This window comes from Perissodus microlepis, chromosome 4, assembly GCF_051167445.1.
Source record: "Perissodus microlepis isolate ML-2025 ecotype Zambia chromosome 4, ASM5116744v1, whole genome shotgun sequence".
NCBI classification, from domain to species: domain Eukaryota; kingdom Metazoa; phylum Chordata; class Actinopteri; order Cichliformes; family Cichlidae; genus Perissodus; species Perissodus microlepis.
In genome coordinates this window covers 25,578,422-25,794,640 of record NC_140464.1, presented here as the reverse complement: position 1 = coordinate 25,794,640, position 216,219 = coordinate 25,578,422, and the positions used below count along the sequence as shown (strand labels likewise).

Below are 216,219 nucleotides of genomic sequence, written 5' to 3'. Positions count from 1 at the left end.
TAATCAGAAGTACCTGACTCCGTGGTATAATTCTCAAACACGTACCCTAAAGCAGATGACTCGTAATCTGGAGAGGAAATGGCGTGTCACAAATTTAGAGGATCATCATTTAGCCTGGAGAAATAGTTTGCTGCTTTATAAGAAAGCCCTCCGCAAAGCCAGAACATCTTATTATTCATCACTGATTGAAGAAAATAAGAACAACCCCAGGTTTCTCTTCAGCACTGTAGCCAGGCTGACAAAGAGTCAGAGCTCTGTTGAGCCAACCATCCCTTTAACGTTAACTAGTAATGACTTCATGAACTTCTTCACAAATAAAATTTTTATCATTAGAGAAAAAATTACCAGTAATCATCCCACAGATGTAATATTATCTACAGCTACTCTTAGTACCATTGATGTTAAGTTAGACTCTTTTTCTCCAATTGATCTTTCTGAGTTAACTTCAATAATTACTTCCTCCAAACCATCAACGTGTCTTTTAGACCCCATTCCTACAAAACTGCTCAAAGAAGTCCTGCCATTGATTAATTCTTCGATCTTAAATATGATCAACCTATCTCTAATGGTCGGCTATGTACCACAGGCCTTCAAGCTGGCTGTGGTTAAACCTTTACTCAAAAAGCCATCTCTAGACCCAGCAGTCTTAGCTAATTATAGGCCAATCTCCAACCTTCCTTTCCTATCAAAAATCCTTGAAAGAGTAGTTGTCAAACAGCTAACAGATCATCTGCAGAGGAATGGTTTATTTGAAGAGTTTCAGTCAGGTTTCAGAGCTCATCACAGCACAGAAACAGCTTTAGTGAAGGTTACAAATGATCTTCTTATGGCCTCTGACAGTGGACTCATCTCTGTGCTTGTCCTGCTAGACCTCAGTGCAGCGTTCGATACTGTTGACCATAATATCCTATTAGAGCGATTAGAACATGCTGTAGGTATTACAGGTACTGCACTGCAGTGGTTTGTATCATATCTATCTAATAGACTCCAATTTGTGCATGTAAATGGAGAGTCCTCTTCACACACTGAGGTTAATTATGGAGTTCCACAGGGTTCAGTGCTAGGACCAATTCTGTTTACATTATACATGCTTCCCTTAGGCAGCATCATTAGAAGACATAGCATACATTTTCACTGCTATGCAGATGACACCCAGCTCTATCTGTCCATGAAGCCAGATAACACACACCAATTAGTTAAACTGCAGGAATGTCTTAAAGACATAAAGACCTGGATGGCCGCTAACTTTCTGCTTCTTAATTCAGATAAAACTGAGGTTATTGTACTCGGCCCTGAAAATCTTAGAAATATGGTATCTAACCAGATTCATACTCTGGATGGCATTACCTTGGCCTCCAGTAACGCTGTGAGGAACCTTGGAGTCATTTTTGACCAGGACATGTCCTTCAACGCACATATTAAACAAATATGTAGGACTGCTTTCTTCCATTTGCGCAACATCTCTAAAATTAGAAATATCCTGTCTCAGAGTGACGCTGAAAAACTAGTTCATGCATTTAGGTTTATATCTGGGACTCTCCACCATTTGACCTTAGAACTGAAGAAGCTTCTCGGATGAGAGGTGAAACGTCTTCAAGTAAACTTAAAGAAGTCCAGACGCTTTTCTTTGCAAGCTCCTTTGACTACGATGACCTGGATGACTGAGAACCTTCACAGACTTCATGCATTTATTACTTCCAGGCTGGACTACTGTAATTCATTATTATCAGGATGTCCAAAAAACTCACTGAAAAGCCTTCAGCTAATCCAAAATGCTGCAGCAAGAGTACTGACAGGGACTAGAAGGAGAGAGCATATTTCTCCTGTTTTGGCTTCCCTTCATTGGCTTCCTGTTAAATCCAGAATTGAATTCAAAATCCTGCTCCTCACATACAAGGTCTTAAATAATCAGGCCCCATCTTATCTTAATGACCTTGTAGTACCATATCACCCTATTAGAGCACTTCGCTCTCGCTCTGCAGGCCTACTTGTTGTTCCTAGAGTATTTAAAAGTAGAATGGGAGGCAGAGCCTTCAGTTTTCAGGCCCCTCTTCTGTGGAACCAGCTTCCAGTTTGGATTCGGGAGACAGACACTATCTCTACTTTTAAGATTAGGCTTAAAACTTTCCTTTTTGCTAAAGCATATAGTTAGGGCTGGACCAGGTGACCCTGAATCCTCCCTTAGTTATGCTGCAATAGACGTAGGCTGCCGGGGGATTCCCAAGATGCATTGAGTTTTTCCTTTCCAGTCACCTTTCTCACTCACTATGTATTAATAGACCTCTCTGCATTGAATCATATCTGTTATTAACCTCTGTCTCTCTTCCACAGCATGTCTTTTATCCTGTCTTCCTTCTCTCACCCCAACCGGTCGCAGCAGATGGCCGCCCCTCCCTGAGCCTGGTTCTGCCGGAGGTTTCTTCCTGTTAAAAGGGAGTTTTTCCTTCCCACTGTCGCCAAAGTGCTTGCTCATAGGGGGTCATATGATTGTTGGGTTTTTCTCTGTATCTATGAAGCGCCTTGAGGCGACTTTTGTTGTGATTTGGCGCTATATAAATAAAATTGAATTGAATTGAATTGAATATATATCTTCTTAATATACTTAATGAAAATGAAATGTGTTTTTATCTCTTATCTTGGCCTTCCTCTTTGAGATGTAAAATGGTATAATGACCCATACCATGTGCTTCAGCTTCTGCTTGAAGTGTTCTCTCAGTTGACATCTCCATCAGTGATTGATAAATTCCCTCAAGAATTTTGCATAATCTCCTCCCAGAAACATTTTGTTGAACATTATTCATAAGCAATGGAAATTTTGCTGAATGAAAATATGATCTTCAAATTGACGCAATGCAGAATCCAAATTATTTGTACCATTTGTAGTTTTAACAGCTATTGCAAAACAGTTGTCACAAAAAAACAAAGCTCTACAAAGTACTGACATAGTTCATCTGATGAAATTTTGTAATATAAATAATATTTTCTTAAACGGCATTCCATAATTTATATATATATACACACACACATCTATCTATCTATCTATCTATCTATCTATCTATCTATCTATCTATATGTATATATATATATATATATACATATATATATGTGTGTATATATATATATATATATATATATATATATATATATATATATATATATATATATATATATATATATATATATATATTATATATACAGGGTGGGCCATTTATATGGATACACCGTAATAACATGGGAATGGTTGGTGATATTAAAGTCCTGTTTGTGGCACATTAGTATATGTGAGGGGGCAAACTCCTCAAGATGGGTGGTGACCATGGTGGCCATTTAGAAGTTGGCCATCTTGGATACAACTTTTGTTTTTTCAATAGGAAGAGGGCCATGTGACACATCAAACTTATTGGTAATGTCACAAGAAAAACAATGGTGTGCTTGGTTTCAACGTAACTTTATTCTTTCATGAGTTATTTACAAGGTTCTGACCACTTATAAAATGTGTTCAATGTGCTGCCCATTGTGTTGGGTTGTCAATGCAACCCTCTTCTCCCACTCTTCACACACACTGATAGCAACACCGCGGGAGAAATGCTGTAAGGGTGCCATTTGTGAGTAGCTAATATCCGCAGAAGGGATGTTAAACTAATGCCACTCTCCAGTGACATGTGGCGAGTGCTACGCTGTGGGCTCTTGCTGAATGAAGCTAGGACAGCCACTGATGTTTCTTCAGTAGTGACAGTTTTCTTGCGTCCACATTTTGGCAAATCCAACACTGAACCAGTTTCACGAAACTTAGCAAGCAGTTTGCTAACTGTAGCATGGGAGATGGGTGGTCTCGTAGGGTGCCTTGCTTTGAAATCTGCTGCAATGACCCGGTTACTGCGTTCACCAGATAGCAACACAATTTCGATCCGCTCCTCATGTGTTAACCTCTTCGACATGTAAAGAGAAACGTGTAAATAACTCATGAAAGAATAAAGTTACGTTGAAACCAAGCACACCATTGTTTTTCTTGTGACATTACCAATAAGTTTGATGTGTCACATGGCCCTCTTCCTATTGAAAAAACAAAAGTTGTATCCAAGATGGCCGACTTCTAAATGGCCACCATGGTCACCACCCATTCCCATGTTATTACGGTGTATCCATATAAATGGCCCACCCTGTGTGTGTATATATATCTATCTATCTATCTATCTATCTATCTATATATATATATATATATATATATATATATATATATATATATGCACTGAGGGAATCTTGTAACCTTCCTTAATTCAAATTCAAGGATAAACTCTGTGAAAATGAATTTCCTCCTGCAGTTATTGTATTTATTTAGGACCTTACCAATAGAAGTGAGTGACACTCAATTTATGGAATGGGATAAATGGATATCCTGTTCCATACAACAGGGGAAAAGACCTAGAGTCCGCTTATGTCTTACAATTAAGAAAAGAAAGAGGGGGAGCAATGCTCCCATGTTTAAGATATTATTATTATGCTTCACAACTAATCCCCGTGTTACACTGGTGTAACCCAGAGTATAAAGCCAATTGAAGACAATAGAATTTGGAGTGACCTCAAATTTTCCTCTACAGGTTGCAATTGCTGATAAGGGACTTGCTGACCAATTGGTAAGCCTTGATCCCTGGCTAAATCACACTCTGAAAATATGGCAGAAAGTTGTAAAGACGTGAAGTTAGTGGTATACTAAAAATCTTTAGGTGGTGTGCATATGACACAGACTTTCAGCCAGATAAAATTGACAAAAGATTTTTCAATTTTGGATAAATAAGGGACTAACAACATATTTCTCATTTTTACACAAAGGTACATTACAGAGTTTTCAGTCCTTGCGAGTTAAATATGATTTGAATTGTAAGGACTGTTACCTTCCTATCAGCTTGAAGCAGTCTGGCCATTCTCCTCTGAACTCTGGCATCAGTAAAACATTAACATTATAACTGCCACTCCCTGGATATTTTTAGACCATTCTCTGTAAACCTGAGAGATAGTTGTATGGGAGAAATCTCAGCATTTTTCGGCAGTTTGACGTTCAGATCAGCCTGTCTGGCTTTAACAACCATGTCACGTTCTGATCCTCGGTTTGAACATCAGCAGATCCACTGAGTGGTTGTCCTTTGATTGGCTGATGAGATCTCCCTTTAATATATCTTATTAAATTACATTTTATTAGTTTTACTAATGCAACCTAGCTAGTTAATTGTTAGTTAGTCAAAGCCAAGTTGTGGATTAAGAGGCAGTATCAGTTTCTCACACATGTACTTTGTTTTTTTGTTTTTTTTTACTACCGTCATCACATCCACTGTATGTATCAAACAGGTGCCATCGGGAGAAAGTGTATTATCAATTATTAAGCAAATAATCATAAATTAGCAGAATGTTAGCATTTAAAAAACATTTAGAAGCTTTAAAATACTTTTAAAAAATGATAAAAAGTTTGTGTTTTTTTTAGAAGAAAGGGTTAATAATTATGGTAGCAGATTAAATCCATTACTTCCTATTTACCATAGTAAATAGGTATCTCGAGAGCCAAATTAGTCAAAATGACAATAATTGGAAGTAAACATACTTCCTGTAGATGAGTTCTGATGTTTTATGATAAACAATGAGCTGCTCCTTAACAATAGTTCTTCAGTTAACTGCAGTTTTGTTAGTTAACCAGTAAAGCAGGTAGCATGTGCAGTCTTGCCTAGCTCTCTCTGAGACTTTGACATTGTTGCTAATCGAGCTAAATGAGGAGTTAAATATCTACCCTGACAGAAAGGTTGGGCGTGCATGATTTGCTGAAAGATGACAACACTGTCAAGAAAATTCCTTAATAATAGGTGATGTGAAATTAAACTTACTGGAAAAATGCCATTATGAAATTAAAAGAAGCAAAGAAACCACTGCACATCTGAAAGAACAACCCCATGCACGCCGAAGACAAAATTGCCCCAGAGAGCATGACTGAGTGGTGGATGAGATCACAATAACTTCATGAAGCATCCGTGGGAAACAAAACATTAGCAAAAACAGCAGGAAAAAACACTGCTGGCAGCATCCAGGAAATTCAGGTCAAAGGTCACTACTGAAGGAAGACCAGGAGGGACATTTTCATGCCACTGACCAATTGAGTCATAGGTAAGTTGGGGGAACGTGTAGATGGAAATCTACACGTTCCCCCAACCGTCCCTGAGTCTGCTTCAGCAGGAGCTTTCCTTTGAAAATGGAGTTCTTCATCCCTACTGTCACCAAATGCTTGCTCCCAAGGCATCTTCAAATGTTCTTTTCCTAATATCACAGTGCCCTGAGATAGCTGTTGGGGTTTAATGTTTCTTTTTAAATGAAAATAAATTGAACTTGGGGAAAATAATGCCACCTGCACTTGCATTATTTGCTGATGATGGCAGTGAGATGTGGTTGAAAGCTCTAAAAAGCTCGAAAGTACGCCTCGAAAGTATGCTGTTCTATATTTGGAATCTCAAATAACTGTTTAAGTGCTTTGTAAACAGTGTGTTTGTGCCTCGAGGCATCAGAAATGTCTGCAAATGCTATAGAGGTCAAACAAAAAGGCTTATAAAGTTGCCAAAGTGGTTTAAAACAGTCAGGTCTATTGAAATCTCTTTAGGAAACGTAAAACTAAGCAGCTCATTTCAGCTGATCCCCTTATCCGTTTTAGATTAACAGTGAATTAATGCGACAGTTGGTAAATCCAAACCCTCACCAGCATAAATCACTGGTATAAAAGGCCCGGTTATGATGAGGCACAAAGACTTATCTGTTTCACAAATGAGCACTCCAGCTACTCAAGCCCTCCCCCGCACCGCTAACAAACTTTCACGTCTGCCTCACATAATTAAACACGTTTGCTGGATTTGCCCCTACCGAGAGGGATGAAACAGTCCCACAGACAAACATTAACCCAGGCCCTGACCCCGCAGCTTGTCAAGAAGATGAACGTCTGAGACTGGAGGGAAAAAAAAAACAAAAAAACAGCATTCCATTTCCAGTAAACCAGGAAGGGGGAGGGAGAGGGGGATTTTGGGAAGTTTGGTGAGTCATCACTTTTTCTTTTCTGCCGACTCTTCCCCCATTTGGCATCACACCGCGGAGCTTGAATACCTCCACGGCAGATTGGCCCATCATGCTTTGAATGACTCCCCTCTTAAGTTTTGACAAGTGCCTCGTATTGTGCGCTTCTGGTAGGGGGCTGCAGCTGTCGGCATGGCTGTCAACCAACGCGAGCGCTCTTTGTCGGCACCGGCGGATGCCTCGCTTTGAAACCCGAGGAGATAACGAGGCTTACAGTGCTAGGAAAAAGAATGTTAAAAAAAACAAATGATACAAGCAAGAACTTGAACCTGTGCTCGCTCTAACGCGCGTTCCTGTTCTTGTGGGCGTGCGCGTATGAGTGTGTTCGGTAGGTTTTTAAGACATCGGGTCAAATGCAGTGGGTGAGATGAGTCAGTGGATGTCTCTGACCGTACACAGAGTTTATTACTCGCTTAACTTCATCTTGTGTGACAATAACATGCTGATGAAGGCTTGTAAAAATGATGACAGTGCTTAAAAATAGGAGCTTTTGCAGCAGTTTCAGGAGCGCACCATAATGGAAAGTAGTGAAAAAAATCTTGTGGAGAAAACCACAGCTTTTATTGCGCTACTCTCTTCTCCTATTTTTTTATTTATCCCTTTTGTGTGACCACTCAGTCATCATTAAAGCCCTCTTTCCCACTAACTGATCGTCGACATCATTTTGTGGTTGGGGACTCTCCCTGGCTGGCCCCCTGCACACCGCACAATAACACCCTCAAAACCTTCTATTAGGGGCCCTTTAGCGCGAGGGACCAAGCTCCTCTCTCCCCTCCACCCGTTACACGCACACGCACACACACACACACACACACACACACACACATAAAAGGACATTTATCACTCTTTAATGACAGACTTCACAAAAGATGATGTCACCAGCCGCAACACAACAACGTACAACAAAAGGGTGACTGCCCCACTCTCCTCTCAGCTGGACCGCAGTGACCTCACGTGATTGATAGGCCTCAGTCCTACTTACTAGGGCTCTTTGTGCTGCTGTGGTTGTCATGGTATGTGGCACATGGGGCCTCAGCGCTGCTGCTGCCGCTGCCGGTGCTGCTGCCGCTGCCGGTGCTGCTGCTGCTGCCGATGACTAAGAGTGAGTAATCAAAACAGTCGTAGAAACTGGCCTGCCTCACAAAGATGGTTGTTACCATTAAAATGTCATCAAACACTTGATATAAGGCCGTGTTTGTGCTTGCGGATAAGCGTCTATCGCCTTTGTCAGCTGTGGTATGCTGCCAGGCTGTTTGTGTTGTGTCTGTGCAGTTAGTTAAAAGCACTACGTGCGCACAGGCAAAATATATGGCTTGAAATCTGAACATGTGTGTGTGTGTGTGCTCTATGTTAGCCGGTTTAGATGTGACATGTTGGTCTTATTGGCTTTGTGTCACCTGTCGGGTTCCATTAGCAGACATGCCAGTTGTTGTCATGGGGAGTTTGTCCATCATCAGTCACAAAAACACACTGTATTCATAACAACAGCTTATATGGTGCCCCAGCTTCAAAATCCCCTCTCCAGTGTATCCACTTCAGAGAAGTTATAATAAACAGACATAAAAAAATACCCTTTACACACACATGGTACCAGCCTAAGACTTCCATCCTGGCAACAGTTCCCCCTGGGCAGTCCCCAAACGCTAGCAGTTTGATCCTTCCAGTAGGATCTGGGGCTGTGATTGAATGTCCATGCTCACTGGAAAACCTTAAAAGGAAGGCACTGAGAAAGCACCCCAGATTTCTGAAACTCCTGAAACTAACTCTGACCTCCAGTCAGATATCGAAATACCTCAAACTATTATTGATCAGGTCGCTAAGTAAAATATCTCGGCCGTTTGGTAAGTGGTTGCTGGCAGTTGAAACTGGTAGGGTGTTGCACTGAAAAACCTCCATGCAATTTCTTTGGTTTTTAGAAGGGAGTGTTTATTTTGTTGATCAATCATTTTTGCGAACAATCTTTTTTCCTGATGAAAACAAGACGATAACTATGTAAAAACTAATGGACGAGGACAAAAACTATGATGAAATGTATTCACCCAATGAATCTCAGTGAATAAAAACTAGATGAAAATGTTCTGGAAAGATAATATCCAATCAGAACTAATTCATTTGTGTAGAAAGGCGGGATGAGTTGGGAAGGGATCCAATCAGATGTATTCTCCCTGTACAGTAAGCCACAACTTTTACTTTGAAGGTGAGCAACCACTCTCCAACTGATTGGGGAGTAAAAGTACCAAAGGGACCAATGGTTGCTCTGTGAGGCCTTAACATAGACTGACTGGTAAATTGGAATCTTTTCGCTTCAGCCCAGCTCTCTCTTCACCACAACCGTCCATTAATTCTTTTACCATCACCAGTGAACAAGATCCCGAGAGGCCTGGAGACAGCAACTCTCTGACAGCCAAAAAGGAGCAATCCAATGTTTTTTTGGCAGCGAACAATGACCTCAAACTTGGAGGTGCTGACTCTCATGCTGGCCTCTTCACACTCAGCTAGAAACCGCCACAGTGCATGCCAGAGGTCATGTTCTGATGAAGCCAAAAAATCCCATGTCATCTCCAAAAGAAAGCAGAGAGGTGCTTCTGGGTTTCTGTAACTAGACACCATACTCACCCTGTGAAAAATAAACTTATTTTAGTGGAAATAATTTAGATAATGTTCTCTTTATGTCACAGTTTGTAAGTCTGCACAAATCCTGTCCCACAGCAGTTACTCACAATCTTCCATCAGTTTCCAGTAAATGTAAATAACCTCAACAGCATTTCTTTGAATGAGTGTTCTTATGCATAAACACATTTAACAAATACACTCATCAAGACTTTCCGTTTGAAATATATACAATACATTTATATATATGTAAAAAAAACAACAACAACCTTTTCTGTGGTTTCCCTTCAAACGGGTGCGTTGTAAGCTGACTCACTGGCTCAACTACAGCAGATTTCCACTTCCACTTTGGCCCGTTCATCTGAGACGCTGCAGAAAAGCAGAGAGACAGCAAACAGTAATGGAAGGAGGAAGAAACGGAGATCTGGAAGCCATTAAAAGCTGGCAGCTGCGGCCTGGAGTGGCTGATTCAGAGGACGAGAGAGAGGAAGAAAGAGAGAAGGAGGGCACGCCACATGATTGCCATAATGATTGTAATATCTGTGCATGTGTAGGTCATTAATGTAGAGCCTTGTGATTTAACAGCAGGGAACATGAAGACTGTAAAAAGGCATTTCCAAAGGAAGTCTTTACTCTTTAAATCTCATACGGCTCTGCCTGCATTTCCTCTAGGGAATTATAAAGTCTTATCTGCTCGTGTTTATCCATCCTCTCCAATCAGATGTCTTTTTTTAAAAATCTCTTCCTTCCTCTCTCGAAAGGTTCACAGCTACCACATGAGCACGCACGCACGCACGCACGCAAGCACGCACGCACACACACACACACACACACACACACACACACACACACACACACACACACACACACACACACTCTCTCTCTCTCTCTCTCTCTCTGGCAACCACCACTGTGTCTTTACTGTACACAAAAAGGAGAGAGAAAAAGAGAAATGTAAATTGTCCATGTAGATGGGATCATTTGTTAAACCTCTCCCCAAAACAGGGGCTGTCCAATTATATCCTAGTAACAGTAACCAGGCACAGCAAAGCTGTCAAGCTTTAGGTTTTCAAAGATTTCAGCAACTGTGTCTTATTTCAATCATCCATTCAAAAAGACATCTGATAAATGGTAAAATACCTATGTTTATAACATGATATTTCTCGTGATAGAACTGACAGTAATGGACCAACTAATAGAGTGTTTTCTGGGCTGATGTTGACACTATTTTTATGAAGTATAAATTCATGATATTATCATATACAGCGATATCCTTCATGTACTCTGGGAGTAGTCTGGATTTACAGTAAAGAGAGAATGAATGGGTCAGTTCCAGTACTTAGTGTTATCTGTTACAAAGCAGAGTGTACCATCAGATTTTTCCTTGTGGCGGAAGTGATGGCTGTAGCTCAGGAGGTAGAGCAGATCAACTATTAATCTCTGCTAATTGGAAGGTTGGTGCTCCAGTCTGCCAAATATCCTCAGGCAAGATACTAACCCCAAGTTTCTCTCTGAAGCATTAAAGTGTGAATGTTAGATAGAAATCACTAAAGCATAGAAAAGGTGCTTGAGTGCTCAGGTAGAGTAGAACCAGTCCTGTTACCTTGTAACAATTCATTTTTAGTAATCGTGTAACAAATGTCTTTATACAAAACACCATCTGTTTCTATTAAACTGTTACTGCAGTGGTGAAATATATTCAATCCCGTGGGTGTGTCAGTCAGCATGTTAAGGTCAGACAGTGGTATTTACATTATTTTGTGTTGGAGTGATGCTGTCAGCTGTTAAGGAGCTCTATTTTATATTTTGATAATTCCAGAAGCTTGATGAAAAGAAGAATAATGCTGATGCCAAATTTTCAAAACTGCAAGAACTAGTTTTTAGTTAAAGCTGTCACTTTGAGAGAAATTAATAATTTTGTTGTCGGGAATTTGCTACCAATATCAGTTTGCTATGCAATAACATAAAGTCAGGGCTATCAGGGAAAAGGTAGGCTACACACCCTTTGCACAAGATAACCAGGCTGCACCAGCTAAATGCAAAGGTATGTAACAGATTCCTTTTAAATGACAGTATTTTTGTGACGCAACAAGTCACTTCTACTATGTTTTACAGCAATATACACTGATCAGGCATAACATTATGACCACTGACAGGTGATGTGAATAACACTGCTTATCTCTTCATCATGGCACCTGTTAGAGGGTGGGATATATTATGGAGCAAAGAAAAAAAAATCCTCAAAGTTGATGTGTCAGAAGCAGGAAAAATGTGAATTGTGATGACTAGACATCTGAGTGGTAGCTTCCCCAAAACTGGAGCTCTTGTGGGGAGTTCCCAGTCTGCAGTCCTCAGTATCTCACAACTTACAGGACTTGAAGAATCTGTTGGTAACATCTTAGTCCAGACACCACAACATGCTTTGATGTTAATCTTCTACATGTGCTACAGACTGTGCTGAGAATATAGTTGGTATTGGAGTTCAAGGTAAACTGTGTGACGACCCTATTTCTAAATTTAAAAATGTTTTTATTAATATGGGATATACATGAAAACTATTTGCGATAGGCTGTGATCAGTCAATATATTGGTTGGCTTAGGTTAACACATTAGCACAGCAGTTCTGTGAAGTGCTATTTTAGGCAACTGAAAGTCGGTCTTAGCTTATGGTACCTAGCCACAGCTGATAAAATCTATTAGCAACATTTCTCACTTGCCCTGATAGCATCTTCAATAATCATCAGCTAACAGTGAAAAGCATGCCTTTGTTAACTGAGCGGAATAATCCCCCCCCCCAAACCATTATCATGTGTCATAGCAGTAACTAAACTAAGCAGGGCTCTCATCCTGTAACAATCATTACGTACATTCGACTCCGAACTGGTCAGTAAGCATAATCTGGTGCATCCATGTGAGTCAGGTTAGTGCCAGGAGAGGAAGTGCAGCGGGTTGCCATAAATAGAGAGCAGACAGATTCCAGAGGAACAATTCCAACTCTCCAATATCCTGTTCAAAAAGCAGCGGGTTAGCCACCTCGTATGATAGGGGACTCTGGGTTTTCACCCATGACTCACCGATGCGACTCACTCGCAAGGACCCACATCGCTCGAGTCATCCCAGATTCAAACACATAATCTTGCATATTCAAATAAGGGGTAAAGCTAATATTGCATGTTATGTATGTACATATGCAAACAAAATTATATAAATACACACAAAATATGGATGTGAGTCTTCATAGTGATATCAGTGTTTGTGATCCAACACAGTGACAGTCATTGATTAATGGAGAAAATTGTAAATGTTTGTTGCAGGTCTGCCATCAAATCTAAAAGAACAATACAAAGAAATGCACACAGAACACTTCCTTTATTTGGCATGCTATCTTCATCCCTATCTCAACTCAAGCCACTGCTTTCAGCCTGGTTAACCACTTTGTTCGGTGGTGTGCAACATTAAAAGCTGGGTCAGTCCCGTTTCATTGGACAGTATCTACTTTTTAAATGTGCACAGTCAGCTTCTCTCCACATGGCCGATTTTCAGTTAAAAATCAACTGAATGAAGCACTTCTCTCCCTCTGCACTTTTTTTCACCTCTTTATTTTCCCATTAAGTTTTTTTTCCTGTTTCTCTTCACCATCTCTGGTGGTCTGACATTAACACTGCGGTGGTCAGACAGCCATGTGATCCACCAGGTCAGCAAAGGGAGAAGGCAGACACTGACTGGCTCACAGAGCACACATACAGAAAGACAAAGAGAGAGGGGTTTTCACCTGGTATGAGTAACTTTGTTATCTAGGAAGAAGAATATTTATGCCTCTCAGAGTGAAAGCTAAAATAAAAGCCACAGTTGTAGCTGTGGTAGAGTAAGTATGATCTGTAGATACGAATAACATGTTTACTTTACATTCTGTAACGATTAAGGCTTTTTAACCTTTTGATGTCATACAACTCAAACTGCAGATACTTGAAATTTGAGAAAATCCAGATTTTTATTTTGAAACTAGATGGACCTGATTAAGAGCTTGTATTGAGCTCTGGCTACTAAACAGCATTAAGTGCATGGCCTAAAATATCCGAAAGAGCTTGTGAGTTACTCCCTTTCTGTGGTTCTTTCATATGTGAAATACGTGTTTTTTCTATATATCACCTACATCATAAAAAGTCATCTGGGCCCTGTATAATCACAGCAAGGCCTTAGTTCGTGTTGCTGGGTCAGGCTTGTCCTCACTGAGTGTTTAACTCCTCCACAGCTGGAGGGTGTTGGGTTCAGGATCTCTTATTTGCTCACATAAGGGTGGGTGGGGCAATGTGTCACAGAGGTATCACCTATTAGTCCGGGTGACAGGAATGATCTGCATCCTTTTTCACACCTTGGCTCATGTGAGAACTCATATTATCGATAGTGGGTTAACGACCCTCAGGAGCATCTGGGACAGCCCCAACTAGTGATTTATTACCCGGGACTCTCCACCAGTTGTTCTAGCACTGTAGAAACCTGTTGGATGAGAGGCGATACATCCTCGATAATCTCAAGAAGTCCAGTTGTCTTCTTTTCAAGCTCTCAAGATCTCATCTTTGCTTTTTGCAGATGATGCACTTCTGTCAACAGTGACCTCCAGCTTGCACTGGGGTGGTTTTAGGTTAGGAAAAAATGAGCACCTCCAAGTCTGAGGACATGAGTGGCAGAGTGGAAAGAGGCTGAAGTGCTTACTCCAGGTTGGGAACAAGTTCTGACCATCATCTATTTTGATGAACTTTGGGACAGTGACCGAAGAATGAGACTGCATATACAAGCAATACAAATGAGCTTCCTCTGAAGGGTGTCTGGGCTCGCCCTTATGGCTGCTTTAGACTTAATCTTGAAGAGCTGTGGCCGATATCGTTGCCAGCATTAATGCTTGTGGTGTTGATTACCTTGTGGCTGTGCTGATGTATATGCTGTGTCAGCCACAATAGAAACGAATAAAAAAGTTGGGACATTTTTCCTTGTATGGCATAGATTACATCGTAGGGTATCAGAGGGCCCTGCAGTCAAGTCTATGGCATATTTGAACACAATAATAATAAAAAATAAAAAAAAATTTGTTCTTGTGGTGGGGTGTTCCTGGTCTCCAGTGGTCAGTATTTATCCAAAGTGGTCAAGGAAGGAACGGTGATGAACCAGCGACAGGGTAATGGGTCGAGTGAAGGTCCAATCCAACAGACGAGCTAATGTAGCTTAAACTGCTGAAAGATTTAATGCTGGTTCTGACAGAAAGGTGTCAAAATAGACAGAGCATCACAGTTTGTTGTGTATGGGGCTGTATAGCCGCAGACCAGTCTGGGTGCTCATGCTGACCCCATCCACCATCAAAAGCACCAAAGATGGGCATGTGATCATCAGAAAAGGACCATGGAGCAATGGAAGAAGGTGACCTGGTCTGATGAATCACATTTTCTCTTACATCATGTGGATGACGGGCTATGTGTGCATCATTTACCTGGAGAACACCTGGATGCATTATGGGAAATTGTGATGCGTTTGACAATCTTCTGCTGGGAAACCTTCGGTCCTGCCATCCATGTGAATGTTACTTTGACATGTACCTTAACACGTACCACCTAGCTAAGCACTGCTGCAGATCATGTACACCCTTTCATGGAATCTGTATTTCCTGATGGCTGTGGCCTCTTTCAGCACGATAATGGACCCTGCCACAAAGCAAAGATAGTTCAGGAATGGTTTGAGGAGCACAACAACAAGTTTGAGGTGTTGAGTTGACCTCCAAATCCCCCAGATTGCAATCCAATCGAGCATCTGTGGGATGTGCTGCACAAACAAGTCCATCCATGGAGCTGCATCTGGTAAACAAGAAGATTTGGCATAATTTTGGAAGGTTGTCAAGCATAGGACTTTCACTCAAGAGACTACCTACCACTATGACTAAGATGGATGCAGGACTTGCAGTGATTCATTTCTGTTGCATGAAATTTGGTGGAGCTGCACAGATTTTCAGAACAGGTTTAACAACATGGCTATCTCTGACTCACCTTTTTATGGCTGGTATTTACTCTCTTGATTACAAGAGGAAAATTGCCACGATAACTGATGATAAACTGCATTATAAATGCTTCCAAGCGTCCTTAACGATTTGAGCCTGGGGTTTTGCAGGTGTTACTGAGCATTTTAGTTTTTTTTTTTCCCAACAATGACACATTTGAGTTTAAGGAAAACAGAATCCCCCAATACTGCAGCTATATCACTGCATCCTTTTATATTCAGTACAGTTCCGTTTACGTCAATAAAATAACATGATCCCCTATGAACAAACACCTTTAAGCAGTGGGAAGGAAGAACTCCACTTGAACAGTGAGAGACCTTGGGCAGAACTGGGCTCAGCGAGGGACAGCCGGTTGGAAAAAGAAGAGGAAAAAGAGGACCATGAACAACAAACAGAACAAAACACAATCTCTTGAAATATACAATATCCCATTATTTTTGACCTAGAATATCTCTGTGCTGTTCTAAGAAGATAAACAGCATATTTGTGCGCCCAGACAAGAGGTGCACTGATGACCCTGAAAAATGCTTTTATTACAGCGTTTGAATGCTTTGGATGATGTAAGCTAGTCTGAATCATTTTAAAAGGACATTAGGAACAAAACATGCCAAAACAAAACATGTTAGTTATATATAAAACTTAATACCAGCCACTTCAAAAAGTATTCAGATTCCTTTGGTTTCACGCACATCTCATAGCTGTGTAAACTTATTTTCAAATGAATAGAACTGGCATTTTTTTTGTTCAAAGCCCCCTTTGCTTTCACACTCCTAATTGTGGTCATTTGCATCTTGTTTGCTTTAATCAGTCTTGAGGAATTCAGCAGAAAAAGATTCAAAGCTGCTCGGGTTCAACTCCATGTCTGCGCTTCCAGTTCTATTTCCTCACAGTGAATATATAGGTTTAGGTGCATGAATAGATGTGACAGACTGGTTGCTACAAGTTTCAAATCTATGCCAGTAGATTTGCATATACTGTTCTGGCATGAACTGAAACCAGCAGCTTTCTGCAAACACCATTTGCAGGCAACCATCCAGAGCATGGAAGAACATTCAAATATGAAGCATCAATCAATAAGTCAATAACTTTATTTGTGCAACACCCAAAGCATGGTAAGATCTTGCATAGATAGAAAGATTACAAAGAAAAAGACAGCAAAACGAGAAAAGACACAAGTGTATAACCACAAACTGCACCACAACGCAGCAAGACATGTCGGTCATAATGTTAAGGACTTTTTTTTTTTTTATCAGTCACTCATTGCAGCATTTCTTGAGAAAATTGGGAAAAAGAGCAAACTATTGAGAAATATAAACACTCAGCCGCTACTGATTTCGACTACAAAAATGCCGCAGTTACGAAAGAGACTGGTAATCTCCACCTGTTTATGTCCCTTTTCTTTCCAGGTTAGGTTTTAGCTGCTCGCAAAATAAACACTGGAATAAAAGGATTTCAAATGACAAAGAACAGATCAGAAAGCTACGATAAGATGACAAAGCTACTGACAAAAGGAGTGTCTTGAAAGTACACTTAGTATGTTATATCAAATCTTTCCAGATTTGTGTGATATGTGTGAAACTGGAAACAAATGCTTATGGGAGTTTAAAAAGAGCATTTTTTTTAAAAAATTAATTAAGGTTTATAACTCAAAAGATGTGTACTGAGAATAACCTGGAGACTAACTTTGCAGCTCTCACTGCTTTACACACTTGGAGCACATCTGCTGTTGAATGTTGAGTGTTTTGAAAGCAACTGGAAACTATGCATTGCTTAATTTTTCATATGTTTTTCTTTTCTTGTTAATGTTTGTATCGTTAAAGAAAAGAAAGAAGAAGAAAAAACGCTGAGGGCTGAACTGAAAAGCAGCCGGTGTGATTGGTGATGGGTCAGTAGGCAAAGAAGCAATCATACCTGCTGACATTTAGAAGGTGTTGCCATCTGTTCAGAGGCTGTATTGATTAAGAAAGTAGCCAGGAGTCATTGAAGCACCTCTAATATGTTTCTCCCTTTGTCATGCACCCTTCCAGTGGTACAATGGTTACGTTTCAGGATTTACTCTTTTCTTCTTTTTCTAATGTTGGCTTTCTGTAATGTCAATGAGGAGTCATCTCAGGAACACAGGTGTGGCTGTGAGCACATCATCCCCAACCTTCTGTTTGCTAGTGGCAGCTATTCAGAAAACAAGATACTGTCAACATCTGGTGGTCTGACATCTGGTGGTCCTCCAGGTCAGCGAAGGAAAAAGACAGACATTAACTGGGTCACAGAGCACACGTACAGAAAGAGAGAGGGGGTTTCACGTGTGTTGCCCAAGTTTGTTATCTAGGAAGATGAATATTTATGCCTCTCATAGGGAAAGCTAAAATAAAAGCCACAGTGGTAGTGGCGGTACAGTAGGCACACAAGTCCACAAGTTATCTTGTATCTACAGCTGCAAGATAACTTGCATACATAACATTAGCATTTCGCGTATTTCTGTAATGACTGAGGCCCTTTAAGCACTTTATGTATCTCTGTATGTGTAAAGTGAAGCTGTGGAACAGACTGACATCAGCATGACTCAGTTAAAAATGTCGTTCAAAGATATGTTTGGTTTTTTTTTTTGCAAGGTAAACACTATGTAAGCATACAAGGGAGGATTTATGATTGGATAAAGCATTAACAGGAAGATGATTATTAGTTACCAAATATCGAAAAGGGGTGGGATTAAATGAGCTAATCCTTCTTCCTACTCCTTTTTGAACATGTTACCGTATTTATTATGATTATTATTTTCCTTATAAACAAATATTTACCCCATAAACCCAAGTCATACAGTACACAGCAAACTAGTTCACCTGCCATATTGTCTCTGACTTGGTGTAAGTCTTTGATTACGGTTAATTTCCAAGTATGGATCTTTGTGAATTGTCAATCATGCCAAGCTGTATTAGTATGGTTCTCAGATTAAAGATACACAGCTGGAAATCAGCAATAATAGGACCCCTTTAAAATTTATCAGCAGGTTTACTTTAAAAGAGTTGTAGATTCAGATTAAAAGTAAGAGGTGGCTCCTCATAATTCATTTACTATTTGACTCTTTAAAGAAAGGGTGGAAGACATATGACATGGGTGACCTTCTCTTTGTATTGACGTTGGTGCTGAGAATAGAAAGATATCACTTCCCTTTGTGTTTATTATTAGCAGACTCGGTCATGGAATACACCAAAAATAACCTTGTTATGGTCAGATGCACCCATGATCTTCGCGTGCCGAATAGCGGTTGGTGCGAATGGTTTATAATCATTTTATGTCATTGCTGTGTTGTAACAAAAAAACAAAAAAAACCCAAGAGATCATGCCACACCTACTGTATCAGTAATTAAGTAATCTGGAGTCATTTTCTTCTGAAGTACAGTGGCTGCATGATTTACACCACGCCAGGCTGTGTGCACACATTTTTAGGCAAAATACAAAACTGTAAATATGTGATTAAGAAATGGGGGGTAAAGTTCCCATCATTTGCAGTCTATGACTACGTGCCTAGTGCCACTCTTTTCTCTTGGAAAAATACGTCTCAGCAGCCTGATGACTATAACGGGAGGCTAAACCTTGCTCTCCTTTCTAAACGGAAACATTTACGCTACACTTAACTTTGTACCGTGACTCTTAAAGCTCTCTTCCTCTACTAGTTTGCCCGAACCTGAACGAGGGTGAGGTCACGACTTCCATCGGTTGTGGTTTCTGAAATGATTGAGCAACAATGTTCATTGACGCAGATATCTTTAACTGTGATGACTCGACTACTGAAAAATTCTGGTGTGTCTGTGTAAAGTCCAGCAGCGCATCGCAAAGGATTTAATCAGGAGGAGATAGTGAAATTCCTGGTAGTGGAGGAAAAGAAGCTATAAAAATCATTAACTATGATCATAACAGTGGCAGTGACATCATCATTGTCACATCAGTGCAACTATGGGTAGAAATGACAAGCATTAGAAAAGATGGTCTAGATATGGTTCTTCTGGGGAAAAATGCTGTCGTACCGTATTCGTCATGTTTCAGATCATCAAGCAAATTCTAATATTAGTCAAAGATAAACAGAGTAAATACAAAATCCAGTTTTTAAATGACTATTTAATTTATCGGGGGGGGGAGCTATCTAAACTACCTGGCCCTATGTGAAAAAGTAATTGCTTCCTAAAGCTAATAACTGGTTGTTCCACCCTTGGCAGCAGGAACTGGCAGTGAGTCTTTGACATGGCTGTGGAGGAAATTGGCTCACTCTTCTCTGCAGAAATGTTTTAATTCGGCCACATTGGAGGGTTATTGAGCCGGAACGGACTTTCTGAGGTCACGTCAAAACATAATCATTACATCTTCCTGAATATTAAACCAATTTCCACGTGGGTCGCATTAGTTTTTGTTTCTGATATCCTTTTATTTTTCTACAGTTTTCTACAGTGCACCCTAACTATGTTTTTGCTCCACCTCCCCAGAAATTCCTTTTGGAATTTGAAGAATGCTTTACAAATATGCTTCATATCATTTGATGCTATGGTTTTATCACTAATAAGGAGATGTTAGCATGCTGTCATGTTAAATTACAAGTGACAAACATCAGGCTCAGGAGCCAGATTTGGCCCGCCAAAGACTCCAATCTGGCCCACTGAAAGGGGCAAAGATGTTGGATGTCCAACTATATTTTTGAGTTGTACAGCTTTTCTTACTGATTGAGACGGCCACTATTGTGATTCATACTATGCTGCAGTAGCTAAGTAACAGAGAAACGTTTAACTGACAGAGTAGTTCCTGTTTTTCACCGTCTGCAATGGAAAATTCTAGTATATCCACAGTAAAACAATAAAATAAATGAATAAATAAAAATAATAAAATGAAACAAAAGCACATTTTTTTGTGATTTGACAAAAATCTGACAGCCAGAATTTTTTTTCTGTGATTTTAATTCATCTATTTCAAAAAGATTTCCTCAATTTATCACAACAGCACTTCTCTATTTTATAGAAAAACTAAGACGTAGTGCTGAAACTGCACCTCTCTTTTCTTATATGAAGCTATTGCAGGGTTTCAATGTGTAGTTAAGCTTATTTACACTGACAGAAACGTGGGTTTTACTGGTCCAGCCCCTTTTAAAGTCAAAGTGGGCTGTATGTGACCCACAATGTAAAATAAATTTGATATCTTTCTGTTAAATCTTGTAGCTTTTCTTTGACATGCTATCATTTTCAGCAAACTGTTAAAAAGCTTGAAAACCCATCCCAGATAGACATAATTTAATTTCAAAATAAAAGATGAACATATATTTAAACAGAGCCTTCAACACCCCACTGATAAAATCTGCTTGACCATCAGCCACACCGCTGACAGAGTCTGTGCCGATGCTGCGTTAGGTTGTGTTACTGTCAGGTGAATTATTTCTGTTTTGTCCTGCCATCTACACAACTCTATTAACTCTGTTCACACCAAAATGTTTTCGCCTTGGAGCATGCTGCAGTCGCCTTTGCTGAAGTGGCAGCGGGAGTGAATTGAGCTCGGCATCCTGCCACGGGAGCTGCTGCTTTCGGGGCCTTTCTCGTAAATCCATTGTGAAAGCTTTAGGGAGTCTGACCGGGCAAGGAAAAATTAAAGTATGGTTCGGCTGCTGTTTGAGAGAAGGACGGAAAAATACAAAGACAGGAAAAAAAGGGTATTTGCCAGTAGAAGGGGAAAAATCCTTGAGCTCTGTTCCTGTGTGGTTTGAAGCAGCGCTCGGCTCCCAAGGGCAAGAAAAAAAAATGCTTTTGATTGAAGTCCTTTGTGAATCAGTGATACTATATACAGTAATACATGACATGGTGATACGGAGCTCACATGAGAAATGATGTTGTTTGAGATTCCTTTCCGTGCTACCTGATTCTCACATCTCATGTTCTTATGTTCGTGTGTGTGTGTGTGTATAAACCCAAAGCTTAAAGTGCTTTTGATAGACTCCTGTTTGTTTTCTCGGCACGAGATCAAGGTCAGGTAGCCTTAATATTAGCTCTGAGGGGTTTGTATTGTATGTCACCGGTGAGAGAGGAGAGTGAGCCCTTTAATGTCGATCCAAAAACCAGCCTTTCCGCTCTGTAGCACCATTTCACAGGTGAAAGCCGTGTCAGCCTCCACGAAACTAATTACCACAGCGAGCCCTTGCAGTAACACGGTGAATGCTAAGGTTCGTCCACATTAACTTCTGGGGATAAGTGCTCTGAATTCCCGTTGTGGATGAAATGGGAGGGCTGCGGAGGCAAAGCTATTCTCAGTGACAGAATCGGATTATGTGACGATCCATATGCAATCACTTTATGCCAAGGGAGAAGACAGACGTGGAGGAGAGATGGTGGAGAGGAGGCAGAGGGATGGGAGATGAAGAAGGAGGTGTGGGGGTGGGTGATGGGGGGTGATGTGGAGGGGAGGTGTGGGAGAAATAGCAGGGTTGCCAGGACTCTGAAGCTTGTCTGTCATTCCGTGCGTCAGTCAGCCTATTCCCAGACTCAGACGCAGGTAGCCCACAGTATTTGCGCAAATGTGAGTATATTTACACACACACAGAAGCACACAAACAACACTCTTTCTCACTCCATCAACACAAGCTGGAAGAGGGAAATATTCTGTTTTTTGTCCTCTGTCATAGACTAATTAGATTCCACCACCACAGCAATGCTTTTCCTCTCTCCACAGTTTTTTCTTCTTTTCTTACCTCGCTAACACTCTTTGCCACACTGTAGCACTGCAGACCTTCTGGCTGTTTCCCTGGCAACAGCTGCTTCCTGTTTGTCTGTCTGTCTGTGTTGCCATGGAGGAAGGGGTAGGGCGATGTTGGCGGCAGCAGGCGGCTCAGTAATGACAATAAAGTGGCACTGAAGTGGACTTAGGGTTCACTTGATAAACATTTGTTAGAATAGTTGCATCACACAGGAGTGACACCAGGGCCTTGTTCGTCTATTCTAAGGAGTAATTAAATCATTCAGGAGGGAGCAGTAATACACTAACCTTCATTTTCTTCCCCCTTTGTTTGTGAAGATCCCATTCACCCTGCTTTACAGCTCTGCCTTCAATTTATATCAGGGTTTCTCAGGGCTGATTAATTCTCCTGACCCAAAATGACTGCCCAGTACTCCCTTCCCCACTTGGATACTGTTGCTATGTCTGTCAAACTTTTCTGATTTTGCACAGTACACGTGTCACATTTATAATTCACTCGCAATTCTCGACTAAACAATAAATCTCCACATATGAAAAAGAAAAACACATGAAAAAAATCTTTCAGCTTTCAGCTAATTCATATTGAAAAAGGAACCATGGTTAATAATAATGCCAACAGACTGAGGGATCTTTACCAGACAAACATCCCTGTAGTAGAAATAAAAAATGGAAATAAAGGAACAGGATTAAACAAGTATAACTTGTTTAATAGGAGGAGCAATTAATAAAAGCTACTTTCAGCAGCTCTCTTATTCAGAAGAGATTACCAGAGTGGGTAGCTCCACATATTTCATTTTATGCCCTTACTGACACAACCCTAAAGGAATTTGGATCTCCTTCCAAAAGGGAGCTTTAAATGCTGGGCAAATGTGTACATGACTACAGTATGCATTTTACAAATGCAGCAGTGTATTTCTTGGAGTAACAGATGTGTTGTTTTTCTCATACCAACAAAATTCTAATATTAAGAAACACCAACTCCACTCAAGGCTGGCACTAAAAGCAGTTGAATTCCCATAAACTCTAATTTTAAAACGTCCATGTTTACAGGAAAAATAAACAATACACATAGCTCAATTTTAAGTAAATGTAGAAACTTTTTTAACAACTTTTTAAATTAATTAGTATTAGGATAGAGGTTGCTTTGAGTAATTGGTGTCTGCTAGGTTTCCCCTCAGCTATTTTAGGTCTCTAATAGACCATGCGCACGAGAAAATGCTAACTCCCTGGTTTGAGACCAGATGTAGGGTTGTACATTTCCGGTAGCTTTACTTTGCGGTCAATCACTACTGCAAAGATATACTCCAAAATCATGTACAAAACTCGCAAACGGAAAGATCGCGTTAAGTTACAAAGAGGAGAAGGTGGGAACACTCACCACTGTTGTGTCCCAAAAAATCTAATGATCAGTTTTGACGTTTAAAGAGTTTAGATCGATCAGTTGTTTACATCACTCAACCTGCATTACAAAATCAGAAGACACATCGTCCACATTCAGAAGCACATCTCTGTATAGTGACAGTTATTATGATTTAAACAGGCAAATGTTCAGCATTCAAACTACAGGTGAAGAATAGTCAAACCAGACACCAGACAAGCCACACAAAAAATTAATGATTGCTGGTAAGGGTTTCTATACATTAGTATTTAGGGTATTTAGGGTATGTTGTGACTTACCTTCAAAATTACAGTGGTCCCTCCCTTCACCTTTCACCTCGCTGTTTCGCAGATTTTTTAGTGCAAGTTTGCATGCTTTTTTTTTTTTTTTACATCACATTGTGTCCTGCGTCCTGATCACTGCAGACGATCTCCGTGACGTCTCTCCTGTACAGTACAGAATCGCTGTATCGATCGCTAGCATTGTGACTCTGAAGTGCAGTACTGTATGTCGAAGAAACGTTTTGCACCGTCAAAAAATAAAATTGGCTACTTGATTTCACCTATCGCTGGTTGTTTTTAGAACATAACACCTGCGATAAACGAGGGACAGCTGTTTACAGATACTGAGAAATATAAAATTTGAATCCCTTTTCTCTTTTGCTCTGAGGCGCGGGGGAAAAATATTGACAAGTCGATGAACATCATTTACAGATATATTGGGTAAATGCCCAAGACATCTATAGAAATGTAAATCGCCGCTTGATTCATTCATTTGCTTAACTTGTTTTGGACCGTAAACAAGGTGCGAATAGGACACCTGAAACAAAGCTCCCCACAGGAGTTCCCGCACCGGAAGTAGCATATGCTAACGTGCACATAGTCTATTGAGGTTTTGCAGACACTTGACCACTAACCACGTGACATTAACTTGTCCGTCATTCTGAATGTGTGACAGTCATGGTGACAAGTGAATAAGACCTCAGGGACACGGACATAGAGAGGTGCCTGGACCACAACCACTGGTTGTCAAAAAAAAAGGGTGTTCCCTAACTGATTGCAAATGCTTGCTAGAGTTGATAGCAGCTGCAGGTAAAATGACTGCTAAGGTCACACTCATGCAGGCCTACAGACCAGTCAGTGACACCATGCTAGCGACATTTTGCAAGGGAAAAATCTGTCTTTCCTTGTCTACAAACACTCTTCGGCTGCTCTCAGAGCTGCCATGAAAAGTGAAACTGTAAAAAGTGCAACACAAACTGGAAACGGGGACCACTTGCCTTCAAAGTAAAAGTTGTCTCTTTTAAATGTCTTGGCTTCAGTGCTGTGGCACAAATTTTACTTTAAAGGGTAACCCTCCGGCATGCAAAGCCCTTTTTTAAGCTCTACTACTGCTTGGCTAATAGTAACAGAGTTTTTGCAGAAAAACATGAAAAACTACAGGCAACCTGCCTGCAACCAAAGCAATCACTTAGGTTTTGTTTTTTAGTGCACACCTTTAGTGTGCACCTTCTTTGTAACACCTTCAGCTAGTGAGAGCTAGCAATCTCCAAGAACCACAGCTAAGCAGTAAAGGAATACAAATTTTCCATTTACTTTCACTACAGCAGACAAATCTTGAGCAATGTGAGCACGAGATAAGAAACCTCAATACTGTTGGTCATTGGTCAGTGAAATTCAAGCATTTTAATGGTGCTTGTTGGTATTACTTAGCAGCTATCTGCAGGTTATTAGCATTAGCTCATAACTTTGCATTGTCCAGATGTGGTTACTTGTGATCAAAGCCTAAGCTCTTGTTCAGTAGATGTTCCATGCCTAAACACGTTTGTGTCAACTAACAACACTCAATTTGCGTTTATGGTCAGTTGGAAGCTAGTTAGCCAAGCATGCTAAAATTTTCAGCTTGGGTTAAAGCAAACAAACCCACTGGTTATTCTTTAGCGCTTATGTTTTTAGAGAGAACCAGTGAAGGAAAAAGACAACACGCTTCATGCTTTTTAGTATTTTGAATCCTTGTTTGTGAGTTTTTATCCATCAGATTAGAAATCAGAAAACACCACATGACCGCAAAGTTTAAAACCCCCATTCTGTTATGGATGACTAATTACAGGATGTGTTTTGTGATTTGTCAATCTATTAACAAAACTTTGCAATTTATGTTAGATAAACCAGCCTGTGATATGAGCTGCGTAATACTCCAGTGATGCACAAATATTGTCCTCTTCTACATAGCCCACACAGATCATCAGCATAAATAATCATTAGTAGCATCTGTGCTCTGGATACATAAATGCAGCACACTGCTGACAAACCAGATGAAGTAGCTTATTGGAGTGAGGAAGGTCAGCGCAAAGTCAGCTGGACCAAATTAGACCTCACAGTTCTTTTAAGAGAGCAGGTCATTTCTGCTATTATTGGCTTACCATGCAAAGTATCTATCCAAAGTAAAGGATCAAATGATGTAGATGACCTGCTTGATGAAGACTCATGTACAAACACTGTATATTATTTGTCAGTCACAGTTTGGATAACTTCCATGTAAATTTTTATGCTCTGTTGACAATGCCTAAATCCTTGCAGTTCCCAACACGATGTTGGCCTCAGAGTTTATTTAGTTACTGCTGCATTGTTATCGGTAGCCAGCTGGGAATTTGCACAACAACCTAATTCAGTGGAACAGTCATCGTAATGTTGCAACACCTACGTCACAGAGCACATTTGATTTCTCGTCAACCTGACCTGTGTCGAAATTTTAATATCTGAAAAAGGATGCGTCAGCATTAGTGGATTGTTTGTTCTTGCATGTTTGAAAAAAAATGAAAGCATTTTTCATAACCTGTTTGTGAATCGCTTTTATGTGTGTGAGCGGAGCTGAAAGTCTCGCCGACAGATGAAATGAGCGTGTCTTTGTACAGCAAAAAGCCAAGATGGCATCTTTTCTAAGCATACCAGAGATGACTGAATGCTGCTTCGTCTATACAAGTTGTTCGGAAATTCGCCCAGAACGATATCAACACTCTGTTCCCGAGGCATTTGTTTCAAGTACTTGAAAGCCACTGCCATTTTTTTTTTTTTTGGCAAGAGCTGGGGGTATACCCGTATCTTACAAGAAACAATAGCTTCTATTTGAGAAACAATTCAAGTTCACAGGTACAACACATGGTAAATAGAGCATGTGGGCCAAGTATCTTGTTCCACACTGGCCCGATTCCCTCCCAGCTCGCACACTGTCAGAAGATAAAAGAGGAAACACAGCAGAAGGAGAGTTTGAAACACAGAGCGACTTCAAAGCTGGAGAAGAGTTTCTTTAAACGTAGTTCTCCGAAGACCACATCAAACACAGGGAGAGGCGAATGGGGGAGGGAGAGAGCTGTGTTGGGTTCATGTACACATGCAAGAAGACGTGTGTGTGCGTGTGTGTGTATGCATCACAACAAAGTTGCAGAGATGCATCGAGGCTATGCTGGTCCAACCCAAGTGTAGAGAAGAAAAAGAGGCTGTCAGCTCCGATAAAGAGTTTGGAGTGTGTGTGCGTTTCTTCTCGTTCTGGGAGGCCTCTTCAGCACCCAGAGAGCACTTCAGCACAGCGGCTGCCAAGGAGATGATCAGAGGGTGGCCCCTCAGCCCACACACACGCTCACGCATACTCACCCTGCCGCATCAGGGCTCCCATCATGTAAGCGCAGAGTCGCACACACACATGAAGCCACACAATTCATGCTGTTTTATTGTGTATAAACCAGAGTGGGTATTGATCATTTTAAACAGAGCGTTTACGACGCAAATGCTATTCCTAGGGCTTCGAGCACACCCACACATGTTTTCCCCGATGGTGTGCATGCACAAGCAACATTAGCACAAATGCACACACATACACACACGCACACACACACATAGGGACACATTAAAACAGGCATTCTTGACATTCCTGTGAAAACCCTGTGGTATCATCTGCAGGCAACACCACACCATCACCTCTGACTCAATGAGCCTTTGTCAGAGAAAAACATGACCTTTCTCCTGTTTTAGCTAAAGCTGCCATGCAGTTTCTGTAACCAGTAGTGACAGTAGTGGGAAAAGACGAGCTGCTTTAATTGGAAACAGTGTAAAATATTCCAGTCTGGTGTTTGTGTAATGTCTGACCCAGTGGCTCCTGTCTTTTCCTTTCTTTTAATGGTGTTCTTCCTATTTCTTCCTTATTTTGGCACTCTTGCAGAAGATTCATTGTGGACTTGCCTCCTTCCTGTCTGCCTTGTTCTCATCTAGGCTCTGCCTCCCTGGTGCTGTCTCTGCCCATCGGTCCGTCTGTCTCCACGTCTGCCCGTCTGTCTGTCTTGCTTTTGTGTTCGTTTCCTTCTAATCTGGCAATAATATCTCCACCCACCCCTATCCCATCTAACTGATTACACAGCTGTGGGATCAAGCTGATGTTTTTAGATAAGCTTAAAAATGTATTTAGATTTTTTATGTAAGACTTCTAGTTTACATCCATTCTAGCAGCTCAACAACAAGTTTCCCTGATTTATATCGCACATGGCACCAGTGTTGGGCAAGTTACTTTGAAAAAATAATTAATTATAGTTACTAGTTACTTCTTCAAAAAAGTAACTGAGTTAGTAACTGAGTTACAATATTCTTAAAGTAATTAATTACTTGAAAAGTAACTATTGCGTTACTTTAAAAAAAAAAAAACCCTCTGGGGTCCAGGGTATAATTGGCCATTTTAACCACTTTTGATTTTCCCTCCACATTTCACCTTTAAAAACTATTTACTTTGCCTTGTTTGGTATCATTCTTTCCAGCACAACCTCACGTGTCTGAATTTACAGTTATGTTTTCATTTTGACATACTGTATTAACACAATTGATCTAAAATCAGACAAAAACATAAAATCAGAGTAGAAAACGTTATATTTTTTACTGTAACAACCACAAACATGTTTAATGAATCATATTTCATAACTTTAAATGCAAATATAAATTGTCAATTTTAAAATCCTATGCACAAGGTTTGCAAACAACAAAGTTATTTGCATCCATTTACCTTTTACCTTCATTTTCTAAATAACCATTTCAAACTATTTACAGAACAATCAGCTGTTCTGCATTCAATAAGATGCCAAACAAATTATTTGTGCCACTCCAAAACAATAATTTCTGTCCACTATAAAGGAGAACATCACAGCCTGATACCTGCAGGTCTGACAGCAGCAGGTGTATCACTCCTGTTTCTACCTGGAGACAGCAGTCGCCTCATTGTTCTGACACACAACACAAAACTATCCACAACACTACACACTAACTACACAAGACAACACATTAACTACACACTCCAAACACGCTAAACGTCAAAAATCTCTCACATCTCAAAACTCGCTCTCTCTCTCTCTCTCTCTAAAACTTCCCCTGTTTTTTTGTTTGTTTTTTTTGGCTCATAAGCAGAGAGTGCTTGCTGCGCTGTCCTTAGACAGTAAACGTGACGAAACTATTGAGGAAAAAACGCCGCGTATATATTGTTTATCATGACTCTGGTTTTACGTGGCCTATCAACACAATTTAAAAATTGGTATATGTCACCTTGTTGCTTTGTCTTTAAGTGGTCGTGTGATTGGCTTACCACGACTACTTTATTCTTCCTCAGTCAAACAGCAGCACTCATGCGATTGTTTTGCCGCCCCTTAGCTCCAGGTGTTGTGCTAGACCAGGGGTGGGCAACTCCAGGCCTCGAGGGCCGGTGTCCCTGCAGGTTTTAGATGTGTCCTTGAACCAACACAGCTGATTTAAATGACTAAATTAGCTCCTCAACATGTCCTGCAGTTCTCCAGAGGTCTGGTAACAAACTAATCATGTGATTCAGGTGTGTTGACCCAAGGTGAGATCTAAAACCTGCAGGACACTGGCCCTCGAGGCCTGGAATTGCCCACCCCTGTGCTAGACAGTGATTGTGATTACCGTCCGCGGGAGCGCGCGCAGCTGCTTAAAGCTGTAGCGTCCAGATTACTTACAGCTACTTCCGTGCAACTGATATAAGATGCGGTAAGCTGAACACAGCTTCAACCGTCTGTTGAAAAATAGTAATGGACCACATTTTCTTGTTAGTAACTGTAACGTTGTTGTAACGATAGGAATAGTAATTAGTTAGATTACTCGTTACTGAAAAAAGTAACGACGTTAGTAACGCCGTTACTTGTAACGCCATTATTCCCATCACTGCATGGCACAAGGCCTAACAGTTCACTAGCGATCCACATCACACAGAAACGTTTATCCCAAAAAGAACAACCCCATGTGTTGTTAGTTGACTGACTCTTGGGCTTGTATGAATAATTACATGTAAAGTGCTTTCTGAGGCCTCACCTTTAAATACTACTGAACTCAGCACTCTGATAATATAAAAAATGTAGCGTTGAAAATATAAACGTCTCTAGCTTAAACTAGGGGTGGGCAACTCCAGGCCTTGAGTGCCAGTGTCCTGCACTCGAGGCAGCTGATTCAAATGGCTAAATTACCTCCTCTACATGTCTTGAAGTTCTCCAGCCGCCTGGTAATGAACTAATCATTTGATTCAGGTGTGTTGGCCCAGGGTGAGATCTAAAACCTGCAGGACACCGGCCCTCGAGGCCTGATCTACACAAAATTCATTCATTCAAGCAGCGTTGGGCCTAGTCAAGTCACTGTGCCCCCTCTGCTGAAGTCTAGTGATACACATGAACTATAAGTTAAACTGATTCATACAGTTTGCTTAAAGAAAAAATTGAACACCCATAATTTTTCAACGACAGTAATTTTGTGCTTCTGCAGCAGTCATGGTAACCAGCATGGCCGAGGAGGACACTGAGCAGATGGGCCAGTGCACGTCAGACTTTGGGAAGTACCCCTCATGCCTCTTTAAGACTAAAAAACAACTCATTCAGTAGCTTGTGAAGCTAGTCTTAAAATGTGACCCTACTCAAAAATTGCAAAACAAATGGAAATGTGTTGAAGTTACCATGTGCTCACAATCAGCTGCCCTAGTGTGTGGTGAGTTTACTGACCCACTTCTGCATCAGAGAAATTGTCGCTGCACTGTAATCTAAGAAATATTTTTTTACACTTTTATAACTGTGCTTACATTTCTCTATGAGTATGTCTTTATGGTTGTAAATATACCAAAGAGAAGAATAACTTGAATCAAATTCCCCCATGCCATAGGCGGTTGCCCTTCAAGTGTATATGATCTGCTGCTGACCCCGTTCACAGGTACCAAGTGTGTTTAAATATGAGGCCAAGAGTCTATGTGTGAGAGCTTTGGAATGCAACCCATCTGGCCGTTGCCTCGACTTGGTGTGTCACAGGTTTGGGCAGTGGTTCTCAAACTGTGGAGTAGGCCTCACTGGTAAAGGCGGGACAAGATTTGCAAAAATATGAAGTGAAACTGATTTGAGCAATCTCATTCTTTTTCTTTTTTTTCTTTTGTTTTTAAGGAAACTGAACCAACAGGCCTTTTTCTGATACTATTGCACTGGTATTTATTCGTGCAAAATTCAACTTCAAACCCTTTTTAATAGTTCTTAAAAATTACCGGGTGTGAGCCATGAAGGTCTTTTTTTTCAGCATCTGAATTGTGGCATGCCAGAAATTTTTTTTAAAGCCACAGGAATTGCATTAAATAGGAGTAAAGATAGTTTGTTCTGATGCATGTGTAAGTCACATTGACATACATGTGGGCATCGATGCACATACTAGGTAATGACAATTTTAAATGTTCACTGGGGTAATCGTGCTAATTGAATTTGTTAGCAAAATGCAGCTCTAACTAATGAGAATGTCTTTGAGTTGCAGTTATCTGATCGCAGATGATCATTTTTTAACAGCTTCTGCAGATAGTGGTTGGAGCCTATCACGGGCCAAGAAGTAGTTGACCTGAAAATGAACTCCATTACATTGTTAATATCAATATTTCCGTCCCAGTCTCCCAGCCCCGACAAACATGATGATCACGTGACTACAGTTTCAAAGCTGTTTCTGGCACCCCTGTGCTTATTTTGAAGAAAAGATAGTAACTCATCACCCCCAACCGGATGTGACAGATGGCTGCTCCTCCCTTAGCCTGGTTATGTTGAAGGTTTCTTCTTGTTAAAATGAGTTTTTCCTTTCCACTGTCGCCAAGTGCTCGCTCACAGGTGGTTGATTGATTGTTGGGATTATTTATCTGTTATTGTAGGGACTTTACCTACAATAAGGGACTTTAGCAACTGTTGTTGGTGCTATATAAATAAGATTTAATTGAGTTGACCTCTCCAACATGAGCTCCACCTCTTGACCCATGACAGCTGAGATAGCCTCCAGCTGCCCCTGACATGACCCTGAAGTGTATAATTGGTTAAGATGACGGATGACGTTAACAAGTACAAAACCCTTGGTTGTTATTAACAGGTAGGAGTCGGAAAGACTGACCTGTCTTAACTGAAATTCAGTGGCTTTGTTAAGTGAAACATCTGTCTTTGAAGTCAGCAGCGAAACGCTGGAAGCTTATCACAGGCACAATCACTTCACACGTTCGACTTTACGTTTGCCATTTATCGTTTGCGTCTTCCACTGAATGAAAAACAACACAGCCACAAAAACACGCAAACATTTTCAACCACAGGATGCGATGAGGGTTCGCACATCCTCTCTGCCCCCTCAACATCCTGTATGAAAACCTTACTACCGCAGCAGCACAGGAAGTCACGTCTGTGAAGAAAGGACATTGGGGTTAGTCGGGACATGAGAGAAACTGGCGGGCTGAGCTGAATGAAAAAGCTGATGCATACGTTCTGATCAATATAAATACAGTTTAAGTTCAATACAACTTCCTGCTCGCAACAAAACAGGCCCGGAGATGAAAAGTGTCTGTCTAGAAAGCATCTATTCATTACCGAATGAGACACTGAGCCAGCCGAGTGTAGTAACCTGCGTGAAAGAGTCTTTACTAATGTGATTAGGCTTGATGCTGCAGATGATTTGCCTCGGGACATTGTTTTACTCTCTGATCCTTCATAATTGTTGCACAGATGTGGGTGGCTCAGGCTAGTTATCGAGGCAAGGAGGAGGAAGATGAAGAACAAGGAGAGGAAAGAAAGGAGGAATGATACACGCGGTGGAGACGGGTGAAGAAGCACCTGCTGAGTACACATGGCTTTGAATGACCCAGTTTAAGTGGCTGCACTCACGCACGCATCAGTCTGAAGTGCTGCCCCTGCTGCGAGCAAATGCGGTTGCAAGCACATGGCTCCTCTGATCAAGGCTATTGGCAAGATGGTTTGTATTATCCAGGGGGCAGAGCAGAGATAGTAAGCCGGTTGTTTGGTCTGAGAGAGTTGGAGTGCAGGTGCATGTTGTAAACAAGGATAGTTAAAGGTGAAATGGGGTGGAGAGGGACACATTCCACATGATGCAAAGTCCCGTCTGACCTTTGTAAAATCTGTGCACAGCACTATAGACTGTATATAAATGATGCACACATCAGTGGTTTGTTTTGATGCAATAATGTTAGCAATTTTGGTGCTACCATGATGATTTCTTGGATTCAGAATGAAGGTAGTAACCTAGCTAACTTAGTTAGCATGGTGCATGTCAGATTTAATGCTAGTGTGCAGCCCAAACTTCTTTGGCACCACAAACACAGATGAGATTTGACTAATGAAAGGTGAGGACGAGCAGTCAGCTACTGGCTACAGTCACTGAATCTACTGACCACTGGAAAAGCTGACTTTAAGTCTCAGCTAACATTAAAAGGCTACGTTTCACCTTCCAGTGGGACAGTAATGTTACAAGTAACAACCTCTTAAAATGATTTTGATATTGTTAAAAACAATGTTAAGTTCACATAATGTATTAATGTGGGAGTCTGTGAGGATTGACATGCCAGCTTTCTTCATATACTTTCTTTACGTGCTCATATTAGAGACAGCAGCATGAATTTATCAGTAAGCATCACTTCCTCTGCACTGAGGGATTTTTTCCCCTTGACAAAAATACCGTCTTTACACCACACAGACCTACAGTATCATTAACTCTTTAATAGTCAACTTCCAGCTCATCAGATTTAGTATTCAAATACTAATCCGTCAGCCTGTGCTGCATTGTGATACTGCTTCTTCAAAGGGAATCTTTATATGTAGTAATGTGAGGGTATGCAAATGTGTGGGTGAAAGAAGCGGATGGGGGAAGATAGCCGCCATATGTGTGTGTGCGCGCACGCGCTCAACACTCTCAGCAGAGAGAGAAACATCTGTGTTTATATCCCCTTGCATACAATAATTCACACACAGCATCCATTTTTTTGTCAGCATCATAAAGAACTCAATCTGCTTATACAGCACCACATTTAAATGCCCCAAATTCATCCCTTACCAAACGTGTGCCCATATAGTCAGGATCAGATATCAGATTTCCAAGTTACATAATATGAACGCATGTTATCTTGGCAAGAAGTCAGAGCTGCACAAAAACAGATGAAAGTGTACAGTATACATGCAGTAAAGTATCCAGTATATACATGCAGCTGGAGCAATGCCCTGGGTGATTAAGTGCAGAGTCAGTTAGCCACACGCTTGAAGTGGGACGAAGACAAATCTAACTGACTGTGAAGATGCTCGGCCACGTTTGCGCTCAAAGCTTCCAGTATATATGTGACACTGAAACTCGTTTCCCTCTTTACTGTTATGGGGTGTTGCAGCTTTTCAAATAGATGAATGAAGATACTCTCAAACAGTCACTTTACACCGCATCCTCGTCTCAGAACGTCAATGGGATGAGAGAACTTTCGTTATTACTCACCGCAGAAGAGAAAGTTGACGGCTCCTCGCAGATGCTCTGTTTTACTGTGACGAGCCGAGATGCAAGAATATAATATATTCTTACACGTATTCTTGCAAGATGCATGGATCTGTCGCCGAGTGAGATGCAAGCCTACGTGCTTGTAAAATGATGAATAAGTAGAGAGCAGCTTGGCTAGTGTAGTAAGTTTGTGAGTTGGTGATCAGAATCAGTCTCCTCTACTACTATTACTGTGAAAAACCCAAGAAGCCATAGAGAGTAAAGATAATCATAGAGTAAGAACCGACTTTCTCAGTTATTTTAGCTGCTTAGTACATGTTTAGGGTCATGTTGTGCGTTTAACTATGAGTGTCAAGAAGTGAAGCGAAAACAGCAGCAGCAGTAGCAGCGCATACACCGCCAGCGTGCTTGTGTGTGTGTTGTGCAGGTTGCGGGGCAGCTGTGTGTGTGCATATGCAGTATGAGGAGAGTGCTAGGGGGAGACCACCTACACTTCCACCTGCTATGCCTTTTAGAGGGGCCTCTTCTATCACAAGGCGGGGGTCATTATAGATGCGAGCCTGTAGCCGCCAGGCATTGTTTAGCTATTTCTGTCCTTGCGCTTTACAGCCAAACATCGAGCAAAAGCTCCATTAAAAAACCTGCACTTCAAAACATGTGCAGGAAGCATCGTGGCCCCCGAACACGAAGCTCTCCCTTTTTTCTTTTCTCGTGAAAAACACAAGACCGATCTGCGCTGGAAATAAGATAATTCTTCAAAATTTCACAGCGACAAACATTTCTCAGTCACGGAGGTAGATGTGATTAGAAATACGGAGACCTCTTTGCCCAGGCTGACACGGCGATGAGGAATGACAAAGCAGCAAACTGTTTGACAGGCACTGTGAAGATGACTAAGTCCAAACTTTCAGAGTGAGATATGAAGGGGGAAGATGTTGTTTGTTCTTGACTTCAGGGAAAACTATCTCAGGGCTTCGATTTCTGTCTGTTGTTCTGGTGGTCGTGTGCAGCTGGTTTTCTTAAAGTCCCTGACATTTTTTAAATGACTTGAAAGGTCTGTGTGAGTTGAAAGGTTAAAGAAATGTATTACATATACCTCCCACATTAAAGGAGTAGTTTCACATTTGCTAAAAAGCCAGATGAGAAGATCAAGCCTGCTTGTGTATACTCTAAATATGAAACCACAGCTAACAGCTGGTCTGGTTTGTTTAACTGGAACTGTAGGGCTGGTGGTGGTGGTGCAAAGCAAAGAAATTACACCCAGACCTCTACAACTGAAAATGTCAGTAATTAACAAGTCTTGCTCGTTAAACCTGAATAAAGTATAGATAAAACTGTTATTTCCATATGTAGTAAAATATAATGGGTGGTATCCCTCTGTTCTGGGACCTTCCCACTGCTGCGCAGTCATAAGTAGAAAGCATACAGCAGGGAGAACAGCAGTAAGACCCCAGAGCGGGCATCAGTAACAACAGATATGACTGCAATTAAGTCAGACAGGACAAAGCAAGGAGCTGAGCTGGAGGTGGGTTGCAAAGCAGCTTGCAGGGGCAGCAACACCTATGCACAGGCTAAAGTAGCTTAACTAGAGCCATATAGGAGATTAGCCCAGTGGATGTGCATGATGGTATTTACCTGAGCCAACCAGAGGGTGTGGGCTGGCTACGAAACCAGACTGACTTTGCAGCTCACCTGAACTTATGCTTTGCTTGATAAATGTCACACTGTGATGTTAGCTGATGATAGCTGAGGACTCAATCTTCTCTATCTACAAGTCTTCTCATCTAATCGATCTAATCTAAAAGTTAATCAGTTCATTTAAAAAAAAAAGTGCAACTGGAACATCCTTTAAATCTATCAGCGTCAAAGGAAGCCAGACACCACTCTCTGTCTGAAAACTAGTAAACAAGTGTGCCTCGCAAACAATTAGACAGTAATTTGTGACTGAAGTAGACTTTCAAATAACCCAGTGAGAGTCTATATTTGGTTCAGGGCCTCCTAAACGCACTACTTAAGGTAAACTACATTAAATGTGAGAAAATTAGTGTGCCACTAACAGACCACAAAGTGCTAATTGTACTGCCTGTGGCTGCCTCTGCCTGCCTTCATCACAACCTGCAGACGGCTCTTAATACCAACCCTCCGCTTCTATTTAGCAACGGGATCTTTGTCCAAGTGCGGCAAACAATAATTGTCAGCTGAGGGCGAGATACAAAAACATGCCTGATAGCAGGCTGAGCTAAGGCACAGGGCGCTGTGATTGGTCCAGATATGCTTTATATATCTTGTTTTAAAAAAAGAAAAAAATCAGGTGTATTTTAATTTCTGCTTTGAGCAGATCCTCGTAACGTTGTTTTTGAAATGTGCTGTATGAATACATTGTTGCTTTGTGAGCATGTGTGCTCAGTTCAAGCTGTGTACAAGGTGGTGCACCAGCAAAAGTGCATTTACATATGTGAGTAAGAGTGTGACTGTGAGTGAGAGCGGTGTGCCGCGTGTGTTTGTGTGTGTGTGTGCACGTATGAGTGGATGAAATATGTGGGTGTTTGTGGGGGAGTTGGATGATTTTTGCAGGCACTGATTCACTCCAGGGCATCCATGTCCAGGCTTGTTGAAGACATGCCGGGTCCTGGGCATCGGGAATGGTGCTCAGTTACAGGATCACGCAAAGGCTCCCTGAGGCTTAACAGGAGTTGCAGACGCAGACAAAGTCAGAAAATCTGCGGTCTTTTATGTTGACAGTAAAAACTGCGTGTGAGTGTTTGCCCCAAGAAAGTGCTGTCACTGCAGCTTTTCTCTGAGCTGCTGCTATCCTGAGAAGATCTCGGTGGATTTCTATCAAACAAACACCTGCACAGAAACAAACTAACAGCACTAATAGTTGCATGTTAAAGAGTGGCTGTGCTGTTGTTCAGGTGTGACATATGAAAGTGTTTGTGTGACTACAAACTTACTCACAATATCTGGAAGCTGTACCTCTCTGTTCTCAGTGATGTCATTCCCATCAAGGTTGTGACCTTCATTTATAACCCCTCCACCCTTCCCTGAGGGATTCCCCAGTCTGGCTTTAGCCACGTTATGACGTCCCGCTGTCTAGAACTGCAGAGTTGTTTTTGTTAGGACTGGGAAGGAAACCGGGAAGTAGATCAGACAGTGAAGATGAGCCTCGGCACAGACAAGAAACAACTGCTGACAGGCAACAAAGTGGAAAGGGGAGTTTTGGGAAGCATATGTGATTATTCACACACACACACACACACACACACACACACACACACACACACACACACACACACACACACACACACACAAAGATTTCTGAAGGAGAATTTATTCGTTATCAAAGTGAGAGCGGAAAATGATGGAGTAGCGGCTTTCCAATTCCAAATGATGATTATGAGCTCCAGGGAGGCCGACATGGCAACGCACAAGACGAGTTTTGTTTTATTAAACGCCAAAGCCATGTTTTGACCATGTGGCAGATAAAGAACCAAAGGAAAACACACACTCGGCCGAGCCGCTGCGGCTGGCTTACTGAGCCAAACCATAACTGAGAGGACCCACTCAGAGAAAATCTCAAAGTTGTTTGGCAGACGGCAAACACACTGAGATCAAATGCGTGTAGACTTCGGCAGAGAAGAGGAATTCATGCAGTATATTTTATTTGCCACTTCAAGACTGTGAGGATGAAATGTCCCCCAACCCCCACCCCCCCAACCCACACACACACACACACACACGCAAGATGAACAGATGCACACACACAAGAAGCAGTGAGGAAAGATCTGGAGCCAATTGTTCTCTCATGCCACAACACATTCACCCCCGCATTCCCCTGTGTTACATTAAATGTCCTGGCTTTTAACTTATGACTCTGAACAGGGCGAGATTATTAAGAGCGCACTCAACATTCATTACCGGGGTTGCGCGTTCCTGCACTGTAGCCTAATGAACAGAGAAGGAGGGCAGGGCAGTGTAAACAGAGCAAAAGAGGGACGAGTGGAGCCAGGGGAGAAAGGCGAGGCGAGCGAGTTGACCTCTGGCGCTAACATCGGTGACCCACACTTTTGACCAACAGCTTTTTCTATCACTTCTTGTCTCCGCATTACGTGGCCCACTACCTGCCAGCAACTCTGCACCCCATAGCTCTGGTCGGCTACCTGACTCACAGCTCCAACAGGCGGTTTCAGGTTCACCGAGCATGACGGCCATGCGACCTTGCCGAGGAGGTCTCCGAGTCCTTTCGATTTGCATGGCCAAGGACGACTCTGCGCACAAGACCGTGTGGCTGTATGCCAACAGGCTTTTTGCCTCCCTCCTTTTATCATAAATAAGAACAAGGAGGCTGTTCCCAGTTTGGGCTGACCCACACTGATGTTAAAAAGTCTTGCAGTCTTGTATTTTGGGTAAAAAAGAAAAGAAAAGAAGAAAAACTAGCTTTTCCTGGGAAACAGTAAAACGTGCAGTAGTTCGGTGCCAGTATGGATTTCCTGGTATACATTCGTTGTGAGGAAAGACGGACAGTCTTTTAATATTAGTGACATATAATGTACAACTTTTCTTCAAGTGATAGATATACAGATTTTTCCACTCTGGCTCATTTGGACTTGTCATGCACTCCCTTGGTACACTGCCTCGGGCATGGGTGTAGGCGCGAGGCTTCTTCCCTCCAACTATTTCCTCATGTAAGATCAGCAAGTTCTTTTTTTTTTTTTTAAATTCTGCTTTTGGCAGTAGTTTAAGTTTTTTATGTGTCTATCACCAAGTCTTACATATATCTGGTGTTAAACCTGGTGTAATTGATGATTCCAGAGCAACTTGTGTTAGAAGCGAGTTATAAATCCTATTTATAAAGTAGAAATAAAATACTAAAGAGTTCGGCCATGGGAAATAAAATATTCCATCAATAATTTAGTTAGTCTTTGTGAAATGCATTTTAAACATGGTGAAATTGTGCCACGAAATAGGCACAGAGTTTCTGAAGCGCAAACGAAGCTGGAAATATATTTGGTGAATAGTACAGGAATAGTACAACAGTAATTTATTTAACGACTGAACGAGCTTTGTATTTAGTTTCTCACTGTTGGTTTAATATCCATCCATCTGGACTGGAGCCTATTCCTGCTGTCATAGGGTGAAACATGGAGGTACACTGGGTTGTCTGTCTATCACAGGGCTTCATATTGGTCTGTTATGTGAAATTAAACTAAATAATCTAAAGAAAAATGCTGTATATTTTACGTAAGTTCTCTAAAAATAATGGGATGTTGCAAAACCTCGATCTTTTATTGAAGCTGCCAGGCAGTGTTGGACGCAGTTATGCGTCCTCCGTTAAAAAGTTCATGCCTTCAAATTAGTGGCTCATGAAAAGGTTGAAGATGAACCAATAATAGATCAAAACAGGCCATTTGGGGTTGACAGAGTGAAGAGGAGGAAAACATCATTGGGCCATCATGTGATGTTGATGATGATGCAAATGATGATGATGATGGATCACTCTATTAATAGACCTGGCAGTGAAGTGACCATAGTCACAACAGATTAGAGCATCGCCTTGGATGAGAGGCCCCATTATGTCCAGAGGAAGGAGTCAGCTGCTTTGTCAAGAGGGCACCTCACAAACAAACCTCATTTGACTGAGCCCGTCTTTCTCTTTCCCCTTGCCCTCCCGCTCTCTCAGCGCTAACCCCGACTCTTTTTCTGCTGAGTGGGTGTTTTTGCAAAGTTTTGAAGGTCAGAGAAAGACTCTAAAGTGTGGAGCGAGCTTGGGGCTTTGACCTCTGATTGCCACCACCCCCCTCCTCCCCTGCTGCCCTGTCTTCTGTGAGTCACATAGACGGAGCCATCTCGCCCAACCAAAAGGACGACACGTTGCGGAGAAGCAGACGACAAGTAGGCTGGCAGCCCGGCTCTGACAAAAGAAGAGTTGTGCAGAGGTGGCGAGGGACAATGGGACAGTTTGAGAGGAGGAGGTGAGGAGAGCTCAGTCGTCACAATAAGTAGGCTTATTGTGAAAGCCTGCTCTGTTGAAGGACAGAGTTTATAGGGTGAAGAAATTATGGGGATTATCCAAGGTAAGATTTGATGACGCTATGTGTCTGTGCACTAATAATGCAAAAATATATCTAGAAATCTGCATAGATACACATCTACTGAATCAAATATTTCAAATGCACAAAAATGACTTTCAGTCAAAATCACAAATCTGAAGATTTTCACTGCGAACACCTTAGTCTTTGTTATAGCCTCCCTTCTTGCAGATGTTCACATTGTGGTTAAAAAAACACCACACACTCATACTCCACCCCGAGTGATATACGTGCTTGTTCACACACACACACACATACTTAAGACACATACACTTTTCTTATTCTTACCGTAAACAGCTTCCTCCCACCCTCAGGCTTTGCCTTTCCCAAACTCACCCAGGAGCCCGAGCAGGTAACACTCAGTTGGTTTTGGCAGTCATCCATGTGATCCTGACTGTTTAAACCGAGTCTGTTGCCAAGCAGCTCGTCCTGCCCTGGAACGCTTTGAAAGTTTGCCCAAAAATATGCATAAAAAAAATATGAACACTAAATCGTAGAGCTGGTTTGGGGGTATTAGTAGAACTCCTGTACAAAAAAAAGCAGAACTTGAAGGAATTTCTATACTAGAGTACACAGAAGAACTCACAATCTAAACAGACTAAACAGAGATGTGACTAATCAAGATGTGACTAAGATGTCGGACACGTTTTTTAAAAAAGATTTTTATTGTTTTTGCAAAAGATGCAGCCTGATCCCTTCAACTAATCACCACGTCATCGTTTAGAGCTAAATCGACCCAAATTTCACAGCTCTTCTGTTTAGAATTGAGGGCGGTGATTAATAGAGATTGTTCTGAGCAGAAACAAAATCACATATTAGACATCTGTCGCAACGTTCACACGTTTGTCTCTCCCACTGCTTAGCAAACATTAGTGCTTTTGACTAACATTTGGCAGGATGGCACGGTGCCACCTCACGAGTGTTCCCGTAAACACTCACCGCTCTGGACCCTGTGCTGTTGTTCTGTGCCAAAATGTCACTGGAAGTGTGGTCAACCTCAAACCTCAGTGCTGAATAAAACCTAAACCCAAGCAAGAGCAGAGCATCAGAAACAGGCAGCTGCACAGAGGACAGAATTTATAAGGGAGGTGGCAAAGTGCAGGCAAGACACTGCCAGGAATTGTTGTTTTCCTCTGTTTAGCCATATTCCCATGGATACTCACAAAAAGGCATAGAGTTAAAATAGTTGTTCTGAATACCAGCAAATTACCTGAGATGAGGTAATTACAATCAGGCATGGAGAACCTAAAAGTAGTGATTTCAGTTAACTTTCCCAGTCATGTCAAGAATATAGCAAACGGCTGTCAATGGTAAACGTTCTCCTTTCTGTGACAAGTTTAAAAGCTCTCTCCGCTTTAGGCCTAAACAACACGGACGATGAGTTTTTAAAAGGCAAGTACATAGTATTACAGGGTGGTGGCTGTCACTATTCATACCCATAGGGGAAACCTGTTGAAAGCTTGATCCAGCCCCTTCCCCCTGCTCTGGCACAGGTCGGAAATACACTGAGAGGTATTCTGTGGATGAGAAAGTCACAGATTAAATAATCAAAGGTGTGGCTGTGCTTGTTTTGAAATATACAAATATGACTGTACTCTTGTGTAATTCTTGTGCTGGGTTTTGTTTTTGTTATACAGCACAGCCTCAACCACCAAGGTGTAAACTTATACTTTTCCAGGCATGCTCGTGGGAAAGTTCAGCTAATTAACTCTGTTTTAACTAACAGATGGAAAACTGAGAGCGGGGGTTAGTTTGCTGTCCCCTCACAGCAAGCTAAGGTCCTGGGTTTGAATCCACCATCTGGCTGGGGCCCTGGGAGTTTGGATGTTCTGGGTTGTCTCCAGGTACTTCCACTCACAGTCCAAAAAAAAAAAGCATGGGGTTAGGTTAACTGGTGATTCAAAATAGGCCGTAGCTGTGAAAGTGAGTGTGAATGGTTGTCTATGTCTTTGTTTTGGCCCTGTGACAGATTTGCGACCTCTCCAGGTGTGACCTACCTCTCTCCCTTTAACAGCTGGAGTAGGCTCCAGCCTCCCTGTGACCCTTAAGCGGATAAGCAGAAGCAAATGAATGGAGGGAAAAGTGATAAGAGTAAGCGTAAGCAAATGGTTGATAATTGCAATAATAAAGGTTTGTGTTAATGTGACGCATAAACTGTTCTATATAGATACAAATCTATACATTTATTAAATAACAATAAATAGAAACAGCTATCTTACTACGATGGATAAATGGGTGAAACATCCACCTTTTCCAGATTTAAGAAGTAGTCACAGATCACTGATTTTAGACTGCCTGTTAAAGTCTCAGCTTAAAGCTGAGTGTGTCCACACAGGAAGTGACTAGCAGCTAACTGGAAACCTGAGACCACAGAAAGTCAATGACATTCGGTCACTTCAAGTGAAAAAAATGGTTGAAAAAAACCCTTGTGACGCACAGTGGGCGCGTCCCAAGATAAACATTTCTCAAATTCAACATGAGCTGCTAAAGCTAGCTCACTTGGTTACCAAACTGCAGATATGAACAATTAAAATGCTATTATTTTTCTTACCAAAAACTTACCTTACAGAAGGCAATATTATTTATCAGACAATTCCATTAAAACTTCTTTAAAATGACATGAACAGCGAACACAAGAAAGCTGTTAGCTAAAGCTGCCAATGCTAGTACACTCATTAATATGAGCTGTCATAACTTTCATAATGCAAACGGATGCGTTATGAAAAAACTTAACAGTACAGATGTTATTTATGTGGAAAGTCTCCATAAAGACCAGTGCCCTTTGTTATACCAGGATGGTTTTTAATGTTGTAAGCTGGGTATTTTAACATGGAGGTTTATGGAGATTGGGTCACTTTTAGAAAGCGCCTCAAGTGGCCATTAAAGGAACTGCATTTCTGCACTGTCATTCTTTCTGAGCCCTGGAGGTTGCTGCCTGGTAGATGTAAAAATGCAAAAAAAAATTTTTATATATATACATAAGTGTGTTGTGGTTGTATGTCTCTTTCAACAAGTCAAGTTTCAGTTTAAATTCAGGTCTGTCCAAGCACATATAAACAGTAACATATTCAAAGGAATTTGACACTTTTGGCACCAAACTTCACATCCACGTCTGAATATCTGACCAAATCTGAAATGCAGTTGCAGTCTCCCTTTCTGTTCCTGAATCACGAAACTGAAAGATTAGAGGTTATGATCTCACACTGAGGCTGACCTCTGACCTTTTAGAAATTAAATGTCAGAATAGCATCCCATCAGACATTTGTGTACCATTTAATATTTCACCTTAGAATTCTTGAGTTTTGGCCAAGAATGTGTTTTTGCGAGATCGCCAAATTCAAATCAGGTGAACCTTGAGTCCAAACGGATGTTTGTGCCAAGAAAATACTTCCTCGAAGCACTTCAGGAGACAAGTTCGCGAGAATGGGTGGAACAGGTCTACAGATTTAGCAAGCATAACGCCTCCAGTCATGGTTGCTGTCCCTGCAAAGGCATAAAAATCACTGTAACAATACCTGCCTTTATTAATTGTTAAGTAATATCTATTTTATAATCCTTTTAATGGGAACACATCTGGAGCATGGTGGGTGGTGTGAATATTTGATAGGGTTATAGGCGGTTTGTCACACTGATCATCTGCACATGTTGATGAAGATTCGTGAGCCAGTTTTTGTTATATGCTTCTGTTATTGTAATATACATTCTGCCACGGCCTTGTCTTCAGTACACAAGATCAGAGATTCATCCCTCAGGAGCAGCCAGAGGATTTTGCAAAGCATCCTACCTGACTTGATTTGTGTGTAGAGGGATGTGGGATACAGTAGTGAAGGCAGTGGTGCTTGATTGTGTGGGCGTTGGAAGAAGTACAAACAGGAGACAAAGGTTTCCTTCTCTGCTACTGAGACAGGTGCTCTATTGAGGAATCATATTTCTTTTCTCTCAACGCCAGATCCTACCGAGCAAATCACAGCAACTCTACTTGTAAATCTAAACAAAAAATAGAAAAAAAGGGTGTTTTTTTAAATGGCCTTCTGACATCAAAAGGGTAAAACACTATTTGTGAATCCCCCCTCTTTGGCTGTGTTGGACAGAATTTCCTCAGTTTCCTCTATTTCATGATCAAAGCTGTTTACTTCAGGCGACATGGCCAACATCAGCATCCTATCAGATTACTACAGGAGGAAGTGTTTGCTCTGTGGCTGATCACAGTTTTCTGCTCTGCTGATGTGTGTCACTGCTGTGTGCTTTCAGTCGTCACTTAGAAGTGGAGCAGTCAAATCATTTGAATATATCATGTCAATACCTGTGAGCACCCCCCAAAAATATATGAATATTAACACAAGTTAGGATGTGTATTTTAATTTTTTAAAGATGCTTCATATTAAATAATTAATGTTATTTTTCTAGAAGAACTGAACTTATCGTCTGAGGCAGAAAGTCCCTAACTTGCCTAGCCACATGGATTTAGACAGGAGCAGGAATGCTGCTGGAATGAGGCCTGGAGTGGGCCTGGCTTCCCGGTTGTCCAGAAGAGGAACTTATACGTCAGTGTGCCCATATAAGGAGTCTCGACTTCCTCCATGGGACCGATTGCAGTAAACAGCTGATGTTTGTTGTATATTTCATACCCAATGGATCCAACAACAGATTGCGCGTGAACTAATGGGCATCCCATGAAGCTATAATGACATAAAATGAACCCAAACTGGCGCATTTAACGCAGTTTTAAGACACATTAAAGAACCTACAAATGAATTAGAAAAGCAGCGACTTGCTCTAACGGAATAATCTCACCTCCTCGCTTACCCAACAACCACTGATTCAGCCCATAAACGCGCAAAGTCGTGCATAAATGCATCGGACTTTTCTATTTCTGACATCGGTCTCCGCTGCGAGCCCTCCTCGGAGCGCTCTCTTGCCTACAGGCTTGTTTACAGTCGCCTCTTCCCGGCATTAGCGTCACTTGACGACGCACTAGATGGGCGCGGAGACACAGACTCTGTCCAATGACAACGAAGCACCGTATATAAAACGGCGCACATGAACCCGCCTGAACACACCTCAACAAGCACCAAGACAAACACAGCGGCAAATAGGAATTGCGAGAAAGAAGTTTTGTTTCACAGGATTTGAAGGAAAAAACCACAGCAAACAGGCTCCGGGAAAGACTTTTGAAATCCGCTGATACGGAACTCTTGCTGGACTTTCACTAGTTTGTTTCCTTTGCTCTCCATCCTCGAGTGATTTTCATTTTTTTTAAAATTTGGAAACACTGTTTAAGAGAGACTACAAGTACCCGATTTGATGCATGCTCTCTGCTGACACTGACTTTTGTTGATTACCCAGAGACTGTGTTTCTGTAAGCGGCCGGTAAGCTCACTTTTTTCCTACGACTTTATGTCTACAAAGATGGAACAGCCTTTTTATCATGACGACTCTTTTCTGTCGGCTTACGGCCACTCAGACGCGCCAATGCACGACTGCAAACTGCTAAAGCAGAATATGAATTTGAACTTGACAGAGCCCTATCGCAACCTGAAATCCCAGCTGAGAGCCGAGACAGACCTGTACCACGGGGGCCAGCAAGACGTGGGGTCCCTGAAGCTCGCATCCCCAGAGCTCGAGAAGCTCATCATCCAAAACAGTAACGGTGTGATCACCACTCCCACCCCGGGCCAGTACTTCTACAACCGGGGCATCACCGATGAGCAGGAGGGCTTCGCTGAGGGTTTTGTGAAAGCACTGGACGAGCTCCACAAGATGAACCAGATGCCCCCCCCTAACGTGTCCATCGGAGCCGGTGGAGTTACGACGTGTTCGCCGGCGGCCTCTAGCGTCTTCGGCTCCGCCTTGCAGCCCGAGCCCCCCATCTACACAACACTGAACGCCTACTGCCCGAACACAAACCTATCTTCATCATCCAGCTACCCCACAGCCACCATCAGCTACCTGCCGCCGCACCAGCAGAGCCACCACCAGCAGAGCTCGACGCACGGCGCGCATGCTTTCCAGCATACCCTCCCCGTCTCCGGACTCCATCCGCAGCGGCTGGTCTCTCTGAAAGAGGAGCCTCAGACCGTGCCCGACCTCCTCAGCAGCGACGGCTCGCCTCCGATGTCCCCGATTGACCTGGAGACCCAGGAGAGGATCAAGGCGGAGCGCAAGAGGCTGAGGAACCGACTAGCCGCTACCAAATGCCGGAGGCGCAAGCTCGAGCGCATCGCCCGGCTGGAGGAGAAGGTGAAAGTTTTGAAGAACGACAACGCGGGGCTCTCCAACACGGCGTCGGTGCTCCGGGATCAGGTGGCTCAGCTCAAACAGAAGGTCCTGACACACGTGAGCAGCGGCTGCCAGCTGATGCTCACGAGCAAGCTGGAGGCGTTCTAAAAACACCAGAGACTACTAAGAAGGAAAAAAATGACTGAAAAGTGATAACACTGGAGTCATGTTCTGCATGCGCAGCACTGGAATTACCGGCTCGTGTGTAGTCAGCATCACAGGGCCGAGGGCTAGGTGTGGACGATACTGAAGGCTGTTTTAGGGTGAAAAGACTGATTGTAATGGTACTTCCGGATGCTGGACACCCCTCACAGGACCATTCAACCCTAGAATCCAGGGCAGCATCCAAACTGAGCAGACACTGAGCAACACAGTGGGCGCACATGCCCATAAGTCGGGTTTACTAATGGTAGAAAATGGGAACGATTATTTGTTTTACTTTGTACCATCTTCCTTTTTCATTTTGTTTAGTTTTTTGTTTGTTGGCTGCATTTATTCATTGTGTAAATTATTTCATGTGTCCGGTTGATCCAGACAAACTGATGATGTCCAATGTTTACAGTGTCTCTTTTTAAAAAAAAAATAATTTGTGTTGTATATTTAAGTAAAGTGTCTCAAAAATGAAAAATGAAATGGTGGAGTTGAGCGTTTTTGTTTTCACACATCTACACACAATTTAGAATAACAACAACAGCAGCAGCAGCGGGAAAGAGTGGGAAGAGCAAACGAGGTTTTCTTTCCTACCATACTGTAACCATAACAGTTACTATAGCTCCCAGTGAGGAACTCTTACACAAGCACATTCTGGTTGCGGTGTTTTTACGCACAGAGCGTAGCTTGCGTATGTAGGCCTTTCCTAATTACGCAGGGGCTGTCCATATATGGGCATACTGGTGACTACTTCGTCACAGGGGAGGATTTCTGGGAACCCCCGCCCAGGTAACGCAAACAGGTTCCTTCTCACTCCCTCTATATACCGTATCGATAAGATTTGCGAACTTCATGAGGGTGGCGGAATTTCCTTTTGGTTATTGTGCAATTGTAAAATAAAGTGTTTAAACGGGAAGAGAGCAAAGTGCGATCCTCTTATCTCTTATCAGCTAGACAAGCTAAACAAGAGCTTGGCGTGATAACAGGAAGCAGTAATAAAACGGCTGTGATCGTGGTGCTTTTTAATATTGTTATTTTTTTAATATAATAAATGAAGATTCTTAAACTCGTACGCTAGCCAACTATCGGTGGCGCTCCAGCCTCAAAGTTGTTGCAGCATTTTTTAGGTGTCAGTGTAATTGAAAGATCGCACACGACGGAAAGTGACAGTGACTTAGTACCTTCAGGAATGCCGGGGGCGTCTCAAGATGCCACGCCGGTTGGCAGAGCAGTAGGCGAGAGTGGGCGTCCGGAGCGCGCAGGAGCATCTGTGTGGATGGATGGAGCTGTGCGCGCTGCCAAGGACAACATTCTGGTGGGACGCATCAGCGGCCAAATATGCGCGGCAGCAGGATCTCAGAAGATGGAGAGAGAGCGAGAGGGGGGAAAAGTCCCGTGTTAAGAGGGTGTGAATGAATCATTAAACACACACATATATATGTGTGTGTGTGTGTGTGTGTGTGTGTGTGTGTGTGTGCTATAAGGTGGTGGGTTGAATGGTGCGTAGCGAACTATCTTCAGCTTCCACGGAAACCAGGTCTTGAAAAACTTTCCTGACCATGTGACTACTGGCCGAGAGAGCAGCTGTGTACGAAGTGGTCTCAGGAAAACCGAAGGGGGATTTCTGCCCTGTGAACACACTCGGTGACGTACAAATAATCAACACAGTTGGGCGTAAATACGCGATTTCTCTCTCTCAGTACTCACGAAAGCCACTTCAAAAGAGCCTAGGAGGTAAGGTTGCGGTTTTGTGCGCGCACTATCACCTCAAGCTGTTTTGGAGAGGTAGCCCGTATTCTCTTTTAACTTGACACGTATTCGAATACTTAATTTCCATCAATAACAACTCCACTTGTTTTTTGCCGTTTGGACGTGGAAACAGAACCGGGCTCGCCCACACAAGTTCTCCTTTTTCTGTGACTTTTTGTTGTTGTAATTATTATTATCAAGAAACCTATATTCAAGGGGATGTACACTGAGATCAGTACATGTTTCCTATATTTCAGCAGTTTTGTGTACAGTTACATATGTACAGTTATATATAAATTGTGAGCAGTGAAACAGACCATGTAACATCACACCGCTTTTTTCATGACTTATATACAGCTCCAACTCTCAGAATGAGTACTTTTAAATATCACTCCAGCGCTTAAGTCTGCATTTACGCAGTAGGTAGGCCTACATATTACAATGCAGGCACACACAGTCCAAAAAAAGAAGAAAGACAAAAAAAATAAATAAATCCAATTTCAAGCCATACTGGCTCTCCACACGCCTCGGCCCACAACCCACACTGAGTGTCTGTGGGAACATCTGTGATGTGAACGGTGACGTATGAAGAGCCCTGGGTGGGTTTGATTTTCCTCTCCACGAGCCCCCTTCCCCTCCCACAGACACTCGCAGGCCTGGCTTTCTCTCTCTCGCTCTCACTCATTCTCTCCCTCTCTCCGATCTTCTGTTATCTTCTCGAGAACCATGAATATTCCTCCCACCTTTCGGTGGCCATCTGAGGATCCCTCAGAAGTTGCGTGGCTTGTTTTGGATGGGTAATGAGAACGGAATTAGGAAAAGTTTGTGGCTGTCATAAAAAAGCACTTGGATTGTCCACATAGCGTTTATTTTTTGTTTATTTTAGCTTTGTAACGTGTGTGCGTACACCTGGAAATGACACAGAACTGACATAGTCTATGATATAGTCTATACATTCATCTCTTAAAATAACAACAACAAGAAAAACCGTGATTAATTAATTATCTGTGTCATGTGTGCTACCATTAACAGGACGGTATCAGGGCCTCACAGAGGAGGCCCTCTGTGTTACATAAGACAGAGCTGTGAAGGTTGTAGCACACATATACGGGGAACGTTTAAACAGCTTTGGCTGGATTGTGCTCACGTTCTGATATACTGTATGATGGCGCGTTAACGCTACAGCAGAAAGGTGGCCTGGAAAGCAGCTCGAGATTCACACATGCACTGAGTCACTGTCGTGACGCTTCTGAGGGTTTTGTAGACGCACATCTCCATCTACTGGAATTACAACGGAAGAGCATTTGAAAGCAACACCGTCCTTCGTGTCTTTCCCTGGCCAATGAAATTCCTACTTAACAGAGGTGTGGCCATTATTTTACCCTTACCTTAAACCTTCATAAAGCATAAAGCATGGTTTCAGAATCAAATGAAAAGAGGTTTATTGTATTGAAAATGATGCTGATTCCCTAAAATGTAACTGTGTAAAGAGCAAGGTGCCCACAATGTAGCAAAAAGAAAAACACAATCTGAGGTACAGAATGCAGTAATCTACACATTTTATATCAATGAAAAGAGTATTATCCATCTCATTTGTTAATGAGTTCTCGAACTTTTTAAAAAAAAATTAGACTTTTGTCACATTTACATGCGTCAGATCATCAAAGTAATTTTAATATTACAAATACAATCTGAGTAAATACAAATTGCTGTTTTTAAATGATGGTCAGCTTTTGTCTCGTCAGTCCACAGAATATTTTCTCCCAAAAGTCATGGAGATCTTCAGGATGTTTTTCAGCAACTGTGAGATGAGCCTTTGTGTTGTTTTGGGTCTCCATTGGTTTTCTCCTTGAACTCTCACATGGATGCCATTTTTGCCAGTCTCTTTCTTATTGTTGAATCATGAACTTTTGACCTTAACTGAGGAGTGAGGCCTGCAGTTTTTTGTTGTTGTTGTTTTTTGTTTTTTTTAATGCTGTTCTGGGTTCTTTTGTGGCTTGTTGGAGTAATTTTGGTTCACCACTGTTCAAAGTTTTCTCTAATTGTGGGTAATGGTTCTCACCGTGGTTCACTGGAGTCCCAAAGCCTTAGAAATGGCTTTGTAAAGCTTCCCAGACTGAAAGATGTCAGTGACTTTGTTTCTCGACTGCTCTTGAGTTTCATTGGATCGTGGCATGATGCATTGCTTTCGGAGATCTTTTAGCCCAGACTGGTTGTATCTGGTAGTAATCAGGCCTGGTTATGGCTAGTAAAACTGAAGGCATGCCTTCCTTTCCAAAAGAGTGGGTAAATCACAGGTAATTTATGATTTAGCAAGGTACAGAATAGTCTAACACTGATACTGAAATTTGTTTGATGATCTGAAACCTTCAGGTTTCACAAAAAATGCAAAAAACTGAGAAAAATTAGAAAAGGAGCAAACCATTTTTCATTGCACCGACCTTTTAAAAAGTGTGGTTTTGTCTGTGACTATATATGTGTATTTTGTCACTAACACGTCCTTATTTCGATTATCAAATAAAAAACATCCCTATATAGAATTCAGCATCTTCTCATTTATGCTAGCCAAAGAAAATTTACTAAATAGAAAAAATGTTTTGTATGTGCATTTTGCAGAAATCAAAGTGGAATGTTTTACAAATAACACACGTTTGTACCTGGTGCCGGACTGTTTGATCAGGAATGAATGCAGTTTAGAAAACTGGTGTATAAAACAGCTTTGTGCATGCCAGTGCTCTTACACAAATAGTGTGAAAATTGATTGTGTGCAAGAGGGCTACCGCAGAAAGACAGACAATCACAGCTACAGCCAATTTAGTATTGCCAGTATAGCTGAAGAGTTCACAGAGAGAACCCACACAGGCAGGGAGAGAGCGTGCAAACTCCACACACAGTTGGGGAATTTGAACCCAGGAGCATTTTGCTGTGAGGCGACAGCGCTAATCATTGCACCACCAGGTGGTGCAGTCACAAAGCAGCTGTAGATCACTATAATTACAAATTTAAATAGATATTTTGGTGCTCCAAGCCTTCTTTCTTGACACACCCCTGGATGTGCAGTAAAGGTCCCACCCAATTCATGGACTGCTGCTGAAGGTGTTTTTGCTCATATGGTCAGCCCACTGGGTTCTGTAGAAGGATGTCTGTTCATTACCATCTCAGGTCTGAACACCGGTCTGTCAGGATATTTATTAAGCACCTGATTTTATTCTAATCAGGTTTTTGAATGAGCACATTTTGCTTAATGTGTCCAAAATGGTGTTATTTCCTATAAAGATGATATATTTTAAAATGCCTCTTCTTCTATTAAATATATATTTATACAGAATATCAATTTATAATGTAGGCATCATGCAACTTTTAAGTTCTGATTACAGAGTTATTCACTGACCCTCCCAGACCTGGGACACTTGCTTGTAATATAACACCAGCAAACCCGCCTGTGTGCAAAGTGTCAGGATTACAGCAGCTATTTATTTTCAGTCAGAAACAATGTAACAATGTAAAAACTGTTCACAATCACGAATAAGAAAAGTCTTTGCTTTTACTGTTCAGCATATTTTCCATTTTGTATTGTATGCAGCGTTATATCAAACGCAGCTCACCACAGAAAGTTTCCCTTTGATGTCAAGGTAATCCACTGATAGAGGGTGTGAATGGAACAGGGATGCACAGAACTGCCATTCAGCTGCACCGTGCATGTATTTCTGAGAGAAGATGAACTTAAGTGATAGGCAGGGGAACAGATAACTCGTGTTCTGGCCTTTGAAGGTCAGATTTTGATTTTGCGAAACAAAACAAAAAAGATAATCTCATTTATGTTACAGTTTGTTTCAGACACGAGCCTTGTCAATGGTCAGGAATGACCCGAGCTGAAAAGATAAACGCCGCCGCAATTATGTCAAAGTTTATCTTATCACTGAAGTGCTGGCACACTTGCAGTCATCAGCTCAATTCCACGCGGAGTCATTTGTGAGCCTCTCTGTTCTGCTCTGTCATTTACTGTGATGATGATGACTTTCACAGAGGACATGTTATTAGCTAACATCATCAAGAGGCACCAGTTCACCGCAGAAATAGCTGCAGTGAAGAAGTGAACAGCCACACACACACACAGTCGCTCACATTGTGCCTCGTTGTCTGGAGTTTCAACAGACAAATGTCAAGTGCTGTGTGGCATTATCGACATGACGCACAGATTGTGTTCTCTCCATTTTCACCTGCAGAGGGAACCCACTGTTAGACAAAAGATGATTTATGTGTGAAGTCCACAAATTAGTCATTTTAAATTAGACAGTCTTATAGAGAGATACGCCACAGTGTCACCATAATCACCTGGTTCTGATTTATGTGTATAGTCATGGTAAAAAAGAAAGTACAACATCTTCCAGTTGTGAGGTTTTACACATCAGGACATAATAAAAATAATTTTGTCTTTAGCAGATCTCAAAATAAGGTAAATAGAAGCTCAGATGAACTACAAAATATGACATATTACACTGTGTCATTATTTATGCATTAGAAAAAAGCCAAACTGGAGAAACAGTGTGTCAAAAACTTGTAGAACCACCTTTAGTAGCAACAATGTGGAGTTCTTGTTTTCTGCTGGACTTTTTTAGGTTCTTACTTTGCATTGGAGCAACTTTGGCTCAGTCTTCTTTACAACATTCAGTTCAGTTTTTCAGGTTCATTCATGCACAGCTCTGTTAAGGTCCCACTACAGCAGTGAGTTTCAGCCAGATTGAGGCGTGCACGTTGACTTGACCAGTGCAGCACCTTGGTTCTGTCCCTTGTCAGTTGTCCTGTTGTGAGTGTGCTGCCGTGCTGGGGATCATCGTTTTGGTGCACGATCCAGTTTAAGCTAAACTTTATCTGTTGGACAGATCGCCCCACGGTTGTCTCAATGTGCCCGGGCTCTGTAGCAACAAAACAAGCCCTCATCACCTGACGGTTGGTATGAGGTGTTTGTGCTGATAGGCGGTTTGGTTTTTGTCAAATGTGGTGCTTTTCATTTGGTCTGATCTGTTTTGATGGTCTAATTTGCAGTTCAAAAAAGCGCCCCTCCGACAGCCAAACCCATCTGTTCTCTGATTGGATTGTTACATTTGTGATTGACATGACATTGACCAATCAGATGAAAGGAAGAAAAATAGGGTCAAAATTCGTACTTGTAACTTGCAGGGTTTTTTTTTCTAAGTCCACATACAAATCTTTTTTACGCACACACAAATCTTTTTTACGCACACACAAATCTTTTTTACGCACACACATCTTTTTTACGCACACACAAATCTTTTTTACACATACAAATCTTTTTTACGCACACACAAATCTTTTTTACACATACAAATCTTTTTTACAAGTACAAAATATTTATGACCACATTTTGAGCCCATAGTAGAAGAGGTGGAGGCCACGCTTTGAGATGCTGATGCTCCAGGCCTGCGGTGATGAATGCTTCTCCTGGGTTTGGCTTAATGAGTTCAGGGACAGAATGATGTGAAAATGAATCTTTATTTAGCCAAAACAACTTTTCCTTACTCATGAAAAATTAACACATGGGAATATAATTGGTGATGCGTGAGAAGGTAACGCTTCAGCTCAAACATCAGCGAGCAGCAAGAACACAGAAGGAGGAAGTCAGCTGCCACAGGCTGTCTGTTTCCAGAGCTTTGAGGTTTCCGATACACGACGCAGAGATCTGTGCGTAGCTCTGCTCAGTGGGGGTCCTGGTATTTGAAGAAAGGATTGCACTGCAGTATTTATTCACAGGGATACTAGATGCAAATTTAACCTCCTCTGATAAAGGCAAGAAATGTTCTGTGACACATTTTAAACTTTCCTCCATCAAACCACAATCACTTTATCACAAGTCATCCTTTATAAAATGTTAATAAGCTGTAATTAAAGTAAATAAAGCTTTACTTTTCCTTCATAGACTGATGTTGAGCTATTGATATTTTTTGAAAGCTTGTGGAAAATCTACTTCCCCAGAAATCTTTGTGTTATTTTAGTCCTTTAACCCTTTAATCAGAAACCCAGCGAGTGGGCATAATCTAGAAAAGGGCTCCAGGACAATGGTGTTGATATGCATGCAAAACTTAATATAGTAAAAATGCACAACACTACAAACCCTTAAGCACAAACTAATTAAAAAGCATTAAAATGCCTGAAACTAAAACATTTTTTTTTTCATTTTCTGATGATTTCTTTGTTTTTGAGTTAATTTAAGGGCTTATTTATGATCAAGTTGAACTAATTCAGTAACTGTGATTTCTCTATCATTTTTTGTATTGTTTTCACACATGTGACACCATCGTTAGTGTGTGTGGTGATGGGAGATTTGAAAGCATCCATGTGAGTCTGTCAGGTGGAAGAGAGTATTGCATATACAGCCACTAAGGAAAGAAGTAAGACTGGAGGAACGGGAGTAAAGCTACCAGCAAGTGACGCCTGCTTTTCAGCTTCAGCCTGCCCTGCCCAGTAATCCTCTGTGGGCTAAGTCATCACACCCTACCCTACCCTAACCCTCTATATTGGAGAAAAGTTTTTGAAGTGTGTTCCCTGATTGCCATGACTCAGAAGAACAATTTAATCAAAAACAAAAAAGACATAATCTAATAATGACATAAAGGGATATGCATTCCTTTAAAATGGACCGCTGTAACACACTGTTCACCAGAGTCAGTCAATCATCTCTTGCCTGTTTATTATTAGTCCAAAACGGTGCAGCGAGATTGCTGATTGGGACATAAAAAGAGCGATCGTGTTACTTCAGTGTTAGCAGCCTCGCACCAGCTCATTACACAACTGTATAAAGTGGCATTGCTTGTGTTTAAAGCTTTTAATGGTCTTGTACCTTTGTATGTGGTACACAGGCTGTGCCCATACGCTCCATCCAGATGATCAAGGGTATCTTCTTCATCACTCCTGATCATGTCGTGGCTGAAGCTTAGTTTAAAAGGGGCTCATGCTTTTGCTGTTGTTGCACCAAAACTCTGGAATGACCTCTGAGTGACCTCAGACATCAGCTATGACTGCTTTTAAATAAAAACTGAAGACAAACTATTTCTGACTAACCTTTGGAAAGAGTATCTCAGCTGCTAGGAACTATTTATTATGTTTTATTTTAGTGTAAAGCAGTTTGATTTTAAATGTGCTAAAGAAATGACATTTACTAACTGACTTTCTTATTACCCCGATTGCCTAGGTTTAGTGTTAGGGTTAGGGTTGTACCCTCAGTGGGCGTGTTTGCGGAGTTCTAGAGTGCTCTGTGCTTTTCAACGATGAAAGCAGGTTAACCCTGAGCACATGTGATAGACATGAAAGGGTCTGGAGAAGGCACGGAGAACGTCATGCTGCCTGTAACACCATTCAGCATGAACAATTTTGTGGTGGATCAGTGATGGTCTGGGAAAGCATATCGATGTAGAGCTGCACAGACTTCTGCAGGGCTCTGTGCCATTCGAACCCTGTCTCTAGCTGTCTTTTGCAATGTGAAGTTTATTTAGTAGTGCGTGCTCAAAGATGGGACTTTATAGAACAGCTAAAATATGGTTTTCATAACTTAACTAGCCAATACTTTAGTTTATTTTTTGCATTGTAGAAGAAACCAGTTGAAATGTCATTAAAAAAATAATTTTAACAAAATCTTTAATAGCTTTTAAGATATTTATGTTCAAACATTACATCAGATTTTAATGAGCAGGAAAAAGGGGTGCCTGAAAACAGCTGGTTGGAACAATATCTTGAAAAGTATTTGATACATCAAGTACCATAAAATGGGAAATGGTATATGGTCGAGCAGAAAGCCTATGTTGATTTGAGATTGATTGTGAATGTGGTGCAAGGAGAGAATTCCAAAGACCAGAGGCCACTCGACCTAAAGTTTCGAAGCCCGCGGTGACCACGCAAGCAGGTGGAGTAATAGGAGTAACAGGTAAGGAGGATTTCAAAATAGGGAAAGGAGCGGCGAAGTTTATGGAGAGACCTGAAAGAGTCAAAACCTTAAAACTAAAAAAAATGAAAATATGAAAAGACCTGTTTCCAAGTCCCAAGGTAATCTCCTTCACCCATAGCGAGCGAGACAGCCCTGGACAGGACCCCAGACCATCACAGGGTTAACACAAGCCTACAGTCGTAAATATTAATGGTTAGTTTATACAGTTCCCTGTTTTTTCACATTAGGGACTCTTTCTCTGACGGTTGATAATGAGTATATTGGATTTATTTGGTCCCTGTTAAATATATAAGAGTCACTATAGCTAAAAACTGTTAAAGGAGGACTTTTGAATAACCTGGAAATCTCGAAATTGTTGATGATATATCACTCCAATAATCCCCAACTCTTTTCTTAACTGCTCATCTAATTCTGACCTGTGAATTGTTTGCACATTTGCATGAATAAAGCCAACACTTTTCTAAAAGGCGCTGCGGATGCAGATACCTGCTGTTACCAGAAAGCATGTATGAAATCTCACCTACTATTTAAAGTAAACTAAAAGAAAAAAGAGAGAGAAACCACAAAAAAGGCACGTGAAACATCGGGAATGTTTAGAAATGTTTTCATTGAGAATGAAAAGAAAAGCACAGAAACACTCATTTCAGCAAGCTTATGGTAAATCAAACAAATTAGTTCTCCCTTTTTGTTTTCTTATAAAACATTTACATCTAACAGTTCCCAACTGTAGAAACACATGGCCTACTTATAAAACACCCACAGTACATCGGTGATACATGACCGAACTACCGGAGCAACCTTATCTGGTACGGATGCTGCCCCTGCTGATTTACTCCGATGTTGTTTCTGAATACTAAACCTTCCCCTCAGGTATTAGGCGCTGTTGTTCTCATACCAGAACACTTGCTTTCAGGTCAGTTAACTGTGTTAGAAAAATCTCGGATACATTCAAAATTATGATTAAAACTTTTGATGTTCTCCACTATCATAAACTCCATGACAAGCAGACTGCACATTATGGAATCACAGGACTAATTAATGCATTTAACAAGTGACTAAAGCACAAATCAAAGCCAGCTAGTAGACAGTTGAGATAAGTAGCAGGATGGTCATATATTGTTTTCAACATTGTCATGAAAAGTAGTACTTTGGGTTTGACATGTTTGACTCATGCAGAAGTGCTAATACTGCAGGACTTTTACCATGTGACCATGTGTTACACTGAGCCATAAAAGCAAATTCCCTGTGGCTGCCCTGGGCAGCTGTGGCTACAACTGTAGCTTGCCTCCACCAGTGTGTGAATGTGTGTGTGAATGGGTGGATGACTGGGTGTGTAAAGCGCTTTGGGCGTCCCTAGGCGGGACTAGTAAAAGCGCTATACAAATACAGGCCATTTACCATTTACCACTAAAGATGCTCTTGTTAGCTGGCAATAAAAACATTTTGCAGCCATCATGGGATGTCTTAAGTGTATTTGTTATTGAGCCCTTTCAAAATATTGAGGATTTCAGCTTTGAGTAGTCTTCTTAAATTCATTTGAAAAAATTTTCTTGGTGTTTCGTTTAATCCTGACTGTTCAAAGAATCGATCGGGTGTTCATAAGCTTGTCACTTAAATCAGATAATCAGATCATTTTTGTAAATCAAAGAAGTCATGCCTGCGATTTGAAGACAGTAATGAGAGCTTAAATTTGTATGGTTTAGTTTAGTTAGAGGAGAAAGGGATTTCAAGGGATTGATTTTTGTATATGATGATCTAGAGGATTATCGCTAAGAATACATGTATCACCATCTACAAACCGCTGCCACTCCCCTCCACGTCTTCCACCTCCACCGAGCGCTTACGCAGCACGGAGTTTCCCATTCTGGGCTGCACGGGCAGCTTGGCCTGGCAAGGGGCCCGGTACTGAGGCAAGCCGGTCTTGGTGGTATCCAGCTCCTCCGGGTCGTCCTGCTGGGCTCTGAGAGCGGCGATCACGTCCTTGTCCGAGGGGCTGAGAGTCAGGCAGCCGCAGGGACGAACGCCGTCGACATCCACTCCGATTTCTCCGGCCTCTCCAACCTCCTCCGGCTCATCCTCGACCGTCATGAAGGCATCACCCCACAGGCTTTCGCAGAGATCTCTGCCGTGCTGGTACATCTGTAGGTGTGCAGAACACAAAATTTATGCAGATCATTTTTCTCTGCCATCCACAGAGATACAACCATGACTTTTAGTGCCAGCATTCAGAATTCAGCTTTAATACCAAATATTAGAAAATAAAAAGTAAGTGTTTTATTACATCTTTATCATTTCTGCTGGTACCCTCACACAAACCACAGAAGAGCTTTATACTGCGTCTCTGCACTCACCTCCAACAGAACTGAGGTTTTATCCTGTCAAAAGGGAGTTTTTCCTTCCCACTTTTGCCAATTGTTTGCTCATTTGATTGTTGGGGTTTTTCCCTTTATATCTGTAGGTTCTTTACCTTACAATAGAAAGCTCCTTGAGGCAACTGCTGTGATTTAGCACTACATAAATGGTAGGTACAAAGAGTTGGTACCTTACAGTTACAAGACTGAAAACACCCATGTGGACGTGCAGACCTTTTAATTAAAAAAAAAAATCAATGAAAAGGGGAAAATGTTAACTAGATACCTCCGCAAAGCATAAGGCGATTATTTTTTTCTATTCACAGTTTTCTGTAATGTTTAACTATTCAGATTCAGCACAATCTACTAATGCCCAGATTTGCATAAATTTCCATAACAGAAATTTGAACACTGGGTAGAGCTGGCTTCAGAGTCAGCGGTTCTTCATTTTGCTGGCACATTACACAAAGTTTGTTTTTTGTTTTTTTTCCACTGATGGGATTTTGTACATCTCTTTTTTTATCATGATGTAAATCAGAGGAACAAGGCGAAAAATCATTTGTTCTGCATGGTTTTAAGATTAAAAGAGTCTGATTTATAGAATAAATTAAACCCTTCAGCATACAAACAGGGGTTTAAAAAAATCTAAAAAAATATATATTTTACATTTTTTAAAAAAAGGAAACTATTATTAGAAGGCAAAAATACGAAATAAAAGACAACCTCCTTTTGAATAAATTAAATAATGTATTTCTTGTATTACATGTTTTATTTAATTTGATTAAAGCATTTAAAGACTAGCTTGAATAAAATCCTAGGGGAAAATGTAACATTTAACTCTTTAACATGTATTATATTTGAAGCCTCTACATCATCAGTGTGACTTTTAAATTGCACAAAATTCCAGGTATAACAAACATGATACAATTAAAATTAATTTATGCAAATTTATGTTTTTTGGTTGTTGTTTTTTTAATTTGTCAGAAGGTTCAATAAACACTCCCACTTAAAAAAAAGATTCTGGCAATTATTTCAGTGTTCAGACTTTACAGGGTTAAACAAACTTCCAAATGTGCATTTTTGGACACATTTTCTTAAAAACAATCTCACGTGTCATAGATTCAAAAATGCACCAGCACATTTAAAAGCAAAATCTTTTTTGCCTTAATGCAACTAATAGTTTCAGCTGCTATTAAATACATGTATCAAAGTAAAACCTACAACTTACCACTGAACAGTAGTGTACAAGTATTACCATAGTAACTGTTAGAGTCATGCTCAGTATTTAAAAGTGAAGCTATGAATCCTTCATCTTGCCCAGGTATGCTTGGAAAGGAAAGCTGTGTATTCTCTTACACAGCTTTTTGGTTTTCCTCCTTCTAATTTTCTAATTATATGTCAGACCTGCAGAATTATGTTACTCTTAACTCTTTCCCCCATAAAAACGACCTCCCCATGTGCCCTTAATGATGACATTTGACACCTCAATATATGCTAAGAAACATGGATTGACGACCAAAGGTGAGCTTTAAAAGCAGAGATCACTAACGTCTGATACACACCCATTTTTTTCCTGAAAGCAGGCCTGAAATATGATAAAAGATGCTCGGTTCAGAAAAGAATAACAAGGGTTAACTGTTGTTCAAATAAAACAGAATATATTACAAACACAGCATTTCATATGTAGCCCAGCAGCACATTTACGAGGAAGCAAAATTTCAGATTCTGGGATATATAAATATCTATATAAAGGGCATATATTACACTATTTATGTGAAAGTGTAATTACATTAACTGAAGCATTATTGTTACACGCCGCCGCTGTGTAACATTAGCATTTATTGACTTTTCCATCTCAGATCAGCACTGGCCTTGAACAAAGCACCTGTTCCAGGTCTAAGAGGGGAGCTGCAGGCACCGGGCAGCTGCTCTCACAGACTGCTTTTGTCTGCCTCTCCTGCCTCCCTTCACCTACACCAGCCTTGAAAGCAAATCACAAGACACGACCTTGAAAAGCTCGCACTTGTATCTGAAAGAATTCATCTCGGTGCCACCTTTGCAGTCCCCGACAAGCCGCGCAGAGCAGAATCTGAAAAGTTTGCTGGAAGCACCTTTTGTGTCTCCATCTGACAGAAAATTCATTACCGCGCTCTCTGTCTTTATAAAGTTATACTCTGAGGGGAAAAGTCTAGTTACTGCTGACATTAGCGCCAGAGTTTCTGGGGCGTGAAAAGGGGGGGAAAAAAGGAAAAAGGCGCTCCTCTTCTAATAAGACACAAATGCGGATTAAAGGGGGGATACTGCGCAAGTAACACCAAATCACAATTCAACATTTAAGCCATTTAGCTGTAAATGGTTTATGCCTACGAGCTTAGAAATAGTTAGGAAAGCAAATTAGCAAAGTTTCAGTTGCGCGCACACACACACACACAAACACTCGCTTTTCTGTGTTTAAGCTCTCAACCTCTCTCCCCAGTGACAGCCTCATAACCAGTCATTAAGATGTGCTGCCAAGTAACCATCACCTACTCTTGTACCCCTCCCACCTCCACCGCCCCTTGCTTTTTGCTGCACTCACTGTTTGTACATCTCTCCCCTGTTTCTCTGTAGCACACCCCCACCCAAACGTCTGCTTCCTTTCATCCTCCTGTCTGTTGGGGGATTAAGACTGAGTCACACAGAGTGCTCAGAGAAGAAGAAAAAAAAAGTAATATGTTTACCGTGTTGGAAGGACAAACAGGATGATGGCTATTTCTCGCCACTACAAGCTCTCTGTCTGACACTTAGGTCTTATCGCAGCAACCCTATAACACAAATAAGGGTATATACACACACACACACACACACACACACACACACACACACACACACACACACACACACCTGCATTCACACAAACACTTCCACTATTCCTCAGGCGGATGTGGTTTGCTGCCAAAGCTAATTCAGTATGAGCACGAGTGGCTTTAGATGACATGGTGTGATCAAATAAGTGAGATACAGAAATTTCCTGGGGCTCTGCGCTGTCCTCTTCGCCCTTATTTAATTCTGCCCTTCACCATCCGAAACCGAACACATTACACCTGATGTGCAAAAAAAAAAAAAAAAAAAAGCAACAGAAGAAATTATTTTAGCTTGCAGTCATGATCAGAATGAGTTTTTTGACTAAACCAATAAAAAAAATAATCTCAGTATATGAATGACTGAAGAAATGAAATTTGGAATAATACTATTAGAATCTGTGATCAAATTATTCATAACATACAGTTATAGTACAATGACAGTTGTAATGTCCATTATTTGAAAGGATAGTGCTTTTAAATCAGGGATGTCAAACTCATTTTACATTGTGAGCCACTTTGATCTTAAGAGGGCCGGACCAGTGAGAAACTCGCCTTTCTGTCAGTGTAAATAAGTTTCACTGGACATTTAACCCCTGAGATATCTAACATGAGAGAAGAAAAGTGCACAAAGAAGTGCAGTTTCAACACTACATCTCACGTTTTTGTGTGTCATAAAGAAATGCTGCTGTAGCAATTTAAGAAATCTGTTAGCATGACTTTTTGGGCTGAAATTGTAAGAAATACGGGGTAAAATTACACAAAAAGGTCTTGTAGCTCATTGGACAGAATTTTCTGTAATTTAAGAAAATACCCGCCTCCTTTTCTTGCAAGTAACTGTTTATCTATTGGTTAATACTTTGGTGCAGTATGAGGTCTTCATCATTCGAAAAACTATGAAAATACTGTTTCCAAACATTTTCCAAAACCGTCCAGTCGGGCAAACTGGTGTCTTTACCAGATTTTGGCCCTCGGGCCTTATTTTTGACACTCCTGCTTTAGATCTAAGCTGCTAAATGACAATACAATAATTTGAATTAATGACATCATGACAAATGTGGACGATTGGAAGAAGAAGCAGAAGAAGCGACAAAGAATTACATTTGTTTTTGTACTTAATTACTTTAGCTAGACTTAAGAATGGGAACACAGGTTAGATGGAGCCATGAGACAGGCAGATAAAATGATGATAGAAACACCACCACTTTTATAGAAAAGCAACTATGATGAACAACAACTAAATTCCTCAAACAACACGTCATTTTCCCTCCGTTTTTTTGTTTTTAGATGAAAAATCTGAGCCAGGGTTGATTCTTATTTTTCAATGACCGAACACTAGACCACAAGAAAAAATCCTAACTACTGTGTAGGTTTGTGGTTTCTTGTTTTCCCATTTTTCAGGGCCACAAACTTACAAAGCAATGCAGTGAATGCAAGCTGCAATATTTCTGCTATTACTAAATGGCTATTATTGAGCTTTTTTTGGCCATGTTCACATAAGAACCTTGTATAAATATTGCAAAATAAGTATTACTACTATTTAATTATACAGGTAATTTAGTAGGACACAGGTCCAGCTAAATTTGCTACCATTTCTTCCCTTTTATCTAAGCTAAGCTTCTACTGGTATCTTTGAAATCTATAGCATTTCCCCCCAATCCCTACAAAGCATTAGTTCACTATATCTTATCGACAGATGCTGTTGTTGTTGTTGTTCAAGCACAGACGTTCTGTGCTGTTCTTTGTAGACATAACCTCATTCCCACTGCATCAGGAGCAGAAAAAAAAGTGTCTAATGCTGAGATAAATCAGACCTTGGCTGGCAAATAATGTAACCAATGAGTACAAAAAGAGAGCGAGACAGTGAGCGTGCCAGAGGGATTTTTGCATGCAAAGGATGTGTCTGCGGGTGCTTATGCATGCTTTTAAAAGTATCCGCTTGTCTCTATGCAAATCGACATCTACTGCTTTCAGCTTTTACAAATAATAACTGTATGGGTGTGTGTTTATCCAGCAGACACCCACGTGCACCAACATTGGGTGGAGTGGAGCTGAGAGTGTTTTAGTGTGATGTCTGAGCGGCTGCTTGTGTGCAGCAGGTCTGAGGTGAAATCTCCCATCTCTGCTGGCTGAGGAGGAAAACACAAAGCGTTACCGTTTTGACCTCCAAAAACAGGAGGCGGGCACTTGTTTGTGGCCCCTGTAAAGAGGGCTAGTTTGCTTGAATGCACTGAATGCGTACCGACGAGCTGTTTGAAACACTCTGTTTTGAGAGCTGCTTAAATTTATTGGAAGTATTTTTTGCACCATTAGTGTTGCCCTACATTAAAATGGGCCAATAAAAGCACAGAAAACACACCGTGACAGAGACACACTCAAACACTCCCCAAACGTCTCTTTTTGCTTTTACTCTCTTCTCACAAATGTGTAATTTCCAATAATCATCTAATATCCCCCAGACAGCCTTAATAGGCCTGGTGGCTGTGGGTGTGTGCTCATCTGTCACTGTGGTCCTCTCGCTCTCTCTCCCTGTGCTTGTTTGAGATAAATGCGAGTGAAATCAAGAGAAAGCACACTCTCGGATATATTAAGATATATGAGTGGTGTGTGGTGTATATCTACTTATTTTCTAGCTGGCTTTGCATATATTCACATCTAAATCCCCTCTGATGCACAACAGACATCCTGACATTGGAGAGTGCAGAAACAGGTAGAAGTGCTATTTTTTCCCCTTCTAAGTATAGCAAAGGCATGATATCCCTGTCTGATGTTGGGAAGCCAATCAGAGGACCCAGGAAGTATTTGCTTCTCTTCAGATAGTCAGAAAAATCAATGGAGAACAGTCAAGTTTCACTTTAAAGCAAGATGAGCTAAACTCTGTGTGACATCTATGTAAATACATCTTAGATTCATGAATTAGGACCACTAATGTTTCTCAGCAGCCCCTCGTAACAGCGACAAACTCTGGCTTATGCTATAAACTACAGTACTTTATTGTATACTCCCAACCTTCAACAAGTCACTGCAGATGACCCCACCTCCTTGAGCCTGGTTCGGCCAGAGATTTCTTCCTGTTAAAAGGGAGTTTTTCCTTCCCACTGTCTCCAAGTGCTTGCTCATAGGGGGTCGCCTGGAGTTTTCTCTGCATTACTGATGTGACTATTATTGTGTTTAGTGTTATATGTATAATTTCATTGAAATTGAATAGATGTGCAAAGCGAGAGAACAGATGTCTGATTTTCATGTGTAACAAAGAGGAGAAGTTTGACATTGTAGAGAAGGGGAATGTGAGCCCATAAGATCCACCCACCTACTATTTAAACATTTTTATTATGAGGAGGAGCCAATCAGAAGAAAGCTTGCCTGAAAGATGTGAGAGGAGTTAAAACGACTTGTTTCTTGCAGTAGATGGACTAAGAGATTGCACCAAGGTCGAAGATGGAACAGATATTTTTCTGAATTATGAATTAGGTGAGAGTCCAAAAATAAAAATAAAAATGTGAGAAAAAACAGGTCCCTTTATGTGTATATTTACTTCTTCAGGCACCACTGCACCATTGGACATGGTCTATAGATAGAGTGTCATTGCCTGTGAAGTGTGAGTCATTTTGCTGCTGGTCTCAGCTGCGCACACCAGCACCCGTTTGTCACTCTTTTTCAATCACCCAGCTGGCCTCTGCCCACTGAAGCAGGACCCAGCCTTTTCACACTTCAGCCTTGGTGCCGTTAACCCCTCATTTAACCGCCGTCTCTCTCTATACCACTAAGGCACCATGCCACAGTTTCTGACCTTCTGCCTGCAACAAAGGTCTCAAATGACAAGCCCCGAGGTCACTCAGCAGGATTCAAATCTCTGACACCCACCTCTGCTTACCAGAAAACCTTAGCTAAGCTGTGACTTTACTGTGCTCTACTTGCTAATAATAAAGCACGTGACTACAATTTTTATTTCTACGTGGCTAACAAGGTCACATAGGTGCCAATGCTGGTGTTACGCCACCATCCTCACGGTGTCATGTGATGCTAGCTTCCTGATGTTAAACAGGAATGACTGTGTATTACCATCAGTTTTTAGCATGCTAATTTTTGCTACAAAGTTTAGCACAAGAATGTCCTTCATTACACAGATATTTAAAGACAAATGAGAGTTTTGGGTACTTAAAAAGTGATTAAAGACTAATACTCATGAAGGGCACTTACTGTATCTCTAAAACTAGCTTATGATAGAAGAGATATTTTTAGCTGTTCAAAGTGAAATTTATTTTATTTATTGATTATTCTCTGCAAGAAAATCTAGTAGACTAATCAGTTTTATTATCCATTTTCTATTAGTTGCCATGTAACCAAAAAAACCCAGTCTAAACACAAAAATAGCTTTAGGTTCAATATATCCGGTTAACTTGTTAATCTTGCTTAAAGCCTACCTGCTGATACTGAACACAGTTTCCAGTGCAGTTCTGTCCCCTGGGGTCTCTGGCCCAGTTACGGGCGCAAGTCAAATCCATCCTGCAGGCATCAAACCTGAAGGAACAAATGTGAATGTTGAAAAATGTAAATGACAAAACAAACAATTACTCTTTTATTTAAATGATTTCTCTTGAGATTTTTTTTTGAATTTTTTACCTGAGCTAGATAAATTTAACAAAAACCAATAAAAAAGAACATCTTAGCGACTTTCTTTCCAAGCTTAAAATGAAAAGATTTCACTTTCATGCTAAATATAAAGTTACCAGCAGCTTCTTACATAAGCTGAGTATTAAGACTGGAAATAGCGCATCGTAAGCTTGTTAATCCTTGTGTTGTTTGTCTAATGTTCACAAAAATCCAGTGTGAAAGTGACAAGCGGTGTTTTTATGAGCTGTTAGACTCTAGGATCTATAAGTTTCTGGAGCATCTTTCTGAACTTATATATATTTTTCAAATGTACTTGAATAAAGCCACATTTTCTAGTGTCTGTGCTAAGCTAACAAGCTTCTAGTAGCATCATTCATCCTAAGCCAACTCTTAACAGAAAAGCCAAAAAGAATATTTTCCAAAATGTTAAGTAATTTTTAAGTATTTTTGCAGAGAGCAGCCCTTTAATTCTTTACAACACTCTTACACTTTCCAGTGTTGTCTCATTTTTTCTTTCTTTCTTTTTTTTCTTACATAGGACCCATGAAATGAAGCTGTTTGTGCTAGGCTTTGTGTGTTTGCCACCTTCTTAAAAAAGAAAAAAAATAAAACATACAGTTTTATTGGACACTCTATCTTAGCACAGTATGCTGTTGTCCAAGATAGGGATCCCTTCGCTGACAGGGGATTTAGACTTTAGTTTGTTTGGTAACGTGCTTGGCAGCCTCACCAATCACGGCAGAAGCTGTGGCAGAGAGGAACAGCCTGGATGTACGAGCTGCGCTGAGGATGAGGCCAGCGAGCAGCGTCAGGGGAGCAGCGGTAAAAACACAACACGCGCTTCAGGAAGCCTTCACACCTGGGAAGACACAAGAGGTCATGTTTGTTACTGACCAGCGAAGTCTGTATTAAACTCGGAACAGCCGGTCACAAGACAGGTCAAGAAAACAACGTTAAATAAGATGGGGAGTACGAGCAGTTGATTAGTATCATTGCTGCTGTTGATCCCTTAAGTATGTTTGCCCAGCTTTGGCTAATGCTACTTAAATGCCTCTTTCAATTTGACCTACTTGATCATGTGTTTGCTGTTGCTGTCTGTAAACTGGCAGCGTCTTTGTCTAAGGTGCCGTTTGTTATTTCAGAAAATCCATCCTTATTGGCTCCACTAACACACTAAAATTCTGTACTGACTACATGCACAGGCCCTTACTGTTAACGACAGATTATACAGAGCGAATGAAGAACTAGATCAAACACAAAGCCATTAAATGTGAAATAAGCTAATAAAAGCAAGCACTAGTGATTTTAAGCTAACGTGTAGAAATAAAAACAACTATAATATTGACTTATTTTACATATTATCTCTCGGCTTAAACAGCTCATGTTCAAACTTGTCATTTCTAGTTGTATTTCTGGACACCTGATGACTTTAAATTCAGTAGTGACTCTCTTTTAGCTCAATTTTTGGTCTCCACCAGTCATTAATTGGTGGTTTTTAGCTTTTTCCTGAAAACAGCAGTCTGATGAGACTGAAAATACTGATAAAAATACAAATGGATAACTGAAGCAGTAAAATATCACCATTAAGAGGCAACAACGGGCTAAAAGAGCAGATGAATAAAATATTGAGGACACCAGAAGGGTGGTTAAGGCTTACTCAGGGCTGAGAGACCCACACTTGTCCCAGGGTTCATTCTGATTATTGGCAGAAGGAACATGAGAGATGTCCTGGATTTGTTCTTCTGTGCAGCAGCTATCTGTAGCAGCAACAAGAGAGAAACACATCAACGTGGGCCTGTTCTTAGATTTAATTTGAGATTTAATTTGTTCTCCAACATTGAGATTTACAGACTATGAAGATGAGATCACTCACTGTCTGCATACAGAGAGCACTCCGTCAGGTGTGGCTCCGGGCTGGGCGTGGCCTTGTGTTTACCATCTTGAAGACACACCCCCTCCGAGCGGGTCCCGCCAATCAGGGCGGCCGCCAAAACCACGCAAATTAATAGCGAAGGGGATGAGGTGAGGTCCATCTCTGTAGATACAAACACATGAACAAGAGTGTTCAGCATAGAAAAAAAAAAAAAAAAAAACCACACACACACAGTCCCGATTCATTATAAAATAGAACTAAATGGTTTGCACTATGTCAAATAATAATAACAATAATAACTGAAAGGTTTGCTAGAGGGGGGGAATCAAACATAATGGATGCAAAGGCTGCAATTAAATCTGTTCCATCCACCCACAGAGTCAGTCATATGGCATACGCTGAGTTACGGAGTATAAGTGAGATACCAGCGCCGGCTGTTTAGCTCCATGTTGAGCTCTCCGTGTGGTGACCTAGTATAGACAGGGTGAGCCTAATTAGTTGGAACTAAGGCACTGTGCTGACATGGCTGACATGCGTAGTCGTTTAATCTGACAGGCTTGCGGTCGATGTGTTGCCTACATGACGCGAATTAAACAAATCTGCTGATCGCGGGGACATGGCCCCGAGCAGGTGGCCCCGACTTTACGCATGAGAGAGCCGCTGAAAATATAATGTAGAAATAACCTTTTTCTCTCCCTTACAGCTTTTCAGAATTTTTTTTCTGTCGGTTATTAAGAAGGAAACAAAACACACATGAAGGCTTCAAAACTACAACTAAAAGTCTACGCAGATCATTTTAATGCTTCAAAAAGCTGCGAGTCAAAGATTTAAAAGCGCAGTTATGGGGAAAGGGGGGTGGGGTTGCGGGCTCATTAGTGAGTTTATAGACAGGACAAGACAAACCCCATCTGCCACAAAATATCCATCCAACATCGCGCGAACAGGTAGGCTACAAGAGGTGTGACCCTCTGTGCTCTGTGTGGATATTCTTCTCCTAAATTGTACCTCAAGATTACAAAAACTCGGTGGAGCTTAGTCTCTCCGCACATCCATGTGGGTTTTACCTGTAGGCGGGAATAAATGCGGCTCCGTCCGGATTAGTTTGGTTGTGTTCGCGGGTCTCCTCGTTGTGTTGCTGTGGCTCCAGTCACCGCCGTGCGCGCTGCTCGGTGCTTCGGTCTCCTCTTCTCGGTCTCTGCGTCTGTGTACTGGCTCTGATCTTTGCCGCCCGGGGGCCCACTGCTCGCCACTTTGTCACCGGTTTATATGAAGGACGTTTCAGTCCCGTCCAGCAGGCAACTCACCCCCTCCCTGCTCTGCCCCATTCTGGGAAGCTCTCTCTCTCTCTCTCTCCATCCCTCCCTCCCTCCGTTGCATGCGCGCACGCACACACACAGAAAAGACCGGACTCCCTCCTTGTTAATCTCCCAATAGGATGTTTACCAAATCCTCCTTGTCATCAGCTTTCCTTCTACCCTTCCGAGTAATGCCTTTGGTTGGAAACACGGGAGAAATGAAATGTCATGAAAACACGCGAGCGTTCAACTCAACTGCCCTTCATTTTCACAGGCTCAATCGCAGGTGGTGCTGAGTCACACCTGTCCTCCATATTCACATACACACAGTGAGGTCAGGACTTCTTTTTTTCAGATAACAGGGTCAGAGGAGGGTACAGCTGAGATTTAATACCGCATGATATGCTGAGGACAGAGAACACAAATCTCTGCTGGAACAAAACACCGTGAACTCACCGCGAAGCTGCTGCACACTGCAAACTCAAAGGCAGAGTTTAGTGCACCTTATTTTTCTCTTATGTTTTAGAGGATGCATGTGGGTCATTTGTGTGAAAGAAAATAAAAAATAGGAGTCAGTGACCTTACTGGAAGTACTAGCAGAGGTTGAATTCTCTAAAAGCATGTTATCAATTTTAGATTTGCTCAAGGACTGCCTCATAGTGCATGGCCTCAGTTTGGGTAGACAGACATGACTTATTTCTCCACCGTGTGTTTTATTGGTCCTGGCTTTTAATCTCACCTCCCCTTGGACCTGCTGTACCAACCTAATCCCTGGCTGGATGCATCTCTCTCTCTCTCTGAGTGCCCTCCTAAGGCTTTCCACCAAATAAGAGCAGATGGAGAGTGTCTTGTGGCCTAGATACATCGCCCTAAAACCAAGACTGCGAAAGTGGTGACATGTCTTAGACATGATTGGTTTTGGCAACAAAACCGTGCAGGGACAGAAAGGGACCAGACAGACTGGCCGTCAAATAATCACACAGATTGAGCGCAGATGAAATGGTCTCGGTGGAGACTCAGCTGAGATGCTAACTGTACCGGCTGAAGGAGGCAATGAGGGTTAGCTGGGGCCCTTTTGTCCACCAGACTGTTTCATAACTGCTGAGGGTCATCACCACAGAGCACTTTATTTCTGGGGGTGAGAGCGCAGTGAGTGAGACGTGGACAAACAGCTCTTCAGCTGGTAATTAGAGAGGGAATAACAATATCCTTTGTGAGGAGCGATTCAGGGAAGGGAGAGAGAGGGAGGACAGAGGCTGCTCTCCGTGTACCCTTGTTGTCGTTCTCATTTAACAGGGTTGGGTCTCTGCCTGCGCTTGAGCCTTTAGGCTGGCCTTCAGCTGGCAAAGCAGCATCACCCACCGTTGTTGACTCACTGAGTGCCAAACATTCATTTCCACCATTTAGGGCTTCTTTGATTTGATACACTGACCGATTACTCCCGGGGTGGCAGACGCTCTAAGCAGTCCTGCAGCTGCATGAAATTTTGGAAAGGGAAAGGGTGAGGGGGTTGAGAAGCTTTCTAAAAACTCTTGGTCTATGTTGTGCACAAAAGCCGTTTTTAACAGAGGGTGCTACAGTGGCCAAGGGGGCACCAGAAAGGCTGCGCTAATAGCTCAAGTAGCCGGACTGAAAATTGCATTTGTGAGTTCATGAAAACATACCCAAATAACTGGACAAAGACGTGAAGTAAACAGGAAAACGTGAGTGCAGAAATCGACAACAATCAGTGTTTCCCATCAGCCCGAGTGCATGAAAGCCAGTCAGCAAATGAGCAGAGTTGAGCTATAATTGAGGATGCACTCACAAACAGTTTTTATTAGCAGCTTGATGGCATGTGCAAAGAGCAAACAATAATTGCAATTAATATTGGCTGTGACCACCAACATCACCAGATCTCCTCAGTACACTCGCACACACCTGTGGATTAGGGCTGTCTCTTTGTGTGACTCCATGGTGCTGCTGCTGCAGACTGATCACTGCTCTCCCTGATAATCAGACTGATCCCAGGTGATGACTGCGTCATCAGAACCAATAAAGCTTTTGCACAACACTGTAGCACTTGTGCAAATTTACCCAAGGCAAATAAACCAAAGCACTGAAATGCTGGCTGTGTGGGAGGTATACCATACAAATATCCACTCCTCTGTGCCTAATAGTATCTAATTGTCCTAACTGTTAACACAGTGTCCACAGAATAAATTTCAATCAATCTAAACCTGGTCACTTAAATGAAATGTTACTATAAGGGCTTTTTCCTCCCACTGTGCTGCGTCATCCCTTCTTTTAACAACACTCGAAGAGCTGTTTTCTCATTATTACTTGATATACAATTTCAGCAGCTCAACAGTTTCCCACCTCCTTTGTTGCTTTTTTCGTTTCATAATGTGCCAAATGTGCTCAGTGAGTGGCAGGTCTGGGCATATTTGGACTCTTTTTTTCGCTGTTGGAATGTCATTTGGCACCGTCTTATGAAGCAGGCAAGAGAAAAGATGTCATCTGGAGGACAGCATCTGAGTAGGATTAATGGTGCCTTCACAGATGCTCAAACGACCTGTGCCATGTGCTCCCATAACTGTCACAGATGCTGGCTTTTGAACTGTGCAATAAACGATTTTCAAAACAAATTTCAGGTTTTTGGGTGCTTAGACTTCAGTCCACCTTTAAATGAGCTCAGACCCAGAGAATCAAGAGGTTTCTGGACCTTATGTATACAATGATGTTGTATTCATATGATGGAAGTTCAACTTGTGTGCCAGTAGTTAGCCATCTGTCTCTTTGTGACTACTTACCCCATAGCAGGGTTTGGTTGTCATGATGTGGAGTTGGTTGTTCCTATAGTTATCAGTGGGGTTTTAGTAAAAAAATAGCGACTGATAAATGTAAATAGACTTTAATCAATACATTTTCACCGCCTTATGCTCCTTGTATTTATCCCATGAGTTTAAACATGTTTTTTTGTATTTTTCACAAGTGTCAGTCAAAATGTGATGTCGACAGAATTCACCACTGTCCTCTAATGTGGCGGTAACGAGCCACGTGACAACCAACCTCAGCCTACTCTCCATGTGGAAAAATAGAAACCCCGTGGTTTATATGAAGACAACATCAGGATATCATTATGTTGTAAACATGGGGAAATCATTCAAAGCTCCTTCATTATTTAGGAAAAAATGATCTCGCATTATATTCTCAGTGAGGCGTCGTTTATAATAATTTGAACCGTTTAAATGGTACAATGAACCGCTGCTCGGTGCTTTTTCTAACAAAAGGTCAAATTCATTGACCTTTTAGTTGACAGAAATGTCACTGGTCAAATACCAAATTCTTGTTTTTGTTGGGTTTTTAAAAAAAAAAATAAAAAATTAAGTTGGCATTTTTTGCTAACATGACACATTTCAAATGTCACCAGGAGTCCAGTGTTTGGCAGATGGATAAAGACAGAATCACACTATGATTCATTTGTTCATTACATCAGGAGTTACATTTCAAAGCACCTGTCACCTTGTGTCCTCCAAATCTTTTTCATTTATATACGTGAAATGCTTGCTGGATTGAACAGAAATCAAAAGAGAAATCTTAAAACTGGAATATATTTGATCATTTATTTAAAGTCAGTGATTCAGCACAGCATTACAATAATTTTCTGTCTCACAAGAAACACTCGAGCGACCTGACATTTTACAGTTTTTACAATCTCCTGTCACACAGGCTTGTTTTAAACTTAAAAGGCAACTTTATGATGATTTAAAAAAAACAAGAAAGAAACTCAGAATACAAGAACAAATTATCAGAGTTCTACTTGTTAGTCACAGAACATCGACATAGCTCTAATCATCGTTCTTTAAATGCATTTAATGGGTTCAGAAAATGCCACCGTCTTTGTTTTTTAATGTCTGAACTGTCAGACACATTCAGCCTCTAGTGGGCTGGTGGCTCGTTGTCATGAAGTAGTCCCAGTTCTCCACCCTGTGGTCACATGGCAGCAGTGCATGTGATGTATTCACGTCCATTTGTCATCACTCATTTATGATAATGACCTCAGGTTAAGGTGAAAGACCACCTCCCAGCTTCAGAGAGGAAAGTTGAGATGAGTTGAATGAAGCACCAAAGCTGAGCCCAACCATTTCTGATCTCTTCCGGGCGTTACTGCCGACATCATTACAGGGTGAAGGCAGTGAGTCCGGGTCTCTGATGAGGCCATCTTTAGTTGCCGTTCGGTCTCGATCTTCGTTCCTGTATTTTTTTCCCCAGGTTCATAGTCAGGGTGGTGACGGCATAAGTGGCCATGATCATCATGGTGCTCCCCACGAACTGCGATGAGGCTCCCCGTTTGGTCACAAACCTCCACCCACGCCTCTGCAGATGAGCATCTGCTGCCTCCATGGTCTGAGAGATGGGCTCCATACTGCAGCTGCTGTTCAGACACAACAAAAAGCTCCTTTAACTCCCGGGAAACAGAAGAATTCAAATCTTGGTGCTTCTGTTTCTCGGATTGATGGACTGTCCTTCTTGCGGCAGCTCAGCACACCTGCTTACCTTCTCTCGAACATGCTTCTTTATGTACTCTACCTTGTTTGCACACGTCAAATCCTCAGAGTGAGCTCGGTGCCAGAGTACGTCAACAGCACCTGTTGAGACAGAATTAATAAGGTCTGATGCCTGCAGAGCAAGCTGTCCAGACAGGGCTCAATAACAGAACACTGAAGTCAATCAGTCTGACCTTCTCTGTATTTCTGGACCAAGGACAGCACAGAGCAGGGAATACAAGCTTTTATGAGCAAGATCCAGATTTGTCCAAATGTGGTGTATTCATTAAGAAGCCATCAGTTAACAACCATCGACTCTGCACCAAATTAATCCACAAAAAGTCAATTGTGGTCTTTTAACACTTTAATGGTCATAATTTGTTGTTCTCTTGCACTCCACTTACACCCAGAACCCTGAATGATTTGTGGTTTTCTTCTTTCAGTATCGTAATCTAATTACTTTGCATAATATAATGATCAATCCCATAAACCTGATAATGGAATATGCTGGTGATGATGCAGTATAAAGGACCTTTTTTTTGCACATTATGTAACAAGTTGTTACATTTTCTCCATGCTGATACATCATGGGTATAATGGCAACATTTTTTAAATACATATTTAAACTCTCAGCTACTGTACATGGTGTAATCTGTACCATCATTTCCAACCCATCAAACACATTATAGTTTCCATAATCCATAATCCACACTCAGAGGGACAAAAGGACCCCCTGATGATCCTTTTGTCCCTCTGTGGGGGGATACTCCCACTAGGTTTATATCTGGGACTCTCCACCATTTGACCTTAGAACTGAAGAAGCTTCTCGGATGAGAGGTGAAACGTCTTCAAGTAACTTAAAGAAGTCCAGACGCTTTTCTTTGCAAGCTCCTTTGACTACGATGACCTGGATGACTGAGAACCTTCACAGACATATTGATTGCATTCAAATTTTAAGTGTTTCATGTATTCTGGAAAACACTACTGAAAAAAAATGAAAGGGACACTTTTTAATCAGAGCACAGCATCAAGTCAGTTAAACGTCTGTGATGTTGATATTAACTGGTCAGTTTAAGTAGCAGAAGAGTTTGTTAATCAGTTTTAGCAGATTTGGTGTTAGTGGAAAAAACAACAGGTGCACTAGAGGGGCAATAATGAGACTCTGCTGTTTGTGTAGGGACGAACAGGATGTGCACTGCCGGAGCTACAAAACGACCTCCAGCAGGACACTAGTGTAAATGTCTCTAAATAATCAGAAACAGACTTAATAATGGTGGCCCGACATCCTCTATTTGGCGTTCATCGTAGAATACCAAAATTGGCAGATCCACCATTGCAACCCTGTGTTTGTGAACTGCCTGTGACGTCGTTCAGCGTGACAGGTTTGGCGGTAGGTCAGTGATGGCCTGACCCACCATGGAGGGCATCTTGAATTCAGCCCTCTGTAGGTTGATCATTTTCATTTCCATCAAGCAGCATGGCATCCTTTCATTCCTAACACTTTACCCAGTCTGTGAAAATATCCAGCATAAACTTTTTTCCCCATTGAAACCTGAACATGATCTAATTTGCTCCTTTAGTTTTTTTTAAGCTCTCTATAAAAAATATGTGAGCAAGTTCATGCTACAAATTTGCAGCTGTATATACCATACACAAGATGACATGAATAGTTTGTTACACACTGAAATGGCTGAGTGTGAGATCCCAGCTGGTTCTATAAGTTATGTTCTGTTGTTTTTCCTCTCGTTGCACATTTTTCATCAGTTTTCATGTGTCTCACTTTGTCACTTACCCTTGTCTTTTATCTCAGGTCCACCTCCTCGCTGCTCTCCTGTGTGATTACCTTCCCCATCCTAATGTGTTTCACCTGTGTCTAATTGTCTCCCCTGTGTATTTAAACTGCGTTTTACCTCGGTTCTGCGCCACATCTATCACATTCACAGTGGCCCAGCATTCTTCTTGTGACAGTCTGTGCGTGTTTTTGACCCAGTTCAGTCCCCTGGTTTTTGCTCTGCCTGCTCCTTTGTTTGTTCTGCATGCTCGGTTGGATTGATTACTCCTGTGCCGAACTACAGTTAAGACTTTGAACTTTTACCTCCTCTCTGACACTCTGAAGCTCATTGCTCAATACATGGAGGATGTTCTTGTTTTGTAGGTGTCACTGAATTCTCTGTCCAGCCCATTCATGTGTTAAAGTAAGAGGCAGTGTTTTTCATTCCTTGTTTTTCTTTTCTATTAGGGTTAGGGTTCAGAAAACATTTAATTTGAATAATCCAAAAATCTATTTTTTGTATGTAAATGTCATCACTAATGAGGATAATATGGTAATATTGATTCTAGTACCACACATCTAAGCACAGCAGTTATGAACTCTGTCCATTACTTGGAGATATATAGGTAAAGACTAAATAGTCAGTAAATACAGTGTAATAACTGATAAGTGATTATGAGGATAAACGCTACATGTGATATTATCAGAGGGACTGAAGCTCATGCTAAATTTACTCACACGGCTCTTTTAGAAAATATTTAAAAAATCACTCTTGGGATTTATTTTATAATATTAAAATGTCATATTTCACAGATATAATATACATGTAGACAGTCTTGCACTATATTAACAGCGTTTTCACTTACTGATGCAAACTTTATGCCAGCTGATTCTTCACATTGTTGTCTTCATCATCACCCTCACCATAACCAGCCTATTGCTTTCTGATGGGACACTGCTGTTGATCTAATCCTATTCACTCTCCTAATAATGAAATCACCAGAAAAGTGAGGTCATACATAGAGAGCAGGGGTGTTAAACTCATCCTTTTACATCCTGGGTCAGTTTGATCTTCAAAGGGCCGGATCAGTGAAATTTCACTTTCTGTGACGAAATTTACTTACACATTTAATTACTTACACATCTAATCCTTTAATAAGTTTAATAGTAGATACGTTAATACTTTGATGTAGTATGAATGGCTGTGAGGGAAGTCTTCATCCGTAGGAAAAGTTGTAAAACAAAAATGAATTCCATCCTTCGTGTGTTCCAAAGCCGTCCAGGTGGCCAAATCAGTCTTTCCAGGGCCGATTCTGGTCCCCATGCCTTATGTTTGACATCCCCGACATAGATTCTTCCTCTATCTAGAGTTATGAGCAGATATGTTGATGAAGCAACATATTTGAAGGGTCAAACTTTTGACCCAAACTAAAGGGTTTGAATGCCTCTTTGTGCACAGCTTTGGGAAAATCTATCACAGACATCAGGTCAGATTCATGTCTGTATTACAAGCGCAGGCTCTACAGCCGTAGATGGATGGCTATAGAATCTCCTGACAAACAGCACTGTTTATCCCATTATTCTACTTCTGAAATGACACCTCAGTGCGAGCAGATCAATAGACAAGACAAAGCATTCCCCTTTAATTTTTTTTTTTTTGCTGCAGTTCTGGCCTCACGCCTCTTTGCACCATCTAATCGCTCCTCTACATGAGCGATACAATCCACTGCTCATGTGATTGTTTTTAAAGATCTCAACTTTCTGGGAATTTTAGTGTATGTCATTAACCCTGATTTCTTAAAAAATGAACTGCAAACAGGTGGAGAACACGTAAAGGTCCCAGGTTCAAACATCAGGTGTTAGTCTAAGCACAAAGTCGCATCAGTGCGTTGTTTTGGATGTTACTATATATTCTTGCACGACTCTTTTGGTCACTGTAATAGGCTTAGCTGTGTGTGTGTGTGTGTGCGCGCGTGTGTGTGCGTGTGTTTTTGTGTGTAAGTAGGTCTGTTCATCAACTGTCTGAGGGACTAAAATCACTAGCTGGATCTGTGCCAGTACTGCTTTGAAGCCCAATTACCCTTCATATTGTATCAAACACACACGCACGCATGAACACATGCATGCGCGCATGCACTCACACACACAATGCCATAACTTTGATCAAGTCATCATCTCGCAAAACAACCCCACATTACTCTGATAACATCTTCTTTTCTTCTGTTCTCTGTCGCTTTGTTAACAGTTCTGTCTTTTTGATGCTTCAGCTAAGTCCTCATGATAACACCTGATAACACAACAAAGTTACTCCAGTTTCTCCTCTCTTCTCCTCTCGGTTTATCTCCCTGCTCAACTGATGCCGTACAAAAGAGACAGCCAGCTCTTTCTCAGCATCATTCTGTTGCAATGCCCTTCAAAGAAGTACTTTAATAATCCAAATTAAACTGGAACAGAACCCTGCACAGTCTATTCAAATCAAACAACATCTACACAGTGGTCTAGTTTGCATCTTAATCACTAACTAGTGTTTTTTAATAAGTTCAAGACCAAACAATAACAATTTGATATGGAGTTCCCCACAGTTCAATTCTGGGTCCTCCTTCATTCATTTTGTATATGCTTCCTAGTCCAGAATATTTAGTAATTTCTGAATATCAGTTTTGTCTTATGGAGAGATTATTGACTTTTATATATAATTTTGCTATTAAAAAAAGAAGAATAAACATTTAGTGCACTGAACAGATTGACTGAAATCAGTGATGCCATTAAAGGAGATGTTTATATGTAAAATATGAATACTCTTAATAATAGAAGTTTATTATTAAGAGTTTGTGTAGGTCATGAAGTTTTTTAAAGCTGCCTACTGGTGTAATTGATCTATATAAATACATTGTACACATCCGGGTATTACATTTCTGGACACCTACATTTATGTCTGTGCACTACTTAGGAATTAAGTAAAGGTGTTTGTTAACTTGCTTCTTTGCGTGCTGTGATTATGAATGGGCCTGTCCTCTCACTGAGTGCGTTTGTCCAAAGCACAAGCGTGTGATGTGGTACTGATGTGGGTTTAGGGATGTCCTGCTGTGCAGAGCCTTTAGACTGCCAGCTGGAGAAGCGCCTTCTGATTCAGAATAAGACACTGAGACCATCAGGATTACCCACAATGCCTGCTGCCACCGTCTAGCCTCTAATTGGTGACGTCTGTCCGTGGGTGTGTAATTAAAGCACGGAGCATAAAGAGAGAGGAAGTAAAGATGGAAAGATAAAAAGAGGAAAACAGAATGGGATAAATACTTTTATCCTCCGTGACAGCTGTTCCACATATGGCACAAAGAATTTCCACTTTTCCAAACAGGAACACGAGACAATCAATGACTTAAAACTATCTACACCAACATGGACAAATTTGCTTTAATTTGATCTTAGTAAACTAGGTGTGTGTGTGTGTGTGTGTGTGTGTGTGTGTGTGTGTGTGTGTGTGTGTGTGTGTGTGTGTGTGTGTGTGTGCGCCTTAATGTGACCCTGTGATCGTCTTACAGATTAAGTTGTGCCTCTGGTGCTCAGTCTAATTCATTTGATGCACAGAGTGACGTGTTCTTTTGAATGAGTGTGAAAATAGACCCAAACCTTTGCTCTGACTTCCTGTTGACCTAGATAAGAATTGTTTCCCCAAAGGATCAGTCGACTAAATAAATAAACAACTAAAAGTGAAATAATCGATTAAAAAAGGCAATCAGGAAATTGCTTTAAACAATTCAATTCAGTGCATTCAGTTTTATTTATACAGTGCCAAATCACAACAACAGTCGCCTCAAGGCGCTTTATATTGTAAGGTAGACCCTATAATAAAGCATACAGATAAGTGTGTGACCAATCTTCCCCCACTTTTTTTTGTAATTCAGTAGAAATCCTTGCTCTTTTTCTTCTGTGGCATGTTGTACGATTACTTGCAATGTCTTGGCATTAAATAAACCAAAGGGAACCTTTGCAAGCACACAGAGCACCATGAAACACTGAGCAGAGTTGAAGATGGCTCGGCTGCACTGCCTCGTTTGACCACAAGGAGTCATGATGGTGATTTACAGCAGAGTGAGAGGGGGACATTACCTCAATGAAATAATGGAGTTTCACATTACTGCTGTGTACTAATGTTGTAGAATTGCTGGGGGTGGGCCAGTTAACAAATAACAACAGTCAGTCAGGCTGATAGCTGCCACACACATTTTTTAAACAATCCTGTAGCTGATGTTTCTTTTTCTGTTTGTATTTCTCATACCTAAACTGATCCATTTATCTATGGGAGATATTCTAAAATGTTGGCACATTTATATCTTAAATAATACAATTAATTGTGGTTTTCTATCTTTTTCTATCCATAAAGGATTAAGCTGACTGTTATGCGGATTATTGCTGACACTGATCTCTGTCAGTTGAGCTGTTTTCATTGTCAGTCTGGAAATAAAGTATCTGCCTTCAGGCTTCTGGAGCAGTAAGTCTTGCAACTCTAAGACTGTTACATTAAAAAAAAGAGAGAGAGAGAGAGGAATGCAATGGAGTGCTTACATCTCCAAACAACTTTCCATTATCCTTGCCCCAGCAATGGGCCAACTCCTGTCTAAGATTATGAAAGATTGTTGTGTAATACGTAGTAATATATGACTGGGGTCATAAAAGACCCCACTATGGGTTACTTGAAGCATAACCGAGTGCAGTACAACATAAAAACCAAAAACATCTATCAAATCTAAAATATGTGACAAAAATGAGCCTGGTGCAGTGACAAACTGCAGCTGTATGTTTTTCATTTTTTGAATAACGCTGCTGCTGCTGGATGAGGGAGGAGGTTATGGAAAGGCTCGCTGTTCCCATCTGTCCACATCCTTTTTGTGTTTTTGTAATGTATATTTGTGTGTGTGGCGTGTGTGTGTGTGTGTGTGTGTGTGATATACAGTCACCATGTGTGCTTTTACTTCCTTGGGGCAGGAAAAGAAACATCACTCATAAGTCACATCACTGAATCACTGCGATGCTTTCTGAGTTCTGAGCTGTGCGTCTCCGTTGGTGTCACCTTCAGGGAAAGGGAGGGCATTTGGTTTGGTCTGTGATGGGAAGGGTTTTAAAAAAACCGGACCGGTTTATGCCAATATTTTCACGGACCGGCCTTTAAGGTGTCGCGGATAAATACAACAAAATAAAACTAGTACCAGTACTGAAAAAAAGAAAATTTATTCATAACACACGTGAAAAGACCAAGGAAAACCGAGTAAACGATAAAAACGATAACAAAATAACGCTGAAAACTATACATTTCACACCTGAGCCTCAACTCTCGCGGCCCGGTACCAAACGACTCACGGACCGGTACCGGTCCGAGGCCCGGGGGTTGGGGACCGCTGGTTTAGAGTACCCGGCCTTCTTGGAGTCCCTGGGTGCGGTGCTTGAGGGTGCTCCAACTAGGGAGTCTGTTGTCTTACTGGGAGACTTCATTGGGTAACGAATATGAGACCTGGAGGGGCGTGACTAGGAGGAACGGTTTACCAGATCTGAACCCCATCGGTATTCTGTTACTGGACTTCTGTGCAAACCACAGTTTGTCCATAACAAACACCATGTTCAAACATAAGGGTGCATATGTCTATGAATATAATGCTGGACATACCTGGGGTGGAATGAGGGTGCGCTGGGAACGCCTGGCATCCCCTGTCCGCGAAATCTTAGCTTTCACCTCCAGCAGAGCTTCAACAGCATTCTGAGGGAAATGGGGACATTGAGTCTGAATGGACTGTGTTCAGCACCTCCATTGCTGAAGCTGCTGCACCGAGCTGCAGCCTGTCATGGTGGTAACCCCCGAACCAGATGATGGACACCAGAGGTGAAGGGAACTGTCAGGCCTTTGGGACTTCAAAGGCAGTTGATAGGTACTGACAGGCCAAGTGGAACGTGGCTCGTGTAGTGGCTGAATATAATATCGGGTGTGTGGCAAGCTGTCAGGCGACTCAGGAGGGCAAAGTGGTGCTCTATCTGCATGATTCTTTTCATAACTTTTATGGAGGATGGCTTCCACTTGGGGGATCTCAGAATCTCATCTCTGCTTTTTGCAGATGATGTTGTTCTGTTGGCAAACCCAGGACACACTGGAGAGATTATGTCTCTCAGCTGGCCTGTGAAAGCCTCTGTGTTCCCCCGGACAAGCTGGAGGAGATGGCTGGGGAGAGCGAGGTCTGGGCTCCCTGGATGGATGGGTGGATGGAATTAATTATTTTCTTGTTTGTTATTTCTAATTTAACGTGTCTTAAAAAATGCTTTACCAGTCTAAAGGCCATGTTCTACCCAAACAGCTCAAAAATATTTGTTTTTTTCACAACAGCGGGGGAGAAACAGGAATTCACACATAAGATGGAAATTTAGGAGAGATAATTTTTGCCAGTAATGAGCAGGAGACGAAGATTGTTTACGATCTGTAATTTCACATTAACGCGATCCTGCTTTAAAGGCAAGTGCAAGTGCAACACAGGCTGGTGGTAGAGTGTTGATGTCCTTTGGAGATGAACAAAACAGCAACGTCAGCTCGTGTTCCAAACAAAACTGAGCAGCTGTTTGTCTCAGAGCTCAAAGGGATTATAAAACCATTATGTAAGAAGCTATGAGAGCCACATCCTTTCTGCGTTCCGTGGGTGCAAAGCACCGGCAGTTTGTCCTAAAGCAACCATAATGACAGAATCATGAAACTCACAGAAGCATGTCTTCCAGCCAGACTTCCACATGCTCTCAAGATTTTTAACTGTAGGCTCAATCCGGCCTTTGCGGCTGGAGAGACTAATGGCCTCTGTTACCTGCTATGTGTCCTCTGGCTTTATTGCAGCATAAGGGACATTCAAAGCTGTAACAGAGCTGAATGGGAGTGGGAGGACAATAAGGCTTTGTGTGCTTGAGATGTTGACAGTGCTGGGACAGTTTTGCCTGTTTATCAGGGTTCAGGCAGCACATCGGCTACAGAACAAACCACTGCCATCAGCACTGAGATGATCTGGCTCTGTGACTCCCAGCCAGACGACCCTGACAGCTCCATTTAATCTAACAGCCCGCTTACAGGAGCCTTTTTTTTTTCTCTGAAAAGGTTTCGCAAACATTGTGATACTGCAGAGAGATGTATTGTTTGATTTTACAGCTTAGACATTTGTGACATCTACACTAAGATCTACACACATAAGGACATTTAAGAGTGCTTGCATGCATTGTGCTACCTCTGTACCACAGAGAATAATCAGAAATGCTTCAGACAGCTAAAGATTTTACTGTTTTTACAAAGTCAATAGGACTAACTAAAACAAATGTGCAATGCATGATTATGCCTGTTTATGTGTGACCGATAGCAGACACATTTGGACCTGATTTGGGCAACTTTCTGCACTTCTAGTTCAATTACAAGCACTGGCAAGTGTCCTTTAGGCCAGACGTGGCTCAGAAATCATTAGCTGGCCCATATCACAATTTACATCCTATCTTTCACATAAATGCTGGACTTTAAGACTCACGATGACTTAATGTGGTCAAGTAACAGCCACATGTGGCCCTTTGAAAACTACATGTGGCTCGGTCATGCTGGCTATCTGGGATACATATATACATATACATATACATATACATATATGTGTGTGTGTGTGTGTGTGTATGTGTGTGTATAACAGCTGCAGATGTGACAGTACAACAGTGCTAGTACCCTGTGTTCTAGATTTGGACACACATTTGAGCTGATTATGGTTATAAAGGAAACACTAAGGGATCACCAAAGTTCTGCCAGTGAGGGCGGCATGGATGTATTTCAAGCATTTGCAGCAATCTGGGGTTTTTTTTTGGGGGGGGGGGGGGTTGGTGCTACAAGAAGGCTCTTCTTCTGGAAACCATGAATCCATTTACAGTATTCAGGGCTGGGCCAGAGTGATGGATATCCATAAATACAGGTATGCTGTTTTTAATGTAAAATATTGGTTTACCTCTTGAGAATAGACAAAGAATCAGCCAATATTGAAGTCAGATGACCTGTTTGTTTATCTGAGAATCTCGCATATGAATTCTCTGCAGATGGACTGTTCTTGTCAACAGCATCCCCGCAGCCTTCCTGGCCATTTCCTTTTGGATGGACCAGTGTGGGCCGAGTTTGGATGCTTCAATGCTTTGCAGCAGATATCCTGCTGTGTCTGGCACGGATGAGACCATGCCTGTGTGGGCAGTTTGGACCATATGTTACATAAAAACTGTGTGAAAGTCCTAATCTCCAGCAAAGCATTACGCAATGACTTTGCCAAAAGGGGCACCAGTCTGTCTGTCTCTGAAGGATGGTAATGGAAGGAAATCTTTTTTCCCATAACACCAGCATTAACCAGAAATGATGCCTTTTTTAGATTTTGATATACATTCTGACACATATCCAGGGCAGTTATTGATATCTGATGCCAGTACATTTATTCTCCATGCACAATAATCTTGTTTTCTGGGTCACAGCGTGGATGAAAGGTCAGAGTGGTGCAACCGGAAATGCCTAAGAGTTTATATTCATTGCTTTAGATCAACTATCAGAAGACAGATGACATCATTTGTATTTTATAAATATTTTTGCACATTTCGATAAAAGCCTAAGAGTATGCAAATTATTAGTTGTGTGTGTCTTTGCGAACAACATGCATGTAGAGCTGTTCGTGGCTTGTTTTGATTATGTCATGTTGGGAAATCTGCCCACAGGTGTTATTATTACTACTGTAGAACACATTTATAGAAACTGAACGCAACCATTACAACAATTAGTGAACATGGAGGCTTGGACAAACATTTTACAGGAGGAACACCCTGCGCATGGAAGAGGAGGAGCGGTAAGTATGTTTGGAGCAGACAGCAGAGTATACTAAACTTCAGGAGAAGATAGAGGATGGGTGCAGGACATATGGCTTTTCTATCTCTTTAAAGCTGCAATGCAGAGCATTAGGTCTGAGATCAATCAGAAATTGTGGCTAAATAAAGTGTCGGGATGTCAAATTATCCAGCCCTGATTACACTGTGATACAGAATAATGTGCAAAAGTCTTTAGCCTCATGTCTTTACACTTCAACAGAGCCTGATCTCTAAACTCTTTCTTGACAAGCAGTCTTCAGGAATACTTCTCCACAGTTTTTGGAGGACATTGGGATGTTGGCTGCCTTCTCTCCCTGTTTTTTACTTCTTTAAAATTAGTTTCTTGGCCACCCTTCCACTGAGACCATTTCTGTTGAAGCTTCCATGAATATGGACCAACCAATGTGTTAGGTTTTTGCTGGATTTTTTTTAAAGGACACACTGCACACCTGCTGAGAGCTCTTTGGGAATCACCTTGTTGGTACAAAAATACTAAACTTTATCTGCCAAACTGTGCCATCTTTAAGATGTTTAAAAAAAAATAGATTCAACTAAAGGAATTTGAGCAGAATATGTGTTTTTTTTTTTTCAAACAGACTACTTGTAACAAAGTGCCTTGAGATAACATTTAAAACTGGTTCTTTGCTAAGTTGTCTGTTATGTGTCGACACAACTGGTTCACCGCTTTTTATGCTTCACTTATTCATAAGTAAGCGTTAAATGTCTTAAAAAACAAAGAAACGAACTTTTAAAAATGCTTTCACATGAGAAATGAATGTGCCAAAGCAAAAGAGAAAAACTTTAATCCCGTGTCGCTGTCTGTGGTGCTGATTTAGGCTCTAACAGGCCTCTTCACACATTAGCTGAAAAACTGCCAGCTCCAATCTAAAACTGTCTTTCAGGAAATTAAATCAAAACAGCAATTAGGGCACCACTACAGCCTGTGTGTGGTTGTAGCCTGCTGGGCTGGATTTTGTGGAAGAGTGTTTGGATATTCCTCCATTCATCCCGGAGAGAAGAGCGTCTCTGTCGCGCGTAGGAGGAGGAGGGGCGAAAGGGAATCCCAAGAAGGGGCTACAAATATCGCGTTGCTGCGGTGCCATAAGTAACCGCTTCACCCGAGAAGAGAGAGGGTGGAGGAACGACGGGTGGGTGAAAGAAACGAACAAGAGTTTTACTTAATGTGTGTTTTGTTTTTTTGGAGGGGACGTGCGCGCGCTCTCAGACACGAGGTGATGTTGACCGAACCGGACAGGCTCCTCCGCCGCGAATAAGCGGCAGTGACACCCTGACCGAGGGGCTGGGGCACGACGCGCGTCCGTACCACCGTGCAGTTATGTGTAAAATAATCGAGTGTTTGTTTCCCCCCCTCGCCGAGCCTTGAACGCGCTGTCCTTTGTGGCCACACGTGGAGACGAGCTCACGTTTTCTTCGTGGAGATTGTCGTGAAGTGACCGAAGTACTTCAGTGTTTGGATCGGCTGATCGCACATGGACGTTGAGTTCTCCGGGCCTTCGAGTCGCTCAGCTGGGCAGCATCAAAGCGCACGGACCACTGGGAAAATGTCAAGGATGCTCCTAGAAGGAGCCGCGGAGAGAGCGGCGTGATACTCAGCCGAGGAGACAGAGGACGCCGATCACAAGTGCAGCTTAGAGAATAACGGTCGCTGATTTAAGGGGCATTTTTTTTTTAATAAAAACAATGGGACCTCTTGGCACGTTTTCGTGGGCTTCTTCGACGTGACACCGGACACCCAGGAACTCTGTTGCTGCTGCTGTTGTTGTGTTGGTGTTGTGCAGTTCGGGCGTGAAGTGGAAGTAGCATCCTCACTGGGTCACAACCCAGATTAGTGTAAGGTGACAGAATTGTTTTAGTGAAGGGGAATCCCGACCGAGAGCCACACGGCTCGTCACTGCACCATGGATGACTCGGGGATAATACGGCGGCGGAGGCTGCAGGTGAGCTGGTCTGGGCTGGAATCCGATTTTTGTGTTAAATCCATCCTCTTCCAGTTGTAGAAACACAGTCATACATGATTACTACGTTCAGACAGACTTTATTTTTACTTTTTGGTCAGACCCTGTCACTGAAGCCGAATGCAGTAGCTATACGTTTCCAGCAGACACTGCAAATGTTTATCACTAAAAGTGAAAAGTTAACACATGTGTTTCATAAACCCAGCACTCATCATTAACCTGTAAATAAAGTTGTTGGGTGTTTTTTTTAGCCATTATAGATGAATTGTTGCACTTTAACTTATTGTTGGTGGGCCTTATATTAAACATGGTTGAAGTTTCAATCAATGAAGTCAGCCTTGGCTGAAAGTAATCTGTGTGAGCCAAACAATCGAGCTTCAGAGTGCTCTAGATGCTGGCTTACAGACAGTTTTTTCTGCTCCTGGCTCTGTATGATATCAAAGAATGGGGACATCCCTAATATGGGCATGTTGGGATTGGAGAAGCCCCACCCTCTTGCTATTCAAACGTTCTCCTGCAGCTTGTTTCAGACAGAGGATGAACCGAGGGGTACAAGGAACTGATGTTTATTTTGAATTGTGAATCATGCACAGCTACTCTAGCAGAGTCAATGAATGAAAAAAAAAACATGTTGTTGGTAGGCCCTTCCACAGTGGATGGATCCACATGTTTGATCTGGCACAGATTTTACTGTGGATGCCCTTCCTGATGTAACTTACCCATTTATCCCGGCTTGGGACCAGCACTAAGAGTGCACTGGCTTGTAATGCCTTGAGGCTGGATTTGTGTCTCCTACTAGTCCCAAACTGAGAATCTTCTCTGTGTTGGGCGATTATGTTAACAAAATGAGCAACACTGTAACAAAAATCTTGTTCCTCAACCTCTGATTTTTTTTATTCATCGAAGGTTGTGGAAACAATATTCTTTTTAAACTTTGCATTTTAAGGCAATCAGAAGAACAAAAACTGTGTTACATTGTGTAATAGTTGCCTTTCGCTTCCTGTCAGTCAGCTGATTTAATTATCCTTTTATTGTTCTAGTTCTCATTACTGTAGTTCTTTAAGATAAACCTTCATAAAGTTTACAACAAAAATCAGTTCTTTCTCCATCTGTCCTGCTGGAGACTCGCAGCGTGTCTCTGGTGTTGAACATAGTAGCTCCACTACACTCAAACATATATATTTTTCATCATTCGTGTCACATACGTGTCATATTTTAATAGTAGCTTTTCTGTCATAGTCAGTTAACATCCTCCCGTGAAGCTCATGTCAGGATCACATTCATGTACTTTTTAAAAGTCTCTTTAATGAGATGTTGGTAATGAATGGCCACTCATGCATACTGATCTGCTGTGCTCAAATGACTGTGTTCATCCATTATGAAGCAGCCTGCTTAACCACAGGTCATACCCCCCCCTCCACACACACCCCACAATCTTTGTGTGATTCAGTCAAGTGAACTGTGGAGAGATGAACCTACAGGCCGGGCAGACTGCAGCCAGCCTCCTGTGGGGCTTCTGTGCACGCTAGTGTGATTATGCAGTCTGTGCATTTCATTTCTCTCATTCATTCGGTTCATATTCTGCCAGTTTCATTTACCGAGACGAAGGATTGTAAGCACGCGCTCTGAGCTCCTTGAAGCCAAATTGACCCTCGACTCTGTGAAAAAGAAAAAGAAAGGGAGTGGGTATAAGGGAATGAGGGGAGGATTAGTGGTGAGGTGTCCCGATGGTTTCATGTCTCATCATCCCCACTGCTCAGCTCACTGCTCTGCTGCTGTGATGTATGACACGAGCTGTAAGGGAATTAATCATCATAGACTCACACTCGCAAAGTCCCTGGCATTTTATAGATGGAGGCAGGCCAGCTGATTGATTTAGTGTTTGTATATGTGAGGGAGGGTAATGTGGTAGAGGGAGGGAGAACGTAGACTTCTATTTAATATGCACATTTGGGCTGTTTGCATGAGTTTTATTCTCTAATGTGTTGTCTTTACAACTGTGTGTGTGTTTTTGAAATTGTGCGTTGACATGTGATTGGCTCTGTATGTCCTAATCAGCGGCTTTGTCAGTCCCCTGGGTCTCATCATCCCAGCCGTCACGCGCTCCCTCTTTCACACACAGACACACACAGTCATTCTCTCAGCACCATATGGTGACACGCCCCACTCCCCTGCAGTTGCAGTCAGGGGTCACACCCGTGATGCATCGCTTCAACACAGCAAACATGAAAAAAACCCACGATCTTTGCTCCTCGTTATGCTGGCTCCACTCTGACACTACAACCTCCAATAGGCTTGCTGGCAAACATGCAGAAGATATGTCAAAAAAAGCCTGGTTCATCAGAGATGTGTGAAATAGCTACAAAACAAACTGAAATTTGTAATTTCCACATATTTTGGTTTGTTTGTTTGAAGGAGTAGTAACAGTAGAACAACGTTTTGCAGTACTCACGGCTTAACTGAAATGAATGTTTTTGATGATGTTGAACTGGTTTAACTGGTTTTCTCACTCCTCCTTTGCAGCTGTTTCCCGTGTAAAATATCTGTGTTGCATGACTTGATCAAACGATACTTTAGCAATCATTAAGAAGAAGCTAGGCTGCCATTGTACCAACGTTGCCATGTTCAAGAAACCAGAATAAGATGATTTGAGTTTTGTGACATGGTGTGTTCTCCTGTTAGAAGCACCCATTAGAAGACGATCACACTGTGGTCATAAAGGTCAGCAAGTAGACTGTGGTAATTAAAAAGTGCTTAGCTGGTACTAAGTGTTCTATTGTGCAGTTTTTGGAGAGCCCAAACTGTGGCCTCAGTTTCCTGTTTGAAGCTGACAGGAGCGGCACTCAGTGTGTTTTTTGCTGCTGCTCTAGCTCATTCGCTTCAAGGCTTGCCTACATACCTTGGTTCTACTGAATCATAATTTGTGATACTATTGTCTTCCTATCAGCTTAATCCGTCCATTCTCCTCTGACCTCTGATATCAACAAGAAAACTGCTGCTAACTAGATATTTTCTCTTTCTCAGACCATCCTCTATAAACCCTACAGATGGTTGTGTGGGAAAATCCCAGTAGATCAGCAGCTTTTGGAATACTCAGACCATCCCCTGAAGTGGTTAACACATTCAGTTGGCAAGTGAAAGGTTGCTGGTTCAATTCCAGCCAGATCTACAAATCCCCTTTGGGGTTGTGTCAGAAAGGGCATCCGGTGTAAAACTGCCAAATCAAACATGTGGAGCTACTCTCTGTGGTGACCCCATCTGACAAGGGGAGCAACCAAAAGCAGTTTCTTCTACTTCTCCTTTATCACAATGTTACACCCCTACAATACGTTTTTCTTAGACCAGCTTCTTACACTATCATATAACCCTAATGTAAAAAACAAACAAACAATATATTTAATATCTTTTTTTTACATGTCATTTTTTATTCAGTCTTGTTGTTTTCACAAATCACCAAACCATCTTTTCTTATGCTTGGCATGCCTCATCCTCAGCCGCTCTGCCTTTTTGTCAGCCTCATATCTGTGAGTCAGTCACTGCTGTAGACAATGGCAGGTCCGGGCACTGTCTCCTAGCAGCATGACATCCCTTGATTGATCCCTGTTGTTCCTCCCCTGGCCGGCTCACCACCATTTTTCTTTGCAGTGTCTACAAAATGATTGAACTTGCTGGCGCATCCCCACCGAGCAGCAATGTGCTTTACAGGCATGCGGCTCAACTAATGCCATTTCATTATCACTGGGGCCTTTAAAAAAAATTGTAGTGCAGCCAATATGACTTGAAGGACACTACAGCAAAGGCATATTTTATGGCTGAGTTACATGAGCAGCCAGTGTGTGTACCAGGAGACAAAATTCACTGGCCTTTCAAGTCTTTGTTGTTTACTGCCTGCATCAGGATGCTCGCCCCTGACTGGCTGTAGCTTAATGAAACAGCAGCATCCAACATAATTTAAAAAAGAACACAAATTTGAACATCCCTGCACATTTTAGCCCTGAGCTGTGAAAAACACAGAGAAATTTAAAAAACAACAATAAAACAAGCCTGGACTGTGAATGCAGGTTATCTGCAGGTTAGATATTAAACAACCCAGCATTAATCTAAATGCAAAATGATTGTGCATAAACCACAGTTATTACAAGACAGTGGCACAATTGCCCTGCAGCGAAAGCATCTAAATATTCATAGATACAAAGTCCTGAAACACAGACTCCCATACTGTCTTGTCAACTGTGTGACATCCTGGGACTAAAGGGGATCAGACAGTCATTCATAAGCTCAAACTTCCCTTTCGTTCCCTAGAGGACGCACCCAAACCTGGATAATAACAGTGTAGTCGCTCCAGTTTGAGAAGCCAGCAAATACAGCACGGGATTGTGTAGCTTTCTAATCTGTGATTGGTGAGCATGACATGTTTGTGACAGAGCCTCCCATCTGTTGTCAGTCACTGCTCACCACCGCCAGACTTCATTAGCGGGACTCGGGGAGCGTTTAGTTTGAACATCAGCCTCGGACGGTGGCTTTTAAATCAGCCTCTGACGTAGAAAACGCAACCATGCAATGAGCAGTAAGCCTTACATCAAACTAATTATGCCACAGGAGAATTAAGGCACAGGCTTCAGATCAGAGTGAGGATCATGTTTCCTTAACAACATATTATCTTCTGGAAATGCTGCAGTTAGGAGTCACAGGTCGATTTCGGAGCATAGTGGTGCGCTTGTGTTCTGGCACACTGGTCACTGATGAAGTAGAGGATGGAATTAGGAAGTCAATTCATCACTTTGTAACCTTTTAACAGATTAAAATGGAATTTAGGATTAAGAAGGGAATTCAGGTAGATACGATGTGACAGCAATGCCTAAGAATTACTGAATGTAAGTGAAGGTGACAAAGAACTATTTGATTGGATTTTCTGAGGTTAATAAAGGCTGTTTCATTCCAAGATTGAATAATTATCATCTACAGACCTGCAGATTCACTCCACAGTTTGGACTCCCAGGTATAATTCTGAAAAGCAGCGAAAGGTATTCATGGTGCCAGTTTTTTTGTCTCAGACATGAATAGATGGCTGTACTTTGTTTAGTGTGCCAGCTGGTTCTTTTTGTCTAGGCATGCCTGAACAAAAGAGGTGCAGTCCTCTCTGCTCCTGTTACATTTGGACTTTATTCTTGTTGCTGCTAAACTATTTCTGCTTCTTTAGCAGACGTCCCTACTATCCATAAATAGTTCAAGCTAATTTGCAACATTTTGGTGATTTGCTGCAGTGAATGTCACTGAGAACACTGAGGTCATACGTGGTTGAATGGTTTGTTAATTAATTCATTCTCAGCTATTCTGAGCACTTGTTTGTTTGAAACATTTTGAAAATAAAACTCTTAGCCTGTGCATGTTACATCTCGTCCTGTTTGAGGATTTATATTTTCTGCAAGATGGTGGTCTGATCTGGCCTAGTCAGTCACAGCTGCTACCTAGATCATTGTTACCTGATTGTTTTGGGGGTCTTGGACTGACATTTCAAGATGTCACTTCGAGAAAGTGTGATTCGATGATTTATCTTAAGTGAAAATCAAGAGATTTAGGGGCTATTCTGCTCTTAGGCAAGCTCTGCAAATTTGGTTCAGTTAGCACACTAAGCTAACATGTCTATTTGTCTGTTTGCCTATTTGAGTCATTCATAATGCAGTAATTTAGAATATAAAATTACACTTTGGGACTGAACTAAAGTATGCTTGTAACCATTCTTCATCAGGTAAATCATCTTTCAAATCTGCCTTCCATGCATGCAGTATAATATCAGATGATTCTTTGCAGTTACTAACAAATAAATCGTATAAAGGGACCCCTTCCCTCTAAGATGTAAAAAACTTTAAGGTGAAATCTTCTAAGGTAGCTGGAGAGGAAAGTTTTAGACGGCTTGGCTAATATAAAATTTTGGAGATGAAGATATTTTAAATAATGGTTTTCATTACTCCCATTGTAGTTGTTTGAATTACTCACCTCAAAGTTGAAATATTTTGACCTTAGTACCCACTTACTGTTACTATAGGTTATTTCTTTACTATAGGTTAGTTGTCACTACAAGTCACTGAATTCCATTGACATCCAGGCGCCCTGCTCACTATATCAATACTGTTCTCCCCCTGTGTTGACGCCCCTTAACATGCTAACAGTGATAATGCTAACAGGCTGATGTTTAGCAAGTGAAACGTTTAATATGTTAAGCTGCATCTAAACTGGAAGCGACCCGCTTGTCACACGAAGTTAAGCTACCAAACAATCTTTTGCAGGCATTATAGATTCTGGTTGCCTAGGCACCCTGTAATGTATTTACTATCAGCCATATGTCAGTCAACAGTATTATTCAGTATATTGGTAGTCACTTCACCAGGTAGCTAAGAAAAGTTCATTTCATGCCTCACGTGCTTCATGCTGCTGGGGTGTGAAGTTGCAGAACGTTCATTAATGTCCATCCGTTTTATTCCCTTCCAGTATGGACAAAGCCTTAATTGTTTTAGTTTAGCGCATTAGCATGCTAAATTCTGCTCAGTTTAAATTTTGACCTGATGCTGTTACTATATGAAAGACAAGTGATTAGAATTGATGAGGGCTCATTCAAGAGAGTCATTCAAATCCATCCAGAAAATTTTCACAAAAATTGAAGGTGATATTTTACCTTAGAATAAAAAAGCAGACCTAAATAGTGAGATTAGCATCTACGTTGCCACTTTGAATCTCCAGGGAAAAGGTATTACACTGGTGGACCCTGGACTCAGCTTCACTGTCACTAAAATACAGCACCTTGCAGCTTGTAAAGAGTTTTTATGTGGTCATTTCCTCTGGATTAAATTGCTACTCTGCAGCAACATTAGATGTCAAGTGTAGGTAGGGCTTCTCTGTATAGGTAACCCCCCACATCGCAGATGTTCTTCATGCCTTTTGCTCTTGTAAGTCATCTCTCTTTTCATCTGACAACTCAGGGTCAATTAGCCCGATCAATGAAGGACAAAGTGAAAAGGGGATCAATGAGCTGAATATTTAGTCCGATTTGTTAACGTGTAAACCCTCGGGACATTCTGTCGAACAGCCGTGCAGCCTGCATCGTGCGTCTGATCCTGAGATGAGGAGAGGACCAGTTTAGTGTTCTCTGTTTAACTAAGAGTTTTCCATTTGGCTTGACAATTATCATCTGTGTCATAGGCTTAACCTTGTGAATAGTGGCTGGGGCTCTCAGGCAGCAGCAATGTAAAAATGTGTTCTGGCATATATCAGTAGGAGCAGGTCTGCACATCCCCATCCATTCGTTCAACCTTTATTTGAAGGTTAACTCAATAATTACATTGACTGTGGTCAGCAGGTGGTCAATTTGATGCTAACAGCACCTTAACAACTTTACCCTGTGTGTGACAGGAGCATGTGTGAAGCTGCTAATGCATTAATTGCATCCATTTCCAAACACTGAGTAGTATCTCATATCTGACTCTCAAGCACCATATCTTGTATGACGCACACAAAGACACACAGAGCTGAAGGCCAGAAGACTCCAAGATAAGGTTGCAAGCATAAAAGCATGTTTCCCCACGGTACCATCCACCTCTCACCCACCTCTCCGCCGCTTGTTTAAACTCTCCGTCTCCTCTCTGTCCTCCTCTAGTTTCATGTGAAGGGTTTGTAAAGATCCAGGCTGTGCTGGTGTGAGATCTGCTTATGCTCATGCTGGGGTTTTTTTTGTGTGTGGTGCAGTGAGTGTCTGCTGTTGTCTCAGCCCAGTGTTCCTGTCCATCTGGACCTGGGAGGTGGGGGGTGGAGGGTGGGATGGAGCAGTTGCCATAGTTTCAGAAAATAGCAGAAGTAGTTCGAAAACACAGGCAAAAATTAACTGTAAAACATGCACACACAAAATGAAATGAATCGGGATAAGGTGATGAACTAATTGTTATCGAACCTCTCCAGGACCAGAGCTTTATTATACTCAGGAAATATCTCATAAGAAAGAGTATGTTTCTATTTTCTGTACCTGATCTCTCTTTTTGTCCTTTTCTTTGTGTTTCTACCAGAAGGATTTGCCACTGCCTCGCAAAAACAGCAGGTGAGTGTTACCTTTGTTTATCCCTTCCTTTCTTCTCTCTATCCCTCTCTCTCTACCACCCATCCACTCTCTGGGGAAAGCACTATGTTCTCCATGGACAAAAAAACAATCATACCAAGCTGCGGTACATCTTGTTTATTAAAGCCTCTCTTCCCGAGCGTACATGAGGCTGGGAAGCTCTCTGGGATCACAAGCATGCTTTTCACATTCTGTCTGAAAGCTATGAGGATGCTTCAGTAGTGCTCAGGGTGTGGAGTGTGGATTCCTTGTGTGAAAGAGGAGGATGGGGTCTCCTGAAGTAATGCTGGAGTGTGTGGAAGCCTTATTAGGCCACTTGGGAGCTCCCAGCGCTGTCCATGGTGCTGAAAGCCATGCCGCATTCTCCAACTTGTTCCAAATTGTCAAATTTTTGCTATGTGCATAAAGTAGGCACATTTATTAAGTATTTGGTTGAAATATTATACTGTTTAATGGACTACAGTTAAAGAGCCAAAGATTTTCAATCAAGGGTGGTTTACCAGTGACGAGTGACCTGTTTGAGAAAACGGTCACTGGAGACACAAATTACTTTTGGGCTTGCGTCAGGAAGGGTATCCGATGTAAAAGTCTGGCAAATCAAATATGCAGGGCTACCTGCTGTGTCAAACCCCTGTGAGAAGGGAGCAGCTCAAAATTGTTATGTGACAGAAACATAAAAAAAATAGTTAATACAAGTTTAAGCATTGTGCTGATGATTTTTTTTGGACAGGTCCAGACTACCTTTTCCTTGTGTGAAGTGTGGAGTAGTCTCCACACTTTCTGAAGGTTCAAAGTTTTTCTTGATTCATTGGCTGCTTTTTCACTCACTGTCAGTCCAGTTCTTGTATCTGACCATTTTTAGGAGATTTTAGAAGAAGTTTGTTAAGTCACTAATAAACATCACAGACAATTTAGCAGATAATCTATTTTAAAGCCATTTTGTCACAATTTGTCACAAAAGCACATAATTTGTTTCCATTTCTTTCTTAGTTGAATATATAAAATATGCTGAAGATAACACAGCTCTGCAGGCATAAAATAGTATTTCTGCACCAGCAAGCTGGTTCCCAAAATGCTAATAGCCAAGAACTTTCCATATCCGAGCATGGGATGCAGTGTGTCCTTAAAAAATCTGAGGAAACTGGACAAATAGAGGGGAAAAGAAGTGACAGGCCAAAAAAAAAACCACCTAAATGAATAGTGTCTGAAAGTCATGTCCTTAAGAAATAGGAACAAATCTGACACAGGACTGGAGAGATACTTCAGTTGATCCATCTACTGTTCAATGAAGCATCATCAGAAATGATCTTAGTAGAAAGGTAGAAAGGCTGTCAAAAGCCATTTTTAAGAAAGGAAAATAGGAAGAAAGGGCTTAGATTTGGCAAATTACACAACAACTGGATGGAAAATCAGTGACAGCTGGTCTGATGGAGTGATGAATCCACATTTGGTTAAAATCATTGTCAGTATATACAGAGGAAGTCAGGATGTTGGAGGCTCCGTCATGGTTTCGGGCTGCATTTCAGTAAGTTGTGTTGGAAGATCTTCTCAAAACTGATGAAATTTTGAATGCAGAAAAGTGATGAAAAATGATCCAACATGCAGTACCATTAGTGTCTGATTGGCAACAGCTTCATCTTTCAGTATAACAGTGATCCCAAACACACACTGCCAATACAGTAAAAGCATACCTAGACAGAGAAACACCAAGAGCACAAAACACAACACGATCAGTCACTGGACCATCCAACTGTATTTGTGTTGTTGGTGCTTTTTGGTGTATTTTTGATTAATTTAAGTGTCTGATAGATAACATAGCTTGCTTTCCCAGTAGCAGACATATTTGGGCCTGTGGTGAATGTTTACGTGGGCAAGCCAGAAAGTCATGAGTCATGCTTGACACACAGCAAGGCAGGTTCTGGGTGGGGCAGATTTGGCCCAAATGTCACAACATACTTGACATCTGTCCCTCGTATTGTAAGCTGGCAGCTGAGTTGCGGCAGCCAGACTCAAGCTGAGTCAACACCATCAGTCAAGGCCATATGTGGCTCATAGAAAACTGCAGATGTGGGTCACATTTTTGCCAAGAGCCCGTCCAAGAAATCTGTGTTTCGGTTTTGCTGAATTAAATTCTGGTTTGTAATTTTTTTGCATTACATAAATAATTAGAAGGTGTTCGTGTCTGTGTAGCACACCTGTGCATTTTATGTGTGTGTCTTACTAAGGTTTGTACTAGCTGATGAGTTAGCAGGCTAGCTTTAACTAAAAAACAAAACAAAGGGAAATAGAAAACTATTAAGCTTTAAAACGAGAAACCACAAACCAGTGGGTGCTATCACCGTGGTTACATCATCTTTTATGTATTGTCGCACTGACCTGTCAACAGTCTCTTGTGCCCACTCCCATCTACACTCAAGCCATCCCAAGTCACCATGGGTAATCACACATGAAATGATGACAGGGATCCTGTTCCCGACTCTGTTTGTTTCCAGACCATTTTCTTCAACCATTTCATCTTTTCCACCTCCTCTCCCTTATTTTACCATCTGAATTCAGTCTGTCACTGTCTCCTCTGCATCACATCCCATTTGCCTCTGCAGGACACCACCAACCCACTATGTATTATAGATGAGCTCACTGGAGTTGGCTTCAAATTCAATCTGCCTACTGCAACCATTCATGGGTAAACACAGCCATTGATAGTTGCATGTGTGTATGCACGTCTGGCATACTACATCAACATTAGCTCCGCTTTTTGATCCCATTCAAATAGTTTTTTTACTTATGTAACTGTCCACATGTCCTTGTCCTTTGGTCATTTCTTTTAGTCACTGCTGAGATAAATTAATCTGCCTGTACTCTCCTTCCTTCAATCATGGAATAAACAGCCTGCAGTAAAAGCTTTTAATTTCGCATTGACTTCAGAGGAAAACACAAAACAGAAGCACAAGTAACTCATAAAACCACATTGTGTACTATGGCACCTCAGCCTTGAGAAAATGACCCATAATCCCCTGCCGCCTTTTGTTGTTCCTTTCTAAAAGAGAGACCCACCCTTCCTCCCTGCATCCCTCCCTCTGTGCTGTGCTCCCTCTCTCTCTCCCTCTCTCTCTCCTTTGGTTCTCTTGCACACTTGCCCAGACACACAGACACCAGCGCACCTCTAAAGGTTGTGGAAGCCACAGTATGCGTTGCATTGCGATAGCATTTTGCCAGAGACCTGCTGCTTTCTGACTTCTCATCGCCCAGCTTTCAACTACACCGAAATACAAGCAATATGTTCCGACGCACTAAAAGGTACACCGAGAGGCTCGAGACAGAGCAGAGACGATTCAGTTTCTGTGATGTAGGGTGTGGTAGGACCGGCTATCTGTTTAATCTCCTGATCCTCTGTCCTTTTTCTTCTTTCCTACAGTTTCTGCAGTATACAGATAACCTCTACTCTGATTTAAAAACTGCTCTTACTGAAGGTAGCCTGCATGGAGTTCAGTTTATAAAATGTTGCCATTAGAGGCAATGTAAAAATTAAAAGTTGCATGAGATGCTTTTATGGTTTGCTGTTAAAGTGATAATCAGTCCAATTAATTTAATGCTGAACCATCTAAAATGATCCAGCTGCTTCAGCGGAGACCTGACACATGCGTTCACTTTTTTATCTGTGCCTTTTGAGGAAAAGCTAGTAGTGAAATATTATTATTAAAAAATAATAATGCATCTGTCTTCTTGTTGGGGATGGCCAAAGCATCACGGATCTACTGAAAATGAAAAGTTAGTAAGAATCCTGACTCTTGACATCTTGACATATATATTGTATATAAGGCCCTCACTAGACCCTGGCAAAAGATAAGTTGAAAAGTTGCATCAGTGACTCATCACAGTGACATTTCTAGAAGCACAGCAAGTAGACCGATTCACATTTGAAGTAATCAGTCAATAATTATATGAGCCAAAAATGAGTCAAGCAGAACCCCACGTTTAAAATGGATTTTTATAGACTGTGATTCACCGATGCTGAGGTATTTCTCTGGACTTGGATGACTGGGTTGGTTATTTGGGGAAAGTGTTCTTTGTAAGATATTGACTTCCTGTCAGGCATTTTTACTTTCATTTCAGCTGCAATTATATTGTGAAACACAGCAGCTGAAAAGTGCAACTATAAAGAATAATGTCATTATCACATTTTCTGAATTAATAGTCCGAGCCATAATACAACTCGTGCTTAATAGATACTTTTAATCAGTCCATTGTCAACAACCTGACAAAGTGAGGTGACATTTGGGCACCGGGGGTTTTCTCTTTAGTAACAGCAGCAGTGGAGGTCATACTGACTCGCTTAGTGACTTTATTCTCCATTCCTGATCAGGGATTAAAATAGCTTCTATTACAGAAGAGAATAGACTCTTGCTATGGCCCACCTGAGCCCAGACGCACAGGCAGACAGATGGGAATATGCCAAAGTCTCGCCATTTTAGTATCTGCCACACTCCTGCAGTGATACTGAAGCCTAGCACGTGGATTTAGTTAATGAAGAATGATCGGAACACGACACTTTTAAACACTTCCCTTAAAAACATATTTCTGAGGGACTAAGGCAACGAGATACGGAAAGAAAATCCCAGTCAGCAAAGATGGAAGAAAGGCATTGGGTGATTAAGACAAGGAAAGCGATGGAGGTTGAAAAAGAAAGAGGTTGTGCAAGAGGTGAAAGGGGGAGAGACTGAGATAGCATGCAGGGCCCTGGGGTGATATCTGTGTCTGCTCGTCCATTAGGGACCAGCTCACTAAGGTTACGTGAGCACGTTAGAGATTCATACTAGCTTTGACTGTCCTCTCTCACTCGCTCTTTATTTCTTTTTCATCTCCCTGTCATGCACGTATTCTGGTCGTACATGGGGCATGTTAAGTAAGGAAAAAACAGTTTCTTCAGATTGAAATTTTGGTTTTTCTTTATTCATGTGTGTATATGTGTACTTGAATGGCTGTATTTGTGAGGACTTGCATTTTAGACCTTGGAAGTGGGGACATTTTTGGAAAGTGAGGACATTATGGCCCGCACTTACTTTCTGACACATCTTAAATAATAATAAACAAAGTTAAGCGTGCATGTGTTGTTCTCATGTCATGGGGACGTGAGAATATGTGTTGGTTGCATTAGGGGACCTGACTTCTTTGTGTGATGATAAAGGCCCTGTAATGTAAAGCGGTGTGGTGTGGTAGTCAATTTATATTCTTCTGTTCGGAAATTTTTATGTAGTACACTTATGTATACTTACTTGTGCAGTGCATGAATTGTAACAATGTATTGTTCTCTCTACTCAGTGATGGTAATAATGCCCGTAACATTTGACTGCTAGACACAGCGTTTTGGGAACATAGGTTAAGTGGGTGATTTTTAGGATGTCAGGAGTCAGGATGCTTTCTCTACAGCTAAACCCCTTCCCCACATGGGAAATGTCCAACCATAATATAACTGCCATATGCAGACATAGCAGATCTCTCAAGATTTCTGTAAAATTTCTTTTCCTGCCCCCAAAGATGAAGAATCTACGGTTTGAAGTATTCTCATATAAAAGGTCTCCATTATTTTTATTACTGTCCTGACATATGTAGTGTAGCAAGACCCAGTGTTACAGGCATCAGGCGCTAGAGGTCAGAGAGAAGTGAGTGGAGACGATGTGCAGTAATTGGCGAGTATTGTGCATGTTTACCTCGGGTGCTGTGGCTCAGGTGCTCTCACAAACAGAAAGACATAATCACACCCAGTGCATGTGCGTCCACATTACACAGCTTTGAGACACACACATATTGTGTCCTCTCCACACACCACCATGCTGCCGGCCATACCCCCATCTTCTCCTCATAAACACGTCTCCTCTGTAACTAAATAAACCATTACGCGTCACTTAACCAATTATGTGCAAACCAAAGGAGGTCCGTGGGAGGCTGAGGCACCTGGGTCTGACGGTAGAGTGTGTCCTACTAAGTGATGCAGTTTACCCCCAAGAGGAACCCAAAGTTCAATACCTACAAGCTCATACAAGTATATCTCCTATTAAGCCCTGCTTTCAGTGAAGGGCACTCTTTCCTTTAGTGTTAGAGTAATGGGACTCTTACAGCCTTTGATCCTCTTCCTCCTCCACTGTCTCCCTCTCAGGGCTCCTCTTGCAGAAATCTTGTTTGATAGATCCTGCTCCTGTCTGCTGCTCTGTACTACTGTAGACCGACAAGAAAAGATTTGAACCTGTTACAGTAAACAAAACAAAAAATAAATAAATAAGAGTGTTTCATCCTTGCTGATGGGCTTTGAATTCCTGTCAGGGAGCTTTGGGACCCCGGAGAGCCGAGGAAAACTGGAAATGGAAAAAAAAAGCAAAAATAAGAATGATGGTGTCTGTTTGACTTTTCTCTTGGCCATGGTGCATTCAATGAGGCAGTGCTTTTGACATTTAGCACAATGCTTGGTGTAGCTGAGTGGAGATTTAATGGAGCCGCGTGAGGACAGTGTTTTGCCCCAGGCTGTCTCCATGACCATTTTACTGTCTGTCCTTGCCTTTTACTGCTGGTCATGTGGCCAAATGGACAATACTGCCAGACCTACCTACTTACAGTTTAGATGGAGGAAAACAATCAATACACTCTGTCCATATCCTGCACAAAACCCACTCTATCTACTGTATTTAATAAAGCCTGATGTCATACCCTAATCTTACTGCAGAGATAATAGGATTAATTGCTTACTCAGCTAAATTAATCACGATTAATGGTAACTTAATACCAATTTCCTAGCTCCTTCTTGTGGGAATTTTCCTTCTTCTGTCTGATTTTCACAAGTCCCCTTTGATCCAATGGTGGTTTTCCAGTCATAATTTAGTAACTATATAAAGTCATAGCATGTCTTACAACTTTTCCATAGCAATTAACAAAAGAACATAAATTATAAGGACTGGATTTAACTGTATGTGTATCTGCTCTAACACAGGCAGGATCTCAGTCACTGTCTAAATAGGGGAGGATTCACAATCTCAGTTTCCTGTTACGTAGCTTGGTTAGTGAAGTTTGAAGCCTCGAGTTAAGTGTTTTGACTGTTTCCATTATTCATTTTCTTTAAACAGACATTACATGCAAGGGTGGCTGTAAATGCACACTCACGTAGTAGCAGTAAGTCAGACACAAGGGAGCCCCAGTTTAAAGCATGCCCTCCTCTACAGTATTTGATTTTTCTGTCTAAAACTTTATTATTTACTCAGGCCATAAACATATGAGGGACATGTTGGATTGAAATAGTAGATATAGTTTGATTTTAAGGTTTTTTATGCTGCTTTAAATGTAGAAAAATGCCTTTCTATAAAGATGGACCGGTCAGGATTGACATAAGCGATATGAGAACAATCACTTTGAGTCATCATAACAAGCTGCTTGTTTTATAGGCTGACATGCATTAGCAGAAGGCTAGTTTTAAGGGGAAAATAGATTACCCTGTCACAAAACTATGTTTGTGTGGTTAAAATTCGTTCAGAGCACTGGTATGAATTTTGTGCTTTTTGTGTCTACTTTTGGCTTCTCTTGTCTGGAAGCAGATGATATATTATACATGATATATGAAATATTAGCTGTTTAGTGATGAGAGAAGTGCACTGTAGCTGTAAAGCAGCATTAATAGGGAGTGAAGCGGCTCTCTGTAGATTAGCTTTGAAGACCAAAAACCTGCTGTTTCACCCTCCTTTGGCACAGATTCAGCCGAGTCATTTATCACGAATCATTTGTTAGCAGCAGCCAGACGAAGAAGCTTTAAGAGTTACTCGGTGAGATTTTGTATTTCAATAGAGAGATCACCTCCCAGATGTTGTAATCATTTTATATTTGCTTGTATGTGTAACCCGGCCATAAATTACATATTGTTATAATTACACAAATTTCATTTTCCAGTTTATACCTGACTTTTAGGACCTTCAAGCCTGTAGTTATGTTCTTTATCAGTTGGAGCCCCTCATCATTGTTCTTCTTCTTCTTTGGTGCAACCCTATAAATACAGTGTACCCTTTTGGCCTCTCCCCTTTTCTACAATTCCCCTGTGGAAGAGGTTGGTGTCATTTCTTTCCAGACACTGTACACACATATAACACACATATAATGTATATTTAGCCACCCTGATATTTCTGATTGTGTGTCTTTAGTTCAATTATTGTCATCATTGTGCCTGTTTTTGTTAGATGTTAGAAATGTGTAGTATGTGTGTGCCAAAAATGTGTTTTAGGCGCCATTAATGCTTGCATGAATATATAATTCTGGCTAGCTTGGGAGGTGGTGGGTTGAGCTAATCCTCTCCCCCACTGTTTGTATTTGGTGATAGGAGCTGGAGCTGAGCAAATTATTTGCTTGGAGGTCTTTCTTTCTTTTACCTTTCTTTGTCAGGTATGTCGGATTTTGTGTTGGTGTTTTTTTTTAATCTTATGTCAAATATGTTCCATGTAAGTTCGTACTTTATGTTTAATGTAAAAATAAATGCAGCCCTTTTCTACAATTCCCCTGTGGGAGAGGAGCTGGAGTGAGCTAGTTATTTACTTGGAGGTCTTTCTTTCTTTTACCTTTCTTTGTCAGACACAATGCAGAAACACACCGGTTACATATGGTTTGGTTGTATGTATGACATTTTTATTCATTTTTTACATTTACTTTATATTTTTGTGGTGAGGTTGTGGTTCTCTTCCCTGAGTTATCCCCCACCTCATAGTGCTGCGGAAAAAAAGTTACAGAGCTCTTTCTGTTTCATCATTTTCATTCCAACCATTTTAGGAAGGCCACTTTTATTAATTACTAAGTCCCTATTGCTTAATTTCCTTTTTACAGCTTACTTCTTTGTTTGCCCAGACTCTTATTTCACTCTCCCTCCCTTCACCATAAAGCAGTGAACTTCAGTGGCTTTTTCCCCCCTTTTCTTCCTCCTCTCTGTGGTCCCGACTTGGTCTTATCTTATATCTCTCTGCTGCAGGCTGCGTAGCAACAACCCATCATGTGACCATGACTCCCTCCTCTCCACCACATTCCCTCTAGAGTTATAAAGCTACAACCTCAGTAACTTAGTAACAGAAATCTGAATCTTCATTTGTCTTAAGCCATTAAATGGTCCATAAAGAAAAATAAAATGTCATCATCCCATTTCCTCCTTTTCTCTGAATCATCCCTTCATTATTTACCTCCTAATGCTCTAAAGGTTAGCTCTCCCTAGCGCTTCATCAGCAATACATTCCTCTACCACTTAAATCCTGACTTTTCTGGACTGTCTTCTTCTTCACCAGCGCCTCAGATCTGCTTCTATTTATCATTTGTAGAATCTCATACGAATGGTGTGGTTTCATCAATGTGAAGCAGCGGTGGGAGTGGATAGAGAGTGTTTGTTTGTTTGTTTTGTCACACTCTATTCTGTATGATCTGCTCACAATGTTCCTCACGTGCTCTGTTCATGCTACGAATATATGTAGACTGTGTATGTGTGTGTGTGTGTGTAAAATGGTTTAAAAAAACTGGGTCATATCTACCATGTGTGTGGGTAATGAGCACCCCTGTGAGCCCTTTCAACCCTCCCTGCATCTAACTCTTGTTTTTCTTCTATTGAATTTGCAGTCAACTCGTTTCCCGAGGCGTTCCCTTTCCCTTATTTTACTTTAATGTCATGCTTGTTCCAGCTAGCCCCTCCATCTCTCTCTCTCTCGCTCTGTGCATCTCCTTTCTTGCTGCAGCATCCATTCCTTAACCACCCCCACCCCTCCACCCTCTCTTGAGCCACTGGCTAGTGCAGCCCATATTTGCTAAGTGTATTGGAGTGCACCTCACCCTTTCCTCCCACCCCTCTTTGATCCTGATTGACCATCCAGGAATGGGAAAAAAAAGCCTCTGTTTTCTGCATAAGCAATGCCACAAGACAGAATCGCTGGATGTGTATTAAATAAGGGTCTGCATGCTTAAAGCATTTATTTCATGAACTGTACCAGAAGAAGCTCAAGGCCAAGTGCTGTGTGTTTACACCCAGCCTCCATTGATTTCCTGCAACACTGAGAATTCATTAACCATGTGCAGTCCTGCTGCCGAGTTTGTCTTTATATTAATCTAGTAGCAATCATCTTAATGAAAGCCTGAAACTATAATCATACACTGGGTTTGACTTAAAATACATGCATGCACTCGCTGAGATGGTCCCTTGCTGGGATCAGCTCAAGGTCACGGTGTGTGTCACAGCGAGAGCTTTAATGTGATTATCGAGATACAATCAGTCCAGGTTAGAAAGTGTGAAATGGCAAAATAGCGGTTATCAATTCAGTCTATTGGCATATTTGATCGATATCCGAGAAGCTACTTACACAGCTGATCGATCAGCATTCAGGTAATGAAAACAGATAGTTGAGATAAGATGGAGCTTGCTCAGAAATGTGAGCCTTCTACATTACTCTACAGAGACATATCGCAGAGTCACCATCAGACTTAACTTCACTGAATGAATATAAATATGTTTATTCAACATGAGCAAATAATGTATTCTGCAAAGTCACTGTAGCAGTGGAAGGATGCCTGATGTCAGCAGATCCACTTAGGAATGTGGAAAGTGTTACCAGGAATGGACAAACATGCAGTCACAGCTCCTTATCGTTAGTTCTGCGCAGGTTAGGCTTGGCTTTACATAAAAGTCCAACACTGAAAACTGTCACTTGACAGCTTGACAGTAGATGGAAATTTATGAGTTCAAATCAAGGCAGCTTTTTAGATTTATATCAGTCTGCTATCTGCTAGCAAAATGAGCCTGCCCTTCATCCAAATGACCTTAAACCCGACACTCCAATCACTCAGGTTTCCCAGCAGTACACACACCAAGTTTATTGTGGATGAAATGAATGGTCGTTCATTGGCCATATAACATACGTGAGATTGGATTTTCTATAAAATTTGCCCAGACCTCCTCCCACTGCATGCACTGCCTCCATAAAGTTGTGTACCAAAATAAATACGATTGTAATTTGAATTCATAAACACATTAGCAAAGATAAAGCTTCTATTTTATTTAATCATTCAGTATGGTTGGGTGATATTCCTAGGGTTTGGAGGGCTTTCACATAGTGTGTTTGTGGGGTTGGATTTGCAGATGTTAAAACTTCCTCTTTCATAGACTCACAGAAAGTGCTGGAACCTTCTTGTTACCTATTGTATACCTATGGTTATCTATTACAGTAAGTAATAGGTTTGGACCAACCTATACAGCAAGGATAATAATAACTATAGTGCCACACTACAGTATCACTTTATTGTCAGTGACATTAATGCAACTGAAACGAATCATGGGTCTGATTTTTATACAAATATAGTGGTTCAACTTTACATTTATTTTGGGGAGATTAGGGCTAAATTAAGGCCCTCTGGTTCTCCATCTTGAGTGTACTATTCATATAACCCAGCAAATCAGAAAAGATGGAAGTTGGATGGATGCATGGATGGAAATCGATCACTAAGTGTTGTGACCAGTAAAGATACTGTCACAGTCATGTGTGACCTCATTCTGACATCACCAGTTATCAGATATGACACCATTTATGTTTATAAATAAACCGCAATGAATGATTTCATCAATAATGAAAAGTGGAAAAATTCAAAAGTCATTCTGAGTCTGTGACCCTGCTAATGCTGCTTTATTAAGGTGCTGTTTTTGCTTTATATATTTATATCACACTTATATCTGCATATGTGTGTGTTTGTGTGTGTGTGAGAGAGAGGGGGAGAAGAGGCGACACCTCTCCTCCTCACATGTGACCCCATGTGACAGCGGGCTGAAAGGGAAGAGAGGGGAGACCAGCTCTCCTCTTTATCTGGCAGCAGCAGAGATGAGATGGTGCTGCTTGCGTTTTGTTCCCAGTTGTATTTATTTGCATTTATTCATGCCCCATGCTCATGCCACCTTGAAAAGCACATTGCTTTTTTTTGTTTGTTTGGTTTGTGTTTGTCAAAATTAAATTACTCTGCTCCGGTGTGATTGTGACAAAATAAGTGGATCTAGTGAAAGCAAACAACTTGCTCTGTTTACTGCCTAATGGCAGAGTTAGAGATAATGATATCATGTGCGACATGAGGAACCCACAGGCAGGTTTGAAATGAGTCAGTGTGGTAGTGACTGCTATTAAGAGACCCGTAGTCAGCTGAGGTCATAAAAGTGGACATTTTTGCAGTATTTCTCCCTCCAGTTTTTAAAAAAATTTTTTTTTAGAAATATCACCTAAATCCTCTCTTCTTATCCTGCTTGTTGCCTCTCTCTCTCTCTTCCAACTTTGGCAATCCCTCCCTCGCTCTCTCTCGTCCTTTCTTATCTTAGCTGAGGGGAGGCAGACAGGGATGGATGGCTGAGGAAATTGAATTCTCTGTATCGCCGTCGCGCCCCTGCAGCGAGCTGCTTCACGTGTCCGCCTCTCTTCCATCCACACTTACAGCTGTGCATGCATATATTTATGCACAGACACAGTGCTTAGTCACAACTCTGTTGTGGTAATGTGGATGTGAGTACATTTACATCGTTTTTTTCTCAACAGCTGTCGTACAAGCAACAGAAAAAGTCTGATCCTGACGACCACGTCCCCCACGCTCCCTCGGCCTCACTCCCCTCTACCGCTCCCTGGACACCTCGGTATGTACAACAAAAGCCCTAACGCCTCCCCTGTGAGCTTGATTTTAATTGATTTTGATCAAAAATATAGGTGAAGATATTCCGACCTCTCAAAAAAGGGTTATTCTACTGGTTCATCATGTGTTTACAGTTTCTTAGTTTTATTCTTTTTCACTTCACTGCAGAGAGTTAGAAGATCGATCCCTCTCTCATGTCTGTATGGTTAAAATTAAGTTAGAGCTAGTAACAGGATAGCTTAGCTTAATATAAAGTCCACTTAAGGCCAGCGCCAAAAGCAAGTCAGTTGTTAAAGTCTTCTGTGTTAACATGTCCAGCTTTACAGAAGAAATAAGAATGATTAATTCCTGCTACTGTTTGTGGTTTAAAACAAAGAAATAATTATTGTTTTTGTGTCTGCGTGTTGCTCCCATTTAATTTATGCATCTTGCTAACTAAGCTTGCTAGCATTAGCTCATAATTTTATCACTCATCTGTGTCATCTAAATTTACTTGAAAAAAAACAAACAGACAGACGTGAAGGCCAAAAATGGTAATGTTCAGACTTCAAAACTCGATTTTATAAAATAATGTTGATGTCACTGAGCTTATGTCTACTTTTTATATACAGTCAATAGGTGAAATGATTAGCCTTTGAAGTTGTCATGGTAATTTTACATGGAGGGTGAAATCAAGCCCATTTTACGGTGGCCCTGAGAGGCCAAACGGACTGCAACTTAAGAAAACACCAACAATAAGAAAAACGCTGCAAAAGCACATAAAACACAACGGAAATAGGAAAAAACTAATTTCCAAAGACACTAGGCAAGTGTTTCTGGGGAGACAATAACCCGACGGACAAGTTGCAGGAACCCAAAACAAGCTAGGTGTGTTTTATCATGATTCATATAATACTGATGACGGATTTTTAGGCTAATAGTTAGGCTAACACATCCTGTGTTTTCTTTTTTCCTATTTCTGTTGTGTTTTGTGTGCTTTTGCAGCGTTTTCCTTATTGCTGGTGTTTTCTTAAGTTGCAGTCCGTTTGGCCTCTCAGGGCCACCGTACCATTTTGATCTTCAGTGTCCCAGATCAATTAACTTCCCCTTGGTGTCAGTGTAAAGAAGTTACACATTTAATTCTCTAGATGAGTTGTTTCCTTATGTTTTCAGTCTTCATGGCAAACTAAACACGTCATCATAGCAAGAAAACAACAAAAAGCAGTATATTTCCAACAATGATCTCAAAGTTTACTGAGCTGAATGTGAAAACACAGCTCCCATATGAGGTTGATTCTGTTTTTGTCTGAAATATTTTTGAAATTTGGATATATATGTAACTCTGTCGAGTTTCACTAAAGATCAAAGATAGGCCCTTAGGTTTAAGAAAAAAAATCTTAGTTTACATTAAGTTTTAAATCGGTTTACTCCTAAAAGCGTTGCCTACTTATTATGAGTAGTTATGCTGTGATATTGAACTAAAGGAGCAGTGGGAGACAGCTCTGGGTCTGCACCTCACAGCACGTCACTGGATTTCCTGTTGGGACTTGGCCACAGGATAAAAGGCACAGTGGCATGACATACTACCACTTTGACCTTCTCCTACACTCGTGCCGTTCTTTTGTGTCTCATTCTCAGTGCATGTCTTGTTGTCCCACCAGGAAGCAGCCCACTGGACAGCCCACGAAACTTCTCTCCCAGCAACCCAGCCCACTTCTCATTCGCCTCCTCCAGAAGGTGACTGCTTCCCGGCACTGCAGACTACACACTGACTGTGATTGCACCTGTTTACTCTCGGCCATATTTGCACAAGAGGTGTGAGAGGGATAGAAAGTGAGATAGAGACAGATAAGAAGAGTCGGTGTGAGGCAAAGGTCACAGAGGGGAGAGACACCGAGCAGGTGTGAGCTCCAGTGGAACAAGAGGTGCAGATGTGTTGTTGAGAGAGATCTCACACATTCTGGAGAGCCTCTCGCTGCACTCGCAGGTTCTCGCAGCGTAACAGGGTGACTCATGTATGACAGGGCCAGGCCATTACATTCACAGCTCCTCTCTGTTTAGTCACGCTTGTTGCCTGTGTCACACATCTACATCTGTTCATGTTAATAGATTTTAGATTTAGGCCTTCACGTGGTTGCTTTTGTCTTTAGGCTAAAGACAGCATGTAACAATATTATAAACACTAGTTCACTTCAAACACAACAGTTTAGAGAAGAAGGCCCTTTTTTTCTCGGGATGCGCAGGTCCACAAAATAAGTTGTTTGGCCTTGAGCCATGAAACAACGGCTGCATCCATGTAGTCACATTCAGAAATCTTATGGCAGGTTATAAGAGGATTAGAAGCAGATTCATGGCATCACGTTTCATTTTAATGCTCAAATGTCTGCATGCTTTTAGTCACGAATCACATCGTCCTACAGAAAAATACTTTAAGTGGATCATGTTCACTACAGTCTGTAATTTGATCCTGTTTTTGGGGTAATTTGTTTTTGCCATAAGCTTCAAAAATAGTTGTTAATTTTGAAAATATGTCTTCAACTGTAGCTCTCTAATCTGCATTGTGTGAAAAGCGTTACATGTATTCTATGGTTGTAAGTATTATCTGGTAATGTGTATTATAAAGGTATAAATATTTAATATTAAAATGCTAACTATGTATTGTAGTGCACTGAGTGAACTATTAAACCTGTGAGCTGTGAGTTGTCACAGAGTGGGAAGTGACAATAATAATAATACTACATTTTATTTATAGGCCCCATTCGAGTCCCTCAATGTCGCCTCATATTGGTCCAGTAATTTAAACTTGCATACACAAGAAACAAACAAAAACACAGATTAAAACTGATCAAGATAACAATGGGCTACAATGCTGTTTAATTATGTTATAATGAAGGGTGTGAAGTCTGAATGTGAAGATGGGTTTTGAAATGTGATTTAAAAATAGAAGGAGAGTTTATGTCCTGAGATCAGGTATTTCAAAGTCTTGGAGTAGAGCAGCTACAGGCTGTCAGGCCCCATGGTGGACAGTCCTGACATGAGGTTATTATAGCTAACTAAAACTTCACTAAAAACCAAAACTAGTTATGGGGGAAAATGTAGTTAGCTGAAATTAAAATAAAAATGTGACTTTTGAAAAAATATAAACTAGCTAACTATTTTATGAACTTGGAGAACTATCCATCCATCCAGGGTCATGGGGGGAGCTGGAGCCTATCCCAGCAGTGATAGGGTGAGAGGCGGGGTACACCCTGGACTGGTTCACCAGACAACCATTTGCACTCAAATTCACTATGGGCAATTTAGATTGATCAATTAACCTGTCCCCACTAACTGCATGTATTTGGACTGTGGGAGGAAGCCGAAGACTTGGAAAACTAACTAAACTAAAATATTAAAAAGTATCCTTAGTTTTAGTATTTGTTAATTTGCTAAAAATATGTAAATACAGCTTGCCTGATGAGGCTTTGATGGATGTATTTATTCCGACTTTGGACGTCTGCACTAACGTTCCTAGATCTTGGACATTTTCAAAAAACCTAAACCGAAGCGAGCTAACCCACTCTGGACGCTAACTCAAACTTAACTGAATACAGAACAAAAAGAAATGAAATAAAAGTAGAAAATATGAAACTATAATAACTCTGGGATCGATGCAGACAGGGGGTGTAGCTGGGATTTAGGCGCAGCATTTACAGGATGCACTTTTTATGGCTGCATTTATGCTACAGGCAGACACGAGTTAAGTGCTTGAGCTCGCTCTCAGGGTTTGCTTCGTTTCCACAACTTTAAACAGCAGGTGCTCATACCATAGACAATCAGCCACTTTTATCTTTTCATAAAGGGGAACTGTTACGCTCATTTCCAGTTGCATATTTTCCTTCTTACACCCTACTTGAATAGCTTTTTATTATTCATAGGTCAAAACAATCCTTATTTACCTTACACTAAATACAACGCCTCACGTCATCCACTGTGTTTTCTTTTTGTGTGCTCTATACATCGTTATTATTGCACTGGCCATTAACTAGCTAACTTCCTAAACACAAAAGAACTTTAAAGGAGAATTTTGAAATCCATACAAGTATGAAAAGGCAGCAATGATGAGACTCTGCTGAAGCTTGAAAGGTGTGTTTAAGAGAAGCTAGAGTGACTACAGCTGTGTTTATGAATAATGATCAGGTAATAGTATGTATGTATTAAAAACAACAAGGCTCCATCCACACTCTCGTGTTCAAACAGCAGAGATGTATGTAGGCGGCCAATTAGGCTGTTATTTACTTCCGTCTCTCTCTCATGTTGGAAGTCGAGGCTCCTATAAAGCCTCTGTCCTTATTTATCAGATCTGTCTGCCTGCCTCTCACTGTGAATCTGAGTTACAGAGTCACAATGCAACTCACTAGAACATGATTTTCTTCAGCTGAATTAAAACTTCTCTTTGTAGTTAATGAAATTAGGTTAGCTGGGCTTTCAGGTTCATTATCTTGATTTTTGTCAAATCAATAATAAACAACAGAGAAGCTTATATGATATTGATTTTATAGCACTACAGTGCAGTGGGTATTAAATGAAGTGCAATTTGTGTTTGCCATTCTGCAGGGCCGATGGACGACGATGGTCTTTAGCGTCGTTGCCCTCTTCTGGATATGGTACCAACACTCCCAGCTCCACGGTAAAATATACATCACCACTTTTTCACTGTATTGATCATAAACGTGTGTGTAGGGGAGCAGCTATGCTAGAGCGTATTTTTGCAGTTATGCGTATGTGAACAACTCAATTTAAACAATCCTTTCAGTTGCCAGTCAAAAAATACACTAGTTAAAACCAACATAGTCAAAGTTAAAGTGTAGACGAGGAGCAATATTTGCAGGACGTTGCCTCTCAGCACGAGTCACGATAATTTAGAACACAAATGCTAAAAGCCCAGCTAGTGGTAAAATTGTTCTGTAACAGTTTTCTACAAGTTTGACATGTAAAACAGTCAAAAGTATTGGATATCCACAAGAAGTCATATAGCTTCACTATAAAACTAAGGTCACGAAACTCCAAGTAAAACATCGCTGAAGCAATTTGCACTCCTAGTCTACTGTATGAAAAACTCTGTAAATATGCCCCATTATATAGCGTTAAATAAAATTCATTTGATAACTTATTTCTAAGTATTTGGAACATGAAGAGTACCAACATTATCTTTGAAGGCTCCTTTTACATCACAATTTGGTTGTAACCCCATAAGCATTAGCTTAAATGTAAATTGTTGGCTGCTGGGTTACTGTGTAGCTAATAAACTTTTGATATAACTAATAAGTAGCTAATAATTAATGGGTTGATTAGCACTGATTAGTCTGTTTACACCAAATCTGTTTGTTTTCCCTCTATGAAATTAGCAGCACACAATTGCAGTTCTGGTGTGAAATGATACAAGGACGTCTTTTTCTGGCAATTCAGACTTCAAGTACCAACAACGCTGTCCTGTCCTTGAAAAGCTTATGGGCACTGTGACAGGTCCTTATTTTAGGCAAAGCAAGACATTGGTATATGTTCCTGCTTTGGATTTTACATTTTGATACATTTTATTCAAGTCAAATAGAAAGCAATACAGTCTTTGATATAATTAGTCTACTGAGGTTTCTCACGTCATGTGCATATTGAGTTGTTCACCGTACTGGACGTGATTCAGCAATCGTTGCTTGTGAAAAATGTGTCCTTCTCAATTAGTTGGAAGTGTTTCCTATCTTCAATTTAAAAGTTGCGCTTTTAATTTGAAGGGTTTGAGTTGCAATTTTTATGGAAAGTAGCTGGCCGGCGTCACTTCCATTTAAACTATGTAAATATGCCAAACACCAAAGCAATCACAAGAATTCGGTTTTGCCAACCTTTGCCAAGTCTAGGGAACGCACGCTTCTCTCTCATGACCGGTGATTGCCAGATGAGATGGACCGGTCTCCAGGCCTATTTACTGCTACACTGTCACCGTGATTGTCACACGTCAAAAAGACAAGTTATCGTCATACAGTTAGTGGCCACGTGTCTGAAAAAATCTAGTAATAAGTCTTGTTAGGATAGCGCAACACCATCTGGACAGACAGCTAGCAGAACAGCAGTGCAGGGAATTATAGAACCAATACTAGTTATTATAGGGGATACATTTAGATGCACTCTTTATGATGACATTTACTGATGATTATTTTGGTTCCTTATTATAGCAATGCAAAAATGTTATTCCTTCTAAATTAATTGAGGGGTGGGCTTTAGGGCTGCCACGATTAGTCGACTAGTCACGATTACGTCGACTATCAAAATCGTCGACGACTGATTTAATAGTCGACGCGTCGTTTGAAGCTTTGTAAGATCACAAAAGCCGCAGGAATAAGTAGTAGGATTTAAAAGTGTAATAACGGACTGAAACAGAAGATGGCAGCACTGCATGTACAAGGATGTCAGCTGCCGTTAAATCCCGAAGAAGAAGAAGAAGAAGCTGTGTCCCAGAATTCATAGCGCAGCCCAGCTCAGTTTCCAACAATGGCGGCAGCTACTTAGTTTTACTATTACTCTTATTATTCTTTCTGGGTCACAAAATAAACGTTTAACATATTTTCAGGCGAGAATGTAACTGTGTAAATCTCAAATATCTGCTCAGTTTATCAAGACACCACATATTTTCAAAAGCGCTCCGACGTTTTCGGAGACGTCTGTTACCTACTAGCTCGATAGCTAGCCGGGGGCAAGGCTCACTAGAGCCCGTGAGAAGACCGGACTCCCGGCAAATCGTTTTCAAACCCACCGCCGTCTTTCGCTACTCAGGTTAAACATGATATATAAGTCATTTAGATAACTTAAAAATGTTATTGTTTGGCTTTTTTTTTGTATTTTATTTGTTCCTGAGTAAATCGGTTTGGTTGAGATTAAAGTTATAGTTTTTACACAGCTGAATAAACGTCAAGCAGACAGCTGATTATCAGAAGTGTGAGATGCTCGAGAATATACTCCGATGTCCCGTTGTATTTTAGATAGCAAGGAGTTTATTAAACTTCACCGAAACAATCTGCAAATTTCATTAGAATTTAATAAACTATCATCTTGTCTTTATTTTTAGTTAGCACGTACCTTAAACACTTAAAGCTGTAAGCTAATGATAGTTATATAAGAGCAGACATGCTGGTGCAATAAGCTGTACGTTTTACGTCCAATGGATGCATGATCTGATTAGTCGACTAATCGCAAAAATAATCGGTGACTAGTCGACTATCAAAATAATCGTTTGTGGCAGCCCTAGTGGGCTTATTGATCAGACCTGTCCCCACAGCTATATGATGATTAACCATAATTATAATGATTATCGACCCTTTCAGCATACCAGAACTTTCCCCATTTAGCATGTTAGATATATCTATAAAAGCCAGTTTGTATTAGCTGAATATACATTTTCACTTTAAGATAACAATTAAAATGTATCCATCTCCAGCTCGTCACTTCTACTTCTTCCCCTGCCTGTCCTTCAGCATGACGTGTTGCATAACAGTGATATCAGGGGCCTGGTTGTTCTCTCCATCTGGCTGTGGATGGAGGCTTAGATGGATGAAGGGAAGAGAGCAAGAGGGGAAAGTAACGATCGCCAAGCCGGTTGGGACGAGAGCGATGAGACACGTGGTGTAGTGAGGAGACGTCGACGCGAGATAGTGCACATGCGGTTCCACGCTAATTTAATCAGAGACCAAAATAAGCCAGATACTATGAATAGAAACACAACAATAGTACATTAAACAAAAGGCTGCGAATGTTATGAATCACACTCAGCTGGCCCCTCAGTCTCTGCTCTATTTAAAGTAATTCTCTCACATCATACCACAAATTCATAAATACTGAATGGAGTCATTTTCTTGCCGACAGCATTACCAGATTATAGCTTTGTGGAAAGATCACGCTGATCATGATGCTCTATTTCATCTTGTTTGCAAGAATTTAAAATTTTGCGCCCCAAAGGTGTATTCCTAACCATTTTCCAAGAATTCCCCGTATACTTGGAAAAACCAGTGAACAAGGAGAGAAGAAGACCCAGTCTGTGCTCATCAGACTGTAGCCCAAAAGACACACACTTGAACAGAAATATAAGTAACAGCTGGATCAGTTCAGCAGATGCAACTCTACCAAGATAGAGGAAAAAATCTTGACATCCACACATGAAATAAACAAAGGGAGGCATCTGCATCCTTACTTCACTCTTTTCACTTAGAAATGTAAGAGGAGGCGGTCTAGGTCTCATTGTCCCTGTTTGAGGCAAAGGAAATAGGAGACAAAGTTTTACTGACAGATGGATTTAAGGTCTGGCCCTGAGGCGTCATTATCTTTCAGTTCCCGGTTTGTCGTCACACTGTCTGGATCCATGAGGAGTAACAGCTGTAGACTGTCAAACACTTTGATAATTTAGCTTTCAGATCGCTATCTTCTGCAGTTGCTGGACGTCATTTGGTGGAGTTTTGTCGTTAATTTTCTGGCACTTTCTCTATTTGATCCTTCCAACGCCTACTTCCCTTTCTCATCTGCCATCCCACCCCCCTCCTCCATCATCTTAATTCTCTCCCCTTCACCGTCTGCTTCCTCTTCCTCCTCCACCCTCTTGGCTCCCTTCCTCTTCTCCCTCTTCCAGTCCTCCAGCTCTTCTCAGGAGCGACTACACCAGCTGCCCTTCCAGCCCACCATGGATGAGCTCCACTTCTTATCCAAGCACTTTGGCAGTACAGAGAGCATCATGGATGACGATGGGGGCCGCTGCTCTCCCCACATGCGCCCTCGCTCCCGCAGCCTCAGGTTAGACACAGCGGCGGCGCTCATGAGATTAAACAGCAGCGTCTGCTGCCCAGCGCACTGTCCTCTTTTCAGAGGCACTACTTAAAAGCAGATTTGCCGGGTCACCAGTGGCTGATCTTACTGCTTTTATGTAACATCTTTGTTTTTATCGTTAAAGAGGCCTTTAACCAATAAAAAAATATTTTGGCTTATATAGAATCATAAGTCAGAATATTTTTAATTGGACATAAAATCTGTGCAGAAAACATCAGTTTTAGACTCATGACCTGTTATAATTGTTATGTAAAATGTGATCTTTTGTTGGATAGTTTAAAAAAATTAAGCTTTTTGGATGAAGTATACAAATGATAATCCTACTGGATTAATAATGCATAGGTTATATAATCACAATATACTCAAAATAAATAAAGGAAGTAAAAGTACTTTTGTGTCAAATTACACTTTTCAGAATTTGATACATGACAGTAATGGATGATAATTATGATTTATTAACGTGTAGATCTCATTATTGTTGCAGCTGGGGATTTAAATACTTTTAAATGGATTTATAATAATCCAATAATCCTGATAATCCAAAGCTTTAAAATAAATAGTACGGAGTTCAGAGTACAATACTTGCATCCAAAATACATAAAAAGAAAGCAACATGACACGGTAGTACAAGTACATTAAACCTCAGTAAAGTCATCAAGTAAATACGTATATAAACCAATACTGTCTTTTAGTATTGATTAGGTATTAGAGTATTGAAATGCCAACAGTTTATGGGCAAAACACCTCTATAAAAAAACAAAATGTCAGTAATGTCTTAGTTAACTTTTCATGTATAGTCAACACAAATAATTTTGAAAACTATGATTGAATTTTGGCTTTTGGTGTGACTAATTACTTTAGTTCCAATCACTCCCATTTATTGAAAACTATCTACTTTTTTTCATTTTACAGTGTGTCTTGAAGCTTATTTTAAATGTATTTCAGATATGTCGATTATAGCATTGATCTCATTATATAACAGTTTTCAACCCTTGCTTTGGAAAAGCTGAATTTTTTCCCCTGTGTCCCTCTGCAGCCCAGGACGCTCCTCCTCCTGCTACGATAACGAGATAGTCATGATGAACCACGTGTACAAAGAGCGTTTTCCAAAGGTTAGACACACACATACACACTAACACAACATACACACAGAGACTTGCAAAGAGCCTTTACGATAACATCATATTCTGTTTAAATGCACACAATGGTAAACCTTTGGAGCCTTTTCGGTTCTCAGTTACTAATTAAAAACAGTCAAAGCTCTGCAGTTACTGAAATAAAATGGGTGAGACTATAGTTTGTGATTAAACATTATCAGAGATCTGTGTATGCAAATGTTTTATATCCTGCATCCAAAAAACTGGGAAAGAACCGTAACCATGTGGGCTGCTAAACCATAGCAAACAAGATTATGAGAACGTGCCAAGCTCCATTCACCCCGTCAGTGTGAATATTACATTTATTCAGTGCATGTAAAAATACCGCTCCAGTTATAAACAGTGAAATAAAGCCAGTCGGTGAGGTCGGTATCAAAAGGAAAGAAGCTGAAAGCTTTGACAGTGATAAAAATCAAACCATAGGAAATTGAGCATTATAGTTTGGAGTTCATCTGCGGTAAAAGCTCTTTGGGCTTGTTCTCACACAAGTGAAATGAAAAAAAGAAAAAGACATTGAGCTGAAGTCTGAGTAAATCAGCAGAGCCACGCTGTCTGAATCGCAAATGAAACGGCTTCCTGAACTTTCTCTCGCATAAATCCGGCCGAGCTAAGAAAATAAATCTTTTCCCAAACCTAATCTCCTCTGCTGTCTTCTTACGCCACCTTGTCCCCCACCAGGCCACGGCTCAGATGGAGGGGAGGCTGGCCGAGTTCATCCAGGCTTACTTGCCTGAAAGTGTTCTTCCGCTGGCTGATGGAGTCCTCAGCTTCATCCACCATCAGATAGCAGAGCTGGCCAGAGACTGCCTGGCCAAAGCTCGCGAAGGCCTCATCACCTCTGTGTACTTCTTCGAGCTACAGGAGAATCTGGAAAAGCTACTTCATGATGTGAGTTTTTGGCAATCGCTATTTTGTTTTTTTGAAACTGGACGTCCCTGGATTTGACCGAGAAACCGAGGAACGCTGCGCACTAATAAGTAGCAACTTGTCGGTCACATTGTAGCCACACACTAAATAATTTCCTACTAAATGGGACCATAATTTACAAAATGAACATCATGCTGGATTTAATAAGACTTGAAGTTGGAGATTAAGACCACAAATTCATCAAGAAAGTATTTACTAAGGCCCATTTTCTTTACTCAATGGGACTTCTTTTTGCAACCAGACAACTTAACTGCTCCTCTTCACTGGAAAAGGTTTAAAGCACAGTTTACCCCAGCTCCACTGAATTTTAGCGTCTTTTATCTATTATATAAAGCATGTGTTGTATTCTTAGTACAGTGGCTTTGTCATAAATAGGAACAGATTCAAAGGTGACAGGCAGTAGCTTTTTTGGGATCGTGTGGATGACGGTACATTTAAAATGACTTTATAGAGGAAAAAAATACCAGTGCTGTTCTCTGAGAGTGGTCAGTAATGGTGAACATCATAGAGAAATCAAGGGGGGGACAGAGACTTAGAGATGTACTGTATGGTAAACTGAATCAAGACTGCTTAGAACTGAAGATGATGCTTGCATATACGCAGTGTTGGGCAAGTTACTTTGAAAAAGTAATTAATTATAGTTACTAGTTACTTCTTCAAAAAAGTAATTGAGTTAGTAACCGAGTTACAATATTCTAAAAGTAATTAATTACTTGAAAAGTAACTATTGAGTTACTTTTAAAAACGTTTAATTGGCCATTTTTAACTACTTTTGTTTTTACCTTTAAAAACTATTTACTTTGCCTTGTTTGGTATCATCCTTTTCAGCACAACCTCACGTGTCTGAATTTACAGTTATGTTTTCATTTTGACATACTGTATTAACACAATTGATCTAAAATCAGACAAAAAACATAAAATCAGAGTAGAAAAAATTATATTTTTTTACTGTAACAACCACAAACATGTTTAATGAATCATATTTCACAACTTTAAATGCAAATATAAATTATCAATTTTAAAATTCTATGCACAAGTTTTGCAAACAACAAAGTTATTTGCATCCATTTACCTTTTACCTTCATTTTCTAAATAACCATTTCAAACTATTTACAGAACAATCAGCTGTTCTGCATTCAATAAGATGCCACACAAATTATTTGTACCACTCCAAAACAATAATTTCTGTCCACTATAAAGGAGAAAATCACAGCCTGATACCTGCAGGTCTGACAGCAGCAGGTGTATCACTCCTGTTTCTACCTGGAGACAGCAGTCGCCTCATTGTTCTGACACACAACACAAAACTATCCACAACACTACACACTAACTACACAAGGCAACACATTAACTACACACTCCAAACACGCTAAACGTCAAAAATCTCTCACATCTCAAAACTCGCTCTCTCTCTTTTTCTGCTCTCTCTCTCTCCGTCACTCCTAAAACTTCCCGTTTTTGTTTTTTTTTGTTTGGCTCATAAGCAGAGAGTGCTTGCTGCGCTGTCCTTAGACAGTAAACGTGACGAAACGATTGAGGAAAAAACGCCGCGTATATATTGTTTATCATGACTCTGGTTTTACATGGCCTATCAACACAATTTATAAACTGGTATATATCACCTTGTTGCTTTGTAATCTTTAAGTGGTCATGTGATTGGCTTACCACGACTACTTTATTCTTCCTCAGTCAAACAGCAGCACTCATGCGATTGTTTTGCCCCCTTAGCTCCAGGTGTTGTGCTAGACAGTGATCGTGATTACCGTCCGCGGGAGCGCGCGCAGCTGCTTAAAGCTGTAGCGTCCAGATTACTTACAGCTACTTCCGTGCAACTGATATAAGATGCGGTAAGCTGAACACAGCTTCAACCATCTGTTTGTTGAAAAATAGTAACGGACCGCGTTTTCTTGTTAGTAACTGTAACGGTGTTGTAACGATAGGAATAGTAATTAGTTGGATTACTCGATACTGAAAAAACGCCGTTATTCCCATCACTGCATATACGGGTATCACCCTATCAATTACAAGCAAACATGCAGCTTCCATGTGTTTTTTTCCTAGAGGAAACAGATTAGCAAGATTACTGATTAGCATCACACCCCAGTAAGATTTAAAGTGTAAAACATGTGAACTGTGTGGTCGGATCCATCATTCCTGTCACAATCATCAAACACCTGGGTGAGCTTTTGTAAAGAGCAATATCAAAGAGTGACCAATGGGAACATTTTGGAGAAAGGCTGAGCGGTGGTGCCGTATCCACTTCTTCGAATATATCCATGAATTGTGTGGCTCACAACTGAGCTCCTTTAAGTTTCTCTTATTTGGCCTTCATCAACCTGATTCTTAGCCACAACAGGCAGCTGTTTCCAGCTAAAATGGTTGCCAAACCCAGTGTGATGTACCAGATAACATGCCACACCAAGTAACAGACTGAGTGCTGAACATAGTGGAGACTCCTCATAAAAGAGGCACTGTGATGTCACCCAAGTGTTAGAAGAGTCTGTATTTTAAATCCTCAAGCAGAGCAGTTTCACTGTTGCCATATGGAAAGTGTGCAGGTCATATATGACTGTAAATCAAGAGAGTGCGCTCTGATATGGGACATAAGACATAAGGTACATCTGCACTAAAGCAAAGCCTGCTTTATTGTTCTTCTAGACATTAAAGAGGTCCCAAATTTACAAAAGAAACTACATGCTGTGCTTAATATGACTTGAAACTAGGGACCAAAACCACGAATTCTACAGGATGATGTTTACTGAGGTCATTAAATCAAATGAGCTGCAAGTTCCTTTCCTCGTATATTTCTATGCTAGTGGACTTCCTTTCTGCAGCCAGATTAATCGCCCCCTGCTGTTCATTAGAAAGAATGCAAGCCTGAAAACAGCCATTTCTATGAAATAAAATAAAAATATAGAAATTAGACTTTTTTCATTTATATTTGTATTAAACAGTTTCTTTTTCCATAGAATGCCTTTTTTTCAACAAAAGTATTCAAATAGTGAGCAGGATAGAAAGGTGAAGCAGATGAACTGCATAAAGATTAATTTGTAGATACGCTTTGTGAGTAAACATCAATAAAACAGATCATGAGCAGATCAGGTACAGGTGATGGGGATATGCGAAGCTTTGCAAGATTTGTGATTAAGTGATTCACCTCAGGTCTTTTTAATTAGATTCAAACACACAAAGCCTTTGGCGAGAGCCAAATTGGAGGCTAATTGTGCATGTGATTTGCCAGAGAAGATAACAGGTATCTGCGAATTTCATAGAGCCCATCTTTACAGCTTGATTAGATTGCTGTGATTACCCTGGGTTGCCTGGATTAGGTTTGATTGGATCACCTTTTTGATTACGTACCTTCGTGCCTCCGTCTGTCTTTTGACTGACAGATTTTCTCTGTCTTGTGTGCGTGTTTTATTGTTGTCAGATGTCACTTTTTGCAAACGTTAAAAACGCTGATGCATATCTGTCTTTCTGCCTCTCTGTGTGTCTGTACGTCAGGCATTTGAGCGCTCGGAGAGCTCCGAGGTAATCTTTGTCACGGAGTTGGTGAAAAAGCTTCTGATCATCATCGCCAGACCTGCAAGGCTTTTGGAGTGTCTGGTAGGATCACACTCACACTTATCAGTATTTACCCACCCATCGACTGCTGCGATGATCACAATCCTCCTCCAGCCCCATGATTCATCACAGAACTTCTCACAGCTCCTGTGACTTGAGGCAAATTGCTTTATTTTTAAAAAGCAATCATCAGCGCAAAAACATATTTGTAGCCCCTTATGAGCATTTTAACGGTCGGATTTTTTACACAGCAGGAATGTAAAATGAAAACAAGCAAACCAGTTTAAGACTTGGTCCAGTCTGTCTGGATGGCGGAGACATTTGCATTTAGATTAAATTTGCCTTCCCAGAGTACGGCTAATACCAGGCAGTAGCCCCCTGCTGCTCGGCTGCCTTCCAGCCTGCCTCAAACATACCGTGACCACGTTGTCGTTTAAAGTTGTCTGTGTGTGTGTGTGTGTGTGTGTGTGTATGGTATGGTTTTTGTCTATGGAGCCTGCTGTGACTTGGTGTTTCGTAACAGGATATCAGTTGTGCATCCCTGCATGAGTCATGCCAAGCTGACGTGGTTCTTGATTGTGAGAGACAGCTCAGACAGTGACGTGGAGAATTGATTCATTGGGCTTGTTCCAGTCCCTCCTGGCGAGCACGGCAAATTGAAAATTAAATTATTCTTTACGTCAAACTAGTTTATCTGAAATCACAACTGTAAAAATAAGCCGAATTTAAAATTCTTCTCTTCACATGCAAAGTCCTGAGTGATCATATTTTAGAGCGTGTGTGCTTCGTGCAATGGGAGGCAGATTCTTCCGCTGTAAGCACCTCTCCTCAGGAAACAGCTCCCAGTTTAAGTTCAGGAGACAAACACATCCTCTCTGCTTTTAAGATTAGATTTATAACTTTTTGATAAGACTTGTAGTTAAAGCAAGATTAGGTGATATTAGTGGTGTTGCTACGGGCTTACGCTACAGAGGGCCTCACATAATGCACTGAGCACTAAACTCCCTCTTTTTTACTCACGATGCATTTCTATGCCACTACACCTCCTCACTACGTACGACTCTGGATACTGTAGCTCCAGTGAAAACTAAGGTCTCTAATCAGAAGTACCTGACTCCGTGGTATAATTCTCAAACACGTACCCTAAAGCAGATGACTCGTAATCTGGAGAGGAAATGGCGTGTCACAAATTTAGAGGATCATCATTTAGCCTGGAGAAATAGTTTGCTGCTTTATAAGAAAGCCCTCCGCAAAGCCAGAACATCTTACTATTCATCACTGATTGAAGAAAATAAGAACAACCCCAGGTTTCTCTTCAGCACTGTAGCCAGGCTGACAAAGAGTCAGAGCTCTGTTGAGCCAACCATCCCTTTAACGTTAACTAGTAATGACTTCATGAACTTCTTCACAAATAAAATTTTTATCATTAGAGAAAAAATTACCAGTAATCATCCCACAGATGTAATATTATCTACAGCTACTCTTAGTACCATTGATGTTAAGTTAGACTCTTTTTCTCCAATTGATCTTTCTGAGTTAACTTCAATAATTACTTCCTCCAAACCATCAACGTGTCTTTTAGACCCCATTCCTACAAAACTGCTCAAAGAAGTCCTGCCATTGATTAATTCTTCGATCTTAAATATGATCAACCTATCTCTAATGGTCGGCTATGTACCACAGGCCTTCAAGCTGGCTGTGGTTAAACCTTTACTCAAAAAGCCATCTCTAGACCCAGCAGTCTTAGCTAATTATAGGCCAATCTCCAACCTTCCTTTCATATCAAAAATCCTTGAAAGAGTAGTTGTCAAACAGCTAACAGATCATCTGCAGAGGAATGGTTTATTTGAAGAGTTTCAGTCAGGTTTCAGAGCTCATCACAGCACAGAAACAGCTTTAGTGAAGGTTACAAATGATCTTCTTATGGCCTCTGACAGTGGACTCATCTCTGTGCTTGTCCTGCTAGACCTCAGTGCAGCGTTCGATACTGTTGACCATAATATCCTATTAGAGCGATTAGAACATGCTGTAGGTATTACAGGTACTGCACTGCAGTGGTTTGTATCATATCTATCTAATAGACTCCAATTTGTGCATGTAAATGGAGAGGCCTCTTCACACACTGAGGTTAATTATGGAGTTCCACAGGGTTCAGTGCTAGGACCAATTCTGTTTACATTATACATGCTTCCCTTAGGCAGCATCATTAGAAGACATAGCATACATTTTCACTGCTATGCAGATGACACCCAGCTCTATCTGTCCATGAAGCCAGATAACACACACCAATTAGTTAAACTGCAGGAATGTCTTAAAGACATAAAGACCTGGATGGCCGCTAACTTTCTGCTTCTTAATTCAGATAAAACTGAGGTTATTGTACTCGGCCCTGAAAATCTTAGAAATATGGTATCTAACCAGATTCATACTCTGGATGGCATTACCTTGGCCTCCAGTAACGCTGTGAGGAACCTTGGAGTCATTTTTGACCAGGACATGTCCTTCAACGCACATATTAAACAAATATGTAAGACTGCTTTCTTCCATTTGCGCAACATCTCTAAAATTAGAAATATCCTGTCTCAGAGTGACGCTGAAAAACTAGTTCATGCATTTATTACTTCCAGGCTGGACTACTGTAATTCATTATTATCAGGATGTCCAAAAAACTCACTGAAAAGCCTTCAGCTAATCCAAAATGCTGCAGCAAGAGTCCTGACAGGGACTAGAAGGAGAGAGCATATTTCTCCTGTTTTGGCTTCCCTTCATTGGCTTCCTGTTAAATCCAGAATTGAATTCAAAATCCTGCTCCTCACATACGAGGTCTTAAATAATCAGGCCCCATCTTATCTTAATGACCTTGTAGTACCATATCACCCTATTAGAGCACTTCGCTCTCGCTCTGCAGGCCTACTTGTTGTTCCTAGAGTATTTAAAAGTAGAATGGGAGGCAGAGCCTTCAGTTTTCAGGCCCCTCTTCTGTGGAACCAGCTTCCAGTTTGGATTCGGGAGACAGAAACTATCTCTACTTTTAAGATTAGGCTTAAAACTTTCCTTTTTGCTAAAGCATATAGTTAGGGCTGGACCAGGTGACCCTGAATCCTCCCTTAGTTATGCTGCAATAGACGTAGGCTGCCGGGGGATTCCCATGATGCATTGAGTTTTTCCTTTCCAGTCACCTTTCTCACTCACTATGTATTAATAGACCTCTCTGCATTGAATCATATCTGTTATTAACCTCTGTCTCTCTTCCACAGCATGTCTTTTATCCTGTCTTCCTTCTCTCACCCCAACCGGTCGCAGCAGATGGCCGCCCCTCCCTGAGCCTGGTTCTGCCGGAGGTTTCTTCCTGTTAAAAGGGAGTTTTTCCTTCCCACTGTCGCCAAAGTGCTTGCTCATAGGGGGTCATATGATTGTTGGGTTTTTCTCTGTATCTATGAAGCGCCTTGAGGCGACTTTTGTTGTGATTTGGCGCTATATAAATAAAATTGAATTGAATTGAATTGAATTGAACTACAGCTTGTCATGAACTTTTTCCTTCTCTTTTTTCTCCCATAGTTTTGCCGCATTTCTTGTTTGTCAGCTCTTCTTTTTTGTCTTTTCTTTAAAGATTCTCAGCTGAGAATCATTAAAGCGATGATTAGAACTTCCAGTCAATGAATTAATTAAAACAGATTAATGTGAATTTCAAAATCTTATCTGGTTTTCATATGAACCTATTTTCAGTGACATCAGCTTCAATGCCATGAAATTAACTAGGCTTCGAATTATTTTTGTTCACTCTTATTTGCCAGATTTTTCAAGTAACCTATATTTGACAACAGCTTAATAAAAGTGGAAATTCTGTTTTTGGTGTGCCACAAAAATATTTTTCCGGCCCCCATATGGCGCCCTCTATAAAAAAAAAATTCTGGAGGCGTCCCTGCTTTTCTTTTCCTTCACACCCCCTCCCCCACCCCCACCACCTACAAGTCATACCTAATGGCCACTACACAACCTAAAGCACTTTGAAACTACTGTTTGTTGTGAATTGGCATCATATTGATCTTCTCTGTTTATGCACAGCAGATTCTCAAATGTGACACGTGGTATTAACTTTTGCAAGGAAGACGAGCTGATGCTTCTTTACCCTGCCCCGTTCTGACCACCACTATCAGTTCCTCAGTAGCAGCACAGACTACAAAAACAAATCCTGGGCTGATCCAGAGGCAGTCATTCATGAAATGACTTGGATATTTATTAAATTCACAACCAAATGCCAGGATAACTCAAAGGAAAATTAAATCACCACACTCTCTAATTTAATGCAGCTGATTGAATAATTATTGGATGAGCTCCAAAACATTATATCTGATGACATCAGCTACTCAGGTTTTATTGTTGTTCTCTGCAGGAGTTTAACCCCGAGGAGTTTTACCATCTGCTGGAGGCAGCTGAGGACCACGCCAAGGAGGGTCATCTGATGAAAACAGATATCCCTCGTTACATCATTGGCCAGCTGGGGCTTACTCGAGACCCGATTGAAGGTGGGTAGAGGAACTTTAAACAATTAACAGGTTTAAACAGGACCTATTATGGACATTTATGAATTTATAGTTTTATCCTTAGTTTTATCACAATTCCAAATTATTCTTATTTATATCATGCTGGGCCTTGCTGTAGCCACTCATATCATATGATGCCTGATACAGGACTTTTTAGCTTGTCTCCAGTAAGGTCTGTCCCACAGTTTGGGAACCACTGCATTAAGCCAGCTTTCTTGTGATTGGCTGCTTCTCATAAACAGAAGGTTTAAATAACAGATGGGTGGGACTTCTGTAGTCTCACATAGAGCAGTCTGTAATCTGAGCTTGCATAACTACTGGCGTGTTTATTATAAGCTCAATAAGAGCCCTTTTATATGACATAAATAAAGGAAAGCAAAACAGTCTCCTTATTAGAAAATGACTACCAGATTTTTTTTTATCAAACATGTGTTTGTCATCAGATATGGTTTACTTGGAAAGTTATGACAGCGAGGGACCAGTGACACCTGAAACAGATGACTCCACAGAGGTGAGATCCAAAATGTTCCCCAGTCTGGTCATTTCTGCTGGCTGAACGTGGCTGAAAGTTGTTGAAAATGTTTTCATCTGCTGATGACTTGGCAAACAGGCTGGTGTCCATTCAATTAGCTCATTTACACTGAGGCTGTTGAACCCAGATTCACCCCTTCCTTGAATCACATGGCCTCCAAATTAGGATAAGCAGACAAAAAACTATAATAAAAAACAGGAAGGAGGACATAGGAAATGCCTGAAGCAGGTTCTGCTTATCTGTGCAGACAATATAAATGTTCATCAGCAAAGACTAATTTAACAGGTGACAAAAATGATATAGAACGTGCTTTCTATCCTCCCACTGGATCATATTTAATCTTTGCATTGTGATCTTTGATCCACAGGGTAAGATGAGAGCAATGAAACCACCAGGAGAAGCAGACTTCCAGACCATCAAGCTGATAAGTAATGGAGCATATGGGTGAGCAGAGCTTTTCTCCCTCACATATGTGCTTTTTTTTTCCTTTACAAGCACAGAGAGCCAGTGAAAATAAAATGGTCAAACTGCATGCCTCTCTGGCTGTGTCTGCATGTGAACCAGCGCTGTTTACCTGGTGCGGCATCTGGAGACACGGCAGCGATTTGCCATGAAGAAGATTAACAAGCAGAACCTGATACTGAGGAACCAAATCCAGCAGGCCTTCGTAGAAAGAGACATTCTCACCTTTGCAGAGAATCCCTTTGTCGTCTCCATGTTCTGTTCCTTTGAAACACGTCGGCACCTCTGCATGGTCATGGAGTACGTGGAAGGTGAGGACAGGTCTACATGTGCAAAACAAAAAGTAACCCAATCAGTAACAGTTGTTTTCCTCAGACAAGTTTACAGTCTGTCTAGCTAATATTTTAGCAACATTTTACATTATAGTATTTAACACTAGAAAATGCATTTTCTGAAGAAACTGCTGTGTGAATGCTGATAGCTGAATGTTTTGAGCTGAAATGAAATAATTGCTGAATGTTAAGTTAAAAATGTTGAATGAGATGAAAAATGCAGAATTTGTCACCTGAAAGTGCAGAACGGTTGAAAACTGACGTTCACACAGAAGAAGAAGTTGAAAAGTAGCTGAACATGTTTAAAATATAAATTAGAAAAAGCTAAGTAATTACAAAAGAAAATTTAGAGTCAGAAACATCTGAATTAATATTAAAAGTTCATATTCTTTTAATCACTGAATGACTGAAATGCGATCCCTCTATTTGGATCCACACAGTTTAAAAAGTTTACATCTCTGAGCTTCAGAAGACACGCTGTTGGAAAGAGAACAACAATGGCTACATTTTGAGGGTAAAATGATAGCTGTAGAGCAAACGCTGTTGACACAGCAGCAGTTAAAACAGAAGTTTTTAAGATTAATCTTGGCAGAGTGACAGACAGAGCTCATTTAAGGATGCAGGTGTGAGCCTGGCTGCTATAGTGACTCCAGCCAGTGGCACCAGAACAGAAAAGTGACTCTCAAACAAATGCTTCCAAAGACAAAACTACAAGTTGTATTGACAGAATTCCTTCACCGTGAGCGGCAGCAATGTCGAGTCTACACAATTCTCAGTTTTCATGCCTGTGGAGTTTATTATATGGACGTGGTGACAGTGTAAAGACAGCCTGTACTTCTGATTTTTAGACAAATTTTGGGAGCCGACTGTACTCTTCTATGGAAGAGTTCGATGTAGGAGGCTGTGCATTGGTGACATTTATGAAAGAACCATAACATCTATTACAATAACAATAACATTGAATGAAAGAGGGCAACGATGGCTACGTTTTGAGGGTAAAATGATGGCTGTAGACCAAACGTTGTGGACACAGCAGCAGTTTAAAGAGAAGATTTTAAGATAAATGTTTCCCCTGCTCCCACTCTGTCAGTTGAAGCAGTTGAACATCCCGTCCCATACACACCCATTATAAACTCTGAAACAGGTGAAAGAAAGCATGAAACTTAAACTGGAACGGAAGAAAAAGTATAAAAGATATTGAAAAGATAAATACAAGTTGAATAGTTCATTGTCTTGGCTTCAAGACTAGGTTTGAATGGTGGTTCTAGGTCAACGTATGTGGAAGTAGTTAGAGTTGAAAGAGGAGTAAGTTGAATGAGAATTTGAAGATTCTCCCATTGAAATACATTGTGAATTTTTGTTGAATAATTTAAAAAATATAAAAGTTAACAATGAGAAAAATACAAGCACACATGTCCAAAAGAAGATGAATCTAATGGTGGTTGAATGGTTTTTCTAAGTTGAACGGTGTTGAAGGAGATAGCGTACAAAAAACGTACGGAAGCTGAAAAGTAGAAGAACAGTACTGTGGATGCTTAATCAGCATCCACACTAATGATTGAGGCTATGGAGCACGGACCGGTTTATGCCCGACAATATCTTCTTTTTTTTTTTTTTTTTTTTTTGTGTCCCGTTTGGATCTTTAGCCATCAGAATTGCTGTCTTAAGGCCAAGAATATACAATATCTTCATGGGCCGCCCTTTAAGGTGTCGCGGATAAATACAACAAAAAAAAACTAGTACCGGTACCGAAAAAAAGAAAATTTATTCATAACACACGTGAAAAGACCAAGGAAAACCGAGTAAACGATAACAAAATAACGCTGAAAACCAATAAAAACTATACATTTCACACCTGAGCCTCAACTCTCGCGGCCCGGTACCAAACGACTCACGGACCGGTACCGGTCCGAGGCCCGGGGGTTGGGGACCGCTGTTCTAAGCTGTTAACTGGTTAGTGAGCTAAATGTGCCTGTTTGTATACACCATAACCTAAATCCAACCGTATCTTGACTGAACTGAATATCATGACACATTTCCTTAAATGTAAACTCAGTGTGCTTCCCAAAGTGGCACAGTTATCATGTGCAGGCCTGTGGAAATGGTTTTGAGTCTGTTTTTGAGACACAGTAGTAATTGACCTGAGGTCAGCAGGCAGCTTGTTCCAAATAATAGGACCAGAGTAACTGAAGCACTCTCAGCAGATTTAGATCTGATTCTGGGAACAAGTGAAGGATCAGCACCTGATGACCTGAGAGGTCTCATTGGGTTATAGACACTGAGAGCTTTTTGAAGTAGTAAGGATTTCATTTATTTATAATCCTCTATTGGAGACTCGTTTGATGCTTCTGTTTAACTAATGTCATTATTACTAAATATTAGTGATAAAAGACTTTAACAAGACGCCCTTAGAAAGATGTAGCACATTTTGGGGTCAACTTGAAAGAAAGGAAGATATGAAATGTAGGTCGGTGAGGTCAGAGGTCAAAGGTGACATGATATTTTGTAACATTTCCTAAATGTTCCCAATACAATACAAAGGCAGCAGCAAACTTATGAAAGTTTGACCTTATTTGACCTTGAAGAAGAGGTCAGAGGTCCAGTGTAGGTTCCCTGTGTGCCTGTATGTTGTCAATACAAACAATCGCAATAAGAAGCATAGTTTTAAATAACTATATAGCATTACTATGTGTGCTTGTCAGCCTAAATAGGAGTATAGCACAAAAGCCACCAGGAGCCAATCATTGTAACTGGTGAGTACCCGGGACACTAATCAAATATTGAATTGTGTTGGCAGGTGGGGACTGTGCCACCCTGCTAAAGAACATCGGGGCTCTGCCCGTGGAAATGGCACGCATGTACTTTGCAGAGACAGTCCTAGCGCTGGAGTACTTACACAACTATGGCATCGTGCACCGTGACCTCAAGCCTGACAAGTAAGATGGAGCTAGTTTCTGTCACACTGGTGCAAAGAGAGCAAGCGCCAATTATTTGCTAAGATGTATAAATAAGGTTTAGACTGCTCAAATGTAACTTTTGTCTTTCTGTTCTCAGCCTCCTAATTACCTCAATGGGCCACATCAAACTGACTGACTTTGGCCTGTCGAAGATGGGTCTGATGAGCCTGACCACCAACTTGTATGAAGGACACATAGAGAAAGATACTCGGGAATTTTTGGATAAACAGGTATGACCAAAGCGAAGTCAGATACACAGCCATTTACTCAGATCTTAATTTGTTTAAATAAAGTCTGACAAAACATCTGAATTTTACAAATTAATAAAACTCTCTGCTATATTAAAACTAAGTATCGAGTGAATGTGAGTCAATTTAAATGAATTGTACTGTACACATCAGGACAACTGTAGGTGTGTGTGTGTTTTATTTTATCAGCATTAAAGTGTAGACTACAGTATGATCCAAGCAAAGTTTCACTATCAAATTTCCTTTGAATGCTACATTTCCATGTAAAGATATTTCCTACCATTGTGTGGCAGGTGTATCTGACAAATATGGCACAGTTGGCACAACAGTAGACCAGCCTTTCCTTGGTTATAATAATTTCTCTTTCAGGAAAGGCTTATATTTCCAGGGCTTTTATTCAGCACTCGCTTTGAATTTAAGCCTCATTATTTCACGTGCATTCATCACGTCGACCACATATGTGTTAGGATTCAGTGCATGCCCATCTGCACATGAAAAAACACCCACCGGGGCTTTCATCTTGTCTTGGCATCTTTGAGGTGACGGCTTGGCTAAGCATAAATATGCATGCTCCCCACATGCTGTGTGTTTCCCGCTCTGTGACGACTGTAGGAGCGACTGTACGGTTGTAAATGATGAATACACGATTCAGTTAGATGTGAAAGAAATGTTATTAGCAGCAAAAATGCACAAGCCTGTAAGGATGAGTGGGTCCCAAGTAATTCACAAAAATCGGAGGTCATAAAATTTAAGAAACAACCGATTGCTGCTTTACTTTAAGGTGTGCGGAACTCCAGAGTATATCGCCCCAGAGGTTATTCTTCGTCAGGGTTATGGAAAGCCAGTGGACTGGTGGGCGATGGGCATCATCCTGTATGAGTTCCTGGTGGGCTGCGTGCCTTTTTTTGGAGACACTCCAGAGGAGCTGTTTGGACAGGTCATTACAGGTGAGAGATCAAAGTATCTCAGTAGAAATAGCATCATTGGACACCGAGCACAGCTGATAAGTAAAACAAACTGTTAGTCATGTACCATCCACCATAATCTCTCTCTCTCTCTCTGTCGGCTTGTTTCTGGTAGATGACATAGTGTGGCCAGAAGGAGATGAGGCTCTTCCTGTTGATGCCCAGCACCTGATCTCCTCTCTTCTGCAGACAAATCCGCTGGTTCGATTGGGCACAGGTCAGTCTCCTACAGCAGAGCTTCTGGCTTCTCCAGGATTCAGATGAAATCGTGTAGTGATTCCTCACCACCTGAAGTTATTTTCTATGTGCATTCATTTAAATTTGAATCAGACTGGATGTTCTTTGATGCAGATTTATGCATCATAGATATTTTATGGTTCCAATATTTTTGAACTATTCTAACCATATTTGTTTACTCTCAGCTGTGGTAATAATTGATTTTTCTGCTCAGACCTCTCTGCTAGTTTTCATTCACTCTTTAGTCCAGTGTATGATGTAATGCTTACATGTGGAAAATGATGTAGGCTCACCAGCCACTTCATTTGGTACACCTGTTCAACTCCCCCTTAAAACATCTAATCAGCCAATCACATGGCAGCAACTCAGTGCATTTAGGCATATAGGCAGGTTAAGGTAACCTGCTTAAGTTCAAACTGAGCAAACTGAACATCTCTATGGTTTACAGCAAATGGTCTAAAAAGAGAAAATATCCAATGAGCAGCAGTTCTCTGGGTGAAAATGTCTTGCTGATGTCAGAGGAGAATGGCCAGACTGTTTTGAGCTGATAGGAAGGAAAAGGTAACTCAAATTGTTACAATCAAGATATACAGAAAAGCATATCTGAAAGGACAACATGTCGAACCACCAGCAGCCATGACCACACCGGGTGTCACTCATGTCAGCTTAATAACAGGAAACTGATGACTGGAACAGGAAACCGGACAATAGAAGATTTGAAAAAACATTGCCTGATGTAATGAGTCTCGATTTCTACTGCACAATGAGATGGTGGGATCAGAATTTGGCATAAACAGCATGAAAGCATGTACCCATCCTGCCTTTTACCAACAATTCAGGCTGGTTATGGTGTTTCTTGGCCCACTAGAGACACTATTTTAAAACAGTGCTAATTGAGCATTGTTTAAAATCCTCAGCCTACCTATTGCTGCTGACCATGTCCATCCCTTTATAACCACAGTCTACCCTTCACCAGTCATCTTCTGATGGCTGCTTCGAGCAGGATAACAGACCATGTCACAAACTTCAAATCATCTCAAATTAGTTTCTTGAAGTTGACAATGAGTTCAGTGTAACCACATGGCTTCCTCAGTCACCAGGTCTTAATCCAACAGAGCCCTTTTTGGATGTGGTGGAACAGAAAGTTGAAAAATCTGCAGCAACTGTGTTATGCTGTCATGTGAACATGGAGCAAAATCTGCAAGGGATGTTTCCACCACCTTGTTGAATCTATGCCACAATAAATTAAGGCAGTTCAGAAGGCCAAAGGAGTCCAATTCAGTACTTAGCAAGGTGTTGCTAATAAAGTGGCATGTATATTTATTTACATTTGAGGATATACTTGGGAACCTTCCAATGTTCCGGGAACAATTCTGTAGCAGTGTGCTTGAATAATTTGCTTCTATCCCACTGCACACTTTCTGAGCTACTTTTGTTTTACATCTCGTTCTCCTTTGATTTTTAGCTGCAACATTATTCTGCAAAGATTAAGATGAACTTTTCTGAGAAAATGCACAAATTTGAATGATTCCTGATGTATTTGAATCCTAAAATAGAAATGCCGCAGCCTGATGTGAAATCTTGCAGTCTTCTGTGGTCCACTCAAACTCTTAGTCACAGTTCCATTTGGCCCACCAAACTGAGATTTTCTATCTTCTTTGTGTTTTCACAGTCTCATTGTGGTTTCCTGATGATTTCATTGTTTAGGCTGACTTCCTGTTAACAGCTTTCCTTTATACCATCTAATAAACCTCACTGTACTGGTCTGTTTTCTCAGCAGTGAAACAAGACACTGTAAATGTTTTTTGTCTCTATCCAGGACTTTTATTTGTAGTTCAGTTGTTTTTTTTGTGTTTTTTTTTACTGTGCTGTATTAGTACTTTCATCTAAGAAATGCATATGAATACTTCTTCCACCACTGCACATCCCTCTTGGGTACACCTAACCCTGACTGGGGCTCGCTGACCTAGAACAATAACTGTCATCCTGCGCGCTGGCTTACGGATTCAGTTTACCCAAATAAGTCAGCTTCATTCAGGGTAGAAATGCCTCCACATGCTTAAGGGCTGCTATTATTACCTGTCTGTCATCGCACTCCCTCATTCTCTCTTTTTACATCCACCTCCTTTCCTTTGCTCTGCCCCGAAGGTGGTGCTTTTGAAGTGAAGCAGCACTCATTCTTCACTGAGGTGGACTGGAACAGCCTGCTGAGACAGAAGGCAGAGTTCATCCCTCATCTAGAGTCAGAGGAAGACACCAGTTATTTCGACAGTAAGTTCCCCTTTGGGAATGAAGGAATGGTATTGAAGAGAATGAATTCCAGCACAGATCCTTTAAACCTTAGGAATTTCTTATTCTTCGAAACAGGTCAAGGTCTTTAAATCTCCCATGTAAATGTTAGCATAAAGCACATTTTCCGACGTGCCACTGCTGACTGAATGTACATTACTTCTCACCCCCAGCTCGTTCAGAGCGCTATCACCACGTGCATTCATACGATGAAGACGATACCAATGACGACGAGCCCGTGGAGATTCATCGCTTCTCGTCGTGTTCCCCTCGCTTCAGTAAGGTCAGGACCTAAACTTTTATTTTTCTGTCAGTGTTTATTCATCAGTCTACATTCAAATCAATCAAAAGAACCCAAATATTTACTGTTATGCTGCACCGATGTGAAGGTATACAGCAGTATGGAGCATCTGTCTCAGCTGGAGCATAAACCCCATGGCGTGACTCTACGGGAGCACAAGGTCCCCAGGGAGGATCGCTTAGCCAAGAGAGAAAGCCTGGGAAGTGTCACCCTCCGAGATAAGAGCTGGAGGACTGGCTCACCGGAGATGTGAGTAAAAGCACAGTTAATAAAAAAGTACTATCTGTGTTTCCGTTTGTTTTTGATCTTCTACCTGGGTTCATTGGCATTGAAAGTTTATTTCAGAATATAATTATCTTTGGTTTTCAGGAAGCGTTTATCCTGCTCAGAGTCCTCCTTCACTGAGAGTGATTCCAGCCCTCCGTCTGGGGCACGGAGGCGCTTCTCTGCTCTTATGGATTCTTACCGATTGGCCTCCCCTCTGGAGTTGGACTCTGAGCTGCCTGTCCCGGGCAGACAACCTCCAGTGAAGGCCAGGGGAACGTCTCTGGAAGGAGCCATGGGCACTATCTCTTCTCAAGGCGACCTGAGGGCATTCCTTAAAGAAAGTAATGGCTTTGCAGCTGGCGGTAAGAAAAACGAGGCAGCATCTCATGACTTGAACAATTTCATTTGTCACCCCAAAACATGAAAAAATATATTTCCTATCACCTTTCATGTCGCTGCCTTATTACAGACAAACTGTTGAGACCTGCTGATGCATCACTGCCCCTGCCAAGCAGTGCTACCATTCTGGGGCTCCCAGACCCAGCGGGGACTCGTGGGGCCACCACAGACCTGGTGCTGCGAAGAGTTCGCCACCAGCAGCTCTCGGAAGGAGAAAAACGCAGCTCAAGACCAGGAACTAAAGTTATCAAATCTGCCTCTGCCACTGCTCTGTCTGTCATCATTCCAGCAGGTAAAGGCATTTCTTTTACTGCATTAACAAAGACATTTTAAAAAACAGTGTTTAGAAATGAATCTTTTGTGCTTTCTCTCCTCAGTGGAACAACACGGTGCATCCCCTCTGGCGAGCCCCATGTCGCCCCGCTCCCTCTCATCCAACCCTTCCTCTCGTGACTCATCCCCCAGCCGAGACTACTCCCCGATGGTCAACATCCTGCATTCTCCCATCACCATCCACCGCTCTGGGAAGAAGTACGGCTTCACCCTCCGAGCTATCAGAGTCTACATGGGAGACAGCGATGTTTACAGCGTGCATCACATGGTCTGGGTGAGAGAGCAAAGCAAACAGGATGCAGAAATCTTGATTTCTCCCTTTAAAGCAATGCAGAAACAAATGTGATTATTACTATTTATTCGCATAGCGCCTTTAATGTGATTCTGCAGAACAGCCCATGCAGAGTACCATACAGTATCTGAAGGGAACTGGGCTAATATACTTAATAGTCAAATCTGTGATGTTTATTTGTTCCAATCACAGCATGTGGAAGATGGAGGTCCGGCTCAGGAGGCTGGACTTAGTGCTGGTGACCTCATCACTCATGTAAATGGAGAGTCAGTCCACGGTTTGGTCCATACAGAGGTAGTGGAGCTGATCCTGAAGGTAGGAGAGATCTATCCATCTAAAATAAAAACAATTTAAAAAACATCTATCCATATATTTATGTACTAATATAAATCATATAATTGTGCATCAACTGCAGAGTGGGAACAAGGTGACTATTACAACAACTCCTTTTGAAAACACCTCCATCAAAGTGGGTCCTGCCCGCAAGTCCAGCTATAAATGCAAGATGGCACGACGCATCAAGAGGACCGGAGCCAAGGACGGACAAGAGTGCGTCACTGCAGCATTCCAAGAAAACGTATCCCTCTGTCATTTGGATGATTTCACTCTAATCATTCGGCTTTTTGTTCATCTTTCAGTAAGAAGCGCAGCTCCCTGTTCAGGAAAATCACCAAGCAGTCCAACCTGCTCCACACCAGCCGGAGCCTCTCGTCTTTAAATCGCTCCCTGTCGTCTGGAGACAGTCTCCCGGGCTCCCCCACCCACAGCCTCTCTGCCCGCTCGCCCACTCAGAGTTATCGTGGCGCTCTTGAATCTCCGCACCTGGGTTAGTATTTAAGGCGACCAGCACGTGTGCCTGTTATAATCTCGTTTAAAAGCAAAAAACAATTGGGGAGTAATGCGATGGAGGAAGATGCGTGTAATGTCTTGCCTGTGGAGTCCAGTGGGGAAGACTAAACATTAATCATTTCTCTATTAGTTATTGGGGAAGGAAATACTTTGAGTGTTTTTTGTTACTAACACTATATTTAGTTTAATTCATTTTTTTGTGCTAGTTCACTAAAACAGTTTCCTAATAATAATGAATTACAGTAGTCAAGTTAGAAGTAATGAATTCATTAACTAGCCTTTAAGCATCATTCTGAAACAGGATGTTTCTAATTTTAGAAATACCGCACAAATGACTAAAGGCTTAAAATACGCATTGAAGGACATATCTGGTCAAAAATGACTCCAATATTCACTGTGATATATAATCACAGTGTTACTGGAGGGCAGGGTAATGCCATAAAAGCATCTGGTAAGACATATTGTTTCTAAGATTAGGGCTGAGTACAATAATGTCATTTTATTTGAATTTAGAAGCAGGAAATTAGAGGTCGTGCAGGTCTTTAAGACATGCCTGTACTTTAACTAAACGATTTATATAATCTGGCTTAATGAATAGATAAAACTGGGTATAGAAATTAAAATGTATGGAGTGTTTTCTAGTAATATTGCCTAAGAGAAGCATATATAATGTTCAAAAGAAACTTTGTTTTGAGAAAAAAATAAGGTGAAAGAGCTGCGTTTCACTGCTCTTTCTATTTTACATTGCAAGTATGTTTCATGTGTTTCATCACACTTATACTTTATATAATTTAGCCTACAACTCAAGACACATGAGTAGAAACACACACATATTCATTTCATTGTGTTGGGAAAAAAATATTCAAATATTCTTCTTTTTCCTCAGGTACATCATCCCAGAGCAGCTCCCCGGCCTCCAGCACCCCTAACTCACCTGCAACCACTCACCACATGAGACCCAGCTCCCTACATGGGCTGTCTCCCAAACTTCACCGGCAGTACCGCTCGGCTCGCTGCAAATCTGCTGGCAACATCCCATTGTCTCCCCTGGCTCACACCCCGTCCCCGACCACCTCCTCTCCTCCACCTCTCACTGGGCACACGGTAGGGAGCTCCAATACCACGCAGATGTTTCCTGCCAAGCTGCACTCCTCACCTCCTGTTGCCCGCCCACGTCCCAAGAGTGCGGAGCCACCCAGGTCCCCTTTGCTGCAGCGGGTGCAGTCTGCAGAGAAGATAGGAGCACAGATTTTGCCTTCTTCATCATCATCATCGCCCTCTCCTCTGACAGGGGGGGTGTCATTACGCAAGCATAGCCTGGAGGTGACACACGGGGACTACAGGAGAGAGTCCTTCCACTGTGAGCACAGTCTACAAAGTCTGCTAGAGATGGAAGGAGAGAACGGACCCGCTCCCCCATCTCCTTCATCATCATCCTCCCCCTCTCCTCCTATGGGAGGGGAGGTTGGAGGCCTAAAGCCTGTGAGACGTCTGGGAAGGCAGGAATCGCCACTCAGCCGTGACACACTCTTAACAGTAAGAGAGAAAGAAGTCCAAACCACAGAGTCTGAGCTTGCTGGGTCACAAACTGAGAGTGCAGCTTCTAAGACGAGCATCATTGACACATGTAAAACGTTACTTCCTGCTGAGGTTGCAAAGAGTCGTGGATGTGGAGCTGCAGTTGAAATCAAGTCCAGTGCTTCATCTTCAGAGGTTAAGCTTGGTTCTGGGATCAAAGCTCCAAGTTCAAGCCTTTCCGGTTCTGAGGCAGCAACTTTTAAGAGTAAACCCAACGAAAAAATGTCTCCTTCAGGCACATCAAAGGGCCTGCTAAAGCAAGACTCCAAGCAGCAAAGTGCACAAACAGATAGTGGACCTGCAACAAAAGCTCAGGAGAAGACTGAGGAGAAGGCAAAAGGCCCTTCAGCTGCACACAAAGGGACCTTTCAGAAAGCACCTACAGAGCAGCTCAAGCAGCGTAAAGGTACAGACACGATAGAGAAAGGAGCAAGCTATAAAGCTAGTGATACCACCAAGCTCAAAGGACCTACACCTGTAATTCCAAGCCAGGGTCAAGCCCACGCTGCAGCCACATGCAAAGAGGAGAAGCCAACAAACAGAGGAGTCAAGGAGGAGAGGCAACACCTGGAGGTCCTGGAGGAGAACCCCATGTCGCCTTCCTCGAATGCAGCCTCACCCGCCTCGAGCAAGTCACGGCCCATGTCTCCAGGGGATAAAGCCAGCTTCGTTACCCAGCTTACAAGCGTGGCCAAAACAGTCCTCGGGCCTATGAAGGGGGGATCACAAGAGGGAGGCAAGGTAAAAGACATATCCAAGTCTGGCGAGGAGAAGCGGGGAAGCGCTGCAGGAAAAGGAGAAGCTTCGTCTGTCAGTCTCCGCCGGGGGGCTCAGACAGCAGCCAGCACTATCCAATCTGATAAAGGAAACATTCGCAGCTCTAAGCATCACTCGTGATAAGAGCTTCAGAGGGAGTGCGATTGTCCCATGCAATGCCTTTTTAACTGTAGCATCAAGCTAACATATCATGAATTTACACGAAATGTAAATGGAGAGACATGCTGAAAAAAAGACCAAAAAAGATGACAGAACAAAGTTGCATCAGCTGACTCCTGCTGGAAAACGTGTGCACATGGTGTCCTAATGTAGACCTGTGTATGTACTGTATGTTCATCACATTATGTTGTATATAGTACAAACAAATGCATATGTCTGAATGCATGTCTAACACTGTACATGGGAAATGAAAGAATATTTAAAAAAAAATTTAATTATACAGCAGACCTTAAGGTAGAGAACACTGTGAACAACTTTTCAACTGAACACAGCCACATGCGCAGACAGGTCGGAGTCTGTTATCCTTGTATGGGGGTCCAGTAGTGCCAAAATTATGTTCACGTGTTTGCCGTGTGTGTCGATTTGACATGTGACTAAATATTTTTTATGTCGTTTCAAAGACTTAACTCGTAGCAGGAAGAAAAAACTGTGAAAGACAGAATTGATTTTTTTAAATGCTCTTATGTAATAGCATTTTTATTGTGAGTCAGCTCCACAATATGTTGAAGATTACTTTCTGTTATGGATCTCAGGCTCTGGAACAATCTGTGTAAGGTCCTTCCAAACAGCTGATAATTTTAAATAACTTTTAGAGACCCAACAAATTGTGTTTGCTTTTAGTCAAATTTGAGGCGTTAGATAGTTTTTGACAAGTCCCCTGTGAAAATTTTCTTACTGCTTGTTTACTCGGTTGCTGTTTGTTTCTATTTGTGAATTTTGATCAATTTATTTTTTTACACTTGGGTTTACATTTCATGTTATTTATTTATTTATTTTAAATTAATTTTGCCTTTCATTTATGCTTTTCTTTTAATATTTAAACAGTTTTTATTTAGGTTTTTTGAGTACAGTTAGGTCAATAACATTTTGGACAAAAACGCATTTAGAAAATATTTTCACCTCTGCACACCAACACAGTGGATTTTAAGATGGTTTAGCACAGATTTTGAATTAACTGTGTTATAGTGATATTTATACACAGTCCCCAAGTTTCAGAGGTTCAAAATTAATTAAACAAACTAGCATGGTTTTAAAAATCAGGATTGTTTTTAATATTTAGATGAAAATCTTTTGCGATGACACCAGCAAATGCTGTTTCAGATGCTCTGCTAGACCCTTACTGCATCTGCCTTCAGTTGCTGCATGTTTATGGGTCTGTCTGCATCTCCTATTTCTTTTCTTTTAGAAACTCTTGGGTTTATTTTGCAGTTTGCTTTAGGTCATTATCCAGCTGCACCGTGAAGAGCTGTCTGATCAGTTTTGCAGTGTTTGTCTGAAACCGAGCAGAAAGCATAGTCCTGTACACTTCACTAAATGCATCCTGCTGCTTCTTTCAACGGTCACATCATCAATAAACACTAGTGCCTCAGTTCCACTGACAGCTAAACATGTCCATGCCATAACACTGCCTCCACCATGTTTGACGGATGATGTGGTGTGCTTCAGATCAGAAGCTGTTCTCTTTTTCTCCTTATTTTTCTTTATTGATTATTCTGATCCTTCTGTATTTCATATTTGTAGGCTTTGACAACCTTCACAAAAGGGTTCCTAGAAAAGAAATCTGCAATCATTCACTTCACTTGTGTTTGAAAATGTCCCAAAAGCTTATGGACCTAACTGTATGCTGGTTTCTACGTTTTGTATTTCTGTTTTTAGACCTGGACTGTTAATACATTTGGCTCACATGGAAAGCATCTTCGGTCACCGCCTTCTGTTTTCAAACATAACTTGACATGTTAAGCAGACATAAGCAGTGAGCAAGTGAACATAATTTTGGCACACATGCCTCATTTAAATGGGCATTACATTACATCTGCTTTATCATTTAGTTCAGTATGACACGAACTGTATTTTCTTTAGTCTTTAGTTACTAAAAGGGATCAGGCACAGAAAGGTTTTTCATATGTCGTGCACTGGGGGGGTCAAACAATCCTGAACTCTGGACCAAGATACCAAAATGCTTGCAGTGACTGAACTGGAATGGGGATCAGCTTGTTTGTTCCAGATGTGTTTAAGGGCTGGATTTTGAGACACTGGTGAGGTGATCTTGCACTGGGACGCTATGCAATGTGTTAATGATGTGAGTTTTTCTCTGTGTGTGTCCTCAATATTACATTTACATTGTGCTCTAGATGAGAAAAAATAAGGGGAAAGGGTTGCAATAAGTCAAGCATTTGGTTTAAATAGCTGTCTCTGCTGGTCATAGTGAAATGTGCAATTACATATTTTAACCTATTAAGTGAATATATAAGTGTGCTCAGAGTGTGGCATGGAGATAAAGTGGAGACAGAAGCGTAATGAAAGTACAACTTAGAGGAGATTTTGCGGTTTTACTCGCTCTTTGTTATTTATACAGAAGTACAGTTTATAGTGTAATAGGTGTGAAGGAAAGTGCCAGTGTTTTCATTTAGGGATAATGTGATGTTTTTGTTGGGTTTTTGTACTTAAAAGTGTAACAATATGCAATCCAAAAGTGCCCAGTTCCATAAAACTGAGCATCCTCGTCAGTGAAACCGTAGTAGGTTGTACACAGGAGTAGATCTGTCAAGAGGATTTTAGTGTTAAGGTGATGTTTATTGTTGTGTGTTCAAGTGATCTTGATAGATTTTGGACTCCAGGTCCAAGACCTGGTTTAGACTGCCACCTTGTGGATGAACTAACTTGACACCAGAGGACCTGAGGTACACAAAAAAACTAGTGAACATTTAATGAGCAGTCTATCTTCTGCCTGTGGATCTTTCTAACCCACACATTATAGTTCTGGTTGATTAATGATGAACATCTTTGAATCAGATTTATATGACGTTTAGATGTTTAGACATTAAACAGTGGTGGTTTATGTGTGATGTGAGGAAAAAAAATGCACTTTATGTTGTGTCAAACGTTTTTATTTTTTCTTATATTTTTTTTCTATTTGTTGTATTTAGTAACTTTGTATTTATTTAAAATTCTGATTTACTACTAATATTAGTTCATGTTCTGACGCTGATTACGTTTAGAATGAGAAATTTACCAAATCTATGTGGCTAGCCCATCCTGTGCAGTTTTGACTAGTCTTTCTATTAAGTCGGAAGCTGTGATGTTGCTGTCACGTCTATTTTTGTCCAAGTGTTAGGCGTGTTTACGAGAACTTTGCTTTCTCAGACTATTGTTGTCCATTACATTGTTACATACCTAATAGCCACTGTCGTAAAAAAACAATGCAGAAACAAACTAAAATAAAAAAGCCTATAGTGCAGAATAAAATGCAAAAAATACTTCTTTTGTCTCACTTTTTGAGTCTAACATGAACGTCCGCCCTGAGAGTCGGGTCTCACTGTTATTGGTCCTCCGTTGGCCAATCACAGGAGTGACAACACGTGACCTGTATAAACAGGAAGTGAGCGCAACTTCACTTGACCGCTGCTGTTCGAAGAGTTCGAAGACCGAGCAAAACTGAGCCCAACAAAACGAAAACAGACCGGCACACTTCATTCACATTTGCTCACTGACTCATTCTTATCACCGGAGGTAGAATGACACTACCGAAATGAAGGTAAAATGTATTTATTTATGTGTTAATTCGCTTAATTTTGTTTGACAGAGGTGTCACTGGTGTATTCACACAGCGCTGTAGTTTACTGTAAACTAGTTTGATTCCGTGCCACTCGCCTATGGAAGGTAACGTTACAATTTAAGTATTCGAACTTAAAGACTTAATGCTTCTTTAAAATTTAAAAAAACACGTGAGCACATCATAATAAGCTGCTCAGTATTAAACCAGTTTCCCAAGCTTTACCGGACTTCTGAAGTATTTCAATTGTGAGAGGTTTGAACTGAACGACCGAAGAGAGAGACTACTAACTAAAACTCGTAGATCATGGATGTCAAACTTTTACATCATGCGGGCTAAATACAGCTCACTTTGACCTTAAGTGGGCCAGACCAGTGAAACTTCCCTTTCTCTGAGTGCAAAGACATTTAACTAAACATTTAATCCCCGAGATGCCCACGATTTAAGAAAAAAAAGGTGCAATTTAATTTGTCTCAGTTGTTTTGTACATTTACAGAAAATACAAAACACAAAAAACAAGACATATCTATAGTAGATACTGAAAAACTGTATATTTTCTCTTATTTAATTGTTTACTTAACCACTTTGGTGTAGCATGAAAGGCATTGTGGGGGAGCGGGGGTGTCTTTTGTCAGTAATATCAAACGTAAAACTCATGAAAATACAATTAAAAGTCCAAAATCCATGCACTTTTTCACATTGTTCAGAGGTGTCCAGTTACCTGGACTGGAGCCTCTTGTGGGTCGATTCTGGCCCCTGGGCCTTATGTTTGATGCCCCTTTTTTAAATGGTTCTGTTTGAAAGTAACTGTGAAATACACACATTCAACTGAAATATAGAAGGTTAAGAGGTCAAAATAATTACCCTTTTTTTCAGTTGAGCATTGTGTTGTTTCCTTTCCTACATCATTTTTATCTCAAGTTTTATGTTGTTCCCCATTTGAGGAGGCCCTTAGCCTGAACTGGAGAGGCACAAACTAAGCTACTGATCTGTTTATGAAGTTCTTCTAACAGCAGCAACTCAATCTCATCAACTCATTGATTAACAAATTAACATTAGTATTAACAAACTCATACAGCCAGTTCCACGGACATAGATTAAGCCTACTCCCAGAGTAAAAGAAAAATCAAGGATGATCTCCACTGAGGGGGGAAAAAATAAGCTTTTAGTGTAAGGCTAGGCTGGAAAACTGACCCATGATTCAGAACATGAAAATATATCAGTTACTGTGTCAATTTGTGAACAGTACAAGCACATTTGTTTCTGATAATTTACTTCATTTTGCTTGTTGTGCAGATTTTTACACTGTTGTCTTGGGACCTTTACACTGTTTACTCATCTAGCCGCACAAATTGCATGAACATGTAAATGCAGCACTTTGCCAAAAATCCGTTTTCTAAAATTTCGGAGTTAGTGGCCAAATGTTAGTTAAAATAAGAAACCAGCAAGTCTCCTGCTGCAGTTAAATAGGCATATCTGAAATTCCTTGAGTCACAGGGTGCCGTCACGTGCTTTCTTTTTCCTTACTGACACGGATCATTAATGGCTTTGCTGAGTGTAACATTAGCTTCTGAGATCTGCTAGTAGAGTTTGTGTGTTGCAAGAATGCATCATATAATTATTGCATATGGGTGCATCATCCATGGCTGATTGTGTCATATGTATGTAACTGGGCTATTATTATTATTTTTCTCTGTGTGTAGGCTGCTGTGATGATAATGAGCAATTCTTCTTGCTCCATCGTGGTCATCTCTACATGTTATGAAGCCTAGCACCTCCTCTGCTCAGTTTGTGGGTCAGTCTACTGCTGATGACCTCATGGATGATTGGGTCTTTTTCTCTACTGAATCAGCTGTTTCCCAGGGCCTAGAAGACAGCAGGGATGACCAGGAGGCAGAGGACACAGGCAGATTCAAAGACAAGTTGGTCTCAGCATGGAACAGCGTCAAATACGGTCAGTTCTTTTTCTGTCAGAGACTGAAAATAAGTGATGTGGTGAGCAGACCTGCTTGTCCTCTTTGTTTTTTGAAAGTAAACAGTTACCGTTTTTCCCTTTCAGGCTGGACCTTGAAGCAAAAATCTAAATTTAGCAAGCGCTCTCCTGTGTTCATGCTGGGGAAATCCTATGAGCTCAAAGATGAAGGTGAGGCATTTTGTAGGAGTAGAGCATTTGTCCCGTGTAAACCCTGAAACGATCTGTCATGTGACTGTAAAAGCAATGGAGAAAATTGTAATTGTGCCTCTGTAATTGTTGCAGTAGATCAACAGCATTTCCGTCACTGCTTTGCATCGCTCCTGTGGTTTACATACAGACGAGGTTTCCGTCCGCTCCCCGGCTCCTCTCTGACCACCGACAGCGGTTGGGGTTGTGTTCTACGCTCCAGCCAGATGCTGCTGGCACAGGGCCTGCTACTGCATCTGATGCCACCAGGTCCTGCTACAGTATCACATAGTCTTATCAACAAGTGAAAAGACATCCAGAGATTATTTTAATTTTCATTCAAACAGACTGGCTTTACTTGCAGTCAATATTTCTCTAAAGTCAGGTACACTAAACAGTGGGTTCCTCCTTTTTAGGCCTTTTATTGCTGTTTTCAGTTGTTCCTCAATCTGGGGTCTTTGTGCCTTCACTTCTGTCTTTGGCAGGTAAAATTCAGCTCGATTGTTTTGAGTTGCTCAGATGATCGACTCAGCCATTGTTGAGTATTTTATGTCTTTGCCTTTAAACGTTTCTGAAGTATTTTTAACAGTGTGTTTTAGGTCATTGTCCATCTGTGCTATTTAAAAACACTGTCCAGTCAGCTTTGCTGCAGTTGGCTGAATCTGGGAAGAAAGTTTAGCTCTGTGCACTTCAGATTTCATCCAGATGCATCTGTCTTCCGTGATCACCCATAAACACTAGTGATCCAGCACCAGTGGAAGCCAAGCATGCCAAAACATCGTTCTGACTGCTCTGTGGTTTACAAAAGGATGTTGTGTGATTCGGATTATGAGTCTAATTTTAGTCTCATTTCTCCAAAACATGAAGAATCAGTTCATTCATGGCTGCCTCCTGCAGAATGTTCTTTACTTGGCTGTGTGGCCTAAAGAAGTTTTGCTTTGTCCTGAAATGATGCGGCATCATTTTTGCTTCTTTTTTTAATGCTAGGAAAGTTGTACTTATGTATTTCGTCAGAATGTAACTGTTGATTTGATTCATACTATTTGTGCGGTCTTTCTGATTCATTTGTTTTTGGATGGACTGTTTGCTTAACTTGCACTGGAATCTCCTTTGACTGTTTAGTATGTTGGGGTTCACAGTTTTAGCAGCTTTCATGCCACGATGGGAATCACCTGCTGACATTAATCTACTAAACTGGTAAAGCACCATGACGCAGCCTTAGATTTAATTGTCCAGTTACATTTGAGCACCTGCAAATGGAAAACGGTGCATAAAAGTGACGGCAATTCCTCTGAAATAAATGCTATATGCTTATTTTACAGTTTAACTCTGTTCTACTATAGTGAGCTATAGGAAATTAAACAAAGTTGTCTGTGTACACAATGAGGTATTTTTCATTTGCCCCATCTTTAGAAGTTTTGTTACAGAATTTTAAATCGCATCAAGTTAAACACAACAAATAATGAACATACAGTAGGTAGAATGGTATATAGCTCAATAACATTTTACAGTATGGCAAAACAAATATCTTAAGAAAAAAACTCATCTGAAAGAAAATAATTTTGCCACAGATGAGAACAGTGGAAAACTGTGTTTTACTTCTCAGTGAAACAAATATACAAACTTTGCAATAACGACTGTCTTTCTTTTTTTCTTTTTTTTAAAGGTTGCACCTGGTCTGGGAACCAACGTGTTGTCAAAGATGACATGGACCTGATGCACTCTGTGAACGATGGATTTAGTTCGAGTGAAAGGGAAAGCAAGAAAAGTCGACATTTGAGCTGGGGGTCCATCCTGGATAGACCCGTGGAGAGTACACACAGAAGGATTTTACGCTGGTCTGCAGACAACCCCACAGCTCCCTTTGGCATACATCAGCTTGTAGAACTGGGCAAAAGCTCAGGGAAGAAGGCTGGGGACTGGTATGGTCCGTCCATTGCGGCACATATCCTCCGGTGAGACTTAAATTGATGATGTAAGAGACCAGTCGAACTAAAAAGTTTATCGTCTCTAACAGTGAAGGTCATTCTGTTTCAGGAAAGCTGTGGAAGCTTCAGTAGTGGACCTTCCCAATCTAGTTGTGTATGTAGCACAAGATTGCACCAGTGAGTGTTATCTTTATAGTGTTTGCAACACAACATATTTTATTTTTTAAGAAGAGGAGATTGTGGATAAACTCTTTAAAAAAGTTGATTCTTTTTAAAAAAAGAAAAAGTGGGTTTTTGTTGTTTGTTTTTAAGAGCTTAAATTGGTGTTGAAAAGATTCAATGAGTAAAATGGACTTTAGATGTTTCTTTCCTTCTTTGTTCAGTCTACCTGCAGGATGTGAGGAAGTTGTGCGAACGGCCTCTCCCTCAGCACTGGAAATCTGTCCTCATCCTGGTTCCTGTGCGTCTTGGCGGGCAAGATCTCAATCCGTCCTACATCACCAGTGTCAAAGTACAGAACCAGTATTTTTACGTAATGTAATCTGGGTGCCTTACTGAACTTAGAGATATGTCTCTAAGGCTTTTGTTTGTGAATATTTTCGGGGAGGGGGGTTTGTTTTGTTTTTTGTTTTTTTTAAGCAAAACTGGATCTCTGAATGGAAAAATTCAGCCGTTCCTTTTGTCTTTCAACAGAAACTCTTGATGTTGGAGTGCTGCATCGGGATCATTGGCGGCAAACCAAAGCACTCTTTGTTCTTCGTTGGCTTCCAGGGTAAGCCGAGTAAATTGTGTGTTATGATTATTGTGTTGAGCCATTTCATGTCCATCCTTACATTTTCTTTCTTCCTCTGGCACGTTTGTACAAAAGATGACCATCTGCTGTACTTGGACCCTCACTACTGTCAGCCCACAGTGGATGTAACAAATAACTTTCCCTTGGAGGTATGAGCAACCATTTCTCTTCTTCTTTCTGGCTTTCTGTTTTGTTTCCTCTTGTGATCGCTTTTAAGTAAGGTGAGACATGCCACCACAGCTCTACAGTACCTCTTTTCCACTGACTCGGGCCTCTGCTTGTGCCAAAGTCAAATGGATTCGAAACATTTCTGTTGAAAAATAAATAAAAGTTGTGTTTCAGATTACTTTGCTATGTATTGTTTGCCTGTGGAACTTTTCAAAATCTAGGCTGGTTTTTAAAAGGGTAACAAGTAGAACTGGCTCAGCAACTTTGCGGAACACCAGGTGTAAGATGTACCCTCAAATTACTCCTTCATCAGTATCACTGTGTGTTCCTTATAGGTCATTTGAATTAATTTTAACCCGGAACACTGTATGAAATATTTTTAAAGTTTATATGTCTTTGAATAAAAACCATTCAATTATGACTTTTTAGAAATTTTTCCATAGTATAGTTGTTCATATGTTTACCTGGCAAGCAAAATATTGCACTTTTAATTCCAGTCAGAGACACAAATGCCTTCAGGGTTTTGTCAGGTAAAAACCCAACATGTGGCGCTAATTGCTGTAGCGACCCATTGTGACAAGGGCGAATCTAAAAATAGCACTTAGATGCTGAGCTTTTAGTGAGCAAGGACTAAAACTGAGTAAAAATAAAAGCACGAAGATGGACAACAGGGATGAGGTTGGGTTCAAGTCGGTGTTCGCAGACTGAAAGGCATGCCACCTTGGGGTTATAACGACGCAGTGATGTTTTCTTTTAATTAATGCAATATGCAAACACTTCAGGGCTCTTGAAGAGAAGAAGAGCCATACCCTGGTGTTGAGACAAGAAATGGACAACTAAATAAAGGATAATAAAACAGAAGCACATGTGAGTCCGTCAAAGAAATCTAGAAAATATTTTGAGAACTTTCTTCCGTCCACTTAAACTTTGCGTGTTTTGATTTATGCAAAAAATATTGTGCTTGCATAAATCAGATTAATTGCCAGTCCAGTTACCCCAGTTTTCACTCACATACTTATAGTGAGCAAACATGTATTATTCCGAGTGAAGCCAGTTTTAAAAATCATTCCAAAATTCATATTCATGTTTTACATTGAAAGAAGAAAACATGTTCCACAATTTCTGTCTTCATAACACTAGATAAGACTGATATATCTATACCCTTTTTAAAAATTTAAAAAATGTAATTTTATTGTATTTTTTTTGCATCACACATAGATCATATTTGCTTTTCAGTTTACCTGGGTTATACTTTGTTGACAAAAGGTTTATTATTAACTTGTTAGAGTCGGATATCTTTCAGTCAGTGGCCTCGATTCTGACACAATCGGAATCGGTTGAATTCTTTTAACTTTCTTCCATATCTTGGGCCATGCTGTGTTGGCGCTTAACCGTTTATCTTCTCCTTTTAGTTACCTTCTCTACTTACATCCTTGCTAGCATGTTTTCTTGCACTCTCAGTATATGGACCGGATGCCCATTTTGTCTATGAAGTAATGACTTCTGTTAAAACCTGGCAGCTGCAGTAGCACCACATGGTGTACAAATATCCACGTGTTTGTTGAATTGACAATATGAGACGTTTTGGAGTTTCTCCTCTGAGCCTAATGAGATTTTTGTGTGATCCCATTTCTGTCCCCACTGCTTGCAGTCGTTTCACTGTAAGAATCCCAGGAAAATGCCTTTCTCTCGCATGGACCCCAGCTGCACCATCGGATTTTATGCAAAAGGACAAATGGAGTTTGAGTTATTGTGCACAAGTGTTAATGAGGTATGTGCATGGATAATTTGGGCTTCTGTTCCAGGAGCCTTTTATTACATGAAATATAATTTTGTCTTCTAAATTTGTTTTGTCCTTCTTTTTTTTTTTTTTTTTTTTTTTTTTTACAAAACAAAAAAACGATCAAGTTAATTTGAAGGAATTATTCTACTCTCCACTGCTTATTGTTATTAGTTCTAGTTCACCTTCTGTCTCCCACAGGCTGTGTCAGCATCTGCAGAGACATATCCCATGTTTATATTTGAAGAAGGAAAAACACGGGAGGAAGCGAGAGCAAACACACCCACGCACAGCGTCACCTTCCTACAGAGGAAGACCCAACTGGGAAGAGTTGATACAAACAACAGCATGGACGAGTTTGTTCTATTGTAAACATAAAAAGATCATCTCTGTCCTGATGGAGGTCCTTCACTGAATTTTCAACATAGCATTTTGCACTTTTTGGAAATTACTGAGCATAAGAACATTGTCCTCATCATTCACACACAGTGAGGTAGATGGACTCCTCAGTAGTTTCATGGGAAGTGTTTATGCATCAGTACTGAGAATGTTATATTTTATTGCAGTTTGTATTTATTTTTTTATTTTTTAGAGGTAAATGCTTTAATAATTTCATCAACTCTCATCATCCTAATTGACTTGAGATTAGCCAAATATCCATGAGGTCATGGCCCTGTGTGCTACACTTCAAGTCGACTGTGATTGATTTCGCGCAAGTGAATAGATTCATTTTTCTGGAATGGGTTTTAAAAAGTTACTCTCACTGGAAAATTACGAGATTTACTGAAAATGTTACAGGTTGGCTTGTTTTTTGCTGTCTAGCTAAATAAACAGATTAGGAATGAGAAAATTAATTTATGAAAAAGAAATAAGTATTCACTGTAGTGCACTCTTACTTTAACTACTGCATTTCCTGTTTGTACTGACCTTATGAAAACATCAGGCTTGATTGAGAAGAGGAGCGAGAACAAAAAAAGATGGATCGCCATGAAAGAATAATTGTTTTCAGTCTCAGTGATGCTTATATAGTTCAGTTCACAACAATGGTCAACTCATGGAGCTTTACAATGTAATATATTACCCCACACTAAGAGAGCTACAATGATATGACCATCCTTGATAAGCAACTGGTTAGTGATGGTACGGAGGTAGAACTCCCCTTTAACAGGAAGAAGCTTCCCACAGAACCAGGATCATCTTGGGGCAGCCATCTGAAACAACCATGTTTGGTCAGGGGAAGAGAGTGTTTTGGTCAAAAGGAGGAAAAAATGTCTGCATGTCAGTATGTATCTGATTAATGCGTTTTTGTCCCCTTCCTCTTTTCTAAGCAGCCATCATGACAATGTTGACTCAGTCCCTTGCACGTAATACAATACAAACGGTACTAAAGTTCAGGTAGTAATGGTTGCTCAGAATCCCTGCTGTTTTTCAGTTTGCTTCCCCTGTATGTGATAACCCAGGACAATGAGTCATCAGTCTTCCGGAGGGGGCCTCCAGTTCCCTCAGGTGGCACCTTTACTAGCCACAAATTTCCATTTCAGTCTGTCCTGGAAGGTCTCAGGAGAGCTGCCTTCTGCAAGAACTGGGAGAAAAAACATAGCCAAAACATCCAGACCATTTCAGACTTGTATGTTGGTTTTGATTCTGTCCTTCTATCCAAAGGAGCATGTGTTGATGTGAACGTAGGCCATTTCTTGGTTCAGCTTCAACTGCACCTCAATGAGTGCATGAGGCTTAAAATAAAATAAAACACTTTTATATTGATTATGTTATAGTTGAAATAATGGATATTTATGGATTCTGATGCAGTCTTCTCTTCCTTTACAGTGACTGCATGGATGTTAGACAAAAAGACAAGTTATATTTAGGTATAGTTTGTACAGCTGCAAAGAGTGAAACTACACAAAAGTGGGGGAGTTAAAACAGAGCGATAACCTCAAGATCCCTGTAAAACCTACCACGTGGTTAGCTCTAGTCTTTTTGGCCAACCAGTGAGACTCATCCCTCAGAAGTCCAACCTGACTCTTACTTTGGGTGTTTCCCTTTTACTACCATACCGAGCACCTTAGCATGGGATTGTGTCCAATCCAGCTTAAAGACACAGTCATGACCTCAGGTTCCTTAAGTTCCTCAGTCACATGTCAGCTAGGTTCCACCATGTGACAGTAAATATTCTTCTTGATTATGCTAAAAAGATTGATGAGCAGTTGAAACATTTTTTTTAAGCTCATAAGTATGATTTACATGATTTTATGGTGTTTTTGTATGTGCTGTGCATATACACATTTTAGAATAATGACAACAAATAATATTAAGGTAAATTAAAAGTAGATGGTCCCTACATAAAGCACAAGAGCATGATCCTGCTTTATCTAAATAATGTATGGTATATTCAAATTATTTAGAGTACAACTATTTTATTCATCTTAATATGTAGTTTGACCCAATACAATTGTCTTTTCAGCATTTTAGAGGTTCACATGCCTTTGTTTTCTTTGTTTCATATTATAGTAGGGTTACAGTGTGTCTTTACATGTATATATTTTTTAAGTATTTCCTTTCGTAGCGTAAACGGCAAACCAATCATTAATAATGTGTCTTAAATGCTGATCAACAACACACATTGGCCACAAGGTTAGAAAGATATATTATTATTAGGTACAAACAAAGCAATAATGACATGAAAGAAAAGTGCACTCGACACCGTTTTCGTGCCAGTTTATTTAATTGTGGTTTCTCAAGCGTACTAAGAGCATTTGCGTACTTTCACGTTGATACGTGTTGGGTTAAATCATATTTCAATATACTCGTCCATAATACAGTGTTTGCCTCGTTCACCCATCCCCCATGCCGGCTTCTAGGGCTTTCGTGCCTGCTTGTATCTCGGAGGCTGCACTGAGCATGCGGGAAGTGAGCGAGGAGCCTGCGCAGAGGCGGCGCTGTAGAGCCGCACAGGCCGGTCTCCGCGATACAATCTGCCGAGGGGGGGGGGGGTGAAGGAAAAAAACCAACTGGGTAGGTCGCTCTTTGTTTCTGGCTAGGAGGAAAACGGAGAGACTTTGCAGCCGGCGACACTTCAAACATCAACTTCCACCACTTGTGTAAGTTCGCTTTAATTTTTCTTTGGGCAGTAAGGGAGTTTTGTGTGCGTTTCACGCTGCTGTTAGAGGATTGTTGAGCTTTCGTGGGGGTTTTTTCCCTCTTCGTTACAGAAAAGGAGACCGACATTACCGTGCCGCTGCTGTGGCGCGACAGTGTGTAATGAATGAAAATTGTTTTTGGAAATGTGCTAAGAGCAGAGCGCTGAGCCAGGGGTACGGGAGGCGCGTTGGATCAATCAGCTTGGTAGATGAAGGGATGCTCTAACCTTTCACATGTCGCCGCATCTCGGCCACTATCTCGCAAAACAACACGTCTTTTTTTGCCCTAATTGGCCTCGGAGAGCATGGCCGGCTAGGCTAACTGAACTAGCTCGCTAACGAGCCAGTCGACAAGTCTTAAATCCGGGTTGTGTTCCTTGTAGAAATACTATTGTTTTAGTGTTATTTTCAGACGGAACCAGCAACCCGGTGAATACCACTACAACTGTGTTGCATTACGAGTTGGAGAGAGTTAAAGTTAACATATATAATGTAACGTAAACTTTAAATTCTGCTAGGCCTGGCTAACGTTAGCCAACAATAGCTAGCCTAACTGTTATTGGCTTATAAATGTAAACATTAGACAACTGGACTTTGGCAAAGTTTTTATTATTATGCTGTTCTCCTGTTGATTTAAGAGAGACTCTGTTTTTTGTTTTTTTGTTTTAACCAAAGGGTTTAATTTGTGTCATAATAGGGCCTCTTCGATAGAGGTGTCTCGTAACAGTTTTTCTCCACGAAGTGATGTTCAAGTTAACTAATTGTGTTTAAAAAAAAAAAAAAAAAATCCAGACAAAGTTAAATCTCTTGTGTGACACACTTGACCTTTAAAAGTCAGATATTCAGCAAAAAGTATATGAATTATCTAGTTCCTGTCAGCAGCTGCCCATCTGTACACTTCAGCATGACATCAGGAGTGGACATTTAAATGCTGTAACGGCATAAAAACATCAGTCAGCTGTCTGTAGTTCATGTTTAACGGTACTAAGCACTACGACTTGTGTACTTCACCAAATGTCACATTTGGGGGGAAAAACAGCGACGGTATCACTTTTATTTTAATAGTCATTTCACATCTACAATGAAGCATCCAATAGTGAACGGCTTTATAAATATACTATTGTCTTAACACAGAGCAACATGAAACATGTGAGACTGTGATCAGATGTAAAGATGTAATAATTCAGATAACCAGTTATTCATTTAAGTCAGCAGGCACAATGAAATAATGTGCTCATGTATTCTTGTCTCACCAGTGCTGGTTTAAAATATTCAGAGTTTGGATTATTGGTCAGATGAAACAAGCATTTGTAAAACATTTTGACATTTGATTTCAGGCCATAACAGGGGAAATTTTTAACTTTTAAAAATGTTATAGAGTTTTTTTTTTTTTTTTCCTTCAAAAAAAGCACTGAAAGATTGCCATTTAAATTTTCTATTATTTCATTTAATTTTAAACACAAAAAGTTTGTATTTTTTACTAGTGTCTAGAATTTATTTGAAACACCTTTCTTTTTAAGTAACTACAGTAACATGTATACATGTGTTTTCTTAATTCTTGTTGTAATGTCTCTTTTAAGGGTACTTCCTGCAGCCACACATTCCCAGTTCCCCCTGAGAGATGTCCACTCCTGACCCCCCTATGGGAGGGACACCTCGCCCTGGTCCCTCCCCAGGCCCAGGGCCATCTCCAGGAGGCATGATGGGGCCAAGTCCAGGTCCCTCACCAGGCTCGGCCCACAGCATGATGGGGCCTAGCCCAGGACCTCCAGGATCTGGACACCCCCATCCTCCACAGGGACCCTCAGGATATCCTCAGGACAACATGCACCAGATGCATAAAGTAAAAAAAAAAAAAAGACATTTTGTCAAATAACGCAATCTTCTTGTTGTTAAAACATGCATGTGATTATTTTGAATAGCTTAAACACAGTAATATTTATCATTAGATAAAGTGAGTGGTTGTGGAATAATTTCTGTACTTTACATACTTTACGTGTCTTTCCTGTTAATTGTTTTGTGCAGTGTGTTCCAGTGTCACACTGCACAAACTTCAGTGTTTGTTTCATTTATGATTATTCGGTTTCATTTATGCAGCCAATGGAAGCCATGCATGAGAAGGGAGTGCCCGATGACCCTCGTTATGGCCAGATGAAGGGCATGGGCATGAGACCAGGGGGACACAGTGGGATGGGACCCCCTCCGAGCCCGATGGATCAACATTCCCAAGGTATGTTGTGTCACACAGAAAAGTGCTTCTTGGTAATGTGTGTCAGGACTAGAAAGGTGAAACCTAAACTAACACCATAGTGTCATGTTGATACGTTTGCGGTAAAGTCTGCATCTTCAGTCCTCTTCTAACTTGAGTTAATGCACACTGAGTGAAGAAAATCTGAACTCATAGGACTTAGTTCTGGCCCTGAAATGCTGTTTGCAAAAGAAACCAGTAATGCAGTTGTGCTGGTATACAATGTGCGTGTGGAAACCCATCCAGCCGGTTTCTCCTCTTGTGTTGCTGTTCATGTAGCAGCAGTAGCAGACAGCGCTGGGCAGGGTGACAGGAGGGGCGGGGTTCAGGGGCTTCCCCTTTCAGACAACAACAAAAGCAGCTGCATCTACAAAACCACAGTCAGCAAGCAACAGAGGTTGTTCAGAGGGAGGAATATAGAAGACACCACAGCAGTGTTAGAGTTTATCTATAGTACATGGAGATACAGCCACCTGGTTCTCTTATTATCCTTATTCAATATGTTTTTCTTGTTTGTTTGTTTTTTAAATTACATAAAACCTTCTTTAACACTTCAGAGATAACTTTTTGCCATACCCATTGTGCCTCTGTTCTGTCTGCAGGTTACCCCTCTCCATTAGGAGGCTCAGAGCACGCACCTAGTCCCGTCCCAGCCAATGGCCCTCCTTCTGGTCCCATGATGCCTGGAGGCCCATCTGGCCCGGGAGCAGGCCCTATGGAGGGAAGTGGAGACTCAAATCAGGGTATGGGTCAACCGAATCGTGGTGGTCCCCAAGGGCCAGGGGGCCCCCCTGTTGCAGCAGGTGGTGCAGGTGGACCCACTCCCTTCAACCAGAACCAGCTACACCAACTCAGGGCACAGATTATGGCCTACAAGATGCTGGCACGCAGTCAGCCTCTACCAGAGCACCTGCAGATGGCTGTGCAGGGAAAGAGGCCCATGCCAGGGATGCAGCAACAGCCAATGCCTAATATGCCACCTTCTACAGGGCCTGGAGGTGGCCCGGGTGCTGGGCCGGGACCAGCTCCAGCAAATTACAATAGACAACATGGTGAGTTAGAGGGTTTTTTATGTTAATTTAATTTTTTTGTTTAATTTTATGTTTAATTTAATTTAATTTATAAAGATGAGTTGTAAGTAGGGCTGCCACAAACGATTATTTTGATAGTCGACTAATCAGATCATGCGTCCATTGGACGTAAAACGTACAGCTTATTGCACCAGCATGCATCTGCTCTTATAGAACTATCATTAACTTACAGCTTTAAGTGTTTAAGGTATGTGCTAACTAAAAATAAAGACAAGATGATAGTTTATTAAATTTTAATGAAATTTGCAGATTGTTTCGGTGAAGTTTAATAAACTCCTTGCTATCTAAAATATAACGGGACACTGGAGTATATTCTCGAGCATCTCACACTTCTGATAATCAGTTGTCTTCTTGACGTTTATTCAGCTGTGTAAAAACTATAACTTTAATCTCAACCAAACCGATTTACTCAGGAACAAATAAAATACTAAAAAAAGCCAAACAATAACATTTTTAAGTTATCTAAGTGACTTATATATGTTTAACCTGAGTAGCGAAAGACGGCGGTGGGTTTGAAAACGACTTGCCGGGAGTCCGGTGTTCTCACCGGCTCTAGTGAGCCTTGCTCCCGGCTAGCTATCGAGCTAGTGGGTAACAGACGTCTCCGAAAACGTCGGAGCGCTTTTGAAAATATGTGGTGTCTTGATAAACTGAGCAGATATTTGAGGTTTACACAGCTACATTCCCGCCTGAAAATATGTTAAACATTTATTTTGTGACCCAGAAAGAATAATAAGAGTAATATTAACACTAACTAGCTGCCGCCATTGTTGGAAACTGAGCTGGGCTGCGCTATGAATTCTGGGACACAGCTTCTTCTTCTTCGGGGTTTAACGGCAGCTGGCATCCTTGTACATGCAGTGCTGCCATCTTCTGTTTCAGTCTGTTATTACACTCTTAAATCCTACTACTTATTCCTGCGTCTTTTGTGATCTTACAAAGCTTCAATGACGCGTCGACTATTAAATCAGTCGTCAACGATTTTGATAGTCGACGTAATCGTGACTAGTCGACCAATCGTGGCAGCCCTAGTTGTAAGATGTGTTTTAAAAACAGGTAATGAAGGAGCCATGCTCACATGGGCCGGGGGATTATTACACAAGTTGGGGCGATGGCGTAAAAGGCTCGGTCGCCCCTGGTTTTCAGCCGGGTTTTAGGGACAGCCAGGGGAAACTGGTCCATGGACCTTAGCAAACTTGAGGGAATATATGGAGTTAGAAGCCAAGTATTGTATGTCAAAATATAGAATAAAATCTTAAAATGGATCCTAAACTGAACATTGAGCCATCCTTTGATATCTTTCAGACTCTCCAGTTGTAGTTTAGGAGAGCTGACATTTCTTTTTATAGGCATGTAAAATTGGGTGTCATCTGCATAAAAACGGTAGCCAAGGCCATGTTTTTTAAAAATCAGGCCCGTGGGAAGAAGGTAGAGAGAAAACATGACTGGCCAAGGTTATGTGCTTGGTAGATGAAGGGCCTGAACCTACCTGAACCACTCTACAGCTCTACATTTGATTCCCACATGGTGTTCTCTTGTTTGTTTGTTTTTAATTACATAACCATATCATTCTTAGTTTTTAAGTGCATCAAAAGCAGCAGCAGTAAAAGATCATTAAGAAATCTTCAAAGTGCAGATTTGGTGCTGTGAACAGTTTTAAAATGAGACCAGGAAGTTTCCAGAATCCACTGAGAGTCTATGAAAAACTGCAACTGTAAAAATACAGTTTTTGCTAAAACGTTTAGCCATAAAAGGCAATTTTGAAATCAGTCTAAAGTTAGAGAGGATAGAGGCATCCATGTTTGCTTTTTTTAATCAATGGATGAACCACAGATGTCTAAAACAAGTGGGTACAACACCAGAAGTGAGTCTGCTGTTAAGATTGGACATTTGGACCAATAGTCTCCCAGAGCACATTAGTGGGGCAAGATGCTGGTTTGATCTGAGTGACAATTTTCTTCAACTGGGGAAGAGACACAGGTTCAAATTGGTAAAAAGCAGTAGAGCATGTCACAATGAAGGATCATAAGAGGGGAGGGAGATGTTGGCTCTCACTTGTGCAACGTTATCAAAGAATTTGAGGTTTTCACAAATTTCAGGTGACGGTATTAGCAGATGGAGGAGTATGAATTGAATTAATAAGTCGCACAAGGTTTGTGTTGATTATTCTCATTTCAGAATCAGAATACTTTATTAATCCCGAAGGAAATTAGGGATTGTGAAAAAGTACTTTGATTTCTCAGCTTCAACAATTTTTTTTTGATACTTACTCCTACTTTCTCTCAAAATGTCATATGATACATGTAACTTATCTTTTTCCCACCTTTGTTTAGTTCTCCGGCCTTCTAGCAGTGATACTGACATCATTAAGCCATGCTTCAGATGTAGGTTTTGAACAAAGGGATAAGATATTTCAACAATGTAAACAGGAAGGCTGCAGGATAAAACCAGATCCAGAGTGTGTCTTTGCTCTTGCATGGGAGCGGTAATAACAATTTGTACAAAATTAAATCAATAAGGGGAGCCAGAAGGACAGTAGACATGGATATTTAGGACTCCTGGGATTAAAACCCCGTCATATCTGGGCATAATTCCAGCTAAGACTTCAGAAAAGGATTGGCAGAGAAACGGAGATCAAGCAGCAGTCGGCGATCATAAACCAGGAGAGCGTTGGCATTTCTTGTTACAAGTGTCAGATACAGGATAGGTACAAAGCTGACAGCAGGAAGTGGCAGGCTGCGTGCACTGGTGCAGCCAATTGCTGACCTTTGGGGTAAAAAAAAAAAAAAACGCACAAAAAACCCAACATTTTTGTGAACTTGGAAAGTAACTAAAGTGCAATTGTAGAGGAAATATCCTTAGTTTGGCTATTTGTTAATTTGGTAAGAACTCATTATCACCACAGACTTCCTGATGAGGGTTTGATGTCTACAACCCCGTGAATCAACTGCTTTCAAAAAGCTCTGGTTATATTTTACTATCTGTACTGATTTTTCCGAATCTTGCTCATGACATATGCCATAAATAAATAATTATCAAACATTAAATTAGCACTGAAAGTAAATGAAAACTAAATATTTTCAAACAATAAAAACTAAACTGAAATGAGCAAATTCGCTCTAGAAACTAACTGAAACTAAACTGGATTAAAAACAAAGTTGAAACGAAGTAAAAATCAAACCTAATTAAAAAAAAATACAAAACTATAATAACCCTGCTCTTGATCCCATGATAGGCAGGAGAGATTGCACAATGTTCAGCATTTACAAATTATGTCAAAAAACAGATTAATATGATTCTGTTTTTGTTTTAGGTATGGTAGGTCCCAATATAGCTCCTCCTGGACCTGCAGGAGTTCCTCCAGGTATGCAAGGCCAGCCTACGAATGGACCTCCCAAATCATGGCCTGAAGGTAAACCCAGGTTAAGCACCAACTTCACACATGTGTATTTTGTGTATACCTACAATTAAAAATAACCTTTCCTAAATTTCTCTTTTTTTAGGACCAATGGTGAACGCTGCTGCCCCTTCCAACCCTCCCCAGAAGTTAATTCCACCCCAGCCCACAGGCCGACCTTCTCCTGCTCCTCCCTCAGTGCCTCCAGCAGCCTCTCCTGTCATGCCCCCTCAGACACAGTCGCCAGGACAGCCTGCACAGCCCCCTCCCATGATGCTACACCAGAAGCAGAATCGCATAACCCCCATCCAAAAACCTCGTGGGCTTGATCCAGTGGAGATCCTCCAGGAGAGAGAGTACAGGTGAGGAAAAGGAAATGACGTGGAATGGCAAACAATACTGAGCTACACAGCAAATATTTTGTCCTTGAACATGAATGATGAAAATTGTCAGGAGCTCATTTCTTGCTCCCTCTAATATGACAAAAAAAGTTAAAAATAAATAATAAAACATCACTTTGTAATTTATAATTCTATTTCCATATCGTTGTTTTCTACTTAAGTTTGAAATTCATAACTGGTGTTATTCAAATTGGTTGGTGTCTTAGTTTTCTTTAAAAAGAAAAGATTTTATGTAGTTGCAGCCCAAAGCATCTTAGTGAGAATTTTATCCCACAACCTGAGAAGCTGCACGTGACCAATAAGTTGCACAGTTAAGCTAAAAGGAATAATTGATGGTAGCGCCCAATCAGTTCATCAGCAAACTGATATTATTAGCTGATATTAGCTTTTTGCCCATCTATCTGTGTCTACATTAATGCTGGCTGATGATTAAAACCATTAAAAGTTTAAAAAAGAAAAAAAAGAGATGAGAGAAACATTCTTCGCTGATGTCATGAGTGTTGATGTTGCATATTTTGTCCACCAGAGGGCACTGTGCAACTTCCTTTTTGGCAACCCATTCAGAATGCCACAAACACAACAACCAGCTAATCTGAGCAGAGCGTAAACAAGTAAATAAACCACTATACATAATAAATGCTAGGCTAATGTTTTTATGTTTGGTGAGTGTGAAGGAAAAAGAATATCGGCCTAGATATCGAAATATCACTAAATATTGGTGTCGGCCTTAAAAAATTCTGTACTGCTCGGGATGTGATTGACAACATAAATATTGGCATTATAGTAAGATTAAAAAAATCTGAGAAACTAGATGTTTCCAGTTTGAATATGAAATTAAATCCCTGAACTGATGACACAGAGACATCCATCACTTTGAGGGTTCTTCTACTTTTGTATGGAGGGAGAAAAATAATGGTTTCAACTTAATCTTTTTAATATTTCTATTTTTAAAATTTTCAGGCTTCAGGCTCGTATTTCTCACCGTATACAGGAGCTTGAGAACCTGCCTGGCTCTCTAGCTGGTGATCTACGCACCAAAGCCACCATCGAGCTCAAGGCCCTCAGGCTGCTTAACTTCCAGAGACAGGTAGATAAACGTATCTGCTGCTACCTGCAAATGTGTTTATAATCCAGACAACTGAACTCTGCATATTTAATCAGTTTTGTTTTCTCTTCTTTACTTTTCCCAGTGAAAAACTTATATTGTCTTCCTTTTCTGTGCTTGTAGTTGCGCCAGGAGGTTGTTGTTTGCATGCGTCGTGACACTGCTTTGGAAACTGCCCTTAATGCTAAGGCCTATAAACGCAGCAAACGGCAGTCTCTACGTGAGGCTCGTATCACTGAGAAGCTGGAGAAACAGCAGAAGATTGAACAAGAGCGCAAACGGCGCCAGAAACACCAGGTACAGACGATTTCTAAAAGATCTTAAGGCGTCTAATTGGATGTTTTATATTGTGATATTTGTTAAAACAAATATGATGAGGTGTAGTTAATGTAAAGAGTCTAATTTAAGCATTTGTTTTTCAAAGGAATACCTCAACAGCATCCTGCAGCATGCCAAGGACTTTAAGGAGTATCACCGCTCCATCACAGCAAAGATCCAGAAGGCCACCAAAGCTGTCGCCACCTATCATGCCAACACTGAGCGCGAGCAGAAGAAAGAGAATGAACGCATTGAAAAGGAGAGGATGCGGAGGCTGATGGTGAGACTTTCTCAGTCTTTCAAAATGAGTCTGTATCTGCCGGAAGGAGCACAGTCTCTGAAATGCATGATAGGAATTATATTTGACGTTTATTTGTGTCACAAAATGATCTGACCTCTGTGCGAATCCCCTCCCAGGCTGAAGATGAAGAAGGTTATCGTAAACTTATCGACCAGAAGAAAGACAAGCGCCTGGCGTACCTGCTACAGCAGACAGACGAGTACGTGGCCAACCTCACTGAGTTGGTGCGCGCACACAAGGCTGCACAAGCACTCAAAGAGAAGAAAAAGAAGAAGAAGAAAAAGAAGGTACATGAATTAAATATAGAAGAGTAATGTAAAATTTCATCCACATAAAGAGAGAAAAAAAACCTAAAATTATTCGATGCTTTCAGAAGCCCGAGGCTCCAGAGGGAGCTGCTCCTGCTCTGGGACCTGACGGAGAGGTGAGTGTCAAACAGTAAAATTACTTTAAGGAAACTCTACCATAGAGATCACGCCCATTTTTAATGTGTATTCTTTGTTGTTGTTTTGGTTTCCCTCCTTTCCTCTCCCAGCCTTTAGATGAGACTAGTCAAATGAGTGACCTACCAGTCAAGGTCATCCATGTAGACAGTGGAAAGATCCTGACGGGTGTGGAAGCACCCAAGGCCGGGCAGCTGGAAGCCTGGCTTGAAATGAACCCAGGGTAAGCGTCAAGTCTGTCTTGATTTCTGTAGAAATTATTTAAATTCAGTGTCTGGAATATCTGTGCAAAAGCCGTGTTTCATCCTCCAGCAAAACAACAAGGCACTCGCTTATCTCTTTTTCTATCCTTATGTTCCTTCTCAGATACGAAGTAGCGCCACGCTCCGACAGTGAAGGCAGCGGTTCAGAAGAGGAAGAGGAGGAGGAGGTATGTAACGCAGCTTCAGATTGTGTTTGTGGTGGTGGAGCAGCTTTCTGACATCCCGTTTTGTTTTGTATCGTCAGGAGGAAGAGGACGACCAGCCTCAGACGTCTTCAGCTCCAACAGAAGAGAAGAAGAAGATCCCCGACCCCGACAGTGAAGATGTATCAGAAGTGGATGTCCTGCACATCATTGAGTAAGACAGTTGTTGTACTTTATAATTATCCTGTGTTTATAACTGGTTGGTTTAATTATAATATTATGAAATTTACACGTCATGTTTTTTCTGCTTCCATCAGACACGCCAAGCAGGATGTAGACGACGAGTACGGCAGTGCAAGTTTCAACCGCGGCCTGCAGTCCTACTATGCAGTGGCTCACGCTGTCACTGAGAAAGTGGATAAACAGTCCTCACTGCTGGTCAATGGGCAGCTCAAGCAATACCAGGTAGCCCATCAGGACACAGAAAAGAGCAGCATAACATTAGCGTTGTTAGATTAGATTTTAATGGTGGATTATATAAATAAATGTTGGATAATCTGAGTAAACTGAAGCTTATTTGAACCATTTACTGTTCAGATCAAAGGTCTGGAGTGGCTGGTGTCACTTTACAACAACAACTTGAATGGCATCCTGGCTGATGAGATGGGTCTAGGCAAAACGATCCAGACTATCGCCCTCATCACTTACCTCATGGAGTACAAGCGCATCAATGGGCCCTTCCTCATCATCGTACCTCTCTCGTAAGTGTGAACGTGTCTCCTCGGTTCCCTTTTGAAAGCATCGGCTTAAAAATGACAAATGCACGTAGAAAAGGCTGCTTTTCCTCAATCAGAGCTGTTCTTTTGTTTACAGAACTTTATCAAACTGGGTGTATGAGTTTGATAAGTGGGCACCGTCTGTTGTGAAGGTTTCCTACAAGGTCAGTGATGTTGCATTAGTACTTCAGTCACGCTTTGCTCGCAACATGACAAAAACGCTTCATACCAAAGACCATTTTTAATTCAGTTATTCGGTTTACTTAATATCTGTTTATCTTTCAGGGGTCTCCAGCTGCTCGACGTTCATTCGTTCCAATTTTACGTAGCGGAAAGTTCAACGTGCTGCTGACCACATATGAGTACATTATTAAGGATAAGCAGGTGTTAGCAAAGGTAAGACAGTCCTGTCATGTCTTCTTCCAGATCTAAATTTTGCCTTTTAAATGGTAGTCAAAAACACGCTGAATAAATGCCATATCTTCTTCACAAAGATCCGCTGGAAGTACATGATTGTGGATGAAGGCCATCGTATGAAGAACCATCACTGTAAGCTGACCCAAGTCTTGAACACACACTACTTGGCGCCACGACGTTTGCTGCTCACAGGAACTCCGCTGCAGAACAAGCTCCCCGAGCTCTGGGCCCTGCTCAATTTCCTCTTGCCCACGATCTTCAAGAGCTGCAGCACCTTCGAACAGTGGTTCAACGCCCCGTTCGCCATGACTGGAGAGAAGGTGCGTTTACAGTCTGGTCGGGATTGTTGGAAATAGTTGTGGAGACTTTCTAATCAGCGTTATTCTCTCACGTTTCAAGGTTGACCTAAATGAAGAAGAGACCATCCTGATCATTCGACGTTTACACAAGGTGCTCCGACCTTTCTTGCTGCGGCGGCTCAAGAAAGAAGTCGAGGCGCAGCTGCCAGAGAAGGTCAGTGTGCACAGCTTCTGCCAAAACATATTCAACACTGAAATATTTCTGCTCAGAACAGGTCAAAAAATGTAGTTGCCCTGCTGAGATTTCCCCTTGTTGTTGTTCTACAGGTGGAGTATGTCATAAAGTGCGACATGTCAGCTCTGCAGAGGGTTCTGTACAGACACATGCAGGCCAAGGGAGTCTTGCTCACAGACGGTTCAGAAAAAGACAAGAAGGTGAGCTGATGTCTCAAACTCAGTTCTTTTGTGGTCATTTAAAGAAAATTTGAAATAATCGACGCCTAATGTATCCTCCTCATTTTACAGGGTAAAGGTGGCACGAAGACCCTGATGAACACTATCATGCAGCTGAGGAAGATATGCAATCACCCCTTCATGTTCCAGCACATTGAGGTACCAGACACAAACACCACCATTTAAATCATGATACCAGTAAATCTTTTTAAAAGACAGTAGAACAGATGTTTTAAAGCTGAAATACAAAAAAAACATATGATATTAATCATTTTTACTTGTTTTACAGGAGTCCTTCTCGGAGCATCTCGGTTATTCTGGTGGAATCATCACAGGGTACGTAAAGCTAAAAACTGTCTGTGGATAAATGTTAGGTGCTCGGTCAGTGTCACTCATATTCTCCTTTTCCCTGTCCAGCCCTGACCTGTATCGTGCCTCTGGAAAGTTTGAGCTGCTGGATCGTATCCTGCCCAAGCTGAGGGCCACCAACCACAAAGTGCTGCTCTTCTGTCAAATGACCTCACTCATGACCATCATGGAGGACTATTTTGCGTACCGCAATTTCAAGTACCTGCGTCTGGATGGTGAGAACCTTTTGGCTGTTAACTATAAGAGAGTCATATTGAACTACTGGGAGTCACTAACAAAGCGTGATGTTTTCTTAGGTACCACCAAAGCAGAGGATCGTGGCATGCTGCTGAAGACGTTCAACGACCCCGCCTCTGAGTACTTTGTGTTCTTGCTCAGCACCAGGGCTGGAGGTCTTGGCCTGAACCTGCAATCTGCTGATACTGTCATCATTTTTGACAGTGACTGGAACCCGCACCAGGTAATTTCTGTGCACAAAGAAGTTCAGGAAATGGCTTGTTTGTTGTGAACATGTTTGCTTTCTGCATAGCGATTCCACCTAAACTGTCTGTGCGCGCTCCCTACAGGACTTGCAGGCCCAGGATAGAGCGCACCGTATCGGTCAGCAAAACGAGGTGCGCGTGCTGCGCCTCTGCACCGTCAACAGCGTGGAGGAAAAGATCCTGGCAGCAGCCAAGTACAAGCTGAACGTGGACCAGAAGGTCATCCAGGCCGGCATGTTTGACCAGAAGTCTTCAGGCTATGAACGTCGGGCCTTCTTACAGGCTATTCTGGAGCACGAGGAGCAGGACGAGGTCGGGGCTCGAGGAGGCTGCCGCACTAGGGGGGCGTGGGTGGGTGTGATCTAAACCTGTTCCCACATCGCCCACCCGCCCACGTCCGCCTGTGCGCTGCCCCACCTCTTCATTCTCTCCCTTCCCCCCCCCCTCTCCTCTTTCTGTCTCTTTTCCTTATTTTCCCCTCTTTTCTCAGGATTTGTGAGCTTTCATCAATCCAGACTTCTCCCTTTCTCCCCTATGTATTTCTGCTTCTGCACAAACCTTTGATGGTTAATATGATACTTTATCCTTCACTCTAACATAAAAGCTTTTCCCGTTTTATATTTTCTTTCCTTTTCCCCTCTTTATGGCTTTAAACTCTTTCATGCAAAGTTAAGGATTTGTTTACCTTTACTTTTAGTATCAGTTTTATTTGCACAGCGTTAGTCATCTAGTGCATCCTGTAACTGCAAGTGATATTTACAGTGTCTACGTAAAGCATAGTAATGTTCAATGAATTGCTAGTAATTCATATTGCTGCTTGGCTTTCCATTTGTGCTTGAGAGTCATTAGTTCAGAGACTTGGGTCTGAGGTGCCACAAATCTGCAGTCAGCCATCGCTCATTCAGCCCGTCTCATTTATCTGCAGGAGGAAGACGAAGTGCCTGATGATGAGACCGTCAATCAGATGATCGCGAGGAGCGAAGAGGAGTTTGAACAGTTCATGGTTTGTCTTGGTTTCATGTCAGTTATTAGACACTTTTAAACTTTTTGAATCTGACTCTAATCACACTGTTTTTTGTTTTGTTTTTCATTTCAGCGTATGGATCTAGACAGACGCCGCGAGGAGGCCCGTAACCCTAAGAGGAAACCCCGTCTGATGGAGGAGGACGATCTGCCCGGCTGGATTTTGAAAGACGACGCTGAGGTTGAGAGGCTAACCTGCGAGGAGGAGGAGGAGAAGATGTTTGGCAGAGGGTCGCGCCAGCGCAAGGAGGTGGACTACAGCGACTCGCTCACAGAGAAGCAGTGGCTCAAGGTGGGATGAGACCCAAATACTGACAGCTGAATCGATATTAGGTCTTTTTCCACTAGTTCAGCCTCTACTCGGTTTCGGTCGTTTTTTCATTACTGTAGAGTTCCACCTAATGTACGTAGGGTTGCTATAGCAATGCCTCTGAAAGTCTGTGATGTCATTTGTATGCGACACAAACAGTACACAACAATAGAGCACATTGAGGCTACAGTCTATGGCTTATTGTTGGTTTTTGTGTAGCCATTTCTCTCGTTGCCGGGTTTTAAAAATGCCAGTTCTGGCTTTCGTAAAAGAGTCGCTCTTACAACTCATGGACCTACAACTCACGTTTTTCTATTAAATGAGTTTTCAACTGTATTTCTCTTTGAACAGGCCATAGAAGAAGGCAATCTAGAGGACATTGAAGAGGAAGTGCGTCACAAGAAGACGACCAGAAAGCGCAAGAGAGACCGTGATCACGACGGTGGCCCGGCCACACCCAGCTCCAGCAGCGGCCGCGGGCGGGACAAGGACGACGATGGAAAGAAAGCAAAGAAACGGGGTCGCCCACCTGCTGAGAAGCTCTCTCCTAACCCTCCATCTCTCACTAAGAAGATGAGGAAGATTGTTGACGCTGTCATCAAATACAAGGACGGGTAAGGAGACCGCTCTTCTGAAGAGTGCAGGATTAGCAGAAGGCGTGAAAATTTAGTTTGATTGCATTTTTAACTAACTTGTCTCCTCGTCTTTGCAGCAATGGCCGACAACTGAGCGAAGTCTTCATCCAGCTCCCATCTCGCAAAGAGCTGCCCGAGTATTATGAGCTCATCCGCAAACCAGTGGACTTCAGAAAGATCAAGGTGAGGATCAAAAATTACCTCATCAATGGGTTTTTTTAATATATATGTATTTCTATTAAATCCTGCATATCTGACTGCTGCCTGTTGTTTCTCTCTCCGTGCATCAGGAGCGGATCCGCAGCCACAAATACCGCAGCCTGAACGACCTGGAGAAGGATGTGATGCTGCTGTGTCAGAACGCCCAGACTTTCAACCTGGAGGGCTCTTTGGTGAGTGATGCTAAGCAGCACACGCTCACCAGTGTTTGATATATTCAACTCATTTAACTTACAAGTTTTCCTATTTTGGAAGCTAACTTTGTTTCTCTCTTTAACCATTTATTTTTTTTTTAGATCTACGAGGACTCCATTGTGCTCCAGTCCGTCTTCACCAGCGTGAGACAGAAGATCGAGAAGGAGGATGAAAGCGATGGAGAAGAAAGCGAGGAGGAAGAGGAGGAGGTGGATGAAGGCTCGGAGTCTGAATGTGAGTATCGGAGAGGCACGGTAGCTTTTATAGCATCAGCGGGCGGTGAGGCTCACTCAGCATTATTTTGTTTGGAATCTTTGATCCCTCATCAGGTCGTTCAGTGAAGGTCAAGATTAAACTGGGCCGGAAAGAGAAGGGGGAGAGAGGAGGGAAAGGACAACGGCGGCGGGGCCGCGGAGCCCGGGCTAAACCTGTGGTAAGCGACGACGACAGCGAGGAGGAACAGGAAGAGGTGAGAGCAGAACAGGAGAACGAACACACACACACACACACGCCAAAGCTTGAATCTTCTGCATTCATGTTAATGTATTTAAATGACAGATTTTCCCGTCACAACGACAGAGCTTTGAGTTCCCTTTAGAACCTGTTGGAAAGAATGAGCAGAAGAACGGTTCTGCATTCACTCTCTCAGATGTTTTCCTGTTTTAAATCATTAAAACAAATCCCTGTGTGACACACAAGTATTTGACACAGGGGCTTTGTTTTAATGAATATATTTTACATTTGAATTTCAGTTACACAAGATTTGTTTTTAAAGATATAATGTGGATTATAAAATGCAGCCAAACTGACCAGGATTCAAATTCTTGCTACAATTGAGCAGCTATTCTCTAACAACTTCTCATAATCATACATTTTTTGATGGTAAATAATGTTTTCTTGTTCATTTTACAAACTTAAAATACCAAAATCAAATACATTGATCATCATGATGATTGCCACATCTTTTGTCTGGTGTGCTGGTAATGGTGATTCCTTCAGACAGTTCACAACAACCCAGTCATTCTATTCTAGGTCTGAGCTGGGATCATTTCCACGCCACTCGTGTTTTGTGGTGTTTGCGGTACTTTTGATGGGCACTCTGTGCTTGTGTAGTCTCAAGGTATTGTTGAATAGTGAAAGTAAATCTTTGTTTCCGTTTCCTTCAGGAGCGTTCAGCCAGTGGCAGCGAGGAAGACTGAAGTGATCCGCCTCCTGATTGGACCAACGACCCACTGAGCCCTTGACTGGACTTTATATATTTTACTTAGATACTGCAGATTGAGTGGACAGGCCTAGTTTTACCTAGATGAGAATGATTTTTAGTGAGACAACTGTATTCTCATTAAAGCATACCATTAATTAAAAAACATAATAAAAAAAAAACTAAAATATGAAAGCTATGAACCATCCACTTCCATATTTAAACCATTTTCCCATTATGAATAGTAGTGTGTCTCTTTGCCCTTGATTTTCTCTTTTCTGTAAGTGGGAAAAATGACAGAGCCTGAATTATTATAGACTGACGGCCATAAAGACAGCAAACTGTTTTTTAAGTGGTATTAATTTTGTCGTCTTTTACTTTTTGGGACAAGAGCATACGTGTGAACCAGGACTCGCTGCGTTCTTTAAAACCCCTTTTTGAATGCATGTCGTGCGTGTCTGTTGAAATGCACCTGGATGTGTCTTCATTATTATCTGTGTTTAATTTAAGACTACAAGCGGGATCACGGTACACCCCCCCGCCCTGCAGACCCTTCCTGTCAGGCTGTTTGTATTGGGGGAGGGAGGGATTGGACCATTTTCTTGTGTCTGTGGCACTGGATTCCAAAAAAAGTACAATAAAGGCATCTCATAATTATTCATTGTTGTCGTCACTGTTTCAAATACACTCTTAGCCTACAACCAAGTGTTGTTATCAAGCCTGGCTGTCTCTGAGTGTATTTATACACTGGGACGGTTAACCACAAAATCAAACACATTTATTAGTTCCCATTTCTTAAAAGCATGACTTTCAGATACAGTTCATGTGTTGTAGGTATTTTTTCATCAATAGCTTCACTATGCATCTATTTATAATCTATTCAGTAATAGATTTTTGGTATCATCATATTGCTACAAACAGGTTGCTATCAACAAAGTGCCCAGACATACTATTTAAAATGTGTTTTTTTTTTTGGGTTCATATTTAATGCTTGAATGATTCTTAAGAGCAGGGCTTAGTGGTTTAAACAACAAAAGTGTTCCTTTGAAATGATCGGGTACGAGGACGGGACTGAAAACGAGTGAAAAAGCAGCCAATGTCCAAAGAACTTTGAAAGAGCTTCAGAAAGCTGGAGAACTTTTCTCAAAAGATTTGGCTCCTTGGAAGCAAAATATTTGAAAGTGACAGGAGACTCAAGACTTTTGGGCGGTGTTATAGAAATTCAGATAGAAATATTAAATTATGATGTTAAAGCAAGGGGTGGATGGGTAGGAGTAGTGGAATAGTATTAAGTCGTGCACTCTGTCACTTCACAGCAAAAGGTTTCCTGGTTCAGAATCCACTAGGGGGCTTTTCTGTGTGGACTTTGCATGTTCTCTTTGTGCCTGGTACTCTGGTTTATAGATTAGTCAGTGACTCTAAATCAGCCATAGGTGTGAATCTTTCTATGTATGTCTTTGCCTTTTGCTTTCTCATAGCTGGGACAGGCCCAAGCTGCCAACCGCCCTAAACTGGACAAGCAAGTAAGAAAATTGATAGATTACATATAAAATACAATATTTCAAAGTCAGCAAAGCACAAACAGAATCAGAAGTTGCTTATTAAATCCAGTAAATGCAGTTTGTGTGTGGAATTTATATTTGAAGTTATTGTAAAATTTTCTGAAAATATTTTCAGAAATTAAAATGTTTAATTCAGTGTCAGCTCCCCTCCCTGCTGCCAGTGTGTTATATCAATTATTGTAGGCAAAGAAAACAAAACCATTAGTAGTTTTCTACTTCCTGTCAGTGCTCGAGATTACCAGGAATATTTATCTTGCCAGTGTTGCATTAAAAATGTGCCTGACATCTTTTAGCAACATATAGATAGATCTAAATGTTTATTGTGTCTTTTTGTCATTCTTACAAAACAACATTAATCTGAGGTGTAGCACAGATTTCAGGGACCCTGATAGAGACTGTCTCTGTGAGCACAGTTTGAAGTCTCCCCACACATACTCACCATACGAAGTCTACAATTACAATTAGTATCAAGCTTAACAGTGTTATTTTCTTTGTGTATAAAATGAAATTCTTACACAAAGAAAATTTCCCCTGAACAAAGACATTCAGTTGTATCCAGAGAACAAGGCGTCACTAGAAACATGACTTGCAGAAACAGAATAAGCTTTCCTGACCTTTTGAACTTTTACAGCAACGGATTTTTGAGTCATTACTGGAAGTATCTGCAGTATATAACATGTTTGTTAGCAACTAAAACAATATGGCAGTAAGTACCCTATTAAGTAAGCAAGTGCTGTTTAATTCTAAAAAATAATTTAACACTGATGTTTGTGATGTTCTTTTCATTCAGTGCTCATCGGTTGGTTGGTGAGGTGTTGATGCTTGGGGTGGTGGTTTCACTGTTCATGCAGGATTGATCTTCTCTAGATTGCATGTAGTGAACAAAACAACGTCTTCTTCTTGTTGTTTTTTACGACTCTGTGATACATTCTGCAGAGAAGATCTCTCTGGTTCTGCTCTGCTTGGTCTTCCTGCCGATGCAGCTCCAGTTGTGTGAGCTCTCTTTCATTGTTCTCTGTTTAAGGGGATGGAGTATAATCTGCATGCCATATAAACAGGCTTGATGTTATCTGAAAAAACGCACAGCAGACTTGAGGTTCCCTTTTGTGGCTGTGGTGCTGCCAGCTGCCAAGAGGCACCCTTAACATCTTTCATGAGACCCTCAGCCAGGTGTCAGGCAAAGGCTCCCGCTTTGATTGGCTGACACAGCTTCCAGTTCAGTTTCAGTTCTTCCTTCTGCTCCTCAAGATGCTTTAAGGAGTTGCAGGAATACTTTTGAATTTGCCTCCTTGCACGACAACGTGAACGTGTGCTCCACCGTCTCATTTTCACAGACCTGTGTCTCTTGGAGCCAAGGTTAGGAACAGTTGTCATCTCGGGGTTTAGAAATTTCCGCCAGGACACAGTGAACAGTTGAAGCTTTTTCTCTCTGGGTTCAGACTCTGACATTCTTGAAGGAGTGAGTCTTCAATTAAAGACCGTCTCAAAGTATTAGTGCCAACAACCTGTAAACTAAAGAAGGAAAACCATCGGAATACCGTTAATTCTAAAAAGATCAACAAGAAAGAAAGTTACAAAAAAAATACCAGAACCTAAAAAACAGATCTAACAACATACAATGTGTTTATTACCAGGACCCCACAGAAAAGTCTTTCCTTAGAAGAGTGCTGGCAGATCAACCTCACCAAGGAGAGGCCATGAAGCAGCTCCTCACAGGAAGAAAGAAATGGAAATGGCAGGAAACATGGCTCTAGTAAAAATGTATCATTTGACTTACTTAATAATACCACAGTAACCTCTTAAATCTCTGTGTTCTCCTCACATCATGTCTGTTATGTGATGGAAAAAACAGGAGATTGAGGGAAACTACAGATAAGAGAGATTCAGGAGAAGGTGTAGACACAAGAGGGAGACAACCCAACCACAGAAATACATTAAAAGACACACAGTATGTGCTCAGAGACACACAATATGTGTGGTACACTTGTACAGGAGTCTCTGACTGTCTACTGTCAGACCACGGAGAAGAGGAGGAAGGAGACCATGGCTTCAAAAATGAGGAATATGATCTCACCTCAAGAGACAAATCCTATTCCTCATGGATCCGCAAAATATAGAATTTAAATGAGATATTTAAGAAATGTATTTGAGATATTTGTACCTTCAATAACTAATACAGCTTTGTATAATTTTGCATGAATAAAGTAATAAACATTTACAGTGCACCTGTGTCCAGGGCTGTTCACTCACTGCTGTATAGAAATGTGAGCACATTTATGCAACGAGCCTTATTCACATGTATGTTTTACTATGTGAAAAATACACCAATACACCTGTTATTCATATGAGGATTATTGTATACATTTCTTAATCTAATAAACAAATCAGTAAAAGTGAAAAAAGTAGGGAGCAGGAGCAGACACAGACCACATTCATTCATTTATTAATTCATCTGTTAGTTAAGCATTACTAATCATATGATATTATTTCCTCTTACTGCGCCCAGGGGCATTTGTGCTTTTGCTGCGATGTTTTGATTTGGTTAGCATGTTGGGGCGATGTCCCAGCCATAGACTGCAAATGACAGAAGGATGTAGCCCTTGTAATATCCCCCTTTGGTTTGTGCAGTCCTGTTTTGAAGCTTTAAGTTCAGCATTTTCTTTGTCTCCATGCTGGTTTTCTGAAATGCCACAAGTGTGGAGTTGATCTGACTGAGAAAACCGCCAGTTGACATGATGGTGACTTTCCACTCATAAGGTAAATTGTACTCAGCTTTGAGTGCTCCTAGCTGACACGAGTGGCACCGGGTGTGGTCTTCTGCTGCTGTGGCCCATCTGCTTCAAGGTTCAGCATGTTGTTCATTCAAAGATGCTCTTCTGTACATCTTGCTTGTAACGACTGTAATTACTTTTACCCGTCTGGATATTTTCCTCTGACTTTTGGCATTAATAAGGCTTTCTCTCCCAGCGAGCTGCTGCTCACTGAATGTTTTGTCTTTTTCAGACCATCCTCTATAAACCCCATAGATGGTCATGTGGTCATCTCAGTAGTTTCTGAAATATTCATACCAGCCCATCTGGAACCAACAACTGTGTCACATTCAAATCCACCTAAATCCCCTGTCTTTCCCTTTCTGATGCTCAGTTTGATGCAAAACATCTTGACCATGTCTGCATGCCTAAATGCATTGAGCTGCTGCCTTGTGATTGGCTAATTAGATATTTGCATTAAGAGCAGCTGGTCAGGTGTAAAAAAGTTGCTCCCGGCTGGCCGCTAGCAAGACTGAAGGTTTCACACACTTATGTACTCTCTTTTGTGGTTGCTATTTCCTTTGCAGTTCCCCTGTAAATATTGTCTGTTGAGATGTATTTGTATCACTCACTTCCTGTACTACAGGATATTTTAGCTTGTAGTTACTTATCTTATTTTCAGGAGAAATGTATCTTCTGCCAAGAAAGTAGTTATTGTGCACTACTGATCCATGGAGCCACACCCAGCCATAACAACAGTCAAAAAAAATCCAGTAATGTGTCCTCGCTCTGGCAGCAGTTCCACTGGTGTAGCTGAACACACAAAACTGTGTCTGAAATAGTTAATACAGCTAAAAGCTGTGACTTCTCTATTGTCCCACTGTGGTGTCAGAGCAAAGGTGAAGCCGAAAACTTGCTTCATCTGGAAGAACCAGATTTAAGGAAAGTAAAAGTAAAAAAGGGGGGTTGGAGATGAAAACTTAGTTAGTTAGTTTTTAGGGAGAAGTGACGATTGAGAAAAGGGCTGTGGAGACAAGAAGAACCAGAAATTGTTGACAGAAGGTCGGGAGGTTGGGATTATGCATAACGAAAGAAAAAGAAGGCAAATCTGTGCTGGCGAAAGGCCATGTGTGTTTTTGCTAGTAAAAAAAAGAGAAAGAAAAAAAATGCCAGTTAGCATAACTTACTGACATAGTTTCAGCGATAGGGTGTAACACAAGCAGAGGATGGGGGTAACTGCTGTTTGTAGCCGCAATCCAAGGAAGTTAGCAAAGGTCTGAAAACAATGCAATTAAATGCAGGGTTAAAGGTGTGCAAATGTTTAGTACAGGACGCTTGTGCTTAATAAACTACGACACTACGTGGTTTTATGTTATTGTCATAATTTTCCATTTTCCACCATTAGCGCATATCGTGTGTGAGAGAGGTCCTGAAAGGTCCTGTTCTTGTGACTCACAAACTGAGATTAATACCAGTTTGTTCCCACAGTGTCGCACACAGTTTCCCCCAGGCTTTAAATGGACACTGTTCATGCTACGCATACTCTATATTACATGTCCACCAACAAACTTGATTGTCCACTTCCACATGTAGTGACTGTGACGCAGACTGTCTAGTTTTTCATTTTCAGAATTCCTCTTGTGGATCTTTTAGCTGTGACTACACATGCTGGTGTTCTTTGTGTGTCTCTTTGACTTTTCTTTTTTTTTTGTACAGATTTATTAGTTTTAAAGTAACACTGAAGGTCAAACATGATAATAAGGACTTGGACCATCCAGGAGGGCTTCTTGTTATCTGAACGTGTTACGCCCACTCTGTGCATTAATATGTTTGTATAACTATAACTATATACAATATACAATGCTATATTTGCCCCACAGTGCATTAGATTCTTGTGTTTCTGTGTTCCGGTGCTTCGTTCATAGAGCATGTCCAAAGAGATGTCTGGATTATTGAGCTATATTCAGTTGCACAGCACGGCTGAATTTTATTTCTAGTGGTTCACTCTTGCTTTGTTTATAATGCTTATAATGTTAAAATGATGAAAATACCTTTTTTTTCATTAGATTTATTGACACTCATTATTACCACTATTATAGAAACATCTGATATTTTGTGTAGCTGAAATTTTAAATTTTGGTTGTCAGATTTACATTTTTATAATGAAAAATGATTTGTGTGGGGGGGGAGTCAACTTTGAGGAAAATATTTTAGAAATAAGCTGAATATTTTAAGAAAAGATAAGGATTGATTTTGATTTTCAGGATTTGACAGCTGGAATTAAATGTGAATCCAACTTTCAGACAGTCACACACATAATTATCCATCCTGTCCTGGCATTAAACCAGTGGTTAGACAGCTGCTCTGAGTTATTTACCTTTTTCATTTGGCAGTAAAATTAACAATATCCTCCTGACAACAGGTGAAAAAAATAATTTTCCCATTGAACTGTTTGATTTCCTGCCTCTTTGGAGGCCACACTAATACATGAGAAATCAATGGGAAGGCCAGGGTGTCCTCTGTTTAGTACATCAGGACTTAGTAGGCTATCTGAAATAGGTCAAAAGACGTTAGACTAAAAACACACGTCCATTACAGAGGATATTAATGAATATGCTGGTTCGAGGATATGACTCTATTCTGTAATAAATAAATAAATAAATTTCTCTCTCACAGAGAGGAGCTTTAAACACTCCCCGCTGCCATCATGATTGCCAAATTTGCCTTCAAGGAAAGAAACCGGTGTGCGTAAACACTGAAAGGGTTAACTCATAGTAGAAACCCATCTGCAAGGAGCTCCGCCTCACAATTGTTGAGGTTGTGCGCCTCAGAAATCACACCACTCCAGGCCCCGCCCCCCCCACTCCCCCGGATCCCACCCACAGGCTCCTGGACCACATTGAAAGGGGCTCTGATGTTGTCATAAGCTATAGTCTGCGGAGCTCCATCATCAAGAACTTCCAGCAGGAGCATCTCTGTAACAAGCAGACCGCAACTACTGTTCCAAGTGCCCCAGCATTCCCACTATCCCCAGTGTTACAGACAGGCTGGGAACTCATCAGTGTAGGCTTTCAGTGGAGCATCTTCCAGAGCAGCTGCCAAGCATGAGATTGCTGTGTTGCGCCTCCCTGCTGTTTCTCATCAACCTCGTCTTTCAGACAAGTAAGTTCTGAGATTTGCATCCAAACTTTGTGAATTTATGCAGTCCGGACTACTTTTACAGAGTGTGTGCGTGTGCGCTGTGGTGCTCCAGCTTGATGCCGTTCAGTGAAGATATGTGGATCAAATCTTACGCTTGCGCTTTCTTTAAATGTAAAAACTTGAGGAGGGTGGGGTGATGGTTGAAGGGGCTTCTGTTTTCTCACTTAAAAATCAAATTTTTAAATCGTTCATATATCATCATTGTTGATATTTTCCGTCATTAGCGTCTGTGCAGCCTTTAATTTTAAATATAATTGTTCTCCTTGACTTTTCTTGCCGGTGTGTTTTTGAATGAAGCTGCATTTTTTTTGTGCCTTCATTTACTGGCGCTCAGCTCGCAGAAGCTTCTGCAGCCAATCAGGTTTGAAGTGTGTGTGTGTGTGTGTGTGTGTGTGTGTGTGTGTGTGTGTGTGTGTGTGTGAGTGTGTTTAAAAAAAAAAAAGTGTCAGGTGAAAAGTGTCAGGTGGGGTTTCTGAAGAGCCGGTTTTGAAAGCCGCTGTCATTCATAATGATTCAGAAAGAGCGCCTTTTGCGCAAAACCCCAAACGTGCAAACACCCCGGGCTGTTCTGATTCAGATTTGGATGAATTACAGGTGCACATAAACTCCCTACATGATCCAATATCCTCCCTGTTTGCAGGAGGGTGGAATGCCAGATACTGTGAAACTGACTGGATTCTCTCCAGATCATCCCAAACCACAGTCATCTTCAGGCTGAATTTCTCACAGCTTTGAAAGCGCACACAGTCACACCTGTTCCCAACATACTAGTTCGACAAAGTAGTGCGACAGGAACATGTTGGAACTGGTTGTCGCCCTTCCGCATTTCCTCAACAGTCACAAAGAAGCCTTGTGCTTAAAGGGTTCAAATTTCGACAGACGGCCTGCATTTCTGTCTCTGTGATGCAGAGACGTTAGATCTTATTCATTTTTAAAGGTGTGTTAATATAAGTTTAAGTCTGAGCACTAAGGGGCATCTTATTTAACATCAGGGTCAGTGACTGACATACATCGGATGTCAGAGACTGGCAACCCCCCCCCCCCCCCCCCCCAAAAAAAAACAACAAAAAAACAAAAAACAGGCATATGGGCACATGTTGTTGATTTGCCCTCAATCAATAACCCAGTCATTCAGTCCACTTTGTCTTTCAAGGTCTGAACTTTAAGCCCATTAAGTAAATAACCAGCGGGAGCTTGGGTCTGACCAACATTTCACTGGATTCAGGGAATGAGAGCTGATGCAGAAATAGCAAAAGTCCACTGAGCAGCCTTAACATTCAGAGAGAAGAACAGTTTTATTACCTGCAAGGAAATCCTCAGAAGCCTGTCAGTATGAAATAAATCATTATCTTTATAGCGATGGCAGTATTGCCATTGCCATAAATATTGTGTCATAAAAATGAATAGCAAATCTCTCCCTGGTGTAGATGTTTGCAAATCTGGAGTCATAAAAATACTACAACAAGAATAAACTCAAGGAAAGCCGTCACCTTATTTGATGACCGTGTAAGCACCAGCTGTTTGACCTCTCCTAAGAGTCCATTATGATTTACTATGCATGCGATGTGTATGTAAGCATACATAATTTATGATTAGCCTTTCATTGATCTGCTCTTATGGGGGACACACATATGAAAATGTACATTTTGGAATCCGTAGGGAGACGCAGACTGTTGGTTTCTTATATAAATCTGGTTATTTCAAAGTTTCAGAGGCTAGAAGTAGGAAAGGCCTAAACTACCAGCTCTTGTGAATTTCTGTTAACATTCATATGCACTCTGATTGGTTCTTCTAGCTCAGAAGCTTTAGTGCTTCCATTAAAGATGAGGTTTTGGAGGAAGAGTTTGTGCCTTCAGTTCTTTTTCTACCAGGAACCATAAATGCCTGAAACTTCCAACTGCGATTATGAACTGACTACATCAGCATATCCCTGATAAAGGCACCCTGTCCTACTCACGTACATGCTGTAACTAGATTAGCCATTTATCTTTTTTCTAAATAACACTGATGCACTAGTGAGCTGACACCAAATCTCTCGGGATTACCTGATATTTCTACTCCAACAACAGAAATACTTTTAGCCATGCTGTTGATGTGGCTCTGCGTTAGTCTGTCACTGGGTTCGTCCACCTGTATAACCTTCAACTGCTATTGGATTTTCTTTATATTTATTGTGTGTTTGAATGATATTACATTTTACACACCTATCCTCAGCATGAGGTCTAGCCTAAACTGTATTTGGTGTTGCTGCTAATTACCTAACATGCTAATTTTGCTAATGGTTGTGTGATGGATCGTGTGGTGTGGAGTGTAGAGTTTAGAGCTCCCAGTAAAAAATGGTGTGTGAGGTGTAGCAGCTTCATAAACAATTGCTAAAACAATTTTTTTGAACTGTTTTTTTTATGTCCGTCTTTCACAGATGCACTGATAACATGTGGAACCAACCAGTTCCAGTGTGGGAATGGGAGATGTATCACACTGAGGTGGGTGTGCGACGGCTCTGATGACTGCGGAGATGGCACAGATGAACTTCCTGGTACCTGTGGTGAGTACTCCGTGACCTGATCTGTGAATGGACTTTCTTTGGTGCTTCCACAATCCCGCAATCCAAGACCTCAGTTAAGATTTTCTTTGTTGTGCCACTTCCAGCGGTCAAAACATGCAAACCAACAGAGTTCAGCTGTGCAGGGCGTCTTAACCAGTGCATCCCGAGCGCGTGGCACTGCGATGGTAAAGCTGACTGTGAGAATGGAGCTGATGAGGTGAATTGTGGTAAGTCCGAGTTCAGAGCCCCATGCATTACCCAGCTTCCTACGTTCGCTAATGTTGCTTCCTTGTTCTGATTGACCTGTCAGCGGCCAAGCAGTGCACGGGGTCCGAGTTCCGCTGCAAGAGCGGCCAGTGCGTGTCGTCCTCCTTTGTGTGTGATGACGACTTGGACTGCGAGGATGGCAGCGACGAGGAATCCTGCCCGCCCGTCACCTGCAGTTCCGCTTCCTTCCAGTGCAACAACACAGTTTGCCTTCCACACCTGTGGGCCTGCGACGGGGACCGCGACTGCACCGACGGTTCGGATGAGTGGCCCGAAACCTGCGGGACAAAGACTCCTGACCTCGTGAGCATTCATCACTGCTCCTCGATAGAGTGGCGTTGTGGCAGTGGAGAGTGCATCCATGTTAGCTGGAAGTGTGATGGACAGGCTGACTGCCTTGATCAATCAGATGAAGCTAACTGCTGTAATTATGAATTTATTTTTTTTTAAACTATCTCTTTGTCCCTTTTTATGAATTCATTAGTGCTGCTATTTCTTACAATCTCTTGTCCTTTTCATCCCTCTAGCCCATGCCACCTGTTCTCCTGACGAGTTTGAATGTGGCGATGGTACTTGCATCCATGGGAGCCTGCAGTGCAACCATCAATATGACTGCAGGGACATGAGCGATGAGATTGGCTGCGTGAATGGTATGAGTCCCACCTTTTGGACAGCTGTCTGAATTTCTAATCTATTTTTGCTGAACTCTTCTTTTATGTCCATACACAGCGACCCACTGTGAGGGCCCAACCCGGTTTAAATGCCGCAGCGGAGAGTGCATTAGTATGGAGAAGGTGTGCGATAAGAAACGTGACTGCAGGGATTGGTCAGATGAGCCTCTTAGGGAATGTGGTGAGTACCCCTCATAAATAACTGTCTGATTATTTCTGCTTTTTTATGCTTTCAATAAGATTTACTATACTTTATGAATTCCAATAAAAAAGATCCTTCGTCTTCTTCCTTCAGACTCCAATGAGTGCCTGTACAACAACGGCGGGTGCTCTCATATTTGCAAAGACCTGAAGATCGGTTATGAGTGCTTATGTCCCCCTGGATACAGCCTAGTTGACACAAGGCGCTGTGAAGGTAGGCCACACTATTACAGTAAAAAAATGTGAACTTCAACCAGATTAACAAACGGTGCCAATAATCTGTTTACTTTTGACCCTTTTCCTGGCTGCGCTTTTAGATAAAGAAGGATCTCGTAATTCCCTGTGTACACAGTGACTCGACATGCTTGGACTCCTGGTTCATTGAATTTTAAAGACATTTCTCTTTTCATTCAACTCAGATATCGACGAGTGTGCCAACCCAGACACCTGCAGTCAAATCTGCATCAATCAGATGGGCAGCTACAAATGTGAGTGTGAGGAGGGTTACCAAGTTGACCCAGCAACTAAACACTGCAAGGCCATTGGTAAGTATTCCAGCTCTCTGTGTTCTGCCCATGCTGTTCTCTTGTGTTGTTGTGTAATCATTAAATGTTTAAACTTGATGACTAAACCGTTTCGCTGTTACACTTCGGGGGGTGGGGGTTAAGGATCATTAAAGTCCTTTATAAGCAGAAAATTAGATTTATTTATATAAAGATAATTATGCATTTGGTATTTGTTTTGTTGAATGTCCATAGATATAAATAAGATTGTGTTAGAATAGAAATAAAATTAGATTTTTGGCACTTTTTCTATAAGAAAACATAGGTAGAGTTTATATTTCACACAGTTTCACAAGTAGAAGGTGCAGACTGTATATAAAAGATGTAAAAAGATACCATGACATCACTAACTGGTCTGGATTAGCATGAAGCCTTTAATTTATGCTCATTAGCAACCTTTTTTTTTTCCTTTTTTTGAGCCAGAAGTAATCAAATTCAGTTTATCAGTTAAAACTAGAAACCTTATTAGCTCTCTTGCTCTCTTTAGCATGAATGCTGTTTAAGTGGCAAAATTGTATTAATTATATTCCTAGAACGCCACCCATAACCACATTAACGCGGCAATTCTCCATTAGCACGGTTAGCTTGTTAGCGCTGTCCAGCCCCACGCACAGGGTGATCCGCGCTAACTCACTAACGGAGATTTGCCGCGTTAATGCAGTTATTGGATTAACGTCATTTTAACGAGATTAACGCTGACAGCACTAATTAGTATCCTTTAATTTCACTTTTACTTAAATAGGAAACTGCAAAATAAAATATACCTAATTTTGTCCTTGTAGGAACAATAGCCTACCTTTTCTTCACGAACCATCATGAGGTCAGAAAGATGACTCTGGACAAAAGTGAATACACGAGAGTAATCCCTCGCCTAAAGAACGTCGTGGCGCTCGACATGAACATAGCCACCAAAGAGATCTACTGGTCAGACATATCCCAGAAGAAAATCTACAGGTGAGCAGGAATGAAACCGGAACGAAAATATTCTTTTTGTTCATGATACTCTTATTTGACACTTGTTTTTACTTTCTACCCAGAACTCCAATGGACTCGGCTGAAGACTCCACTCAACACCACATCGTGATTAGTAATGACATCGATGCTCCTGAGGGAATTGCCTTGGACTGGGTCCATGGTAACCTCTATTGGACCGACAGCGTTCGTGGCACGGTCTCAGTTGTAACTGCTGACGGTAGCCGACGTAAAACCCTCTTCCACCAGGACTTATCGAAACCCCGCGCTATTGTGGTAGACCCCCAAAGCAAGTAAGCTAATAGCACTGGTAATAGCAGTGATGCCTATATTGTTTGTGTTATGCGTACATAACAGAACTATTTTTTTCACATTCCAGTTTTGTTTACTGGACCGACTGGGGGAATCCAGCTAAGATTGAGAAGGCAGGTCTTAATGGAGGAGACCGCACCGCACTGGTCACTGACAACATCGTGTGGCCTAATGGCATCACACTCGGTAAACTCAAGCACTCATGTCTCTTCAGTTTCAAGTTTTTGATTATTTATTCATGCAAACGTTAACACCAGTGTTCACTCTAGTCTAACTTTCCCCAACCCACTTCCTCCCCAGACCTGCTAAACCAGCGGCTATACTGGGTGGACTCTAAGCTGCACACCCTCTCCAGTATCGATGTTCAGGGCGGTGGTCGACGCACCCTCATCATTGATGAACACAAACTCGCTCACCCACTGGGGCTTGCTGTATTTGAGGTACCAATTTACCAGCTGATAAACCCAGAGACCTATGACCAGTACATCTCATAAACAACTCATATCTCAAATATTCAATCTTAACTGTTTCTGTGTTTGCAGGAAAAAGTGTTCTGGACAGATGTGAGTAACAGTGCCATCCTCAGTGCCAACAGACTGACTGGTGAGGACATTGTGCCGCTGGCAGAGCACCTATCGTCACCAGAAGACATTATTCTGTTCCATAACCTCAAACAACCTGCTGGTAAGAGAGTTACAGTACTAAAAGACTTATTTTTTAAAGATAAGATGAAGTTAAGTCGGGGCTTGCTTTTTCTATATTGATATTAGAAATATTGTCAGCTAAACAGTGAGATTTGCATCCATTAATTGGGTGCTTAGCCCAGCTCATTCACTTTTGTTTAGCATACAGACATGAGAGTGGAAGCTATCATCCAAAACGTACATTCCAAAGATTCCACTGTTCTTTTTTTTTTCCCATTGCAGGAAGAGACTGGTGTCAGGTGTTCAACAGTGGTTGTGAATTCTTGTGCCTGGCAGCTCCTCAAATAGGAAGACATCCCCCCAAATATACCTGTGTCTGTCCAGATAACATGACGCTAGCCAGGGATATGAGGACATGTATACCAGGTATGCTAGCAATAGTAATACGAATCATGATAAAATAGTTGCTACAATGTTATATGTGCATAATATATAATAATATAAGTACAATATTTAAGTCGATCAAGCAGCCTTTACCTGACTCCCTGCCTCCGGTTTCTTTTTACCAGCTGTGCCAACACCTGAAGCTACTGGGCTTCCTCAAGTTCCGGCCACAAGTCCTCCTCATCTGCTACCAGTATCACCCAGCACCACACCGAGAACAATACTCAGGACTACACCCAGGACCACACCGAGGACCATACTCAGGACTACACCCAGGACCATAGTGAAGCCTAAGTTTCACACAACTACTACAGTGCCGGTCTTAACTCCCAGCACTGTCGCCAGACCAGTGCTACGGCTTACCAGTCCTCCATTCAGATCCACCACACCCCAACAAAGGATGCCTTCACCCCAGCCAGGAAATCCTAAAGTCTCCCAGACCACCACTCAAGCTCCAGTCACCTCTCCAAGTGAGTTGCCAAAGTGCCAAGAGAGTTGTTTTGCAGATTTCAGATAACAGGTTCAGCTCTATGTATCACTAACTTAAAATATTGTGTTTACCTTTGCATTAGATATCCGACCTGAATTTGCTGAAGAGCTAACCGAGACTGTGTCTACCACCCCAATAGCACTTTACGTTATACTACCTCTTGGTAAGCTCTTTAAGCTTTTGCTCATTCACTGAAAACCCAGTACTGACATCATGTGTAACTAGCCTCGGCATCTGTTTCCATCAAATAGCGATCATCGCTCTGGTGGCTGTTGGTGGCGTTCTGCTCTGGAGGAACTACAGGCTGAAGAACACCAACACAATTCACTTTGACAACCCCGTTTATCAAAAAACCACTGAGGAGCAGGTGCACATTTGGAGGAGCCTTGATGGTTACTCATACCCAAAAGTAAGTCTAAAAGGTGGTAATTCTACAATATAAATATTAATATTAATCCAAATGTAAAAAAAAATGCTGTTAAACCTTGTTTTGTTGCAGTATCCATTTTGCATCTTTATTTCTAACTTTATTTTTTCTTTACATTCCTCACAGAGACAAGTTGTGAGTTTGCATGAAGAGGCAGACAATCCGGTCTTTGCAGAGAACTGAAAAATGATGAGCAGAGTGGAAGGAGGTGCCTTAATGATAAGCTACCTTCTTCATCGTTTAGCATTGTTACCTCACGCAGCACAAAGATATGGTGATTAAAGCCTGTATGTGACAACCTTAAACCACTATCTCCTCAAAGATACATAGACGTTCTACTGTGAAAATACCAGCTAATTTTTTTTTTTCTTATCAAGGCGTACATTTTTTCTTCATTACTCACCAAAACATACCAGATCATCAGATTGAGAAGTCCTTGATGTTGATCATTTTTAGTTGTTATTATAACTGCTTTGCTGGCAGTGTAACTGTGTCATCTTTCAAGCCACTTGCCTGCTTTTGATAATATTACATCTTGCACTACTTATCATTTAAAACAACAGTTTCAGGAAATAGTCTATTTTCTGTAACCAAATGTTTAGCTTTCGCCTCCTGAGTTGCTAACTTTGTTTAGCATAATGATTGGAATCAGGCGAAAGCAGCTAGCCTAGCTTTGTCAAACAGGAAAATCATCTCTAGAGCTTTTTTTCTTAAGTTCATATAAAAACAAAACTGAAAAGTGACGTGTCAGCACCTTACAGGTGTTATGTAGTAAAATTAGCAAGGTGATTGCTACTTCTGTGCAAAACCAGGGAATGGTTTGCTATCTTATGCTAAGCTAATCTAAACTGCAGATAGTAACAGATTATAGTTTTTCTTTAGAGTTGAGTATGCAGCAGGCGAATGTAAATGCTAAACATGCCTCATTCACCCATTCATATGAGCACTGCTTCTATGCAGAAGCGCTATCTAACATTCATACATGCATCAGAGAGCAACTTGGTCTTGCTCAAGGATATATAGGCTGCAGGCGGAGCAGCCAATAATGGAACTACCAACTTTACAATTTCTAGATGAGCTGCTCTACCTCCTGACACATGTAATATTACGGGGGCAACACTGGGAGTTACATGTGCCATTGTGACCCTAGTGTGACCTCAGTATGTCAGACTGATAAGTCATCATACATCATACAATCTGCCTTAGTGGTTGTGCAGAAATATAGTCCAAAACAACCTAATGGTACCGCTGCCATTTACCTAGAAAAGAATCTCAGGACACTAAGAGTTTGTGCCTCAGTGTGCCTTTTGAGCTGTCCAATGTCTGCGCTAGAGAGGCATCTTTAATTTTTTTTTTTGCATGTAGATCCCTCATGGGGTGTAGTACATTCCTGAAAGGCTGAAAAGCATTGATTCAGACACATGTGACCAAAAGCAGAGTGTATAGTGCTCTGTACCAAGTCACATGTGTATTTAAGTGCTCCCTCAGGACCGGCTGCCTTATACCAGCATCGCTGACAAAAGAATGCCACGTGTCCAGACAGATTTCCTTTGTGGTTTATTATCATATATTTGTATTGTTGAGTTTCTTTTTTTCTACAGATTTTGTTCACATGTTTATGTTGGTGCTACTGAGTGGATTTGTATATATGCATATTTACAGCATGGGAGATGGTGTTAGGCAGTGTTACAGTGCTTAACAACTTTAAAAGAGCACGATTGAATGGAAGGTTTTAATGCCACAGCTGCTCTAAATTATCAGTATTTGTAATTGGAAAAATCCTTTTTGCATATAAAAACATAAATTCAATGTGTTATTTGCCTGATAAATAACAATATTAATGTTTAGATTGACAGATTTCTAAAATATTTGTGGGAGCTGGGTTGTTTTATCACAGGTGATCTAATAAATGTGTTAAGCACTGTACCTGCAAGTGTGGTTATGCTAAAGACTATAATATTGTGTGGGTTAATGTCTGTTATCTGGATTTCAAGCTGAAAAATAGTCATGGGTGGAAATAAAGCCGTACACTGACTGACGGTGCGAACTAAGGCTGTAAATACAATGTTCATAAAAATGTACATATTTGCTCCTAACCCTTGTTGTTAATATTGTTTCATGCTTTAAACATTTAATGTACAGAAATAAATGCTTATATTTATTATGAAATCAGTTCTCTCTGTATTAACAAAATTACAGATGTTGTTGAACTGCCGCAGCGGGAATGCTGTGGAGGGATATTAAAAGAGCTGTGTATAAATAAATCCCTGCAAACCTGAATGAACTGAAGCAACGTTGCAAAGAAGCAAATTTCTTCATAACAATGTGAGACACAACAAATGACTACAACAAGTTAATGCTGTTAAAAGTCGATCTAGAAGCTACTGAATCATGGAGTCTACATAACTGTTGACACATTTTGGGTGAATGAAATACTGACACAGTGCAGGACGGCACGCGTTGATATTCACCTGAGGTTGTATTTTCCTAATCTTAAGAAATGGTCGGAGCTGGGACATTTTTATTTTTGCTCCATAGGTAAAATCTGAGAATTAAAAGAGAATGTGTTTTCTTTTTTACCAGACTGTGTGCTTCACATTCTCAGTGTTGTCATCGTGGTCGTATTGTTTTTATAAGCGAATCCGGCTGAAAACGTGGGTGTTTGTTTGTTTTTTTTTGCTGTGCTGAGGCTGCTATATAGGTCAGTTGAAAACAAGACCCATTTCGTAGAAAGTCTGCGTCAAAGCCAAAAGCGACACCCCACTATTCTCCGAAATTCTCCAACACGCCCACAAGTAGGAAAAAAACAACTTTACAATCTTTTGTTTATTTGTGTCAAATTAAATTGGTAGATACACCGGTATAAGAGCTACAAAGTATTTTGTAAGAGAAACTTTATGATGTTAAATGATTAAGAAATACTTCATCTGTGTAACGTTCGCATCGTTAAACTGAGTACTATAGTGAATTGAAGTGATTTAATTAATTAGCGACCTTATCTGTATTTGTAAAAGAGTGAGCAGATGTAGGGAGGTATGCTTCTGGAGTAAACGTATTCACATACAGTTTGGCTCACTCGTGTTTGCCTTTAAAGCAAAAAAACAAAAACAAAAAAACAACTTTGGAAATTGAAATTCTGAATAAAAATTGTTGTCTCTGAATTTCAGATCCTCCTCATTTAGACCGACAGTTAAATTTAAATCTAAATCTCTCAGTTTTCTAAGTATTCTAAATCAGCTGTGGGACAAAGTCACAACAACAGTGACCGGGTACAGCTCTGTCCACGAGCGGTCAAATCCATCAGCAGACATGTGCAAGGTTCAAGGCTGAGTAGCAGCGAAGTGTTGAGCTGATAACAGGAGCCAGAAGATGCTAAAGACACGTGGGTAAACACAGAGCCACACAGGGATGCGAAAACAAGCAGACTGTCAGATCTTCCACAGAGGAAGTGCCGTAGTGTGCGTTATTATGAACATATTGCATCATTAATTCATCCAGTGTGGGCCAATTTCCTGAGCTGAGCGACATCGGGCACACATCGTCCCAGACTCCGTGCTATTGGGAAACAATACGGTTTGTTCTGTTTTCTAAATAAAGGTTTTTATCTAAATCCCTTCTGATCATTAATCATTAATTTAACCACTATGATTCTTTTAGTTTCTTCCACATCTGAACATGTTTAAGTTCAAGCGCCTTGTGACTCAGTGTGACTCAGTATATTTCATGTTTTTTAATATTTCATTTGGTATTTCGGCTCTGTGGTCGCATAAACGGGGTGGCTACTTTTACATAACTCCATTATTTAGGGTTAAATATTATATATATGGCAAATTTGACTGCAGTTTCCAATAAAAACACCAAATGCTTAAGGGATGTTGTCCCTGAGTGGGTTAGGATATGACATTATGCTCACCTGATACTGAGTAAACAAACTCCGTCAGCTGGGCAGACAGTTCCTGGACCAAACACTGACCTTTGCTCAGATCGTGTTTTTTGAAGACACACAATCCATATTTGAAAGGCACACACTGTTCACCAGACAGCAGATTTATCAGCCTTGTTAACAATAATAAGAAGTGCATCGGCTTTAAAGTTTTTAAAAAACATTTTGTGTCAGTGTTAGGAGTGCTGTCGATGCCTAAAACTTAAATTTATTTCCTTTTTTAAATGATTTGTGGGTATTTTATCAGACATGAAAACAGGATCTCTTATAACCGCTGTATACTTTTAAATAAATTAGAATTACTTATATATATATATATATATAAAAAGCAATGAGGCAAGTTGTATAAAGTACTCAGTGCTCAGGTAGAGTATAAGAACCAGTCCAGTCCATGCATCACTGTATGAGTGCTATTTTAATTGTTGGTTTGGGTCAGTCTTTTTCCTGATTTGTTTATTTACTATTTGTTTGAGCTATACTTATAACAGAATTTGTTATAACAAAACCTCACTTATTCTTTCATACTGTTTTGTGTTCAAATTCCTTCATTTGTAAAAGTAACTGATAGTTAAAGCTGTCAGATGAATGTAATGAAGTACAATATTTGCCTCTAAAACATTGTGGAATAGGAATAGAAACAAGCAAGAAACAGAAAAGAGTCATAAAACACAGCTAGCTCAAATTTGTATTTGAAGTAAATCATACAAGATAATGTCTGCACTTTACAACCAATCATTTGTCTAAGCTTTAGTTATAATGACTATTTTCTGTTAGTATTTTTTATACTAAGGATTGGGGAGATATAAAACTTCATTAATGGTATAAATTACCCTTTTTTGTCTAGCTAAAATATTTAATGTAAGATATTGCTGTTAGCTTCACATTTAGAAGCTTTACCTGCCAGTTCAGCCTATGAGTGTATATGTACGTTACAATGACATTGGGTAAGATTTGCAACTCTATCCTATGAGTCACCTGTGAGAAATCATTAATATACAGTAAATGTTAGTGGACTTAATATATAACCATGTGGTAGGGCCATTGTAAACCTGAGGTTAAACATTAGGTTTAATGAATTACACTGAATGCTTTGTAGAAAGATAAACAGAAAGCAACAAACACTCTACTTTTATTATTTATTTATTTTTATCTTTAGGCTTCATCGAAAGGTTTTCTCTTATTCAGTAACTTAATTATTTATCAAATCCAAAAGAAGAAACAACAACATATCAGAACAGCCTCATATTTCACACAGTCTTGCCCTCCTCCATCCTGTTCAGTAACTTCTCTCACTGGTCTTTGTTTAAACTAACTTTGCTCCACAGAAGTATTATTTATGTTTTGATGGTATGCCGTTTATGCATTTTCTGTTGTTGAGTCATAAACAGTTGCTTTACCCTCAAACTTTTTGAACATTTGTCTGAGTTTGGGACGATTTTTGAGCCCAGTAGATTTCATGCATATTATTTTGACAGACTTCCTTTTGGAAGTTCCTTTCCAAATTATGGCTCTTTGCAATTTTCTGTTACTTTTCTATAAACTATTCAAAAATACAATATAATCAATATGATGTAAAAATGTAGGCCACGCAGTCCAAATAGGTACACAAAATATGCACTTACAGAAGAGCTGACATAATGTATAAATATGGATAAAATTAAATTAATTCAACTAGTTCGTGCAAAGATCTTTTAAGAGGATAAACATTTGTAAATGAGTGTAATTTGTTGCTTCATATACGAAACTTTGTTACAATTTAAAATAACAAAAAAGAAGCTCTGGCAGTGAAAATGATCATTTAAATTTATTGTGCAATTTATTCAGATTTTTCAGGGGAAAAAAGTCACACTGATGATGTAGAGGTCTCACAATCTCGTGATACGCGTTACAGTTACAGGAAGCGCGAGGATTTGGGGCTTCAACTCATCAAACTGGTAGTCGCGCGCCCCCTGCCGGCCAATCGACGTAACGCACGAATCGTACACCGGAAACCACGTGTTCCAGCGTTACCATGCTTCTGTGAGCGACCTGGATTACTTCTCTTGGCTGTGTTTACTTGTGGGATTTAAACTACAGGGGACTTTTTTTTTCTGTGAAAACATGTCGGGCAAGTCGGAGCTGAAGATTAACTCTCAGTTCGCGCAGAAATATGAGAAGTATCGACAGAAAGAAGAGCTGCAGAGACGTAAGTGTGTCACTAGCTAAGCAGCGTGTTAGCGTCCCAACGTGGGGAAGTATTGCTAGCATTAAAAGTAGTTGTTTTCTCCAGGGAAATGTGAAAGTTGCTATTATAATCTCTGCGTTCACGCTGTGTTTGTGCAGTGAAGGATCGCTACGGAGACCGAGCAGATGAGAGTGACTCGGGGTCTTCAGAGTCCAGCTCCGATGACAGTGAAGTGGTCAGTTAGCATCTCTAACTTTTCTTTTGCTTCCACTCCTTATCAATGAGGTTCTTGTATGCATAACTGTGTGTGTGTGTGTGTGTGATTTTCTCACCTTCAGGAGCTGGACCCTGGTGTTGAGAGGGATTTTTACAGGACTCTGTCGCTGCTGAAGAAGAAGGACCCAAAGATCTACGAGAGAGATGCTAAGTTCTACTCAGAAGGTGATTGTTGGGTATTGACATTAGCGTTGTTGTGATGGTTAGTAATAATCTTCATGCAGCGAAGTGACTTACCTGTTGCTTTCAGGTGCATCCAGCAGTGATGCAAAACCTTCCACCTCGAAGGAGAAAGCAGTAAAGCCCATGTATCTTAAAGACTATGAAAGAAAAGTCATCCTGGAAAGGGAAGGGTGAGTGAAAGTCTGTTTAACTGCATCAAATAGCGTGAGACTACATCAATAAGGGATATACAGGTAGTACCAAATTAGAGCCTCACTAATATGCTGGTAAGCCGCTATTACTGTCTGATATTGATACATCAATATGGGTATTGATGGATATGGTGTCTGATATGAAAAACTATTTTACTTAATGCTGAAAAGGTTGAGGTGTTCTGGTTGGGAAGTGTCACAAAATGACATGGCAGGGATGCAGTATACACTCATATACAATCATACACTCACTTAATTAGTTACACCATGCTATTACCTGCTTTCACCCTTGTTTGCCTTCTGGACTGCCTTAATTCTTTGTAGCATCAATTCAACAAGGTGCTGGAAACAATCATCAGAGATTTTGGTTCATACTGACATGACAGCATTAAACATTTGGTTCAGATTGGTTAGCCCCACATCCACGAAGTGAAACACCACATCCCAAACATGCTCCATTGGATTGAGATCCTATGAATGGAAGCCATCTGAGTGCAGCGAATTCATTGTCATGTTGAAGAAACTTTCACATCTTCAGAGTCACTTGAATTACAATCTTCCCTGATTCTGATGCTTCGTTTGAGCTTCAGCAGGTTGTCTTGACTATGGTCCATATGTCTGAGTGCACTGACTTCCTGCCATGTGATTGCGTGATTAGTTGTTGAACAGGTGTGCCTAATGTATTGGCCAGCAAGTGTATTTATAATTAATTACACAGATCATGTAAGATGCCAAAGAAAGCCAGTCCCTGATTCGCTGCTTAGTGGGTCAGGAAGCATTTGGTGTTTTCCTCTTTCATGTGTTTCCTGTTTAATTCTCTGCCTGTAACACGTCTTGTTCTTGTTTTGCAGCAAATATGAAGATGATGACGACGACAGCGATGATGAGGAGGCTGTCAAGAGAAAAGAGGTAGGCAAAGTTCTTCACTAATGTCTCCTTAGGAATGAACAAACTGCAGATGCTTTCATTAATCACCTCTGTTTTCCTTCAAAGAGAGCCGCCTCTCCCAGCTACATGCAGGAGCAGAAGGAGCTGAAGGAAAGGTAAGTTAAGAGACACCTCGTGCTGTCCCGCTCTCGCACTCAAAGGCTACTTACTGAAGTCGAAATCTCTCTCTGCAGCTTCCGGAAGTTCATCCAGGACAGCGATGACGATGATGAAGGTGATGAGGCAGACAGAGCATCCCAGCTGCTGACCAAGAGGATCAAAACACAGGAGGAGAAGGTCAGAAGCTGATACCTGGTGCTCATCTTTAAATTGGCGTCATTTATAGATGATTTTCAGGTCAGGTTAAACTTATCTGTGGATGCTCGTAGGATAAAGAAGAGGCAGATTATGTGGAGTGGCTGAAAGGCCAGGCAGAACTCGAGGGTGCAGAGGAGGTGAAGGACATGGTGAGTGTGTGTAAAAAAGGCTGGAGAGACTTCAGGAAGTTACATTTTGGTTGAGAAAGATGTTTGTGTTTAACTGACTGGTTATAAATGGTTTGTGTTGATATAGAAATATTTAAAAGACTACTGGAATGACCCAGAGCTGGATGAAAAGGAGCGTTTCCTGAGGGATTACGTGCTAAACAAGGGCTACCTAGATGACGATGATGATGAACGGTATGTGGAGGACCAGTTGGTTTATGTCTTACTCGTGAAGTGAAGAAACACTGCCGGCTTTAACAATGACTTATTGGGCCACATGCAGGATCCCAACCTACAATGAGGTGGTCCAGGATGACGTGGAGGATTCAGAGGAGGAGGGGGAGACTTTCTTAGAGCGCCAGGAAAACTTTGAGAGGAGCTACAACTTCCGCTTTGAAGAGCCCGATTCTCAAGAGGTCAAGACCTACCCCCGAAACATCGCCACCTCTGTGCGCACCAAGGACGACCGCAGGAAACGCAAAAGGGAGGAAATTAAAGAAAGGAAGCAAAAGGTGTGGATCATGTAGGAGAAGGAAGGAAAAAAAACCACAGGAATCCAAGTTGATCCTTTATTCGTTTGTTAATATTTGACCCCTTTCCTAAAAAATACTTCAGGAGAAAGAACAGAAGCAGGAGCAGCTGAAGCAGTTGAAGAACCTGAAGAGGAAAGAGATTATGGAGAAGCTGAAGAAGCTCCAGGAGCTGACGGGGAACGAGCAGCTCGCTTTCGATCAAGCCGACCTCGACGGAGACTTCGATCCAAAACAGCACGACCAGCTTATGCAGGTCAGTGTACTCACACACACACACACACACACACACACACTTTGGAGGGAGGAGATAAAACCCACATATACTCTGTTGGGAGGAGCCAAACAATCAGTGGCATATGATCGTGGATCACAAAGGAAAGTATGAAAATTTACTGCTACCCACATTTAGAGGACTTCTGGTTTTATATTCCAGTGATAAGTAACAAGATAACAATGAAACAACTTGATGTCATATAACATTTGAAAAAAAATCTTTTTTGGGGAAGAAATTCCTGAAACCTTGTTAGGGTTGATCTGAGACTTGAGAGATTAAACAGAAGGATTATAACCCAAAATTTGGACTCATTTATGGAAAATGTATTTTTTTTCAGTCGTAGAGAGAGAAAGGGGGGGGAAGAGTGGCGTAAACAAGCTACCTGCTATGATTGTAATGTGGATATAGCTTCAAATCCAGAGCAGGAGCAGCAAAGCAACAGCTGTCGGCGTTGACCTTAAGGATGGCCGGCCTCCTGCGGTTCACACAGCTGCGTTGCATTTGGCAGATTTCTCTGCTTCAGCATTTAAACCAGGAGGTCGAAGAAGGAACTGAAAGTCTCGTTTAACTTCACCGGCAGTTTGTGTTTGCAGAAATTCTTTGGCGATGAATACTACGGAGAGGAGGAGGATGAGAAGCCTCAGTTTGAGGACGATGATGAGCTGGAGGGTGAGCTAACTGAGAAGCCAGTTTTAATCAGATTGAAGCTAACATGTGCTAAATACACATTTGTGGGTTGCACTGAGTCATGAGTAAAAATTTAATGTGATTGTGGCGCTCAGTTTATTTTTTGCATAAATGTCTGAACATAACCTCCTGTGTGTGACAGAGCACTGGAACTGGGACACTTGGACTGGAGAGGAACGCGAGGAGGACTACGGCGAGGAGTATGATGGAGAGGAGTACAGTGCTACTGAGCCCTACTGCGAGGATCAAGACTTTAATGTGAGCTTGTGCTCCTTACTGATCAGTTGTCTGATGCTGATTGTCCTGATCAACAGTCTCTCTCACTAAAAGATCTTTGTTTAAACCTGTTTCTGCAGATGGACGCAGACTATGACCCCAGTCAGCAAACAGTTTCCAAGAAGAAGAAGAAAAAGGAGAGGAAGATGATGAAGAAGGAGGATCTGCCTCAAATGGGCAAGAAAAAAAAGAAGTCTCACTTTGCAGAGGTCATCACCAAGAACAAACCTGTGTTTGATCCTCGTAAGTGCCATTAAAGCTCGCACGCGCTCTCTAACACAGCGTGGAGGTTGTCTAATGGAGCGCTGTCGTTTCAGAGGAGAAGAGCTTCGAGCAGTACTTGGACGAGTACTACAAGCTGGACTACGAGGACATCATCGATGACCTCCCGTGCAGGTTTCGCTACAGGCAGGTGGTGCCCAATGACTTTGGCCTGACCACAGATGAGGTGAGAGAGGTTGCACTTGCAGTCTTTTCATTTTTGCACAGTGGCAGGTTAATGATGATTACCACATTAAGCTGAAGTCAGCTCACTTAGCTGTGTCCTCAGTGTTTCAGTCTTCTTGTAGCCTCCATATTGGCTCTTAATGCCATGGATGTGTTGCAGTAGCCATGTAGTGCACATTAGGTTGTGGATAATCTCATTTGCTCTCATTATTTGATCTGGCCATGCATGAGTCCGGGCACATGACACCCACTCTGTTCTGTTCCCACATGCACCAGCATATAGAAGAGTTCAAAGCTGCAGAGCATGTGTGGGAGACAGTGTTTAGGCTGTAGGTGAATTGTTCTGCGGTGATGAGCCTTGGCTAGATTGATCTGGTATTGCTTCCTTCTGGGGAGAGCTCTGACCAGGGAATGATCTCAGCTTAATCTTCTCTCTGAGCAGACCACACAGTGATTTGATGAAGTGGCAGCAAATGCAAAATTATCTAAAAATTGATTTGAACTAACGAGGCTGCTTCCTCTCCGCAGATTATAAAGGCTAATGACAAGGAGCTGAACCGCTGGTGCTCTCTGAGGAAGACGTGCATGTTCAGGTACACTGGTTCTGTCTTCTTTAAAGCGTCTCGTCCCTTTATCTGATGTCTTTTGTTCAACTTTGCTTCTTTGTTTTGACAGGTCTGAAAAGGAAGAGCTGAGCGATCTGAAGAACTATAAAATCAAGGCTCAGAATGACAGGAAGAAGAGAGAAATCCTTAACTCTGTGTATCTGGAGTGAGTAACATATTGATCTACTGTATTAATGAATGTGTTCCAATCATTTTATCAATATGTGACCATGTTAATTTACCCTACAGAGGCGATGAAGATGTGATTGAGGCCAAGACAAAGGTGGGCAAGAAGCGAAGAGATCGTCTGAAGAACGCTGAGAAGCAAAACACAGAAGCAGAGGATGGTAGTGCAGTCCTCCCTGTGGACTCTACAGAACAGACTCTTGTTCAGGCTCTTCACGAGGCCGGGGATGCCATTGAGGATGAGGAGGAGATTCTGATTCCCAAGAAGAAGAAACATAAAGGAGAACCCCAGATTACAGAGGAGGCGGTGGCAGCAGTTAAACCAGAAGAAGTGAAAAGTGGGACTGAGAGACCGAAATGGTCTAAGAAGAAGCACAAGCATTCAGGTGGCCGTATCCTCTCAGGAAGAATCGGGGTGAAGATAGGCGGCCGGGAGTTCAGTAGGCAGAGACTGAAGGCCTATGGCCTGAACCCCAAGAGATTGTACTTCAGACAGCTTGGCAGACAAAAACGAAAAGCTCAGGAGAAGAAGGAGAAGCAGAAGAAAGAGTGACAGCTCTGCCACTGTTTCAGATACAATCCTTCATAATCATGGTGTGAAATACAGCACGGAGAAAAATGGCAAATTTTCCAAATGTTTCACTTCTTCACATTGACCCTTTTGACTGTATAATGTAAATAAAATGTGTATTAAATGGTAGCTATGAAAACCTGAAGCTCCAGTTCTGTTGTGTAATCTTGTGACTCTTGCATTGGTTGGAGTCATTTGTGCCCGCTTATGGTTAGGTGTGGGTGGTTTTTGTATGTCAGGCATTTATGACTCAGATCTGGCAGCAGCTCATTGATGTACTGGACCCCTGAGAACCTGCATGAATTGCTAATTCCTGAAACCCCAATGGCATTGTGGTTTGTTTTTAAATGTCATCCACGGGGGCTCTTAGAAGTGCATCATAGCTCTGTGCTCAAAACAGCCTGTTGGTTGGCCTGTCTTATAACTGCAAAATCAATTTGCTGTATTGAGTGGGTTGTATCTTTTGTTTTGGCCAGTTTCAAAAGCGAGTGGTTGGGGAAAAAAACATTTACAACTATAGTTGGAAAAATAACAAGGGGGGGAAACAGGGTTGAAAGTGTATCAATACACAAAACTTGTACCTTATTCCATTCCTCATGCAAAGCTGCTTTAAAAGGTCGACATCTGCAAAGTTAAATGATTAACCAGCGTGTTAAAATCACTTACAGTGGGAAATTTAAAGTACAATTACAACAGGAATTTCTGTAAAATCAAGTAGTCCTCAAATGTTTTGTCATTTGACTGGTGTACATTAGGGGGCGGTATGAGCTTAAGGACGGTCTGAAAGTCAGGCTACTACCAACGAAGAAGAAGAGAAGCGGCGCGCTCAGCGGATGAATTTGAATCCTGGAGGAGTGCTAGTCGGTATGTTTACTGTTCTAATTTGACCTCAAAACATGCTTCTTCCTTCCATAGCCCTGTTGTTACTTGATTGACATACCCTGGAGGATATTGTTGGGCACTCGTACTGCGTTTGTTAGCCTTTTTAGAGCATGCTAGCTTGATACGCAACTACCGTTCAAAGGAAGCTTTGATTCGTAAACGTAAACAAGTCTTTATGGGCCTTAAAATTTCACCTATAGCGCTTAAAATGGAAAGAAATGTTTTCTAAACTTTTTAACGTACAGTTTGTAACAGGAACGTATGTCCAAGAGCGAAAATAATCTCTTCCCCTTGTTAAACGGAATTATCAAGATACTCAAACTTTACTTTGTGTTATTACACAGTCAGACTAACTCATTCACAGCATTAGCCGACATGTTTTCACTTTAATCTAGTATCTTCTGTGCTTTCTAGCTGCCCACTATGGCTCAAGGTCATAAATTTCAAGACTTGGAGGAGACTGGGGAGGCTTTGGTGGGATTCATCAACAGCAGTCAGCCTGACAAACTGAAAGGACTGAAAGATGAGCATCAGGCTCTTTTTGATCAACACACAGAAACAGCGAAGATTGTCACACAGATTTTAAAAGGTAAGCAAACAGCCCGTTTGTTCCTTTTACACCATCGTGTGCATTTTCATGGGCACATGAATCCAAAGTGAAGGCTGTGAAATTTTGTGCCACTCGTGTAAACTGTCTGTGTCAGAAAAATCTAATTGTATTCCCTCTGTGTGTCGCTGTCCTCCATCCTCAGATTTGGCTCAGATTGAAGAGAATGCAGGTCAGAGGCTGTTGGACATGGAACAGGAGAAGATGCGAAGGGAGAAGGAGCTGGAGAGCTTGGAGGAGCAGCTGAGGCAGTGCACAGCGAAGAGCCAGATCACTGACTCAGAATTACAGTATCCTTTTTTATAGGTGTGTTTGTCATGAAGAAAAACGGCTATAAAACAAGTCCATTTTATTTGTTATCTTCCTGAACCCTCCTCCAGGTTTCTTCAAAAAGAGTTGGAGAGTCTGAGAAACGCTGAAAATGAGCTCGAGATTCTTCAGAGTGAAGTCGAAGAAGACACCACCGAGGTCATCCCTTCAGCAGTGTGAGTGTGGTATATACATATATATATCAGAACCCTACCCGTGTGAAGTTGTGCATCAACAGTGCAGATGCTCTCAACTTTACATGTTACAACACCATTCAGTGTGAACAGTGAAGACAATCTGGATATTTTTTAATTCTGGGATTTTTCTTTAAATTCTTTCAACTTTTTTATCAGGATGGATGTGAGATGGTTCTTAAAAAGTTATGTTTAAGTTATCGAATTCTCATAAATGGTTCTCATGGTCTGGAAAGTTCACTTTTTAATGTGTGCTTGACTTGCAGACATGGATGGTAGTGGTGGTTCAGTTATGCAGTCATTCCAAAAAAGTCACATTAATGCATAAGCAAGCATGAGATTACAACTGTGAGCATGTGTTTCTTTGACCTTAGTTGCTGAGGTAGCTAAGTAAATCATTGTTTTTCACGAGCAGAGATTACCCCAAACAGCAAAAACATGATCATAAAATTCATCTTGCCTGACACACCAGCTTTATGTCACAATCTCACTGTGCTGTGCATGCCTAACAGGCTGCACATGGAGCAAAGTGTGAACATCAGGGGTTTTTTTGTTTTGTTGTTGCATTCTAGCATCAGCATTGCCCTATAAATATCACAGAGAGAGGGGAAAAAGCAGCATGCATGCACGCCTGTAGTTGCCAGAGATGTGCACAGACCTCTGCAAAAATAATTTATGTTTACTTTTTTATTTAGCATTACAATATTCAACCATTAAAGGTGATTTAAAAAAATAACTTTACTGTAAAATATTTAAGGCAATGAAAACACATCTTGACAGTCAGGATTAACAAGATTCATCATTTATGACAATAATCAAAGTTTTGATAAAGTTAAATGGAAGCGGAAGTGAGTTTGTTGTCTGTGGGTGTTTGTGGAAATCTTTCTTCTGAATTTGCTGCAAACCTGCACTTCCAGTTTACTGTTTTTGTAACTGCTATGCTTCTCCAAACGGTTGCCTTTTAATGTTGCCCGGGCTTTTGACAGCTCTGGAGTAAACAGCATTTCTTATTGTGCATACTGGATATGAATGATCAAAGTTTGAATATGCTTATATCAGCTATTGAATTAAGGCTTTATAAAGAACATTTTAATAAATAATAAATTAAAATAGTCTGGGAGTATGACAAATAAGAGGGCTCATCTCATGCACCACCTGGTATAATGTTGGCTGAGCAAACTTACATTAAATCAACACTGGTTACACTTAGCTTGGCAAAGCTACCTCCTATTTCAGAGCAATCTAATGGCTGAGTCACACAACAGCAGCGTTCTTACGTCTATGTCGGTGACTTCCTATTGATTTTTTTTCACATTCTGCAACTTGTGGTGACTGAGTTGCGATTGCGCGGTTCACCTGATAGGGGGCAACCTTTCTCCAAACAGTTGCACTCTGACTTGGACTGACCGCAGTCACTCAGAGAGATTGTTGAAGGTTTGCGGATAACTATCTGATTTCTAAATACAGATTGCTCACTGCAATAATTAAATATCAATTTTTGTTAAATGTGAATTTGTCTATGTAGACAGCAACAGTCATTTTTGAAGTTATATTACAGTTAATTGGTGTATTATCAGAAATAGATTGCATGTAATTGCCAGCTTGACCCCATTCAGTATCAGACTGATTGCAGACTGATGCTGTCTAATGGCAGGTTTGAGTGTCAGTGTTGGTATGTTTGATAATATCATCTTTCAGCAAAAAATATCTGAAGTGAGAGAACTTCAGTTTTATCGCATTGGATAAAACTGACAAAGTTTAACTTTGAGGACATCATTTGCAGTTGAAAGGGTGCTAAATCACAATGTAATGTACTGCAATAATCAGCAGATCCAGAATGTTAAAAATCTCAATATTATTGTATCTGATGATTCCCACCTCGAGTATTTCACTTTTTATATGCTTTTTAAAAAATGTTGTGAGTTTGAATAATTGCCACTATGGCCAGATCTTGATATATTTTTTTTAATCAATTAATTGATTTTTTTTTTTTTTTTTTTATGGTACCGGTACTTCCTTTTGTTTTTATATTCTAACCCTTTTATGGTACTTCCTGTTAAAATAGAAAACGCAACATGTCTGTCTACATGTCTGTAAAGAGCTTTAAACACTGCACTGTGCAGGCATGTAATCAGAGATGATCTGAAGCATTGACTGTTTGTGAATTCTGTTTATTCTTATTTCTTTTCTCTCTCTTTTTTTTTTTAACAGATACGTGGCTCAGGTCTACTACCTAATAACCAAGATCAAGTGGGAATATGACACCCCGGCGAACATTTTAAAAGGAGGTACAGTCATGTTTTCTCATTTTCAGTGTACCATCTTCTCATGTACTTGAAGTTTGGTGTTGATGTGGCTTCAGACCATCAGCTTCTTTCCTTACATTGCAGTGCACTATGGTGCAGACCTGGCAACCCCCATCAACATCGACACCTCCTCGCGCTCTTGCATTGATGTAAGCGACCAGCTGTGGGGCTTCGTCAGCACCGAGTGGTAGCCGAAGGACGGATGTGAAGTAGTCAGAGGTGTTGAGTGTGTTATTTTTGTTTGTCTGTGGATGTGCGTGTTCTGTTCTCGTGTTTTTAAAAATTAAAATTGTCACACCCTTGGATTTGTGCCTTTTTGTTTAGTGCCTAAAATGTTGGTCGGGGTGCCCTCAGTCTAATGTGTTTCAGTAATGAGGATGGGATGAGACTGAGTGGTTTGACGGTCACTAGATGTCGCTGTAGAGTGTCATCTACAGCTTTTCTAAATGTCTTTAGAGATGGCATTTTGCTTTACTGAGTGTTGTATAGTTTAAAAATTAAATGAAAAGGCTGTTGACAGATTTTTAAAAAGATTTGGAGGTTAAATCAGTAAATAAAGGTTTTCATTTTTTCCCCTTCATTAACGCCACCATATCAAGGTAGTCTAATTAATTTATTATAAACTGGGTGTCTTAGTATTTAATTTAATACTTTACACTTTTCAGTGTAATTTTATTATCAGAATCTAGTTTGATTTGGCAATCACGCTCATCCTGTAATTTTAGCTCTATTTAGTTTTTATTGATCACCTTAAACATCCAAATAAAAATATCAAGTTTAGTTATTTATTTGAATTTTCCCCTCTATGTCCAGTCTGCAGTGGCTGTTGTTGGGCCTTTCTTTTTCTTTTTCAAAAGTAAAACATGAACTACGAGGCCATTAAAATCCCCCATCATCATTTATATGTGGCTTCGCTGAACTAGCAAGTTGTGCATTTGCAGCAGGAGAAAGATTTTCAAATATAAAGTATCCTGGTTGCCCACGCATGACACTGTGGGTTGTGTTATATACCCTCAGGCCTTGTTCTACAAGAACTAAGTCACCCCTTTCTTTGCAGGATGGTGTTTGGTTTAGAGTGGGCAGGATGACATATACAGACTTAGGGAGACATAAATTCACAGCTACCAGAATGTGGTTTCCTTACGGTAAACAGAGCATTAAGCGCACAGTTTTGTTTTTTTCTTTCTGCAACTTCATCGATACCTCTGCCTCAGCACACATCATTCGGTGGTTTTGGCAAGTGGTTTCCATGGAGGTGGGGTTTTGTCACTTAAGCCCGCGTTCCAGTGTAGTATTCTTGAGCTTTCCTTTGATGATGTTTGAGTAGGTATTTGAGCTTTCAGTTCTGCCGAATTATTTAAGCGATGCTTCTGTGTAACTTGGTAAATGCTCCACTTGTGGTCGGTTTAGATATTTTAGTATCAATTAAGTAGCGGCGTGATAATTTAAGACCAGCTTTAGTAAGTAACGGTGTTGTGTTTTGTCTCGGAGTACCAGAAATGTGTCAAATCAAACACAAAGTGCTACAAGCACATCATTTATTGCGTGACTTCACATTTTTCTCCATGTACAGTAGGTGATAGAGAGGTGACATTTTTAAACCTGTCTATTACTGACTTTTTCTTATATCTCGAGTTGGTAATTTTATTGTTTTCCTATTGTATAAGTCAGGAAGTGCCAGGTATATGTATAGATATTTTCGTAGCGAGAAACAGGAAGGATGTCGACCTCTTGTGAGACTTGTGAAACTTTAGAAGACACAAAGACCTCGATGTAAAAATCGTTCACATATTTTTATTCAGTGCACTTATAAAACCATCATAACTTAAATGACAATTATACAAAAAAATACTACGCAAGTAGGTTAGAAGTATTTACAAAGTATACAAAAAACTGTAAATATATATTTTACTCTCATTAATGTACAGTATTAAAATAAGTACAGAATTAATTCACCAGGTTGCACACACTCTGATGGGTCGCTACTGTTGCTGCTGCATCAGTTAAAGCTGAGGAAAAAAAAATACGTTTACATCATTTCATCAAACACAACGAGCTCGAGCTTTCTCCAAAGTCCACAGTAAAACATCTCACTGCCACATACTGCTCTGTCAAGCCCAGAAGGCGTCTACAAGCCTCCGCTGTCAGCTTTTATTGCTTTTAGGTATTCATCATGTGTCGCTACATATGTTAAGAGGACCTCCAAAGCAGCGAACCACCCAGCTCAGCCCCCCCGTATGACGTCCTCTAGGCCGCTGAGCGTATGATGTTGGCAGAGGAAAAGGAGGGGGGGGCCTCTACCGAGCATTGCCACTGACCAGAAACTCATATGGCAGAAATTACATGGGTTTGGCAGCAGCTTTGCTGGGTGTGGATGCTCCACATTTATGACAACATATCATTATGTGCTACACAGGCTGAGGAGAGATAAGGATGAATCTCGTGCTTTGGCTTTGGTTTCACTCTATCAAAATGCATTTATGTGAAACATCTGCACACACTCTTTGATTTCTCTGTACGTGCAAACACTGCTAAGTGCTCAATCAGAATACTGGCCTTGTTAAGAAGTCAAAGGAAGAAAAAAACTAATGCTGTTTTTGTTGTTGTTGTTTTCCTACATGAAACTTAAAGCTACTATTTAAGGCACTGATGTTTCTGTTAGTCACTGTCACACTTTTATATGAATTGTGAACATAAATGTTTATATTTTCACACTGAATGCTTAACTATAAAGGTCTTTCTCCCTGTTTGGACATCGCCACAAACATGTTGCACATTCTTTAGATGAGAACTGAAACAATGTCAGAGTGCACAACACAAAACTTCAACTTCTGTTGCATAGTCGATAATGCGTCTTAGTTCATAAGGGGTAATCGAATCACACACTAGAGGCAAAGTTCTTAGTCCGAGTGCTTGCTGTCAGTGTTAATTCAAGAGCGAGGCACCGTGTCATGTCCTAGATATCCTAGGATAAATGGCTTTAATTGTCGAGGGTGTAAAGTTACCGGAGGAGACTGTTGTGTCCAGGCCCTCCAGCCTGTGTGAAGCTGCATCCGTCTGCGTCTTAGTGGTGCTACAATCCAGGAAGGGCATCCCGATTTTCTTCACCTGCCCGTCTTCTGTCATGAGGCAGGGTCGGCAGAGCAGCCTGATGATGGCCCTCCTCATGTCCTTGCTGGTCAGGGTGTAGATGATGGGGTTAAGAAGAGAGTTGATCATAGCGATGCCCAGGAAGTAGTCTGCCTTATGGAGCACCTTGCACTTTCCGGTTGGGCAGGAGAAATCCAGCAGGAGGAGGATGAAGAGAGGCAGCCAGCATGCGATGAAGACTCCCAGCACTATGGTGACTGTCTTCAGCAGGGCCATGTACTTCTGGGACTTGCGGTAAAGACCTTTCCGGTGCGGAACCGAAGCGAGGCGCTGAGTGTTGGCCTTGACGATGCGGAAGATGCGGACGTACAGGACCACGATGGACATGAGGATGGCGCTGAAGATGGTGATGCAGAAGAGGATGTAACTCTTGGCGTAGAGTGGCAGGACTGTGGAGCACTGGCGCAGTTTACCCATGCAGTTCCAGCCGAGGACTGGCAGGACACCCAGGAATACAGAAAGCACCCAGCTCGCTCCAATCAGAGCGAACATGCGTCCCTGTTTATTGCCCTGGTACGGCTTCATCCTCACCATGGTGACATGGCGCTCGATGGCGATGGCCAGCAGGCTGATGACGGAGGCGGCCAGCATGATGAACACACCACCCTCACGCAGGAAATACATCACAGGTGTCATGTTTAATGTGTGGACACCAGACGTAATGATGTTCACCATGTAGGTGAAGCCTGCGAGCAGGTCAGAGAGAGTCAGATTGCCCAGTAGGTAGTACATAGGAACGTGGAACTTCTTGTTCTTCCATATGGCCAGAAGCACCACAGCGTTTTCTGCAACAATGAGCAGACAGACCAGCAGGAACGCAATGGCCTCGGGTTTGAGTCCATCTTGCTGGTACTTCTCATTGTCGAGCTTGCCCACGTACCTGTAGTGCTCTGTGATGACGGTCTTGTTCTGGTACTCACTAAACATCACAGACATAGTTGCAGAGGTAGGCCTTGGGGTAAAAGATGGGGCTGCAGCAACACAGGCAGCACGATGTTGTGTTTCCCAGAGATTTTTTTTCTTTGCCTTTTCTGATTTTAGGTTAGATCCACAGATGAGGTGTCACACAGTCCTCCACCTGTGCATTGTTTCTTCTTTCGGAACTTAAATATGCAGGGTGGAAAGCCTTCCTTTGATGCTATCACTTAGGATTTCCTGTGGTATGACAAAGTTTCCTCCAAAAATCAAAATCTTCAATGCTTGGGGCGCGCACTAGGAGGCGATGATAGCGAACCTGCGTAAAACAAGAGAGGAAAAAGTAAACGTGAGACGTGAAACAGCGGAGGAAAGGAAACAGGGGATCACTTAAAATCCAATATTCGAAAATGCAACAAATAATAATAAAAAGACGACCCTCGATTGGAATCACATTAATGACTAATGAGGATAGGAAGTCTCCAGCGGGAAATGACCATTTACTGTAACAACTTCAAAATAGCTGTAATGAATTCATCGGGGAAAATGGTTTAAGCTTGAATGGAAATAACGAGGAAGCTGTAATTGATCATTTTCCTTAATTCGTTGCAGTATAAGCTATAGTTTTCTGCTTTTTAATTTCTTAAATCAATGTTTTCTTTCACTGCTACTACACATAAAAACTTCAAAGTGGCTCCCAGCTCATAGAGAGCCATTTTCCATTCATGCGTAAATATGCATTAACCTCTCCAAACCTACAAGTCCTATAGATAACATAATTAACCCTGTGCTTTTTGTATTTTATTTCATTTACTTTGTCATTTATTTATTTAACAACTAAGTCTAGCCTTAATTGCCATACGTAAAATAAGAGCTACACTGATGAGTTTTAAAGCGAGTCATACATTTTACGCACGCAGAATAAAAAGAAACAAACTAAAAAAAAAAAGTTAGAGAATAAAAACTTTAACGCACCTTAAAAACGTTGAAATATCCAGTAAGAGTTTGAAATGATCCCTCGGCAGGAGGAGAGGACGCAGGCTCTGCGATCACAGCGCACTACAGCCACACGCGACTGTGCTGTGGGAATAGAGGAGGGCAGGACTGAACTTGCTGCAGTGGGTTGGTCTACGACTCTTTGTTTCAACGAGTTTTTTTTCTCCCTCTTTCGCCTGACCCCTTCATTTTATATATATATATATATATATATGTTTGTTTGTTTTTTGCCCATATGATAAATTGCACCTCTAAGACAGATTGTTTCTGTTTTCACGACAACACAAGAAGAGGAAGAGAGTGGGATTTTTTTTCACCTTATCAGTTTGTCCCCAGGGTGCAGCTACGGGCTGCTGTAACAGAGCTGCCAAATGGATTTTTTTTTAATTTCAAGTGTGTATGGAAGTGTGGCTCCGTCCTGCTCCTCTGGTTTTGTCTGATTTTCTCCTTCACTCTCCCTCTCCTCTCTCAGTTCCCCACAGTTCATAAAAAATAGAGACTCCGAAAGGGAACTCAAAACTCCAAAGTTAATTTGTCAGTGGAAAAAACAGTCATTTGTGAGACTCTGTGCAGCTGGATCTGTTTAACAGTCCAGAAACCCCAGATTTCAGAAAATAACTCGGTCAGATAGGCCTCGGCTGTAATTATCTTTTAGCTCACACATCAAAACTCAGCTTTTCTTTTTTTTGGCCAACATGTCATCTATAAAGCATTACAAAAATCCCTTTCAACCATGTGTTTAGACAGAAACATGTTTCTGCTTTGAGTAATAATTCGTCTCTGATATGGGTTTTCAAAACACACACAAAGTTTTTGTCCTTCTCTGTCATTGAACAAGCCAGACTGTTTGTACATAGAGACATTTAAGTGTCTGCCATACATTACTCACTTCCAAAACACAGAGAAAAACCCATAACTTGTAATATCTTCCGTTAAAATTCACACATCTCACATCCAGCCCTCTATCATTCACTCAACTGATTTGAAACTGCAGAAAAGGGAAAAACTTTCTTCTCTGCATGAAATGTATTTTAACAAGCATTTCCTGAAGTGACTGCCAGCTACAGATGACAGAAACCAGCTTAGTTATGCTTAATTTTTTTCTTCTTAAGCACGAAAACCACCAAACATGCAAGGTTTACAGCTATTTCCTTTAAATCAAAAATAAAACAAGGAACTTGAAATCAAGCGTCTTCTTCAAATAATTGGAAGCTAAATGTCATTTTGATGTTCTGTAGACTGAACAACCAGCAGCATGAGTCCCGTGGTTCTTCATCTTCATTCTGAGTTGCGTCTCCAAACAGAGGGCAGCTTTCATCGGGAAGGTTTTGAAATAAATAGACGACACCTCACTCTTTTTTCAGCTTTATGAATTCACTAATTGATTGTTTTCTTTACAATAATGAAAGTGTGTCATTCCCAAAACCCCGGGAGCAGTGGACTTTGCACAATGTGAGGGTGGGTGAGCAAAGGACTGGACTCACTAAACAGGAAGCTGCTTCATTGTGCCTCGAAAGGAGAGGGATATCCTTGAGAAAAACACAGATGAAGTCACTGGTCGGAGATGACACACGGTGAAGCCACGCTGTGACTACAGATTGACGTGCAAACAACTCTTAGTGCATCTTACTCATTTCCAGATTTGAATGACTAATTTTAGAGGTTAATGAGGCCTTAAGTGGCCTTCGGCTGCAGAATTTAGGGTCTAAAATAACTAATACAGGCTTTATTTGTCATTCTCTTATTCCAGCCTCATCAGTTGCACACCTGCTGGTCTGGGGACTCTTTTAACCGCCTTAAGTGATCATGCAGTTGGTGTCTGCCTGGGCTGCGGTCGAACGGTGCCCCTGACTTATCTCTCCCCCTGCTTCCTAAAGCCCACCCAGTGATAACCAGGCTGAAGCTCTCCTTGTGAGCCTTGTCAGTCAAATGGCAGTTAGCCCCCCGTAGTGACACTGTGACAAGTTCTCACTGTGCTGCCACTGATTAGTTAACACACAAAGCCAACGACAGCAGGGCTTTCTGCTCTGTCTTCTTTTCTTTTTTTTTCCCACAGTAGGGAGCTGCTCCTTCAGCCCTTCCTCCCTCAGGCCACAGGCAGGCTTTTTAGCAGCAGAGTGACCAGTCGTGACCCACCCAGCCATCTCTCTGCCTGTGGAGGCTTTCTGTGTTTGGTATGTTCTGTCCAAACCGCCAAGCTCGGGCTGATGTTTTCCTGTGACGTTAAAGAACTTGCAGAAAGGAAGTCAGTCAGTCCTGCTTTTGTCGTGATAGCTCCCTTTAGATTTGCTGCTGCTGTTTTGAGCACTGTCTGCTTTGCTCTGTTTATCTCTGACTGAAAATGATTGTTTGGCCTCACAAACATGAAGCAATCAATTTGAGTAAGATGCAGCTGAAATATATGAAGTCAAAGGGTTTGTTTATTCAAGTACTTCATCATTAAAACATAAGCTGAGTGTACACCAATCACGTAAATTTCATTTGACAAGATTTTATTAAATATAACATTAAATTAAATTTACATGCAATCAAATGACTTAAAGTCAGTGTTTTGGGACGTAAATATTTTTTTGAGCATATGTTTATAAGTAAATATTGTTAAAGCGTTTGGCTGTTTCTCTTTTATTTATTTCACATCAGAAACGAAAGTGGTTTTTCACACACTTTATAAAACACCTCTTTCACGATGATTGTGTCACGCACTATGAAAACCTGTTGCTCTCACTGCGCTGACAAGTTACTGGTGGCACACTGGTGGTGCAAAAATCACACCTCGAAATGAGATTCTCACCTTATGCTAACACAACACACAGATGCCTTTAATGTTATTTAGTGAACACAATGAAAGGAATTCACACCCCTCTAATTCTAAAGTTAGTGCTTTTTGTAATGTAGAGATGCAGTGCGCTTTAAATAAGAAAACATAAGACAACTAAGACAGGCTCATTAGTGAAGTAATTGAATCTGCATTACAATATATATATATATTTTTTTCCCCTTGAGCATTAGCTTCCCAGAGTCGCTGCTGTATTTTGCAGCGATCCAAACAAGATGTAGTTTCTAAATCTATGAGCTTTAGTTGAAGTGTGCTATGCAAACCTGCTCCGACCTGCAGTTAGGTTTGGCAACAGATATGAGAGTGGTTCTTATCTCACTATGAAGAGCAGATGGGCAGAGTCACTAGTTCCATTTAAGATTAGATGCAGAGTTCTTTGTGGGTCAGGAGTGTGGATACAAGGAACATTGCAGTTCTTAAAAACCCATTAGTAAGGTTGTTTTTTACCCCCACTCTTATGAGGGAGCAGATACTTTTTCAGCACGAGATAAAATGGCCTGCATTTGTATAGCGCTTTCCTCAGTCCCTAAGGACCCCAAAGCGCTTTACACTACATTCAGTCATTCACCCATTCACACACTGGTGACGGCAAGCTACATTGTAGCCACAGCTGCCCTGGGGCACACTGCACACACTGCCGGACACTGCCGCCACCACCAGTAGGCAAACACGGGGTTAGTATCTTGCCCAAGGATATTTGGCATGCAGCCAGGAGGCAGCCTGGGATCGAACCACCGACCTTCTGGTTAGTGACTGACCTGCTCTGCCACCTGAGCTACAGCCTGCGAGTGATGTGGTTATTGTGATTGTTAGTGTGATTGACCTAGATATGAAGGTGCACCGACTGATATAACAGCAGGAATTCATCACCAGCATCTCCAGTAAAAAGAAATCTTTGTTTTTTGGTGCTACATTAGTATTAGTTCTTCATATTAGCCATTATTTATATTTTAGCATTTATGGTCTAAAACAAGACATAAAAACCTGTATCCTGTTAAGCTTTTAAAGCATATAGGCTGTGCAAAAGTTCTGAGCCCCCATTTCTTTATACTTTGCTAACAAAGAGCCAGACTTTCTCATCTCATCAGACTGGCTGTCTGGCGCAAAAGCTCTCCGGGCTTATTTAAAACTCGTTTTCTGTCCAGTCCTTGGACCTGACCATTTTCACAGAAAAGCTCTGTTGTTTGTTAAGTCACTTAACACTGACCTATGAAGCATTTGAGCATTAAAAAGGCACTTAATACAAAGGATGAACCAGTGTTGTGTCTGCACAAAACAAATAACTTAGGAAAGAACACATTTTAATTGTATGTTTAGGCAATTTGAGACAAGCAGCCTCCCACAAAAACTCATAATTTGTTCCAATTAAAATGCCAATTTAGATAAACATAAAAAAGTATTTGTACCAAAAACTGATCCTCAAAAAGCTAGAAAATGAAATATTGGCATATCTCAGCTTGATGTGCAGTGTATCTTTAAAAAATTCAGGAACCTGGAGAAGTGGAGGACAAAAGAGGAAGTGGTGGGCATCACCAGATAGCTTAAAACATTATGTCCTTAAGAAACAGACAAAAGACCGAAACAGGACCTGAGAGATGCGTCTAGACCTTCAGTTGATCCATTTGAAGAATGAAGCCTCATCAGAAATGGTCTCAGTGGAAGGGTGGCTGTCAAGAAGTCAATCTTAAGGACGGGAAACAGGGAGAAAGGCTGAGGTATGCCACATTACACATTACAAAAGCGCTGGACTAAAAATAAGTGGCAACAGGTCTTATGGAGAGTTGAATTCAAACTGTAATTAAATTGGTTCAAATCTTGTCGATAAATACAAAAGAGGTGAGGAGAGAGGCACAACAGTGAGCGTCCACAGCCATCTGTAAAACACAGTGGAGGCTCTGTCATGGTTTGGGCTTCATTTCGGTCAGTGGTGTTGGAGATCTTATTAAAACTGATGGATTTATGAACACAGAACAGTGACATCAGATTTTGATCCACTATGCAGGAAAATCTGGAAAGTGTCTCATTGACAAATATGTTTTAGCATTTTTCAGCATGACAGTTGATACTGTGAATATGAGTAAATAGAGGATTTCCATAACGGCACCTGGGAGTTTCCAACAGATGTTCCCAAGCATTCACAAACCCAAAGAGGAGCCACAAGGCCACTAAGGAGCCTGATTATGTAAGCTTTTGTAAATTAATTTAAGATTAGCAATTACAATAACATTTCTTAAGGACATTGCACTGAAGTCCTTTGTTGAGCTTTTATGTAATGCAATGCAACTTTGACTTGGCAGAGTGAAATTCATAAATCTTAGCTAAGAATTCTCCTCCACTTATCACCAGGCATCCAAAACAGTGCAGAAATGAAGAAGCTGAAAGGATTGCAAGAAAATAAAAGACCACATTGAGCATTAAAGATTCATATCCAGCTGCTAGCTGGATATCACATCACTTCAGACAAATATGTGTCCATAAATTAGCTCTGTCTGTTATCTATTCTTTTGGCATTCTTAATTTTGGGATTCCTAAGTTATGTATTTATCTTAGTTGCGTATGCTTTGTGTCCCTGTTCTTGTCTCGTGTGTTTTTTGTCCACATTTCTCAACAGTTGAGTTGACTCTAAGGTCAAGATTTTGCTCCTCCTGTCTGTTTGTAAATAAATCAATCTGAATCTGCAGGGAATAAATGGAAAAACTACAACACAGGACTATTACGAAAGAAAAGAAAGAACGAGGGAAACAAACCAGAGCTGTATAAACTCAAATGTCCAGCATTGTTGGTGCTGCCAGAGATTTATGTGAGCCCTAGAAATAGCCTGTCTCTGTCCAGCTTAACTGCCACACTGTTCCACGTGCAGCTGTCCCAGGCAACATCCATGCTTTGAGCTCCCAATAAGGAGAAATAGGAAGAACATATGTACAAACTGGATGTGTTTCTACAAGCCTGCTTCCATGTTGTGTGTTTCTGTTCAGTCTCCTCACACCTCAGACCCAATCATGGCCACAGGATACTTTGCATGGTAATTAGTTCTGCATTTAATCTAATTGTGCTTACCAACTGCATGCAGGCTGATTGGAGTCTTTAAAGTTGGCATCTGATTGGTGCAAAAAGTGACATTTACATACAGTGTGCATTACACAGCGTAGAAATTCTTTCAACAGAGCTGATCATCTAATAATGCTTTGCTTCTATTCAGCCCATGTTTGTTTTTTTTAGGCAGAACTGTTAAATCCTTTCCTCCTTGTTGAAGCAAAACTGAAGGCCTCTGCAGAGCAAAATGCACTATTTTATTTCTCACATTTTTCAATTTATTCCCAAGTCTTCAGAGTCAGGAGGCGGAAAAGCTTTGTTGGTTGAAGTTCATATGGTCAGTGGGGATTTTCTGGCATAAATAAACACAGGAAGAGGCTGCCTTTTGGGACCATTCTGATTAGACATTATACGGAGCATATGTGAAAGTTAGTTATGTCCATATGAAAACACAAACATCCTCATTTACTATGTAAACCTCCACCAGTTCTCACCGTAAAGCTAGACCGGTGCGAGCTGCAGAAAAATTATCTGTCATTTTCTCCTTATTCACAACTTTGTCTCAGCTTGCTTGTAGCTGTGTTTACTGAACTCCACAGTGGTATGAATGAAACTGAGCTATGCAGAAGGGGACTTTAGCTGAACAATCCACTGTCTTGGCCTGCATGAAGAATTAGCTTTGTATTTATATTTTAACCCTCTCAGGCTCAAATTAAACTTTTTGTTGCTAATGCACAACCAAGTCCTGCAGTGGTACTTCTGAGTAAAAAAAACTCATAAAATGAGTTGCAAATCAGCAACGCCTGCCTTGAGAGGGTTAATGGCAAACAGTCTGAGCGGCATTGTTGAAGCCAAGCGTAACACCTCATTAGCGAAAAAAGCCGCTGTTTCTGCCATTTGAATCTCAATAGTTTGGGTCACTTTCACTTGCATGGCGTATTGCATTGGCCTGCCTTTTGTTTTGTTTGCGGTGACCCTAAGGCCTTTCAGAGCTTTTGTTTGCACGAGAGGATCAGGACCTTTCTCATGTCTGTCTGTTAAAAAGATTTCTTCTGGGAAAATTGATAGTTGATAAGCGCTGACTGGGATTGTTGTGGAGGGCCACATCAATGAGCTGAACTCAGTTCGACTCAGTATTAATTTAAAATCTTTATTGGAATCACAGGTGATGGAGCTGCCATTTCTAAATGATCCTAAATAAACAACAGTGGTAATTTATGTTGTTCAGCAAGTCCTACAAGTAAACAGTCATACCAGTCTAAAAAGGCCCAATATATTAATTTTGAAACTGTAAATAAGAAGTTACCTTATATATGAGATCTCATACATTAATTTTGGCGTTACATATTTTTCATTTGGGTATTTCAAACAGGCAAAAAAGTCTAGAAAAAGTCATTAGTGTTAACCCGACTCTACCCCCAACACAAGCCCCAACAAGTTGAATGAGATGTACATCAAGAGGTTACTTGGTTACCCATTTATAGCACCAGCTCATGTTAGAAAGCTCAATTCTTTGGTTATATTCTTTGGTGTCAAGGTCTGCAAACTTTTTTTTACACACTGGAAGGTGTAAAAGTAGTTTGATTATGAAAACACCTTCTTGCGCTTTGTTTCCGCTGTAAACCAACTGGCAGCCGTAAACACACCTAGCTGTTTTTGTTATGAGATTAAGAGGAAAGAAATACCATCTTGCTAACATATCACAGGTTACGCTGTCTTACTAATGTCTGCAGGCAATTATTGCAGCACAGCGTTCCTTACTCAGTGACACCTTCATCCATCTCATCATCCTCAAGCATTTTGCTCTTCTAATGAATTTACACTTGCTCTTTCCACAACTTGAGCATCAGTGATGTGACCTGTATCCAGCAGCTGTCTGCTAAGCCTTGCATCGGCTAATTGGAGATACTGAACTGCCCCTGCCAACTGCATTTGTGGCTTTTTGAAGATTTTTAATGAACTTACAGCCTGTTCAAGACGTTTTTGCTTTAGTTTGGGTGGGTAAAATTTAAGTAGTGTATTATTTAGTTACTTAGCAGTAATTAGCAAATATGTCTACGCACAGATTTTGGGTTGCAGCTTATGAGCAAAGATTTGCAGATAAGTTAGCACTTTACTCTCAACCAAACGTGTTTACTTCAGTCTGTGGGTGGTTTCAGATGGCTGCAGAGGTGTCAGATGGGGTCACTATTAAAAATATGTGGTGCAACCGGTCTGTTGTCCGCTCTTGCATGTGCTGTTGTTATCTCCACGGCTATCAGTGAACCGTGGCGATAAGGGGAGACCTAGCATTCAAAGAGCTGAACTAAAATGATAGTGTCCACTGCAGACACAGCCTGCACTTTCTATACTGTATTTTTTTTTTTAAATCTTTGATATTTTTCACACGTCTCCTGTTCCTGGTGTTCTCTGTAGAAAACACCTCTGCTAACGCGATAGCATAAAATAAGCGTTAGGGACCAATTTGCAAACATTGAGGCTTTAAGTTACAGAGTCCAGAAACAGGTGATGTCACTATGGCTACATAACTATTACTCTGTACAGTCTATTTTCTCCATGGTTTGTGTGGAATCATTGCATATTGCACTATTACTTAATACAATGATTTCCTGAGGTTGCCCATTACACAGCGGTCCCACAGGAAACAGGGCTTTAGACAATGAGTGACACCCCTCCCATATGTGCAAAAAATGTGGTTGTGTAACCAACGGTAACCACTTTTTGTTTTATAAAAGTTTTAAATACAAACACTCACAACAGATTAGCATGGCAGATTATTTCATGAAGTAACCGGAAGGTAACAGGCACAAGAAAAAGGACTCCAGGAAGTTCTTGCCCAGAAATGCGAATGGATCTGCAGTCCACCGGTTTCACCCCATAAAACCATTTATCATTTTTGTTCAGCTGCCTGCGTATCTCTGGACTTTAAGCTAATCTTCTCCTGGCTGGACTCATAAAAGACTCATAAAAGAGTCTTGTCAGCTACACTCGCAGCAAGACGAAAAAACTGTAGAGCTGTTGCTTTAAACTCAGATCGTCTCGTCCTTTTCTGTGTTTTACCATGCAGTGTTTCTCGGTAACAACGCCGCAGCCTCCAATCCTCCCACAAACCATGGAGGCTTTGTTTCCCCTCATGTTCCACTTCTCAGACATTTCCTTCTACCGGTTGCCACATTCCCACATTTTAACATTTAACCTTCCACCTTTTACCCCCTTGGTTTTCTGCATTCTCTGATAAGCCTCAGAAAGTCATGGGGTCACCTTTGATAAAAGGGCATTCTTGCCTAATAGGGTTCCTCTGCGAGAAGTTTTTTAACTCTAACGATTCTGTAGTCAAACCCGAACCAACGATGACGTAATCCCATGTCGGTTTCATAAGCGAAATAGAAAAACGTAAAGTTGTAGATCGAAACTGAAAGGCTGACATTTGAGATGTTTCCACGGTGACAGTGTGCTCCACTGAGACTTTGATGCCCTGCTCAGTGACTGGTTCGCTCATGTTTTAATCCATATGTATTTTTTTCCATATTAGCTGTTCGGAGGGGTGACATGTGAAGGGGCAGTTTTATGAAAGCTCGTTTTGTTCACAGAGTAGTGGTTTTTGAGATGAGTTCATCTTGGAGGCCAGAGTGGAATAAAGAGCAAAAAGAGCATTCCCACATCGGGGAAGAAAAGGAGAGAAAAAGAGTGGGCGTGGGCGGGGGAGGGATGCATGACAGGCTGTGTGGTTGGGGTGAGTCATGAGAATTACTAAACGGTCTCTGTGAGATTTATTCAAACTTTTTCAAATAGAGGCCCGCCAGCAGCCCACCAACACTCTCCACCAAAGGGTCAGACTCTGGGAAGAGCTCCCTTCACTTCCACAAAAGGGGAGCGTGGGCATGCTCGGGAAAAGACAGATGATGATTGTTGATGATGTTTTGGGGGAATTCAGCATCCCTCTTCGGGAAAGATCCTTGAGTCTTTGTCTGGGTTTCATCATTGGTCAGGTACCCAATGATGATCAAAAGATGTTCAAGATCAAACATAAGATTTATAATGCTGTAGATGTTGTTTACTAGTCTGTCCTGGGCTGCGTTGTCTGCGAGAACACACACAGACTACATCTGCTGTGAGTTACTGACTGCTTCTCCCAGTACAAACTACTGAATTAACTTCCAGCACGGCTGTAGTTTGTGAATGCAAGTCTGAATAGCTGTATAGATAGAAAGTGAGGGGCACAAACAGGTAGTCTAATATGTCCCCAAAAAGTGACACAGGTATGAGTAGACAGATTGTGTGGCTCGAGACAGCAAATGACGTAGAAGTCATTTCAGCGTAGTTAGCACAGCGGTTAAAAATACCCCATTACACCACCCCATTGTCTACATTCAGCACCTCCTACCTCTCACCACATACTGACCAGTGGCCACACGCACACTTCTGTTCACCCAACTATTGTATCTGAGCTTCACCTCTAATAAAAACAAGGCTGTAAATTTCACAGGCCACAAGCTGGACTTCCTGGTAGCCTTTTTTGTTGTTTTTTTTTAAACTGAAAACTGCAACAATCATAAAGAAGCTGATCCAGCGACGCGCACACACTCACATCGGGGAGATCATACATACATCAAGTCTTCATTTTTTCCCCTCTCTAACTGGTTTTTAAGTGTTTTGATTTTTGGTCCTCTATAACAATGCATTGTTTGTTTTTTTTTCCTGTCACACAATGTTGCACTTGTATGCAGGTTTAAAAAGTAATATTCCTTCTCAGGTTACA

The 216,219-nt window shown here is 41.1% G+C and overlaps 9 protein-coding genes and 1 non-coding gene across 17 annotated transcripts; 8 read left to right on the top strand and 2 right to left on the bottom strand.

Moving 5' to 3' along the window:
- Window positions 1–45,785: 45,785 nt before the first annotated feature.
- On the top strand, window positions 45,786–47,652 carry junbb (JunB proto-oncogene, AP-1 transcription factor subunit b). The gene has a single exon (XM_084926742.1). It carries the CDS (start codon window positions 46,138–46,140, stop codon window positions 47,125–47,127), a length of 990 nt encoding a protein of 329 aa, XP_084782868.1. The 5' UTR covers window positions 45,786–46,137; the 3' UTR covers window positions 47,128–47,652.
- Window positions 47,653–57,466: 9,814 nt separating this feature from the next.
- Window positions 57,467–69,893, bottom strand: rtbdn (retbindin). Its single transcript, XM_084926741.1, has 6 exons — window positions 69,621–69,893; window positions 68,557–68,718; window positions 68,341–68,440; window positions 67,414–67,542; window positions 66,494–66,590; window positions 57,467–59,017 (listed from the first exon to the last, which is right to left on the bottom strand). Exons 2-6 carry the CDS (start codon window positions 68,714–68,716, stop codon window positions 58,670–58,672), a joined length of 834 nt encoding a protein of 277 aa, XP_084782867.1. The 5' UTR covers window positions 68,717–68,718; window positions 69,621–69,893; the 3' UTR covers window positions 57,467–58,669.
- A 16,175-nt stretch (window positions 69,894–86,068) lies between these two features.
- Window positions 86,069–143,083, top strand: LOC146389082 (microtubule-associated serine/threonine-protein kinase 1-like). 3 transcript variants are annotated; one of them, XM_084926736.1, is made up of 27 exons: window positions 86,069–86,998; window positions 95,074–95,102; window positions 107,684–107,778; window positions 109,415–109,490; window positions 112,350–112,422; window positions 116,401–116,561; window positions 117,631–117,706; window positions 118,430–118,639; window positions 122,183–122,284; window positions 126,636–126,768; window positions 127,230–127,297; window positions 127,686–127,762; window positions 127,883–128,091; window positions 130,910–131,048; window positions 131,167–131,299; window positions 132,099–132,264; window positions 132,398–132,499; window positions 134,668–134,790; window positions 134,982–135,091; window positions 135,198–135,358; window positions 135,479–135,738; window positions 135,846–136,067; window positions 136,153–136,382; window positions 136,593–136,715; window positions 136,816–136,949; window positions 137,039–137,226; window positions 138,136–143,083. In XM_084926736.1, exons 1-27 carry the CDS (start codon window positions 86,960–86,962, stop codon window positions 139,722–139,724), a joined length of 5,028 nt encoding a protein of 1,675 aa, XP_084782862.1. In that variant the 5' UTR covers window positions 86,069–86,959; the 3' UTR covers window positions 139,725–143,083. The 3 variants fall into 3 exon arrangements, with proteins under 3 accessions (XP_084782862.1, XP_084782861.1, XP_084782863.1); XM_084926735.1 differs by having other exon boundaries at window positions 95,071–95,102; XM_084926737.1 differs by lacking the exons at window positions 86,069–86,998; window positions 95,074–95,102 and adding an exon at window positions 98,238–98,417.
- Window positions 143,084–143,178: 95 nt separating this feature from the next.
- On the top strand, window positions 143,179–151,081 carry LOC146389081 (cysteine protease atg4da-like). 3 transcript variants are annotated; one of them, XM_084926739.1, is made up of 11 exons: window positions 143,179–143,358; window positions 145,080–145,330; window positions 145,436–145,519; window positions 145,637–145,807; window positions 147,204–147,492; window positions 147,575–147,642; window positions 147,849–147,976; window positions 148,159–148,237; window positions 148,334–148,407; window positions 150,078–150,197; window positions 150,408–151,081. In XM_084926739.1, the coding sequence occupies exons 2-11, from the start codon at window positions 145,138–145,140 to the stop codon at window positions 150,576–150,578; spliced, it is 1,377 nt and encodes a 458-aa protein (XP_084782865.1). In that variant the 5' UTR covers window positions 143,179–143,358; window positions 145,080–145,137; the 3' UTR covers window positions 150,579–151,081. The 3 variants fall into 3 exon arrangements, with proteins under 3 accessions (XP_084782865.1, XP_084782864.1, XP_084782866.1); XM_084926738.1 differs by having other exon boundaries at window positions 145,634–145,807; XM_084926740.1 differs by lacking the exon at window positions 143,179–143,358 and having other exon boundaries at window positions 145,080–145,171; window positions 145,240–145,330; window positions 145,634–145,807.
- A 2,081-nt stretch (window positions 151,082–153,162) lies between these two features.
- smarca4a (SWI/SNF related BAF chromatin remodeling complex subunit ATPase 4a) lies at window positions 153,163–170,092 on the top strand. Of its 4 annotated transcripts, none has more exons than XM_084926734.1 (34): window positions 153,163–153,307; window positions 154,927–155,189; window positions 155,444–155,576; window positions 156,197–156,646; window positions 159,999–160,097; window positions 160,189–160,444; window positions 161,444–161,570; window positions 161,712–161,885; window positions 162,013–162,186; window positions 162,324–162,494; window positions 162,584–162,631; window positions 162,743–162,873; window positions 163,017–163,080; window positions 163,158–163,270; window positions 163,374–163,521; window positions 163,654–163,817; window positions 163,930–163,996; window positions 164,118–164,228; window positions 164,327–164,569; window positions 164,649–164,762; window positions 164,876–164,983; window positions 165,074–165,160; window positions 165,291–165,337; window positions 165,419–165,585; window positions 165,667–165,830; window positions 165,937–166,164; window positions 166,778–166,855; window positions 166,949–167,167; window positions 167,537–167,799; window positions 167,898–168,003; window positions 168,111–168,212; window positions 168,336–168,468; window positions 168,564–168,703; window positions 169,401–170,092. In XM_084926734.1, exons 2-34 carry the CDS (start codon window positions 154,968–154,970, stop codon window positions 169,431–169,433), a joined length of 4,884 nt encoding a protein of 1,627 aa, XP_084782860.1. In that variant the 5' UTR covers window positions 153,163–153,307; window positions 154,927–154,967; the 3' UTR covers window positions 169,434–170,092. The 4 variants fall into 4 exon arrangements, with proteins under 4 accessions (XP_084782860.1, XP_084782858.1, XP_084782859.1 ...); XM_084926732.1 differs by having other exon boundaries at window positions 165,937–166,203; XM_084926733.1 differs by having other exon boundaries at window positions 153,164–153,307; window positions 162,581–162,631.
- Window positions 170,093–176,652: 6,560 nt separating this feature from the next.
- On the top strand, window positions 176,653–187,587 carry ldlra (low density lipoprotein receptor a). Its single transcript, XM_084926730.1, has 18 exons — window positions 176,653–176,909; window positions 179,368–179,493; window positions 179,598–179,720; window positions 179,804–180,184; window positions 180,288–180,410; window positions 180,490–180,612; window positions 180,727–180,846; window positions 181,052–181,177; window positions 181,978–182,149; window positions 182,233–182,460; window positions 182,547–182,665; window positions 182,780–182,919; window positions 183,022–183,163; window positions 183,406–183,549; window positions 183,693–184,037; window positions 184,140–184,220; window positions 184,309–184,466; window positions 184,611–187,587. The coding sequence occupies exons 1-18, from the start codon at window positions 176,852–176,854 to the stop codon at window positions 184,665–184,667; spliced, it is 2,766 nt and encodes a 921-aa protein (XP_084782856.1). The 5' UTR covers window positions 176,653–176,851; the 3' UTR covers window positions 184,668–187,587.
- A 2,820-nt stretch (window positions 187,588–190,407) lies between these two features.
- On the top strand, window positions 190,408–196,383 carry kri1 (KRI1 homolog). Its single transcript, XM_084926729.1, has 18 exons — window positions 190,408–190,612; window positions 190,750–190,826; window positions 190,930–191,032; window positions 191,118–191,220; window positions 192,093–192,150; window positions 192,235–192,284; window positions 192,363–192,465; window positions 192,558–192,635; window positions 192,742–192,848; window positions 192,937–193,165; window positions 193,269–193,439; window positions 194,054–194,129; window positions 194,290–194,405; window positions 194,504–194,666; window positions 194,741–194,871; window positions 195,399–195,463; window positions 195,546–195,641; window positions 195,725–196,383. Exons 1-18 carry the CDS (start codon window positions 190,528–190,530, stop codon window positions 196,212–196,214), a joined length of 2,301 nt encoding a protein of 766 aa, XP_084782855.1. The 5' UTR covers window positions 190,408–190,527; the 3' UTR covers window positions 196,215–196,383.
- LOC146389078 (Z30 small nucleolar RNA) lies at window positions 195,214–195,312 on the top strand. The gene has a single exon (XR_014800161.1). It is a non-coding gene; the product is annotated as a Z30 small nucleolar RNA (small nucleolar RNA).
- A 630-nt stretch (window positions 196,384–197,013) lies between the features above and the next one.
- Window positions 197,014–200,832, top strand: spc24 (SPC24 component of NDC80 kinetochore complex). Its single transcript, XM_084924807.1, has 6 exons — window positions 197,014–197,096; window positions 197,529–197,703; window positions 197,867–198,011; window positions 198,102–198,206; window positions 200,436–200,512; window positions 200,615–200,832. The coding sequence occupies exons 2-6, from the start codon at window positions 197,538–197,540 to the stop codon at window positions 200,719–200,721; spliced, it is 600 nt and encodes a 199-aa protein (XP_084780933.1). The 5' UTR covers window positions 197,014–197,096; window positions 197,529–197,537; the 3' UTR covers window positions 200,722–200,832.
- A 1,472-nt stretch (window positions 200,833–202,304) lies between these two features.
- Window positions 202,305–205,717, bottom strand: s1pr5a (sphingosine-1-phosphate receptor 5a). Its single transcript, XM_084926728.1, has 2 exons — window positions 205,571–205,717; window positions 202,305–204,914 (listed from the first exon to the last, which is right to left on the bottom strand). The coding sequence occupies exon 2, from the start codon at window positions 204,614–204,616 to the stop codon at window positions 203,480–203,482; it is 1,137 nt and encodes a 378-aa protein (XP_084782854.1). The 5' UTR covers window positions 204,617–204,914; window positions 205,571–205,717; the 3' UTR covers window positions 202,305–203,479.
- Window positions 205,718–216,219: the final 10,502 nt, after the last annotated feature.

Coding starts and splice junctions, on each gene's coding strand:
- s1pr5a (XM_084926728.1), bottom strand. CDS start 204,616: ATGTCTGTGATGTTTAGTGAGTACCAGAACAAGACCGTCATCACAGAG.
- LOC146389081 (XM_084926738.1), top strand. CDS start 145,138: ATGAAGCCTAGCACCTCCTCTGCTCAGTTTGTGGGTCAGTCTACTGCT. Junction 147,643..147,848: donor TGTAGCACAAGATTGCACCA/GTGAGTGTTATC, acceptor TTCTTTGTTCAG/TCTACCTGCAGGATGTGAGG. Junction 147,977..148,158: donor CCTACATCACCAGTGTCAAA/GTACAGAACCAG, acceptor GTCTTTCAACAG/AAACTCTTGATGTTGGAGTG.
- ldlra (XM_084926730.1), top strand. CDS start 176,852: ATGAGATTGCTGTGTTGCGCCTCCCTGCTGTTTCTCATCAACCTCGTC. Junction 176,910..179,367: donor CAACCTCGTCTTTCAGACAA/GTAAGTTCTGAG, acceptor CGTCTTTCACAG/ATGCACTGATAACATGTGGA. Junction 180,411..180,489: donor TGAGATTGGCTGCGTGAATG/GTATGAGTCCCA, acceptor GTCCATACACAG/CGACCCACTGTGAGGGCCCA.
- smarca4a (XM_084926731.1), top strand. CDS start 154,968: ATGTCCACTCCTGACCCCCCTATGGGAGGGACACCTCGCCCTGGTCCC. Junction 162,495..162,580: donor AGAAGAAGAAGAAAAAGAAG/GTACATGAATTA, acceptor CGATGCTTTCAG/AAGCCCGAGGCTCCAGAGGG. Junction 164,763..164,875: donor AGGCGCAGCTGCCAGAGAAG/GTCAGTGTGCAC, acceptor GTTGTTCTACAG/GTGGAGTATGTCATAAAGTG.
- LOC146389082 (XM_084926735.1), top strand. CDS start 86,960: ATGGATGACTCGGGGATAATACGGCGGCGGAGGCTGCAG. Junction 107,779..109,414: donor ACCGCTCCCTGGACACCTCG/GTATGTACAACA, acceptor TTGTCCCACCAG/GAAGCAGCCCACTGGACAGC. Junction 136,950..137,038: donor GGAGCCAAGGACGGACAAGA/GTGCGTCACTGC, acceptor TTCATCTTTCAG/TAAGAAGCGCAGCTCCCTGT.
- junbb (XM_084926742.1), top strand. CDS start 46,138: ATGTCTACAAAGATGGAACAGCCTTTTTATCATGACGACTCTTTTCTG.
- rtbdn (XM_084926741.1), bottom strand. CDS start 68,716: ATGGACCTCACCTCATCCCCTTCGCTATTAATTTGCGTGGTTTTGGCG. Junction 68,441..68,556: donor GTGCTCTCTGTATGCAGACA/GTGAGTGATCTC, acceptor TTGCTGCTACAG/ATAGCTGCTGCACAGAAGAA. Junction 59,018..66,493: donor ACTGTGTTCAGTATCAGCAG/GTAGGCTTTAAG, acceptor GCACACCTACAG/ATGTACCAGCACGGCAGAGA.
- spc24 (XM_084924807.1), top strand. CDS start 197,538: ATGGCTCAAGGTCATAAATTTCAAGACTTGGAGGAGACTGGGGAGGCT. Junction 198,207..200,435: donor GAGGTCATCCCTTCAGCAGT/GTGAGTGTGGTA, acceptor TTTTTTTAACAG/ATACGTGGCTCAGGTCTACT. Junction 200,513..200,614: donor GGCGAACATTTTAAAAGGAG/GTACAGTCATGT, acceptor CTTACATTGCAG/TGCACTATGGTGCAGACCTG.
- kri1 (XM_084926729.1), top strand. CDS start 190,528: ATGTCGGGCAAGTCGGAGCTGAAGATTAACTCTCAGTTCGCGCAGAAA. Junction 192,151..192,234: donor AGGCTGTCAAGAGAAAAGAG/GTAGGCAAAGTT, acceptor TTTCCTTCAAAG/AGAGCCGCCTCTCCCAGCTA. Junction 195,642..195,724: donor CTTAACTCTGTGTATCTGGA/GTGAGTAACATA, acceptor TTTACCCTACAG/AGGCGATGAAGATGTGATTG.